Source organism: Akebia trifoliata, chromosome 9 (genome assembly GCF_017979445.1).
Source record: "Akebia trifoliata isolate Shusen 1 chromosome 9, ASM1797944v1, whole genome shotgun sequence".
In the NCBI taxonomy this organism is placed as follows: domain Eukaryota; kingdom Viridiplantae; phylum Streptophyta; class Magnoliopsida; order Ranunculales; family Lardizabalaceae; genus Akebia; species Akebia trifoliata.
In genome coordinates, this window is record NC_141383.1 from 24,555,372 (window position 1) to 24,805,134 (window position 249,763).

The following is a 249,763-nucleotide window of genomic DNA, read 5'->3' on the forward strand; positions in this document are numbered from 1 at the left end:
TTACCAAGCTTTTTGGAATTGGACCCATGAAGTAGTTGTCATTTGCAGTGAAATTTTGTAATGACCCGCTTTTACACATTTGTTGTGGTAAGTAGCCCGATAAGTTGTTATAAGACAAGGCGAGATTAGAGAGAGATGAAAGATTTCCAATATCTTGAGGTAATGAACCAGATAATCGATTTTCAAACAAAAACAATTTTTCTAAGTTCTTCAAAGTACCAATGTTAGAAGGGATTGGCCCAGAAAGAGAATTTTGAGAAAAATGTAAGATGGAAAGTTTGCTCAAATTACCCAAAGATGGAGGGATGGAACCAGATATTTGATTTTCAAAAAGGCGCAAATCGACTAAATTCCTCAAAGCACCCATGTTAGGAGGGATTGATCCAGAAAGAGAATTTTGAGAAAGGTTTATGATCGAAAGTTTGCTCAAATTACCAAAAGATGGAGGGATGGAACTTGATATTTGATTTTCAGAAAAGCGCAAATCAACTAAGTTCCTCAAAGCACCAATGTTAGGAGGGATTGGTCCAGAAAGAGAATTCTCAGTAATTTTTAATGTGGCAAGCTTGCTCAAATTACCAAAAGATGGAGGGATGGAACCAGATATTTGATTTTCAAAAAGGCTCAAATCGACTAAGTTTCTCAAAGCACCAATGTTAGGAGGGATTGGTCCATAAAGAGAATTACTAGCAATTTGTAATGTGGTAAGCTTGCTCAAATTACCAAAAGATGGAGGGATGGAACCAAATATTTGATTTTCATTAAGGCACAACTCGACTAAATTCGTCAATGAACCAATGTTGGGGGGGATTGATCCAGAAAGAGAATTTCGTTGGAGGTATAGAATGGAGAGCTTGCTCAAATTACCAAAAGATTGAGGGATGGAACCAAATAATCGATTTTGAAAAAGGCGCAAATCGACTAAGTTCCTCAAAGCACCAATGTTAGAAGGGATTGGTCCAGAAAAAGAATTTTGATGAAGGTATAAGTATGAAAGTCTGCTCAAATTACCAAAAGATAGGGGGATGGGACCAGATAATTGATTTTCAAAAAAGCTCAAATAGTCTAAATTCCTTAAAGCACCAATGTTTGGAGGGATTGGTCCAGAAAGAGAATTATGAGAAAGTTCCAATTCCACTAAGTTCCTCAAAGCACAAATATTAGGAGGGATAGGTCCAGAGAGAGAATTTTGATAAATGTATAAGATGGAAAGTTTGCTCAAATTACCAAAAGATTGAGGGATGGAACCATATAATCGATTTTGAGAAATACTCAATTTGACTAAGTTCCTCAAAGCATCAATGTTAGGAGGGATTGGTCCAGAAAGAGAATTTTGATAAAGGTATAAGTTGGAAAGTTTGCTCAAATTACCAAAAGATAGAGGGATGAAACCGGATATTTGATTTTCAAAAAGTCGCAAATCGACTAAATTCCTCAAAGCACCAATGTTAGGAGGGATTGGTCCAGAAAGAGAATTTTTATAAAGGTATAAGATGGAAAGTTTGCTCAAATTACAGAAGGATGGAGGGATGGAACCAGATATTTGATTTTCAGAAAGGCGCAAATCAACTAAGTTCCTCAAAGCACCAATGTTAGGAGGGATTGGTTCAGAAAGAGAATTCGCAGTAATTTGTAATGTGGTAAGCTTGCTCAAATTAACAATAGATGGAGGGATGGAACGCGATATTTGATTTTCAGAAAGGCGCAAATCGACTAAATTCGTCAATGAACCAATGTTAGGAGGGATTGGTCCAGAAAGAGAATTTTTATAAAGGTATAAGATGGAAAGCTTGCTCAAATTACCAAAAGATGGAGGGATGGAGCCCGATATTTGATTTTCAGAAAGGCGCAAATCGACTAAGTTACTCAAAGCACCAATGTTAGGAGGGATTGATCCAGAAAGAGAATTCTTAGCAATTTGTAATGTGGTAAGCTTGCTCAAATTACCAAAAGACAGGGGGATGGTACCAGTTAATCGATTGTCGAAAAGGCGCAAATCGACTAAATTCATCAAAGCACCAATGTTAGGAGGGATCAGTCCAGAAAGAGAATTTTGATAAAGGTATAAATTGGAAAGTTTGCTCAAATTACCAAAAGATAGGGGGATGGGACCAGATAATTGATTTTCAAAAAAACTCAAATGGTATAAGTTCCTTAAAGTACCAATGTTTGGAGGGATTGGTCCAGAAAGAGAATTTTGAGAAAGGTCCAGATTCACTAAGTTTCTCAAAACACCAATGTTATGAGGGATTGGTCCAGAGAGAGAATTTGTATAAAGGTGTAAGATAGAAAGTTTGCTCAAATTACCAAAAGATGAAGGGATGGCACCAAATAATCGATTATCACAAAGATCAAGAATAGTGAGTTTTGAAAGTGTACCAATGTGCATGGGGATGGTACCCGTGAGTCCGTTCTCACTTAGTCTTAGATGGATAAGATGTGGGAAGGAAGAGAAATTTAAGTGGTCAAGCTTACCTTGTAAACCCATGTTCGAAAGGTTTATTTCAATTACGCTTCCGACCTTGTTACAAGCTATCCCGAGCCACTTGCATGGGCTTGACACAGTGGTACTGTTATGATCTATTGTCCATGAACTTAAAACAACTTGACTTTGAAGACTGTCTTTCCATTCGAGCAAGGCATTAATTTCTGATTCAAATGTTGTTTCTGTTTTGCAAGAAACAAACAGAACCCATACAATTACTAACAATGCAAGGGAGAAATATTTCTCGATATAGGCCATTGATTGTGGGTGTGACTTGTGGTAGCCAATACCCTTTGCGACTTATTTATAGAGTATTCTTGGAGTCATCACTTTAAAATTTACATCAATTCCCACGTTCTGACTTGGAGGTATGCATGGAATGGAATCATAGATGCTTTTGACTCAGTATGTCGATGAAAAGCATCTATGGTTCCGTATTTATCCACATCAGCAAAGATGCTTTTTTTATTTTATATATTATTTATTTTTTTTGTTGCCTTACATGTTGTCTTTGTCTACTTGTCTCTGCATAGTGAGCCGTACTGCAAAAATTGGTCAAATTTTCAAGTTATCAGCGCCATGTGGCAAGTTTTTTTTGCACTCCAACAAAATGTGGATTAAGTCAACTCACGATTTAGCCGTCCTGATTATAGAGTATTGATGGAGTGACTTTAAAATTTACATGTTGTTATCTGAGACGACTTAAATTGACGAATTAATTGATAATTTATCAATGATTAATTATAGAGCAACTCCAACAAATATTATTGTAGTAAACAAAAACCATATTTATTTAGTGAACAAAGTTTTTTTTTTTTTTCCTCAATGAAATTGTGTTAAATAAAGGATCTGGAGACAGAGTTGACTATTTTTGCCCATTGAACTCTGTTTGGTGATCAATTATTTGACTGATCCAATTGGGAGAAACAAACTATGAAAAATTTACACTGCGTTTGGATAGAGCTTCTTGACGACTTCTGCTCTTGCGGGGAGCTAGCAAACGTTTGGATAGATTTTTGCTTTGACGTGGAGAGGTTTTTGCTCTTGCGGGGAGAGGTTTTTTGCTCTTTGTGGAGAAGCTTCAAAGACCTGCTCTTCCGCGGAGAGGTTTTTTGCTCTTGCGGGGAGTGATTGAGCTTTTGCTCTTGCATGGAGAGGTGTATCCACACAGGCCCTTAGTTCATAGAGAGTAGATTTTGTGACACCAAACACATGGTTGGCCGAGATTGTGGATTAGCATTTATACATGAAAGAGCCAGCATCAATAAGAAGCAATTATATGAAAAAAGGGTAAATTCGACGGACCTTCACCCTATTTTTCACATAGTGAATGTTTCTGAAGTTTATGAAACTTTCGTCAATCTATCACACAAAATAATCAAATTGAACCTCAAGCGAAGAGTTGCTAAATCCAAACTTAGTTACTTATGATTTTGGTTCAAAGGGCAACTTGGCAAGATAGTCGATGTGAATCATCCATTACATGTTAGACCATAATTTGGTGTGGCCCATAGGCCTTCACAGTTTTCGTTTTATATAAAATTCGGATTTAAAAATTAAAAATAAAAGAGTTGCCAATAATATTAAGTGTCCCAATATCATTAGAATTATAGCGGTGATATTCCAATTTCAGTTGTAGTAGACAACCTTGACAGTTAATTGGGGTGTGTGCGTGTGTGTGCAAAAAATGGACTTGAGGGAGGAAATTGATTCCTTCCTTTCAATATTAGTTTTATCTTTTTTCGATTTAATGGGGGTTATCATTTAAAAGAGGGAGGGACAGATATATCGGAGGAGAGGGATTGTAAAGAAAAATAGCTTTAAGAATGGTGGAATGACTTTTCGGAGTTCATGATGTAATTCGGATTTTCAATAAATCTTGTGAACAAATCTTTGTTAACCAATCAACTACTCCAAAAGATCGATCTTTTAGAGAGGGGGAGAATTATGAATACAAGAGGATCACGGGGCTTAACTGGGGTGTGACACACACGTGAGAGTGGAGGAACATATTCACTCCATACTCCCTAGGGGATCCCCCTCACCCACAAGGGTGGAAAGAATCAAACCCATGACCTCCCCTTATCTTATCCATAAAAGTGGATTGCCTCTGCTATTTCTATATGTTTTCAAGTTTTCAATTTGTAAAAGCAAATCACCATTAATAAAAGTTCTGATCGATAAATAGATAAGTCTGGAAGAAAAAGAATCTCAAGGAAATAAGTGGAATTATCTTATTCTTGTAGGTTTTCTACAGATTTATTGAATAAATCATTAAAATTTATATGCATGTTTCTTTTGATATATTAGGTTTAAATGATTATCGACATTGATTTTAGATTTAATATTCATGTTATGTTTGAAGTTGCCATCTTAGCTAAGTTGGTAAAGGCCTCTGGACTGTTGATCCCACAACCTAGATTCAAATTTGATTGAACCCACTTTCACACTGACTATGAATCACCTTACTTGTTTAGTAATTTAAAAAAAAATCTTTAGAGCAACTTCAACAGGGATACAATTTACTCATTTCCATCTCTATTAATGGGGAACCGTGTGCTTATGGATAGCCGCTTTGGATATTCATGAGATATGCATTCAAATTACGCTACCCACAACTATTTTAATATTTTTTTAATTCAACCCAAATTTCAAACAGTCTGAAATTTTAATATTTTTCAAGCCAAAAGTTCAAAAACTTTTTTCCTTCCAAAAATGGAGAAGTTGTATCTTGCTACCCATAATGGCTCATGAAAATCCCACAACCCAAAATGGATAGTGTGGTGGTAGGGCATTGAAGACCCCTGTTTTGGATTTCATGATATTGAAAGAGGATGGAGAGTGGGATAGGTGGTTCGTTGGAGTTACTCTTATATGTGGTATCAAAGACAGGTGGTTACCAAATCTATATAACTTGGGTTATCCTATGATACTTTATAAGAGGAAAGGAAGAGAAAATTATGATACTTTATAAATGTGGATGATCGTGAGTTTAAAAGTTCAATTGATGATAAATTAAGAAAATTAACATAATACTATGTCGCGTTGTCGATCACAAATTACGTGTGTGGCCACATGGGAGACACAGACACCGACTGTCATACTGTGGTTGGGTATTTTTGATGAAATATACCCCCTAGACCTTAATTCAAGATATCTAACCCAACAATCTCCCAATTTAATTATGAGGGATCATGAAAAGAACGAGTTCTAAATCACATTAATCTCCTTTTTCGAATCCTGCTCCAACCCAAAGGACTCTTCCCCATGCCATAAAATTAACCAAGAATTGGAAGAACAATAATGAGAGGTCACTAACCAACTTTTCTTACCCGGCCCTTTCACAAATGTCCCACGGATAGGAAGAACCGAAGAACAATAATGATAGGTGTTAAGTAAATGTCTTGTATTCTGTTTGCGGTACACTGAGTTGAGGATCCCCGGGATACAATTTTTTAGGATTATGAAAAAGATAATTATGTAATATTATCTTAAAAGTTTTCTAGTTTGGGGAGATAGAAGTGTTTCAACAACTCCTGGTTTTTTAAATAGAGATCTCTAGGGTTGTAAAGCTGTGAAAGAAAATAGTGATTGTTCTTGATTTGATCGTGGATGTAGGCACACTGCTAGACAACGTAAATTCGTGTGTTTTTTGTGTGCAATTTCTGTTCTCTTTGCTACTTCGTTTTCTACTAAAGGTAACTAATCAACTTCTAATAAAACTATAGAATAGATCGAATGACTATTGCAACTTGATCGAACTGGTTTGGGGAATTAGCGATCTAAATAAGAACTAATAATATTTCGTAGAAGAATGCAGATAGAAAGGTAGCAATCTTTGGATACAATGCACTTATAATCAAATAAAACTAATTAACTTTAAAAAATTCTTATAAAATTACATAGGGGTACGTAGTAACTAACTTTTGATACAACATCTCAAGTCTCAACCAAACAAATCAACCACCTCATTACAACAATTTTATATATATATTTAAAAAAAACAATCCTCTCTCCGTAGACTCTTAGATAATAACATCGTCGCTTACAACATAAAACCTAGTAAAAGCAACAAAGAAGATGAGAATAAGAACACAAGGTCCTTTATTAGGACCTTCACGTGGTTCCCAGATGACGGAGAAGTGCTGGGACTTGGAGGAACGATTTTGTATACACCACTACTTGTTAAGAGAAAAACGTCCTTTCGATTATCTTCTCCAAATGAGTATATGTAACTCAAAGAAGGGAGAGGACTTCCCAGCATTGAATAACATTTGATTGGTGAGTCGACCGCACAATTGAAAGGAATCTTTGTAGAAGTGAAGTTCCCGCTATTTTTTGGGCTCTCATCACCTGCCCATAGATCATGAGCACACAAATCTGCATACAAGTACCTAGAAATCCATATATGAACAAGACGATTAATTAATAAGTTGATTCAAGTTTATCTATGCTAACCAACCGACTGTTTGAGAGGGAGAGAACTATGGATATAAGAGGGTCATGGGGCTTAACTGGGGTATGACACACCCGGGAATGGAGAAAAATATACATTCAATAATATATAGATGTTTCAAGAGGCTTTGAAAAACGTTTAAATAGAGGATCACCTTCTTTATTTGCATGAAGTACAACAATATATTTGTATTGCTAAGATTTGGATATTAAGTGAGTGATGGAGCTTGACTTACCTTCCATACATGATTGGGTCAGTCATGGACCAATAGAAATAACCACCTGTTATCGACGCTGATCCTTCGTTCTTATTTGCATTGGAATGGCTATATCCCATTAAAGAGTGTAGCCCTCAAAAACAAGCCAACCGTAATTTCCACCCTTAGTGATTATATCAACTTCTTCATATTTCTCCTATAAGACTAACAAGCGTAAGAATCAAACAAATTTTATAATGAGGATTCTACTTTCCATAGCCGAGCACTACCAAATCATTGAATAACTTAAACTATTGAGTACTTGAACCCATGACCTCAAAGTTGCATTGCAATATATAAAAAGAAATGCCTATTGGTCAGATAGTCGAAACTATCAGATTGACATGACCTACGGGTCACAAGAAATACAAGAAAATCATTCACAACCCAATTGCAATATTTATTTCTGACATAGAAAACCATGAAGAAGAATTTGACTGGAAACTATAAATTGAGACACCTAGGCTGTCAAAGAAAAATACAACGCCATGGATTTCTCAACCCGAGGGCCTAAATTTCTGGCTCCAAGTCCTTATCATCGAAATATGGATTATCACTTGGGATCGAATAGTTTCCCCATAAACCAAGGTCATCTATTTCACTGGCACCTGAATATATACATGACAAGGATGGAGCGCAAAAAAGGATTATAAATGATAAGTAAGTAATAAGCATACAATTCCAACTTACTACAAGGAATGAAATTAAAGAAATAAAAGATGGACTTTCCAATTGTTCATTGGCAGCACTTTCATTCCTTTCCTTCAAATTGATCTATTAAAGTTCCATTTTTATGATGTTTCTTCAAGCAATGGTAACTCTACTCATGGTTGATTCTCTAACAATGTAATCTAATAGGTGAGATTTCAAGCGAATTTTTACATAAGCTTCTTGTAATCGTAGGCATCCGTATGTAGGCATCTTAGAAAACTATATCCAAATGCAACAAAATATGTCAAAAGAAATTGATAGTTTTGACAACAAAGAACAAGAATAAACATACTAAGTAATACTCACTTGGTGTGTTATCTATGTCCAACCTCATAATCTTTCCAAGCAAGGATTTCTTGTTTTGGGAAAAATTATAAGGATCACCCTTACTTCCACCATCACCCATCATAAAATATAAATACCCATCTTCAGGTCCAAAGAGAATCTGCCCTGCATGATGACCCATAAATGGAAGACCCATCATAAATATCCTTCTCACCTCTAGAAAACATATAAAGGAAGGATTAGATTAGAATCCTTCAATGAGAATATTTCTAGATATTTAATAAAAAAATGTACAAATGTGTACCAATGAAGCCTGTGCTGCGGTACCATTAGCGGTAAACTCTGTGATAACACTTTGGTACCAACAAGGTTGTGCTCCATCATCAGAAGAAAGTTTTGAAGGATCACAATTCACGTCCAAATTACAAGAACACCTTCCAGTACATAGTGGCGATTGGGCCCTATCACAATTGAATGAAACAAAGAAGCAGCCATCACATGCAAAATTGGGAAGAAAGCCAATCCCATAATTCCATATAGAGTATCAAAATGTACTTCATCGGTCATATCCAAGAAGGGATTGGATTCATCAAGACCCAATGTTCCTCGAGATACCAAGTCAGGAACGGTTGCCAACCATATCTGTCCTTGTTGATTAGACACGAAGAAACAATTGAACCCATCAGGATGAGCAACCATATTAAGGTAAGAACCATTTCCAACTTTCTCAAGGCAGAGACCATTTGGAGGACTTTGAGTTTCATTATTATTTAGTGTAACTTCCTCACCATCGAAACAAACAGATTCATCAACGGAAGATCCACCAAATTCTTCGCAGAAATCAGTTTTTGATTGCCAAAGATCGGTAAGTGTGGATAAAGTGGAATAAAGTGGCACGCCAGTTCTTCCTTGCAATGAAGGCGCAAATGGGGAATTCAATATAGAAACATTTTGGCATGTATCCCAAACTTTTGTACAAAAGTCGTTAGCTACGCTGTTGGAATCAGTAGAATTTGATGAAACAGCGGAGTTGCATAGAACGAGAACTGCCCGTAATGCAGGTATTGTAAATAGCTCTGCTGAGAATTGATCGCATCTCTACAAAATATGTAAATCTAAAAAATTAGCAAATAAGAAAAGTTGTCGAACGAATAAAAATGCATCAAAAAACAAGAGTAATTGCTTGATAGGGGAAACATTTAGCATATTAGGCTACCTATTAACCTCACATTCATGATGGATTAGCATTCTTCCCAAAGGTGACATAAACAAAGAACTAACAGATTTTTTGGAAAGACGATAACCAACTTATTAAACATCTATGTACCATTTAAACAATTTCAATGAGATAAGAGTAGGTAAACCTTGAATCACGATCTTGAGATTCGATAAAGAGAAGAGGTAAGTCTCTAGCACTCTTGTAGTGATGTTCATTGACATGTTCTAACACTTGTAGAGTTGCATTGTGCTTACACACTAGTCGAATTTGGATTATTTTTTTATTGGTTTTATAGACCTCTTAAGGTTCCCGTCCATATATAACTCCATTTATTAGAAAGTTTGAAGTCACTTTTAATTACCAAAACGTGTATGATCATGTTGAATGGAAACGAATTCGATGGTTTTAAAGTGCCCATTTCGCATGTTTAAAAATAGTCACTTTAAAAACCTCCGAATTCGTTATCGTCCATGTTTTGGTAATTAAATGAACAGTGAGGCCGAATCGTAAATTTGTCAAAAGTTGATCAATTTTTTGTAAATATCCCAAATATATAGATAGAGATGATAAGTTACCTCCTCATGATGACTTCGTCAAAAGATTCCAGAACGAAGATGGAGATGCTTCACAATTGTCAATTTTATACTGGATTGGGTTGGATGAACTTGATACCCGACACAACTAAATTGTGTTTAATAAAGGATCCAGGGACTGAGTTGAGTGGGTGAATGTTTCTTCCCATTGAACACTATTTGGCTGATTCAACTGGTGAAAGAAAATTTGAAAAATTTAGTTCATAGAAAGTAGATTCTGAGACACTGAACGCATGGTTGGCCGAGATTGTGGATTAGAATTAACACAAGTAAAAGCTAGCATCAATAAAGAGACAATTTTTTCTTCAATCCGTCGATCAGTAGGAGGTGAAAGTCGCGGATCTAACACATCTTTTAGCGTTATTGTTGGATCACTTGTAGACCATAAAGACGAGATAAGTTCCCCGGGATGCCTCCCCATGATCACTTCTATAGCCAATACTCCAAAGCTATAAACATCACATTTTTCAGTCACAACCATTGTGCTTGCAAGCTCTGCACCCAAAAAAAACAAATGTATTAAAGCTAAAATAAAGAAGGTTGTTTGATGTGAACTTTGAAAATTTCACAATAAAGGAGTATAAAGAGTTTGTAGTAGAAACTTGCCTGGAGCGATATAACCATATGTGCCTGCAACTGTAGTCCATAATGATGAATCGAGCTTTAAAAGCCTAGCAATGCCAAAATCAGAGACAGAGGCCTCAAGTTCCGAATCCAATAAAATGTTTTTGCTTGATATGTCTCGATGAATGATAGGTGGAGTGCAGTCATGATGCATGTAAGATATAGCACAGGCTACACCATTGATGATATTCACTCTCTTACCCCAATCTAATTCCATTGCTCTTCCCTCATTGCATAGAATTTTATCTAGGCTACCCCTTTCCATATATTCGCAAACCAAAAACGTGTGTCGTTTGTGAGAGCAAAACCCATAAAGTTTCACAATGTTTCGATGTCGAATTTCTGTTAATACTCGTATTTCATTCGCAAAACTCTTCATATCGTCTAACTCCTCGTCTTCCTGCGTACAAAGCTTCTTTATAGCTAAAACATGACTTGATAACTCTGCCTTGTAAACTCGTCCATGTCCTCCCACCCCAATACAATATTTGTCATCGAAATCTTCTGTGGCTTCGATTATCTCTTCGTATACAACCTTTCCATCATAATTCCATATTGCAAATATATCCCCACTTCTTAATGCAATATCCGTCTTCTTTATCCTTCTCAGATTTATTCGTCGACGAAAAAAGATAGAAGACTCCGACTAGAATAAGAACCAATGTGCCTAGGAGTGAGCCAACAATGACAACAAGTAATTTGTGTATATTTTTTCCAGCACCCATATTTTTAGATCGATTGCAAGGCGGCAAGGGACCAAATTCACTGCATAAACCTTTATTATTACTAAATGCCTCTAGTGAAGCATTTCGAAAAGCTTTGCTATTAGGAAGAGGACCCTCTAACTCATTATTTGAAAAATCGATGAATGATGATGACAAACTAACCATATCACTTAAGGAATGAGGAATGGAACCAACGAGTTTATTATGGGAAAGATTCAAGCTTACTAACGTAATCAGATTTCCCAATTGTGGTGATATTTTTCCAGTGAGTAAATTTAGACTAAGGTCTAGTAACTCCTGTAAGGCTCTCAGATTGCCAATCTGATATGGGATGTTTCCAGTGAAATTGTTTTTGCTCAAACTCAAAAACCTCAATTTCGAGCAATTGCCCAATTGCTCTGGAATCTTTCCACTTAACTTATTCATCGAGAGGTCTAGGAACTCCAAATTGGATAATCTTCCGATTTGCAATGGTACTTCGCCAGAGAGTTGGTTATCATTCAAGCTCAAATTGTACATAACAGACAACTTACTCAACTCCCTTGGTATCTCCCCAACAAGTTGGTTTGAGGAAAGGTCGAGTACATGTAATTGAGTTAATTTGCCTAATTCCTTTGGTATCCTACCACTGATCTTGTTACCATGGATTTTCAAAGATTCCAGATTTTGGCATTCTCCCCAATTTGGTGAGAGAACACCAGACAATGTATTGTAACTCAAATCGATATAATTCAAATTTGGATACAATCCAAAGTCTTGGGATAAACTTCCATCGAGTTGGTTCCTTTCAAGTCGAACTCGAAATAAGCTTGTGCAATTTACCAAGCTTTTTGGAATTGGACCCATGAAGTAGTTGTCATTTGCAGTGAAATTTTGTAATGACCCACTTTTACACATTTGTTGTGGTAAGTAGCCCGATAAGTTGTTATAAGACAAAGCGAGATTAGAGAGAGATGAAAGATTTCCAATATCTTGAGGTAATGAACCAGATAATCGATTTTCAAATAAAAACAATTTTTCTAACTTCTTCAAAGTACCAATGTTAGAAGGGATTGGTCCAGAAAGAGAATTTTGAGAAAAATGTAAGTTGAAAAGTTTGCTCAAATTACCCAAAGATGGAGGGATGGAACCAGATATTTGATTTTCAAAAAGGCGCAAATCGACTAAATTCCTCAAAGCACCCATGTTAGGAGGGATTGATCCAGAAAGAGAATTTCGAGAAAGGTCTATGATCGAAAGTTTGCTCAAATTACCAAAAGATGGAGGGATGGAACCTGATATTTGATTTGTAAAAAGGCGCAAATCGACTAAGTTCCTCAAAGCACCAATGTTAGGAGGGATTGGTCCAGAAAGAGAATTCTCAGTAATTTTTAATGTGGCAAGCTTGCTCAAATTACCAAAAGATGGAGGGATGGAACCAGATATTTGATTTTCAAAAAGGCTCAAATCGACTAAGTTCCTCAAAGCACCAATGTTAGGAGGGATTGGTCCATAAAGAGAATTACTAGCAATTTGTAATGTGGTAAGCTTGCTCAAATTACCAAAAGATGGAGGGATGGAACCCGATATTTGATTTTCAGAAAGGCGCAAATCGACTAAGTTTGTCAATGAACCAATGTTAAGAGGGATTGGTCCAGAAAGTGAATTTTTATAAAGGTATAAGATGGAAAGCTTGCTCAAATTACCAAAAGATGGAGGGATGGAACCCGATATTTGATTTTCAGAAAGGCGCAAATCGACTAAGTTACTCAAAGCACCAATATTAGGAGGGATTGGTCCATATAGAGAATTCTTAGTAATTTGTAATGTGGTAAGCTTGCTCAAATTACCAAAAGACAGGGGGATGGTACCAGTTAATCGATTGTCGAAAAGGCGCAAATCGACTAAATTCATCAAAGCACCAATGTTAGGAGGGATCAGTCCAAAAAGAGAATTTTGATAAAGGTATAAGTTGGAAAGTTTGCTCAAATTACCAAAAGATAGTGGGATGGGACCAGATAATTGATTTTCAAAAAAACTCAAATAGTATAAGTTCCTTAAAGTACCAATGTTTGGAGGGATTGGTCCAGAAAGAGAATTTTGAGAAAGGTCCAATTTCACTAAGTTTCTCAAAACACCAATGTTATGAGGGATTGGTCCAGAGAGAGAATTTGTATAAAGGTATAAGATGGAAAGTTTGCTCAAATTACCAAAAGATGAAGGGATGGCACCAAATAATCGATTACCACAAAGATCAAGAATAGTGAGTTTTGAAAGTGTACTAATGTGCATGGGGATGGTACCCGTGAGTCTGTTCTCACTTAGATTTAGATGGATAAGATTTGGGAAGGAAGAGAAATTTAAGTGGTCAAGCTTACCTTGTAAACCCATGTTCGAAAGGTTTATTTCAGTTACACTTCCGACCTTGTTACAAGCTATCCCGAGCCACTTGCATGGGCTTGACGCAGCGGTACTGTTATGATCTATTGTCCATGAACTTAAAACAACTGGACTTTGAAGACTGTCTTTCCATTCGAGCAAGGCATTAATTTCTGATTCAAATGTTGTTTCTGTTTTGCAATAAACAAACAGAACCCATACAATTACTAACAATGCAAGGGAGAAATATTTCTCGATATAGGCCATTGGTTGTGGGTGTGACTTGTGGTAGCCAATACCCTTTGGGACTTATTTATAGAGTATTCTTGGAGTGATCACTTTAAAATTTACATCAATTCCCACGTTCTAACGTGGAGGTATGCATGGAATGGAATCATAGATGCTTTTGACTCAGTATGTCGATGAAAAGCATCTATGATTCCGTATTTATCCACATCAGCAAAGATGCTTTTTATTTTATTTTATTTTATATATTATTTAATTTTTTTTTGTTGCCTTACATGTTGTCTTTGTCTACTTGTCTCTGCATAGTGAGCCGTACTGCAAAAATTGGTCAAATTTTCAAGTTATCAGCGCCATGTGGCAAGTTTTTTTTGCAATCCAACAAAATGTGGATTAAGTCAACTCACGATTTAGCCGTCCTGATTATAGAGTATTGATGGAGTGACTTTAAAATTTACATGTTGTTATCTGAGACGACTTAAATTGACGAATTAATTGATAATTTATCAATGATTAATTATAGAACAACTCCAAGAAATATTATTGTAGTAAACAAAAACCATATTTATTTAGTGAACAAAGTTTTTTTTTTTTTTTCCTCAATGAAATTGTGTTAAATAAAGGATCTGGAGACAGAGTTGACTATTTTTGCCCATTGAACTCTGTTTGGTGATCAATTATTTGACTGATTCAATTGGGAGAAACAAACTATGAAAAACTTAGTTCATAGAGAGTAGATTTTGTGACACCAAACACATGGTTGGCCGAGATTGTGGATTAGCATTTATACATGAAAGAGCCAGCATCAGTAAGAAGCAATTATATGAAAAAAGGGTAAATTCGACGGACCTTCACCCTATTTTTCACATAGTGAATGTTTCTGAAGTTTATGAAACTTTCGTCAATCTATCACACAAAATAATCAAATTGAACCTCAAGCGAAGAGTTGCTAAATCCAAACTTAGTTACTTATGATTTTGGTTTCAAGGGCAACTTGGCAAGATAGTCGATGTGAATCATCCATTACATGTTAGACCATAATTCGGTGTGGCCCATAGGCCTTCACGGTTTTCGTTTTATATAAAATTCGGATTTAAAAATTAAAAATAAAAGAGTTGCCAATAATATTAAGTGTCCCAATATAATTAGAATTATAGCGGTGATATTCCAATTTCAGTTGTAGTAGACAACCTTGACAGTTAATTGGGGTGTGTGCGTGTGTGTGCAAAAAATGGACTTGAGGGAGGAAATTGATTCCTTCCTTTCAATATTAGTTTTATCTTTTTTCGATTTAATGGGGGTTATCATTTAAAAGAGGGAGGGACAGATATATCGGAGGAGAGGGATTGTAAAGAAAAATAGCTTTAAGAATGGTGGAATGACTTTTCGGAGTTCATGATGTAATTCGGATTTTCAATAAATCTTGTGAACAAATCTTTGTTAACCAATCAACTACTCCAAAAGATCGATCTTTTAGAGAGGGGGAGAATTATGAATACAAGAGGATCACGGGGCTTAACTGGGGTGTGACACACACGTGAGAGTGGAGGAACATATTCACTCCATACTCCCTAGGGGATCCCCCTCACCCACAAGGGTGGAAAGAATCAAACCCATGACCTCCCCTTATCTTATCCATAAAAGTGGATTGCCTCTGCTATTTCTATATGTTTTCAAGTTTTCAATTTGTAAAAGCAAATCACCATTAATAAAAGTTCTGATCGATAAATAGATAAGTCTGGAAGAAAAAGAATCTCAAGGAAATAAGTGGAATTATCTTATTCTTGTAGGTTTTCTACAGATTTATTGAATAAATCATTAAAATTTATATGCATGTTTCTTTTGATATATTAGGTTTAAATGATTATCGACATTGATTTTAGATTTAATATTCATGTTATGTTTGAAGTTGCCATCTTAGCTAAGTTGGTAAAGGCCTCTGGACTGTTGATCCCACAACCTAGATTCAAATTTGATTGAACCCACTTTCACACTGACTATGAATCACCTTACTTGTTTAGTAATTTAAAAAAAAATCTTTAGAGCAACTTCAACAGGGATATAATTTACCCATTTCCATCTCTATTAATGGGGAACCGTGTGCTTATATGGATAGCCGCTTTGGATATTCATGAGATATGCATTCAAATTACCCTACCCACAACTATTTTAATATTTTTTTAATTCAACCCAAATTTCAAACAGTCTGAAATTTTAATATTTTTCAAGCCAAAAGTTCAGAAATTTTTTTGCTTCCAAAAATGGAGAAGTTGTATTGTGCTACCCATAATGGCTCATGAAAATCCCACAACCCAAAATGGATAGTGTTGTGGTAGGGCATTGAAGACCCCTGTTTTGGATTTCATGATATTGAAAGGGGATGGAGAGTGGGATAGGTGGTTCGTTGGAGTTACTCTAATATGTGGTATCAAAGACAGGTGGTTTCCAAACCTATATAACTTGGGTTATCCTATGATACTTTATAAGAGGAAAGGAAGAGAAAATTATGATACTTTATAAATGTGGATGATCGTGAGTTTAAAAGTTCAATTGATGATAAATTAAGAAAATTAACATAATACTATGTTGCTAGTTTTCAAATTACAAAATTAACATTTAAACAAGGAACTAAACAAATTTGGATCTCATAAATGCCCCCACCTTTACATTTAAACAAGGTCATTTTGATAAATAAATAAAAAACCCTAAAGAATTGCAATCACACGACCATGTTGTTAGTTTTCAAATTACAAAATTAACATTTAAACAAGGAACTAAACAAATTTGGATCTCATAAATGCCCCCACCTTTACATTTAAACAAGGTCATTTTGATAAATAAATAAAAAACCCTAAAGAATTGCAATCACACGACCATGTTGTTAGTTTTCAAATTACAAAATTAACATTTTCTCTATGAAATGTTAAAATCCTTTTGATTAATATTTTAAATTCAAAATAAGCCCTCTTAATACATGTGTTTGCACATGAGAAACACTTACCTAAGTAACTTGCTAAGATTTCAAATCTTAATATAGATGGAGCTCAAATGGATTACCAAAATGGCAATCCAACACAACAACCACCTTCTAGACCCCACGTAGTTCTGCCCTTGCCAAAAACAAAATAAATAAATATCTATATCTATATATATATATATATATATATATATATATATATATATCTTATTTTAAGATTTGAAGAAGGATGAAGAAGAGATAGGGATCAGTATTTAGTTCTACTTATACCCAGGATCGGAATCTAAATAAAGTATCGGGTTCCAATTCCTATAAAATTTGATTCCAGATATGAGATCTTTAGAACTAGAACCGACCCTAAAAATACCCAATACCCATCGAGTACCCATTAAGATTGATATTTTATTTTTTGAAAAAGAAAAACAAGATACGTATCCAATAAAATAAATTATTATTTAAAAATGTAATAATTTAACTAGTACTTCCTCAATTGAAAATTAAGATTAGCAATGTGTTCTTCAAGAAAATCAAACTTCAGAAAATAAAATTGTAGAAAATTAGGGTATAAATCATGTATTTGTTGTTGAAATTGTATAGTATGTGAAAATGAATGGACGCTCATATAGAGAAAAAGGTAAAATTAAAAAAAAAAATCGTATTTTCTCTATGTTTTAATTTTAGTTCAAGAACATTTACTTCAAGATTTCTCCTTGTTAGTATGTAGTATGTAATTAGACTACTAATTTCATTATAAATAAAATAAATTTACTAGTTGGATAGCCAAGTGAGATTGGATTCTTATCGGATCGTTAACATAGCTACTCAAAAATGATTCAACTAATCTGTTTTGGGTACATTGGATAATTGGGTACTTGTTGACACCTTAAGGAGAGATAATAATAAGGTTAAAATCGTAATAATAAAGTTCAAGTTCAACAACTATTTGGTAGGGGATTAGATTCGATTAATGCAGATCAATTCGGAAAAATTTCGTAAAAATAATAAATAAAACTCATCATCTTCAATATCTCAAAAATCCCTATCTTGTTCTTGAGATTTGGGAGTTGGAGAAAACAAAATTTTGTGGATGACGAATAAAGTTTTTATCGAATTCAACGATTAATTGATAAATCAACAATTACTTAATTGATTCGCCGATTTAATTGACTAATCAATTTATAAAATTTTCTCAAAAAAATTCGAAGAATTTTGTGAATATGTTAGACACCATACCTAGATGATAGATTGGGGAGAAAACAAAATGATAGATTAGGGCATTTAGGTCATTTTCCAAAGTATTCTAGAATAGACCGAGGTAAAGGGGCATGTCATCAGTTTGGGGCGTGTGTTGATGCTGCAGAGGTGGTTTCTCGCCATCAATGGTGGGTTTTGGGAAGGTGAATGGATGGTGAAGATTCTCCAAAATTTTCCTTGGATGGTGGGCCCTCTCTCCAGTTTTCGAATCATTGATGCACCGATTCTTCTATTGGTTTCGTTCCACAAAGCGTTACGCCCCCAACTGGCGGATCTACACTCACTCACTTCTTCGTCATTGGAGATTGAGGTTTTTTTTTTTGTTTGATTAGTTAAATTTTATTTAGTTTTGGTTTGATTAGTTGTGTTGATGTTTGGAAACTTGTTATTGGTTTTTAGCAAGATTTTGATAGGGCGTTTAGTTGTTTCTAACCCAATTTAGTTAGTAAAATAGTTTTAATGGTTATTAGATTTGATAATTCGAGGTGGAGGAGGTTAAAGACGATGGGTTTTAGGGGATGATATCTTTTTATTTTTATTTTTATATATAACAAAGATGGAGAAGGACGAGAGGTTAAAATGTTTATTCTTCTTCAAAGAAAAACCTAAACCTCTTATATCTTAGTTTTCTCATTCTCTCCCACAACCTATCTATCGCTCCTTCTCACTCTCTCTTTCTTTCCACTCCATCTCTCTCCTTCATTCTTTTCCACAATCTTTCTTGCTCTTTATCCCTCATTGGTTTTAGGTTTGAAGTATAAGACATTGGTGGATTGTAAAAAAGAAGAAGAAAAGAACGGTTGTCCAATCTCTTTGACATCTATTTAATTGTATGATTGATGTGTGATAAATGAAAAGTTGGTGTGCAGTGAGAGTTCTCTAAACTTTATTAGCTTTCTCCCTTTTTATATTTTTTTAATTTCAGGTTTGTAACTATTAATTATTTCAAATTATACGCATTATTTCTCGGGCACAATCTATGAGGTCTAAGATGGAACTATTGAAGTTTGACCCAATTTATCACTTATTTCACAGAACCTGAAAGATGGAAGAGAAACACCACATGTTGATTTTGATTTTGATTTTTTGAGTAAAAAACCAAAAGATGAAAAATCAGTTTCCTTTTGATCGTATTGAATTCTCTATCATTGGACACTAAGAAGGTTCTAATGAATGGAAGAGACCTATTTGATTATGCTTTCGTCCATCCAATAAAATGTTCTACACTCTTTATGTGCAAGGTTTGAAATTTCTAATGAAGATTTATGGTTCTAAGTGTGGATTAAATTGTCAAATAACTGCTAGGAGGGAATGCTTTATGACCACATGGTGAAAATGCCTTTCTTTTGTGATAAAATCGTAGTGATGTATCCTAATCTAATATATATTTCGATGCAGGTTTTTCCTTTGTTGATGGAGCGGTTCTCTTTCAAAGAACAAGCTTCACTTATTTGGCAATTCATGTGGAGTGTACCAATAATGTTATTAGAGGATTTTCTTCCCTGGTTGACATCCTATCTTCCTACAGAAGAACAGGTCGATGTTATGCATTGTATTAAAGTGGTTGTTCCTAAAGAAAAGCTATTGCAAGAGGTAAACCATTATGTGATCTCATGCTAATAATCTTGTACCGACTTTCTAATTGTCAGAGTCTGAATAATTGAGTATCTATGAAGGTTATGGCATCTTGGCTTGGTAAGCAAAGCCAACCTTCTTGCAGAACCTTAAATGCCAGAGAGAATGAAAAAGGAACTTCAGATTCCTATGAGCCATTATACCTGAAGGAGTTGCCAAAAATATATTCATCTTGGAAAAGCTTTTCCGGAGAAAGCCGAAATCAAGATAATGCTAAATATCATCCCATCGATGGTCTTCGTCTTTGGCATAGTGCCATCAGGAAAGATTTGAAAGAAATTCTAGAGGAGCTCCACGACATAAGAAACTCTTAAGATTTTTTCCTTTTTAACTTTAGTCAGTGGCCAACTAAAATTCCTTGCAGATGTCGTCATTTTCTATAGGTATCATTATGGTTGCTCAAGCAATTCCTCTTTTCTAAAGGGTCTTTTTAACATGTGTTCTAAAGCACACATTAAAATGCATTAAATATACCTTGGGAATTGATTTTCATACCAAAACTGCCCTCAAATATTTTTTCCACCAAAAATACCCCCAAATGCTTATTTCCAAGGTGTATTTAATTCATCTTAACCCATGCCCTTAGGGCACATGTTAACAAAACCCTTTTCTAAACGCGATAACTCCTGGTCAAGGTGTTAGGTGGACAAATCGTGTTAACTTTTTTTTTAACTTTATGTTTTTTCTTTGTCGTTTTATTCTAAAAGATGAAGTTGTTATCTGTAGTGATGCCTTCAAGAAAGTCTTCTTGTCAGTTTTAAATGAACTTGCTAATGGTTACTTATCTTTCTTCGACAAACGGTTCCCGGATGACAGTCAAATTGAAGGTCTCTTACGGCCCTACAGAACATTAATTCACAAAATGAAACATCTTCCTAGAAGCTTGTGGAGAAGCTGTGCTGGGAATTGGAATCTTTCATTGCAGGGATTAGCAAACACTTTGCTTTTCAAGAATCAGAGGTACATTATTGGGTTTTTTGTAACTCTAAAATAGGAAGTGAAGAGGAAGTAATTTGAAAGAACGACTATTACTCGTCAAATTAATTTTCCAACATTATTAGGAGCTCATTTGGAAGAAAGTAGTTTTGGGAGAAAGTAACTTTTAGAAAGTAGAAAGTAATTTTCTGTGCTTCTTAAAAAGTTAAATTTTTTTACTTTTTAAAAGTAGTTTCCTAAAATGAATCCAAACAAGTTTTTTAACTTTCAAAAGTTTAAAAAAAAAAAAGTTAATTTTTTATATGTATCCAAACGGGCTCTAGGCGAATATGGATGAGTTACACTAACTGTTAAATTTATCCAACATCTGCCAATTCTACTTCCGAGAATAATTTATGTAAATAGCCTAAATAATCTTAGAACAGCATTTAACACTTAATGATACCTTTCTCACTAGGTCTTTCCTCTCATTCGCAAGCATTGCAACCACAATATGCAGCAAAGGTTATTATACATGAGCCTTCGTATGATGCCTCTTGGGTTACTAAAATGTGTGATAACTTGGCTTTCAGTACATTTAACTGAGAATGAATCGAAGGCTGTTCTTCATTGAATAAAAATGGCAGGTCTGTTTTCGAATTATTTGAATGCTCACAAAAAACATTTGATACCAATTGTTTATTTTAGTATTTACTGAACCCAAGATCCCTTTCCTTTCAATGTACAAGATTTGAGTCTGACACATCTTTCGCATCTCTCTTGCATAAGTGGGTCCGGATTGGGTATTCTGGGAAAAAACTCCGTTGAGAAATTCAGAAAAGAGTCGCAAGAAATGTTTAGGATCAAAAGTTCTTTCATGCCTGAAAAATTCAAGGATTTAGATGTAGATGTTCGACCTAATAAGGCAAACAATAACGCTTCTGATTCTTCATCCCACAACGTGGAAGAGTACAGCAGATTGTACTCCAGTGAAATCAATCTACAGGTATTTTTCCCCGAGGCTTTAAAGAAATTATATCCCCTCTCGAAATTTCTTTATGAGAAAAGCGACGCCGGTTCTAGTCTCAATCCAGAACTCAAACCAATTGACCACATCTTTCTCTTCCACAAGGGCTTAATGAATGATCTAGAATACCTCGTCCTTCTATCAGCTAAGATGGCTGAAAATGTTGGGTTCCTCATGGAATTTCATCAGCGCTTCCGTCTCTTACGGCTTCTGTATCAAATCCATAGTGACAACAAAGATGAAATCGCCTTCCCAGCTCTAGAAGCCAAGGGGAAATTCCAAAACATTAGCTATTCATATCGTATTGACCATAAATTGGAACGGAGCATTTCAATAATATCTCCACTATTCTTCATGAAATTTCCGAATTGCACTTTTCGCTTTCTTTTGAAATTTCTACTGTTGCTGATGTGACATTGGATCAGAGAATGCTGAAGTATTGTTAGATGTGTATGAAACTCCATGGAATGTGTAAACCAATGTGTATCACACTGGAAAGCATTTTTGCCTTGAAGAACTTGAACTTTGGCCTTTATTGACAGAGTACTTTTCTAACGAGGAGCAGAGTAAGATCATTGGATGCATACTTGGAAGGACAAAAGCTGAAACTATACTAGAAATGATACCTTGGCTTATGGCATCCTTAACACCTGGAGAACAACATGGTATGATGTCGTTATGGCATAAAGTGACCAAAAATACCATTGGAAATCGTTGCTTCTTATCTATCAAAGGAAGGTTTTGGTGATCCAGAAATAAAGACTTTTTTGGTGATAAAGACGTCACATCTCCACCAAAGGGATCTATTGGTGCTAATTTTGAACTTTCTGAAAATGGAATTGAAGATGATACAACAAAGAGTTTGAGTGGGGATGTGGGTAGTTACCAACTTTCAGAATGCAATGAGAAGCAGAAATGCCAGAAAGCAATAGATGTCACAGATCGGGTCGAGAAACCAAGTGAAACTTTACACATTAATCAGAAATTTAGACATCAAGAGGAGCACATTTTGACATTGAGTCAGGAAGATATGGAGGCTGCAATTCGAAGGGTGTCACGTGACTGTACATTAGATCCTCAAAAGAAGTCATACATAATCCAGAACCTGCTGACAAGGTTGATGTTAATAGTTTATTTATTTACTTTTTTTGTATTTATCTTTTAACCATGATGTTGATGATGCTTCAATGAAGGCTTCAATTCTCTGGACAGAATTGAATGAAAGAACATGATTTGTTTAGCCGACCCCAAATATTTGGGATAAGGCTTCGATTATGATGATATCTATACATTTTGTGCTTGGACATCTTGATTTCCTCTTCTTTTATTATCATTATCAACACCCTATCACAAAAAAGTTAGTTTGTCCGGCTCTTCTTTTGTGCAATACATGGTTTAAAATATCATGTCGATTGAATGTTTTAGTTAATGAAAGAACTGATATGGTATGGGCCAATACAAACTGATACATTTCTGAAACATTCAGGGTCAATGTTTCGTATCAACGTATTCAATCTGATATTTTAAACCATGGTGCAATGTCATATATATATATATATATATGTGCTTATTAAACAAGTATGTGAAAATTTACAGGAGCTTCCTTTATGTTTCAGTCGATGGCTTGTTACGCAACAGAAACCTCATCAAGAAGTAATTTTTACAAGCATTGATGGAGAAATTCCTGTTCAGTTTCCTTCTTATCGGGATCCACTCAAACAAACTTTTGGTTGCAAACACTACAAGAGAAACTGTAAACTTTTCGCTGCTTGTTGCAATCAGTTATTTACATGCTAATATTGCCACAATGATGTGGCTGATCATTCAATGGACAAGTATGTGTCGTCTCAGTTAAATTTCTACTTTTATCCCATTTTCATGTTTTGGTTGGTTCCCCCCTTCCCTCCCTTTTTCATGTTGGGTCTTGCTGCTTTCAATATGTATTCAGGAAATCGACTGCCAAGTTGATGTGCATGAAATGTTTGAAAGTTCAACATATTGGTCTGATACTTCTGCTCCATCTGCAAGCTTTATGATGATGAAAGGGTATTATTGAAAAAAATGTGTTGGAGAATGCAAACCCATGAGGTCTTGGACGTTAGGCACTCCACTATATGTACAAAGATTTTTCTTTGCTTACCTGTTGTATATGTATGGTTTGCATGTACTTAGAGGATTGGGCAAGATATGGTGTTCTAAGAGGCTAGTTGTCTCGTCTTTGCTAGTTGGGCATATAGGCTTGGGGGATGTTAGCATTCTCCAATACATTTTTTTTTCAATAATAACCTTCCACATATTTTCTTTTAGTTAAAAGATAATGGTATATTAATCTTTTTACGTAATTAATGCTTATTTACATAATAAATGCTAAGGGCATTTAATTTTTAGAATTAAATGTCTTGTTAACAATAAATGATTTGGGAATCAATGCAAACAAGCATTAATTATATAAAAGACCAATATACCTCTATTTTATTCATTAAAAGACAATTGACAAGGGTATTATTGAAAAAAAATGTGTTGGAGAATGTTAACGTCTTCCATGAGATCCAAGACATCATGTGGACGTTAGCATTCTCCAACACATTTTTTCCAATAATATCCTTTCACATTTTGTCTTTAAGTAAAAAGATAAAGGTGTATTAGTCTTATCAATGGATGGGACGAGATGTCAAACTAAGTTTAGAAATCGTACGTCGGACATACATTGGTGATAAATTTAGATGGTGCTCGAGATGTAATGCCATGTGAAGTGGAGCGGATCATCTATAGTGTGTTTCCTCTGTAGCTCCAACCAACGGTTTGAGTGTATGCCACATCATCAAGAGGTTTCATCCAACCGTTAATGTTAAGGAGCTTAGTGACCGTCCACTTTTGAATACTAGATTAGAGCCCCAAAAAATCTTATTTATTTATTTATTTATTTTAAATCTGATCTAAACCATGAATCCAAGAGATCTGTGTTGTTATTTTTATTCAATTGGATGTTCTATGGACTGTAAAAACAAGAGTTACAGGAGAAACGCGCCACAGAGGATCTGCTCCCCATTTGAAGAGGGATTTGCTGACATGGTGCCACGTAGGCTTTGGAGTGTTAGATGTCACGTAGGAAGATCATGCTTGTTGATGTAGCAACAGATGAAGAGTATTCCCCTCATAATGATTCCACGGCCAGCATGATTGTTGACATGATGAACCAGATCGCGTTGTCGATCACAAATTATGTGTGTGGCCACATGGGAGACACAGACACCGACTGTCATACTGTGGTTGGGTATTTTTGATGAAATATACCCCCTAGACCTTAATTCAAGATATCTAACCCAACAATCTCCCAATTTAATTATGAGGGATCATGAAAAGAACGAGTTCTAAATCACATTAATCTCCTTTTTCGAATCCTGCTCCAACCCAAAGGACTCTTCCCCATGCCATAAAATTACCCAAGAATTGGAAGAACAATAATGAGAGGTCACTAACCAACTTTTCTTACCCGGCCCTTTCACAAATGTCCCACGGATAGGAAGAACCGAAGAACAATAATGATAGGTGTTAAGTAAATGTCTTGTATTCTGTCGGCAGTACACTGAGTTGAGGATCCCCGGGATAAAATTTTTTAGGATTATGAAAAAGATAATTATGTAATATTATCTTAAAAGTTTTCTAGTTTGGGGAGATAGAAGTGTTTCAACAACTCCTGGTTTTTATAAATAGAGATCTCTAGGGTTGTAAAGCTGTGAAAGAAAATAGTGATTGTTCTTGATTTGATCGTGGACGTAGGCACACTGCTAGACAACGTAAATTCGTGTGTTTTTTGTGTGCAATTTCTGTTCTCTTTGCTACTTCGTTTTCTACTAAAGGTAACTAATCAACTTCTAATAAAACTATAGAATAGATCGAATGACTATTGCAACTTGATCGAACTGGTTTGGGGAATTAGCGATCTAAATAAGAACTAATAATATTTCGTAGAAGAATGCAGATAGAAAGGTAGCAATCTTTGGATACAATGCACTTATAATCAAATAAAACTAATTAACTTTAAAAAATTCTTATAAAATTACATAGGGGTACGTAGTAACTAACTTTTGATACAACATCTCAAGTCTCAACCAAACAAATCAACCACCTCATTACAACAATTTTATATATATATTTAAAAAAAACAATCCTCTCTCCGTAGACTCTTAGATAATAACATCGTCGCTTACAACATAAAACCTAGTAAAAGCAACAAAGAAGATGAGAATAAGAACACAAGGTCCTTTATTAGGACCTTCACGTGGTTCCCAGATGACGGAGAAGTGCTGGGACTTGGAGGAACGATTTTGTATACACCACTACTTGTTAAGAGAAAAACGTCCTTTCGATTATCTTCTCCAAATGAGTATATGTAACTCAAAGAAGGGAGAGGACTTCCCAGCATTGAATAACATTTGATTGGTGAGTCGACCGCACAATTGAAAGGAATCTTTGTAGAAGTGAAGTTCCCGCTATTTTTTGGGCTCTCATCACCTGCCCATAGATCATGAGCACACAAATCTGCATACAAGTACCTAGAAATCCATATATGAACAAGACGATTAATTAATAAGTTGATTCAAGTTTATCTATGCTAACCAACCGACTGTTTGAGAGGGAGAGAACTATGGATATAAGAGGGTCATGGGGCTTAACTGGGGTATGACACACCCGGGAATGGAGAAAAATATACATTCAATAATATATAGATGTTTCAAGAGGCTTTGAAAAACGTTTAAATAGAGGATCACCTTCTTTACTTGCATGAAGTACAACAATATATTTGTATTGCTAAGATTTGGATATTAAGTGAGTGATGGAGCTTGACTTACCTTCCATACATGATTGGGTCAGTCATGGACCAATAGAAATAACCACCTGTTATCGACGCTGATCCTTCGTTCTTATTTGCATTGGAATGGCTATATCCCATTAAAGAGTGTAGCCCTCAAAAACAAGCCAACCGTAATTTCCACCCTTAGTGATTATATCAACTTCTTCATATTTCTCCTATAAGACTAACAAGCGTAAGAATCAAACAAATTTTATAATGAGGATTCTACTTTCCATAGCCGAGCACTACCAAATCATCGAATAACTTAAACTATTGAGTACTTGAACCCATGACCTCAAAGTTGCATTGCAATATATCAAAAGAAATGCCTATTGGTCAGATAGTCGAAACTATCAGATTGACATGACCTACGGGTCACAAGAAATACAAGAAAATCATTCACAACCCAATTGCAATATTTATTTCTGACATAGAAAACCATGAAGAAGAATTTGACTGGAAACTATAAATTGAGACACCTAGGCTGTCAAAGAAAAATACAACGCCATGGATTTCTCAACCCGAGGGCCTAAATTTCTGGCTCCAAGTCCTTATCATCGAAATATGGATTATCACTTGGGATCGAATAGTTTCCCCATAAACCAAGGTCATCTATTTCACTGGCACCTGAATATATACATGACAAGGATGGAGCGCAAAAAAGGATTATAAATGATAAGTAAGTAATAAGCATACAATTCCAACTTACTACAAGGAATGAAATTAAAGAAATAAAAGATGGACTTTCCAATTGTTCATTGGCAGCACTTTCATTCCTTTCCTTCAAATTGATCTATTAAAGTTCCATTTTTAGTGATGTTTCTTCAAGCAATGGTAACTCTACTCATGGTTGATTCTCTAACAATGTAATCTAATAGGTGAGATTTCAAGCGAATTTTTACATAAGCTTCTTGTTATCGTAGGCATCCGTATGTAGGCATCTTAGAAAACTATATCCAAATGCAACAAAATATGTCAAAAGAAATTGATAGTTTTGACAACAAAGAACAAGAATAAACATACTAAGTAATACTCACTTGGTGTGTTATCTATGTCCAACCTCATAATCTTTCCAAGCAAGGATTTCTTGTTTTGGGAAAAATTATAAGGATCACCCTTACTTCCACCATCACCCATCATAAAATATAAATACCCATCTTCAGGTCCAAAGAGAATCTGCCCTGCATGATGACCCATAAATGGAAGACCCATCATAAATATCCTTCTCACCTCTAGAAAACATATAAAGGAAGGATTAGATTAGAATCCTTCAATGAGAATATTTCTAGATATTTAATAAAAAATGTACAAATGTGTACCAATGAAGCCTGTGCTGCGGTACCATTAGCGGTAAACTCTGTGATAACACTTTGGTACCAACAAGGTTGTGCTCCATCATCAGAAGAAAGTTTTGAAGGATCACAATTCACGTCCAAATTACAAGAACACCTTCCAGTACATAGTGGCGATTGGGCCCTATCACAATTGAATGAAACAAAGAAGCAGCCATCACATGCAAAATTGGGAAGAAAGCCAATCCCATAATTCCATATAGAGTATCAAAATGTACTTCATCGGTCATATCCAAGAAGGGATTGGATTCATCAAGACCCAATGTTCCTCGAGATACCAAGTCAGGAACGGTTGCCAACCATATCTGTCCTTGTTGATTAGACACGAAGAAACAATTGAACCCATCAGGATGAGCAACCATATTAAGGTAAGAACCATTTCCAACTTTCTCAAGGCAGAGACCATTTGGAGGACTTTGAGTTTCATTATTATTTAGTGTAACTTCCTCACCATCAAAACAAACAGATTCATCAACGGAAGATCCACCAAATTCTTCGCAGAAATCAGTTTTTGATTGCCAAAGATCGGTAAGTGTGGATAAAGTGGAATAAAGTGGCACGCCAGTTCTTCCTTGCAATGAAGGCGCAAATGGGGAATTCAATATAGAAACATTTTGGCATGTATCCCAAACTTTTGTACAAAAGTCGTTAGCTACGCTGTTGGAATCAGTAGAATTTGATGAAACAGCGGAGTTGCATAGAACGAGAACTGCCCGTAATGCAGGTATTGTAAATAGCTCTGCTGAGAATTGATCGCATCTCTACAAAATACGTAAATCTAAAAAATTAGCAAATAAGAAAAGTTGTCGAACGAATAAAAATGCATCAAAAAACAAGAGTAATTGCTTGATAGGGGAAACATTTAGCATATTAGGCTACCTATTAACCTCACATTCATGATGGATTAGCATTCTTCCCAAAGGTGACATAAACAAAGAACTAACAGATTTTCTTTGGAAAGACGATAACCAACTTATTAAACATCTATGTACCATTTAAACAATTTCAATGAGATAAGAGTAGGTAAACCTTGAATCACGATCTCGAGATTCGATAAAGAGAAGAGGTAAGTCTCTAGCACTCTTGTAGTGATGTTCATTGACATGTTCTAACACTTGTAGAGTTGCATTGTGCTTACACACTAGTCGAATTTGGATTATTTTTTATTGGTTTTATAGACCTCTTAAGGTTCCCGTCCATATATAACTCCATTTATTAGAAAGTTTGAAGTCACTTTTAATTACCAAAACGTGTATGATCATGTTGAATGGAAACGAATTCGATGGTTTTAAAGTGCCCATTTCGCATGTTTAAAAATAGTCACTTTAAAAACCTCCGAATTCGTTATCGTCCATGTTTTGGTAATTAAATGAACAGTGAGGCCGAATCGTAAATTTGTCAAAAGTTGATCAATTTTTTGTAAATATCCCAAATATATAGATAGAGATGATAAGTTACCTCCTCATGATGACTTCGTCAAAAGATTCCAGAACGAAGATGGAGATGCTTCACAATTGTCAATTTTATACTGGATTGGGTCGGATGAACTTGATACCCGACACAACTAAATTGTGTTTAATAAAGGATCCAGGGACTGAGTTGAGTGGGTGAATGTTTCTTCCCATTGAACACTATTTGGCTGATTCAACTGGTGAAAGAAAATTTGAAAAATTTAGTTCATAGAAAGTAGATTCTGAGACACTGAACGCATGGTTGGCCGAGATTGTGGATTAGAATTAACACAAGTAAAAGCTAGCATCAATAAAGAGACAATTTTTTCTTCAATCCGTCGATCAGTAGGAGGTGAAAGTCGCGGATCTAACACATCTTTTAGCGTTATTGTTGGATCACTTGTAGACCATAAAGACGAGATAAGTTCCCCGGGATGCCTCCCCATGATCACTTCTATAGCCAATACTCCAAAGCTATAAACATCACATTTTTCAGTCACAACCATTGTGCTTGCAAGCTCTGCACCCAAAAAAACAAATGTATTAAAGCTAAAATAAAGAAGGTTGTTTGATGTGAACTTTGAAAATTTCACAATAAAGGAGTATAAAGAGTTTGTAGTAGAAACTTGCCTGGAGCGATATAACCATATGTGCCTGCAACTGTAGTCCATAATGATGAATCGAGCTTTAAAAGCCTAGCAATGCCAAAATCAGAGACAGAGGCCTCAAGTTCCGAATCCAATAAAATGTTTTTGCTTGATATGTCTCGATGAATGATAGGTGGAGTGCAGTCATGATGCATGTAAGATATAGCACAGGCTACACCATTGATGATATTCACTCTCTTACCCCAATCTAATTCCATTGCTCTTCCCTCATTGCATAGAATTTTATCTAGGCTACCCCTTTCCATATATTCGCAAACCAAAAACGTGTGTCGTTTGTGAGAGCAAAACCCATAAAGTTTCACAATGTTTCGATGTCGAATTTCTGTTAATACTCGTATTTCATTCGCAAAACTCTTCATATCGTCTAACTCCTCGTCTTCCTGCGTACAAAGCTTCTTTATAGCTAAAACATGACTTGATAACTCTGCCTTGTAAACTCGTCCATGTCCTCCCACCCCAATACAATATTTGTCATCGAAATCTTCTGTGGCTTCGATTATCTCTTCGTATACAACCTTTCCATCATAATTCCATATTGCAAATATATCCCCACTTCTTAATGCAATATCCGTCTTCTTTATCCTTCTCAGATTTATTCGTCGACGAAAAAGATAGAAGACTCCGACTAGAATAAGAACCAATGTGCCTAGGAGTGAGCCAACAATGACAACAAGTAATTTGTGTATATTTTTTCCAGCACCCATATTTTTAGATCGATTGCAAGGCGGCAAGGGACCAAATTCACTGCATAAACCTTTATTATTACTAAATGCCTCTAGTGAAGCATTTCGAAAAGCTTTGCTATTAGGAAGAGGACCCTCTAACTCATTATTTGAAAAATCAATGGATGACAAACTGACCATATCACTTAAGGAAAGAGGAATGGAACCAACGAGTTTATTATGAGAAAGATTCAAGCTTACTAACATAATCAGATTTCCCAATTGTGGTGATATCTTCCCAGTGAGTGAATTTAGACTAAGGTCTAGTAACTCCTGTAAGGCTCTCAGATTGCCAATCTGATATGGGATGTTTCCTGTGAAATTGTTTTTGCTCAAACTCAAATACCTTAATTTCAAGCAATTGCCCAATTGCTCTGGAATCTGTCCAACTAGCTTATTCATCGAGAGGTCCAGGGATTCCAGATTGGATAATCTTCCGATTTGCAATGGTACTTCGCCCGAAAGTTGGTTATCATTCAAGCTCAAATTGTACATAACAGACAACCTACTCAACTCCCTTGGTATCTCCCCTACAAGTTGGTTTGAGGAAAGGTCGAGTACACATAATTGTGTTAATTTGCCTAATTCCTTTGGTATCCTACCACTGATCTTGTTACCATGGATTTTGAAAGCTGTCAGATTTTGGCATTCTCCCCAATTTGGTGAGAGAACGCCAAACAATCTATTGTAACTCAAATCCATATAATTCAAATTTGGATACAATCCAAAGTCTAGGGATAAACTTCCATCGAGTTGGTTCCCTTCAAGTCGAACTCGAATTAAGCTTGTGCAGTTTCCCAAGCTTTTTGGGATAGGACCCATAAAGTGGTTGTTGGCTACAATGAATTTTTCTAATGAAGCACCTTTACACACTTGTTGTGGTAAGTAGCCTGATAAGTTGCTATTGAATACTTCAAGTGAAGATAAAGAAGAAAGATTTCCAATTTCTTGAGGTATTGAACCGGATAGTTTATTGTCAGAAAGGCTCAATTCGACTAAGTTCCTCAAAGCACCAATGTTAGGAGGGATTGGTCCAGAAAGAGAATTTTGATAAAGGTATAAGATGGAAAGTTTGCTCAAATTACCAAAAGATAGGGGGATTGGTCCAGAAAGAGAATTTTCAGAAAGTTCCAAATCGACTAAGTTCCTTAAAGCACCAATGTTTGGAGGGATTGGTCCAGAAAGAGAATTTTGATCAAGTTCCAAATCGACTAAATTCCTCAAAGCACCAATGTTAGGAGGGATTGGTCCAGAAAGAGAATTGTTATAAAGGTGTAATGTGGTAAGCTTGCTCAAATTTCCAAAAGATGGGGGGATTGGTCCAGAAAGAGAATTTTCATCAAGTTCCAAATCAACTAAGTTCCTTAAAGCACCAATGTTTGGAGGGATTTGTCCAGAAAGAGAATTTTGAAAAAGGTATAATGCGGTAAGCTTGCTCAAATTACCAAAAGATGGAGGGATTGGTCCAGAAAGAGAATTTTTAGCCAAGTCCAATTCCACTAAGTTGCTCAAAGCACCAATGTTAGGAGTGATTGGTCCAGAAAGAGAATTTTGACCAAGGTAAATAATGGTAAGCTTGCTCAAATTATAAAAAGATGGGGGGATTGATCCAGAAAGAGAATTGTAAGAAAGTTGCAAATCGACTAAATTCCTCAAAGCACCAATGTTTGGAGGGATTGGTCCAGAGAGAGAATTTCGATAAAGGTAGACAGTGGTAAGCTTGCTCAAATTACAAAAAGATGGAGGGATTAGACCAGATAATCGATTTTCAGAAAGATCAAGGGTAGTGAGTTTTGAAAGTGTACCAATGTGCATGGGGATGTTACCCGTGAGTCCATTCTCACTTAGATTTAGATGGACAAGATTTGGGAAAGAAGAGAAATTTAAGTGGTCAAGCTTACCTTGTAAACCCATGTTCGAAAGGTTTATTTCAGTTACGCTTCCAGCCTTGTTACAAGCTATCCCGAGCCATTTGCATGGGCTTGGTGTAGTAGTACGGTTATGATTTATTGTCCATGAACTTAAAAGATCTTGACTTTGGATACTTGCTTTCCATTTAAGGAGAGCTTCAGTTTCTGATCCAAATGTAATTGCTTCTTTGCTTTTGCAAGAAACTAACATAACCCATAGAACTAACAATGCAAGGAAGAAATAATTCTGAATGAAGGCCATGCTTGTGGGTTGTGGAAGTCTATACGCTATGGGATCATACTTCGATCCCTTTTAAATAGAGTTAGTAAGAAAAAAAAAACAAAATTTCTCAAGTGTAAAAAAGACAACACGTTAAAAACATGTAAGGCAGAATCTAAAGTATTAGTCCAAGTCATGGTGTGAACATCACACTGAGCACTGGATCACAATTTCTCATTTTCTCATTAGTTGTGTTGTGTTGTTGGGTGGAGGGTCCACATGGACACGATTTACACATGTTCACGGTTGTTTCATGGATAGGAACCTCATATCACACTTCTTGACGTGAAAGTGGATAGGACCACTCTTCGTAGAATTTTACGAAAATAAATTCTGTTTTGGTCCCATATTGATGTCTTCAGACATAGGCCCAAGCCCAAGTCAGTTCTACAAAAAGGTTTATTTGAGTTACACTTCCAACCTTGTTACAAGCTATCCCGAGCCATTTGCATGGGCTTGGCGCAGTAGTACTGTTATGATGTATTGTCCATGAATTTAAAAGAGCTTGACTTTGGAGATTGATTTTCCATTTAAGGAGAACTTCAGTTTCTGATTCAAATGTAGTTGCTTATGTAGTTTTGCAAGAAACTAACAGAACTAAAAATGCAAGGAAGAAATATTTCTCAATATAGACCATGGCTGTGGGTGTGACACACTCAGACTTGTGATATATAGCCAATACTTCTCTTTTTCTTGTTTTCCTTAATTATATATTTTCTATCCCGACAAAAATATCTACAAAAATCTGTGATCTGCCAATCATATGTACCAACGTGTGTTAGATTGGCATTCCTACTTTACAAAACTACCATTGTTAATCACAAAACTATCTTTGTATTGCTGACGTGGAAAACGATGAGGAGTGTGTGTGCAAAAACAGTGAGACGTACCACAAAAGATGGGTTTTTCACGCGCAACAGATTGAAACCATTTCCTGCTAAAAGATAAATTGTGGGTCCCAAAAACCCTCACATCTTTGATTGAAGAAAAAGGAAGAACTTTCCCCACCTTTAGTTTTTTATAATTTCTGATTTCTAACAATGGGGAACAACCCCATTTTCAATCCAAGGCAGGGGAAAAAAAATAAGAGCTGCTATTGCCTCACCAACTTTTACTAATGCCACACCAATTCTCATGTAAATCGCCAACGAATTGCATATAATTGGAGTGGCGTTAGTAAAAGTTGGTGTGGCTATAGTAACTCTAAAAAATACAAGCTGTTATTGGCACCCAACTTTACTTTTATTACACACCAATCTTTTAAATTATTTATCACACCTTAATTAAAGATTAAAAACACACAATTTAAACATTTGAAAAGTTTGGTTCAAGTTATTACCCCAACACTAAATAGCATTACAACACATTCAAACAACTCCAACAGTCGTTTACCATTATGATTAGGCTCATATAAAATCGTAAATATGACATATATATATATATATATATCGATAGCGTTATTATGACCCCTATTACGACTCATACTGCGACTCACCATTTGTCTTATATGGGCAAAAATGTTTGGAATGGGCTGATTTTTTGTGAGGATGATCTCTGTGATGAGGGGATCATCCTGGCAAAAAATCATCCCATTCCAAAACTTCTAACCCCATCAAAATTGATTTACAAAAATTGGACGGTCTAAAATTTTTTAACGTGTAAACATGGGGCTAGAAGTTTCATAATGAGCTGATTTTTGGCAAGGATGATCTCCTCACCATAGAGATCATCCTCACAAAAAATCAGCCCATTCAAAACATTTTTGCCCATATAAGACAAAATGGTGTGTCGCAATATGAGTCGTAATAGGGGTCGTAAGAACCCGACCCTATATATATATATATATATATATATATATATATAGAGAGAGAGAGAGAGAGAGAGAGAGAGAGAGAGTTTCTATTGGCACTCAACTTTTACTTATTCTTATCCATTGACTTTTTTTGTTTTTGTTGAATCTCTATTTCGTGTGTTGAATATGATGAAATTTCAAGTTTGCTACATTGTTCATTATAATTCTTAAAACATACATTCGTCATTTTTATAACCTACGAACTCATGTGTTCGTCGCTTTTAATATCTACGAATTCGAAGATATACCAGTGAATTCATTGATTATAAAAGTGACGAATTCACTCGAAATGCATGTTTTGGGAATTAAAATGAATAGTGCATCGAAACCGGAATTTGGACATAAGTTGCGCACGTTTTGGAAAAATCCCCAGTTTATTTTATTTTAATTGGAGTGTAATAAATAAAACTCGGGGTGCCAATAACAGCTCTCAAAATTAAAAATATATAAACGGTGAGGATAAGTACTATGGAAAATTTATAGAATTAAAACGAAGGGGCATTTGGTAACTGTGAGTAAATTTTTTTACCACACTCTCAAACTCATATGTTGATGTAGATCCTCTGTTTGAACCCGGCAAAAGGTCTCAAAATTGGGAAGAGTTTCTCAGTCCAAGACCCTCAGATGATTAAGTTAGAATTATTCAAAAATGGAATTGAAGACTAATCAAAGTAGTCTTTCACCAAAATGTTGTTGCCCATATTTATATCTTCTAGAATCTCCCTTTCCATTTTACTTTTTAAAACTCAATACTAAGATGCTGGAAACTTCTTTCTTAACATGTGGATTTGAATTTCTTTTGTGTGAAGTAAATTGAGTTGCCAATTACTTAGCAAAGCTTGGGGCTTTTGGGGATGAGTTTTTGGTAATTGAGGATACTTCTAGTATACCTCAAGATCTAACGAGAAAATTGATTGAAGATTTATGCTATAACTATTATCGTTGAGATCTTGTTCTAAGGGAAGGGCCCCTTCAACCCCAGCTTATCAATCAAAAAAACAAAAATATGATGCATCATATATATATATGAAGCGGTTCAGCGACCCTAAAGTTTGCCAAGTTTTGTGCCAAACATTTTTTGTAAATCACTTTTGATAGGGTTGGAAGTTTTGGAATAGGCTGATTTTTTGTAAGGATGATCTCTACAGTGAAGAGATCATCTTCACCAAAAATCAGCTCATTTTGAAACTTCTAACCCTAGTTTACAAGTTGAAGAGTCGTGGACCGTCTAATTTTTGTAAATCACTTTTGATGGGGTTAGAAGTTTTGGAATAGGCTGATATTTGGTGAGGATGATTTCCTCATCATAGAGATCATCCTCACAAAAAATCAGCTCATTCCAAAGCTTCTAACCCATATTTTGAAAAATGTTTTGCACAAAACTTGGCAAACTTTAGGGCTGTTGAACCGCTCCCATATATATATCTATATAGGGAAGTGTTTGGAGGTCCTAAAGAGAGCCAAACAATGTGCCAAACATTTTTGAAAATAGGGATTATAAGTTTTAGAATGAGCTTATTTTTTATGAGGATGATCTCTCCATGGTGAAGAGATAATCCTCACAAAAAATCAGCTCATTTCGAAACTTCTAAATCTAGTTTACAAGTTGACGGATCATGGATCATCCTATTTTTATAAACCACTTTTGATGAGGTTAGAAGCTTCAAAATGAGCTGATTTTTTGTGAGAATGATCTCTTCATCATAGAGATCATTCTTACAAAAAATCAGCCCATTCTGAAACTTCTAACACATACATTGAAAAAATGTTTTGCACAATGTTTGGTTCTCTTTAGGGCCTTCGAACACCACTCATCAGGGGCCGAGCTAGTAAGGAGACATTGGGGGTAATTTCCCCCACTCAACTTTTTTGGGCATTTTAAATACACTTGAATTTATGCTTTAATTTGAGATACCCTTGCATTTTGAACTATTAACATTCCCCGTTTGACCTTGTTTTCCCCACTCTCTCATCTTCCTCCAATTTTTACCCCCTTCCCCTCCAATTAATTATAAGTTTGCCCTCAGTAAAAGAAAATTTTGGCTCCGCCCTATATATATATATATATATATATATATATATATATATGTGTGTGTGTGTGTGTGTGTGTGTGCGTGTGTGGGGGGGGGGGGGGGGAAATGCTAACGTCCAAGACCTTATGGAGATGTTAGTGTTCTCCAATACTTTATTTTTTCAATAATACCTTATTCATTTTGTCTTTTAGTGAAATCAAATAGGGATATGGTGGTCTTTTACACAATAAATACTTATTTGCATTGATTGCCAAATCATTTATTGCAATGAGATAAATAAATAAGTATTCATTATGTAAAAAGTTTAATATACCCTTATCTTTTTCACTAAATGGTAAATTAGGTAGAGGTAGTATTGGAAAGAAAAAAAAAACTTTAGAGAATGCTTACGTCCTCGTGAGGACTTGGATGTTAGCATTCCTTTATATATATATGCCAAACATTTTTTTAAATATGAGCAAGAAGTTTTGTAATGACCTAACTTTTTGTGAGGATGATCTCTATGGTGAGGAGATAATCCTCACAAAAAATCAGCCCGTTCTGAAACTTCTAACCTTATTCAAATTTGTTTACAAATATTGATAGTCCACAATTCTTCAACTTGTAAATTGGGGTTAGAAGTTTCAAAATGGACTGATTTTTTTGTGAGAATGATCTTCTCACTATAGAGATCATCCTCACAAAAAATCAGCCAATATTAAAACTTCTAACCCATGTATTGAAAAATGTTTGGCTCTCTTTAGGGCCTCCGAACGCTCCCCATATATATATATATATATAGGGGCGTTCAGCAACAAACATTTTGGCAAAACATTTTTCAAAACATGGGTTAGAGGTTTTGGAATGGGCTGATTTTTGGTGAGGATGTTCTCTACGGTGAGGAGATCATCCTCACCAAAAATCAGCCCATTCCAAAACTTCTAGCCCCAGTTTACAAGTTGAAAAATCGTGGACCGTCCATTTTTTGTAAACCAGTTTTGATGGGGTTAGAAGTTTTGAAATGGGCTGATTTTTGGTGATGATGATCTCCTCACTGTAGAGATCATCCTCGCCAAAAATCAGCTCATTCCAAAACCTCTAACCCATGTTTTAAAAAATGTTTTGCCAAAATGTTTGTTGCTGAACATTTCCCATATATATATATATATATATATATATGCCTTTACCAATGTACATTTTACCCCTAATATATCCATTATGATTCTATGTACATTTTGCCTCTACCTACTTATTTTCGTTGGCTTCCAATACAATTTTTAAGTTTTAAAACTCAAGTTTCAGAGAATCTTGAGAAGGTCTCGAATGATGACTTATCTCATACTATTTTAAAGCCTCCAAACTTCGCACTTAATTATATGATTACCATCACTCAGTTGGGTTAACTCGTTATCTCATAATAACCATCATCTTGGAACCGTCTATTAATTAATCAAGCTAGTGATACAATACTTTTCCTACGAATTTTACATTTAAAAAAAATTGTTCGACAACTTTTCCAATATGGTAAAAAACTAAAATCAACCAAATCACCAATCTGATTAAATTTGGGTTTGTTGGTATATTAAAGCAAGACCTGGATGGAAATTTTCAAAAGCAAAAATGCCACTTTGCATTTTTTTCTTTCTTTCTTTCATTCCAACAAAATATGATTGAAAGGAAAACAAGTCATCAAGTCGTCGTGACCATCATGCTAAGCACTGACTCACAATTTCTCATTAGCCGTGTTGTTGTTTGAAGGGTCCACATGGGCATGATTTATTCAAGTCATTGTCACAACAAAAATAAATAAAAATAAAAAAATTGTTTCTTTTAAAAATTCATAAAATTCTAAGAATTAGGGATTAGCAGATTAAATTCGTGAATCAAATAATTAATGAGACAGTATATTAATTAATCAAGTGAATGTTATACGTGTAAAAGAGGAATGACAATAAACTAAAAAGAATAATGATTTTATGATGCCCCACTTTGACATACACCACCATCATAGAACCGTATATCATTTACCTTGGGAAACACAAAATCATAAATCTTTTTCTTGTGTATCCCAAAGCAAATGATTTACGATTCTATAATGAGGGCATATGTCAGAGAGGGGGGAGGGGTTAGATTATCATGACTCAACTAAAAAGTGGAATAAGAGTAAAGGCAAAAAAGTTCGAAAAGTAATTTTATGAAAATAAAAGACAAAATGCAATAAAATTAAAATTATTCCTAGAGATTCATGAGCAAATTAAACCCCAACCTCTACTTATTGGGGATACCCATTGGGAAGAAATCCATTATGTTTTATTATATAGATTTTTTACTTTTCAATTTTAAAATTTTATTTTCTTCAACATTCAATTCTCAAGAAAAATATAAGGTTTTCAATGAGTTTGAAGTAAGTGGATTTTGATAAAAAAATCCAAAATATTATTTGGATAAACCCAAAATATTTCCAAATTTTTAATGAAACTTTCGCAAACCTTTACACATTAATCAAATTGAACTTTCATCAAATAGTTGTTGTGGAGATTTTTTCGGGCTTTCCAATCCTCGGTTTGAGTTTTTAATCAAATTGTCTTCAATGTTTTCCAAGATAAAATAATCAAGTTTTGATAATTTAAATGTTTATGATATTATTCAAAAATAAGATTTTGAAGATGAGCATCTACTAACCCATCTTATGCGATATTATAATTATTATGTGATAATATATATAAGTAGCACTAAAAAACGCAAGAGTAACTTTAACCAAGGGGATGATTTAGACATGTTCACTATGATTTTAATATTGGTCAGGTCCAGTCAAGTAAGTTGTCTTGTGAAGGCAAGACAATCAATTTGAACCTCCACCACATCAACTTTTTCTTTATTTGGGCAATTTGGGCTAGTCATTGTGGTCAATCAGAAGAAATTTATTTATTTTTCTACGTGTTGTGATAATTTAACCAATCAATTTGAACATCCATCACATCAACTTTTTCTTTATTTGAGACAACTTAAGCAAGTCATTGTGGTCAATCACAAAAAAATTTGTATCTTTTTTTCTACGTGTTGTGACAATCTGACCAATCAATTTGAACCTCCATTACATTAACTTTTTCTTTATTTGGGACGACTTGAGCAAACCATTGTGGTCAATCACAAAAAAATTTTCTACGTGTTGTGATAATCTGAAACCCCCACTCCCCAACAAACACACACACCCACCCCCATCACAGAATGATAGATCATTTGCCTCGAGATACACAAGAAAAAGATTAATTATTTGTGCATCCCGAGGCAAATGATCTATGGTTCTATGATGGGGTGTAGGAGGGCGTATGTCAGAGGGGGGCGCCAAAAAACCATTAGTCTTTTTCTAAAATTTGTAAAATTCTCCACATAATGGATTAACATATTAAATTGTTGAATTGGAGAATTAATCAATAATTTATCAGTTAATCGCTAAGTATATAACATTTTCACCTTTTATCTCCAAAATTCTATTTAAGCCAACAAAATTGAAGATGATGGATTTGGAGAAGAAGCTTGGCCCCAAAACATCATTTGCATAATCCCCAAAATATTATGTGAAAAGAAGGTAAATTTGACGGACCTTCACCTCTTTTTTGACATAGTGAATGTTTCCGAACTGATTATGTAAAACCAGCGTTTGCATTAAGGGGTGTAAAATAAAAAGAAATGCCAATAAAGATAAAAGGGGGCATATAATTAAGGGTAAATGCAAATAAGTTGGTAGGATATTTTTATGAAGGCAAGAGAGAAGAGGTAATATAAGGTGAAATTATTTCTCGAGACTCGTTAGCAGATTAAATCTCAACCCCGAGCTGAGATGGTTAGGAGCGACTGGGTGTGCTCCCCAAGTCCTGACTTCAAATCTATGTATGCCCTCCACAAGGCTATATTTAAATGCCTACACAGTAGATGGTGGATGCACGGCCGGCCAAAGCCCAAAAAAAAAAGTTTCAACGATTATAGACATTGATTTTAGATTCGATATTCATATTATGTTTGAAGGTGCCATCTGTTGATCTCACAACCTAGATACAAATCTAATTGAACCCACTTTCACATTGACCACTAATCACCTTGTTTGCTTAGTAGTTAAAAAAACAAAAAACAAAAATCTTTAGAGCAACTCCAATGGAGATACTCATCTCCATCTCCATTAATGGGTAACCATGCTTGTGCTTATGGATAGTCGCATGGGATATGCACTCTAACCATATTACCCACAAATATTTTAATATTTTTAATTCAACAAAAATTTCAGACTAAAAATTTCAAAAGTCTAAAATTTTTCCTTCCAAAAATGGAGAATTGGTACCTTGCTACCCGTGATGACTTGTGAAAATCCCACAACCCAAAATGGATAGTGGGATGGCAGTGCTTTGAAGACTCCTATTTTGGATTTCACAACCCAAAATTGTAGTTGAGAGGGATGGAGAGTGGTATGGGTAGTGCATTGGAATTACTATTACAGGTGGTATCACAGACAGGTTACCACAACTATGTAGCTTGAGTAATCATTTTTACAATGATAATGATTTGATTGATTTAAATCGATTTTTGAGTTTCAAATAAAACTCTTGATTTACATCAAATTGATATCTATCGATGCTCATTAGTTTCAATTTAAGTTTGTGATCAAATCGATCTTAGGGTTTTTTGGCTTTGATTTATATAAAATTGATCTCAATCAATTTCAATTTTGTGAATAGTTGTGATCAAATAGATCTCCTAATCAGATCAATTTTTTATTTAGGTTTCTTACCTAAATCGATCTTGGGTTTCATTTCCAAAAATAAGGGCATCTAGTGCTATTTATTCAGTGAACAAAAATTTTCCTTGTTTTTTCCCTCAATGAAATTGTATTAAATAAAGGATCTGGAAATCATGGTTTTTAAACTTGGTATTACATCTCGTCTCGCTCAGCTCTGATACCAAATTGACTTGGACGATACGCCTCGTCTCGTTCGACATTGAGACAATGATTTTTAACCATTTAAAAATTCTGAAAAAATTCAGAAATGATTCCTATTAAAAAATGAATTAAAAAAAATATAAAATTAAAAAAAATCGATTTGGGAGTGAAAGAATAAAGGGTTGAGTCTTTAACTCGTTTGTATCGATTAACTCAGACGAGATTTTCAAAATCTCGTCCAATACATCTTGTTTAACTCGCGAGTTAAACCATTACTGCGCTGTCTCGTTCGTATCGCCCGAAATAGTCAAAAATATCGTCTGAGATGATTCGCTTATCTCACGATACACAGTCATCTCATAACACTTTGTGAGTTGGTCTCGTTGGGCTCTGATACCGAGTTAACTCGGACGATACGTCTCGGTCTCGGACGAGTTTAAAACCATGTTGGAGATGGAGACAGAGTTGAGTGAGTGATTATTTTTGCCTATTGGACTCTGTTTGATGATCAATTATTTGACTGACTCAATTGGGAGAAACAAACTATCAAAAACTTAGTTCATAGAAAGTAGATTGAACGACACAGAACACATGGTTGACTAAGATTGTAGATTAGCATTTATACAAGCAAACGCCAGCATCAGTAAAGAAGCAATTTTTTCTTCGACTTGTCGATCAATAGGAGGTGAAAGCAGCAAGTCTAACACTTTAGCATTGCTGTTGGATCACTTGCAGACCATACAGACGATATAAATTCCACGGGATGTCTCCCCATCATCACTTCTATCGCTAATACACCAAAACTATAGACATCACATTTTCTGTCACTACCATTTGTGTTTGCAAACTCTGCAAAAATAAATAAATAAATAAATAAATAAATAAAAGATTTACACTGAAATAAAAAAGGGTGATTGATTTGAACTCTAAAATTTTACGAAAACAAGTAAACTGGTGAATTTTTTTTTAAACATGAAATTGAATTGGATAATTGTGAAATTATGCACACACAAAAATTAGTAAAAATTCTCAAAATGCAACAATAAGAATAGTTGAACCTAAGAGTGGTAATGGATACCTAATTACCCGATTACCCGAAATCGATTAGTCAGTTTTGGGTCTATCAATATGGACCCAATCATAATTTGACCCGATTCTAGGTAGCTATCTCAAGGACCGAATAAGAATCGGGTCTCATTCGTGTACCTGATGGATATCCAATGGGGACCCGACTAGTAAATGTATAACATAATAAAAAAATTTGTAGTCCGATTAATCAAATGTTTACAAAGATATATCTTGAACGAAACGTGATTGGACTAAACTTAAACCACAAAAAAACTTTGAAATCTTTTAACTTTTTTACCTTTCCTCTCCCTAAACTTTTATTCATATTTCATATTTTTACAAAATTTCAATGAAAAATAAATGGTTCATGCTACAATTTTCTACGATTTTATTATCAAAAGATTGATTTTTTCAAGAATTTTTTTTTTATCTTAATGTTTTATTGATGGATTACAAATAAAATTGGTATATTTACAAATAATTGTCTATTTTATTAGATATTCATATTTTTTTTCTTATTCAAAAAGACACTATCTATCTTAGTGGGTATCAGGTATTTGTAGGGTCAGTTTTGGGTCCAAGGATTTCATACCTGGAACCAAAATAAATAAGAACTATGTCGGAGACTTTATTTAGGTTCCGATTATGGATATATGTAGAATCGACCCATTGACACCCCTGGTTGAACTGCTGCATCATTCCTACTAATAGATCTTCAAGAACTACATCAAAAGCATATATAATAATTAATAATAGTTAAACTACGATAAGGGTTAAATTTCATCTCAATTAAATAAAAGTAGCAAAAAAAATTATTACCAAAATGGCTATATATCCAGTTTTGTAAATATTTTTTATATCCAATTTTGTATGTTTTCAGAAGGTCATATCAAATTTCATAATTCCTTCAAAAAAGAATATTATGGTAATTGTTTTGTTTGGTTCCATGTCTACTTGAAGACAGGGGCTTTTCAAAGAATTTTTACCAATCTCTAATGGAAGATCGAAGTTGAGGGTTATGTATCAGTAGTCTTAAAACCCATTAAAATGCATTTAATTTTCAATTAAAACATGGACTAGAAGTACAAAACATGGCATGCCCAAGAATCCAAAGTTTTCTTACCGTACTTATTTTTAAAATCTTTTAAAATCCAAAGTTATCATACCATGGCATCACCTATATGGCATGATTTTATTTTTACCAAACTAGGTATTAGGTGTACTTGTATTTATTTAAATTACCTTATAAACCCTTTGCACAAATTTTATTTAAAATTGAAAAAAAAAAAAACATTTAAAAGTAAATTTAAATAAATGCAAGTACACCTAATACCTTGTTCGGTAAAAATATTTAATTTTTGCATCTTGTGTGCTTTATTTTCTGAAATAATGTTTAATTTTTTGTAAGCGAAGAATTGGCAAGATCCAACCAAAAATTTCCCATTTGTGTTCTACCTAGTGGTTAATTCTAACAATTCTGCAAATTAAAAAAAAATATATATATATATATATATATATATAAAAGGAGTTTGTAGTATAAACTTTCCTGGCGCGATATAACCATATGTGCTTGCAACTGTAGTCCATAACGATGAATCGAGCTTTAAAAGCCTAGCAATGCCAAAATCAGAGACACAAGCCTCAAATTCAGAATCCAATAAAATGTTTTTGCTTGATATGTCTCGATGATGTTTTTAGTTGATTTAAATCAAGTTTTGAGTTTCAAATTAAGTTCTTGATTTACATCAAATCGATCCCCCATTAATTTCATTTTAAGATTGTGATCAAATCTATCTTAGAGTTTTGAGTTTCAAATTAAGTTCTTGATTTACTTCAAATCGATCCCCCATTAATTTCATTTTAAGATTGGATCAAATCTATCTTACACCCTAATATAGATTTGATCTCAATCAATTTCAATTGTGTGGATAGTGTGATCAAATAGATCTCCAAATCAGATCAATTTTTGACTTAGGTTTCTAATCCAAATCGATTTTAGATTGTCATCCATATAGCTTCGGATATCTTCTTGCTACAAAATGCTCCAATCAAACACATGGAAAAGAATTGTCTTAAAAATTGGTAGATTTTAATCATTGTTCCAATCATACCCAAATAGGAGCATTGGATGATCTCAATTTTATGATTATTTTATTATGTTACCAAAAAAAAAAAAAAATTAATCATGAAAATTGAAATAACAGTAAAGGAAGAGAAAATTATGATATTTTATAAATGTGGATGATCGTGAGTTTAACAGCTCAATTGATCATAAATTAAGAGAAAGTCGATTGAGATGACTTGAAAGAACTTGGATATTGAAAAGAGTATAAATAGATATGAACGTACTTGCTAGCATAATGAGAAAAATATATGATGTTTTGAAGAAAAAAATGTGATTAAATTATAATTTTAATAATTTGTCCATTAAACCACAATTTTTTCAATAAAATTGAAAACTCTAATTTTAAAAAATCACAACTTAATGATATATTTTTTTAAAGGGATTATAAATTATTTTTAAGTGTTATTTTATATTTAGTAAATGAAGTATGTATTTTTTTATTTTTTATTTTTACATTTTAAATACTCAAAAAATGTGTATATTTTTAAATTTATCTTATCTTTTCTTGATTTTATCAAAATGTTTCTAAAGTTATGAATATACTCTCAGTAAGACAAGACTTGATTTTGGACGTAGTAGAATGAATGAACAAGTTTCATTACTCTCTTGACATAATAGATTTTTTCCTTGGGTTACATAAATATCAAAAAGAATTTTTTTTAAAATTTTCGTGTAATAAAAGAGTCATAATTTTCTTACTCTCGTGACGTAATAGATTTTTCCTCGAGATACTTAAATACACATCCCCATAAATATGTGTTGATGTGTATCCCAAGAAAAAAAATCTATGATTCCAACGCATGCCATGTCAGCAAAGTATATTAGAGGGGGAGTCTAGAAATCATTATTCTAAATAATATTATGATTATATTTGTGCTAATCATAAACTCATTTTCTTGGAGTGAGTGAACATTTTCCACAAGGAGGAAAACTTATTTTCTGGGAAAAAATGTTTTTGTTGACAAAATATTCAATGGTTGAAACTCCAAGGTTAAAAAAAATATTATTTCATTCATTAACTATTGGTGGAATAAGGACTTAAAATCATATTTATATATATTTTAAAAAAAAGGGGTCAAAATGCCCGGAAAGTCCGAGCCAGGGAGCACAAATTATTGGTCATTGGGAAGTCAATGGATTAGACTGGGCCACAGAAGTCCAATCAAAGTTGGCCCACATAATTTTGGGCTTGCTAAAGAAAATAAGTCCAAAGACTTGGGCCGAGGGTGTTGTCCTGGATCAACCATGTCCCAATCCGATAAAGTCCCAGTCCAATAAAATGTGAGAAAGTGTATAAGATTATATTATAGACTTTTTAAAAATAAATGTAGTTTATCTATATTTTTATGTCAAAAATGGATTTTTGTTAAAAAAAGCTGAGCTTGGCTTTCGATGATTTAAAAAAATGCACGAATTTATTTTTTTCTATAGAATATCAAAATCAACCTGAGCTCAGTCTGAATCTATTAGGGTCGGGCTTTGGCCTAAACAATTTAAGTCCAATAGGAGTATAGGACTGGTCTGCATATAGCCCGTCTATTTAGGATTGGGTTTGGGTTCAATGAAGTCTGGTCCGAGCCCATCTATTGGCAGCCCTATCTATGTTTGATATCGTGCTTTAAAAATAGGGGTGAGTTGGAAAGAGATTCCTAAAGGTTCTATAGAAAATGTATCCCTATGAGATAGCACTAATCCCTAGAAATTGTGTTTGGTCCAAAAACATCATTTTATAATGAATTTATCCAAACTAATTGAATTGATGGCCTACCAAATAATCACCGAATCTGAATTTTGTTACTTAATAACTGAATTTTCATAAATTTGGCCGAGGTTTTCACTCCAATTACGTATGAGTCATTGACTCCTCTTAGTCACGAACAAGTTTTAAAACCATTATGTGGACATAAGATTTTAAGATTAATGTTTGAGTGACCTCAGTGGGAGACATGTGGGAGACATTTTGACGTGGTGGCACTCACATGCCCATAGATGCATTTCTTCGAGATACAAATAAAATACATCTACGGACATGCGCGCGGCACCACATCAAGGTGTCCCCCGCTGAGGTCACTCTAGCACGACTCTGATTTAAAATTTGGAACTGGCCCACAAGGGTGAGTGGGTGACACATCTTTTAGCCATCCAATCGAGATAACCGATCATTCCTCACTTGATTTGTCACACAACTCGATCGATTTGTTGACTAGATCTGACATTTTTACATGTAAATTCAATTGTAAATTAAATATTTGCAATTTATCTAGAATAAGATCATATGATCGAGCATCTCTTAATAAAATTTATTTATTATTAAATATAAAAAATTATTTAAATGAGTCGCATACACATTCTCAATGGGTGCCGAGACAAGATTGGAAGTCGCATATATATATATATATATATATTTGAAAGATCAACGTGAGTTTAATTATTAATGAATCCTTAAAATCTGCAATGTTCATTTGTAAGACAAAATCCAATTTACCAAATCTGTGTCGCCAATGAAAATCTCATTGAAATTATAACGACGAGATCTGATTGACCCGTTGTGACTATTGATCCTTTATTAGGAGAATTTTACAAATTTACAAAAAGAATTCAAAAGATTTTGTGATTATGATCGAGATGACTTGCTCGAGTTGATATGTATCAAATAAGTCCCCATGATGGATGATTCATATTTGACTATCTTACCTTCAAGGCTGGGATGATTTGCTTGAGTCAACTCGAGCAATTTTGTGAATTACGGTAATAATTTAATCTTCACCCTCAAACTTTTATTTTCTTTAACTTTCAAATCAATAGAATATGATAACTTGGATTTTGAAAGTGGTTGAACCCCAAAAGTTTCCCCATTTTTTAATGAAAATTTTCCAAACTTTATTAGTATGGTTTTTACTAAGGTAAGCGACTCACAGGAAGATTTCCTTCCATAAATTTTGTTGGTAAAAAGGTACAACTTACATGTTTTTAAGTATAGACGTATTTCATCGGGATACGATTAAAAAGCATCTACAGTTATGTGCACAGCTCTACACCAGAAAAGTGATAATTGTAATAAATCCCAAAGTTTTGAAGGAAAGCCCAAACCCAGGTCCAAATTTAGAATAATTCTCATTGTGAAAAAAATGAAGCAGCAACAAGAACAAAAAACGCACACAGAACACAAGGATTTATGTGGTTCAACAGTGTGCCTATGTTCCAAACGCACCATATTTTTTTAAATTTAAAGCCCTAGAGATCTCTAGAAAACTGAGAGCAGAGAAGAAAAAAAAATGTTTCTTTCTCCCAAAACAGAAAACCCTAGACAACTTTCCCAAAAGTATACATATATACCCTGAAAATATTCTCCTAGAGGGAGATGCCCCCTACCCCGTGGGTCCACCCCACTTCTGAAAAGACCTCCTATGATTTTGACTCTTGAAGCCTAAGCCCAAACAAAGAACACAAGACATCATACGTAAGACTAGTGCAGCAAACGAAACATCGAACACCTTTGAATTTCTATAAAGAAAGAAGCTTGACAATTCTTATAAAATCCATACATAGACTAGTTCTACTTTTTTTTTTACATTCAATTCAGTCAAAAACATAAGTTGTCAACTTCACACATGCATTTCAGATCAAACAACACTGAATCGAATCTAGTCAAATAAACTCTCACAATCAATTTTGAACTTAAAGACTCTAAACTTTACAACAAATGCATCAAAATCCAATCAGAAACTTCACTCTAAACTCAAATACATGTTTGAACTCTTCGAATTTGTAATCGAGGTCACAGATTCAGCCACAAGGATAGTAATGTTATCGATTTAATTGGTTTGATAGAAAAAATCAATATTTGAGTTCAAATTCAACTGGAAAAGGTACAAATCATGAAGAAATCCAATCGTTAAAGCTCAAGTAAGTGTGGCAGAGGTAGGTTTCGAATGCAGAATCACATACCTAGAAGAGAAATTTCTGCTATTTTGAGATCAAAATGGTTTATTGAATCCATCCCTCTAACTTAGATTGTTGTCGAAAATCACACAATGTGAATCAAAAATTGAAACCCTAATGTAATTTAATTAGGGTTTGAGATGGTGGCAATGGTGGCGAAGATTCTAAGGTCACTGATCGAGGAAACGAAAGAGAAATTGGAGATAATCCAAAATTAACATACAAAAATACAGAGAAGAATCACAGGAAAAAAAAAAAAAAATTCTTCCCCGATTTGCAAGATTTTTTGGCAATGTTGGAAGCAAACACTTCGAACCTCGAAGAGAGAGAGAGAGGCGATGGTGGCAGCAAAAAGAAAGTTCCAACCTCAAACGAGAGAATACCATAGCGACGAATGAGTTAGTAATTAGCTGTCGGTAGCTACTCTACTACGATGGCTAGGGGGTGACCATCGCTAATTTTCGTTGCTATATATCCAATTTTCTATAGTGCCAACATCACTCATGTTTTTAAGTTGTAGTGTTTTTACACTGGGGACTTTTCTTTTTTTTTTAAGGTCTCACTAACTCTGCTTAAAAGGGATTCAAAGTAAGACCTCATAATGTATAGGCTACCACAACCCACAATAATAACAAGGATAAACCCCCTCTTTTGATGATGGGGTTTCCAAACCTAATAATCTTCAGCCCATTGGACAAAATTCATACCATGATGAAATTTTCGATAAAAAGATGAAGAGCTTTAACAATGAATTAAAGACGAGGTTTGCTAAATTAAAAATAATTTATCAAAATCTCGAAGAACTTAAAGATGGTCGGTTTTGAAAAGAAAAAAGAAGAGATTTTAACTAAAGTTTGAAGACCATGGGTATTAGGTAATTTTAGTTAATCTCATTAAGAAGACTGAGGTCAAGGCTATGATTACATGGTATGTCTCAACTTTTCATGACTTGTGCTTCTCCTGACTGTTGAAAATGTTTCATATGAGGACCTAATTAATGTTACATTCCTAATTAGGATTCTACGTCACCATATACGATATCATGTATAATATACTAAATCGATCTCGTGGCACATCATATGGATGTTAGCTAGGAAAAGAAATCTCCCCAACCTTATAAATAATTTCGTACTATTATCCTCTATGGATTGCAATCTATAAAAATTGAAAAGGTATGCAACCTATAAAAATTGATAGTTGAAGGTTGATGTCCACTTGAAAGGGTGTGATTCTCTTATGTAAACTATTAGATGATCATTCTAATGAACTTGACCATCCAAATTATGTTGAGACAACAGTCATGGTGTGATAGTCACATTGACCTCAAATATATATAAACATTTTGCTAATCAAGCAAAAAAATTGTATTAAATAAAAGAAAGAATTACACACATCTTGGGTTTGGGAGACCTATTTGACGTCCAACAAACGTCATTTTGCAATTAAAAGAAGATTTTATACAGACTCAAAAATTTCAGAGGACAATGTAGAAGAAGCAAAGTTAGCCAATGCATCTGTTGTTCCATTTGATTCCTTAAAGACGTGTCTAATGTCCCACTCGAGCTGCTTTTGTAAGAATAAAATTTTGGTATAGTGTTCAACTTGAGACTGTGCACACTTAAATCTGTTATTGTGTATCTCGAAGCAATAGATCTATGATTCTGTGAAGGGAGCGTACCAAAAAGAGCGTCAGATTATCACAATTCATTTATGTCTTCTCCATCCTCACCCAAAAGTGAATTCTTCAATCAAATAAAACACTCATCAGAAGAGAGAGAAAAAAAAAGATTCTTTTAATTGCCACATTAACTTTTGTTGTCGCCACCCCAATTCATGGTTAAATCACCAAAGTATTAGTAAATATCTTGGGGTGGCGTTAGCAAAATTTGACGTGTGTGTGTGGTTGGGGGAGGGGAGGGGGGGGGGGCAATAGAAGCTCTCAAAAAAGGGCTAATTATTTGTAAAAGGTCGGTCCTGTCCAAGTTTTCCTCGTGCAATGTGTGTTCTACTGTGCAGAGAGCCATATCTGTATGACCATCCTGACCATATATCAGCACACGTGGAAAAATAATTGAATTCTTTTAAGATGATCCAACATGTAGTCATATTTAATCTCTGTGAACAAGAGTCCATATTATTTGCCATTATACATCAAATTTCCCTGTGATCTAAGATTGGGTATTTTTGATGAAATATAACCCAACAATCTCCCATTTTAATTATGAGGGATCATGAAATGAACGAGTTCTAAATAACATTAATCTCCTTTTTCGAATCTTGCTCCAACCCGACAAACTCTTCCTCATGCCATAAAATTACCCACGAATAGGAAGAACAATAATGGGAGGTCGCTAACCAACTTCTCTTACCCGGGCCTTACACAAATGTCCCACGAATAGTGATAAGGTCCCAATTATTCAATTTTGGGACCACAATTGCACTAAGATTACCATTGCATAAATGTTAGTTCCTTTAAATAATTGCAAAATTATTTTATTTATCCAAATTAATAGAGCTAATGATATATTAGTGTTAATTGTAGCGCACGTGGAAACTAACAAATCGCGAAATAATTACGGTTACAATACACGAACCGAAAGGAAGCATCCAGAAAAATCTCGATCGATTTGGGCGCCACGTCACCGCGCCGCGGCTAGGCATGACCGCGCCGCGGTTATTTCGAGGAATTTTCCCTCGAGATTTTCACAGAAGCTTCTAGAAGCTTCGGTGGTTGTAACTGAATGGGTAGTTTGAAGCGAATCATCCGAAAAGTTAACCCGATTGCCCGAATACGAACATTATAAATTTGAGGGTTGATTTTAGAGAAGGGGTCTTCTCCTTGCTCTCTTCTTCTCTAATTTTTGATTTCTTCTCTTTAATTCTCTGTAATTTTTCTTTTGGTGAGATCTTGAGTGTAGTGAGAACATCAAGAGGAACCATTCATTGTTTGTGTAATTGTTGGGAGAGTTATAAAAGAAGCAATTCGGATCGATCATCATCTTCATCTTCTTCACCCATGTTCTTTGTTTTTTATTAATTGTTGCAATTATGAATCTTGCAATGAGTGGCTAGAATCTCCTTAGAGAGTTCAATAATGCCAGAGCAAGTCCATCCATTTAATGTAGTTTCAAATTCATTATTCTTGCTTATCTTGTTAAATATTCTGTAAATTCTTCTTTGATTAGATCCCTTAGCTTATATTTCTGATTCAACTTTGATAGCCATTACTTAGATAAGTTCAAGAATGGCTATGCTCTGTGAAGAATCGGAAAATAGATTAAGCAATCTCAATCAGATTAGGATTTACATGAATAACTTCTAGTTACTTTCGTTGATTAAACGGCTCCACTTTCCGATCCATGAGCAATGACTTGCTACATGGATTGAGTTAGATTCAGAATTAATCTGCATTGTGGATGGTTTGCAAAGGCTACATTGAACTCTCTAATCCCTCTCTCTTAGAATTTCAATCTTTAATTTCTGTTTAGATTTCAATTTAGTTTCTACTACAACTTTGTTTTGTTTTTAAAACTAATCTGTTTTTGTTTCTAAATTCTGTTTTGACATTTTTATCCGAATGAATCCTTGAATCCTCATTGTCCCTGTGGAACGAATTCGACTTGCCCAAAGTCTTAGTTCAAATCTTTATCTTTGCATCTTTATTGCAAGCTTTACAATCGATCAAAATGGCGTCGCTGCCGGGGACAGCGAGTTGATTCATTTTCCAATTCGGAAAGTATCCGAAATAGTTTCCGAAACAGAACCGAATGTATTTTGCTTGAAACAGAAGCCAAACGAATAGAAAAAAAATTGAAAAAAATTTCATTACAATTCTCGGGATATTAGAAACCATTTCCAATTTGAAAAATCAATTTTCATCAAAATTTTACCGCACTGCGGTTGTCCCTTGGTGCGCCGCGGTGACGTGGCAACATTTTTTGCTGATTTTTGTTGGACAAGTTCCTGACATCATGGACATTGTAATGGTCATATTGGTTTTGTTTTTTTAGTATTCTGATTTGAATAATTTTGTTCTGTTCAGGTGAAGGACTCGACGGAAGGCGACACGTGGAATTTTTTATCCACTAAATTGGTTCTATCACCAAGAAGATCAGCACATTCAAATTTTCTCTGCATTTTTATTTTTCTTAGAAAACAATTTGTATTAGGTACTTGAATTTGTATTAAATTTTAATTGTATCCGAGAGGGCTCGGATTGTAATAGAATTAAGGACGGACGATAGTGGGACGAAACTATCTCAGCCACTCGGGTTCGTACACCAAGTTTGGTGTTGGTGGCCCGAGTCGACTCAAATCGATCATCCCCCGTCTAGAACGGGAGGTAAATTTCGAAACACTCACGCATCACTCGCTAGTGAGTTTCTGTATTGCTTTTGAGTGACTAATTTGTACACATTGGATTGCACCTAGTAACAAGGGCACCCTTACGAGGATGGCACCATAAGATAAGAATCGGAGTTCATTACCGATTTCTTGCCCTTCTAGGAAAATCAAATTCACAGCAAATTAATTAATTAAAATTTGATTAGACTGGACTCTAGGTTCCATCGAGCTCATTAAGCAAAGCTAATAAAAAATTGCACCAATTGCACTTCTTGATCGTGAACAGTGCCTAGCGCAATCTTGCCCTGTAGTTCTACGTGAATTCAGGGGATAGACTACGTCTATTCAAGACGAGAGGTGATCTAAGAGTGCCCTTGCTCAGCATTGTGCGTCACCTCTCCTCTGGAGATTAAACTGGATGTTCCGATTTCAGAGATTTAGGTTGGAGGCTTTGATTAATCCTTTGAACCAGTTAGGAGCTGTCTAGTAATAGGCACCCAGTTCTCACGTGTGAATTTCTCTCTCCTATTGTGTGCAATTTGGTAGTGTATGTTAGGTAGGAGATCGCAGAAAAATCCAATTGTATTTGATCCGGAGATCACAAGGTCTCACCCTTTACCTAAGGTTAGAAGAGAAAGCGACACCGTTCTCACTCCACCAGTCCCAGAAATGGATCCACATCCACTTCCACCTCATCACATCCATGAGGATCAACGAACGCTCAATGAGTTGTTCGCACCTATTACTGCCAACCCTCCATCATGTATAATTTTACCTGCTGCTAACGTGGCACAATTTGAAATTCGGGCAGCCACCATCAATATGCTGCCCAAATTCCACGGTTTCGAAAGCGAACAACCGTACAATCACCTCAATAAATTCTTGACCTTATGCCAGACATTCAAAAATGGTCACCTCGACGATGAGAATGTCAAGCTTAGGTTATTTCCACTCTCTCTTGAAGACCATGCTGCGGCTTGGTTAAACTCTTTGTCCTCCAACTCTATCACTACGTGGGATGAGTTGTCGAGAAAATTCATGGCCAAATTCTTCCCTATGGCGAAGACGGAACAATTCAAAAATGCCATTCGGAACTTTAAGGGAAGACCGGATGAAGAATTCTCCCAGACTTGGGAAATGTTCAATGACCTTCTTGTTAAGTGTCCGCATCTTCACATAGCATGATTGGTCTTGAGCTTATCTAAGTAACAATCATCTAATCATGATTTGAATGTATAAGTTTGCTAATCTTATCCTAAGAGGATTCTCAGAATTAACATATAAAGCAGAAATAAAGAATTAAAACAACATTGGTAGGATGAAATTGCTCCGGCATTCTTGACCTCTCTAAGGAGAGTCTAGCCGATCATCGCAAGGATCATACTGCAATAATAATAAAAGCAAGAAGATGATAGATGGAGAAGAGAATGTAGAATAGTGTTGCAACTTGATTCCTTTCTTGATGATCTCTCAAAAGAGTTACAATAGTGCCAATGGATTACTCTTGATGTTCTCACTCCACTCAAAAGCTCACCCAAAGAAAAATTACAGAGAATTCTAAAGCAAGAAAAACCAAAAATTATGGAAGAAGAGAAGGAGAGAGCCAAAGTGAAGATCCCTTTTCTAAAATCAACCTTTCAATTTATAATGTTCGTATTCGGGTAATCAGGGTGATTTGTCGGATAATTCGATTCGAATGACCCAATCAGTTACAACCACCGAAGCTTCTGTACGAATCTCGAGGATAAATTCCTCGAGATGACCGCGGCGCGGTCTTGGCTAGCCGTGGCGCGGTGACATGGCAGCCAAATACTTCGAGATTTTTCTGGATGCTTCCTTTCGACTCGCGTATTGTAACCGTAATTGTTACGTCTTTTGTTGGTTTCCGAATGTGCCCTTTTTACCTGAAATTAGTAACAAACTATTGTTAGCCACATTAATTTGGGATTTAATGAAATTTATTATTATTTTAAGGGAACTAGTACTAAAACTTGATAATCTTGATGAAATTAAGGTCCCAAAATGAAATTATTGGGACCTTATCATAATGTATAGAGGAATATATACATTCAATCATGTAATATTTTTTGTTGAATGACTTTCTTTTGAAAAAAAAAAAATCATGATCTATTCAAGAGGCTTTGAAAATCGTTTAAATAGAGGATCCAACCCCTCCCCCCGCGCGCACACACACACACATATAAAATTACCTTTTGCTAAGATTTGAATATTAAGTGAGTGATGGAGCTTGACTTACCTTCCATACATGCAGGGGTCAGTCATGGACCAATAGAAATAACCACCTGTTATTGATGCTGATCCTACGTTCTTATTTACATCAGAATGGCTGTATCCCATTACAGGAGGGATAGAGTTTATGGAGTTGGCAGATGTATTTCCTCCAGGAGAGTCTAGAGTTGTGTAAAGAGTGTAGCCCTCATAAACACGCCAACCATAATTTCCACCCTTAGTGATTATATCAACTTCTTCATGTTTCTCCTATAAGACTAACAAGCGTAAGGATCAAACAAATTTTATAATGAGGATTCTACTTTCCATAGCCGAGCACTACCAAATCCTTGAATAACTTAAACTATTAAGTACTTGAACCCATGATCTCAAATTTGCATTGCAATATATCAAAAGAAATGCCTATTGGTATGATAGTCGAAACTATCAGATTAACATGATCTAAGATCACAAGAAATACACAAAAATCATTCACAACCCAAGTGCGAAAATTATTTCTAAAATAGAAAATCACCAAGAAGAATTTGACTGGAAACTATAGATTGAGATACCTAGACTGTCACAGAAAAATACATAGAAAAAGATTAAGATGCGTCAAAAGAAAACTAATTTCTAAGTAATCTCAAACCTGGCCAACATCTGCGCATAGAAAGTAGGAAGGTCTTTCAGAATCAAAACTACAACGCCATGGATTTCTCAACCTGAGGGCCCAAATTTCTGGCTGCAAGTCCTTATCATTGAAATAAGGATTATCACTTGGGATCGAATAGTTTCCCCATAGACCAAGGTCATCTATTTCACTGGCACCTGAAGATATACATGACAAGGATGGAACACAAAAAACGATTATAAATGATAAGTTAAGTAAGTAATAAGCATACAATTCCAACTTACTACAAGGAATGAAATTAAAGAAATAAAAGATGGACTTTCCAGTGGTTCATTGGCAGCACTTTCATTCCTTCCCTTCAAATTGTTCCATTAAAGTTCCATTTTTAGTGACGTTTCTTCAAGCAATAGTAACTCTACTCATGGTTGATTCTCCAACAATGTAATTTGATAGGTGAGATTACGAGTGAATTTTTACATAATCTTCTTGTTATCGTCGGCATCCGTATCTAGGCATCTTAGAAAACTATATCCAAATGCAACAAAATATGTCTAAAGAAATTGATAGTTTTGACAACAAAGAACAAAAATAAACTTACCAAGTAATACTCACTAGGTATGTTATCTATGTCCAATCTCATAATCTTTCCAAGCAAGGATTTCTTGTTTTGGGAAAAATTATAAGGATCACCCTTACTTCCACCATCACCCATCATAAAATATAAATACCCATCTTCAGGTCCAAAGAGAATCTGCCCTGCATGATGACCCGTAAATGGAAGACCCATTGTAAATATCCTTCTCACCTCTATAAAACATATAAAGGAAGGATTAGATTAGAATCCTTCAATGAGAATATTTGTAGATATTTAATAAAAAATGTACAAATGTGTACCAATGAAGCCTGTGTTGCGGTACCATTAGCAGTAAACTCTGCGTTAACACTTTGGTACCGACATGGTTGTGCTCCATCATCAGATGAAAGTTTTGGAGGATCACAATTCACTTCCGAATTACAAGAACATCTTCCAGTACATAATGGCGATTGGGTCCTATCACAATTGAACGAAACAAAGAAGCGGCCATAACGTGCAAAATTGGGATGAAAAGCCAATCCCATAATCCCAAATAGAGTATCAAAATGCACTTCATCGGTTATATCCAAGAAGGGATTGGATTCATCGAGACCCAACGTTCCTCGAGATACCAAGTCAGGAACGGTTGCCAACCATATCTGTCCTTGTTGATTAGACACAAAGATACAATCGGACCCATCAGGATGAGCAACCATATTAAGGTTTGAACCATTGCCAACTTTCTCAAGGCAGAGACCATTTGGAGGACTTTGAGTTTCATTATTATTTAGCATAACTTCCTCACCATCGAAACAAACAGATTCATCAACGGAAGATCCACCAAATTCTTCGCAGAAATCAGTTTTTGATTGCCAAAGATCAGTAAGTATGGATAAAGTGGAATTAAGTGGCACGCCAGTTCTTCCTTGCAATGAAGGCGCAAATGGGGAGTTCAATATAGAAACATTTCGGCATGTATCCCAAACTTTTGTACAAAAGTCGTTAGCTACGCTGTTGGAATCAGTAGAATTTGATGAAACAGTGGAGTTGCATAGAATGAGAACTGCCCGTAATGCAGGTATTGTAAATAGCTCTGCTGAGAATGGATCGCATCTCTACAAAATACGTAAGTCTAAAAAATTAGCAAATAAGAAAAGTTGACGAACGAATAAAAATGCATAAAAAAACAAGAGTAATTGTTTGATAGGGGAAACATTTAGCATATTAAGCTACCTATTAACCTCACATTCATGATGGATTAGCATTCTTCCTAAAGACGACATAAACAAAGAATTAACAGATTTTCTTTGGAAAGACGATAACCAACTTATTAAACATCTATGACCATTTAAACAATTTCAATGAGATAAGAGTAGGTAAACCTTGAATCACGATCTCGAGATTCGATAAAGAGAAGAGGTAAGTCTCTAGCACTCTTGTAGTGATGTTCATTGACATGTTCTAACACTTGTAGAGTTGCATTGTGCTTACGCACTAGTCAAATTTGGATTATTTTATTATTGGTTTTATAGACCTCTTAAGGTTTCCGTCCGTATATAAGTCCATTTATTTGAAAGTTTGAAGTCACTTTTAATTACCAAAACGTGTATGATCATGTTGAATGGAAACGAATTCGATGGTTTTCAAGTGCCCATTTCACAGGTTTAAAATAGTCACCTTAAAAACCTCTGAATTCGTTGTCATCCATGTTTTGGTAATTAAATGAACAGTGAGCCCGAATCGTAAATTCGTCAAAAGTTGATCAATTTTTTGTAAATATCCCAAATATATAGATAGAGATGATAAGTTACCTGCTCATGATGACTTTGTCAAAAGATTCCAGAGCGAAGATGAAGATGCTTCAGAATTGTCAATTTGATACTGGATTGGGTTGGATCAACTTGATACCCGACACAACTAAATTGTGTTTAATAAAGGATCCAGGGACCGAGTTGAGTGGGTGAATGTTTCTTCCCATTGAACACTATTTGGTGATCAATTATTTGGCTGATTCAACTGGTGAAAGAAAATTTGAAAAATTTAGCTCATAGAAAGTAGATTCTGAGACACTGAACGCATGGTTGGCCGAGATTGTGGATTAGAATTAATACAAGTAAGAGCCAGCATCAATAAAGAGACAATTTTTTCTTCAATCCGTCGATCAGTAGGAGGTGAAAGTCGCGGATCTAACACATCTTTTAGCATTTTTGTTGGATCACTTGTAGACCATAAAGACGAGATAAGTTCCCCAGGATGCCTCCCCATGATCACTTCTATAGCCAATACTCCAAAGCTATAAACATCACATTGTTCAGTCACAACCATTGTGCTTGCAAGCTCTGCACCCACAAAAAAAAAAAAAAAAAAAATGTATTTAAGCTGAAATACAGGAGGTTGTTTGATTTGAACTTCGAAAATTTCATAGTAAAGAAGTATAAAGAGTTTGCAGTAGAAACTTGCCAGGAGCAATATAACCATATGTGCCTGCAACTGTAGTCCATAATGATGAATCGAGCTTTAAAAGCCTAGCAATGCCAAAGTCAGAGACACAAGCCTCAAATTCCGAATCCAATAAAATGTTTTTGCTTGATATATCTCGATGAATGATAGGCGGAGTGCAGTCATGATGCATGTAAGATATAGCATGAGCTACACCATTGATGATATTCACTCTCTTACCCCAATCTAATTCCATTGCACTTCCCTCATTGCAGAGAATTTTATCTAGGCTACCCCTTTCCATATATTCGCAAACCAAAAACTTGTCTCGTTTGTGAGAGCAAAACCCATAAAGTTTCACAATGTTTCGATGTCGAATTTCTGTTAATACTTGTATTTCATTCGCAAAACACTTCATATCGTCTAACTCCTCGTCTTCCTGCATACAAAGCTTCTTTATAGCAAAAACTTGACTTGATAACTCTGCCTTGTAAACTCGTCCATGTCCTCCCACCCCGATACAATATTTGTCATCGAAATCTTTTGTGGCTTCGATTATCTCTTCGTATACAACCTTTCCATCATAATTCCATATTGCAAATATATCCCCACTTCTTAATGCAATATCTGTCTTCTTTATCCTTCTCAGATTTATTCGTCGACGAAAAAGATAGAAGACTCCGACTAGAATAAGAACCAATGTGCCTAGGAGTGAGCCAACAATGACGACAAGTAATTTGTGTATATTTTTTCGAGCACCCATATTTCTAAATCGATTGCAACGCGGCAAGGAACCAAATTCACTGCATAAACCTTTATTATTACTGAATGCCTCAGGTGAAGCGTTTCGAAAAGCTTTGCTATCAGGAAGAGGACCCTCTAATTCATTATTTGAAAAATCGATGGATGACGACGACAAACTAACCATATCACTTAAGGAAGGAGGAATGGAACCAACGAGTTTATTATGGGAAAGATTCAAGCTTATTAACATAATCAGATTTCCCAATTGTGGTGATATCTTCCCAGTGAGTGAATTTAGACTAAGGTCTAGTAACTCCTGTAAGGCTCTCAGATTGCCAATCTGATATGGGATGTTTCCTGTGAAATTGTTTTTGCTCAAACTCAAATACCTTAATTTCAAGCAATTGCCCAATTGCTCTGGAATCTTTCCAACTAGCTTATTCATCGAGAGGTCCAGGGATTCCAGATTGGATAATCTTCCGATTTCCAATGGTACTTCGCCCGAAAGTTGGTTATCATTCAAACTCAAATTGTACATAACAGACAACCTACTTAACTCCCTTGGTATCTCCCCTACAAGTTGGTTTGAGGAAAGGTCGAGAACACGTAATTGAGTTAATTTGCCTAAATCCTTTGGTATCCTACCACTGATCCTGTTACTATGGATTTTAAAAGCTGTCAAATTTTGGCATTCTCCCCAATTTGATGAGAGAACACCAAACAATCTATTGTGACTCAAATCGATATAATTCAAATTTGGATACAATCCAAAGTCTAGGGATAAACTTCCATCGAGTTGGTTCCCTTCAAGTCGAACATGAAATAAGCTTGTGCAATTTACAAAGCTTTTTGGAATCGGACCCGTGAAGTAGTTGTTATTTGCTTTGAAAATTTTTAATGACCCGCTTTTACACAATTGTTGTGGTAAGTAGCCCGATAAGTTGTTATCAAACAAATCGAGAATAGAGAGAGATGAAAGATTTCCAATATCTTGTGGTAATGAACCAGATAATTGATTTAGAAAAAGGCGCAGATCCACTAAGTTCCTTAAAGCACCAATGTTTGGAGGAATTGGTCCAGAAAGAGAATTTTGATCAAGTTCCAAATCGACTAAGTTCCTTAAAGCACCAATGTTTGGAGGGATTGGTCCAGAAAGGGAATTTTGATAAAGGTATAATGTGGTAAGCTTGCTCAAATTTCCAAAAGATGGGGGGATTGGTCCAGAAAGAGAATTTAGACAAAGTTCCAAATTGACTAAGTTCCTTAAAGCACTAATGTTTGGAGGGATTGGTCCAGAAAGAGAATTGTTATAAAGGTATAATGTGGTAAGCTTGCTCAAATTACCAAAAGATGAGGGGATGGGACCAGATAATTGATTTTCTTGAAGGCTCAAATTGACTAAGTTCCTTAAAGCACCAATGTTTGGAGGGATTGGTCCAAAAAGAGAATTTCGATAAAGGTATAATGTGGTAATCTTGCTCAAATTTCCAAAAGATAGGGGGATTGGTCCAGAAAGAGAATTTTGATAAAGTGCCAAAACGATTAAGTTCCTTAAAGCACCAATGTTTGGAGGGATTGGTCCAGAAAGAGAATTTTGAAAAAGGTATAATGTGGTAAGCTTGCTCAAATTACCAAAAGATGGGGGGATTGGTCCAGAAAGAGAATTGTAAGAAAGTTGCAAATCGACTAAGTTCCTTAAAGCACCAATGTTTAGAGGGATTGGTCCAGAAAGAGAATTTTGATGAAGGTATAAAGTGGTAAGCCTGCTCAAATTACCAAAAGATGAGGGGATTGATCTAGAAAGAAAATTGTAAGAAAGTCGCAAATCGACTAAATTCCTCAAAGCACCAATGTTAGGAGGGATTCGTCCAAACATAGAATTTCGATAAAGGTAGACAATGGTAAGCTTGCTCAAATTACAAAAAGATGGAGGGATTAGACCAGATAATCGATTTTGACAAAGATCAAGGATAGTGAGTTTTGAAAGTGTACCAATGTGCATGGGGATGGTACCTGTGAGTCCATTCTCACTTAGATTTAGATGGACAAGATTTGGGAAAAAAGAGAAATTTAAGTGATCAAGCTTACCTTGTAAACCCATGTTCGAAAGGTTTATTTCAATTACGCTTCCAACCTTGTTACAAGCTATCCCGAGCCATTTGCATGGGCTTGGTGCAGTAGTACTGTTGTTATGATGTATTGTCCATGAACTTAAAAGATGTTGACTTTGGAGATTGGCTTTCCATTTAAGGAGAACTTCAGTTTCTGATTCAAATGTAGTTTTGCAAGAAACTAACAGAAGTAAAAATGCGAGGAAGAAATATTTGTGAATATAGGCCATGGCTGTGGGTGTGACAGAACAGACTCAGACTTGTGATATATAGCCAATACCCTTTTTGGTACTTCTTATATATATATATACTTCTATTTTTTTTTTGTTTTCCTTAATTATATATTTTCTATCCTGATAAAAATATCTACGGTTCTTCCACATGCCACGTTAGTAAGTCTATCTAGTTGATTTTTTTCTCACAAAAATCTGGGATCACCCAATCATCTGTACCCACGTGTGTTGATTGGCATTCCTACTTTACAAAACTACCCTTGTCAGTTGCAGAGTCTACGAGCAAAAATAGTCAGACGTACCACAAAAGTTTTGAAAGTTTTCAAATGATCAATGCCACGTGATAGGGTTTTACTCTTTCTTTTTTTTCTTCTATCCCACAAAAATATGGGTTAAAGTAATGTACATAATCAAGGTCAGGTGGCACGCCCCATTGTATGCCATGTGGCATTTTTTTTATTATATCTACTACCCATATGGATATAAAAAATCATTGTATTTGATAACTTGTATCCACTAGATCATAGTATGTAAATTCACCAAGAGATGGACCACATATCCGTAACGTCAATTGATCCCTATCCAGAACAGTGCACCGTTCCTATAACAAAAACTTTCTTAAGACAACTTTAAAATCAATGGATGCACATCACCAATCAAACGGATCTTTTGTGTGTAAATTCACCAAGGATGGATCACATATCCGTAATGTCAATTGATTTAGACATGCTAACTTCAGTTTCAAGACTGGTCGAGTCAACTCTAATAAGTTGCCCCAGTCATGAAGGCATATGAATCATCCATCACATCGACTTGTTCGCTTTCTGAGAAGACTTGAGAAGTCATCCTGATCGTAATCACACAAATTTTATTTTTAAAAAAAATAATTTGTAAAATTCTCCGAATAAATGATTAACATAATAAATCAAAGAATAAATCCATAATATATAGAAAATAAAATAAAAGATAAGAAACTGAAAATAAAATCTTAAATCTTGTGTCAAGTCATGACCATCATATGAGATGATTTAGACATGCTAACTACAGTTTTAAGGCTGGTCAAGTCGTCTCTAATAAATTGCCCCGGTCATGAAGGCATATGAGTCATCCATCACATCGATTTGTTCGCTTTCTGAGACGACCTGAGCAAGTCATCCTGGTCATAGTCACAAAAATGTTATATTTAAAAAAAATAAATTGTAAAATTCTCCAAAGAAATTATTAACATAATAAATCAATGAATTAATCGATAATTTATCAATTAATCATTGAATACATAGTATTTCTTACTTTTAAACTTCAAAATTTTATTTACTTCAACATTTATTAATTCTCAAGAAAAAGGTAAGAGTTTTTTTATTTTTTTTTATTTTTTATGATGGGTAAGCTAGCTAGGTTTTCAAGAAGTTTAAAGATGATGGATTTGGTCCTCTGGAGAAGACACCCAAAAGAATCATTTGAAGAAACACAATTTTTTTCTTCATTTTTTTTTTATGAAACTTTCATGAACCTATATGACTAATCAAACTCAATACTCTGTCGTAGAGTTGCTAAATCCAAACTTGATTACTATGATTCTGATAATCAATGTGAATCATCAATCAGATTGACTTGTTCAATATTTTGAAAATCTCTTCCTAAGTTTTCAATCAATTGTCTTCAATATTTTCGAGATAAAATAATCAAATTTTGATGATTTAAATGTTTATGATCTTGTATAAAAATAAGAGCATCGACAAACCCATCTAATGGTAGAAAAATAATTATTATGATTTAAATTGACACAGCCTCCTATGGCTAACTTGAACAAAGCGTATTTGCTTTTATATGATCCTAAAGTCCAATTCTTGCCCACTTTACTTTTGAAAAAAAAAAAAAAATAACGGTGATATAGTCTTTAAGTCCATAGTTGAGTAATAGGAGGCATGTGAAATTGGAGAAAAAATGAAAATCAAAGAGAATCAACTTAACGTCTTTAAGTCCAAGTGCTCCCAATTTCACATTAGCCGTGTGGTTAGGAGATGGGTCCACTTAGGAATGATTTACAGATGTTTACAATGGTTTCGAAAATGATCGAGTTGACTCAGGCAAATCATCCTCATCTAGAAGGCAAGATGGTAAATTTGAATCATCAATCACATTGACTTATTTGATATTTGAGTCATCTTGATCATAGTCACAAAAATATTTGATTTTTTTTAAAAAATCATAAAATTCTCTGAATAAAGGATCAGTAGATTAAATTGGTGAATCAATTTATCAATTAATGGAATATGTATTATTTACACATGTTTACAATGGTTTCGAAAATGATCGAGTTGACTCAGGCAAGTCATCCTTGTCTCGAAGGCAAGATAGTAAATTTGAATCATCAATCACATTGACTTGTTTGATATTTGAGTCGTCTTGATCATAGTCGCAAAATTTTCTGATTTAAAAAATATATATATATCATAAAATTCTCTGAATAAAGGGTCAGTAGATTAAATTGGAGAATTAATTTATCAATTAATGGAATATGTATTATTTTTATCTTTCATGAAAATTTTATTTTCCTCGTTATTCAAATATCAAGAACAAGATAGGATTTTCATTTAGGTTGAACATGATGGATTTGGGGAAGAAACCCAAAGCATCATTTGTTTAATCTCTAAAATATTCTCGGTTTTTTTTATGAAACTTTCATAAACTCATATGAATTAATCGAACTAAACCTATGTCGAATAATTGCTAAATCCGAACTCGGTCACCATGATCTTTGTCTCGTAGGCAACTTGGCAAGATATTCAATGTGAACCAACCATCGGATTGTCATGTTCAATATTTTGAAAATCTCGGTCAAGTTTTCAATCAATTGGCTTAAGTATATTTTGAGCTAAATTATAGTCAAATTTTGATCATTTTGTCTAAGAGGAACATGATCATTAGTTCCCTGCCACAGTACAGACCCGGGTTCAATCCTGGCTGGTGCAATTTCTTTTTTAAATCAGAAATTTTCAAAGGGTACATAAATGAATTTTTTTTTTAATCAAAACCCATCATGTTCGATCTCCTTATAAATTCTACCTTGTTCTTGAGATTTGAATATTGAAGAAAATAAAAAAATAAAAATTCAATCATAAAGAATAAAACATTATCATTTAATCAACAAATTATTGATTAATTCATTAATTCGACGATTTAATCTGCTAGACCCTTATTGGTAGAATTTTACGAAAATATATGATTGTTTTGGTCCCATATTGATGTTTTGAGACTCAGGCCCAAGCCCAAGTCAGTTCTACAAAAAAGGCTGATCAATTAGTTGCAGTGTCAGGAACAAATGATCCAACTAATTTTATTTTCTTGGTGAGGGATGAAATTCACCCACAATCATCTTGGCAACTTTTCTTTCTTCACATAACGTCTATTCATACGATAAATTAAGAATCGTGATAATCTTACTACCCTACATGGCACACTCAATCTAATCTCCTGACGTGATAAGTTCAAGAACCGTAAAATTGAACACCTCGGGATACACATTTTTTACGAGGAAGTGCAATTTTGTATCCTAAGGGGTATAGATCTATGGTTCTCGAACTTGTCACATCAGGAGAGTCAATTGAGTGTGCCACGTGGAGTAGTCAGATTATCGCGACTCTTAAAGTAATTGTGGTAAGATTGTTAGAAAGGTATAATTGTTAAAAAATCTTTCTTTTTTGTCTTTCTTCAATCCTTGACTTAAAATCTACAAAATTAGTCGTCTTTAATTTAAGATTACATCTACTACAACCTTCACTTCTCACCGCAAGATGTGATTTTTGGGTAAGTAAAAACAGATGTAATTTTGAATAGATAAATCTAAGATTTTCTATAAATGATTAAGTTAGATTTAAAATAATAGACCGAGATAATGTTTAATATATTAAATGGTTGGATTGAAGATGATTGACTTTGAGAAAAAATTAAATCAGACTTTGAGTGTAAAAAATGATTGAATTTTGAGTAGAAAATCTAGGATTTACTCAATAGGTTAAGAGAAAATTGAAAGTAATGGATTCAAGATAATGTTGAAAGTAATTGATAAATCAACAATTACTCAATTGATTCATCGATTTAATCGACTAATCATTTGTTCAAAGAATTATAAAATTTTCTGAAAAAAATCCGAAGAATTTTGTGACTATGTTGGACATCATACCTAGATGATAAATTGGGGAGAAAACAAAGAGCTTTGGCTAGGTAATAAGATTAGGGTTTTTAGGTCATTTTCTATAGTATTATAGAATAGACCGAGGTAAAGGAGCATGTCATTTGTCTGAGAACGTATGTGAAGGGGTATCTCTACTATTGACCAAAATGAGAAGGGGCAAGTCTAAATTTCCCTAAAAAAATGAAAAAAAAACCTACTGATGGGCAAGAACGGTAGATTTTTCTTGAGATACAGAACTGCACATCCCCATAAAACATGCCAAGTTATGTATCCTGACAAAAATATCTACGGTTATTAGATATGCCACGTTATTAAATTATTCTATCAAGTTGAGTTAGAAAATCAGCACTCCCTTCTATAAACAGTACAGAAAATTATTTTTTTCTCACAAAAATCTGTGATCTACCAATCATGCGTACCCACGTGTGTTGATTAGTATCCCTACTTTACAAAATTACCCTTGTTAATTACAAAACTATCTTGGTATTGCTGACATGGCAAACGATGAGGGGTGTTTGAGCAAAAACAGTGAGACGTACCACAAAAGTTTGGAAAATTTTCAAGTGATCAATGCCACGTGGAAAGGTTTTGTTTTTCTGTATTTTCTTTTCTTCTATCCAACAAAAATATGGGTTAAAGTAATGAATAGGGATCCCATTTTATGCTGTATGGCATTTTTCTTTATACAATACTAAAATTAATGGATGCACATCACCAATCAAACTGATCTTTTGTGTGTAAATTCACCATGGGTTGGACCACATATCCGTAACGTCAATCGATTCCCAAAAATGCTATGTGACATAAAATGGGGTGTCACCTGGCCTTGATTAGGTACGGGACACCCTTCCGGATACCTACTCTAAAGTAATGAGTCCTTATCTAGAGCGTTGCCCCATTCCTATAACAAATGTTAAGTGTCTACATGGCACATTTTTATTGTAGTTCAAATACATCAGGTTGTGCGATATTTATAGATTGTTGCTTAATTGGTGTTGCGAGAAATTAGATAATATATAGAAAATAAAATAAAAGAGAAGAAACAAAATAAAATCTTAAACCATGTGTCAAATCGTGGCCATCACATGGGATGATTTAGACATTTTAACTACAGTTTCAAGAATGGTCAAGTCGACTCTAATAAGTTGCACCGGTCATGAAGGCATATGAATAATTCATCACATTGATTTGTTCGCTTTCTGAGACGACCTGAGCAAGTCATCCTAGTCATAGTCACAAAAATTTTATATTTAAAAAACCAATTTGTAAAATTCTCCAAATAAAAGATTAACATAATAAATCAATGAATTAATCGATAATTTATCAATTAATCATTGAATACGTAGTATTTTTAACTTTTCTACTTCAAATTTTATTTACTTCAACATTCAATAATTCTCAAGAAAAATATAAGAGTTTTCAACATTCAATAACATCCAATTTTATTCTTAATTGTTTTTTATGAAACTTTCATGAACCTGACGTGGCAAGCGATGAGGAGTCTATGAGAAAAAACAGTGAGACATACCACAGAAGTTTGGAAAATTTTCAAATAATCAATGCCATGTGGCATTTTTTTTTTTTTTTTTTTTGGATCTATTACCCGTATGGATATAAAAAAAATCATAGTATTTGATAACTTGTATCCACTAGATCTAAACTCTTGAAAAACAGTTTAAATCCAACGATTAGAAATTTTTCTTACGACAACGTTAAAATCAATGGATGCACATCACCAATCAAACTGATCTTTTCTGTGTAAATTCACCAAAGATGGATACATATCCGTAATGTCAATTGATTTAGACATGCTAACTTCAGTTTCAAGATTGGTCTAGTCGACTCTAATAAGTTGCCACAGTCATGAAGGCATATGAATCATCCACCACATCGACTTGTTTGCTTTCTGAGACGACCTAAGAAGTCATCTTGATCATAATCACACAAATTTTATTTTACAAAAAATAATTCGTAAAATTCTCCGAATAAAGGATTAACATAATAAATCAAGGAATAAATCCATAATATAAAGAAAATAAAATAGAAGATAAGAAATTGAAAATAAAATCTTAAATCTTGTGTCAAGTCATGACCATCACATGGGATGATTTAAACATGCTAACTACAGTTTTACGACTGGTCAAGTCGTCTCTAATAAATTGCCCCGGTCATGAAGGCATATGAATCATCCATCACATCGAGTTGTTCACTTTTTAAGACGACCTAAGCAAGTCATCCTGGTCATAGTCACAAAAATGTTATATTTAAAAAAACAATTTGTAAAATTCTCCAAACAAATTATTAACATAATAAATCAACGAATTAATTGATAATTTATCAATTAATCATTGAATACGTAGTTTTTTTTTTTTTTTTTTTAATGGGTAGGCTAACTAGGCTTTCAAAAAGTTTAAAGATAATGGATTTGGTAGTCTCGAGAAGACATCCAAAAGAATCATTTGAAGAAACACAATTTTTTTCTTATTTTTTTTTTTATGAAACTTTCATGAACCTTTACGACTAATCAAACTCAATACTCCGTCGTAGAGTTGCTAAATCCAAACTTGATTACTATGATTCTGATAATCAATGTGAATCATCAATCACATTGACTTGTTCAATATTTTGAAAATCTCTTCATTTTTCGAGATAAATTAATCAATTTTTGATGATTTACATGTTTATAATCTTATATAAAAATAAGAGCATCGACTAACCTATCTAATGATAGAAAAATAATGATTATGATTTAAATTGACACAGCCTCCTATGGCTAACTTAAACCAAGGGGCATTTGGTTTTATATGATCCTAGAGTCCAATTCTTGCCCATTTTACTTTTGAAAAAAAAAATAATAATAACGGTGGTATAGATATCCCTTTCTCCCCCTTATGTTTTGGTCAATGTTACAGATACCCCTGGGTTATTGAACTGCTGGCATGCTCTTTGACCTAGGTTGTGTATGAGGACTAATGGAAAATGAGCAAAAAGAATTTCTAGAAAATCTGTCATGTTCAACTTATTGAACATCAGAGAGGAACATCTATAGCCGATTATCCCTAAAGCTCTCTCTCTAGCTCTTATTCTATAGTCCATTAAACATCACATTTAAAATAACAATTTAAAGTCATATAGCTCTTGATAATCCATGCAAGCCCAATGACCCACAGTAAGATTTGGAATCTACAATTAAAGTCGTGACCATCACGTTGAGCACTACTGACGCACAATTTCTCACTAGCCATATTGTTGGGTGATGGACCCACATGGGCATGATTTATATAAGTTAATTATCCTAGTCTTGAAAGCAAGATGATCTATATAAATCATCCAACACATCGACTTATTTTGTTATTTGAGAAGACTTGAGTTAGTCATCCTTGTCATTGTCAAAACAAACAAAAAAAGTTGCATCTTTTAAAATTCATAAAATTCTAAAAATAAGGGATTAGCATATTAAATTGGTGAATCCACGAATTAATCAAAGTAAATGTAATACTAGCATTTGCATTAAGGAGGGGGGGGGGGGGTTGTAAAAGATAAATGACAATAAATTAAAAAGGATTATGATTTTCTGATGCCCCACTCTGACATGCACCCCTCTGCGCCTCCATCACAGAATCATAGATCATTTACCACGGGATATGCAAAATCATAAATCTTTTTCTTGTTTATCCCAAAGCAAATGATCTACGGCTCTGTGATGGGGGCATAGGGGTGTAAGAGATAGTCCCACATTGCCTGGGTATCATGACCTCGGGTTGTATGCAAACCTAGGGCAATCCTCACCTTACAAGTCGATTTTGTGAGGAGGAGTTAGGCCCATAGGCTTCTACATGGTATCAGAATGGGTAGCCACAAGGATGTAGGAGACATGTTATACATTGCCTAGGTATCATGACTTTCGGCTGTTTACAAACCTGAGGCAATCCTCACCTTACAAACATATTTTTGGGAGGATGAGTGAGGCTCATGGGCTTCTACTAGGGGACGTCATTTATAACGATTCAACAAAAAGGGCATAAGGGTAAAGATAAAAAAGTTAAGAAGAGTATTTTTATAAAGATAAGAGAAAAGAGGCATAAAGTTAAAAATTATTCCTTGAGATTTCGTGAAGAGATTAAATCCCAACCCCTACTCTTGGGAATATACGTGGGAAGAAAATCGTTATTTTTTATTATATTAATTTTTTACCTTTCGACTTTAAAATTTTATTTTCTTCCATTCAATTCTAGAAAAATATAGGGTTTTCAATAAGTTTGAAGGTGGATTGAATATGAAATCCAAAATATCATTGTAGAAACCGAAATGTTCCCAAAATTTTTAATGAAACTTTCAGGTACAATGAATTCCGTCAAATAGATCTTATGGAGATTTTTTTGGGCTTTCCACTCCTTCATCTGAGTTTTTTTTAATTATCAAATTGTCTTCAATGTTTTCCAATATTAATGATCAAATTTTGATGAGTTAAATATTTATGATATTGTACAAAAATAAGATTTTGAAGATGAGCATGTACTAATCCATCTAATACAAGAAAATAATGATTATTATATAAATTTGACACATAAATTTTTACAAAAACTTAAACCACAACTTCCTGTGCACAACGCACTCATTATGTGACAAAATAAGTAGAACTAAAAGGTAAAAATGTTATATATTTAAGTTAGTCCTTTATGACTGAAGTAAATAGAATTTTGTAGATAAAAGGTAAAAGTGTTATATATTTAGTGATTAACTGAGAGATTATTGATTAATTCATCAACTCACTAATTTAATTTGTTAATCCTTTATTTGGAATATTTCATAAAATTCAGAAAAAAAAAAAAATAATAATAAAAATAATAAATTTTTTTGTAACTATGACTACAATGATTTGCTCAAGTCGTCTCATATAAAGAAACAGTTGCTATGATGAATGTTCACCATGACTTTAAAATTGGTTTAGTCGACTCTAGTAAGTCATCCCTCGAAGGCAAGACAATCAATTTGAACATCCATCACATTAACTTTTTTTTATTTGAGACGACTTGAGCAAGTCATTGTGGTCGTAGTCCCAAATTTTTTGTTTTTTTCTTCTTCTAAAGTTCATAAAATTCTCCAAAAAAAGGATTAATTGATTAAACAAGTGAATTGACGAATTAATCAATAATTTATCAATTAATTACTAAATATATAACATTTTTTCCCTTTTATCTTCAAAATTCTGTTTACTTCAACAGTTTGAAATGATGGCTGGATTGGAGTAGAAACCTGGCCCCAAAACATCATTTGCATAATCCCCAAAATTAATACATGAAAAAAGCGGTAGCACATTGAAGACTCCTATTTTGGATTTCAAGATGGTGAGAGCGGATGGAGAGTGGGATAGGTGGTGCATTGGAGTTGCTCTTACATGTGGTATCAAAGACAAGTTACCAAACCTATATAGCTAGGGTTATCCTTTTTACAACGATAATGATTTATTGTTGATAAAAATAATTGTGAGATTGATGTAGATTATCGATTCAATTGATGATGTTTTTAGTTGATTTAAATCGAGTTTTGAGTTTCAAATTAAGCTCTTGATTTGCATCGAATGGATCCCCGTTAACTTCAATTTAAGATTGTGATCAAATCTATCTTACACCCTAAGATAGATTTGATCTCAATCAATTTCAATTTTGTGAGTAGTGTGATCAAATAGATGTCCAAATCAGATCAATTTTTCGATTTAGGATTCTAATCCAAATCGAGTTTGGGATCATTACCAACATGTTCAGTTTTTCGATTTTGGATTTATTACCAAAAGGGTTATATCATTTTCCATTTTTAATTCTAGATTCAGTTTTTTATTTTGGATTTTCTTACCAAATCAATTTCACTTTTGATTTTGAGTTTTATTTATTACCAATCGATTTTAAGTTTTGGGTTTTATTATCAAATCAGTTTTAGATTTTTACCAAATCAGTTAATTTTTGAGTTTTGATAATCCTTATCAAGTAAGTTTCAATTTAAATTTGTTTAAAGTTTATAATTGAAGTATTTTTTGTTATAAGAAATATTTATGTAGTAAACAGAAAGTACCACATAGGATTAGTAGGAAACAAAGTTTTTGGGTTTACTTTCAGAAAAGTAAAGAGAGAGTGCTGATATTCTAACTAGAGTCTTCACTGGTCAATACTCAGCTGACGTGGTATGGACACAGAACTTAGATCTGTTTCCTCGGGATACACAACTGCAATTATAATAGTGCTGATATTATGGGTTTTTCACGCGCAACAGATTGAAACCATTTCCTGCTAAAAGATAAATTGTGGATCCCAAAAACCCACCTCTTAGTTTTTGATAATTTCTGATTTCTAACGATGGGGAACAACCCCATTTTCAATTCAAGCAGGGGAAAAGAAAAATGAGAACTACTATTGCCACACCAACTTTTACTAATGCCACACCAATCTACCATGTAAACGACCAAAGAATTGCATATAACTGGTGTGGCTATAGTAACTCTAAAAAATACTTACAATCAAGAGAGCTGTTACTGGCACCCAACTTTACTTATTACACACCAATCTATTAAATTATTTATCACCCCCTAATTAAAGATTAAAAACACACAATTTAAACATTTGAAAAGTTTGATTCAAGTTATTACCCCAACACTAAACAACATTATAATACATTCTAACAATTACAACAGTTGTTTGCCATTAGGATTAGGCTCATATAAAATCATAAATATGACAAATAGAGAGAGAGAGAGAGAGTTTCTATTGTCTTCAAGTTGCCGATCAATAGGAGGTGAAAGCTGCGAGTCTTAATACATCACTTGCAGACCATATAGACGATATAAATTCCATAGGATGTGTTCCCATCATCACTTCTATCGCTAATACACCAAAACAATAAACATCACATTTTTCAGTCACTACCATTGTGTATGCAAACTCTGAAAAAAAAAAAAAAAAAGATTTACACTGAAATAAAAAAGGGTGATTGATTTGAACTCTAAAATTTTAGAAAACAAGTAAACTGGCAAAAAAATTTTAACATGAAATTGAATTGGATAATTGTGAAATTATGCACACAAAAAAAATAGTAAAAATTCCCAAAATGCAACAATAAGAATAGTTGAACCTAAGAGTGTTAATGATACCCAATTACCCAAAATCGATTAGTCATTTTTGGGTTTATCAATATGGACCCAATCATTACTTGGTCTGGTTCTCATTCGGGTACCAAATGGATATCCAATAGGGACCCCGACTAGAAAATGTATAACATAATAAGAAAATTTGTAGTCCAATTAATTAAATGTTTACAAAGATATATATTGAACTAAATGTGATTGGACTAAACTTAAACCACAAAAAAATTGTGAAATCTTTGAACTTTTTTACTTTTCCTCTCCCTAAACTTTTAATCATATTTCATATGTTTACTCAATTTCTACGACAAAAAAATGGTTCATGCTTCAAATTTCTTATCAAAAGTTTGATTTTGTCAAGAATTTATTTTTTTATCTTAATGTTTTATTAATGGATTACAAGTAAAATTGTTATATTTACAAATAATTATCTATTTTATTAGATATTTGTATTTTTTTTCTCATTCAAAAAGACATTATCTATCTTAGTGGGTATCAGGTATTTGTAGGGTCGGTTTTGGGTCCAAGGATCTCATACCCGGAACCGAAATCAATAAGAACCGTATCCTAGACTTTATTTAGGTTCCGATTATGGATATATGTACCCTTAGTTGAACTGCTGCATCATTCCTACTAAATAGCTCTTCAAGAAATACATCAAAACCATATATAATAATTAATAATAGTCAAACTACGATAAGGGTTAAATTTCATCTCTATTAAACAAAAATAGTAAAAAATTTATTACCAAAATGGCTATATATCCAGTTTTGTAAATATTTTTTATATCCAATTTTGTATGTTTTGAGAAGGTCATATCAAATTTCATAATTCCTTCAAAAAGGATATTATGGTAATTGTTTTGTTTGGTTCCATGTCTACTTGAAGACAAGGGCTTCTCAAATTTTTTTTACCAATCTCTAATGGAAGATCGAAGTTGAGGGTTATGTATCAGTAGTTTTAAAACCCATCAAAATGCCTTTAATTTTCAATTAAAACCTGGACTACAAGTACAAAACATGGCATGCCCAAGAATCCAAAGTTATCTTACCGTACTTATTTTTAAAATCTTTTGAAGATTGGGGGTATCACCTATATGGTATGAATTTATTTTTACCAAACTAGGTATTAGGTGTACTTGTATTTATTTAAATTACCTTATAAACCCTGTTGCATCTTATGTGGTTTATTTTCTGAAATAATTTTTAATTTTGTGTAAGCGAAGAATTGGCTAGATCCAACCAAAAATTTCCTATTTGTGTGCTACCTAGTGATTAATTCTAACAATTCTACAATTAAAATATATAAAAAAAAAGAGTTGTAGTAGAAACTTGCTGGAGCGATATAACCATATGTGCCTGCAACTGTAGTCCATAACAATGAATCGAGCTTTAAAAAGCCTGCGCAATCCCAAATCAGAGATACAAGCCTCAAATTCAGATCCAATAAAATGTTTTTGCTTGATATGTCTCGATGATGTTTTTAGTTGATTTAAATCGAGTTTTGAGTTTCAAATTAAACTCTTGATTTACATCAAATAGATCCTCCATTAATTTCATTTTAAGATTGTGATCAAATCTATCTTACACCCTAAGATAGATTTGATCTCAATCAATTTCAATTGTGTGAATAGTGTGATCAAATAGATCTGCAAATCAGATCAATTTTCGATTTAGGTTTCTAATCCAAATTGATTTAGATTGTCATCCATATAGCTTGGATATCTTCTTGCTGCAAAATGAGAGAATTAATGAATTAATCGAGACTTATCTATTGATCATGAACAGATAGGGGTTTTAGGGCTACCAAATATCTATTGATCCAAAGACATCATTTTATAATGAATTTATCCAAACCAACTGAATTGAAGGCCTACCAAATAATCACTGAATCTGAATTTTGTTACTTAATAACTGAATTTGGTCGAGGTTTTCAAAATAGTGGTATGAGACATCTTGGATTTTGGGACAAGTTGGCCTCAAGGATGATTCACATTGACCATCTCGCCCAATTACTTATGAGTCATTGGTCCTCTTACTCACGAACGAGTTTTAAAACCATTATATGGACACATGATTTTAAGATTAATGTTGGAGTGACCTCAGTGGGGGACACGCGTGTGTATGTCCATAGATGCATTTCTAAGAGATACGAGTAAAACTCATCAATGGACATGCGCGCGCCACCAAGTCAAGGTGTCCCCCGCTGAGGTTAATCTAGCACGACTCTGATTTTAAAATTCGAAGCTGGACCACTAGGGTGACTGGGTGACACATCTTTTAGCCATCCAATTGAGATATCCGATCATTCCTCACTTGATTTGTCACACAACTCAATCGATTTGTTGACCAGATTTGACATTTTTACATGTAAATTCAATCGTAAATTAAATATTTGCAATTTATCTAGAATAAGATCATATATTGAGCATTTCTTAATAAAAGTTATTATTATTAAATATAAATAATTATTATTTAAATGCGTCGCACACACAATCTCGATGGGTGCCGGACAAGATTGGAAAGTCGCAAAATTTTATTGGATATATATATAATATATATATTTGAAGATCAATGTGAGTTTGATTATTAATGAATCCTTGGAAATCTGCATTGTCATTTGTAAGGCAAAAAAACACATTTGCCAAATCTGTGTCGCCAATGAAAATCTTGTTGAAATTAAGTCGTTGAGATTTGGTTGACCCATTGTGACTATAGATCCTTTATTAGTAGAATTTTACGAATTTAAAAAAAATTATATTCAGAAGATTTTGTGATTATGATCAAGATGACTTGCTCAAGTTATCTCAAATATATATCAAACAAGTCCCTGTGATGGATGATTCATATTTGACTATCTTGCCTTCAAGGCTTGGATGACTTGATCGAGTCAGCTCGACCAGTTCGTGAAATATGGTAATAAAAAAATTTATTTTCTTTAACTTTCAAACCAATAGAATATGATAGCTTGGACTTTGAAGGTGGTTGAACCCCAAAAGTTTCCCCATTGTTTAAAGAAATTTTCCAAACTTCATTCCTATGGTTTTTACTAATTGGTAAGCGACTCACGTCCAAATAATGCTTCACTTGGAAGGTTTCCTTCCTTAAATTTTGTTGCTAAAAAGGTACAACTTACATGCTTTTGCACTCGAGACTATATTTTTTTTTAGGTCTCACTAACTCTGTTTAAACGGATTCAAAGTAAGATCCCTTTCCACTTATAAAGTGTTTGATCCTCATTTGGAGAAAGAAATTTCTACTTCATGGAGATTGGCTGTTGTGTCTATAATTGGAGTCACGTGGTCGAATATAATAATTAATAAGGACTCTTTAATTGGCTATAAATGAGGTGTCAATGACTTGACTAGATCTGATAATTTTTCAGTATTAAGGGTAGTTACGTATAATTTTTTAGAATAATGCTGAAATGACCTTAAGATTGGACCTCACATCACACACCTATAAGTGAAATTATATGGAAATCATAAATGCTTTTCCTCAAGATATAAGGGAAAAAGCATCTATGGTTCCTATCCACTTCATGTCAAGATGTGCAATATGAGGTCCAATCTTGAGGTCACTCCAACACGACTCAAGTGTTTTTTAATAAACACATCAAAAAGTGTATTGAATATTTAATCAATGAGATAGAGAGAAGGGGGGGCGGAGAGTACTTTTTTATTTATTTAAACATTCTTTCTATTCCCTCTCAATCTCTCTCAATTCTCAACTATAAATAAAAATTTTACACCCCAACCATTGAAGGAGAGGTCATGAGTTCAAACCCCTTCATTAGCCATCCATAGAGACTTATCCCTATTTACATGGTATGTGTGATTTGTGGGATTTTACTTGTACTTGTGAGATTTAGGTGAGATATGGTGCAGGCTGCTCTAAGAGACTAGTTGGACTTACGAGACTTATCCCTACTTACATGGTATGTGTGATTGTGGGATTTTACTTGTACTTGTGAAATTTAAGTGATATATGGTGCAGAATGCTTTAAGAGACTAGTTGCCCCACCCCCCCGCCCCTACTAGTCAGGCCTACGATTTTGAAACTCCGTAAAAAAAAACAAAACAAAAAAAAACTCTACCTAATTTTGTAAGATTTTTTATAAAAGGTTTTACTTTATTGAAGAGTTCATTGTGAATGTACACTATCAAGAGAAACGCGCCACGTAGGATCTGCTTCCCATGTGAAGAGGGGTTTGCTGACATGGTGCCATGTAGGCTGGATAGATTCAAGAATTGAAGGTCGAAGAGAGCACCAAAGGTAGAGGGAATCGACCCAGATAAGAAATTCGATGAAAGATCAGATGAGTAAGATAGGTGAGACTGGAGAAAGAAAAAGGTATGGATCCAGTGAACGAATTCTGTGAAAGATCAAGAACAGATAGACGCAATAGCTGACCTAGGGTTGCAGGAATTAAACAGTAAGACTACTATTATAGAAAGATAAAAGAGAATGAGATTAGTAAATTTCCAAGCGACAAAGGAACGGGACCAACAATGAACACGAAACGAAGCTCAAGAACTTGAAGCAACGAAAAGACTTGCCCAAACAAATCAGGAATTGACCAGGAAGAGAGAAACCAGAGGCATTAAAGTAGGCTAATTGGGTGAAATTGGCGGGGAATCGACCGAGAATTGAGGATTGAGACGACCGAGGCGAGTGCGCCTGAACCCAGACACATTGATTCCAACGATCGACCATCTTGGCCACATTGAACCCCAACCCAAATCAAACAAGGGTCATTTTTCTTGGTCAATCTCTAGCCCTATCCCTAACGAGGAACGTAGGTCAAGTAAAGCAGCTCGTTCTGTGAAGGAAGTTGAGGGTGTTTGCTGCCCAAATGCAGATAGAAAGATTATAAATAGAAGAAAAAACTCTAATGTGTAACTTGCTGATCCACCATGACTATGGTGATGTTCTGTTGATGTTTCTGATCTACAATACATCATTGGCTTCTTCATCTTCGTCTCTGCATCCCTTACTAGCACCCATATATGTACATAGGTTATACGTATATGATGTATGTATGTATGTATATATGACTGAATGATGATGGTGGGGTTTGTTGGATTGGGGATTTTAAAAAATGAAAGTGTATCTGTCTGTTTCTCTTACCTTAATAACAAGCTCTGATTCCTGAACTTGTTGATTCTCTGAAAGTTGGAACTTGATCTAACTAAGAACTCAAGAATGAAATAGAAAAGTAAAAAAAAATAAGTAAAAACTCTCACTCCCTCTCTCTCTCTTTCTCTCTCGGTCTATCTCTGGTTATTTTTCTTAATTTCTCTTCGTGTAAGAATCATACCAATCTCTCTCTACCTAATCCCTCGCCCTCTCTACTTCTTTACACTGTGTTTGGATTGAGGGAAGGGAAGGGAAGAGAAGAGAAAATATGCTGTTTTCTCTTCTTTTCCTCTGTTTGGATTGTTAAGTGAGGAGGGAAGAGAAGGGAAAAAATGCAGAATTTTGTTCCCCCAAAAATGGAGAGACGAGGGGGAAGGGAAGAGAATAAATTTTTCTTTCCAAATTTGTCCTCATCATTTTCAAAATTTCTAAGAAAACATGATATTGGCAGGTCAACTATTACTAGTTACACCTAAGTAAACAAATCAAATTTCAGAAAACTAGAGATGCTTACGAAGAAGACGAAGAAATCCTAGGGTCATCGATGTTGCAGACATTTACAACTTCTTCGAGTTATGTATCTCATGGAATGCTAAACAACCCAATGATCAGCTTCAAACCAACACTAATCTCTCTTTCCAAAAGCTTCGAAAGTAGAAGTAGAAACTGTACCAAATACCCTTCTTTAATGGCGACCTTATCAACAACAACACCAACAACAAATGTTTTAGCAGAGAGAGATGATGTTTTAAATCCTGAAGAACCCATCACCCAAACAATCCCTCAACCCGTCGTACAAGTATAAAAGTAACTCACCATTTTCTCGAAATGGGTTTCTCTCCTTTTTTTTTTCTTTTTTGTTTCATTGAGAATTTTTAAAGTTTAATCTTCTGGTGGGGGTGTTGTGGCTGTTGGATTTGGATTTATGTTTCTTAATTTTCATGATTTTGATTATCAATATAAGTTCAGTTATGGTAGATAACTTGATTTTAAGGAATTTTAATGGGTCTCTCTTGTTTAATTTTAGGTTTCTAGAATTTAATCTTCTGATTTGGGTCTCCCACAAGTATATTTTGTTTGATTATCATCAATGTTGTTGTTGGTGTTTCGGTTTTTGTTGGTTAGGGTTGATGCTTCTAGATATGGTATTGTACTTGGATTTATGTTTCTTCGTGTTCATGATTTTAATTGTCAATTTAAGCTCAATTCTGAGTGAATTTTATATTTATTTGTGTGAAATTTTTTTTCATTCTTGTTTGGAGTGATGAAACCCTTGTAAACTAAGAATTTTTTATGGGGGTTTTAGTTTAGATTGACCTAGAATATGTGTTTTGGGTCCCCCCAATTTACTTTCATTTGATTATCGTCATTGTCATTGTTGGTGTTTTTGATTTTTGTTGGTTAGGGTTAATCGATGTTTCTAAATATAGTGTTGCATTTGGATTTATGTTTCTTCATGTTCATGATTTTGATTGTCGATTTAAGCTTAGTTATTGTAGATAACTTGATTTCAAGAAATTTTATATTTAGTTGTATTAAATTGGTTTTGTTTTGTTTGGAGTGAAAAACCCTTGTCAAGTAAGATTTTGGATGAGGGGTTTTAGTTTAGATGATCGAGAAAATGGAAAAATAAAAGTAAATGATTGGAGAAGGATCATTTTGTGACAATGGAAACAGAGTCTAGTTCACTGAAATTCCCCAAAAGTCCTTTATAGATCATCTAAAATTCCCCAAATTATGGCCCAGTTGTTAAAACAAGAGGGTGGGTGCAAGGGCCAGGGGAGGAGGGGGGAGTGATAGTAGGAAAGAGAGAAGGGAAGGTGGAAGGAGAGGGATTGAGAATAATTACAGATACTGTAAGTTTCGTTCACTCTAAAACAAAGTTTATAAAATTCGAAGTTCTGACTTGCTAACCCAAAAAATTTAATTGAATTTCTTATTTTATATAAATGAGCTTTATGCATTTGTTCATGATTGCAATTTTTTTTTTCTGAGATCTAGATTGGAGAAGAGCTTGGTGATATTTATGACTATGTGGCTCCTTGTTTTCCTCCAAGGTTAGTCTTTAAAAATTCATCATATTTCACATCAATCACTACTTATCCTTTCTTTTCAGGTTCTGTGACTAACCTTTTAGTTGAAACATCTAATTTCGCTTTGGATGAACTGAACTATTTTACTATCAATATATGGAGTAAACTGTATGGATATGTTCCCATATTGAATTTGTTGGGTAGTGTGTTCAAAACTTATTTCTTGACGTAAAATGCGTGTCCATTACTATGTTACACAGCTAATTTGTCTTGTCATCATGGGTCCTTTCCATAGTATGCTTGATCCTTCATTTACTTGCCCCATGTATAAAGAGTTGCCACTTATCATGAATGAAATTTCTGTTTCAAAAACTGCCTATCAGTAGTATTATGGGTCTGCTTCAAACACTGCCTCTAGTGTTATTCCACAATACTTTACTGGTACTATTGACATAGAAACATGAGTTTATGGTGGTGAAAGAATACATGCTTCTTTCTACTCTATATTGAGATTGTATTTGATCCTCATGGTTGGACCATAATTGGTGAATCACTTTGTCTGATCTAGGGTGATTGTCTCGTGGTATGGTCACTTTTATGCGACGCGTTTAGATCTACTATCATTACCATGTGCAATGCGTTCCCAATTCTCTTGGCTAAGTGTTTGGTCGATGTACATATATTTGCATGTACCAAGACTTGTTGATCTCTAATGTGAGTAGCACGTTGTGTTTGTTGGCTTATGTTTCCTCTAATTGTTGAAAAGAATATTTAGTTGTGATCATCAAGTCCATTTGTTTTCACCAAGATAAAGTGACCCTTGTGAATTTCAACCGAGTGTGTCGAAGTATACAAAAGTGTTGAATATACAAGACTGTCAGATGAAAGCCTGTTACAAGCAACCATGGGCAAGCTAGACATTATTGTCATTTCAGCTCGAATCTGTTGAAGATAATTGTTAGAATCATGTTTAGTTATTCGTTTATGTTAAGTAAGGTAGGTTTAATATGTTGTGGGTTTAGTCCCACATTGCCTACAAGTTACTTTTGTACCTAATTTTTTCATTTATATAAAGGAGCTTACATCTCTTTGAAAACATCCAATTCGATAAAACTCTTTTCTCAACATTAACTAAATGCATTCTTTCTATGTTGTATATTTAAAATATACAACTCTTAAAATATGGAGCAAACTGTATGAATGTGATTCTGGTTTGATGGGGTGTGTCTAACACTTAGTATTGGTTAGACATCAAAAAGTGTATGCTGCCTTGATGAGTAATCTATAACTTTTAACTATGTTATTCAGTGTTCTTTTATATTTTTAGTTTATGATTTTTTATTTAATGGATATTATTTAGAGAAACTAATAAGCTGAAGCGTATGATAGTTCTGGCTTAGACCATCACATTGATAATAAGACTCACTTAACTGCTCCCGGTAATGTATGCATGGGCATATATTTGTAAATTGGCATGTGCTAATCATGTTCATATGCATGTTCTTATTTTTTCACTGATAATGAGATTATCTCTCTTGTTCTATGGAAACCACTTGCATAAAGAGCTATTTAACCATTGGCAGAAGTACACCTAACCATCTGTTCACATGTTTCAGAGCTACGTGGTTGGTCATGCTTTCTGCCAGAACAGGACCTATGCATCTCTATTGTTTGTGTTTCAGTCTGAAGAAGATTCTGATGGGCACCAGACCAAATTATGTAGCTTTTTTTTATTTTAAATTGGACAGAAAACCATGTAGTGTTTTTTCTTCATTTGAATGTATATGTTTGGCAAGTACAAATCGATAACCCACAGATCTATACTTTTAATGCTTTGATTTATACTCTGACATTGTTGTTGTTGCTTTGGTTACAACCAAAAAATGATTTAGTCCTTGTGTGTGTAGAGAGAAAGATAAGTCCCTTGTGAATTATCGACAATATCAATGGGCGTGTTTGATGAGGAGTTTCAAGTAGTGCAGCGAAGAACTAAAGGAGAACATGTATGAGATTTTATTATAGATTTAAATAACAAAACAGCTTTTTGGGTTTATTTATATTAATTGGTGTGGTACTAATTAAAAAAAATCAGGCTGATGAACAGGGTATTTTTAATGATTTTGAATAAATTGTTAGTCTCTAGTCAATGGGTTACATAATCAGTTTGAAAACAATAAAGGGGTTTGCAAAATTAGCCATTGAAGCAGACAATGGAAAGATTAGACACGTGGTGTTCTAATATAGGGAGATTGAATTTCAATGACCTTATGAACAATAAGAGGGGTATCTTCATAATTGATACCATGGTTTAAATGTCAAGGGAGCACCAAAAGTAGACAGCCACTTGGGTATTTTTTTTTAAGTTGATTAAAAGCGATATGAAACATTGACCTCGAAACACTGCAAGTGAAATTTTTTTTTTTTTTTTTTTTTAAAGTTTATTAAAATCTTGTAAATTATATCCTATGGCATTGGATTGTGTTTTTGAAGTTGACGTTACATTATTTTGGAAAAAAAATAAAAAATATCTACTTAATATTATATTTTTGGATCCGAAGATTTAACCTGATCGATCCGATTTTTAAACATTTCTTAGAACAAAAAAGGTCAAATGAGTTTAATTGTTTATATTTTGTATCATTGTACAAGAAGAATTTTATTCTTTAGACTATGAAGGGTATAATAGTCATTTAATAAGAATAATTTCTCTTCTCTTCTCTTATGAATCATAACCAAACAGGAGAAACTTGACTCTTTCTCTTCTCTTCTCTTTCAATCTAAATAGGGTGAAGAGAAACTAGTCTTCCTTTCTCTTCCCTTTTCTTCCCTTAATGAGTTTCTCTTCCCTTCCCTTCCCTCAATGCAAACACAGCGTTAGTTTACGAGTGAGAGAGAAGGTAAATAATATAATATAAAAAATGAACTTAAGAGAGAGAAAGAGTATGGTGTATTGGTGTGATTTGATTTGGTTTGTTTTATCTATTGCGCTCTCTCTTTCTCTCTCTATATTCAAAGTTACTCTTTCTTGCTCCCACAAAAAGCGAATGGGTCGTTTAAACAACTAAAGACATTGATGACAGAAACTATTCCAACAACAGCCAGTATGATTGTTGACATGATGAACCAGATTGCGGTGTTAGTTACCAATTACGTGCATCGAGTGGCATCTTGTGGTTGGAGAAGGATAGAATCGATGACTGACTCTGCGGATAGGGAGACTACGAGAAGAATTAATATTGTCACATGAGATGATGAACAACAAACAGCCCGATGATGTCACTTTATGATGAGACCCTTGCCTTATAGCTAATAAAAAGGAAAAATGGGGTCCAATAGGTGAAGGACCTTATCCATCTATTTCAAAAAATAATGAATTCTTTTAGGATGATCCAACATGTTGATGGAAATATTTGACGGGAGTAATACGATGGAGGAAGAAAATAACTTCTAGGCTCAAATTTTATTCGATCTCTTTTAGACAAATATTCTCCCACATTGGTTGAACCAAAGTACACAAGGGATCGATGAACAATTGCCTTCAGAATACAAATAAGCCTTACACTCAATATACTAAATCAGATTATATACGATCTGATTTAGCCTATAACACTTGGAAAAATAAGAAACTGATGATGCCTAAATCTTAAGCTTAGAGAGAGGAGAATACAGATTTTTTCAGTGAAGAAATCTGAATTCTGATTGACTTTTTATAACCATTTTTGTGTCTGTTGACCAAGAGTCATGATTTAATGTCTCTTGGTCTAATAGCCGTTAGATTGTGTCTTTTTTGAGAGCTAACGATCTAGATTGCACCCTATTGAAGGTATGTGTCTCATGTCATTTAACTAACACCTTTTAGATGAATCTGTTTGATCTAGTGGCTCTGATCGCGTTCAATCAGTTGCCATTTGATCTAACGAATCCGAGCATTCCTGATCGGATACCAATCATGAACCAACACACCTGATGATTAAGTACAATCATGAATCAACGCATCTGATCGTTTCTGATTAGGTACTATATCAATCCATCTCACCTGATCATTCTGATCATGTACTACCTTGATCCAACGCATCGAATCGTTCTCGATCCAGTATTATTTTGATCCATCGTATCTGATCGATTCCCGATCGGATACTAACTTGATCGTGCGGTGCTGATCGCACCCGATCCATCATTTGTGACGGATCAACCACAACTGTTGGATGGTTTCTTATCTCGAAAACTTTAAGACTTCCCAGCTCCTTGCGATGTGCAAAGCGCCCTAAACGCCCAATCGCCCTTTCGCATGTCGCGCGTGCTCGTGCGCATGACCAGGTGGTGCTTCACACCACCTCAAAGTACTGGATCAAAGCCTAAAGGTGTGACACAAATACAACTAACTATGTTGACTATAACTTATAAGGTACTCCACTTTCTTACTTGTGAACGATGTGGGACTAAACCTTATATACACAAAAAACCTCAAAATTTAACTTAAGGAAAACAAACCAATAAATCACAGAGTATTAAATTTATTTTGAAAATATTCAACACATGTAATCATATTTAATCTCTGTGAATAAGAGTTCCTAGATCTAGGGATTTATGTGACAAAAAACTAACAAGAAACACAAGATTTACATCATACAACTAAGCCTACGTCCACATTAAAAATTTAGAATACCATAATATCTGCCATTATACATCAAATTTCCTTGTGATCCCATATTGGGTATTTTTGATGAAATATACCCGTTAGACCTTAATTCAAGATATCTGACCCAACAAATTCCCATTTTAATTATGAGGGATCATGAAAAGAATGAATTCTAAATCACGTTAATCTCCTTTTTCGAATCCTGCTCCAACCCGACGAACTCTTCCCCATGCCATAAAATTCCCCACGCCTAGGAAGAACAATAATGGGAGGTCGCTAACCAACTTCTCTTACCCGGCCCTTCCACAAATGTCTCACGAATAGGAAGAACCGAAGAACAATAATGATAGGTGTTATGTAAATGTCTTGTATTCAGTTTGCGGTACGCTGAGTTGAGGAGCCTTGGGATCAAATTTTTTAGGATTATGAAAAGGACAGTTATGTAATATTTTCTTAACTATTTTCTATTTTGGAGAGAGAGAAGTGTTTCAACAACTCCCAATTTTTATAAATAGAGATCTCTAGGGTTGTAAAGCTGTGAAAGAAAATATTGAATGTTCTTTATTTGATCTTGGACGTCGGCACACTGTCGAACAACTTAAATCCTTCGTTTTTTGTGTGCAATTTTTGTTTTTTTTTGCTGCTTCATTTTCCACTAAAGATTGAATGACTATAGCAGCTTGAAGGAGTTGGTTCAGGGAATTAAAGATCAAAACAAGAACTAATAATATTTCGTAGAAGAAGGCAGATAGAAAGGTAGCAATCTTTGGATACAATGCACTTATAATCAAACATAACTAATTAACTTCAGAAATTCTCATAAAATTACAAAGGGGTACATAGTAACATACTTTTGATACATCTCAAGTCTCAACCACCTCATTACAACAACTCTATAAAAATAAAAATAAACTCTCCTTTTTGTAGACTCTTAGATAACAACAACATCAATTATATCCTACAACATAAAACCTAGTAAAAGCACCAAAGAAGATGAGAATAAGAACACAAGTTCGTTTATCAGGACCTTCAAATGGTTCCTAGATAACAGGGAAGCACTGGGACTTGGACTACCAAAAGCCGTAAAATTTTCTTTGGAGCAAGCATAATTGCATCGACTTGGAGGAATGACTCTGTATACACAACTACTTGCAAAGAGAAAAATGTCCTTTCGATTATCTTCTCCAAATGAGTATATGTAACCCAAAGAAGGGAGGGGACTTCCCGGCATTGAATCACATTTGATCGGTGAGTCAACCGCACAATTGAAAGGAATCTTTGTAGAAGTGAAGTTCCCATTGTTTTTTGGGCTCTCATCACCTGCCCATAGATCATGTGCGTACAAGTACCTACAAATCCATATATGAACAAGACGATTGTGTTAACCAACCAACTACTCCAACAGACCGATCTGTTTGAGAGGGAGAGAACTATGAATATAAGAGGGTCATAGGGCTTAATTGGGATGTGACACAGCCGGGAGTGGAGGAAAATATACACTAAAAATTATATAGAAATTGAGTTGTGATTTTCTGACGCTCCCATTGACACATGCCCCCGTAAGTGGCACAGGCTAGAACCATAGATTTTTCCCTTGGGATACACAATTGTACATCCCCATAAATGTGTGCAGTTGAGTATCCTGAGGAAAAGAATCTATGATTCTAACACATGCCATGTCAAGGGGCGTGTGTCAAAGGGGGTGTCAGAAAATCATTATTCATAGAAATTTTAAGGGCCCAACCGATGATGGGACTGAAAATTTGAGGTTGTTGGACCTTGGTTTGCATTTATTGTGGATTTTTAAAACTGGTTGTGATTAGTTTACTAGGTAAAACAAATGAATCTTCAATCATGTAATGCTTTTTGTTGATTACCTTCCATACATGCATGGGCCAGTCATGGACCGATAGAAATAACCACCTGTTATCGATGCTAATCCTTCTTTCTTATTTACATCGGAATGGCTGTATCCCATTTATGGAGTTGGCAGACGTATTTCCTCCAGGAGAGTCTAGAGTTGTGTAAAGAGTGTAGCCCTCATAAACACGCCAACCGTAATATCCACCTTTAGTGATTATATCAAACAAATTTTATAATGCAGAAGCCACGACTTTGTGTAATAATTAAGAAATTGAAAATAGAATCCTCAAGAAAAGCATACCGTATCAAACACAGTTTGTGAGTGCAAAAAGCCTAGATAAGAAACATTAGGGCAATAAAAATTATAAGAATGCACATAGAACACAGCAAATAAATTTTACGTGGTTCGGTTTGGCAGTGAGGTCTATATCCATGGATGCGATGAGAGAACCTTAGACTCAAAACCCTGTTTTGCACCCCAATGGGTTCCCTACTATGCACCACTATCCATAACTCAAACTATAAAGTACATTATTATTATTATTTTGGTGAGTCAGATGGACTTGAAACCATGACCTCAATGTTGCATTACGATATAGCAAAAGAAATGCCTATTCGTCTGATCGTCGGAACTATCAGATCGACATGATCTATGAGTCGCAAGAAGTACAAGAAAATCATTAACAACCCAAGCCCAAAATTATTTCTAGAATAATGCTGAAGTGACCTCAACATTGTACCTCACATCGCACATCCTGACATTAAAGTGTATGGGAATCATAAATGATTTCATCGAGATACGAGTTAAAAAGCAGGTGTGGTTCCTATCCACTTTTACGTCAAGATGTGCAATATAAGGTACAATCTTGAGGTCACTCCAACATGACTCTTATTTCTATCATAGAAAATCACAATGAAGAATTTGACCGGAAACTATAAATTGAGACACCCATGTCACAGAAAAATACATGGAAAAAGATTAAGCTGTGTTGAAAGAAAACTAATTTCTAAGTAACTTCGAACTACAATGCCATGGATTTCTCAACCCAAGGGTCCAAATTTAAGGCAGCAAGTCCTTATCATCGAAATATGGATTGTCACTTGGGATCGAATAGTTTCCCCATAGACCAAGGTCATACATTTCACTGGCACCTGAATATATACATGACAAGTTAAGTAATAAGCATCCAATTCCAATGGTTCATTGGCAGCACTTTCATTCCTTCCCTTCAAATTGATCTATTAAAGTTCCATTTTTAGTGATGTTTCTTCAAGCAATAGTAACTCTACTAATGGTTGATTCTCTAACAATGCAATCTGATAGGTGAGATTTTGAGTGAATTTTTACATAATCTTCTTGTTATCGTCGGCATCTGTATCTGGGCTTCTTAGAAAACTATATCCAAATGCAACAAAATATGCCTAAAGAAATAGATAGTTTTGGCAACAAAGAACAAGAACAAACTTACTAACTACTAAGTAATACTCACTTGGTATGTTATCTATGTCCAACCTCATAATCTTTCCAAGCAAGAATCTGCCCTGCATGATGACCCGTAAATGGAATACCCATCGTAAATATCCTTCTCACCTCTGATGCACTAACAATTGTTTTCTAGAAAACATATAAACGAAGGATTAGATTAGAATGTACAAATGTTTTGAAGGAAGCCTGTGTTGCGGTACCATTAGCAGTAAACTCTGCGATAACACTTTGGTACCGACATGGTTGTGCTCCATCGTCAGAAGAAAGTTTTGAAGGATCACAATTCACGTCCGAATTACAAGAACATCTTCCAGTACATAGTGGCGATTGGGCGCTATCACAATTGAACGAAACAAGGAAGTGTCCATCACGTGCAAAATTGGGATGAAAAGCCAATCCCATAATCCCATAATCCCAAATAGAGTATCAAAATGTACTTCATCGGTTATATCCAAGAAGGGATTAGATTCATCAAGACCTAATGTTCCTCAAGATACCAAGTCAGGAACGGTTGCCAACCATATCTGTCCTTGTTGATTAGACACGAAGATACAATAAGACTCATCAGGACGAGTAACCATATTAAGGTAAGATCCATTTCCAATTTTCTCAAGGCAGAGACCATTTGGAGGACTTTGAGTTTCGATATTATTTAGCGTAACTTCCTCTCCATCGAAACAAACAGATCCATCAATGGAAGATCAACCAAATGTTTCGCAGAAAGCAATTTTTGATTGCCAAAGATCGGTAAGTATGGATAAAGTGGAATTAAGCGACACACCAGTTCTTCCTTGCAATGAAGGCGCAAATGGGGAATTCAATATAGAAACATTTTGGCATGTATCCCAAACTTTTGTACATTAGTCGTTAGCTACGCTGTTGGACTTGGTAGAATTTGATGAAACAGTGGAGTTGCATAGAACGAGAACTGCCCGTAATGCACGTATTGTAAATAGCTCTGCTGAGAATTGATTGCATCTCTACAAAATACGTAAATCTAATAAGTTAGCAAATAAGAAAAGTTGTCGAACGAATAAAAATGCATAAAAAAAACAAGAGTAATTGTTTGATAGGGGAAACATTTAGCATATTAGGCTACCTATTAACCTCACATTCATGATGGATTAGCATTCTTCCCAAAGGCGACATGAACAAAGAACTAACAGATTTTCTTTGGAAAGACAATAACCAACTTATTAAAAATCTATGTACCATTTAAACAATTTCAATGAGATAAGAGTAGGTAAACCTTGAATCACGATCTCGAGATTCGACAAGAGAAGAGGTAAGTCTCTAGCACTCTTGTAGTGATGTTCATTGACATGTTCCAACACTTGTAGAGTTGCATTGTGCTTACGCACTAGTTGAATTTGGATTATTTTATTATTGGTTTTATAGACCTCTTAAGGTTTCCGTCCATATATAACTCCATTTATTTGAAAGTTTGAAGTCACTTTTAATTACCAAAACGTGTATGATCACGTTGAGTGGAAACAAATTCGATGGTTTTCAAGTGCCCATTTCGCAGGTTCAAAAATAGTCACTTTAAAAACCTCTGAATTCGTTATCGTCCATGTTTTGGTAATTAAAAGAATCGTAAATTCGTCAAAAGTTGATCAATTTTTTGTAAATATCCCAAATATATAGATAGAGATGATAAGTTACCTGCTCATGATGACTTTGTCAAAAGATTCCAGAAGGAAGATGGAGATGATTCAAAATTGTCAGTTTGATACTGGATTAGGTTGGATCAACTTGATACCCGACACAACTAAATGTGTTTAATAAAGGATCCAGGGACAGAGTTGACTAGGTGAATGTTTCTTCCCATTGAACACTATTTGGTGATCAATTATTTGGCTGATTCAACTGGTGAAAGAAAATTTGAAAAATTTAGTTCATAGAAAGTAGATTCTGAGACACCGAATGCATGGTTGGCCGAGATTGTGGATTAGAATTAATACAAGTAAGAGCTAGCATCAATAAAGAGACAATTTTTTCTTCAATCCGTCGATCAGTAGGAGGTGAAAGTCGTGGATCTAACACATCTTTTAACATTATTGTTGGGTCACTTGTAGACCATAAAGACGAGATAAGTTCCCCAGGATGCCTCCCCATGATCACTTCTATAGCCAATACTCCAAAGCTATAAACATCACATTTTTTAGTCACAGCCATTGTGCTTGCAAGCTCTGCACCCAAAAAAACAAATGTATTTAAGCTGAAATAAAGATGGTTCTTTGATTTGAACTTTGAAAATTTCATATTAAAGAAGTGTAAAGAGTTTGCAGTAGAAACTTGCCTGGAGCGATATAACCATATGTGCCTGCAACTGTAGTCCATAATGATGAATCAAGCTTTAAAAGCTTAGCAATGCCAAAATCAGACACACAAGCCTCAAATTCCGAATCCAATAAAATGTTTTTGCTTGATATGTCTCGATGAATGATAGGCGGAGTGCAGTCATGATGCATGTAAGATATAGCACAGGCTACACCATTGATGATATTCACTCTCTTACCCCAATCTAATTCCATTGCTCTTCCATCATTGCATAGAATTTTATCTAGGCTACCCCTTTCCATATATTCGCAAACCAAAAACGTGTGTCGTTTGTGAGAGCAAAACCCATAAAGTTTCACAATGTTTCGATGTCGAATTTCTGTTAATACTCGTATTTCATTCGCAAAGCTCTTCATATCGTCTAACTCATCATCTTCATGCATACAAAGCTTCTTTATAGATAAAACATGACTTGATAACTCTGCCTTGTAAACTCGTCCATGTCCACCCACGCCGATACAATATTTGTCATCGAAATCTTCTGTGGCTTCGATTATGTCTTCGTATACATCTTTCCCATCATAATTCCATATTGCAAATATATCCCCACTTCTTAATGCAATATCCATCTTATTTTTCCTCCTTAGATTTATTCGTCGACAAAAAAGATAGAAGACTCCGACTAGAATAAGAATCAATGTTCCTAGGAGTGAGCCAACAATGACAACAAGTAATTTGTGTGTCTTTTTTCGAGCACCCATATTTCTAGATCGATTGCAAGGCGGCAAGGAACCAAATTCACTGCATAAACCTTTATTATTACTGAATGCCTCAGGTGAAGCATTTCGAAAAGCTTTGCTATCAGGAAGAGGACCCTCTAACTCATTATTTGAAAAATCGATGGATGACGACAAACTAACCATATCACTTAAGGAAGGAGGAATGGAACCAACGAGTTTATTATGGGAAAGATTCAAGCTTACTAACATAATCAGATTTCCCAATTGTGGTGATATCTTCCCAGTGAGTGAATTTAGACTAAGGTCTAGTAACTCCTGTAAGGCTCTTAGATTGCCAATCTGATATGGGATGTTTCCTGTGAAATTGTTTTTGCTCAAGCTCAAATACCTTAATTTCAAGCAATTGCCCAATTGCTCTGGAATCTTTCCACTTAGCTTATTCATCGAGAGGTCCAGGAACTCCAAATTGGATAATATTCCGATTTGCAATGGTACTTCGCCCGAAAGTTGGTTATCATTCAATCTCAAATCAAACAAAACAGACAACCTACTTAACTCCCTTGGTATCTCCTCCACAAGTTGGTTTGAGGAAAGGTCGAGTACATGTAATTGAGTTAATTTTCCTAATTCCTTTGGTACGCTACCGCTGATCCTATTACCATGGATTTTCAAAGCTGTCAGATTTGGGCATTCTCCCCAATTTGGTGAGAGAACACCAGACAATCTATTGTAACTCAAATCAATATAATTCAAATTTGGATAGAATCCAAAATCTAGGGATAAACTTCCATCGAGTTGGTTCCCATCAAGTCGAACTCGAAATAAGCTTGTGCAATTTACCAAGCTTTTTGGAATCGGGCCGATGAAGTAATTGTCATTTGCAGTGAAAAATTTTAATGACCCACTTTTACACACTTGTTGTGGTAAGTAGCCTGATAAGTTGTTATAAGACAAAGAGAGTAAATAGAGAGATGAAAGATTTCCAATATCTTGAGGTAAGGAACCAGATAATTGATTTTTATTAAGGCTCAAATTGACTAAGTTCCTTAAAGCACCAATGTTTGGAGGGATTGGTCCAGAAAGAGAATTTTGATAAAGGTATAATGTGGTTAGCTTGCTCAAATTACCAAAAGATGAGGGGATTGGTCCAGAAAGAGAATTGTGAGAAAATTCCAAATCGACTAAGTTCCTTAAAGCACCAATGTTTGGAGGGATTGGTCCAGAAAGAGAATTTTGACCAAGGTAGACAATGGTAAGCTTGCTCAAATTACCAAAAGATGGTGGGATGGGACCAGATAATTGATTTTCAAAAAGGCTCAAATTGACTAAGTTTCTTAAAGCACCAATGTTTGGAGGGATTGGTCCAGAAAGAGAATTTTGATAAAGGTATAATGTGGTTAGCTTGCTCAAATTACCAAAAGATGGGGGGATTGGTCCAGAAAGAGAATTTACACAAAGTTCCAAATTGACTAAGTTTCTTAAAGCACCAATGTTTGGAGGGATTGGTCCAGAAAGAGAATTTTGATAAAGGTATAATGTGGTTAGCTTGCTCAAATTACCAAAAGATGAGGGGATTGGTCCAGAAAGAGAATTGTGAGAAAATTCCAAATCGACTAAGTTCCTTAAAGCACCAATGTTTGGAGGGATTGGTCCAGAGAGAGAATTTTGACCAAGGTAGACAATGGTAAGCTTGCTCAAATTACAAAAAGATGGAGGGATTAGACCAGATAATCGATTATCATAAAGATCAAGGAGAGTGAGTTTTGAAAGTGTACCAATGTGCATAGGGATGGTACCCGTGAGTCCATTCTCACTTAGATTTAGATGGACAAGATTTGGGAAAGAAGAGAAATTTAAGTGGTCAAGCTTACCTTGTAAACTCATGTTCGAAAGGTTTATTTCAGTTACGCTTCCAGCCTTGTTACAAGCTATCCCGAGCCATTTGCATGGGCTTGATGCAGTAGTACTGTTATGATGTATTGTCCATGAACTTAAAACAGCTTGGCTTTGGATACTTGCTTTCCATTTAAGGAGAGCTTCAGTTTCTGATTCAAATGTAGTTGCTTCTCTGCTTTTGCAAGAAACTAACAGAACCCATAGAACTAACAATGCAAAAAAGAAATAATTCTGAATGAAGGCCATGCTTGTGGGTTGTGGAAGTCTATACGCTATGGGTCTTACTTCGATCCCTTTTAAATAGAGTTAGTAAGAAAAAAAAAACAAAATTTCTCTAGTGTAAAAAAGACAACACGTTAAAAACATGTAAGGCAGAATCTAAAGTAGTAGTCCAAGTCATGTTGTGAACATCACACTGAGCATTGGATCACAATTTCTCATTTTCTCATTCGTCGTGTTGTGTTGTTGGGTGGAGGTCCACATGGACATGATTTACACATGTTCATGGTTGTTTCATAGATAGGAACCTCATATCACACTTCTTGACGTGAAAGTGGATAGGACCACTCTTGTAGAATTTTACGAAAATAAATTTTGTTTTGGTCCCATGCTGATGTCTTCAGACACAGGCCCAAGCCCAAGTCAGTTCTACAAAAAGGTTTATTTGAGTTACACTTCCAGCCTTGTTACAAGCTATCCCGAGCCATTTGCATGGGCTTGGCGCAGTAGTACTGTTATGATGTATTGTCCATGAACTTAAAAGAGCTTGACTTTGGAGATTGATTTTCCATTTAAGGAGAACTTCAGTTTCTGATTTAAATGTAGTTGCTTATGTAGTTTTGTAAGCTATCCCGAGCCATATACTTCTCTTTTTCTTGTTTTCCTTAATTATATATTTTCTATCCCGACAAAAATATCTACGAAGACAGGAATTTTTTTTTTTTTATGCTCACAAAAATCTGTGATCTACCAATCATATGTACCAACGTGTGTTAGATTGGCATTCCTACTTTACAAAAATACCCTTGTTAATCACAAAACTATCTTTGTATTGCTGACGTGGAAAACGATGAGGAGTGTGTGAGCAAAAACAGTGAGATGTACCACAAAAGTTTGGAAAATTTTCAAGTGATCAATGCCACGTGGAAAGTTTTTTTTTTTTTTTTTCCCTTCTATCCAACAAAAGTATGGGTTAAAGTAATGAATGTGGATCCCATTTTATGCCTCAGTGGTCGATCCCTGCTGAAACTTTCAGCAGTCAATAAAGTAATGAATGGGGGCTTTTAGACTTTTAGGGTCCAGCCCAACCCATTTTCTACACAAAGATGGGTTTTTCACGCGCAACAGATTGAGACCATTTCCTGCTAAAAGATAAATTGTGGGTCCCAAAAACCCTCACATCTTTGATTGAAGAAAAAGGAAGAACTTTCCCCACCTTCAGTTTTTTATAATTTCTGATTTCTAACAATGAATCCAAGGCAGGGAAAAAAAATAAGAGCTGCTATTGCCACACCAACTTTTACTAATGCCACACCAATTACCATGTAAATCATCAAAGAATTGCATATAATTGGAGTGGCGTTAGTAAAAGTTGGTGTGGCTATAGTAACTCTAAAAAATACTTACAATTAAGAGAGCTATTATTGGCACCCAACTTTACTTTTATTACATACCAATCTTTTAAATTATTTATCACACCTTAATTAATGATTAAAAACACACAATTTAAACATTTGAAAAGTTTGGTTCAAATTATTACCCCAACACTAAATAGCATTATAACACATTCAAACAACTCCAATAGTTGTTTACCATTATGATTAGGCTCAAATCAAATTGTAAATATGACAAATATATATATATACATATAAAGAGAGAGAGAGTTTCTATTGGCACTCAACTTTTACTTATTCTCATCCATTGACTTGTTATGTTTTTGTTGAATCTCTATTTTGTGTGTTGAATATGACGAAATTCCAAGTTTGCTACATTGTTCATTATAATTCTTAAAACATGTATTCGTCATTTTTATAACCTACAAACTCATGAGTTCGTCGCTTTTAATATCTACGAATTCGTAGATATACCAGCGAATTCATTGATTATAAAAGTGATGAATTCACTCGAAATGCATGTTTTGGGAATTAAAATGAATAGTACACCCGAATTGGAATTTGGACATAAGTTGCGCACGTTTTGGGAAAAATCCCCAGTTTATTTTATTTTAATTGGAGTGTAATAAATAAAACTCGGGGTGCCAATAACAGCTCTCAAAATTAAAAACAGTCATTGGTGAAAAAATATATAAATGGTGAGGATAAGTAGTATGGAAAATTTATAGAATTAAAACGAAGGGGCATTTGGTAACTGTGAGTAAATTTTTTTACCACACTCTCAAACTCATATGTTGATGTAGATCCTCTGTTTGAACCCTACAAAAGGTCTCAAAATTGGGAAGAGTTTTTCAGTCCAAGACCCTCAGATGATTAAGTTAGAATTATTCAAAAATGGAATTGAAAACTAATCAAAGTAGTCTTTCACCAAAATGTTGTTGCCCATATTTATATCTTCTAAAATCTCCCTTTCCATTTTACTTTTTAAAACTCAATACTAAGATGTTGGAAACTTCTTTCTTAACATGTGGATTTGAATTTCTTTTGTGTGAAGTAAATTGAGTTGCCAATTACTTAGCAAAGCTTGGGGCTTTTGGGGATGAGTTTTTGGTAATTGAGGATATTTCTACTATACCTCAAGATCTAACGAGAAAATTGATTGAAGATTTATGCTATAACTATTATCGTTGAGATCTTGTTCTAAGGGAAGGGCCCCTTCAACCCCAGCTTATCAATCAAAAAACAAAAATATGATGCATCATATATATATATATATATATATATATATATATATATATATATATATATATATATATATCAGTTCAGCAACCCTAAAGTTTGCCAAGTTTTGTGCCAAACATTTTTTGTAAATCACTTTTGATGGGGTTGGAAGTTTTGGAATAGGCTGAATTTTTGTGAGGATGATCTCTATGGTGAAGAGATCATCTTTACCAAAAATCAGCTCATTTTGAAACTTCTAACCCTAGTTTACAAGTTGAAGAGTCGTGGACTGTCTAATTTTTGTAAATCACTTTTGATGGGGTTAGAAGTTTTGGAATAGGCTGATATTTGGTGAGGATGATCTCCTCGTCATAGAGATCATCCTCACAAAAAATCAGCTCATTCCAAAGTTTCTAACCCATATTTTGAAAAATGTTTGGCACAAAACTTGGCAAACTTTAGGGTTGTTGAACCGCCCCCATATATATATATATATATATATATATATGGGAAATGTTCAGCAACAAACATTTTGACAAACATTTTGGCAAAACATTTTTCAAAATATGGGTTACAGGTTTTGGAATGGGCTGATTTTTGGTGAGGATGATCTCTACAGGGAATAGATCATCATCACCAAAAATCAGCCCATTCCAAAACTTCTAACCCATCAAAAATGGTTTACAAAAAATGGACGGTCCACGATTTTTCAACCTGTAAACATGGGGCTAGAAGTTTTGGAATGGGCTGATTTTTGATGAGGATGATCTCCCCACCGTAGAGATCATCCTCACCAAAAATCAGCCCATTCCAAAACTTCTAACCCATGTTTTGATAAATGTTTTGCCAAAATGTTTGTCAAAATGTTTGTTGCTGAAAGGGACCCTATATATATATATATATATATATATATATATATATATATATAATATATATATATATAGGGAAGTGTTTGGAGGTCCTAAAGAGAGCCAAACAATGTGCCAAACATTTTTTAAAATAGGGATTAGAAGTTTTAGAATGAGCTTATTTTTTATGGGGATGATCTCCATGGTGAAGAGATAATTCTCACAAAAAATCAACTCATTTCGAAACTTCTAAATCTAGTTTACAAGTTGATGGATCGTGGATCATCCTATTTTTATAAACCACTTTTGATGAGGTTAGAAGCTTCAAAATGAACTGATTTTTTGTGAGAATGATCTTCTCATCATAGAGATCATTCTTACAAAAAATCAGCCAATTCTGAAACTTCTAACACATACATTGAAAAAATGTTTGGCACAATGTTTGGTTCTCTTTAGGACCTTCGAACACCACTCATCAAGGGCGGAGCTAGTAAGGAGACATTGGGGGTAATTGCCCCCACTCAACTTTTTTGGGCATTTTAAATACACTTGAATTTATGCTTTAATTTGAGATACCTTTGCATTTTGAACTATTAACATTCCCCGTTTGACCCTGTTTTCCCCACTCTCTCATTTTCCTCCAATTTTTACCCCCTTCCCCTCCAATAAATTATAAGTTTGCCCTCAATAAAAGAAAATTTTGGCTCCGCCCCTACCAGCCATATATATATATATATATATATATATATATATATGTGTGTGTGTGGAAAATGCTAACGTCCAAGACCTTATGGAGATGTTAGTGTTCTCCAATACTTTATTTTTTCAATAATACCTTATTCATTTTGTCTTTTAGTGAAATCAAATAGGGATATGGTGGTCTTTTACACAATAAATACTTATTTGCATTGATTGCAAAATCATTTATTGTAATGAGATAAATAAATAAATATTCATTATGTAAAAAGTTTAATATACCCTTATCTTTTTCACTAAATGACAAATTAGGTAGAGGTAGTATTGGAAAAAAAAAACAAAAGCTTTAGAGAATGCTTACGTCCTCGTGAGGACTTGAATGTTAGCATTCCTTTATATATATATGCCAAACATTTTTCAAAATATGAGCAAGAAGTTTTGTAATGACCTAACTTTTTGTGAGGATGATCTCTATGGTGAGGAGATCATCCTCACAAAAAATCAGCCCGTTCTGAAACTTCTAACCTTATTCAAATTTGTTTACAAATATTGATAGTCCACAATTCTTCAGCTTGTAAATTGGGGTTAGAAGTTTCAAAATGGACTGATTTTTTTGTGAGAATGATATCCTCACTATAGAGATCAGCCTCACAAAAAATCAGCCAATTTTAAAACTTCTAACCCATGTATTGAAAAATGTTTGGCTCTCTTTAGGGCCTCCGAACGCTCCCCATATATATATATATATATATATATATATATATATATATATATATATATATATATATATATATATATATATATATATATATATATATATGCCTTTACCAATGTACATTTTACCCCTAATATATCCATTATGATTCTATGTTCATTTTCGTTGGCTTCCAATACAATTTTAAGTTTTAAAACTCAAGTTTCAGAGAATCTTGAGAAGGTCTCGAATGATGACTTATCTCATACAATTTTAAAGCCTCCATACTTCGCACTTAATTATATGATTACCATCACTAAGTTGGGTTAACTCGTTATCTCATAATAACCATCATCTTGGAACCGTCTATTAATTAATCAAGCTAGTGATACAATACTTTTCCTACCAATTTTACATTTAAAAAAAATAGTCCAACAAATTTTCCAATAAAAATCAACCAAATCACCAATCTGATTAAATTTGGGTTTGTTGGTATATTAAAGCAAGACCTGGATGGAAAATTTCAAAAGCAAAAATGCAACTTTGCATTTTTTTCTTTCTTTCTTTCATTCCAACAAAATACGATTGAAAGGAAACCAAGTCATCAAGTCGTCGTGACCATCATGCTAAGCACTGACTCACAATTTCTCATTAGCCGTGTTGTTGTGTGGAGGGTCCACATGGGCATGATTTATTCAAGTCATTGTCACAACAAAAATAAATAAAAATAAATAAATTGTTTCTTTTAAAAATTCATAAAATTCTAAGAATTAGGGATTAGCAGATTAAATTCGTGAATCAAATAATTAATCAGACAGTATATTAATTAATCAAAGTGTATGTTATACGTGTAAAAGAGGAATGACAATAAACTAAAAAGAATAATGATTTTATGATGCCCCACTTTGACATACACCACCATCATAGAACCGTATATCATTTACCTCGGGATACACAAAATCATAAATCTTTTTCTTGTGTATCCCAAAGCAAATGATCTACGATTCTATAATGAGGGCATATGTCAGAGAGGGAGGAGGGGTTAGATTATCATGACTCAACTAAAAAGTGGAATAAGAGTAAAGGCAAAAAAGTTCGAAAAGTATTTTTATGAAAATAAAAGACAAAATGCAATAAAATTAAAATTATTCCTAGAGATTCATGAGCAAATTAAACCCCAACCTCTACTTATTGGGGATACCCATTGGGAAGAAATCCATTATGTTTTATTATATAGATTTTTTACCTTTCAACTTTAAAATTTTATTTTATTCAACATTCAATTCTCAAGAAAAGTATAAGGTTTTCAATCAGTATGAAGTAAGTGGCTTTTGATGATAAACCCAAAATATTATTTGGATAAACCCAAAATATTTCCAAATTTTTAATGAAACTTTCGCAAACCTTTACACTTTAATTAAATTGAACTTTCATCAAATAGTTGTTGTGGAGATTTTTTCGGGCTTTCCAATCCTCGGTTTGAGTTTTTAATCAAATTGTCTTCAATGTTTTCCAAGATAAAATAATCAAGTTTTGATAATTTAAATGTTTATGATATTATCCAAAAATAAGATTTTGAAGATGAGCATCTACTAATCCATCTTATGCGATACTATGATTATTATGTGATAATATATATAAGTAGCACTAAAAAAATGCAAGAGTAACTATAACCTAGGGGATGATTTAAACATGTTCACTATGATTTTAATATTGGTCAGGTCCAATCAAGTAAGTTGTCTTGTGAAGGCAAGACAATCAATTTGAACCTCCACCACATCAACTTTTTCTTTATTTGGGCAATTTGAGCTAGTCATTGTGGTCAATCAGAAGAATTTTTTTTTTTCTACATGTTGTGATAATTTAACCAATCAATTTGAACATCCATCACATCAACTTTTTGTTTATTTGAGACAACTTGAGCAAGTCATTGTGGTCAATCACAAAAAAATTTGTATCTTTTTTTCTACGTGTTGTGACAATTTGACCAATCAATTTGAACCTCCATTACATTAACTTTTTCTTTATTTGGGACGACTTGAGCAAACCATTGTGGTCAATCACAAAAAATTTTCTACGTGTTATGATAATTTGAAACCCCCACCCCCCAACAAACACACACACCCACCCCCATCACAGAATGGTAGATCATTTTCCTCGAGATACACAAGAAAAAGATTAATTGTTTGTGTATCCCGAGGCAAATGATCTATGGTTCTGTGATGGGGTGTAGGAGGGCATATGTCAGAGGGGGGCGCCAAAAAATCATTAGTCTTTTTCTAAAATTTGTAAAATTCTCCACATAATGGATTAACATATTAAATTATTGAATTGGAGAATTAGTCAATAATTTATCAGTTAATCGCTAAGTATATAACATTTTCACCTTTTATCTCCAAAATTCTATTTAAGCCAACAAAATTGAAGATGATGGATTTGGAGAAGAAGCTTGGCCCCAAAACATCATTTGCATAATCCCCAAAATATTACGTGAAAAGAGGGTAAATTCTACGGACCTTCACCTCTTTTTTCACATAGTGAATGTTTCTGAACTGATTATGTAAAACCAGCGTTTGCATTAAGGGGTGTAAATAAAAGAAATGCCAATAAAGATAAAAGGGGGCCAATAATTAAGGGTAAATGCAAATAAGTTGGCAGAATATTTTTATGAAAGCAAGAGAGAAGAGGTAATAAAGGTGAAATTATTTCTCGAGACTCATTAGCAGATTAAATCTCAACCCCTAGCTGAGATGGTTAGGAGCGACTGGGTGTGCTCCCCAAGTCCTGACTTCAAATCTATGTATGCCCTTCCACAAGGCTATATTTAAATGCCTACACAGTAGATGGTGGATGCACAGCCAGCCAAAGCCCAAAACAAAAAAGTTTAAACGATTATAGACATTGATTTTAGATTCGATATTCATATTATGTTTGAAGGTGCCATCTGTTGATCTCACGACCTAGATACAAATTTAATTGAACCCACTTTCACATTGACCACTAACCACCTTGCTTGCTTAGTAGCTAAAAAAACAAAAACAAAAATCTTTAGAGCAACTCCAATGGGGATACTCATCTCCATCTCCATTAATGGGTAACCATGCATGTGCTTATGGATAGTCGCATGGGATATGCATTCTAACCATATTACCCATAACTACTTTAATATTTTTAATTCAACAAAAATTTAGACTAAAAATTTCAAAAGTCGAAAATTTTTCCTTCCAAAAATGGAGAATTGGTACCTTGCTACCCGTAATGACTTGTGGAAATCCCACAACCCAAAATGGATAGTGGGATGGTAGCGCTTTGAAGACTCCTATTTTGGATTTCACAACCCATAATGGCAGTTGAGAGGGATGGAGAGTGGTATGGGTAGTGCATTGGAATTACTTTTACAGGTGGTATCACAGACAGGTTACCTCAACTATGTAGCTTGAGTAATCATTTTTACAATGATAATGATTTAATTGATTTAAATCGAGTGTTGAGTTTCAAATAAAACTCTTGATTTACATCAAATTGATATCTATCGATGCTCATTAGTTTCGATTTAAGTTTGTGATCAAATCGATCTTAGGATTTTTTGGCTTTGATTTATATAAAATTAATGTTGTAGACACCTCAATTTGAACGGGCCACTTCTCGAAAGGGCCCAAAAATATCGATTTTTACAAATAAAGGGGCCAACGGGCCTTAAGGACCCAAGTCGTTGAAAAAGTGACATTTTGACCAAACCGAGGCCCCTAAGACCTCTCAATGGTTTAGGAGGCTACCAAAAGGACTCGGCCTACCTTACGCTTTCCCATTATTCACCGCTCCGCTTCCAAAAATTAAAAACGCCAAATTTTTTATAAGTTTCACCAACGGGCTTAAAAAACCCGATTCGCCAACACGTGGCATTTTTTATCAAACTAATGATTGCAAAAATTCAAAAAATTAAAAAAATTAAAAATGTGAGACTTGGGATACCTACCCCTCCTCTACTACCACCGCTCCGCCTCCGTATCCGTAAAAACCATAGGCCCACAAGTCCTCAACACTTTCCTAAATCGATTTCTCATCTTACCCCTAGTCTAAAATCAATCCCACATCACCTAAAATCTAAAACCAACCTATACCCTCAAAATCCATTTCAAAACAACCATCAACCAATCCCTAAAACCCAAAACCCTTTCTAAAACCCAAGCCCAACACTACAAAGCCCACAAATCATTAACCATATCCAATTCATTATCTAACCCACAACCCTAACCCATAAACCACAACTCACATCAACCAATCACTCTTTTATCATCAAAAGATGACACATGTCATCACCCCATCTCACCTCCCTCACCCAACTACCTACCCCATTAATTTGCTTTAAATCTCATCTACCCACACATCAACCCATTACCTTTTCTCTCAAATCAAACACATCTACCCACACCCCTAACCTATACCTCCCATAATCTACCCTCATCATTCCCTACAAAACCTACATCTACAACCTAAACCTACACCATCCTCTCAAGTCAAACACTCAACCTCTCCCATCAACCTATCACAACCCTTCATTTCCACCCACTTTAACACATGGCATCATCTCCTTCACCCTCCCAAAATATCATCAACCACCTCTTTAAATCCTCCATTCTCTTAAATCAAATACCATTTAATCTCAACCATCATCTTAAACTTACCTCACCAAACACTCCACCCAAATGGGTTGGGTAGGATCCAAATCATTTGGGTCAAAACTCACCCATTTAACCCCCTTCCCTAAATACCCTCCAATCTCTTCTAAATTACACTCACTTCTCTCTCAAACTCATAATCATTCTACCATTTTTCTTCATTTCACCCCATTATATCCCTAAAATAACTCCTCAACATCTATAAATACCCTCCTCCTCTTCCCAAAAATGACCCCCAACTTTCACTACAAAATTCTCTCCAACTCTTACTACTAACAACCATCACCAATCCTCCTCAAGTCTCATATACAAAAAAAAAATTATTATACTCCACTCATCTCTCTCATCATCTCTTCTCTATTTCTTCAACCATACAAGAATTGTATTTTCATAAAATACTAAGGACTCAAGAAGAAGAAACGAAGAAAGAAAATACAAGGTGGGTTCAAGGCAATCCCCCCCTCTCTCTTCTACACCCTCTCATCCTCCCTCTTCTATTACCCTCTCCCCTTCATTTTATTTTTTAGGATGAATGGACCCCAAGGCTAAATGTCTATAAGGGTCATTTCCATCAATGGAATGACCCTATGATCAAGCCGAAAATGAACCCCTATCTAGGGTACAAATGCACAACACGTGGCACATCGTTTTTCATATTTTTTTAAATCAAAATGATCGAGTTGAGTTGAGGTTACCACTATCTAGTGGGGAGAAAATGGTGCCTAACACCTTCCCTTTTCTCCAACCGAGCCACTTACCCGAATCTCAAGGGTTGATTCATCTTTATCCATCGAGAGTCACCAAATACTAAAAATGTCACATTTTCTAAAAAAATACACATCGGGTGACCATTCACACCCACTTACAAAAATGAATGGTGGCGACTCCAAACCATTGTAGATGTGGTCGTCGTAATGACGAAATCACGTGTCTACAAATGTCAATCAATTTCAATTTTGTGAATAGTTGTGATCAAATAGATCTCCTAATCAGATCAATTTTTTTATTTAGGATTCTTACCTAATTTGATCTTGGGTTTCATTTCCAAAAATAAGGGCATCTAGTGCTATTTATTTAGGGAACAAAATTTTTCTTTGTTTTTTCCCTCAATGAAATTGTATTAAATAAAGGATCTGGAGATCATGGTTTTTAAACTCGGTATTACGTCTCGTTTCATTCAGCTTTGATACCGAGTTGACTTGGACGATACGTCTTATCTCGTTCGACATTGAGACAATGATTTTTAATCATTTAAAAATTCTGAAAAAATTTCAGAAATGATTGCTATTAAAAAATGAAATAAAAAAAATATAAAACTGTAAAAAAATCAATTTGGGAGTGAAAGAATAGAGGGTTGAGGCTTTAACTCGTTTGTATTGGTTAACTCAGACGAGATTTTCAAAATCTCGTCCAATATGTCTCATTTAACTCCCGAGTTAAACCATTATTGCGTTGTCTCGTTCGTATCGCCCGAGATAGTCGAAAATATCGTCCAAGACGACTCGCTTATCTCAAGATACGAGGTCATCTCATAACACTTTGTGAGTTGGTCTCGTTGGGCTCCGATATCGAGTTAACTCAGGCGATATGTCTCGGTCTCGGACGAGTTTAAAAACCATGCTGGAGATGGAGACAAAGTTGAGTGAGTGATTATTTTTGCTTATTGGACTCTGTTTGGTGATCAATTATTTGACTGATTCAATTGGGAGAAACAAACTATCAGAAACTTAGTTCATAGAAAGTAGATTATACGACAGAATGCATGATTCACCAAGATTGTGGATTAGCATTTGTACAAGCAAAAGCCAGCATCAGTAAAGAAGCAATTTTGTCTTCAACTTGTCGATCAATAGGAGGTGAAAGCCGCAGGTCTAACACATCCTTTAGCATTATTGTTGGATCACTTGCAGACCGTACAGACGATATAAATTCCGCGGGATGTCTCCCCATCATCACTTCTTTCGCTAATACACCAAAACTATAAACATCACATTTTTATGTCACTACCATTTGTGTTTGCAAACTCTGCACACACAAAAAAAAAAAAAAAAAAAAGATTTACACTGAAATAAAAAAAAGGTGATTGATTTGAACTCTAAAATTTTACGAAAACAAGTAAACTGGTGAATTTTTTTTTTAACATGAAATTGAATTGGATAATTGTCAAATTATGCACACACAAAAAAAATAGTAAAAATTCTCAAAATGCAACAATAAGAATAGTTGAACCTAAGAGTGTTAATGGATACCTAATTACCCGATTACCCAAAATTGATTAGTCAGTTTTGAGTCTTTCAATATGGACCCAATCTTTATTTGGCCCGATTCTAGGTAGCTATCTTAAGGACCTAATAAGAATCGGGTCTCATTCGTGTACCTGATGGATATCCAATGGGGACCCGACTAGAAAATGTATAACATAATAAGAAAATTTGTAGTCCAATTAATTAAATCTTTACAAAGATATATCTTGAACTAAACGTGATTGGACTAAACTTAAACCAAAAAAAAACTTTGAAATCTTTTAACTTTTTTACCTTTCTTCTCCCTAAACTTTTATTCATATTTCATATTTTTACAAAATTTCAATGACAAATAAATGGTTTGTGCTACAATTTTCTACGATTTTATCATCAAAAGATTGATTTTTTCAAGAATTTATTTTTTTATCTTAATGTTTTATTAATAGATTACAAATAAAATTGGTATATTTACAAATAATTGTCTATGTTATTAGATATTCGTATTTTTTTTCTTATTCAAAAAGACACTATCTATCTTAGTGGGTATCAGATATTTGTAGGGTCGGTTTTGGGTCCAAGGATCTCATACCCAGAACCAAAATCAATAAGAACCGTATCCGAGACTTTATCTAAGTTCCGATTATGAATACATGTAGAATCAACCCATCGACACCCCTGGTTGAACTGCTGCATCATTCCTACTAAATAGATCTTCAAGAACTACATCAAAAGCATATATAATAATTAATAATAGTCAAACTACGATATGGGTTAAATTTCATCTCTATTAAACAAAAATAGCAAAAAAATTATTACCAAAATGGCTATATATCCAGTTTTGTAAATATTTTTTATATCCAATTTTGTATGTTTTGAGAAGGTCATATCAAATTTCATAATTCCTTCAAAACAGAATGTTATGGTAATTGTTTTGTTTGGTTCCATGTCTACTTGAAGACAAGGGCTTCTCAAAATTTTTTTACCAATCTCTAATGGAAGATCGAAGTTGAGGGTAATGTATAAGTAGTTTTAAAACTCATCAAAATGCCTTTAATTTTCAATTAAAACCTATACTTATTTTTAAAATCTTTTGAAGATTGGGGGGGTATCACCTATATGGTATGATTTTATTTTTACCAAACTAGGTATTGGTGTACTTGTATTTATTTAAATTACCTTATAAACCCTTTTGCATCTTACCAATATTTTCTGAAATAATTTTTAATTTTGTGTAAGCGAAGAATTGGTTAGATCGAACAAAAAATTTCCCATTTGTATTCTACCTAGCGATTAATTCTAACAATTCTGCAAATTAAAATATATATAAAAAAAGAGTTTGTAGTAGGAGCTTTCCTGGAGCGATATAACCATATGTGCTTGCAACTGTAGTCCATAACGATGAGTTGAGCTTTAAAAGCCTAGCAATGCCAAAATCAGAGACACAAGCCTCAAATTCAGAATCCAATAAATGTTTTTGCTTGATAAGTCTCGATGATGGTTTTAGTTGATTTAAATCAAGTTTTGAGTTTCAAATTAAGTTCTTAATTTACATGAAATCAATCCCCCATTAATTTCATTTTAAGATTGTGATCAAATCTATCTTACACCCTAAGATAGATTTGATCTCAATTCTAATCCAAATCGATTTTAGATTGTCATCCATATAGCTTTGGATATCTTCTTGCTACAAAATGTTCCAATCAAACACATGGAAAAGAATTATCTTAAAAATTGGTAGATTTTAATCATTGTTCCAATCATACCCAAATAGGAGCATTGGATGATCTCAATTTTATGATTATTTTATTATGTTAAAAAAAAAAAATTTAATCATGAAAATTGAAATAACAGTAAAGGAAGAGAAAATTAGGATATTTTATAAATGTGGATGATCGTGAGTTTAACAGCTCAATTGATCATAAATTAAGAGAAAGTCGATTGAGATGACTTAGACACGGTTAATAAAGATGTATTACATCCCATTCATATGAAAATTTCAAGTTAAAAGAGTGAGAGGAAGACTTGAAAGAACTTGGATATTGAAAAGAGTAAAAATAGATATGAACGTACTTGCTAGCATAATGAGAAAAATATATGATGTTTTGAAGAAAAAAATGTGATTAAATTATAATTTTAATAATTTGTCCATTAAACCACAATTTTTTCAATAAAATTGAAAACTCTAATTTTAAAAAATCACAACTTAATGATATATTTTTTTTAAAGGGATTATAAATTATTTTTAAGTGTTATTTTATATTTAGTAAATGAAGTATGTATATATATATATATATTTTTTTTTACATTTTAAATACTCAAAAAATTTGTATATTTTTAAATTTATCCTATCTTTTCTTGATTTTATCGAATGTTTCTAAAGTTATGAATATACTCTCAGTAACACAAGACTTGATTTTGGACATAGTAGAAAGAATGAACAAGTTTCATTACTCTCTTAACATAATAGATTTTTTCCTCGGGATACATAAATATCAAAAAAATTGTTTTTAAAAATTTTCGTGTAATAAAAGAGTCATGATTTTCTTACTCTCCTGACATAATAGATTTTTTCCTCGGGATACTTAAATACACATCCCCATAAATATGTGTTGTTGTGTATCCCAAGAAAAAAAAATCTATGATTCCAACACATGCCATGTCAGCAGAGTATATTAGAGGGGGAGTCTAGAAATCATTATTCTAAATAATATTATGATTATATTTGTGCTAATCATAAACTCATTTTCTTGGAGTGAGAGAACATTTTCCACAACGAGGAAAACTTATTTTCTGGGAAAAAATGTTTTTGTTGACAAAATATCCAATGGTTGAAACTCCAAGGCTAAAAAAAATATATTTATATATATTAAAAAAAAAGGGGGTCAAAATGCCCGGAAAGTCCGAGCCAGGGAGCACAAATTATTGGTCATTGGGAAGTCAATGGATTAGACTGGGCCACAGAAGTCCAATCAAAGTTGGCCCACAATAGTTTGGGCTTGCTAAAGAAAATAAGTCGAAAGACTTGGGCCGAGGGTGTTGTCCTGGATATGGATCAAACATTTAATTCCAATAAGGATCCAATTTGAGAAGCTTTATCGATTCTGGATCAACCATGTCCCAATCCGATAAAGTCCCAGTCCAATAAAATGTGAGAAAGTGTATAAGATTATATTATAGACTTTTTAAAAATAAATGTAGTTTATCTATATTTTTATGTCAAAAATGGATTTTTGTTAAAAACAGCTGAGCTTGGCTTTTCGATGATTTAAAAAAATGCACGAATTTATTTTTTTCTATAGAATATCAAAATCAACCTGAGCTCAGTCTGAATCTATTAGGGTCGGGCTTTGGCCTAAACAATTTAAGTCCAATAGGAGTATAGGACTGGTCTAAGTATAGCCCGTCTATTTAGGATTGGGTTTGGGTTCAATGAAGCCTGGCCCGAGCCCATCCATTGGCAGCCCTATCTATGTTTGATATCGTGCTTTAAAAATAGGGGTGAGTTGGAAAGAGATTCCTAAAGGTTCAATAGAAAATGTATCCCTATGAGATAGCACTAATCCCTAGAAATTGTGTTTGTGTGTGTTTTTTTTTCTTACCTCTCATCTCAGCTGGCTATATGAAAAGAAGCGTCAAACTATTAAATTCAGTTTGAATTTGTTATAAGATTTATATTTATATTTAAATAATTATTATTATTTTTTTATCATTAAAATATAATTATTTTTCTATCATTAAAATATAATTATTTATATCAAAATCAAAAACATCAAAGCCAATTTAATATAATCAAATTCGTAAAATTCTCCGAATAAGAGACTAGTGGATTAATTTAGAGAATTAATGAATTCATCGAGACTTATCTATTGATCACGAACAAGATAGGGTTTTTAGGGCTACCAAATATCTATTGATCCAAAAACATCATTTTATAATGAATTTATCCAAACTAATTGAATTGAAGGCCTACCAAATAATCACCGAATCTGAATTTTGTTACTTAATAACTGAATTTTCATAAATTTGGCCGAGGTTTTCACTCCAATTACTTATGAGTCATTGACTCCTCTTAGTCACGAACAAGTTTTAAAACCATTATGTGGACATAAGATTTTAAGATTAAAGTTTGAGTGACCTCAGTGGGAGACACGTGAAAGACATTTTGACGTGGTGGCACTCACATGCCCATAGATGCATTTCTTCGAGATACAAATAAAATACATCTATGGACATGCGCGCGGCACCACGTCAAGGTGTCCCCCGCTGAGGTCACTCTAGCACGACTCTGATTTAAAATTTGGAACTGGCCCACAAGGGTGAGTGAGTGACACATCTTTTAGCCATCCAATCGAGATAACCGATCATTCCTCACTTGATTTGTCACACAACTCGATCGATTTGTCGACTAGATTTGACATTTTTACATGTAAATTCAATCGTAAATTAAATATTTGCAATTTATCTAGAATAAGATCATATGATCGAGCATCTCTTAATAAAATTTATTTTTTATTAAATATAAAAAATTATTTAAATGAGTCGCACACACATTCTCAATTGGAAGTCGCATATATATATATATATATATATATATATATATATATATATATATATTTGAAAGATCAACGTGAGTTTAATTATTAATGAATCCTTAAAATCTGCAATGTTCATTTGTAAGACAAAATCCAATTTACCAAATCTGTGTCGCCAATGAAAATCTTATTGAAATTATAACGTCGAGATCTGATTGACCCGTTGTGACTATTGATCCTTTATTAGGAGAATTTTAAAAATTTACAAAAAGAATTCAAAAGATTTTGTGATTATGATCAAGATGACTTGCTCGAGTTGATATTTGACTATGGATGATTCATATTTGACTATCTTACCTTCAAGGCTGGGATGATTTGCTTGAGTCAACTCGAGCAATTTTGTGAATTACGGTAATAATTTAATCTTCACCATCAAACTTTTATTTTCTTTAACTTTCAAATCAATAGAATATGATAACTTGGATTTTGAAAGTGGTTGAACCCCAAAAGTTTCCCCATTTTTTAATGAAAATTTTCCAAACTTTATTAGTATGGTTTTTACTAAGGTAAGCGACTCACAGGAAGATTTCCTTCCATAAATTTTGTTGGTAAAAAGGTACAACTTACATGTTTTTAAGTATAGACGTATTTCATTGGGATACGATTAAAAAGCATCTATAGTTATGTGCACAGCTCTACACCAGAAAAGTGATAATTGTAATAAATCCCAAAGTTTTGAAGGAAAGCCCAAACCCAGGCCCAAATTTAGAATAATTCTCATTGTGAAAAAAATGAAACAGCAACAAGAACAAAAAACGCACACAGAACACAAGGATTTATGTGGTTCAACAGTGTGCCTATGTTCCAAACGCACCATATTTTTTTAAATTTACAGCCCTAGAGATCTCTAGAAAACTGAGAGCAGAGAAGAAAAAAAAAATGTTTCTTTCTCCCAAAACAGAAAACCCTAGACAATTTTCCCAAAAGTATACATATATACCCTGAAAATATTCTCCTAGAGGGAGATGCCCCCTACCCCGTGGGTCCACCCCACTTCTGAAAAGACCTCCTATGATTTTGACTCTTGAAGCCTAAGCCCAAACAAAGAACACAAGACATCATACGTAAGACTAGTGCAGCAAACGAAACATCGAACACCTTTGAATTTCTATAAAGAAAGAAGCTTGACAATTCTTATAATATCCATACATAAACTAGTTCTACTTTTTTTTTACATTCAATTCAGTCAAAAACATAAGTTGTCAACTTCACACATGCATTTCAGATCAAAAAACACTGAATCGAATCTAGTCAAATAAACTCTCACAATCAATTTTGAACTTAAAGACTCTAAACTTTACAACAAGTGCATCAAAATCTAATCAGAAACTTCACTTTAAACTCAAATACATGTTCGAACTCTTTGAATTCGTAATCGAGATCACAGATTTAGCCACAAGGACAGTAATATTATCCATTTAATTGGTTTGATAGAAAAAATCAATATCTGTTCAAATTCAACTGGAAAAGGTACAAATCATGAAGAAATCCAATCGTTAAAGCTCAAGTAAGTGTGGCAGAGGGAGGTTTCGAATGCAGAATCACATACCTAGAAGAGAAAATTTTGTTATTTTGAGATCAAAATGGTTTATTGAATCCATCCCTCTAACTTAGATTGTTGTCGAAAATCACACAATGTAAATCAAAAATTGAAACCCTAATGTAATTTAATTAGAGTATGAGACAGTGGCAATGGTGGCGAAGATTCTAAGGTCACTGATCAAGGAAACGAAAGAGAAATTGGAGATAATCCAAAATCAACGTACAAAAATACAGAGAAGAATCACAGGAAAAAATAATAATAATAATTTCTTCCCCGATTTGCAAGATTTTTTGGTAATGTTGGCAGCAAACACTTCGAACCTCGAAGAGAGAGAGAGAGGCGATGGTGGCAACAAAAAGAAAGTTCCAACCTCAAACGAGAGAATACCATAGCGACGGATGAGTTAGTAATTAGTTGTCGGTAGCTACTCTACTACGATGGCTAGGGGGTGACCATCACTAATTTTCGTTGCTATATATCCAATTTTCTATAGTGCCAACATCACTCATGTTTTTAAGTTGTAGTGTTTTTACACTCAGGGATTTTTTTTTTTTTGTTTTTAAGGTCTCACTTACTCTGCTTAAAAGGGATTCAAAGTAACTTTGTGTAAAAGGGATTCAAAGTAAGACCTCATAGTGTATAGGCTACCACAACCCACAATAATAACAAGGATAAACCCCCTCTTTTGATGATGGGGTTTCCAAAACTAATAATCTTCAGCCCATTGGACAAAATTCATACCATGATGAAATTTTCGATAAAAAGATGAAGAGCTTTAACAATGAATTAAAGACGAGGTTTGCTAAATTAAAAATAATTTATCAAAATCTCGAAGAACTTAAAGATGGTCGGTTTTGAAAAGAAAAAAGAAGAGATTTTAACTAAAGTTTGAAGACCATGGGTATTAGGTAATTTTAGTTAATCTCATTAAGAAGACTGAGGTCAAGGGTATGATTACATGGTATGTCTCAACTTTTCATGACTTGTGCTTCTCCTGACTGTTGAAAATGTTTCATATGAGGACCTAATTAATGTTACATTCCTAGTTAGGATTCTACGTCACCATATACGATATCATGTATAATATACTAAATCGATCTCGTGGCACATCATATGGATGTTAGCTAGGAAAAGAAATCTCCCCAACCTTATAAATAATTTCATACTATTATGCTCTATGGATTGCAATCTATAAAAATTGAAAAGGTATGCAACCTATAAAAATTGATAGTTGAAGGTTGATGTCCACTTGAAAGGGTGTGATTCTCTTAGGTAAACTATTAGATGATCATTCTAATGAACTTGACCATCCAAATTATGTTGAGACAACAGTCATGGTGTGATAGTCACATTGACCTCAACTATATATAAACATTTTGCTAATTAAGCAAAAAAATTGTATTAAATAAAAGAAAGATTTACACACATCTTGGGTTTGGGAGACCTATTTGACGTCCAACAAACGTCATTTTGCAATTAAAAGAAGATTTTATACAGACTCAAAAATTTCAGAGGACAATGTAGAAGAAGCGAAGTTAGCCAATGCATCTGTTGTTCCATTTGATTTCTTAAAGACGTGCCTAATATCCCACTCGAGCTGCTTTTGTACGAATAAAATTTTGGTATAGTGTTCAACTTGAGAGTGCACACTTAAATCTGTTATTGTGTATCTCGAAGCAATGGATCTACGATTCTGTGAAGGGAGCGTACCAAAAAGAGCGTCAGATTATCACAATTCATTTATGTCTTCTCCATCCTCACCCAAAAGTGAATTCTTCAATCAAATAAAACACTCATCAGAAGAGAGAGAAAAAAAAAAGATTCTATTAATTGCCACATTAACTTTTGTTGTCGCCACCCCAATTCATGGTTAAATCACCAAAGTATTAGTAAATATCTTGGGGTGGTGTTAGCAAAATTTGACGTGTGTGTGTGGTTGGGTGGGTGGGAGGGGGGGCAATAGAAGCTCTCAAAAAAGGGCTAATTATTTGTAAAAGGTCGGTCCTGTCCAAGTTTTCCTCGTGCAATGTGTGTTATACTGTGCAGAGAACCATACATGTATGACCATCCTGATCATGTATCAGCACACGTGGAAAAATAATTGAGTTCTTTTAGGATGATCCAACATGTAGTCATATTTAATCTCTGTGAACAAGAGTCCATAGATCATAAGCGTACAAATCTGTTGGTTGTACACTAAGTTGAGGAGTCTCGGGATCAAATTTTTTAGGATTACCAAAAAGACAATTATGTAATATTTTCTGAACAGTTTTCTATTTTGGGGAGAGAGAAGTGTGTCAACAACTCCCGATTTTTATAAATAGAGATCTCTAGGATTGTAAAGCTGTGAAAGTAGGCACACTGCCGGACAATGTACATTCGTGTGTTTTTTTTGTGTGCAATTTCTGTTCTCTTTGCTGCTTCGTTTTACCAACTTCTAATAAAACTGTAGAATAGATCGAATGACTCAACTTGAATGAGCTAGTTTGGGGAACTATAGATCTAAATAAGAACTAATAATATTTTGTAGAAGAAGGCAGATAGAAAGGTAGCAATCTTTGGATACAATGCACTTATAATCAAACAGAGCTAATTAACTTTAGAAATTCTAATAAAATTACAAAGGGGTCCATAGTCTCAAGTCTCAACCAAACAAATCAACCACCTCATTACAACAACTCTCTAAAAAAAAAAAAAAACTCTCCTCTCTGTAGACTCTTAGATAACAACATCAATTGTATCTTACAACATAAAACCTAGTAAAAACAACAAAGAAACATTTTCGTTGGAGCAAGTATAGGAACACAAGTTCCCAGATGGTTCAAATGGTTCCCACATGCCGTAACATTTTGGTTGGAGCAAGTATAATTGCATCGACTTGGAGGAACGACTCTGTATACACCACTACTTGTTAAGAGAAAAATGTCCTTTCAATTATCTTCTCCAAATGAGTACATGTAACCCAAAGAAGGGAGAGGACTTCCCGGCATTGAATCACATTTGATCGGTGAGTCAACCACACAATTGAAAGGAATCTTTGTAGAAGTGAAGTTCCCGCTGTTTTTTGGGTTCTCATCACCTGCCCATAGATCATAAGCGTACAAATCTGCATACAAGTACAAAGAAATCCATATATGAGACAATTAATTAATAAGTTGATTCAAGTCTATATATGTTAACCAACCAACTACTCCAAGGGACCAATCTCTTTGAGAGGGAAAGAATTATGAATATAAGAGGGTCATGGGGAATAGAGGAAAATATACATTCAATAATGTATAGAGGAATATATACATTCAATCATGTAATATTTTTTGTTGAATGACTTTCATTTGAAAAAAAAAAAAAAAACATAATCTATTCAAGAGGCTTTGAAAATCGTTTACCCCCCCCAACCCACACACACACACACATAAAATTACCTTTTGCTAAGATTTGAATATTAAGTAAGTGATGGAGCTTGACTTATCTTCCATACATGCATTGGGTCAGTCATGGACCAATAGAAATAACCACCTGTTATCGATGCTGATCCTACGTTCTTATTTACATCAGAATGGCTGTATCCCATTACAGGAGGGATAGCGTTTATGGAGTTGGCAGATGTATTTCCTCCAGGAGAGTCTAGAGTTGTGTAAAGAGTGTAGCCCTCATAAACACGCCAACCATAATTTCCACCCTTAGTGATTATATCAACTTCTTCATGTTTCTCCTATAAGACTAACAAGCGTAAGGATCAAACAAATTTTATAATGAGGATTCTACTTTCCATAGCCGAGCACTACCAAATCCTTGAATAACTTAAACTATTAAGTACTTGAACCCATGATCTCAAATTTGCATTGCAATATATCAAAAGAAATGCCTATTGGTATGATAGTCGAAACTATCAGATTAACATGCTCTACAGGTCACAAGAAATACACAAAAATCATTCACAACCCAAGTGCCAAAATTATTTCTAAAATAGAAAATCACCAAGAAGAATTTGACTGGAAACTATAGATTGAGATCCCTAGACTGTCACAGAAAAATACATAGAAAAAGATTAAGATGCGTCAAAAGAAAACTAATTTCTAAGTAACCTCGAACCTGGCCAACATTTGCGCATAGAAAGTATGAAGGTCTTTCAGAATCAAAACTACAACGCCATGGATTTCTCAACCTGAGGGCCCAAATTTCTAGCTGCAAGTCCTTATCATCGAAAAAAGGATTATCACTTGGGATCGAATAGTTTCCCCATAGACCAAGGTCATCTATTTCACTGGCACCTGAAGATATACATGACAAGGATGGAACACAAAAAAGGATTATAAATGATAAGTTAAGTAAGTAATAAGCATACAATTCCAACTTACTACAAGGAATGAAATTAAAGAAATAAAAGATGGACTTTCCAGTGGTTCATTGGCAGCACTTTCATTCCTTCCCTGCGAATTGTTCCATTAAAGTTCCATTTTTGGTGATGTTTCTTCAAGCAATAGTAACTCTACTCATGGTTGATTCTCCAACAATGTAATTTGATAGGTGAGATTACGAGTGAATTTTTACATAATCTTCTTGTTATTATCGGCATCCGTAGCTAGGCATCTTAGAAAACTATATCCAAATGCAACAAAATATGTCTAAAGAAATTGATAGTTTTGACAACAAAGAACAAAAATAAACTTACTAAGTAATACTCACTAGGTATGTTATCTATGTCCAACCTCATAATCTTTCCAAGCAAGGATTTCTTGTTTTGGGAAAAATTATAAGGATCACCCTTACTTCCACCATCACCCATCATAAAATATAAATACCCATCTTCAGGTCCAAAGAGAATCTGCCCTGCATGATGACCTGTAAATGGAAGACACATCGTAAATATCCTTCTCACCTCTATAAAACATATGAAGGAAGGATTAGATTAGAATCCTTCAATGAGAATATTTGTAGATATTTAATAAAAAATGTGCAAATGTGTACCAATGAAGCCTGTGTTGCGGTACCATTAGCGGTAAACTCTGCGAGAACACTTTGGTACCGACATAGTTGTGCTCCATCATCAGAAGAAAGTTTTGAAGGATCACAATTAACGTCCGAATTACAAGAACATCTTCCAGTACATAGTGGCGATTGGGCCCTATCACAATTGAACGAAACAAAGAAACAGCCATCACGTGCAAAATTGGGATGAAAAGCCAATCCCATAATCCCAAATAGAGTATCAAAATGTACTTCATTGGTTATATCCAACAAGGGATTGGATTCATCAAGACCCAATGTTCCTCAAGATACCAAGTCAGGAACGGTTGCCAACCATATCTGTCCTTGTTGATTAGACACGAAGATATAATTGGACCCATCAGGATGAGCAACCATATTAAGGTAAGAACCATTTCCAACTTTCTCAAGGCAGAGACCATTTGGAGGACTTTGAGTTACATTATTATTTAGCGTAACTTCCTCACCATCAAAACAAACAGATTCATCAACGGAAGATCCACCAAATTCTTCGCAGAAATCAGTTTTTGATTGCCAAAGATCGGTAAGTATGGATAAAGTGGAATTAAGTGGCACGCCAGTTCTTCCTTGCAATGAAGGCGCAAATGGGGAATTCAATATAGAAACATTTTGGCATGTATCCCAAACTTTTGTACAAAAGTTGTTAGCTATACTGTTGGAATCAGTAGAATTTGATGAAACAGTGGAGTTGCATAGAATGTGAACTGCCCGTAATGTAGGTATTGTAAATAGCTCTGCTGAGAATTGATCGCATCGTTACAAAATATGTAAATCTAAAAAATTAGCAAATAAGAAAAGTTGTCGAACGAATAAAAATGCATAAAAAACAAGAGTAATTCTTTGATAGGGGAAACATTTAGCATATTAGGCTACCTATTAACCTCACATTCATGATGGATTACCATTCTTCCCAAAGGCGACATAAACAAAGAACTAACAGATTTTCTTTGGAAAGACGATAACCAACTTATTAAACATCTATGTACCATTTAAACAATTTCAATGAGATAAGAGTACGTAAACCTTGAATCATGATCTCGAGATTCGATAAAGAGAAGAGTTAAGTCTCTAGCACTCTTGTAGTGATGTTCATTGACATGTTCTAACACTTGTAGAGTTGCATTGCGCTTACACACTAGTCGAATTAGGATTATTTTATTATTGGTTTTATAGACCTCTTAAGTTTTCCGTCTATATATAACTCCATTTATTTGAAAGTTTGAAGTCACTTTTAATTACCAAAACGTGTATGATCAAGTTGAATGGAAACGAATTCGATGGTTTTAAAGTGCCCATTTCGCAGGTTTAAAAATAGTCACTTTAAAAACCTCCGAATTCGTTATTGTCCATATTTTGGTAATTAAATGTTGATCAATTTTTTGTAAATATCCCAAATATATAGATAGAGATGATAAGTTACCTGCTCATGATGACTTTGTCAAAAAATTCCAGAACGAAGATGGAGATGCTTCACAATTGTCAATTTGATACTGGATTGGGTTGGATCAACTTGATACCCGACACAACTAAATTGTGTTTAATAAAGGACCCAGGGACCGAGTTGAGTGGGTGAATGTTTCTTCCCATTGAACACTATTTGGTGATCAATTATTTGGCTGATTCAACTGGTGAAAGAAAATTTGAAAAATTTAGTTCATAGAAAGTAGATTCTGAGACACTGAACGCATGGTTGGCGGAGATTGTGGATTAGAATTAATACAAGTAAGAGCCAGCATCAAGAAAGAGACAATTTTTTCTTCAATCCGTCGATCAGTAGGAGGTGAAAGTCGCGGATCTAACACATCTTTTAGCATTATTGTTGCATCACTTGTAGACCATAAAGACGAGATAAGTTCCCCGGGATGCCTCCCCATGATCACTTCTATAGCCAATACTCCAAAGCTATAAACATCACATTTTTCAGCCACAACCATTGTGCTTGCAAGCTCTGCACCCAAAAAAACAAATGTATTTAAGCTGAAATAAAAAAGGTTGTTTAATTTGAACTTTGAAAATTTCACAATAAAGAAGTATAAAGAGTTTGTAGTAGAAACTTGCCTGGAGCGATATAACCATATGTGCCTGCAACTGTAATCCATAATGATGATTCGAGCTTTAAAAGCCTAGCAATGCCAAAATCAGAGACACAAGCCTCAAGTTCCGAATCCAATAAATGTTTTTGCTTGATATGTCTCGATGAATGATAGGCGGAGTGCAGTCATGATGCATGTAAGATATAGCACGAGCCACACCATTGATGATATTCACTCTCTTACCCCAATCTAATTCCATTGCTCTTCCCTCATTGCATAGAATTTTATCTAGGCTACTGCTTTCCATATATTTGCAAACCAAAAACGTGTGTCGTTTGTGAGAGCAAAACCCGTAAAGTTTCACAATGTTTCGATGTCGAATTTCTGTTAATACTCGTATTTCATTCGCAAAACACTTCATATCGTCTAACTCCTCGTCTTCCTGCGTACAAAGCTTCTTTATAGCTAAAACATGCCTTGATAACTCTGCCTTGTAAACTCGTCCATGTCCTCCCACCCCGATACAATGTTTGTCATCGAAATCTTCTGTGGCTTCGATTATCTCTTCGTATACAACCTTTCCATCATAATTCCATATTGCAAATATATCCCCACTTCTTAATGCAATATCCGTCTTCTTTATCCTTCTCAGATTTATCCGTCCACGAAAAAGATAGAAGACTCCGACTAGAATAAGAACCAATGTGCCTAGGATTGAGCAAACAATGACGACAAGTAATTTGTGTATATTTTTTCAAGCACCCATATTTCTAAATCGATTGCAAGGCAGCAAGGAATCAAATTCACTGCATAAACCTTTATTATTACTGAATGCCTTAGGTGAAGCGTTTCGAAAAGCTTTGCTAGCAAGAGGAGGACCCTCTAACGCATTATTTGAAAAATCGATGGATAACGACAACAAACTAACCATAACACTTAAGGAAGGAGGAATGGAACCAACGAGTTTATTATGGGAAAGATTCAAGCTTACTAACATAATCAGATTTCCCAATTGTGGTGATATCTTCCCAGTGAGTGAATTTAGACTAAGGTCTAGTAACTCCTGTAAGGCTCTCAGATTGCCAATCTGATATGGGATGTTTCCTGTGAAATTATTTTTGCTCAAACTCAAAAACCTCAATTTCGAGTAATTGCCCAATTGCTCTAGAATCTTTCCACTTAGCTTATTCATTGAGAGGTCCAGGAACTCCAAATTGGATAATCTTCCGATTTGCAATGGTACTTCGCCCGAAAGTTGGTTATCATTTAGGCTCAATTTGAACATAATAGACAACCTACTCAACTCCCTTGGTATCTCCCCTACAAGTTGGTTTGAGCAAAGGTCGAGTACATGTAATTGAGTTAATTTGCCTAATTCCTTTGGTATCCTACCACTGATCCTGTTACCATGGATTTTCAAAGCTGTCAGATTTTGGCATTCTCCCCAATTTGGTGAGAGAACACCCAACAATCTGTTGTAACTCAAATCGATATAATTCAAATTTGGATACAATCTAAAGTCTAGGGATAAACTTCCATCGAGTTGGTTCCTCTCAAGTCGAACTCGAAATAAGCTTGTGCAATTTACCAAGCTTTTTGGAATCGGACCGATGAGTAGTTGTCATTTGCAGTGAAATTTTTTAATGACCCGATTTTACACACTTGTTGTGGTAAGTAGCCCGACAAGTTGTTATAAGACAGAGAGAAAAGAGAGAGATGAAAGATTTCCAATATCTTGAGGTAATGAACCAGGTAATCGATTTTGAAAAAGGTTCAAAGTCACTAAGTTCCTTAAAGCACCAATGTTAGGACGGATTGGCCCAGAGAGAAAATTCGTAGAGAGGGCTAATATAGTGAGCTTGCTCAAATTACTAAACGATGAGGGGAAGGAACCAATTAATCGATTTTCAAAAAGGCGCAAATTGACTAAATTCCTCAAAGTACCAATGTTAGGAGGGATTGGCCTAGAGAGAGAATTTTGAGCAAGCAATAGCTTGGTGAGCTTGCTCAAATTACCAAAAGATGGGGGGATGGGACCGGATAATTGATTTTTAGAGAGGTTCAAAAAGACTAAGTTCCTTAAAGCACCAATGTTTGGAGGGATTGGTCCAGAAAGAGAATTTTGAGAAAGGTCCAATTCCACTAAGTTACTCAAAGTAGCAATGTTAGAACGGATTCGTCCAAAGAGAGAATTTCGAGAAAGGTAGACAATGATAAGTGTACCAATATGCGTTGGGATGGTACCCGTGAGTTTGTTCTCATTTAGATTTAGATGGACAAGATTTGGGAAAAAAGAGAAATTTAAGTGGTCAAGCTTACCTTGTAAACCCATGTTCGAAAGGTTTATTGCAGTTACGCTTCCAGCCTTGTTACAAGCTATCCCGAGCCATTTGCATGGGCTTGACGCAGTAGTACTGTTGTTATGATGTATTGTCCATGAACTTAAAACAGCTTGACTTTGGAGACTTGCTTTCCATTTAAGGAGAGCTTCAGTTTCTGATTCAAATGTAGTTGCTTCTCTGCTTTTGCAAGAAACTAACAGAACCCATAGAACTAACAATGCAAGGAAGAAATAATTCTGAATAAAGGCCATGTTGTGCTGTTGGGTGGAGGGTCCACATGGACAGGATTTACACATGTTCACGGTTTTTTCGTGGATAGGAACCTCATATCGGACTTCTTGATTTGGTAGATTGGAACCTTATTCGTAGAATTTTACTGAAAAATAAATGCTTGTTTTGGTCCCATATTGATGTCTTCAGACTCAGGCCCAAGCCCAAGTCAATTCTACAAAAAAAAGGCGGACATATTAGTTGCAGTTTCAGGAACAAATGACCCAACCAATTTCTTTCTTCACATGAAGTCTATTCATACATTAAATTAAGAATTGTGATAGTCTGACTACCCCACTTGGCACACTCAATCGACTCTCCTGACGTGATAAGTTCAGGAATGCATCGGGATACACATTTATATGGGAAAGTGTAGTTTTGTATCCCGAGACGCATAGATCTATGGTTCTCAAACTTGTCATGTCAGGAGAGTCGATTGAGTGTGTCACGTGGGGTAGTTAGTTTATCACGATTCTTAATTTAATTGTAATGACTTTAGTATCATCGTCTTCAACCTGTAGTCAAAAATCTTTCTTTTTTGTCTCTTTTTTTTTTTTTTTTTGTCTTTCTTCAAATATAATTATCTTCAATCCTTGACTTAAAATCTATAAAATTAGTCATCTTTAATTTAAGATTATATCTACTACAACCTTCAAATCTCGACACAAGATGTGATTTTTGGGTAAGTAAAAAAAGATGTAATTTTGAATAGATAAATCTAAGATTTTGTATAAATGATTTAAGTTAGATTTAAAACAATGGACCGAGATAATGTTAAATATATTAAAAGGTTGGATTGAAGATGACTGACTTTGAAAAAAAAATCAAATAAGACTTTGGGTGTAAAAAATAATTGAATTTTGAGTAGAAAATCTAGGATTTTCTCAAAAGGTTCAGAGAAGATTGAAAGTAGTGGATTCAAGATAATATTGAAAATTTTAAATATATACATGGGAAATGTTCAGCACCCAACCATTTTTGTCTTTCATGGGTTAGAAGTTTTGGAATGGGCTGATTTTTGGTGAGAAAAATCACAAGAGAATGAAGATGAATGATTTTGAAAGAAAAATCTTGGTACCCTATGGGGTTGACTCAATGGTAAAACTTGCATCCCATGAAATCTTGGAATCAGCCGCTAATACTAATTTAATAACTTTAATAATTCTTGTGTAACCAATTGGCTCAGACTCTAAATCTCACATGCTTGCCTATTTTGTCTCACTTTTTAAGACTACACTATGCCTCAACCCTAGTCCCCACTTTTCTTTGTCGGCGATCTAGGAAGTTAGTTTTGCCAACACAACATAAAGGTCGTCTCCTCCACTCAATGTTGACCTAGGCCTGAGTTTACTTTTGGGATTCCCATTGGATTCATGGCCCGCTGGCTTACTAGGCGACGATAGCAGTGGGAGTAGGGACTAGTCTCATCTCCCCCCTCATCCCGATCCCGACCTTGACCCCCTAATAATAATAATAATGATACAAAATTTTAGTGTATAGATTGAAGATGAGGGCATTTAAGTCGTTATGCATTAATATTTGAAGGGAAAATTATGAAAATAATCCAAAAAAAAAAAAAAAATTATTTATCAAAAACAATCTAATTTTAAAAAAATTAGAAAAAAGATACAAATCCGGTTATTGAAAGACCGGTTTTTCTCTCTCTTCACTTCTCTCTCTTCTTTCTCCCTCCTCTACATTTAAAAAAAATCGATTTTTTTTTTAAATACCAATCATTGAAAGACCGATTTTTCTCTCTCTTCACTTCTCTCTCCTCTACATTTAAAAAAAATTGAATTTTTTTTCAAATACCAATCATTGAAAGACCGATTTTTGGGGGTATCCGAAATTATTCGGCTGAGGTAAATAATAATAATAAAAAATAATAAAATAATAAAATAATAAAAATTACCTTAGCTGAATAATTTTGGATACCCCCAAAAATCGATCTTTCAATAATCGGTATTTAAAAAAAAATTCGATTTTTTTAAAATATTGAGGAGAGAGAAAGATGAGAGAAATGAAGAGAGAGAAAAATCGGTTTTTCAGCGACTGATATTTTAAAAAAATGAAGAGAGAGAAAAATCGGTCTTTCAATGACCGAATTTGTATCTTTTCTCTAATTTTTAAAAAATTAAATTATTTTTGATAAATATATATATTTTTTTTTTTTGGATTTTTTTCATAATTTTCCCATATATGAATAATAATAAACTGACTAAAAAAACAAATCATACATTTTTTCAGGAAAAGTTCTATGATTCTATGCACATCATACATCAATTGAGTGTATTTGATTGTCTTCTTTTAGAATTTCTATTGCTACGGGACAACTTTTGCTAACAACACCCAAAGATGTGTGTTAATTCTTTAATTATTTACGAAGTCTGTTTAGAGCGGCACTTAGTATACAGAAGAAGTTGTAAAAACTAGGGATGCAACTTGATTCGATTTGAGGAAATATTGGAATCGAACCGACATAGGTTGATTCTACTAAATAAAAACCAGAACTGAACCAAACTCCATTGGACCCAAATCAAATTAAAGTCGGTTTGGTTCCACGGATTGCAAATATTTTATAAATTATAAGTAATATTTTTTAATGAAAAAATAAATATAAAATTTCATATAATAAATCACAAATCTATCCATGAAAAATCATTAGTTTATCCATAAAAGATCACTAATCTATGTACTAACTCTTAAAATAATATATATATATATATATATTTATGTATTGCATAGATTCGATTCTCGATTTGGTTTGGTTCTATACAAGCTTGATCCTAAAATCGAATCAAATTGATCGGTTCTCCATTTTCGTAATTCGAAATCGAACTGCAACTTGTTTCAAATCAAACCAAACCACCCCAAAGCTATCGGTTTGATTCGATTCTCAGTTTGGATCGGACCAAGTAGCACCCCTACTAAAAACTATCTTAACCAATTACAATTAAGTTCCTTCTAAAAAATATTTATGAAAAGATCAAAACCATTATCTATACATTTTTCTTGTAGATGCAAAATTCTTTGTCAAAAGTCATCTCTCGTGATATGTGATGGCTACAATTTTATAAACGATTACTTTTTAATAGCCGTACGATATCGAATAATTGATGGAAGTGTAATTGGGGTTCATTGACCAAAACTTGCTCGTGTCGGCCACGAGAAGTACACACGCGCAGGTCGCACCTTGTATATGGTAAGTACAACAAATTCAAATCGCCTCTTCGTTGACCACGATTTGCACGTGACGACAACACACGACCAGCATGGAATATGCCGACAATCGTTTTAGGGCTATTTAGACATGCCCCTCCATCCTTTAATGAATATTAGAGATACTCCTGGTGTTTTCAAACTGTTGATGTGACCCTTTGACCTTGGTCTCCTATGCAATTTTTTTATATACTGACCTAAAATACCCTTGGCTTCAACCTCTAATAAAAAAATGGAAAATGTTGAAGTAAAATTAAAATGTACATCGATTCTCACATCGCTAACGTGGATGTATGTATGAAATCATAAATGCTTTTCATCGAGATACAAGTGAAAAGAATCTATGATTATGCTTGAACCTTCACATCAACAATGTGAGAATCAATGCACATTTCAATGTTACTCCAACACGACTCAAAAATAACTCCTTAGCTAAATTTTCTCCCAAGAATCAATCATCTTCAAGTTCTCAAAAATCAGTCATCTTCAAGCTAGAACCTCATATCGCACTTCTTGACGTGAAAGTGGATAGAAACCATGAATGCTTTTTAACTCGTATCTCGATGAAAGCATATATGGTTCCCATACACTTTGTCACTTTCTCGTCAAGAAGTGCCATATGAGGTTCCAGTCCCAGGCACTTAAGCATTATTCATTATTTAAATATATCCAAAAAAACTCTTTTAAAAAGGCATTGATTTAAAATTCATATCATTTTTTTTATCTTCAAAAATCGTATCTTACTCTTACAATTTGAAGGTTAAATAATGTTAGGTTGAAAATTGGGTGAAAAAATCGAATATATCTTAATTCATAGATAGGGGGTAAAAATCTATCAAATTTTACATTCCAAAAGCATGGGCGTTGGACCCATAAAAGTTCATTTGCAGGAGTCGAACTAAGTATATGAAAATAAAATTATAAATAATAACATATATATATTCAATAATAAAAGTCGTCAAATATACTGTATAATCCATTAAACACTTTACGAAAATATATCCATTCAACTTTAGTATAGATACTTACAATATCTAAAGATACAATCAAAGTTGTGCTTGAAGCTCTTTAAAAAGACAGATGAGATGGAAAACTATGAATTTTGAATTTCACCAATGAATAAAATAGAAATATCTGTCAACCAATTAATAGAATATAATACCTTGTTGTTAGTTTTCAAATTACAAAATTAACATTTTAAACAAGGAGCTAAATAAATTTGGATCTCACAAATGCCCCCACCTTTAAATTTGGAGCTAAATAAAATGTTCCTTGGAGATGGAGAAGGAGAAGGAGAAGGTGGTGGTGGTGGTGGGCCCTCTCTCCAGTTTTCGAATCATCGATGCACCGATTCTTCTATTGGTTTCGTTCCAGAAAGCTTTACGCGCCGAACTCGCGGCTCTACACTCACTCACTTCTTCGTCATTAGAGATTGGATCCCTTGGACGTGACCTAATTCTCGATCTTCTTCGCCGATTTCAATTCCTAAAACTCGCTTACAAGTATCACTGCGCTGCCGAGGATGAGGTTTGTTTGTTTGTTTGATTAGTTAAATTTTATTTAGTTTTGTTTTTGATTAGTTGTGTTGATGTTTGGAAATTTGTTATTAGTTTTTTATTTGTTTCTAACCCAATTTAGTTAGTAAAATAGTTTTAATAGTTATTTGATTTGATAATTCGAGGTGGAGGAGGTTAAAGACGATGGGTTTTAGGGGATGATATCTTTTTTTTTTTTTTTTCTTTAAACAAAGATAGAGAAGGACGAGAGGTTAAAATGTTTATTGGATCACGTTGACGTTAATTCGAAGTTGATCCTGAATTTTATCGAATCTTTAAATTGCAATCCGAATCCAATCCAAAAATCGAAATTCTATATCTAAATCCTATTCTTTCGGATTGGATTGGATACTAGGTTAAATCCGACCCATTGCCAGCCCTAAATCGGATGGAACTGAAATGTCTTGGTCGAAACATTTTGAGATGCTATTTTTAAATTAAGGTGGTCAATGGATCGGGTTTGAATTGGATTGGTGTCGAATGGGGGAGTTGGGACCAATCTGGTAAGGATCAGATCAAACCAATCCGATATGCATTAAATCACACTCTTATCGGACTGGTTTTTATCAGATCTCAATGTTAGGGTCAAATAACAATTGGATTGGGTCCAAATTAGACCAAACCCGATTTGATATAAAAAATGTAAATACACTTTATATATTTAAACAAAACATATAATATAGTTGTTTACTTTCTCGCATTTTATCAAATCAAGTCTCTATTGGATCGGGACATGGTTGATCTAAAATCGGTCTGATAAGATGTCAAATTAAAATTTTATCAAATTGAATTGTTATTAGAATCTAAATACTCGATCCAGACCCAAAGTTATTAGATCGGATTTTGGGTTCGCTCTCATACATTGAGAACCCTACTTTAAACCATGATTTCCGCATCAACTTTTCAATATAGGACCCAAAGTTATTAGATCGGATTTTGGGTTCGCTCTCATACATTGAGAACCCTACTTTAAACCATGATTTCCGCATCAACTTTTCAATATAGGACGCTAATTAATAACATATACTAAATAAGTTAAATGAACACTGAATATCTCTATCTCCCAAATTTTTATTTTTTCAATAACTTGGTGCTGGCAGGATTTGAACCCATGTTTCCGGTATCATCACCCAAGGACTTTACCAATTAAGCTAGCTGGCACCTTCACAATTTTCCAATCTATTTTTTTTATAGGATTTTATTTGAAGGAGAAACCCTAGAAGAAGAAGATCCTTTGTTTTCAAGGGAGATAAATCTTAACTAAGAAAAATGTTACTTCTTAAACAGTTATCTAAAATCAATCCACCTCAACCCGATCGGAGAATACTGTTTGGACACCAGATTCACTGCCTGTTCCACTTACCCGTCTCTCTTTCTTGTACTTTGAACCCATTATCTTCTTCTTCTAGGATTTCTTCAAATTCAAAGGAAACCGTTTCTTTATGTCCCCCTTCTCTCTTTTTATCCCTCAGAACATTTCAAAACCCAATTTCTTGTTTTTCTAGGATTTCTTTTTCTTCTTCAATGAGAACCCTTTCCAGTTCTCCATGTTTCCCCACCATTTCTCTATTTTTCTCTCACTAAAGTATGCTTTTATTATGTTTATTGTTCTTCAAAGAAAAACTTTAACCTCTTATCTCTTAGTTTTCTCGTTCTCTCCCACAACCTATCTTTCGCTCCTTCTCACTATCTCCATTTCTCTCTCTTTCTTTCCACTCCATCTCTCTCCTTCATTCTTTTCCACAACCTTTCTTGCTCTTTACCCCTCATTGGTTTTGGGTTTGATGTATAAGGCATTGGTGGATTGTAAAAATGAAGAAGAAAAGAACGGTTGTCCAATCTCTCTGACATCTATTTAATTGTATGATTGATGTGTGATAAATGAAAAGTTGGTGTGCAGTAAAAGTTCTCTAAACTATATTAGCTTTCTACCTTTTTATATTTTTTTACTTTCAGATTTGTAACTATTAATTATTTCAAATTATACGCGTTATTACTCGGGCACAATCTATGAGGTCTAAGATGGAAAGTTGAAATTAGGTCGTTAGGATTGATATAAACAATAATTTATGCAATAAATGCCAAGTGTGGGATATAACTACCAGAGTTGCTCCCCCTTGTATACTAGTTAAAAGTCAATCAATTGACCTTCACAACAAAGGTTCTGCATTAAGAATCTAATTGGTGGTTCTTGTATGATTATAGGGTTTTTTTTTTGACTCGAATGTGAGTTATTGTTAACGTATGTCCCTCTGATTGTAACTGCAAGCAGAGAAGGAGTATTTGAATCTGTCTATCTCTCAATAGATATTACGAGTGACAAAATGCACATATTAGCAGGAACTAAATGGTGTGGTGAGAAAGCTAAGATGGAAATAATCACTTAATATGTACATTGCTTGTAAATTCCTACTAAGAGACTAAACATCGTGTCCTCTTAACAGTTTATACTTTCTATGTTATTTTTGGATCTTTCTTTCGAAGTTGATAAGTTTGCGTTGTGTACTATTTATGGTTCCATAATTTAATCTTACATGTTTCTGCAGGTTATCTTTCAAGTGCTGGACCTACAGGTCGGAAATGTTGCGTGTACATATTCTTTTGAACATAGGAGCATAGACAACCTCTTCGATTTGTTTTTTCAGAGCTTGAATGTCTTGTTGGAGGATGATGGAAATCTTTTCAAACCATTTCAAGAACTTGTTTTTTGTACTAAAACTATTGAGACATCAATTTGTGAGCATATATATGCTCAAAGAAGAAGAGCAGGTTGGAGTCATTTTTTTATCTAACTCCGCTTAATATGTTTTAGTTTCATACTTTTATTTTTAATCTGTAGATGTAGAGGTAGTGCAATATTTAAATTTGCAATAATTTTGGTTGTAGAAACAAGATCCACTCAATAGGCACAAACAATGACCTTGTTGACAACATACTATTATTTATAGCTTGATTACTAGTGATCTTCCAGTATTGGGATAGGTTTATTTAATCATTAGTAAATTTGCATCCTATAGTTCTATTGGACCTTGTTCATCATCTAGAAGCAGATTTTATAAATTTGTCTTTGTGTGAAAAAAAAAATTAAATTAAATCCGTGGAACTTCCATCATCAAGATCGAACTTTTTAGAAAACAATAAATTGCAAATACATTGGCCCAATTTATCACTTATTTCACAGAACCTGAAAGATGGAAGAGATCCCTTTCCTTTCAATGTACAGAATTTGAGTCTGACACATCTTTTGCATCTCTCTTGCATGAGTGGGCCGGATTGGGTATTCTGGGAAAAACTCCATTGAGAAATTCAGAAAAGAGTTGCAAGAAATGTTTAGGAACAAATGTTCTTTCATACCTGAAAAATTCAAGGAGAACACCGGGTTTCCTTTAGATGTAGATGTTCGACCAAATTAGGCAGACAATAGCGCTTCTGATTCTTCATCCCACAATGTGGAAGAGAAGTACAGCACATTGTACTCCAGTGAAATCAATCTACAGGTATTTTTCCCCGAGGCTTTAAAGAAATTATTTCCCCTCGAAATTTCTTTATGAGAAAAGCGACACCAGTTCTAGTCTCAAACTAATTGACCACATCTTTCTCTTCCACAAGGGCTTAATGAATGATCTAGAATACCTCGTCCTTCTATCAGCTAAGATGGCTGAAAATGTTGGGTTCCTCATGGAATTTCATCAGCGCTTCCCTTTCTTACGGTGACAACAAAGATGAAATCGCCTTCCCAGCTCTAGAAGCCAAGGGGAAATCCCAAAACATTAGCTATTCATATCGTATTGACCACAAATTGGAATGGCGCATTTCAATAATACCTTCACTATTCTTCATGAAATTTCCGAATTGCACTTCTTGTTTTCTTTTGAAATTTCTGCTGTTGCTGCTGTGACATTGGATCAGAGAATGCTGAAGTATTGTTAGCTGTGTATGGAATGTGTATTAACACTGGGAAAGCATTTTCGTTGTGAAGAAATTTAACTTTGGCCTTTATTTACAGAGTACTTTTCTGACAAGGAGCAGAGTATGATCATTGGATGCATACCCCAAATATTTGGGATAAGGCTTCGGTTACGATGATGTCTATACATTTTTTGCTAGGACATCTTGATTTCCTCTTCTTCTATTATCATTATCAACACCCTATCACAAAAAAATTGGGTTGTCAGACTCTTCTTTTGTGCAATACATGGTTTAAAATATCGTATTCGATTGAATGTTTTAGTTAATGAAAGAACTGATATGGTATGGGCCGATACAAACTGATACTTTTCTGAAACACTCAGGAATGTTTCGTATCAACGTATTCATTCCGATATTTTAAACTATGGTGCAATGTCATATATATATATATATAGGTCAGGATCAAGGGACATATGAAAAAACATATGTAAAAACAATGTAACATTAATAAATTTTAAAAATATGGGTTAGAAGTTTCGGATTGAGCTGATTTTTTGTGAGGATGATCTCTATGATGGGAAGATCATCCAAAACCTCTAACCTATATTTTGAAAAACCATTGTTTTTTAAATATGTCCCTTGAACCGCCCCCTCTATATATATATATATGCTTATTAAACATGTGGAAATTTACAGAAGCATCCTAAATGTTTCAGTCAATGGCTTGTTACGCAACAGAAACCTCATCAAGAAGTAATTTTTACAAGCAATGATGGAGAAATTCCTGGTCAGTTTCCTTCTTATCGGGATCCACTCAAACAAACTTTTGGTTGCAAACACTACAAGAGAAACTGTAAACTTTTCGCTGCTTGTTGCAATCAGTTATTTACATGCATATATTGCCATGATGTTGTGGTTGATCATTCAACAGACAAGTATGTGTCGCCCCGATTAAATTTCTACTTTTATCCCATTTTCATGATTTTGGTTGGTTCCCCCCTCCCCTTCCTTTTTCATGTTGGGTCTTGCTGCTTTCAATATGTATTCAGGAAATCAACTGCCAAGATGATGTGCATGAAATGTTTGAAAGTTCAACATATTGGTCCGATATGCTCTAATATTTCCTGTAATGGTTTATCCATGGCAAAATACTTCTGCTCCATCTGCAAGCTTTATGATGGGTACTATTGAAAAAAATGTGTTGGGGAATGCTAACCCATGAGATTTTGGATGTTAGCACTCCCCTATATGTACAAAGATTTTTCTTTATATGGTTTATTGGATATTGTATGTAATCAGAGGATGATATGGTGCTCTAAGAGGCTAGTTGTCTCGCCCTTGCTAGTTGGGCATATAGGCTTGAGGGACATTAGCATTCTCAACACACTTTTTTTTTTCAATAATACCCTTCCACATGTTGTCTTTTAGTGAAAAGATAAGGGTAAATTAATCTTTTTACATAATTAATGTTTATTTACATAATAAATACTAAGGGCATTTAATTTTTAAAATTAAATGTCTTGTTAGCAATAAATGATTTGGGAATCTATGTAAACAAATATTAATTATGTAAAAGATTAACATACCTCTATTTTATTCATTAAAAGACAATTGACAAGGGCATTATTGAAAAAAAAAATGTGTTGGAGAATGCTAACATCCTCCATGAGGTCCAGACATCATGGGGACATTAGCATTCTCCAACACATTTTTTCCAGTAATATCTTTTCACATTTTGTCTTTAAATGAAAAAATAAGGGTGTATTAGTCTTATCAATGGATGGGATGGGATGTCAAACCGAGTTTTGAAATCATGTACCGGACATACATTGGTGATAAATTTAGATGGTGCTCGAGGTGTAATGCCACGTGAAGGGGAGTCGATCCTCTGTAGCTCCAAGCAATGGTTGAGTGTATGCCACATCATCAAGGAGGTTTCATCCAACCATTAATGTTTAGGAGCTTAGTGACCGTCCAATTTTGAACACTAGATTAGAGCCCCAAAAAATCTTTTATTTATTTATTATTTTTTTAAAATCTGATCTAAATCATGAATCCAAGAAATCTGTGTTATTATTTTTATTCAATTTGATGTTCTATATGGACTGTAAAAGCAAGAGTTACGGGAGAAATGCGCCATAGAATTTCTGCTCCCCATTTGAAGAGGGATTTGCTGACATAGTGCCATGTAGGCTTTGGAGTGTTATGTGTCACGTAGGAAGATCATGCTTGTTGATGTAGTGACAGATGAAGCAGATCGCGGTGTCATATTTTGGTTGGAGAAGGAAGGAACCGACGACTGACTCTGCGGATAGGGAGACTACGAGAAGAATTCATACTGTCACCTAGGATGACGAACTACAGACAGCCCGATGAAGCCACTTTATGAGGAGACCCTTGCCCTATAGCTAATAAAGAGGAAAAATGGGATCCAACATGTAAAAGACCCTATCCATCTATTTCAAAAAATAATTGAATTATTTTAGGATGATCAAACATGTAGTCATATTTAATCTCTGTGACCAAGAGTCCCTAGATCTAGGGATTTATGTGACGAAACTAACAAGAAACACAAAATGTACATCATTCGACTAAGCCTTAGTCTATGTCCACATTAAAAATTTAGAATACCATATTATTTGCCATTATACATCAAATTTTCCTGTGATCCCAGATTGGGTATTTTTGATGAAATATACCCGTTAGACCTTAATTCAAGATATCTAACCCAACAATCTCCCATTTTAATTATGAGGGATCATGAAAAGAACGAGTTCTAAATCACGTTAATCTCCTTTTTCGAATCCTGCTCCAACCCAACGGACTCTTCTCCAAGCCATAAAATTACCCACGAATTGGAAGAACAATAATGAGAGGTCGCTAACCAACTTTTCCTACCCGGCCCTTCCACAAATGTCCCACAGATAGGAAGAACCGAAAAACAATAATGATAGGTGTTATGTAAATATTGTCTTGTATTCTGTTGGTGGTATGCTGAGTTGAGGAGCCTTGGGATCAAATTTTTTAGGATTACGAAAAAGACAATTATATAATATTTTCTTAAAAGTTTTCTAGTTTGGGGAGATAGAAGTGTTTCAACTAACTCCCGGTTTTTTAAATAGAGACCTCTAAGGTTGTAAGTCGTGGATGTAGGCACACTGCGAGCCAATGTAAATCCTTGTGTTTTTTCTGTGCAATTTTTGTTCTCTTTGCTGCTTTGTTTTCCACTAAAGGTAACTAATCAACTTCTAATAAAACTATAGAATAGATCGAATGACTATAGCAACTTGATCGAGCTAGTTTGGAGAATTAGAGATCTAAATAAGAACTAATAATATTTCGTAGAAGAATGCAGATAGAAAGGTAGCAATCTTTGGATGCAATGCACTTATGATCAAACAGAACTAATTAACTTTAGAAATTCTTATAAAATTACAAAGGGGTACATAGTAACTAACTTTTGATACAACAACTCTATAAAAATAAAAATAAAAATAAAACTCTCCTCGCAGTAGACTCTAGATAACAACATTAATTGTCTCTTACAACATAAAACCCAGTAAAAGCAACAAAGAAGATGAGAATAAGAACATGAGGACCTTTATTAGGACCTTCACGTGGTTCCCAGATGACGGAGAAGTGCTGGGACTTGGCCTACCAAAAGTCGTAACATTTTCTTTGGAGGAACGATTCTGTATACACCACTGCTTGTTAAGAGAAAAACATCATTTTGATTATCTTCTCCAAATGAGTGTACGTAACCCAAAGAAGGGAGAGAACTTCCCAGCAATGAATCACATTTGATCGGTGAGTCAACCGCACAATTGATAGGAATCTTTGTAGAAGTGAAGTTCCCGCTATTTTTTGGGCTCTCATCACCTGCCCATAGATCATGAGCACACAAATCTGCATACAAGTACCTAGAAATCCATATATGAACAAGACAATTAATCAATAAGTTGACTGTTTGAGAGGTAGAGAACAATGAATATAAGAGGGTCATGGGGCTTAACTGGGGTATGACACACCCGGGAATTGAGAAAAATATACATTCAATAATATATAGATGCTTCAAGATCTAAACTGATGATTGGATCGAAAGTTTGACTTGGTTGGACCTTGGTTTTCATTTATTGTAGATTTAAAAAAAAAAAAAAAAAAAAACCCTTCAATTATGTAACAAATTTTGTTGATTGACTTTCATTTGAAAAAAAAATCTTGATCTATTCGAGAGGCTTTGAAAATCATTTAAATAGAGGATCACCTTCTTTATTTGCATGAAGTACAACAATATATTTGTATTGGTAAGATTTGGATATTAAGTGAGTGATGGAGCTTGACTTACCTTCCATACATGCATGCGTCGGTCATGGACCGATAGAAATAACCACCTGTTATCGACGCTGATCCTTCGTTCTTATTTACATCGGAATGGTTGTATCCCATTACAGGGTGGATGGCGTTTATGGAGTTGGCAGACGTATTTCCTCTAGACTTGTGTACACAGTGTAGCCCTCCTAAACACGCCAACCGTAATTTCCACCCCTAGTGATTATATCTACTTCTTCATACTTCTCCTATAAGACTAAGAAACGTAAGGATCAAACAAATTTTATAATGAGGATTCTACTTTCCAAAGCCGAGCACTACCAAATCATTGAATAACGTAAACTATTAAGTACTTGAACCCATGACCTCAAAGTTGCATTGCAATATATCAAAAGAAATGCCTATTGGTCTGATAGTCAAAACTATCAGATCAACATGATCTACAGGTAACAAGAAATACAAGAAAATCATTCACAACCTACCTGCAAAAATTATTTCTATCATAGACAATCACTAAGAAGAATTTGACTGGAAACTATAGATTGAGACACCTAGGCTGTCACAGAAAAATACGTAGAAAAAGATTAAGATGTGTCGAAAGAAAACTAATTTCTAAGTAACCTCGAACCTGGGATCAAATAGTTTCCCCATAGACCAAGGTCATCTATTTCACTGGCACCTGAATATATACATGACAAGGATGGAACACAAAAAAAGGATTATCAATGATAAGTTAAGTAAGTAATAAGCCTACAATTCCAACTTACTACAAGGAATGAAATTAAAGAAATAGAAGATGGACTTTCCAATGGTTCACTGGCAGCACTTTCATTCCTTCCCTTCAAATTGATCTACTAAAGTTCCATTTTTAGTGATGTTTCTTCAAGCAATAGTAACTCTACTCATGGTTGATTCTCTAACAATGTAATCTGATAGGCTAGATTTCGAGTGAATTTTTACATAATCTTCTTGTTATCATCGGCATCCGTATCTGAGCATCTTAGAAAACTATATCCAAATGCAACAAAATATGTCTAAAGAAATAGATAGTTTTGACAACAAAAAACAAGAATAAACTTACTAAGTAATACTCACTTGGTATGTTATCCATCTCCAACCTCATAATCTTTCCAAGCAAGGATTTCTTGTTTTGGGAAAAATTATAAGGATCACCTTTGCTTCCACCATCACCCATCATAAAATAGAAATACCCATCTTCAAGTCCAAAGAGAATCTGCCCTGCATGATGACCCATAAATGGAAGACCCATCGTAAATATCCTTCTCACCTCTGATGCACTGGCAATTGTGTTCTAGAAAACATATAAAGTAAGGATTAGATTAGAATCTTTCAATGAGAATAGTTGTAGATATTTAATAAAAAATGTACAAATGTGTACCATTAATGTAAACTCTGCAATAACACTTTGATACCGACATGGTTGTGCTCCATCATCAAAAGAAAGTTTTGAACGATCACAATTGAATGAAAGAAGGAAGCGGCCATTACGTGCAAAAGTGGGATGAAAAGCCAATCCCATAATCCCAAATTGAGTATCAAAATGTATTTCATCGGTCATATCCAAGAAGGGATTGGATTCATCACGACCCAATGTTCCTCGAGATACCAAGTCAGAAACGGTTGCCAACCATATCTGTCCTTGTTAATTAGACATGAAGATATGATCGGACCCATCAGGATGAGCAACCATATTAAGGTAAGATCCATTTCCAATTTTCTGAAGGCAGAGACCATTTGGAGAACTTTGAGTTTCGGAATTATTTAGCTTGACTTCCTCACCATCGAAACAAACAGATCCATCAACGGAAGATCCACCAAATGCTTCGCAGAAATCAGTTTTTGATTGCCAAAGATCGGTAAGTTTGGATAAAGTGGAATTAAGTGGCACGCTGGTTCTTCCTTGCAATGAAGGCGCAAATGGGGAATTCAATATAGAAACATTTTGGCATGTATCCCAAAATTTTGTACAAAAATCGTTAGCTACGCTGTTGGACTCAGTGGAATTTGATGAAACAGTGGAGTTGCATAGAACGGGAACTGCCCGTAATGCAGGTATTGTAAATAGCTCTGCTGAGAATTGATCGCATCTCAACAAACCACATAAATCTAAAATATTAGAAAATAGGAAAAGCTGTTGAACGAATAAAAATGCATAAAAAAACAAGAGTAATTGTTTGATAGGGGAAACATTTAGCATATTAGGCTACCTATTAACCTCACATTCATGATGGATTAGCATTCTTCCCAAAGGCAACATAAATGAAAAACTAACAGATTTTCTTTGGAAAGACAATAACCAACTTATTAAACATCTATGTACCATTTAAACAATTTCAATGAGATAAGAGTAGGTAAACCTTGAATCACGATCTCGAGATTCGACAAAGAGAAGAGGTAAGTCTCTAGCACTCTTGTAGTGATGTTCATTGACATATTCTTACACTTGTAGAGTTGCATTGTGCTTGTGCACTAGTCGAATTTGGATTATTTTATTATTGGTTTTATAGACCTCTTAAGGTTCCGTTCATATATAACTCCATTTATTTGAAAATTTGAAGTCAATTGATGATATTAATAAGTGAAATTATGAAAATAGTGAGATTATATATGAAGGTTCTGCTGTGTAAATGTCTTGTACTTCGTAGCGCTACGCAGAGCAGCAGGGGGTGAAGGGGACAGCGCCCCTGGCCCAAATTTTTGTTTTGTTCCATTGACGTAGGCATACTGCCAACCCATGTAAATCCTTGTTTTTTGTGTGATTGTGTTTTTTTCACAGGTTCGAATCAGTGTTTTCAAAGGCGTGTGAGGCTTATGCCTTAAGGCCTCACGATGAGACTTATTTAAAATGCATTGAAGCATAAGGTTGAAACCTAAAAGTAATTAAGGCTTACGTCTCAAACCATGAGGCACTTAATTGAATCCATGGGATCTATCAAATAAGGCTGACTTAATCAATGTAAGATCACGTAAAATTTCAATCCAATCGATGGAAGTATTAATTATCAATTCATGTAGAATTCGTTATTAAGAAATCCATAGGCAGCTTTTAATCATAATTATTGGGGAGCGAAGTCTTACTGCACATAGGATGGATTTCAGAAGAGAAGCATATGAAGGATCAGAGACATTCATGGATTGAAATTGTTTCTGAAGCTGTGCATCCTCGGCCAAATCACAACAAGCATTCCCATTGTAAGGACAGAAGGCCAGCTAGAGGAGTCTTTGGAGTAAAGGGTGACCCTATTTTAATAATTAAAAAAAATTGAGAATTCAACAAAATAATTGCAGCATAAAAATGAAAATTAAGACTAATAAATGAAATTAAAGGTAGAGAAAAGAAACCCACTTGAAGAAGTACACAAGGAACTAAAACAACCTAAAAAAAATTGAAAAACACTCACTTGGGAGATCAGGCACAAAAACGAAAATTAAAGATAGAGAAAAGAAACCCACTTGAATAAATACACAAGGAACCAAAACAGCCTTTAAAAAAAAAACTGACTTGGGAGATCAGGCACAAAAATGAAAATTAAAGATTAATAAATGAAACCCACTTGAATAAGTACCCAAGGATCAAAAACAACCACACAAAAAAAAACCCTCACTTGGGAGGTCAGAAAAAAGGAATTGCAAATAAAACAAAAGATTTAAAAAGTAAATATATACAAAAAAAAAAAAAAAGATGGAGAGAGAGGCCCACTTGAGTTGCTGCATAAGGGAAGTGAAATAGGAGGAGAATGGCAAGACCACCACCCATCTCTTCGAACTGACAGACACTAAACAACAATAACAAACTCTCTTCTATATATATTCTTCAAGGGAAATTTAAGAAAACAAGACACTCTTAACATTATCTCCTAGTATCTAATTAACTAACCAACAATAAAATAGGATGAATTGCAGACTAAAAAAAGATTTTGGGTTTTGAAAATGTCTCCCACTTAACAACCACCCCATCTTTGAGAAAACTGTTTTTATTTCAACTCTCTCTCTCTCTCTCTCTCTCTCTCACCCACACACACACACACATACACATATTTCACTTTGTCAATTTCAAGTACATGGTGAAACACAAAGCAAATATATGTCAATTATGTAAGCCTCTCCATATTGGTTGGGTGACAGAGTTGACTTGTCGAAAGGATAAGTTACCTGCTCAGGAAGACTTTGTCAAAAGGATCAAGAAGGAAGATGGAGATGCTTCACAATTGTCAGTTTGATACTGAGTTGGGTTGGATTAACCTGATACCCTACACAACTAAATTATGTTTCTGCCCATTGAACACTATTTGGTGATCAATTATTTGGCTAATTCAACTGGATGAAAGAAAATTTGAAAAATTTAGTTCATAGAAAGTAGATTCTGAGACACCGAATGCATGGTTGGCCGAAATTGTGCATTAGCATTAATACAAGTAAAGGCCAGCATCAATAAAGAGACAATTTTTTCTTCAATCCGTCGATCAGCAGGAGGTGAAAGTCGCGGATCTAACACATCTTTTAGCATTATTGTTGGATCACTTGTAGACCATAAAGACGATATAAGTTCCCCGGGATGCCTCCCCATGATCACTTCTATAGCCAATACTCCAAAGCTATAAACATCACATTTTTCAGTCACAACCATTGTGCTTGCAAGTTCTGCACCCAAAAAAACAAATGTATTTAAGCTGAAATAACGAAGGTTGTTTGATTTGAACTTTGAAAATTTCACAGTAAAAGTACAAAAGTTTGTAGTAGAAACTTGCCTGGAGCGATATAACCATATGTGCCTGCAATTGTAGTCCATAACAATGAATCGAGCTTTAAAAGCCTAGCAATGCCAAAATCAGAGACACAAGCCTCAAATTCTGAATCCAATAAAATGTTTTTGCTTGATATGTCTCGATGAATGATAGGCGGAGTACAGTCATGATGCATGTAAGATATAGCATGAGCTACACCATTGATGATATTCACTCTCCTACCCCAATCTAATTCCACTGCTCTTCCCTCATTGCAGAGAATTTTATCTAGGCTACCCCTTTCCATATATTCGCAAACCAAAAACGTGTGTCGTTTGTGAGAGCAAAACCCGTAAAGTTTCACAATGTTTCGATGTCGAATTTCTGTTAAAACTTGTATTTCATTCGCAAAACTCTTCATATCGTCTAACTCCTCGTCTTCTTGTGTACAAAGCTTCTTTATAGCTAAAACGTGACTTGATAACTCTGCCTTGTAAACTCGTCCATGTCCTCCCACCCCGATACAATATTTGTCTTCGAAATCTTCTGTGGCTTCGATTATGTCTTCGTATACAACCTTTCCATCATAATTCCATATTGCAAATAAATCCCCACTTCTTAATGCAATATCTGTATTCTTTATCCTTCTTAGATTTATTCGTCGACGAAAAAGATAGAAGACTCCGACTAGAATAAGAACCAATGTGCCTAGGAGTGAACCAACAATGACAACAAGTAATTTGTGTATATTTTTTCGAGCACCCATATTTCTAAATTGATTGCAAGGCGGCAAGGAACCAAATTCACTGCATAAACCTTTATTATTACTGAATGCCTCAGGTGAAGCGTTTCGAAAAGCTTTACTATCAGGAAGAGGACCCTCTAACTCATTATTTGAAAAATCGATGGATGAAGACGACAAACTAACCATATCACTTAAGGAAGGAGGAATGGAGCCAACGAGTTTATTATGGGAAAGATTCAAGCTTACTAACATAATCAGATTTCCCAATTGTGGTGATATCTTCCCAGTGAGTGAATTTAGACTAAGGTCTAGTAACTCTAAGGTCCTCAGATTGCCAATCTGATATGGGATGTTTCCTGTGAAATTGTTTTTGCTCAAAATCAAAAACATCAATTTCGAGCAATTGCCCAACTGCTCTGGAATCTTTCCACTTAAATTATTCATCGAGAGGTCCAGGAACTCCAAATTGGATAATCTTTCGATTTGCAATGGTACTTCGCCCGAAAGTTGGTTATCATTCAAGCTCAAATTGTACATATCCGACAACCTACTCAACTCCCTTGGAATCTCCCCTACAAGTAGGTTTGAAGAAAGATCGAGCACTTGTAATTGAGTTAATTTGGCTAATTCCTTTGGTATCCTACCACTGATCCTGTTACCATGGATTTTCAAAGCTGTCAGATTTTGGCATTCTCCCCAATTTGGTGAGAGAACACCAGACAATCTATTGTAACTCAAATCGATATAATTCAAATTTGGATAGAATCCAAAATCTAGGGATAAACTTCCATCGAGTTGGTTCCCGTCAAGTCGAACTCGAAAGAAGCTTGTGCAATTTACCAAGCTTTTTGGAATCGGACCCATGAAGTAGTTGTTTTTTGCAGCGAAACGTTTTAATGACCCACTTTTACACACTTGTGGTAAGTACCCCGATAAGTTGTTATCAGACAAATCGAGAATAGAGAGAGATGAAAGATTTCCAATATCTTGAGGTAATGAACCAGATAATCGATTTTGAAAAAGGCGCAAATCGACTAAATTCCTCAAAGCACCAATGTTAGGAGGGATTGGTCCAGAAAGAGAATTTTGATAAAGGAGTAATGTGGTAAGCTTGCTCAAATTTCCAAAAGATTGGGGGATTGGTCCAGAAAGAGAATTTTGATAAAGGTGTAATGTGGTAAGCTTGCTCAAATTTCCAAAAGATTGGGGGATTGGTCCAGAAAGAGAATTTTCATCAAGTTCCAAATCAACTAAGTTCCTTAAAGCACCAATGTTTGAAGGGATTTGTCCAGAAAGAGAATTTTGATAAAGGTATAATGTGGTAAGCTTGCTCAAATTACCAAAAGATGGGGGGATTGGTCCAGAAAGAGAATTTTGAGAAAGTTCCAAATCAACTAAGTTCCTTAAAGCACCAATGTTTGGAGGGATTGGTCCAGAAAGATAATTTTGATCGAGTTCCAAATTGACTAAATTCCTCAAAGCACCAATGTTAGGAGGGATTGGTCCAGAAAGAGAATTTTGATAAAGGTGTAATGTGGTAAGCTTGCTCAAATTTCCAAAAGATTGGGGGATTGGTCCAGAAAGAGAATTTTCATCAAGTTCCAAATCAACTAAATTCCTTAAAGCACCAATGTTTGGAGGGATTTGTCCAGAAAGAGAATTTTGAAAAAGGTATAATGTGGTAAGCTTGCTCAAATTTCCAAAAGATGGAGGGATTGGTCCAGAAAGAGAATTTTGAGAAAGTTCCAAATCAACTAAGTTCCTTAAAGCACCAATGTTTGGAGGGATTGGTCCAGAAAGATAATTTTGATCGAGTTCCAAATCGACTAAATTCCTCAAAACACCAATGTTAGGAGGGATTGGTCCAGAAAGAGAATTTTGATAAAGGTGTAATGTGGTAAGCTTGCTCAAATTTCCAAAAGATTGGGGGATTGGTCCAGAAAGAGAATTTTCATCAAGTTCCAAATCAACTAAGTTCCCTAAAGCACTAATGTTTGGAGGGATTTGTCCAGAAAGAGAATTTTGATAAAGGTATAATGTGGTAAGCTTGCTCAAATTACCAAAAGATGGGGGGATTGGTCCAGAAAGAGAATTTTGACCAAGTTCCAAATTGACTAAGTTCCTTAAAGCACCAATGTTTGGAGGGATTGGTCCAGAAAGAGAATTGTTATAAAGGTATAATGTGGTAAGCTTGCTCAAATTACCAAAAGATGGGGGGATGGGACCAGATAATTGATTTTCTTGAAGGCTCAAATTGACTAAGTTCTTTAAAGCACCAATGTTTGGAGGGATTGGTCCAGAAAGAGAATTGTTATAAAGGTATAATGTGGTAAGCTTGCTCAAATTACCAAAAGAAGGGGGGATGGGACCAGAAAGAGAATTATGACCAAGTTCCAAATCGATTAAGTTCCTTAAAGCACTAATGTTTGGAGGGATTGGTCCAGAAAGAGAATTATGATGAAGGTATAATCTGGTAAGCTTGCTCAAATTACCAAAAGATGAGGGGATTGGTCCAGAAAGAGAATTATGATCAAGTGCCAAATCGACTAAGTTCCTTAAAGCACCAATGTTTGGAGGGATTGGTCCAGAAAGAGAATTATGATAAAGGTATAATCTGGTAAGCTTGCTCAAATTACCAAAAGATGAGGGGATTGGTCCAGAAAGAGAATTATGAGAAAGTTCCAAATCGACTAAGTTCCTTAAAGCACCAATGTTTGGATGGATTGGTCCAGAAAGAGAATTTCGATAAAGGTAGACAATGGTAAGTTTGCTCAAATTACCAAAAGATGGGGGGATTGGTCCAGAAAGAGAATTTCGACAAAGGTAGACAATGGTAAGCTTGCTCAAATTACCAAAAGATGGGGGGATTGGTCCAGAAAGAGAATTGAAAGAAAGTTCCAAATTGACTAAGTTCCTTAAAGCACCAATGTTAGGAGGGATTGGTCCAGAGAGAGAATTTTGACCAAGGTAGACAATGGTAAGCTTGCTCAAATTACAAAAAGATGGAGGGATTATACCAGATAATCGATTTTGAGAAAGATCAAGGATAGTGAGTTTTGAAAGTGTACCAATGTGCATGGGGATGTTACCCGTGAGTCCATTCTCACTTAGATTTAGATGGACAAGATTTGGGAAAGAAGAGAAATTTAAGTGGTCAAGCTTACCTTGTAAACCCATGTTCGAAAGGTTTATTTCAGTTACGCTTCCAACCTTGTTACAAGCTATCCCGAGCCATTTGCATGGGCTTGGTGCAGTAGTACTGTTATGATGTATTGTCCATGAACTTAAAAGATCTTGACTTTGGAGATTGGCTTTCCATTTAAGGAGAACTTCACTTTCTGATTCAAATGTAGTTTTGCAAGAAACTAACAGAACTAAAAATGCGAGGAAGAAATATTTGTGAATATAGGCCATGGCTGTGGGTGTGACAGAACAGACTCAGACTTGTGATATACAGCCAATACCCTTTTTGGTACTTCTTATATATACTTCTCTTTTTCTTGTTTTCCTTAATTATAAAAAAAAAAACCTTACTGATGTGCAAGAATGGTAGATTTTTTCTTGAGATACACAACTGCACATCCCCATAAAACATGTCAAGTTATGTATCCTGACAAAAATATCTACGGTTCTTAGATATGCCACGTTATTAAGTTATTCCATCATGTTGAGTTAGAAAATCAGCACTCCCTTCTATAAACAATATAGAAAATTTTTTTTTTCTCACAAAAATCTGTGATCTACCAATCATGTGTACCCACGTGTGTTGATTAGTATTCCTACTTTACAAAATTACCCTCGTTAATTACAAAACTATCTTTGTATTGCTGACGTGGCCAACGATGAGGGGTCTGTGAGCAAAAACAGTGAGACGTACCACAAAAGTTTGGAAAATTTTCAAATGATCAATGCCACGTGGAAAGGTTTTGTTTTTCTGTATTTTCTTTTCTTCCATCCAACAAAAATATGGGTAAAGTAATGAATAGGCATCCCATTTTATGTCACGTGGCATTTTTGAGATCCACTAGATCTAAGCTCTTGAAAAAGAGTTTAAATCCAACGATTAGAAATTTTCTTTAGACAATACTAACATTAATGAGTCCTTATCTAGAATGTTGCCCCGTTCCTATAACAAATGTTAGGTGTCTACTTGGCACATTTTTATTGGAGTTGATCAAATACATCAGGTTGTGCGCATGGGACACCAATTTGGATCCTACCTCGTGATTAATTGGAATGATATTCATAGATTGTTGCATAATTGGTGTTGTGAGAAATTAGATAATATATAGAAAATAAAATAAAAGATAAGAAACTGAAAATAAAATCTTAAACCATGTGTCAAATCGTGGCCATCACATGGGATGATTTAGACATTCTAACTACAGTTTCAAGAATGGTCAAGTCGACTCTAATAAGTTGCACTGGTCATGAAGGCACATGAATAATCCATCACATCGATTTGTTCATTTTCTGAGACGACCTGAGCAACATCGATTTGTTCATTTTCTGAGACGACCTGAGCAAGTCATCCTAGTCATAGTCACAAAAATTTTATATTTAAAAAAACAATTTGTAAAATTCTCCAACTAAAGGATTAATATAATAAATCAATGAATTAATCGATAATTTATCAATTAATCATTGAATACGTAGTATTTTTAACTTTTCTACTTCAAAATTTTATTTACTTCAACATTCAATAATTCTCAAGAAAAATATAAGAGTTTTCTTTTTGTTATTTTATTTTTTTCCACGATGGGTAAGCTAGCTGGACTTCCAAGAAGTTTAAAGATGATGGATTTGGTCCTTTGGAGAAGACATCCAAAAGCATCATTTGAAGAAGCCCAAGTTTATTCTTAATTGTTTTTTATGAAACTTTCATGAACCTGACGTGGCAAGCGATGAGGAGTCTATGAGAAAAAACAGTGAGACGTACCACAAAAGTTTGGAAAATTTTCAAGTGGTCAATGCCATGTGGCATTTTTTTTTGGATCTATTACCCGTATGGATATAAAAAAATCATAGTATTTGATAACTTATATCCACTAGATCTAAACTCTTGAAAAAGAGTTTAAATCCAACGATTAGAAATTTTCTTAAGACAACGTTAAAATCAATGGATGCACATCACCAATCAAATTGATCTTTTGTGTGTAAATTCACCAAGGGATGGATCACATATCCGTAATGTCAATTGATTTAGACATGCTAACTTCAGTTTCAAGATTGGTCGAGTCAACTCTAATAAGTTGCCCCAGTCATGAAGGCATATGAATCATCCATCACATCGACTTGTTCGCTTTTTGAGACGACTTGAGCAAATCATCCTGGTCATAGTCACAAAAATGTTTTATTTAAAAAAACAATTAGTAAAATTTTCCAAATAAATGATTAACATAATAAATCAACGAATTAATCAATAATTCTTTATTTGGAATATTTCACGAACTTCAGAAAAAAAAAAAAAAAAAAATTGTGACTGCTACTACAATGACTTGCTCAAGTCGTCTCATATAAAGAAAAAGTTGCTATGATGAATGTTCACCATTATTTTAAAATTGGTCGAGTCAACTCGAGAAAGTTGTCCCGCGAAGGAAAGACAATTAATTTGAACATCCATCACATCAACTTTTTTTTGTTTGAGACGACTTGAGCAAGTCATTGTGGCCATAGTCACAAATTTTTTTGTTTTTTTCTTCTAAAGTTCATAAAATTCTCCAAATAAAGGATTAATTAATTAAACAATTGAATTGACGAATTAATCAATAATTTATCAATTAATTACTAAATATATAACATTTTTTTCCTTTTATCTTCAAAATTCTATTTACTTCAACAAGTTTGAAGATGATGGATATGGAGAAGAAACCCAACCCCAAAACATCATTTGCATAATCCCAAAAATTAATACATGAAAAAGGCGATAACGCATTGAAGACTCCAATTTTGGATTTCATTAATTTGAGTTTCAAATTAAGCTCTTGATTTACATTAAATCGATCCCCCATTAATTTCAATTTATGATAGTGATCAAATCTATCTTACACCCTAAGATAGATTTGATCTCAATCAATTTCAATTTTGTGAATAGTGTGATCAAATAGATCTCCAAATCAGATAAATTTTCGATTTAGAATTCTAATCCAAAATCGATTTTGAGTTTCATTACCAACATGGTTTCAGTTTTCAATTTTGGATTTATAATCAAATCAATTTCACTTTTCGATTTTGGGTTTTATTTATTACCAATCGATTTTAAGTTTTGGGTTTCTATTATCAATCAGTTTTAGTTTTTTACCAAATCAATTAATTTTTGAGTTTTTGATAATCCATTATCAAGTTAAGTTTTCAATTTCAATTTGTTTAAAGCTTATAGTTGAAGCATTTTTTGTTATAAGAAATATTTATGCAGTAAACAGAAATATAACATTTTTTTGTTATAACACTATTAAGGGCACAGTGTAAAGATCTTATTTGATTGAATTCTTAGATGGTTGTTACAAATGCCCAAATAGGGTATTTATAGGCATTACAAGAATAATCTAGAAAGTCTTAGTTATCATATTCTAGAAGATTGTAAGAATAATCTAGAAAGTCTTAACTATCCTAATCTAAAAGTTTGTAAGAATAATCTAGAAAGTCCCAACTATCATAATCTAGAATATTACAAGAATAATAAAGAATAATCAAGAATAATCCGGAGATATCCTATTAGGCCCCCTCAAGATGGTGATCCAGAGGAGACACCAATCTTGAAAACTAAGTCACGCAGTCGAGTCCGAGAAAGAGGCTTTGTAAGAACGTCGGCAAGCTGATTAGTGGAAGAAACGTGGGACACGCGAAGCATAGAGCGTTGAACAAGATCCCGGACAAAATGATAATCAATGGAGATGTGCTTCATGCGAGAGTGAAAAACGGGATTAGCACAAAGATACGTTGCGCCAATGTTATCACTGTAAATAACTGGTGGTGAGGGGAGTGAGACCCCAAGTTCAGTAAGTAGAGACCTAACCCACTGAACTTCTGATGCAGCAGAGGCAATCGCTCTGTCTGTTATCTTTTCCATGTCTGGCTTTCAGGTGAAGGATCGTCAAACGGGGGCCCTTCTTCTCCAAGGACCACATAAGGACGGAGTTTATTATTGGCCGGTCACGACGGGCTCGTCAGCTCCACCACGTGCTCTCTTGTCTGTCACTCACTCCTTGTCCTTGTGGCATTCCCGTCTTGGTCACCCATCCCACAAAATTATTCGTCATTTAGCCTCATCTAATGTTTTTTCTTTATCTTCCCGTCTTCTATCAAACTTTTCTTGTAATTCTTGCAAAATTAATAAAAGTCACAAGCTTCCGTTTTATGAATCTACCCTTTCATCTTCAACACCCCTTGAATTAATTTTTTCTGATGTGTGGTCTTCTCCTGTTCTCTCGGTTGATGGATTCAAGTACTATGTTGTTTTTGTTGACCACTTTACTAAGTACATTTGGTTATATCCTCTACGGCGAAAAGCAGATGTTCTTGAAACCTTTGTCAAATTTAAGTCTCTTGTAGAAAACTACTTCAAAACTAAAATAATTACCTTATACACAGACAACGGGGGGGAATATATTGCACTTCGTTCATTTCTTGCATCCAATGGGATTACCCATCTCACAACACCTCCACATACTCCCGAACACAATGGCTTTTCAGAACGCCGACACCGTCATATTGTCGATACCGGTCTCACCCTCCTCCATCATGCGTCCATCCCTCTTACTTTTTGGCCCTTTGCTTTTGCCACAGCTACCTACCTCATCAACCGCCTACCCAAATCCAATCTCTCCATGATGTCTTCATTTGAAAAATTGTTTGGTCATCCCCCTAACTTTCAAAAGCTTCGTGTCTTTGGTTGTCAATGTTACCCATGGTTGCGTCCATATACCGCTCATAAATTGGAACCTCGATCTCGTGCTTGTGTCTTTCTCGGCTACTCCTTAACACAAAGTGCATATATCTGCTATGATCAATCTTCTTCCAAAATATTTACTTCTCGTCATGTTGAGTTCGTCGAAGATGTTTTTCCATTTTCCATGCCCGTCTCATCTGTCCCACCCTCAATCCTTCGTCATCTTCCCCTCTTTTCTTTAAAGCCCCGTCTACCTCACGTGGTGGTGCTGCCAGTTCGTCTCTTTTGCTCAATGATAAACCCTCATCCTCGGTCTTGCTCACGGCCTCCAACGATGATTCATCACCACTGAGCTCTTCCTCTGATACCATGTAAAGATCTTATTTGATTGAGAATTCTTAGATGGTTTTTACAAATGCCCAAATAGGGTATTTATAGGCATTACAAGAATAATCTAGAAAGTCTTAGTTATCATATTCTAGAAGATTGTAAGAATAATCTAGAAAGTCTTAACTATCCTAATCTAAAAGTTTGTAAGAATAATCTAGAAAGTCCCAACTATCATACTCTAGAATATTACAAGAATAATCCGGAGATATCCTATTACACAGAACCATAGATCTGTTTCCTCGAGATACACAACTGCAATTATAATAGTGTTGATATCATTACTCACGTAAGAAAGCGTTTCCCACTATTTTCTTTCAGCAGTCAATAAAGAAGAGGTGTGTGACGATGGTGATGAGGACATTCTTCTAGTAAAAACAACAAAGATATTTTTAGTAATTTGGGGGCTTTTAGACTTTTAGTGCTCAGCCCAATCCATTTTCTACACAAAGATGGGTTTTTCACCGGCAACAGTTTGAAACCATTTCTTGCTAAAAGATAAATTGTGAGTCCCCAAAACCCTCACATCTTTGATTGAAGAAAAAGAAACAACTTTCCAACCTTTATAGCTTTTTATAATTTCTGATTTCTAACCATGGGGGAACAACCTCATTTTCAATCCAAGGAATTGCATATAATTGATCTGGCATTAGTAAAAGTTGGAAAAAATACTTACAATTAATAGAGCTGCTATTGGTACCCAACTTTTACTTATTACACACCAATCTTTTAAATTATTTATCACACCCTAATTAAAGATTAAAACACACAATTTAAACATTTGAAAAGTTTGGTTAAAGTTATTACCCCAACACTAAATAACATTATAACACATTCAAACAACTCCAACAATTGTTTACCATTAGGATTAGGCTCATATAAAATCGTAAATATGACAAATATATATATATATATATATATATATAGAGAGAGAGAGAGAGAGAGAGAGAGAGAGAGAGAGAGAGAGAGTTTCTATTCGCACCCAACTTTTACTTATTCTCATCCATTGACTTATTTTTTTGGTTGAATCTCCATTTCGTGTGCTGAATATGACGAAATTCCGAGTTCGCTACATTGTTCATTATAATTCCCAAAACATGCATTCATCATTTTTCTAACCTACGAATTCATGAGTTCATCGCTTTTAATATCTACGAATTCGTAAATATACCAGCGAATTCATTGATTATAAAAGTGACGAATTCACTCGAAATGCATGTTTTGGGAATTAAAATGAACAATGTATCGAAACTGGAATTTGTACATAAGTTGCACACGATTTGGGAAAAATCCCTATTTTATTTTATTTTAATTGGAGTGTAATAAGTAAAACTCAAGGTGCCAATAGCAGCTCTCAAAATTAAAAACAGTCGGTGGTGAAAAAATATATAGACGGAGAATAAGAAGTATGGAAAATTTATAGACTTAAACCAAACAGGCAATTGGTAACTGTGAGTATATTTTTTTACCACACTCTCAAACTCATATGTTGATGCAGATCCTTTGTTTCCCCTGCAAAAGGTCTCAAAATTGGGAAGAGTTCTTCAGTCCAAGACCCTCAGATGATTAACTTAGGACGATTTGAGAGTGGAATTGAAAACTAGTCAAAGCAGTCTTGTACGAAAATGTTGTTGCCCATATTTATATCTTCTAGAAACTCCCTTTCCATTTTACTTTCTTCATGTAAAACTCAATACTCAGATGTTGGAAACTTCTTTCTTAACATGTGGATTTGATTTCTTTGGCGAAGTAAATAGAGTTGCCGATTACTTAGCAAAGCTTGGGGCTTTTGGGGATGATTTTTTGGTAATTAAGGATGCTTCTAGTATACCTCAAGATCTAATGATAATATTGATTGAAGATTTATGTTGTAACTATTATCATTGAGATCTTGTTCTAAGGAAGGGGCCCTTCAACCTCTGCTAATCAATCAGAAAATAAAAATATGATGCATCATATTATGATATTACACAAAAATAATATTTTGAAGATGAGCATCTACTAATCTATCTTATACGATATTATAATTATTATGTGATAGTATAAGTAGCACTAAAAAATGCAAGACTAACTTTAACCTAGAGAATGATTCAGACGTGTTCACCATGATTTTAATACAGATAGGATCCACTCAAGTAAATAGTCCTGCGAAGGCCAAACAATCAATTTGAGCATCCATCACATAAACTTTTTCTTTATTAGAGACGACTTGAGTAAGTCCTTGTGGTCATAGTCACAAAAAATTTTCTTTTTTTTTTTGTTCTTTCTTTCATTTCAACAAAATATAATTGAAAGGAAAACAAGTCATCGTGACCATCACGCTGAGCACTAACTCACAATTTCTCATTAGCTGTGTTGTTGTGTGGAGGGTCCACATGGGCATGATTTATACAAGTCAGTCGTCCTAGTCTCGAAGGCAAGATAATCAAATATTAATCATTTCAGTACATCGACTTGTTTTGTTATTTGAGAAGACTTGAGCAAGTCGTCCTGCTTATTGTCACAAAAAAAATTGTTTCTTTTAAAAATTCATAAAATTCTAAGAATCAGGGATTAACAGATTAAATTGGTGAATCAAATAATTAATCAAACAATATATTAATTAATCAAATTGTATGTAATACTTGCATTTGCATTAAAAGAAGGGGGGAGTTAAAAGAGGAATGACAATAAACTAAAAAAAATAATGATTTTCTGACGCTCCACTCTAACATACACCCCCATCACAGAATCGTATATCCATCACATAAACTTTGAACATCCACTCTAACATACACCCCAATCACAGAATCAATTTGAACATCCATCACATAAACTCTTTTCTTTATTTGAGACGACTTGAGTAAGTCATTGTGGTCATAGTCACAATTTTTTTTTTCTTTCATTCCAACAAAATATGATTGAAAGGAAAACAAGTCATCGTGACCATCACGCTGAGCACTGACTCACAATTTCTCATTAGCTGTGTTGTTGTGTGGAGGGTCCACATGGGCATGATTTATACAAGTCAATCGTCCTAGTCTCAAAGGCAAGATAATCAAATATTAATCATTTCAGTACATCGACTTGTTTTGTTATTTGAGAAGACTTGAGCAAGTCGTCCTGCTCATTGTCACAAAAAAAATTGTTTCTTTTAAAAATTCATAAAATTCTAAGAATCAGGGATTAACAGATTAAATTGGTGAATCAAATAATTAATCAAACAATATATTAATTAATCAAATTGTATGTAATACTTGCATTTGCATTAAAAGAAGGGGGGAGTTAAAAGAGGAATGACAATAAACTAAAAATAATAATGATTTTCTGACACCCAACTCTAACATACACCCCCATCACAGAATCGTATATCCATCACTTAAACTTTGAACATCCACTCTGACATACACCCCAATCACAGAATCAATTTGAACATCCATCACATAAACTATTTTCTTTATTTGAGACGACTTGAGTAAGTCATTGTGGTCATAGTCACAATTTTTTTTTTCTTTCATTCCAACAAAATATGATTGAAAGGAAAACAAGTCATCGTGACCATCACGCTGAGCACTAACTCACAATTTCTCATTAGCTGTGTTGTTGTGTGGAGGGTCCACATGGGCATGATTTATACAAGTCAGTCGTCCTAGTCTCGAAGGCAAGATAATCAAATATTAATCATTTCAGTACATCGACTTGTTTTGTTATTTGAGAAGACTTGAGCAAGTCGTCCTGCTCATTGTCACAAAAAAAATTGTTTCTTTTAAAAATTCATAAAATTCTAAGAATCAGGGATTAACAGATTAAATTGGTGAATCAAATAATTAATCAAACAATATATTAATTAATCAAATTGTATGTAATACTTGCATTTGCATTAAAAGAAGGGGGGAGTTAAAAGAAGAATGCCAATAAACTAAAAAGAATAATGATTTTCTGACGCCCCACTCTAACATACACCCCCATCACAGAATCGTATATCCATCACATAAACTTTGAACATCCACTCTAACATACACCCCAATCACAGAATCAATTTGAACATCCATCACATAAACTCTTTTCTTTATTTGAGACGACTTGAGTAAGTCATTGTGGTAATAGTCACAATTTTTTTTTTCTTTCATTCCAACAAAATATGATTGAAAGGAAAACAAGTCATCGTGACCATCACACTGAGCACTGACTCACAATTTCTCATTAGCTGTGTTGTTGTGTGGAGGGTCCACATGGGCATGATTTATACAAGTCAGTCGTCCTAGTCTCGAAGGCAAGATAATCAAATATTAATCATTTCAGTTCATCGACTTGTTTTGTTATTTGAGAAGACTTGAGCAAGTCGTCCTGCTTATTGTCACAAAAAAAATTGTTTCTTTTACAAATTCATAAAATTCTAAGAATTAGGGATTAGCAGATTAAATTGGTGAATCAAATAATTAATCAGACAATATATTAATTAATCAAAGCGTATGTAATACTAGCATTTGCATTAAAGGGAGGGGGAGGTAAAAGAGGAATGACTATAAACTAAAAATAATAATGATTTTCTGACACCCCACTCTGACATACACCCCCATCATAGAATTGTATAACATTTACCTCGGGATACCCAAAACCATAAATCTTTTTCTTGTGTATCCTAAAGCAAATGAGCTACAATTCTGTAATGGGAACATATGTCGAAGGGGGAAAGGGGCATAAGGGTAAAGGCAAAAAAGTTGAAAAGGTATTTTTGTGAAAATAAAAAACAAAGATCCAATAAAGTTAAAATTATTCCTCGAGATTCATGAGCAGTTTAAATCTCAACCCCTACTTATGAGGGATACCCCGTTGGGAAGAAATCCATTATGTTTTATTATATAAATTTTTTAACTTTTAACTTTAAAATTTTAGTTTCTTCAACATTCAATTCTCAAGAAAAATCTAAGGTTTTCAATCCGTTTGAAGTAGGTGGATTTTGATGAGAAATCCAAAATATTATGTATAAACCCAAAATGTTCCCAATTTTTTAATGAAACTTTCATGAACCTATACAAATTAATCAAATTGAATTTTCGTCATATAGTTGTTGTAGAGATTTATTTGAGCTTTCCAATCCTCGGTTTGAGTTTTTAATCAAATTGTCTTCAATGTTTTCCAAGATAAAAAATCAAATTTTGATAATTTAAATGTTTATGATATTACACAAAAATAAGATTTTGAAGATGGGCATCTACTAATCCATCTCACGCAATACTATAATTATTATGTGATAATATAAGTAGCACTAAAAAATGCAAGATTAACTTTAACCTAGGGGATGATTTAGACATGTTCACCATGATTTTAAAACTTTTACATGTGGTATCCAAGACAGGTTACCAAAACTATGTAGCTTGAGTAATCCTTTTTTACAATGATAATGGTTAGATTGATTTAAATCGAGTTTTGAGTTTCAAATAATGCTCTTGATTTACATCAAATTGATATCTATCAGTGCTCATTAGTTTCAATTTAAGATTGTGATCAAATCGATCTTAGGGTTTTTTGGCTTTGATTTATATAAAATTGATCTCAATCAATTTCAATTTTGTGAATAGTTGTGATCAAATAGATCTCTTAACCAGATCAATTTTTTATTTAGGATTCTTACCCAAATCAATCTTGGGTTTCATTTCCAAAAATAAGGACATCTAGTGCTATTTATTTTGTGAACAAAATGTTTCTTTGTTTTTTCCCTCAATGAAATTGTATTAAATAAAGGATCTGATGATGGAGACAGAGTTGAGTGTGTGATTATTTTTGCCCATTGGACTCTATTTGGTGATCAATTATTTGACCGATTCAATTGGGAGAAATAAACTATCAAAAACTTAGTTCATAGAAAGTAGATTCTGTGACAGAGAATGCATGGTTGGCCGAGATTGTGAATTAGCATTTATACAAGCAAAAGCCAGCATCAGTAAAGAAGCAATTTTGTCTTCAACTTGTCGATCAATAGGAGGTGAAAGCCGTGGGTCTAACATATCCTTTAGCATTATTGTTGGATCACTTGCAGACCATACAGACGATATAAATTCCCCGAGATGTCTCCCCATCATTACTTCTATCGCTAATACACCAAAACTATAAACATCACATTTTTTGGTCACTACCATTTTGGTTAATCGGGTACCATCTAAGCTACTTGAATTTAAATGTATTGTAGAAGTATGAACAGGCAAAAAAATGGACTACTCTACATTGAAGGTGTTTGGATGCAAGACACATGTTCTCATTTTTAATGATGAGAGAAACAAGTTATAATCAAAATCACTTGAATACAATTACCTCGGATTCAACAAAGGAGTGAGATGATTCAAGCTTTAAGATATGGTAAACAAGAAGAAAATCCTTAATAGAGATGTGATCTTTGATGAAGATTTCATGGCAAAAGGAGAATTACAGAAAAATGATGGTGAAAAGTCGGTTGTTAGTGACAAGGTAGTTATACCGAAATTCATATTAGTATGGAGAAGACTACAAGGGAAGAACTTTAAATTCAATTTGAGGAGGGTAGCACATCCGGTGGGGATGACCAACAAGAGAGGGTTTATTATGAACCTTCTAACATAGCATAAAGAAGGCCAAAAGAACCATCATACCACTTCATAAGTATGATGGGAGGATGAGGTGCATGTTGCACTAGTGGTAAGTGAAGGAGATCCAACTACATTTCAAGAAGCAATTGAGAGCAATGAAAAAGAAGAGATGAGTACTATGATCGATGAGATAGAATCTTTTCACAAGAATTCCGTTTGGGAGTTGGTTCCTAAGCCCAAAGAGAGTAAACTTATTAATTGCAAATGTGTATTTAATAAGAAAGGGGGAATCCAAGGTAATTTGGGTTGGGCTCGTAAGTTATATAAGTGGCCCACTAATGTAGTGTTTCTAAAAGTTTTTTTTTTTTTTTTTGCAACAAGTCTAACTTTAAGTTTAAGTCTTTTCTAGAGAAGAGAGTAGAGAAAGAAAGAAACTTAAAAGATGAGAAGTTGAGAGGTTTGGGAAGATTGAGATTTAAAAGAAGGTGAAGTTAACTAATAAAGGTGTTTCCCTGTATCGATTTGTCCCGTTTTCTTCATAGTGAAATCGAGTTCCAATGCTCATACCTCCGTGGACGTAGTCTTTGGATTAACCACGTAAAATCTCGTGTTCTGGGCATTGTATTTTTACTCTTCTTTTTGTATTTGTTTATCTTCTTTGTATTTACTATTATTAGTTGAGTAATCTTTCATTGCCATTATCAAACAAGGTCTTGGAAAGTATAGCATACAAAGTGTTTGATCAAATTACTAAATGAATTTCACAAAAGTGTTCAGATACACAACATAAGATGGGTAAGTGAGCCCTTTAAATAACTATAAGGGAGGTAAGTACAACTATGAAAACATTAGGGGGGGCGATAGAATTATGCCAAATCACAAGGGGTGAAAATATAATTTATCCTAAATAAAAATAAGGGTTTAAGCATATTATAATGGAAGGAGTAGAAGTGGTTTGACATCAAAATTTGGATTCCACGAATACCCCCATCTAAACATTTAAACTTAATATGATGAGGGTTATTGTGGTCAAAAACCTAATTAGTTTTCAAAGTTACAAAAACAAATCCATGTGACCTTCAAAACCATCCTTTAATTAATTTTTAAATTACAAATAAACCCTTCATAACAAATTCAACGGTTTTAAAGTGACAATTTCACTGATTTAAAAAATAAAAAATAAAAAATCAGAACAGCAACAAATTCATCAAAAGTTGATCTCTTTTTCGTAAATATTCCTTTTATTTTGGGTAAGCCTTTAATTTGTGCAGATCCAACCAAACTATATTTAGAAAAAATAGAGAATATCTATAAATAAAATATTTTGTGGTATATATTTTTAGAGTCATGCTGGAGTAACATTAAAACTGACATTGATTCTCACATTGTTGATGTGGAGGTGCACACATAGCCATAGATGCTTTCCACTCGTATCTCAATGAAAAGCATCTATGATTTCATACATACATCTGCGGCAAAAATGTGAGAATCGATGTCAATTGTAATGTTACTTCAGCATTTTCCAAATTTTCATTGGCATTCTACTACCTAATGATTCTAACAATTATACAAATTAATAAAATAAAATAAAAAAGAGTTTGTAGTAGAAATTTGCACGACTTTTGTTAGATTGATACTTGGTTGGGTTGGATCAATTAAATTGTATTAAACAAAGGATTTGGTGACAGAGTTGAGTAGGTGAATATTTTACCCATCCAACTCTGTTTGATAATCCATTATTTTACTGATTCAATTGGGAAGAAAAAAATTATGAAAACTTTAGTTCATGGCAAGTAGATCTTGCCAAACTGAATGTATGATTGGTCGAGATTGTGGATTAGCATTTATACAAGCAAAAGCCAGCATAAGTAAAGAAGCAATTTTGTCTTCAACTTGCCGATCAGTAGGAGGTGAAAGCCACGGGTCTAACACATCCTTTAGCATTATTGTTGGATCACTTGCAGACCATACAGACGATATAAATTCCGTGGGATGTCTCTCCATCATCACTTCTATCACTAATACACCAAATCTATAACCATCACATTTTTTGGTCACTACCACTATGTTTGCAAACGCTGCAAAAGAAATAAATAAATTACACTGAAATAAAAAGGGGTGATTGATTTGAACTCTAAAGTTTTACGAAAACAAGTAAACTGGCAAATTATTTTTAACATGAAATTGAATTGGATAATTGTGAAATTATGAAAAAAAAAATAATAATAATATATATATATAAAAGAAATAAATAAATTACACTGAAATAAAAAGGGGTGATTGATTTGAACTCTAAAGTTTTACGAAAACAAGTAAACTGGCTAATTTTTTTTAACATGAAATTGAATTGGATAATTGTGAAATTATGAAAATAATAATAATAATAATAAATATATATATATATATATATATATATGGAAATGTTCAACACCCTACACTTTCCCCTAAGCTTTACCAAACGTGATTTGTCCTACATGGGTTAAAAGTTTTGGAATGGGCTGATTTTTGGTGAGGATGATCTCCTCACCATAGAGATCATCTTCACCAAAAATCAGCTATAGAGATCATCCTCATCAAAAATCAGCCTATTCCAAAACTTCTAACCTATGTAGGACAAAACACGTAGGGTGTTGAACGAGACCCATATATATAGGGAAATGTTTAGCAACAAACATTTTGGCAAAACATTTTTCAAAACATGGGTTAGAAGTTTTGGAATGGGCTGATTTTTGGTGAGGATGATCTCTATGGTGAGGAGATCGTCATCACCAAAAATCAGCCCATTCCAAAACTTCTAACCCCATCAAAACATGGGGCTAGAAGTTTTGGAATGGGCTGATTTTTGGTGAGGATGATCTCCTCACCATAGAGATCATCCTCACCAAAAATCAGCCAATTCCAAAACGTCTAACCCATGTAGGACAAAAATGGTTGGCCAAAATGTTTGGTGCTGAATGGGACCCATATATATATATATATATATGGGAAATGTTCAGCAACAAACATTTTTCAAAACATAGGTTAGAGATTTTGGAATGGGCTGATTTTTGGTGAGGATGATCTCTACGATGAGGAGATCATCATCACCAAAAATCAGCCCATTCCAAAACTTCTAACCCCATCAAAAATGGTTTACAAAAAATTGACGGTCCACGATTTTTCAACTTGTAAACTGGGGCTAGAAGTTTTGGAATGGGCTGATTTTTGGTGAGAATGATCTCCTCACCGTAGAGATCATCCTCACCAAAAATCAGCCCATTCCAAAACCTCTAACCCATGTTTTGAAAAATGTTTTGCCAAAATGTTTGTTGTTGAACGGGACCCTATATATATATAGGGTCCCGTTCAACAACAAACATTTTTCAAAACATGGGTTAGAGGTTTTGGAATGGGCTGATTTTTTGTGAGGATGATCTCTATGGTGAGGAGATCATCCTCACCAAAAATCAGCCCATTCCAAAACTTCTAACCCCATCAAAAACAATTTACAAAAAATGGACGGTCTACAATTTTTCAGCTTGTAAACATGGGTTAGAAGTTTTGGAATGGGCTGATTTTTGGTGAGGATGATCTCCTCACCGTAGAGATCATCCTTACCAAAAATCAGCCCATTCGAAAACCTCTAACTCATGTTTTGAAAAATGTTTTGTCAAAAAGTTTGGCATTGAACGCTACCATATATATATATAGAGAAATGTTCAGCAACAAACATTTTGACAAACATTTTGGCAAAACATTTTTCAAAACATGGGTTAAAAGTTTTGGAATGGGCTGATTTTTTGTGAGGATGATCTCTACGGTGAGGAGATCATCATCACCAAAAATCAGCCGATTCCAAAACTTCTAACCCCATCAAAAATGATTTACAAAAAATGGACGGTCCACGATTTTTCAACTTGTAAACATGGGGCTAGAAGTTTTGGCATGAGCTAATTTTTGGTGAGGATGATCTCCTCACCGTAGAGATCATTGTTACCAAAAATCAGCCCATTCCAAAACTTCTATCCCATGTTTTGAAAAATGTTTTGCCAAAATGTTTGTTGCTGAACGGGACCCATATATATATAGAGTTTGTAGTAGAAACTTGGCTGGAGCGGTATAACCATGTGTGCGTGCAACTGTAATCGAGCTTTAACAGCCTAGCAATCCCAAAATCAGAGACACAAACCTCAAATTCCGAATCCAATAAAATGTTTTTGCTTGATATGTGTCGATGAATGATAGGTGGAGTGTAGTCATGATGCATATAAGATATAGCATGGCCAACACAATTGATGATATTCACTCTCTTACTCCAATCTAATTCCATTGCTCTTCCCTAATTGCAGAGAATTTTATCTAGACTGTCCCTTTCCTTATATTCGTAAGCCAAAAACGTGTGTCGCTTGTGAGAGCAAAAGCCATAAAGTTTCACAATGTTTCAATGTCGAATTTTCTATTAAAACCTGTATTTCATTCGCAAAACTCTTCACATCGTCTAACTCTTCATCTTCCTGTGTACAAAGCTTCTTTACAGCTAAAACATGACTTGATAACTCTGCCTTGTAAACTCATCCATATCCTTCCCTCCCTATGCAATATTTGCCATCATTATCTTCTGTGGCTTCAATGATGTCTTCGTATGCAACCCTTCCATCATAATTCCATATTGATTTCAATTTAAGATTGTGATCATATCTTACACCGTAAGATTTGATCTCAATCAATTTAAATTTTGTGAATAGTGTGATCAAATAGATCTCCAAATCATATCAATTTTCGATTTAGGATTCTAATCCAAATCAATTTTAGATTGTCATCTATATAGCTTCGGAAATCTTCTTGCTGCAAAATGTTCCAATTAAACACATGGAAACGAATTGTCTTAAAATTTGGTAGTGTTGCAACGAAAATTGAACCTTGAGCATAAAGTTGAGGTTAAGATAATAAAATAAAAAAATACAACTAATTTTACTTAAGGATAAATATATCATTGCAGCATGTAAAATCAATGAATGGGTAGCACCAACAATGCATAACAGACTTTAAAATTTTTGGTTGAAGCTAAGGAGTATCAGCTCATGGAATAATAATTCAAATTTGCAGATAAAAGTTGACAGAAAATAAACCAGTTACGGATATTGACTCGTGCTTTCAGAAATGATACCTCAACACGGATATCACATAGCGCTTTAAAATTTTTGGTTGAAGCTAAGGAGTATCTGCTCATGAAATAATAATTCAAATTTGCAGATAGAAGTTGACAGAAAATAAGCCAGTTACGGATATTGACTAGTGCTTTTAGAAATGATACCTCAACACGGATATCACATAGTGCTTTAAAATTTTTGGTTGAAGCTAAGGAGTATCTGCTCATGAAATAATAATTCAAATTTGCAGATAAAAGTTGACAGAAAATAAGCCAGTTACGGATATTGACCAGTGCTTTCAGAAATGATACGTCAACACGGATGTCACATAGCGCTTTCAGAATCACCACTTGAGTCATCGGATCAAGTGCCTTATATACTTCAACCTCTGTCCTTAACAAATTAACATAAGAAAAATGTCAATTTAGTAACAAAATCATATGCCAGTGCATTCTCCTATGTTAACCCAAAATGGGTGGGTATGGGTATGGATGCAAGTGTCAAACTTGCATTATTTTCTTACAGAACTTGCCTACATCGTTAACATTATAGTGCTTCTCATATTGTTCTAATTTTAAAATATTTTTTCAATATAAAACACTTGGCCACAGTTGAGCCATATCCAACATGTACCTCATACCCATGAGTCCATTATGTGTACAACAAATGTGCAGAGTTGCTCACCCATGCGATGCAACGATAGGTATCTCTCCATCTACAACATGCAATAAAATAGAAAGCTCATGCTAACTCAAAACTGCCAAAGAAAGTCAATCACATTCACACTGTTTCATTGTGGAAAGACAGAACCTAGTAGTGCAGGATTTCATACCCAATGCCACCATTCTCTTAACTTTCTGCATAACACTGTAACCCAAGTAGCGCGGCCCAACGCCATCCAGGTAACAGGAGGAATTGCCTATAAATCATCAAAATGGGATTAATGTGCACATCAGTAATAGTAGCACTTCATTCATATTATAAGCAAATTGCATTTACGTTTCATTATCAAAATAAGCAATTATTAAAATAATATAAAAAAAACCCTTAATTGGGGAGATTACACTGACGGGTGGCAATAAAAATGGAGATGCAAAAACTGGAAAATGGCACCACATACATACATCTTAGGTAAATGAGAAACCCACAACCAGACAATGAGATATCTATCTGTCCTCCATGGAAGGATCAACATATTAAATAAAGTATGGTGCATTGAAAATATAGACAGGCAATATCAAAATGCAGAAATCAAATTATAACAAACTAATGATATCAAAGCATATTTCTACAAGTTCTACCAGAGCATATTTTTCTCCTCCAGATTAATCAACCAAAACAATTTGAACATAGCAATAAAAGACTAAATCCACGGATCATAAGTGGTAAGGGCGTCCTGAAAATGAAGAGAGGTGAAAACCTCAGGTGCAGAAAGTGACAGTGATAATAGTTTCAGATTTACACTCCCCACAAATGTGAACGATCTACAAACTTACAAAGATTCGGTCTCCTAAATGAAAGAGATTATTCTTCAACTATATGTATATATATATATATATATATATATATATATATATATCGACTATTAAAATCCATCTCTCCTATGCAATTGAAAGCTCTAGAACCCTTCGCTTCATTTGAACATAATTACAAAAATATGGTTTAAATTTTGGATTTTGAGCTTGGGTCAAGGTTCTTAAATCTTTTAAATTTCTGAAGAGAATTTTTCCAAATTCTAACAACCTGAGAAGAAAAAAATAATTGATTTTGAACTCAACAATACAAATGATAAAAAGTTGCACAAATATCTACTTCAGACATGCAAAAGGGAAACGAAAAGCAATATACAACCACAATCTTCAATTTCTGAGAAAAACTCATTTCCCTATTGGCACTTAACTAAGACAAGAACACGTTAACGAAAATCGTCATAAACACACCAAAAAAGTAGGAAACTTTCCTCTAATGCATGAACTTCAATTACCCAAAAAACAGAGTTTCATAAACAATTGGATTAAAAAAAAAACCCAAACTTGAAATATAAAAACATGAACTTAACTAAGACAAGAACATGTTAATGAAAATCATCACAAACACACTAAAAATGTAAAAAATATTTCCTTTAATGCATGAGCTTCAATTACCCAAAAACAAAGCTTCATAACCAATTGGATAAAAAAAAACCCAAACTTGAAACAAAAAATATTAACTTAACTAAGATAATAACATGTTAATGAAAATCATCACAAAAACACTAAAAAGTAAGAAACCTTCTTCTGGTACATGAACTTCAATTACCCAAAAAACAGTTTCATAAACAATTGGATGAAAAAAAAACCAAACTTGAAACAAAAAACAGGAACTTCTCACTTCAAACCAAAACACCAACCTTTGTCAAAGGAATGTGAATGTCATCCAAAGTGTAATTCGGTGTGATCAACGCAGTTTCAAGCTCCTCTGCCATAAACTCAACCGAAATATTCAAAAGCGGCTAAAAACCTACACCAAACAAAACCCATTAACTCTAACACACCAAAATCATAAAACCAACAATAAAAATCAAAATTTTACAAAACCTACAAACTCTAACACACCAAAATCATAAACCCAACAATCAAAATCAAAACTTTACAAAACCAACAAGCTCTAACACACCAAAATCATAAACCCAACAATAAAAATCAGAACTTTTTTGCTTCTCACATGTAGAAAGTTAAGAAGAGAAGCCAACTCCACATTGAGCGGAGATTCCATCGCGGCAATTGCAAAAGCGACGAAGGTGGGTTAACAAGCGGTGTAATTATCTTACTACATTGCTTTTGCTGCTCTTGCAGCTCGGTTTTCTCTTTCTTGGTCGGACCGGGTTTACAGTCAATGGTCGGGGCCGATGGATAGAGACGCGCGGTGGACCGGCCATACACGCGCGTGGGAAACGCTCTTTTCTTGCGCTGTTGTGGCTGTTGTTGTTGGTGGTGGTGACGTGGAGTTGCTTTTACGGCTAAGATCCCTCAACGGGGGCCGTAGCTCCGGCGTCTGAGGCATCGTCGGACATCTTCGAGAGATCGCTAGGGTTTCAAAATTTTCTCTAAGGGTATGTTTGGTAACACTTCTGAAGTCTGAAATCTGAAGTTTGAAATCTGGAATCTTGTTCTGGAAAAGTTGTTTGTTTATAATTTATAAGAGCTTCTAGTTACAAACAGAATTTTAAAACATAATGATCATTTTGACAATATTACCCTTCTGTAATTATAATAAATTGTTAACCAAAAAACATGCATAATGAAACCATCTACATATTTAATTTCAATTCCTAACAAATCAAACAATCCAAAAGTATTGTTTTCAAATTGAATTCTCATTCAAAGTACAAAAACAAATCATTAATATATAAAATAAAATAATGTTTTTTTCAATTTTCTGTTTTTCGTCTCTCTCATTTATATTATTCTCTCTCTCTCTCTCTCTCTCTCTCTCTCTCTCTCTCTCTCTCTCCAATTTATCAAAACCAAGAAAATACAAGAATCAAGTAAAACACAATAACCAATTAAACAAATCATACACTCTAAAGAGTCCATCCAAGGACCAAGGAAACAACTCATACACCCTAAAGAGTCCACCTAGGGACTAAGGAAACAACTCATACACCTAACAAAACCTATCTATCTCTCTTTCTTTCTTTCTCTCTCTCTCTCTATTCGTCTAATAACCCAACTTTATGCAAGAAGAAAAACAAAAAAGATAGAAGGAAAGATAAAGAGAAGATGGAGAGAGAAATAAGAAAAGACGTTGAAAATGGTTCGATTTCTCCATAATGGGTTCGGCTGGTTATTTGAGATTTTAGGATTTTTGTTGAAGTTTTGATTTTTGATTTGATTGTTTGTTAAAGTTTTGATTTTGGATTTTTGTTGAAGTTTTGATTTTGAGATTTTCTCAATATGAGATTCACATGCTATTAATCAATCAATGAAGAACAATAGAGTAGTAAATGCACATACCTTTGTAGATCTTGACAGCCAAATTAGACATGAAAGAGATATAGAAGAGAAAGGAGAGGTAAGGATTTAAAGATTTTTACAAAAGAGGGATAAGTGATGGAAATAATTATTTTGAGGAGGGTATTTTAGGTATAAAATATTTTTTCAGATTTCAGAACTTCGTCCAGCAACTTTTTATGGCTGATTTTTTTCGATTGAAAATGTCTTCTTGTTCTTAAATCTGAAAATAAACAAACAAGATTAAGACATCTGAAGTCTGAATTTTAATGGTAGACCACCTCCATTCAAACTTCAGAAGTGTTACCAAACACACACTAAGGAGAAATTAAGCGATTCAGTTGGAGACTGAAAACAAGGAAGAGAAATCGAGTTAGAGACGAAGAAGGACAAAGGTGGAATTTTTGTAAAAGATGGAGGGCATGATGGACAAGTGACACAACCCATTATTACCACATGTATGAGTTTGGTTATTTTTTCAACTTGAGTTAGTATTTGTGGTTATTCTTTTTCTTTTATTTTTAATTGTATTGGATTGATATGGTAGTACTAGTAGTATTCTTTTATTCTAATATCAGGTGGATTGATCGATCTGGGACATTCATCAGCATGACTCAAATAGGAGCATTGGATGATATCAATTTTATGATTATTTTATTATGTTAAAAAAAAAAATTAGATCATGAGAATTGAAATAACAGGAAAGGAAGAGAAAACTATGATATTTTACAAATGTGAAAGATCGTGAGTTTAATAGTTCAATTGATCATAAACTAAGAGAAAGTCAATTGAGATGATTTAGACATGATTAATAAAAATGTATTACATCCCATTCACATGAAAATTTCAAATTAAAAATCCTAAAAGAATGAGAGGAAGACTTGAAAAAACTTGGACATTGAAGAGAGTACAAGTAGACATGAACGTACTTGCTAGCATAATGAGAAAAATATATGATTTTTTGAAAAAAAAAATGTGATTAAATTATAATTTTAATAGTTGTCGATTAAACCACAAATTTTTCAATCAAATTGAAAAGTCTATTTTTAAAAAATCACAACTCAATGATTTTTTTTTTGAAAGGGATTATAAATTATTTTTAAGTGTTATTTTATATTTAGTAAATGAAATATGTTTTTTTTTTTTTTTTTTGTACATTTTAAATACTCAAAAAATGTTTATATTTTTAAATTTATCCAATATTTTCTTGATTTTATCCAATTTTTCTAAAGTTATGAATGTACTCTCGTTAACTCAAGACTTGATTTTGGACATAGTAGAATGAAGAAACAAGTTTCATTTAATTAACTTTAAATCTTTGGGATAAAACTTTGGGAAATGTTCAGCAACAAACATTTTGGTAAAATATTTTTCAAAACATGGGTTAAAGGTTTTGGAATGGGCTGATTTTGGGTGAGGATGATCTCTACGGTGAGGAGATCATCATCACCAAATATCAGCCCATTCCAAAACTTCTAACCCCATCAAAAATGGTTTACAAAAAATGGACGGTCCACGATTTTTCAACTTGTAAACTGGGCCTAGAAGTTTTGGAATTGGCTGATTTTTGGTGAGAATGATCTCCTCACAGTAGAGATCATCCTCACCAAAAATCAGCCCATTCCAAAACCTCTAACCCATGTTTTGAAAAATGTTTGTCAAAATGTTTGTTGCTGAATGTGTATGATTGCAAAGAAAATATTTTTTCTTGATAAAAATATTTAGCAAGCAAATGATCATTAGAAAAATAAATTTTTAATGTCAATGTTTAAGTGCACAAAGGGAAATATCGAAAAGAGTTATTTTTAAAAATTTTGTGTAATAATAGAGTCGTGATTTTCTTACTCTCCTGACACAATAGATTTTTCCTCGGGATACATAAATACACATCCCATAAATATGTGTTGTTGTCATTGTTTTTAAACTCGGTTTCACGTCTCGTCTCTTTTAGCCTCAATATCGAGTTAACTTGGACGATATGTCTTGTCTTGTTCGGTATTGAGATAATGATTTTTAATCATTTAAAAAATCTGAAAAAATTCAAAAATAATTCCTATTAAAAAATGAAGACCAAACAAACATAAAATTAAGAAAAAAAAATCATAATATACCTATATATATATATATAAAATAAATTTTCAAAATATGAATTAGAAGTTTCTAATTGAGCTGATTTTTTGTGAGGATGATCTCTATGATGGGAAGATCATCTGGAAAAAAAAATTAGTCAAATCTGAAACTTCTAATCCCATTAAAGTGATTTAGAATGTGGACCATCGATTTTTTTGTCAATTTTTACCAATAATTTGTAAATCACTTTTGATGGATCTAGAAGTTTCAGATTTAGCTGATTTTTTGTGAGGATGATCTTCTCATCATAGTGACCATCCTCGCAAAAAATCAACTCAATATAAAACCTCTAACCCATATTTTGAAAAAGCTTTGTTTTTACATATATCCCTTGAACCGCCCCCTATATATGTTTCATTTTCATTGTTACATATGTTTCATTTTCTTTGTCCAATTTCGTCTTGAATCGGATGATGAAAATGAAGTTTTTTCCCAAAACCTTACTTTTTTTGTTTACTTGGTTTACAAGATGAAGAAAAATCGATTTTGGTGAAAAAATATAGGGTTGAGAATGTTTAACTCGTTTGTCTCGTTTAACTCGGACGAGATTTTGAAAATCTCGTCCGATACATATCATTTGTATTGCGTTTTATTCATTGCTATTAGGTATCATTTGGTTCGGACGAGATTTTGCAAAATCTCATCCGAGACGTCTTACTTATCTCACGATACGTGGACATCTCAAATAGGTTTGTAAATTGGTCTCGTTCAACCTCGATACCTAGTTAACTCAGGCGATACGTCTCGGTCTCGGATGAATTTTAAAACGATGGTTGTCGTGTACCCCAAGAAAGAAAAAAATCTATCACTATAGCAAATTCTAGTTATAGCGACGGCGCAAGCCGTCGGTATAACCTACAACAAACGTCGCTGAAGCCTTCAACGACAGCCAGCCTAGTTGTTGGATGACGTGTTGCAAAATGAAATTTAGGATTTAGCGAGGGCCACTGGCCGTCGCTATAGGGTGAATTTATTTTAAAAAAATTGCTATTCCCACACAAACTTTTACTAATGCCACACCTACCATGGTAATTAATAAAAAATAGGTGTAGCAATAGTAAAAGTTGGTGTGGAAATAGTAGATCTCTTTTTTCTTTAGAGGTTTATAACTACGGTTATGGCCGTCACTACAAATAAAATTTAAAAAAATAAAAAATTAGTGTTATTTTACACATGCACCCTCACTTCTTGTTGAATATTGGAGATTACCGCTATATTTTTAAATTGATGGCATACTCTCTCACACCTTGAATAGTGGAGATACCCCTATTTTTAAATTGCTAACAGCCCCTTTGACCCCAGCCACTACCATGAAAAGACCCAAATGCCCCTCGTTGTTTTCAACCTGTTTTACAAGCAATTTGCACCTTCTCTAATTAGTAAACAAATTCACCTACTCTGATTAGGTCTCTTACTTGCTACATGATGAACCTGAACTCAAATCCCGAACCGAGAAGTCATTGTCCTTATAAGAAACGAACTCCTCATTCAAGTTCGTCGAGCAACCCTGCATTTTAGTGACGACCAAATCCATCACCCAGCAACCTGCACAATATCAGTTATATAAACAGATATCACATCGATCGTTGAGGTATCTTTGCATCTTATAACTATACCCTCGAGACTTGCTGGTAGGATACACTTGCCCCACTGGCATCCCGTTGAGCATTCCTCTGTACCACTCCGATACACTGACGGTGTTGCCTTCTTTAAAGTACCTACCACACAAGCCGAAACAACAACTTCAGTTGAGGTTAAATTAATCCAATTGGATCAAGTTTACTATACTTGCACTATAGATAAGTCATAATGCTTACCCTTCATAAAAGTGCATTATAAGGTAATGACTCGGGAGGTTCATCTCTCTCAACTACCTAATAAATTCTGGAGACAAGCCTTTGTTTGACGGGTTGACATCAACAATAGACTCATCCACATAAGGAGTCACCCTCACACCATAGCCAGTCTTAACCAATGAGGTATAGAAGTCGGCTACATGCCTCTGCCAAAACGATATAAAACAGAAAGCTCCAATCAAAATACAAAGCCCAAACAACTGGAAGCATGTAAGAGGCAAGACTTTCGCCCATGGGTATATAACAATCTAAAACAGTTAGTAAATAGATGGCTATAAATCATATGGTCGTAACAAAAAATACTCCTACATTGATTCAAATGTAAAATAAATGATCAAAAATACCAAAACATGTAATATAAGGCTTGGGTTCCATTGGCTCAAGAAAAATGATTCAAGAAAAAAAATACACAATCACGACTGTGTAAGTTCGAAATATAATAGCAAGTCAAGAAAAGTATCAATGGAACATGAGTATGTATTATGAGGACAAACAAATCTTGACTGTTGGGTTACGCGTTTACATAATTAAAACCTGTGTTTGTTCTTGAGTCAATTATATGATTACCTATCAAAGATGCTGTCTCCTAATAAGCACCTTTTAGGTGTTCATACAGATGCACTTATGATTGCATTAATTGTACTACGATTCTTGGAAGCAAAAGTCCACAGCAGTTCCAAAACTAAGAATATCAATTGACACAATTCCAGAGACATTCCCTGATCCCTGATTTGAAGAACCTTTCAACAATTGGTATCAGACATGTAAAGATTATATTTCATTTCCCGGTTCAAATTGTCAAAGGAATGTGCAGTACAATAAGCTAATGGATCCAAGTGGCTAATTTCCTACCCCACTCTGCATAATTTTATAATAGTGGATTTCATAATTTTTGTGCTTGTGATGTGTTTCATTTTTGTTCATCATAATCATGTTATGGTCCTAGGATCACAATTTTCGCTTTGTTACAGTTCCTTTTAGCTACTAATACTAATTCAATTTCTAAACCAAACTAGTATAAGAGACCTTATGGTAATTGTGGACCATGTTTTTAGTTGATTGATTTAGTTTTGGACTTCTTTGTAATTTAGATTTGGTTTTTTAATCAAATATCTTTATTACAGGTACAAAGAATGGCTGATGAAACTGGTCAGGATTTCAGCAGTCAAATTGGTTCTTTGGAAAACAAGTATCAACAGGTATTTTCTACAAGGTTCTGTTCTACATTAGTACTTACTAGAAGTAAGAAAGACATTATTTTCATATATTTATTTTTCTGAATGTGAATGGTAGTTGGAAATTAGAACTACGAAAAGTAGATAGAGTCCGGCTTAATCGATCACTCTCTAATCTGAATATGACTTATAAATTTAATACAAATTGCAAAGATTTAAAGGGGGTGGAGTCGTATGAACCTTGGCATAATTCACTATTTTACTTCTCCTAAGAGACATTTATATTAGGAGTAAATTAGTTTTTCCCTTTTCTTATGTTATTTTTATGTAGCTGTAGTTGTTTATCATGTACAATAATATCAGTACAACACTTTTGAGTTTGAGGAGAGATTCGTCTATGGCTTATCTACGTCACGGGCTCAATGATTTTCTCCCAAAATCTGAGAAAAGAAACATTTGCCATGACAGATAACACATTTAACTTCTATATTTTTATCCAGAAGTATGAAATAAATATGCATAACAAAAGGAACATATAACAACTCTATGACCCAATGCAATGGAAGTCCAATGCTCAAACTGTCCCACTATGCAGTTTCTTCTTAGTTTTCTCCTGATTTTATCAAATGATTCAAGAAAATTTTATTTTCTTTAGCGTGTCTGCTTGAAAATTTTCTTAACTACAACAAGGACACCCCTTCTTTATAAAAGAAAAAAATGCTATGGTGCACATGCCAAGTCAGACAAAATTATGTCTCTGAATCAAGTACACCCACATAGACATACATAGGAAGATTTATCTGTGTGTGTGTGTGTGTGTGTGTGTGTGAACATATGTAGACATGGATGAAGATGTTTATTAAGTGGATATATGCACCTGTTATGAATAGGATCAGGTCCATTATGAACTCTTCTCTTGCTCATGTTGATGGCATCCAAATCTGGATAAACAACATGCTTCTCTCTTTCTATCTCCTCCATATACTTGAAATTTCCTGTTCTGGGTGTTGTTGCTTTAGTGTATCCACTTGTTAGGACCCCAACAAACAAAATCCCAATAAGCCTAACAAATAACCATGAAAATTTAGTGTCGTCATATGCAATAACCATTGGATTGCATAAAATTGTACCATAATTGCTGCTAATAATGTCTAACAGTCCTTTTTTTTTTTATGCATAAAAAGGCTCTTCCTGGAAATGAGGGGAACTTTATTATCTGTCCAGAATTGTTGCTATTAATGTCTTGCTATTAATGTCCAACAATTTTATTTATTTACTTTTACTTTTTATTTTTTTTTCCAACATTTCTTCAGAAATTTTTGACAAAATGAGTAAGCATCACAAAAGATATGGACATTGGTACAGAGAATTAAGATACAACCTCTTCATTTTTTTCATCCTTCCTAGAAGACAAGGGTACTAAGCATTTCATTTTTAACAAACAACCTCAAGACAAGGGTATTAAACATTTCATTAAAATATAAATTTATCTCATAGATGTTCTGTTTTAACACATCAATTTAATAAAACTATTAAAATCGATATTAGCAAACCAATAGTAAAGAATCTTAAGACTTAACATGTAATGAACAAAAATAAATGACTCCCCCAAACTTTTAATAAAGATGAAAGCTACTCATAAAACAACTATCTTGAAGGACAACAAATTTATATACCTTCTTTAGACATTATCGGCCCTCCTCAAGACCCAGATTGTCAACAACGCAAAGGAAGATAAAAGAAAGTATGTCTGCATTTGCCTGAAGAGATGAAGTAGAAAGGATTAATAACTAGAAATTTAAAGTAGAAGTTGAATATTTGGCAAAGAAGAAAGCATGACGATTTAGTGTACCTCAATCTTTCTTAAGGTATAATATTTCTTCAAATATCCAATACTCCATATGGATCAGTTTTTTATGTGCCTATCATTATTATTACTATAGTTCAAGCTCTTAGTGTGTGTTACCTAAATTTAGAAAGCAAGAAAATGTTTTAAGAAGAATTATCTAGCTTCTAAGAATGGTTGGTAGGCCACTTCCTTGGATGATTAAGACAAATCATAAACAGTTCATTTTTGTAATGGCTAGGATTTTCGCTCAACGGCCCATCCAAGGAATGGGCGAAAAGTAAATTGCTCGATTTATAACCAATTGTGCACATCCATTGCTGTACTGTGGGATACATTGGGACAACTTGCTTACAAAGTGCCCAGATTTCCTCTTAGAAAACTATTTCAACTGGCACTCAAACAAACATGAAAATTTAAATTAAATAAAAATTTCACCAGAGTATGTTGTGCCCGTTAGACTATACAAAAGTTCTTAACAATTAATGAAGCTTTGCACACTTGAGCTTCTTGTTATCAAAAGAATATATAATCGAAAATGAAATTTGAAATGATGAAATTTTGAGGAAACCAACCAATTACAAGCAAGAATCCAACACCTAAAAATGAGCCTAAACTAAGGTTTTTGTACTATTTATAACCCTAAACTCCCCAAAAATGATATAAAAAACCAAAAAACAAAGAGTACGAATTATTGAAATCGGTTACCAATATTTTATAAGGTGAGATTGAAACCTAGAGAACAACAACCTGAGGGATTGAGGCACTAAATCGAGTAATTTTTTTTCAATTATAAGTCAAAGGTGTTTGAATCATTAAAATGTATTCAATTGAGGTCACTTCTACATGAAATTGAGTAAAAAAATATTGGTATTGTTGTAGATCTAAACGAAGAACGGGAAGGTATAGCAGATCAAAATGCTTTTTTTCTTTTTTTCCTTTGAAAGAAACAAATCGAAATGCATTTAAACCATAAAGTACACTTGTGCCCTAGATTAGACGAATATAGAAATGATAGAACATAGAAATCAGAGACTCAACGATTTCTCTACAAATCGCTCTAGCAAAACACAATTGAAGAAAAACAAAGCATAAAGATCCATCAAAGCATTTTCCCTATTTTTTCCACTCTGAATTCAAAGAACATAGTTTCAATTTCGAGCGACATTAGCTTTCTCTAGACAAAATTCTTTCTTAATGGAATGACTTCTCATGAGACAGATCGTTCATAGATTGTGTGAGCAGAGACAATCTCAATCTCGAAAAGCAAATGAAGATTTAAATAAAATTAACAGATTTGAACACTATTTTATAAAGTTAAGATAAAATTGTTCAAATTCAAACAAATTTAAATCAATTATGAACAGATTTATACCTCCAAACAATCTCTTACAGTGAGGAATCGCACTTTGAATCCTATCTTGTTGCTCCAGCAACAAATCATCACATCTACTCTAAGATTCCTTCTGCGAAAGTCGCTATCGTTGCATTAGGGTTTCCATTTCGAAGAAAAAGTAAAAAATATGCAACCATGAGACCAAGTTTTGATTCTGAAACTTGCGTAAAAAATGGAGTAGCAGAACGAGTTTTGATTCTGTAAAAAACTGAGATTAAAGGAGATGATTTAAGAGAGTACGCAACCACGAGACCACGATCAAGAGCAAAGAGAGAGAGAGAGAGAGAGAGGATGAGCTCTTCTTCCTTGTTTCCGGAGTAACCCTACAAATGTGGAAAGAAGAAAAGAGATCCAATTAAAAATGCGATTTTAAAAACACCCATCACATTTTTTCATCACTAAAAGATGGATATAATGACGGTTTATATGTGGTCGTCGTTGCAACTCGTTGCCGTAGAAACAATTTCCTGTAGTGTATGATTCTAACACATGCATGCCATGTACGTAGAGTATATCAGAGGGGGAGTCTAGAAATCATTATTCTAAATAATATTATGATTATATTCGTGCTAACGATAAACTCATTTTCTTCGAGGATGGTGTGTGAGAGAACATTTTCCACATGAAGAACAAATTATTTTCTGGGAAAAAATGTTTTTATTATGAAATAGTGCTACCATACACCTATATTTTGCATTTTCCAAGAAAAAACATTTTTCTATTGATTTTGCCCTATGTTCTTACATTATTGACCAAATATTCAATAGTTGAAACTCCAAGGTCAAAAAAAAATATTATTTCATTCAGAACTATGGGTGGAATAAGGACTTAAAATCATATTCATATATATTAAAAAAAGGGTAAAAATTCCCGGAAAGTCCAAGGCAGGAAGCACAAATTATTGACCACTAGGAAGTCAATGGATTGAACTGGGCCACAGAAGTGCAATCAAAGTTGGTCCACAATAGTTTGGGCTTTCTAAAGAAAATTAGTCCACTTGGGCCGAGGGTGTTGTCCTGGATATAGATCAAATATTTAATTCCAATAAGGATCCAATTTGATAAGCTTAATCAATTATATTATAGAATGTTTAAATAAATGTAGTTTATCTATATTTTTATATCAAAAATGGATTTTTATCGCATCTCTCTCTCTCTTTTGCTATATTTCTGTTTTTTGGTTTAGGGTTTTATATGATCCTAATCATAATTATAAACAACTGTTGAAATTGTTTGAACGAGTGTTACAATATTTTGTAATGTTGGGATTCTAAATTCAGCCAAACCTTGGTAACCTTAGAAGAGTGTGTTTTAATCTTTAATTGGGTGTGTCTTGTCTCATATCGTACTTATTTTTTTTCCCTCCTTTGTACCAAGCATAGCTCTCTCTATATTGGGCATCAAACATTCGAATGAGGGTAAAAATACAGGATTCCAAGATATTTTAAATGTTTCATAGGGATTCACGTCATTTTTAAAACCTTAAAATACAGAATTCTTAGTGATTGTATATGTTTCATAGTGATTTGCTACATTTAAATCCCCTGAAATGTCACTCCATCTCGACCATTCGTTTGATAGAGAGCCTAAAAGTTGACTAAGGGCGTGTCTTAAAACATCTAGTTGAGTGTGAGAATTGAACTTTCAAATGTTCAAGTCTCGAAAGTTCAACACTCATAGTTGAAGGTAAATGTTGATTTAAACTTCTATGTTTGGTAGCCGATGATGCAAACTCTATTTTTTTTTTTATAACAACATTGGCATTGCGAAGAGCTTCAATTCATCATTAAGAGACAAAAGGAAAGTTATAGGGTTATGGTTCTAGACTAATTGCTTGCATTCAATTCAAGCATCTAAAACCTAGGGTTAGTAATTAGAAGACTTTGTATTTGTAGGCAGAAGATCAAGGCTAAGGTTTCAAAAATCAGAAGAAGAAAAAAAAACCCTATTTTCAAGAAGAATAAGAGATAAGAGGGGAGCAACCCTGTTTTAGGTTTCCAAAATAAAAAAAGATAAAGAGAAGAAGGAGAAGAAGAAGAGGTGGAGGAGAGAGAGAGAGAGAGAGAGAGAGACAGGGAGAGAGTCCTGGGCTGAGAGCTCGAAAGTTGTCGACTTTCATCCTTTTCGATGAATGTTGAAATCCTTTAAAAACGCAAGTTGGAGAGTTTGGTGAATTTCGAACTTGTGTGACTAAAGTTTTTCAAACACCAAAATTTCAGTAACCAGCGTGAGTTGCAAACTCTCTCATGAACCCTTGACTTTCAAACACACCATAATATTTTCTTATTTAAAAAAAAAAAAAAAAAAAAATACAATCTCAATCTATGTTTAAAGGTGTTAATTGAGTTCAATGACTTGCTAACCTAGCCTGGCATGTAGGGGCGGTTTTACAGTCGGGGCACTTGCCCCCACGAGAATTTTCAAAGTCTATGCGATAGATAATAGTGGCAGATAAAAAAATCTGTCACTATTTCCCTCACAAAAATATTTTTCACTTATAGTTGCCACCAAAAAATTATTTCTACTCTTCGTTGCACCCACATGGGCAAAATCCTAGCTCCGCCCTGTAAAAATCGGGCCATGCTTAGTATTTTGCAATCTATTAAATCCCGTCGAGCTGGAGTTTAATAATGTCCAACCCATTAATGTATTTTAGATGTATATTTTATGTATGAGGCATGATAATATGATGCCCCACTATGACACATGCTCCCCTACGCCCCTATCACAAAATCGTAGATCAATTGTCTCGGGATACATAAGAAAAAGATTTGTGATTATACGTATCCCAAGGCAAATGATCTATGGTTCTTTGATGATAATGTGTGTCAAAGAGAAAGAGGGGGGGGGGGGGTTCATTGCACTTTATGTATATATGATTTTATAACAAAAGGTAATTAAAAAGATATAAATAATAAGTCTATTTGATGCGTAACCATTTTTCCATTAGGACAGATATAAGACACAGTTTTTGTTAAAAACACGAATTTAATGATTTTTAAAAATACACGAATTTATTTATTTTTCTATAGAATATCAAAATCAACTAAGCTCAGTCTGAATCTATTAGGGTCGGGCTTAGGCATAACCAATTTAAGTCCAATAGGAGTGTAGGGCTGGGCTCAACGAAGCCTGGCCCGAGCCCATCCATTGGCAGCCCTATCTATGTTTGATATCGTGCTTTAAAAATTGGGGTGAGATCGAAAAAGATTCCTAAATGTTCTATACAAAATGTATCCCTATAAGATAGCACTAATCCCTAGAAATTTTGTGTGTGTGTGTGTGTGTGTGTGTGTTTTTTTTTTTTTAACTCTCATCTCAGTTGGCTACATGAAAAGAAGCGTCAAACTTTAAATTCAGTTCGAATTTGTATTTAAGGGAAATTATAAAAATTAATCTATTAAAAAAAATATAATTTTACAGAATTTATCAAGAGGAACAAAAATCAGTCTTTAAATGATTGAATTTTTTTTATTAATTTTTTTTTTTTAAAGTCAACAATTATGACTATTTTTTTTTAACACCTTTAGGAACGTTTTTTGACTGTTTCTAATGTCCAGTTTTTTTTACCAATTTTTCAAAAAAAAAAAAATATTATTTATTATTTTTTTCTCAAAAAAAAAAATGTTAAATATAATCCCCCTAAATTCAAGTTTATTTTTCTAGAAAAAGCCTGGCTTTAGTCGATAGGGCAAGTCAATATAGATGGCCGCTGTGAATTATTCAATAGATGGCCACCTCTCATGTGGCACACTTGGAGGGCAAAAATATGACGGTTAATTTTCGAGTCAAAAAGCATATGGATCCGTGTTGGAAATGAGCCACTTCCATCCAAGAAACACTACATCTTTTGAAGAACAAAGCTCAATGAGTAGGTGAGGCCCATTAGTACAGGAGGCACTAGGTAGGGCCATCATTATTTTCTTTTTTCGTTTTTTTTTTTTTATATAAATAAGTCTATCATTATTATTATTATTTTTATTTTTATTAGTTTATAAACTTATGACTAGATTTTTTATTAGTTTATAAACTTTTGAACAACATCAAATTCGTAAAATTCTCCGAATAAGAGACTAGCCGATTAATTTGACAAATTAATGAATTAATTTAGACTTATCTATCGATCACGAACAAGATAGGGTTTTTAGGGGATTGAAGAATATGGATCTTGGTAAGAAATTCAAAAACATCATTTTATAATGAATTTATCCGAACTAACTGAATTGAAGGCCTACCAAATAATAACTGAATCCGGATTTTGTTACTTACTAACTGAATTTTCTTAGGATTAGGATCCGTATACACATAAAGTTACTTATAAAGCTACAACGTGTTTTGTCTTATATGGGCAAAAATATTTAGAATGGACTGATTTTTTGTGAGGATGATCTCTATGGTGAGGAGATCATCCTTGTCAAAAATCAGCCCATTATGAAACTTCTAGCCCCATGTTTACAAGTTGATCCCCTCACTGTAGAGATCATCCTCACAAAAAATCAACTCATTTCGAACATTTTTAACCATATAAGACAAAAATATTGTAATTTTATGAGTAACTTTATGTGTCTACGGAACCCGATCCATTTTCATAAATTTGGTCGAGGTTTTCAAAATATTGGTATGAGTATCTTGAATTTTGGGACAAGTAGGCTCGAAGGATGATTCACATCGACCATCTCGCCCAATAACTTATGAGTAATTCCCCCCCACCTCCCACCATTGCCTCTTGACCGGGCCTTCTCATATACTAATTGAAAATGACCTAAATATCCTTTTTTTTTCAATTTCTAATAAAAAAAAACCTTTAAATTTTTCCTTAAAACCATTCATCTTCAACTATATAAATAACCATAGTTTGCCCCCACTACAAGAAAATCCTAGCTCCGCCCTTATTAGTCACGAACGAGTTTTAAAACCATTATATGAACACATGATTTTAAGATTAATGTTGGAGTGACCTCAGTGAAGGACATCTTGATGTGATGGCGCGCACATGCCCATAGATGCATTTTCTTCAAGATATGAGTAAAATGCATCTACGGACATGCGCTCCACCACGTCAAGGTGTCTCCTGCTGAGGTCACTGTAGCACGATTTTGATTTTAAAATTTGGAGCTGGACCACTAGGGTGAGTGGGTGACACATCTTTGAGCCCTCCAATCGAGATATCCAATCATTCCTCACTTGATTTGTCACACAACTCAATCGATTTGTCACACAACTCAATCGATTTGTCGACCAGAATTGACATTTTTACATGTAAATTCAATCGCAAATTATGTATTTGCAATTTATGTAGAATAAGATCTTATGATCGAGCATCTCTTAATAAAATTTATTTATTATTAAATATAAATATTTATTTAAATGAGTCGTACACACAATCTTGATGGGTGCCGAACAAGATTGGAAGTCGAAATTTTTTATTGGATATATATATATTTGAAAGATCAATGTGAGTTTGATTATTAATGAATCCTTGAAATCTGCATTGTTCATTTGTAAGACAAAATCCAATTTGCCAAATCTGTACGCCAATGAAAATCTTGTTGAAATTACGCTGTTACGAATTTAAAAAAAGAATTTCACAGTAGACGAGGATTGATGGTGTGCAAGCCATTCAAGATGGAGAGCATTATTCACTAAATACAAATACCCAACACCACTAATAGACTAATTACAACAACTGACCCAAACGCCCTCATCTTCAACTATTACCAAAAAAAAAAAAAAAAATCTAAAATCATTTCAAAACTAATAATCTTCAACCCATTGGACAAAATTCATACCTCCATGAAATTTTCGATAAAAAGATGAAGAGCTTTAACAATGAATTAAAGATGAGGTTCGCTAAATTAAAAATAATTTATCAAAATCTTGAAGAGTTTGAAGATAATCAGTTTTGAAAAGAAAAAAACGAAGAGATTTTAGCTAAATTAGTTTGAAGACCATGGGTATTAGGTCATTTTTGTTAATCTCATTAAGAAGACTTAGGTCAAGGACTCAAGGGTATGATTACACTTTGTTAATCTCATTTTTGGAATCTTTTTGTTTGCACTTTTCACGTGTAACGGGAAAATCACTTTCCGTCTTCGCTTAAAAACTCGGTCAAAGTCAAAACATACCCCAGTCCATGACACTTACATGGGGTTGGATCCTCATTTGGAGAAAGAAATGTCTACTTCTTGCAGATTGGCTGTTGTCGAATATAATAATTTAATTGGCACTAAATGAGGTGTCAATTGCTTTAATGGATCTGATTATTTTTCACTATTATGGGCAGTTACGAATAATAATTTCATACTATTATGCTACGCAATTAAACACATTTTTTTTAATAATACCTTTTTACATTTTACCTTTTAGTGCGAAGATAAGGGTATATTAATCTTATCAATAGATGAGATGATATGTCAAACTGAATTTTAAAATCATGCGCCAAACATATATTGGTGATAAATTTAGATGGTGCTTGAGGTGTAATACCTCGTGAAGGGGAGTGGATCCTCTGTAGCATGTTTCCTCTGTAGCTCTAACCAACGGTTGAGTGTATGCCACATCATCAAGGAGGTTTCATCCAACCGTTAATGTTTAGGAACTTATTGACCGTCCAATTTCAAACACTAGATTAGAGCCCCAAAAAATCTTTTTTTGATTTTATTTTTTTTCAAATATGATATAAACCATGAATCCAAGAGATATGTGTTATCTTTATTCAATTTGATGTTCTATGGACTATAAAAAAAAGGAGCTGCAGGAGAAACGCGTCAGAGGATCTGCTCCCCATGTGAAGAGGGGTTTGCTAATATGGTGCCATGTAGACTTTGGAGTGTTATATATGTCACGTAGGAAGATCATGTTTGTTGATGTAGCGACAGATGAAGAGTATTCTCCTCATAATGATGTCATGGCCAACATGATTGTTGACATGGTGAACCAGATCGCGGTGTCAGGCACTAATTACGTGTGTGGCACATGGGAGACAAGGTCACCTAATAGCATATTGTGGTTGGAAAAGGAAGGAACCAACGACTGACTCTATGGATAGGGAGACTACGAGAAGAATTCATATTATAGCTAATAAAAAGGAAAAATGGGTTCCAACATGTAAAGGACCTTATCTATCTATTTCAAAAAATAATTGAATTCTTTTAGGATGATCCGACATGTAGTCATATTTAATCTCTGTGAACAAGAGTCCCTACATCTAGGGATTTATGTGACAAAAAACTAACAAGAAATACAAGATTTACATCATTCGACTAAGCCTACGTCCACATTAAAAATTTAGAATACCATATTATTTGCCATTATACATCAAATTTCCCTGTGATCTCAGATTGGGCATTTTTTATGAAATATACCCCTTAGACCTTAATTCAAGATAACTAACCCAACAATCTCCCATTTTAATTATGAGGGATCATGAAAAGAACGATTTCTAAATCACGCTAATCTCCTTTCTCGAATCCTGCTCCAACCCGACGGACTCTTCCCCATGCCATAAAATTACCCACGAATAAGAAGAACAATAATGGGAGGTCGCTAACCAATTTCTCTTACCCAGCCCTTCCACAAATGTCTTGTATTCTGTTGGTGGTATGCTGAGTTGAGGAGCCTTGAGATCAAATTTTTTAGGATTTCGAAAATGACAATTATGTAATATTTTCTTTAAGGTTTTCTATTTTGGGGAGATAGAAGTGTTTAAACAACTCCCGGTTTTTATAAATAGAGATCTCTAGGGTTGTAAAGTTCTGAAAGAAAATAGTGATTGTTCTTGATTTGATCATGGACGTAGGCACATTACCAGACAATGTAAATCCTTGTGTTTTTTGTGTAAAATTTTTGTTCTCTTTGTTGCTTCGTTTTCCACAAAAGGTAACTAACCAACTTCTAATAAAACTGTAGAATAGATTGAATTACTATAGCAACTTGAGCAAGTTGGTTCTGGGAATTAGAGATCCAAATAAGAAATCATAAAATTTCGTAGAAGAAGGCAGATAGAAAGGTAGCAATCTTTGGATACAATGCACTTATAATCAAACATAACTAATTAACTTTAGAAATTCTCATAAAATTACAAAGGGGTACATAGTAACTAACTTTTGATACATCTCAAGTCTCAACCAAACAAATCAACCACCTCATTACAACAACTCTATATAAGAAGAAAAAAAACACTTTGCTCTCTCTATAGACTCTTAGATAACAACATCAATTGTATATTACAACATAAAACCTAGTAAAAACAACAAAGAAGATGAGAATCAGAACACGAGTTCCTTTATTAGGACCTTCACGTGGTTCCCAGATGACGAGGAAGCATTGGGACTTGGATTACAAAAGCCGTAACATGTTCTTTGGTGATTGTGTAATTGCATCGACTTGGAGGAACGACTTGTATACACCACTAGTTGTTAAGTGAAAAATGTCCTTTCGATTATCTTCTCCAAATGAGTATATGTAACCCAAAGAAGGGAGAGGACTTCCGGGCATTGAATCACATTTGATCGGTGAGTCAACCACACAATTGAAAGGAATCTTTGTAGAAGTGAAGTTCCTGCTGGTTTTTGGGCTCTCATCACCTGCCCATAGATCATGAGCTTACAAATCTACGTACAAGTACCTACAAATCCATATATGAACAAGACGATTAATTAACAAGTTGATTCAAGTCCATGTGTTAACCAACCAACTACTCCAAGGGACCGATCTGTTTGAGAGGGAGAGAACTATGAATATAAGAGGGTCATGGGGCTTAATTGGGATGTGATACACCTGGGAGTGGAGGAAAATATACACTAAAAAATATATAGAAATTGAGTTGTGATTTTCTAACGCTCCCTCTGACACATGCCCCCTTAAGTGGCACGGGCTAGAACCATAGATTTTTCCCTTGGGATGCACAACTGTACTTCCCCATAAATGTGTGCTGTTGAGTATCCCGAGGAAAAGAATCTATGAGGGCTACACTCTGCCAACTCCATAAATGTCATCAAGGGGTGTGTATCAGAGGAGGGCGTCAGAACATCATTATTCATAGAAATTTTAAGAGCCAAACTGATGATGGGATTAGTTTACTAGGGAAACAAATGAATCTTCAATCATGAAATACTTTTTGTTGATTATCTTCGATTGGAAAAAATAAAAAAAATCATGATCTCCTCAAGAGGCTTTGAATGTCGTTTAAAAAGAGGATTCCCCCACGTAAAATTACCTTCTTCATTTGCATATAGTACAACAATAGATTTGAATATTACGAATCCTCCCACTAGGAACCACACCATATTTCCCCAAACATCTTACCTTGGAAAGAATTGTTTGTATTTAAATTGGTTAAAAACCAGGTGGATCAAATGATAATTTTCTAAAATACAGTTGTTCCGGTTGGACCACAGGTTCAGTCTGGCTTTTAGAACAATGCTCTACATATCTAGTGTGAGTGATGGAGCTTGACTTAACTTCCATACATGCATGGGTCAGTCATGGACCGATAGAAATAATCACCTGTTATCGACGCTGATCCCTCGTTCTTATTTACATCGGAATGGCTATATCTGATTACAGGGGGGATGACATTTATGGAGTTGGCAGAGTGTAGCCCTCATAAACACGCCAACCATAATTTCCACCCATAGTGATTATATCAACTTCTTCATATTTCTCCTATAAGACTAACAAGCATAAGGATCAAACAAATTTTATAATGGGGAAGCCAAGACTTCGTGTAAGAATTAGGAATTTGAAAATAGAATCCTCAAGAAAAGCATACTGTATCAAACACAGTTTGTGAGTGCGAAAGCATAGATAAGAAACATTAGGGAAATAAAAATTATAAGAATGCACATAGAGCAAAGCAAAATAATTTTACGTGGTTCGGTTTGGCAGTGAGGCCTATATCCATGGCTGAGATGAGAGAACCTCAGACTCAAAACCCGCCTTCATCTACTAATTACTAACCATTAATTTTACCTACCTAAACATTGACCCTGTCATGCACCCCAATGGGTTCCCTACAATGCACCACTTTCCATAACCTAAACTATAAAGTACATTATTATTATTATTTTTGGTGGGTAAGATGGACTTGAACCCATGTCCTCAATGTTGCATTACAATATATCAAAAGAAATGCCTATTTGTCTGATAGTTTCGACTATCAGATCGACATGATCTATGGGTTGCAAGAAGTACAAGAAAATCATTCTCAACCCAAGTCCAAAATTATTTCTAGAATAATGCTTAAGTGACCTCAAGATTGTACCTCACATCGCACATCCTGACGTGAAAGTGTACGGAAATGCATTTCATCGAGATACGAGTTAAAAAGCATTTATGGTTCCAATCCACTTTCATGTCGATATAAGGTACAATCTTGAGGTCACTCCAGCACGACTCTTATTTCTAACATAGAAAATCACAATGAAAAAATTGACTGGAAACTATAAATTGAGACACCTATGCCACAGAAAAATACATGGAAAAAGATTAATATGTGTCGAAAGAAAACTAATTTTTAAGTAACTTCGAACCTGGACAACATCTGCACATAGAAAGTAGGAAGGTCTTTCAGAATCAAAACTACAACACCATGGATTTCTCAACCCGAGAGCCCAAATTTCTGGCTGCAAGTCCTTCGAAATATGGATTATCACTTGGGATCGAACAGTTTCCCCATATACCAAGGTCATCTATTTCACTGGCACCTGAATATATACATGACAAGGATGGAACACAAAAAAGGATTATAAATGATAAGTTAAGTAATAAGCATACAATTCCAGCTTACTACAAGGAATGAAATTAAAGAAATAAAAGATGGACTTTCCAATGGTTCATTGGCAGCACTTTCATTCCTTCCTATCAAATTGATCTATTAAAGTTCCATTTTTAGTGATGTTTCTTCAAGTAATAGTAACTCTACTCATGGTTGATTCTCTAACAATGCAATCTGATGGGCATTCATTTTTAGTGAATTTTTACATAATCTTCTTGTTATCGTCAGCATCCATATCTAGCATCTTAGAAAACTACATCCAAATTCAACAAAATATGTCTAAAGAAATACATAGTTTTGACAACAAAGAACAAGAATAAACTTACTAAGTAATACTCACTTGGTATGTTATCTATGTATAACCTCATAATCTTTCCAAGCAAGAATTTCTTGTTTTGGGAAAAATTATAAGGATCACCTTTGCCTCCACCATCACCCATCAAAAAATATAAATACCCATCTTCAGGTCCAAAGAGAATCTGCCCTGCATGATGACCCGTAAATGGAAGACCCATGTAAATATCCTTCTCACCCCTGATGCACTAGCAATTGTTTTCTAGAAAACATATAAAGGAAGGATTAGATTAGAATCCTTCAATGAGAATAGTTGTAGATATTTAATAAAAAATGTACAAATGTGTACCAAGGAAGCCTGTGTTGCGGTACCATTAGCGGTAAACTCTGTGGTAACACTTTGGTACCGACATGGTTGTGCTCCATCATCAGAAGAAAGTTTTGAAGGATCACAATTCACCTCCGAATTACAAGAACATCTTCCAGTACATAGTGGTGATTGGGACCTATCACAATTGAACGAAACAAAGAAGCGGCCATTACGTGCAAAATTGGGATGAAAAGCCAATCCCATAATCCCAAACAGAGTTTCAAAATGTACTTCATCCGTTATATCCAAGGAGGGATTGGATTCATCAAGATCCAATGTTCCTCGAGATACCAAGTCAGGAACGGTTGCCAACCATATCTGTCCTTGTTGATCAGACACAAAGAAACGATCGGAACCATCAGGATGAGCAACCATATTAAGGTAACTTTCCAATTTTCTCAAGGCAGAGACCATTTGGAGGACTTTTGAGTTTCAGTATTATTTAGCGTAACTTCCTCACCATTGTAACAAACAGATCCATCAACGGAAGGTCCACCAAATGCTTCGCAAAAATCAGTTTTTGATTGCCAAAGATCGGTAAGTTTAGATAAAGTGGAATTAAGTGGCATGCTGGTTCTTCCTCGCAATAAAGGCACAAATGGGAAATTCAATATAGAAACATTTGGGCATGTATCCCAAACTTTTGTACAAAAGTCGTTAGCTACGCTGTTGGACTCGGTAGAATTTGATGAAACAGTGGAGGTGCATAGAATGGGAACTGCCCGTAATGCAGGTATTGTAAATAGCTCTGCTGAGAATTGATCGCATCTCTACAAACCATGTAAATCTAAAAAATTAGCAAATAAGAAAAGTTGTCGAACGAATAAAAATGCATAAAAAAACAAGAGTAATTGTTTGATAGGGGAAACATTTAGCATATTAGGCTACCTATTAACCTCACATTCATGATGGATTAGCATTCTTCCCAAAGGCGACATAAACGAAGAACTAACAGATTTTCTTTGGAAAGACAATAACCAACTCATTAAACATATATGTACCATTTAAACAATTTCAATGAGATAAGAGTAGGTAAACCTTGAATCATGATCTCGAGATTCAATAAAGAGAAGAGGTAAGTCTCTAGCACTCTTGTAGTGATGTTCATTGACATGTTCTAGCACTTGTAGACTTGCATTGTGCTTACGCACTAGTAGACTTGCATCTGTATATAATTCCAATTATTTGAAAGTTTGAAGTCACTTTTAATTACCAAAACGAGTATGATCAGATTGAATGGAAACAAATTCGATGGTTTTAAAGTGCCCATTTCACAGGTTTAAAAATAGTCACTTTAAACCTGCGAAATAGTCACTTTAAAAACCTCCGAATCCATTATCGTCCATGTTTTGGTAATTCCATTGATGAATAGTAAATTCCTCAAAAGTTGATCAAGTTTTTGTAAATTTCCCAGATATATAAATAGAGATGATAAGTTACCTGCTCAGGACGACTTTGTCAAAATATTCCAGAAGGAAGATGGAGATGCTTCACAATTGTTAGTTTGATACTGGGTTGGGTTGGATCAACTTGATACCTGACACAACTAAATTGTGTTTAATAAAGGATCCAGGGACAGAGTTGAGGGGGTGAATGTTTCTGGCCATTGAACACTATTTGGTGATCAATTATTTGGCTGATTCAACCGGTGAAAGAAAATTTGAAAAATTTAGTTCATAGAAAGTAGATTCTGAGACACTGAATGCATGGTTGGCCGAGATTGTGGATTAGCATTAATACAAGTAAGAGCCAGCATCAATAAAGAGACAATTTTTTCTTCAATCCGTCGATCAGCAGGAGGTGAAAGTCGTGGATCAAACACATCTTTTAGCATTATTGTTTGATCACTTGTAGACCATAAAGACGATATAAGTTCCCCGGGATGCCTCCCCATGATCACTTCTATAGCCAATACTCCAAAGCTATAAACATCACATTTTTCAGTCACAACCATTGTGTTTGCAAGCTCTGCACCAAAAAAAAGTATTTAAGCTGAAATAAAGAAGGTTGTTTGATTTGAACTTTCAAAATTTCACAGTAAAGAAGTACAAAGAGTTTGTAGTAAAAACTTGCCTGGAGCGATATAACCATATGTGCCTGCAACTGTAGTCCATAACGATGAATCGAGCTTTAAAAGCCTAGCAATGCCAAAATCAGAGACACAAGCCTCAAATTCTGAATCCAATAAAATGTTTTTGCTTGATATGTCTCGATGAATGATAGGCGGAGTGCAGTCATGATGCATGTAAGATATAGCATGGGCTACACCATTGATGATATTCACTCTCTTACCCCAATCTAATTCCATTGCTCTTCCCTCATTGCAGAGAATTTTATCTAGGCTACCCCTTTCCATATATTCATAAACCAAAAACGTGTGTCGTTTGTGAGAGCAAAACCCATAAAGTTTCGCAATGTTTCGATGTCGAATTTCTGTTAAAACTCGTATTTCATTCACAAAACTCTTCATATCGTCTAACTCCTCATCTTCCTGCGTACAAAGCTTCTTTATAGCTAAAACATGACTTGATAACTCTACCTTGTAAACTCGTCCATGTCCTCCCACTGCGATACAATATTTGTCATCGAAATCTTCTGTGGCTTCGATTATGTCTTCGTATACAACCTTTCCATCATAATTCCATATTGCAAATATATCCCCACTTCTTAATGTAATATCCGTCTTCTTTATCCTTCTCAGATTTATTCGTCGTCGAAAAAGATAGAAGACTCCGACTAGAATAAGAACCAATGTGCCTAGGAGTGAGCCAACAATGACGACAAGTAATTTGTGTATATTTTTTCGAGCACCCATATTTCTAAATCGATTGCAAGGCGGCAAGGGACCAAATTCACTGCATAAACCTTTATTATTACTGAATGCCTCAGGTGAAGCGTTTTGAAAAGCTTTGCTATCAGGAAGAGGACCCTCTAACTCATTATTTGAAAAATCGATGGATGACGACGACAAACTAATCATAACACTTAAAGAAGGAGGAATGGAACCAACGAGTTTATTATGGGAAAGATTCAAGCTTATTAACATAATCAGATTTCCCAATTGTGGTGATATCTTCCCAGTGAGTGAATTTAGACTAAGGTCTAGTAACTCCTGTAAGGTTCTTAGATTGCCAATCTGATATGGGATGTTTCCTGTGAAATTATTTTTGCTTAAACTCAAAAACCTCAATTTCGAGCAATTGCCCAATTGTTCTGGAATCTTTCCGCTTAGCTTATTCATCGAGAGGTCCAAGAACTCCAAATTGGATAATCTTCCGATTTGCAATGGTACTTCGCCTGAAAGTTGGTTATCATTCAAGCTCAAATTGTACATAACAGACAACCTACTCAACTCCCTTGGTATCTCCCCTGCAAGTTGGTTTGAGGAAAGGTCGAGTACGTGTAATTGAGTTAATTTGCCTAATTCCTTTGGTATCCTACCACTGATCCTGTTACCATGGATTTTCAAAGCTGTTAGATTTTGGCATTTTCCCCAATTTTGTGAGAGAACACCAGATAATCTATTATAACTCAAATCGATATAATTCAAATTTGGATACAATCCAAAGTCTAGGGATAAACTTCCATTGAGCCGGTTCCCATCAAGTCGGACTCTGACTAAGCTTGTGCAGTTTCCTAAGCTTTTCGGTATGGGACCCTCGAAATAGTTGTTATTTGCAGTGAAATTTTTTAATGACCCACTTTTACAAACTTGTTGTGGTAAGTAGCCTGATAAGTTGTTATCAGACAAACCGAGCATAGAGAGAGATGAAAGATTTCCAATATCTTGAGGTAATGAACCGGATAATCGATTTTCAAACAAAATTAGTTCTTCTAAGTTCATCAAAGTACCAATGTCAGAAGGGATTGGTCCAGAAAGGGAATTTTCAGAAATGTATAAGATGGAAAGTTTGCTCAAATTACCAAAAGATGGAGGGATGGAACCAGATATTTGATTTTCAGAAAGGCGCAAATCGACTAAGTTCCTCAAAACACCAATGTTAGTAGGGATTGGTCCAGAGAGAAAACTCTTAGAAATGTATAATGTGGTAAGCTTGCTCAAATTACCAAAAGATGGAGGGATGGAACCAATTAATCGATTTTCAAAAAGACGCAAATCGACTAAATTCCTCAAAGCGCCAATGTTAGGAGGGATTGGTCCAGAAAGAGAATTTTGATAAAGGTATAATGTGGTAAGCTTGCTCAAATTACTAAAAGATATGGGGATAGGACCAGATAATTGATTTTCAAAAAGGCTCAAATAGACTAAGTTCCTTAAAGCACCAATGTTTGGAGGGATTGGTCCAGAAAGAGAATTTTTAGCAAGGTCCAATTCCACTAAGTTGCTCAAAGTAGCAATCTCAGAACTGATTCGTCCAGAGAGAGAATTTTGACCAAGGTAGACATTGGTAAGCTTGCTCAAATTACAAAAAGATTGAGGGATGGGACCAGATAATTGATTTTGAGAAAGGGCCAGTTCGACCAAGTTCCTCAAAACACCAATGTTTGGAGGGATTTGACCAGATAATCGATTATCATAAAGATCAAGGATTGTGAGTTTTGAAAGTGTACTAATGTGCATGGGGATGGTACCCGTGAGTCCATTCTCACTTAGATTTAGATGGACAAGATTTGGGAAAGAAGAGAAATTTAAGTGGTCAAGTTTACCTTGTAAACCCATGTTCGAAAGGTTTATTTCAGTTACGCTCCCAGCCTTGTTACAAGCTATCCCGAGCCATTTGCATGGGCTTGGCGCAGTAGTACTGTTATGATGTATTGTCCATGAACTTAAAACAGCTTGAATTTGGAGATTAGCTTTCCATTTAAGGAGAGCTTCAGTTTCTGATTCAAATGTAGTTGCTTCTCTACTTTTGCAAGAAACTAACAGAACCCATACAACTAACAATGCAAGGAAGAAATAATTCTGAATATAGGCCATGTTTGTGGGTTGTGGGTGTGGTAATCTATACGCTATGAGATCTTACTTCGATCCCTTTTAAATAGAGTTAGTGAGTAAGAAAAAAAAAACAAAATTTCTGAAGTGTAAAAAAGACAACTCGTTAAAAACATGTAAGGCAGAATCTAAAGTATTAGTGTCTTGTCGTGAACATCACACTGAGCACTGGATCACAATTTCTCATTTTCTCATTAGCCGTGTTGTGCTGTTGGGTGGAGGGTCCACATGGGCATGATTTACATGTGTTCACGGTTGTTTCAAAACTAGTCGAGTCAACTCAAGTAAGTCGTCCCAATCTCAAAGGCAAGATAATCAATGTTAATCATCCAGCACATCAACTTGTTTTTATTTGAGACGACTTGACCAAGTCATATTGGCCATTGTCACAAACCAAAAAAAAATGCTCTTTCCATAATATTCTACAAATAATGAGTCGTGCTGTCTTATGCAAGAAACTAACAGAACCAATACAATTACAACTAAAAATGCAAGGAAGAAATATTTCTCAATAGTGGCCATGGCTGTGGGTGTGACAGACCCAGACTTGTGATATATAATACCCTTCTTGGTACTTCTTATATACTCTTCTCTTTTTCTTATTTTCCTTAATTATATATTTTCTATCCCGACAAAAATATCTACGGTTCTTACACATGCCACATTAGAAAATCAGCACTCCCTTCTGTAAACAACTCAGGAAATTTTTTTTTGCTCACAAAAATCTGGGATCTACCAATCATATGTACTCACGTGTGTTGATTTGCATTCCTACTTTACAAAACTACATTGTTAAATACAAAATTATCTTTGTATTGTTGACGTGGCAGGCGATGAGGAGTCTGTGAGCAAAAACAGTGAGACGTACCACAGAAGTTTGGAAAATTTTCAAGTGATCAATGCCACGTGGCAAGTTTTAAACCTTGTGTCAAGTCATGACTCGTGACCATCACATGTGATGATTTAAACATGCTAACTACAGTTTCAAGTCTGGCCAAGTCGACTCTAATAAGTTGCCCCGGTCATGAAGGCATATGAATCATCTATCACATCGACTTGTTCGTTTTCTAAGACAACCTGAGCGAGTCATCCTGGTCATAGTCACAAAAATTTTATATTTTAAAAAATAATTTGTAAAATTCTCCAAATAAACAATTAGCATAATAAATCAACGAATTAATCGATAATTTATCAATTAATCATTGAATACGTAGTATTTTTAACTTTTCAACTTAAAAATTTTATTTACTTCAACATTCATTAATTCACAAGAAAAAGATAACAGTTTTCTTTTTGAATTTTTTTTTTTTTTTGTTTTTTGATGAGTAAACTAGTTGGACTTTCAAGAAGTTTAAAGATGATGGATTTGGTCCCTTTTGGAAAAGACATCCAAAAGCATCATTTGAAGAAACCCAATTTTTTTCTTAATTTTTTTTATGAAACTTTCACGAATCTATACAAACTAATCAAACGATCAATACTCCATCTTAGAGTTGCTGAATCCAAACTTGATTACTATGATTCTGATAATCAATGTGAATTATCAATCACATTGACTTATTCAATATTTTGAAAATCTCTTCCCGAGTATTCAATCAAATTGCCTTCAATGTTTTTCGAGATAAAATAATCAATTTTTGATGATTTAAATGTTTATGATCTTGTATAAGAATAAGAGCATCTACTAACCCATCTAATGGTAGAAAAATAATTATTATGATTTAAATTGACACAAAAATTTATTAAAAGCTTAGATCAATTTTAACGATTTACACATCCATGATGAGATGAGTTTTGGATCAATCGGTTAAAACAACAACAAGTTAAAAACATGTAAGGAAGAATCTAAAGTATTAGTGTCATGCCGTGAACATCACACTGAGCACTGGATCACAATTTCTCATTGTCTCATTTGCCATGTTGTGCTGTTGGGTGGAGAGTCCACATGGGCATGATTTACACATGTTCACAGTTGTTTCAAAACTGGTCGAGTTCCTTGTTTGTTATTTGAGATGACTTGAGCAAGTCCTATTGGCCATAGTCACAAAAAAAAATTGTATATTTTAAAAATCCGTATAATTTTACAAATAAGGGATTAGCAGATTAAATGGGTGAATTGACGAATTAATCAGACAATTTATTAATGAGTCATGTTGGAGTGACTTTAAGCTGAAACCTCATATGGCACTTCTTGACTTGAAAGTGGATAGGAACCATAGATGCTTTCACTCGTATCTCAATGAAATGCATCTGAGGCCACTTCAGCATTATTCTTTATTAATTAACCTATGAATACATAGTTGGACCGCTGTATCAATCCAACTAAATAGATCTTCATCAGCTACATCAAAAGTATATATAATATTAGCCAAAGGAATGCTCAGCATACATTAAATTTCGTTTATTTAAAAAAAAAAAAAAATAGCAAAAAAGTAATTTACAAAATAACCAGTTTTGTAAATAATTTTTTTTATATCCGACTTTGTAATTTTTGAAAAGGTCATATCAACCTTCAATAAAGAATGTTATGGTTATTTACAAAACGTTTGGGTAATATCATAGATACTCCACCCAGGGTAATCAAACTGATGACATAATAAAATTTTCTTTTTATTTCAAAGAATAATGGTACCAAAATGTCATCAAAGAGATCTTTGGCTTTGTAACCAAGTTGATGACTTTTGGGAAAATCCTTTGGGTAGTTTTAAAACCCATGGATATGTATTTAAGTTTCAATCAAAATACATGGTAAGAATCCAAAGTTATCACCTGTTTTTTAAAATATTTAGAAGATTGGGGATATCCCCTAGATGGTAATGAAATGTCATTACCAAACAAGGTACTATGTATACTTGTGTTTATTTAATTTTACCTCTTATACATTATATGTTAAATATATATAATTTTTTTTTTTTGAAAAAAAGGTATGACTTGTTAATTTGGGCTTCTTGTATGATCTGTTTGCTAAAATACTTTCTAATTTTTGGTAAGCTAAGAATTGGGCAAAATTTAGAATAAACTAGTAGGAGGCATGTGTAAATGCACATGTAACAAAAGGGTTTATTTGTAATTTAAAATACTGATCAAAGGGTTTTTTATTTTTGTAATTTTGAAAATTAATTTTAATTAAACTCTAAGAGGTACATGAAGCACTTAAGTTTGGAAGGTTGGACGGATATCATCGGCTTCTATCGAGTGTAGATTCTAACTACATGGTTAATGCAACCCTGAGGTGCGGTAGGAAATAGGACTTAATGGTAAGAAAAATCAGAGATTTAATGCAGTTTTTTTTTCTCAAAGCACCATTGAATAGATACAAATGAAAAGAATCTATAATTCTGCGCACACCTCCACACCAGCAAAATGTGAATTGAAGTCAATTTGAGGTCACTCCATTATTATTATTATTATAATTATTATTTTTAAATCCAAGTGTTAATTCTTTAGTAATTTACGAAGTCCGTTTAGAGCGGCTCTTAGCATACAAAACAAGCCGTAGAAACTATCTTTAACCAATTACAACTAAGGTCCTTTTAGAAAATATTTACGAAAAGATCAAAATCATTATCTATACATTTTTCTCGTAAACGCGAGATTCTTTGTCAAAAGTCATCTCTCGTGATACACATTGGCTAGTAAACACGAGATTCTTTGTCAAAATTCACCTCTCATGATACACATTTGGCTAGTAAACGCGAGATTGTTTGGCAAAAGTCATCTCTCGTGATACACATTGGTTAGTAAACACAAGATTCTTTGTCAAAATTCACCTCTCGTGATATACAATTGGCTAGTAAATGCGAGATTATTTGTCAAAAGTCATCTCTCATGATACGTAATGGCTTCAATTTTATAAACGATTACTTTTTAATAACCGCACGATATAGAATAATTTATGGAAGTGTAATTGGGGTTCACATGATATTATAAGACACGTGGATGATCAAAACTTACTCATGTCGGCCACGAGAAATACACACGCGCGGTTCACGCCTTGTATATAGTGAGTACAACGAATCCAAATCGCCTCTTCGTTTGACCCCTTATTTTCACGTGACAACAACACACGACCGGCATGAAATATGCCCACAATCATTTTAGGGCTATTTAGACATGCCCCTCCATCCTTTAACGAATATTAGAGATACTACTTGTGTTTTCAAACTGTTGATGTGACCCTTTGACCTTGGTCTCCTATGAAATTTTTTTATATACTGACCTAAAATACCCTTGTCTTTAACCTCTAATATAAAAAAACGAAAGGAAAATGTTGAAGTAATATTAAAATGTACATTGATCCTCAGATCGTTAACGTGGATGTATGTACGAAATCATAGATGCTTTTCATCGAGATACAAGTGAAAAGAATCTATGATCATGCTTGAACCTCTATATCAACAATGTGAGAATCAATGTCTATTTCAATGTTACTCCGACACAACTCAAAAATTAACTCCTTAGATAAGATTTTCTCTCAAGAATCAATCATCTTCAAAATCTTCAATCTTTTGAATAAATTATTTAAGAGTCGTGTTGGAGTGACCTCAAGTTAGAACCTCGTATCACACTTCTTGACATGAAAGTGGATAGAAACAATGGATGCTTTTTAACTCGTATCTCGATGAAAGCATATATGGTTCCCATACACTTTGTCACTTTCTCATCAAGAAGTGCCAGATGAGGTTCCAGTTCGAGGCACTTCAGCATTATTCATTATTTAAATATATCCAAAAAACTCTTTTAAAAAGGCATTGATTTTTCAATTAAAATTCATGTCATTTTTTAATCCTCAAAAATCGTATCTTACTCTTAAGATTTGAAGGTTAAATAATGTTTGATCGAAAATCAGGGTGAAAAAATCATATATATCTTAACTGATAGATATGTGGTGAAAAATCAAGGTAAAATTCTATCAAATTTTACATTCCAAAAGCATGGGCCTTGAACCCATAAAAGTTCATTTGCAGGGGTCAAACTAAGTGTAAGAAAATAAAATTATAAATAATAACATATATATTTTTTAATAATAAACGCCGTCAAATATACTTTATAATCCGTTAAACACTTTACAAAAATATATCTATTCAACTTTCATATAGATACTTACAATATCTAAAGATATTATCAAAGTTGTGCTTGAAACTCTTTAAAAAGACAGATCAGATGGAAAATTACGAATTTTGAATTTCTAATTTTTTTGTAAAATAACAATGATACCCCTTTCACCAATGAATAAAATAGAAATATCTTTCACCAATTAATAGAATATAATACCTTGTTGTTAGTTTTCAAATTACAAAATTAACATTTAAACAAGAAGCTAAACAAATTTGGATCTCTTAAATGCCCCCACCTTTACATTTAAACAAGGTCATTTTGATAAATAAATAAAAAACCCTAAAGTATTGCAATCACACGACCATGTTGTAGTTTTCAAATTACAAAATTAACATTTTCTCTATTAAATGTTAAAATCCTTTTGATTAATATTTTAAATTCAAAATAAGCCCTTTTGATACATGTGTTTGCACATGAGAAACACTTACCTAACTAACTTGGTAAGATTTCAAATCTCAATATAGATGGAGCTCAAATGAATTACCAAAATGGCAATCCAACACAATGACACATACAGAACTTTGGAAAATATTCAAGTGACTAATGCCACGTGGCATTTTTTTTGGGATCTATTACCACATGGATATAAAAAAAATCATAGTATTTGAAAACTTGTATCCACTAGATCTAAACTCTTGAAAAAGAGTTTAAATCCAACGATTAGAAATTTTCTTAAGACAACGTTAAACTCAATGGATGCACATCACCAATCAAACTGATCTTTTGTGTGTAAATTCACCAAGGATGGATCACATATCCATAATGTCAATTGATTTAGACGTGCTAACTTCAGTTTCAAGACTGGTTGAGTCGACTCTAATAAGTTGCCCCAGTCATGAAGGCATATGAATCATCCATCACATCGACTTGTTCGCTTTCTGAGACGACCTGAGAAGTCATCCTAATCATAATCACACAAATTTTATTTAAAAAAAAACAATTCGTAAAATTCTCCGAATAAAGGATTAACATAATAAATCAAGGAATAAATCCATAATATATAGAAAATAAAATAAAAGATAAGAAACTGAAAATAAAATCTTAAATCTTGTGTCAAGTCATGACCATCTCATGAGATATTTAGACATGCTAACTACAGTTTTAAGACTGGTCAAGTCGTCTCTAATAAATTGCCCCGGTCATGAAGGCATATGATTCATCCATCACATCGACTTGTTCGCTTTCTGAGATGACCTGAGCAAGTCATCCTGGTCATAGTCACAAAAATGTTATATTTGAAAAAATAATTTGTAAAATTCTCCAAATAAATTATTAACATAATAAATCAACGAATTAATCGATAATTTATCAATTAATCAATGAATACGTAGTATTTTTTACTTTTAAACTTCAAAATTTTATTTACTTCAACATTCATTAATTCTCAAGAAAAATGTAAGAGTTTCCTTTTTTTTTATTTTTATGGGTAAGCTAGTTAGGCTTTCAAGAAGTTTAAAAATGATGGATTTGGTCCTTTGGAGAAAACATCCAAAAGAATCATTTGAAGAAACACAAGTTTTTAAGAGATAGTCCCACAATGCCTGGGTATCATGACCTTGGGTTGTATGCAAACTTAGGGCAATCCTCACCTTACAAGTCAATTTTGTGAGGAGAAGTTAGGCCCATAGGCTTCTACATGGTATCAGAGCGGGTGGCCACAGGGTTGTAGGAGACATGTTATACGTGAGAGGGAGTGTAAGAGATAGTCCCACATCGCTTGGGTATCATGATCTTGGGTTGTTTACAAACTTGTGGCAATCCTCGCCTTACAAACCGATTTTGTGAGGATGAGTGAGGCCCATGGGCTTCTACAAGGGGACATCAGATTATAACGATTCAACAAAAAAAATGCATAAAGGTAAAAGCAAAAAAGTTAGAAGGATATTTTACAAAGATAAAAGAAAATAGACAATAAAATTCAAATTAATCCTCAAGATTCGTGAAGAGATTAAATCCCAACCCCTACTCTTAAGGAATATATGTAGGGAAGAAAACCACTATTTTTTATTATATCGATTTTTTACCTTTTGACTTTAAAATTTTATTTTCTTCAACATTCAATTTTCAAGAAAAATATAGGATTTTCAATAAGTTTGAAAGTGAATTTGGATATGAAATTCAAAATATCATTTGTAGAAACCCAAAATGTTCCCAAATTTTTAATGAAACTTTCCAGAACAATTGAACTTCCGTCAAATAGGTCTTGTGGAGATTTTTTTGGGCTTTCCACTCTTTGGTCTGAGTTTTTTTTTTATTATCAAATTGTCTTCAATATTTTCCAAGATAAAATGAACAAATTTTGATGAGTTAAATGTTAATAATATCGTACAAAAATAAGTTTTTGAAGATGAGCATCTACTAATCCATCTAATACGAGAAAATAATGATTATTATATAAATTGACACATAAATTGATACAAAAACTTAAGCCACAACTTCCTATGCACAATGCACACATTATTTGATAAAATAAGTAGAACTAAAAAGTAAAAATGTTATATATTTAAGTTATTAGAAATTAATCAATAATCTCTCAGTTAATCACTAAAAAGTAAAAATGATTATTAAATAGAATTTTGCAGATAAAAGGTAAAAATGTTATATATTTAGGGATTAACTGAGAAATTATTGATTAATTTGTCAACTCACTAATTTATTTTGTTAATCCTTTATTTGGAATATTTCATGAACTTCAGAAGAAGAAAAAAATTTGTGAGTATGACTTCAATGACTTGCTCAAGTCGTCTCATATAAAGAAAAGTTGTTGTTATCAATGTTCACCATGATTTTAAAATTTCTCAAGTTGACTCGAGTAAGTCATCCCGCCAAAGCAAGACAATCAATTTGAACATCCATCACATCAACTTTTTTTTATCTAAGATGACTTGAGCAAGTCATTGTGGTCAAAATCACAAATATTTTGTTTTTTTCTTCTTCTAAAGTTCATAAAATTCTCTAAATAAAGTATTAATTGATTAAACAAGTGAATTGTCGAATTAATCAATAATTTATCAAGTAATTACTAAATATATAACATTTTGTCCCCTTTTATCTTCAAAATTCTATTTACTTCAACAACTATGAAGATGATGGATATGGAGAAGAAACCCGCCCCAAAACATTATTTGCATAATCCCCAAAATTAATACATGAAAAAGACGGTAGCACATTGAAGACTCCTATTTTGGATTTTATGATGTTGAGAGGGGATGGAGAGTGGAATAGGTGATGCTTTGAAATTGCTCTTACATGTGGTATCAAAGACAAGTTTACCAAACCTATATAGGTTGGGTTGTCCTTTTTACAACGATAATGATTTATTGTTGATGAAAATAATTGTGAGATTGATGTAGATTATTGATTCGATTGATGATGTTTGTAGTTAATTTAAATTGAGTTTTAAATTAAGCTCTTGATTTACATCAAATCGATCCCCCATTAATTTCAATTTAAGATTGTGATCAAATCTATCTTACACCCTAAGATAGATTTGATCTAAATCAATTTCAATTTTGTGAAGTGTATTCAAATAGATCCCCAAATCAGATCAATTTTCGATTTAGGATTTTAATCCAAATCGATTTTGGGTTTCATTATCAACACGGTTTCAGTTTTTTACCAAATCAGTTAATTTTTGAGTTTTTGATAATCCATTATCAAGTTTAGTTTTCAATTTCAATTTGTTTAAAGCTTATAGTTACAGCATTTTTTGTTATAAGAAATATTATGTGGCAAACAGAAAGTACCACATATGAATGTATGATTAGTAGGAAACAATATTGTAACCACTCATACAAGTATCCTTCCGGGATACACAATATTGGCCATTCTCCTCGCACTATTAATAATATATATTCCTTAAATAACAACAAAAATAAGGGCATTTAGTTGACAAAGTTTTTGCCATTCAATTACAAGAAGAAACTATGAAAAACTTAATTCATAGAAAGTAAATTTTGTCTTCAAATTGTTGATCAGTAGGAGGTGAAAGGTGCGGGTCCAACACATCCTTTAGCATTATTGTTGGATCACTTGTAGACCATAAAGACGATATAAGTTCCCCAAGATGCCTTCCCAAATTTTCTAAAGTCTAAAAAACGACAACACGTTAAAAACATATAAGGCAGAATCTAAAGTATTAGTCCAAGTCATGTCGTGAACATCACACTGAGCACTGGATCACAATTTCTCATTTTCTCATTAGCCTGTGTTGTGTTGTTGGGTGGAGGCTCCACGTGGACATGATTTACACATGTTCATAGTTGTTTCAAAACTGGTCGAGTTCACTTGTTTGTTATTTGAGATGACTTGAGCAAGTCGAAAAGAAAAAATATATATTTATCTTTTAAAAATTTATATAATTCTATTAGCAGATTAAATGGGTGAATTGATGAATTAATCAGAAAATTTATTAATGAGTCGTGTTGGAGTGACTTCAAGCTGAAACCTCATATCCCACTTCTTGACTTGAAAGTGGATAGGAATTATAGATGCTTTCACTCGTATCTCAATGAAAAGCATCTGAGGTCACTTCAACATTATTCGTTATTAATTAACCTATGAATATGTACGACACATCCTCTTTGAGATTAAGGGTTGTAAAAGTGGAAAGACAATAAGGTAAAAGAAAAGAAAAAAGAGGAGGGAGGCAGAGAGGAGGGGCATAAGGGTAAAAATAATAAAATTAGTGGGATATTTTTATAAAAGAAATGAGAGAAAAAGACAATAATATTAAAACTATTCCTCAAGATCACGAATAGAAAGTGCCACCTAAGATTAGTAGGAAACTATGATAAGATTGGCCCAAATATTATTATTCAAAAATAAAATGCAACAATTTTTTAAATTTCTGCTATTTAACAAAAAAAATAGCGAAAAAGTCATTTACAAAATAACCACTTTTGTAAATAATTTTTTTATATCCAATTTTGTAATTTTTGAAAAGGTCATATCAACCTTCAATAAAGAATGTTATGGTTATTTACATACTCTCAAGGGTAATCAAACTGATGACATAATAACTTTTTCTTTTTATTTCAAAGAATAATGGAACCAAAATGTCTTTAAAGAGATCTTTGGTTTTGTAATCAAGTTGATGACTTTTGGGAAAATCTTTTGAGTACCCATGGACATGTATTTAAGTTTCAATCAAAAAACATGGTAAGAATCCAAAGTTATCACCTGTTTTTAAAAATATTTAGAAGATTGGGGATATCCCCTACATGGTAATGAAATGTCTTTACCAAACAAGATATTAATTTGGGCTTCTTGTATGCTCTGTTTGCTAAACCACTTTCTAACTTTTGGTAAGCTAAGAATTGGGCAAAATTTAGAATAAATTGGCCGGAGGCATGTGTAAACACACATGTAACAAAAGGGTTTATTTGAAATTTAAATTATTGATCAAAGGGTTTTTTATTTTTGTAATTTTGAAAATTAATTTTGATTGAACTCTAAGAGGTACATGAAGCACTTAAAGTTTGGAAGGTTGGACGGACATCATCAGCTTCTATCGAGTGTAGATTCTAACTACGTGGTTAATGCAACACGAGGTGTGGTAGGAAATAAGACTTCATGGTAAGGAAAATAAGGGATTTAATGCAGTTTTTTTTTTTTCTCAAAGCACCGTTGAATTCTCCTTGAGAGAAACAACAATGAAAAGTGCCAAGTGGCAAGATTTTTTTCAATCTTGCTGAAGTGACCTCAATTCACACTTTGTTGATGTGGATATAAATCATAAATACTTTTCATCGAGATACGAATGAAAAGAATCTATGATTCTGTGCACACACCTCCACATCAGCAAAGTGTGAATTGAGGTCAATCTTGAGGTCACTCCTATATTATTATTATTATTATTATTATTAAGTCCAAGTGTTAATTCTTTAGTTATTTACAAAGTCAATTTAGATCGGCTCTTAGTATACAGAAGAAGCCGTAGAAACTATCTTTAACCAATTACAACTAAGGTCCTTCTAGAAAATATTTACGAAAAGATCAAAATCATTACCTATACATTTTCCTCGTAAACGCGAGATTCTTTGTCAAAAGTCATCTCTCGTGATAAACATTTGGCTAGTAAACGTGAGATTCTTTGTCAAAAGTCATCTCTCGTGATACGTGATGGCTTCAATTTTATAAACGATTACTTTTTAATAACCGTACGATATCAAATAATTGATGGAAGTGTAATTGGGGTTCACACGATGTAATAAGACACATGGATGACCAAAACTTGCTCGTGTCGGCCAGGAGAAGTACACACGCGCAGGTCACGCCTTGTTTAGGGCTATTTAAACATGCCCCTCCATCCTTCAATGAATATTAGAGATACTACTTGTATTTTCAACTCCTATGGAATTTTTTTATATACTGACCTAAAATACCCTTGTCTTCAATCTCTAATAAATAAATAAAAAAAGGAAAATGTTGAAGTAATATTAAAATGTACATTGATTCTCACATTGTTAACGTGGATGTATGTACAAAACCATAGATGCTTTTCATCGAGATACAAGTGAAAAGAATCTATGATCATGCTTGAACCTTTACATCAACAATGTGAGAATCAATGTACATTTCAATGTTACTCCTACACACTCAAAAATTAACTCTCTAGGTAAAATTTTCTCCCAAGAATCAATCATCTTCAAACTCTCAAAAATCAGTCATCTTCAAAATCTTCAACCTTTTGGATAAATCATTTAAGAGTCGTGTCGGAGTGACCTCAAGCTAGAAACCTCATATTGCACTTCTTGACATGAAAGTGGTAGAAACCATGGATACTTTTTAACTCGTATCTCGATGAAAGAATATATGGTTCCCATACACTTTGTCACTTTCTCATCAAGAAGTGCTATATGAGGTTCCAGTCCGAGGCACTGCAGCATTATTCATTATTTAAATATATCTAAAAAAACTCTTTTAAAAAGGCATTGATTTTTTAATTAAAATTCATATCATTTTTTAATCCTCAAAAAGTGTATCTTACTCTTAAGATTTGAATGTTAAATATGTTAGGTTGAAAATCGGATGAACATATAAATAATAACATATATATTTTTCAATAATAAAAGTCATCAAATATACTTTATAATCCATTAAACACTTTACAAAAATATATCTATTCAACTTTAATATAGATACTTACAATATCTAAAGATATTATGAAGTCTCAACATTGTGTTTGAAGCTCTTTAAAAAGACAAATCTGATGGAAAACTAGGAATTTTGAATTTCTAATTTTTTTTGTAAAATAATAACAAATGAATAAAATAGAAATATCTTTCACCATTTAATAGAATATAATACCTTGTTGTTAGTTTTCAAATTATAAAATTAACATTTAAACAAGGAGCTAAACAAATTTGGATCTCACAAATGCCCCCCACCTTTACATTTAAACAAGGTCATTTTGATAAATAAATAAAACCTAAAGAATTGCAATCACACGACTATACTGTTAATTTTCAAATTACAAAATTAACATTTTCTCTATGAAATGTTAAAATCCTTTTGATTAGTATTTTAAATTAAAAATAAGCCCTCTTCACACATGTGTTTGCACATGAGAAACACTTACCTTACTAACTTGGTAAGATTTCAAAATTAACAAAATTTTGTTGATGACGAATAAATATTTTATCGTATTCAATGATTAATTGATAAATCAACACAAAGTTACTTTTTTATGTGTGTCCAAACAGGCTCTAGACGAATATGGATGAGTTACACTAACTGTTAAACTTATCCTACATCTGCCAATTCTGCTCCCGAGAACAATTTATGTAAATTGCCTAAATAGTTTTAGAGCAGCATTTAACACTTAATGATACCTTTCTCACTAATATTTATTTCTCACTAGGTCTTTCCTCTCATTCGCGAGCATTGTAACCACGATATGCAACAAAGGTTATTATTAAACACGAGCCTTCATATGATGCCATATGAAATGTGTGATAACTTGGCTTTCAGTACATTTAACTGAGAATGAATCGAAGGCTGTTCTTCATTGTATAAAGATGGCAGGTCTGTTTTTGAATTATTTGAATGCTCACAATAAAAAACATTTGATACCAATTGTTTATTTTAGTATTTACTGAACCCAAAATCCCTTTCCTTCCAATGTACAGGATTTGAGTCTGACACATCTTTCGCATCTCTCTTGCATGAGTGGGTCTGGATTGGGTATCCTGGGAAAAACTCCATTGAGAAATTCAGAAAAGAGTTGCAAGAAATGTTTAGGAACAAAAGTTCTTTCATACCCGAAAAATTCAAGGAGAGCACCGGGTTTCCTTTAGATGTAGATGTTCGACCTAATAAGGCAAACAATAGCGCTTCTGATTCTTCATCCCACAACGTGGAAGACAAGTACAGCACATTGTACTCCAGTGAAATCAATCTACGGGTATTTTTCCCCAAGGCTTTAAAGAAATTATTTCCCCTCGACATTTCTTTATGAGAAAAGCGAGGTCGGTTCTAGTCTCAATCCAGAACTCAAACCAATTGACCACATCTTTCTCTTCCTCAAGGGCTTGATGAATGATCTAGAATACCTCAGATGGCTGAAAATGTTGGGTTCCTCATGGAATTTCATCAGCGCTTCCATTTCTTACGGCTTCTGTATCAAATCCATAGTGACAACAAAGATGAAATCGCCTTCCCAGCTCTAGAAGCCAAGGGGAAATCCCAAAACATTAGCTATTCATATCGTATTGACCACAAATTAGAACGGGAGCATTTCAACAATATCTCCACTATTCTTCGTGAAATTTCTGCTGTTGCGGATGTGACATTGGAATGAGAATGCTGAAGTATTGTCAGCTGTGTATGAAACTCCATGGAATGTGTAAAACAATGTGTATCATACTGGGAAAGCATTTTCGTCATGAAGAAATTGAACTTTGGCCTTTATTTACAGAGTACGTTTCTGACGAGGAGCAGAGTAAGATCATTGGATGCATACTTGGAAGGACAAAAGCTGAAATTATGCTAGAAATGATACCTTGGCGTATGGCATCCTTAACACCTGGAGAACAACATGGTATGATGTTGTTATGGCGTAAAGTGACGAAAAATACCACGTTTGATGAACGGTTATCGGAATGGTGGGAAGGCACGAACAAGCATGATATAACCGTGGTGATGAAGGAACCAACCATCTGCCCTTCTTGGTTAGTGGATTCATTGGAAATTGTTGCTTCCTATCTATCAAAGGAAGGTTTTGGTGATCCAGAAATAAAGACTTTTGGCGATGAAGACGTCACATCTCCACCGAAAGATCTATTGGTGCTAATTTTGAACTTTCTGAAAATGGAATTGAAGATGATAAAACAAAGAATTTGAGTAGGGAAGTGGGTAGTTTACCAACTTTCAGAATGCAACGAGAAGCAGAAATGCCAGAAAGCAATAGATGTCACATATCGGGTTGAGAAACCAAGTGAAATTTAACCCGTTAATCAGAAATTTAGGCATCAAGAGGAGCACATTTTGATATTGAGTCAGGAAGATATGGAGGCTGCAATTCGAAGAGTGTCACGTGACACTACATTAGATCCTCAAAATAAGTCATACATAATCCAGAACCTGCTGATAAGGTTGACGTTAATAGTTTATTTATTTACATTTTTTGTATTTATCTTTTAACCATGATGTTGATGATGCTTCGATGAAGGCTTCAATTCTCTGGACAGAATTGAATGAAAGAACATGATTTGTTTGGCCGACCCCAAATATTTGGGATAAGGCTTCGATTATGATGATATCTATACATTTTGTGCTTGGACATCTTGATTTCCTCTTTTATTATCATTATCAGCACCCTATCACAAAAAATTTGGGTTGTCCGACTCTTCTTTTGTGCAATACATGGTTTAAAATATTGTATCGATAGAATGTTTTAGTTAATGAAAGAACCAATATGGTATGGGCCGATACAAACTGATACGTTCCGATACATTTCTGAAACATTCGGGGTCAATGTTTCGTATCAACGTATTCATTCCGATATTTTAAACCATGGTACAATGTCATATATATATATATATATGCTTATTAAACATGTATGTGGAAATTTACAGAAGCTTCCTTCATGTTTCAGTCGATGGCTTGTTACGCAACAGAAACCTCATCAAGAAGTAATTTTTACAAGCAATGATGGAGAAATTCCTGGTCAATTTCCTTCTTTTCGGGATCCACTCAAACAAACTTTTGGTTGTAAACACTACAAGAGAAACTGTAAACTTTTCGCTGCTTGTTGCAATCAGTTATTTACATGCATATATTGCCACGATGATGTGGTTGATCATTCAATGGACAAGTATGTGTCGTCTTGGTTAAATTTCTACTTTTATCCCATTTTCATGTTTTTCGTTGGTTCCCCACTCCCCTCCCTTTTTCATGTTGGGTCTTGTTGCTTTCAATATGTATTCAGGAAATCGACTGCCAAGGTGATGTGCATGAAATGTTTGAAAGTTCAACATATTGGTCCGATATGCTCTAATGTTTCTTGTAATGGTTTATCCATGGCAAAATACTTGTGCTCCATCTGCAAGTTTTATGATGATGAAAGGGTATCATTGAAAAAAATGTGTTGGAAAATGCTAAAGATTTTTCCTTGCTTACCTGGTGTATATGTATGGTTTGTCGGATATTGCATGTACTCGGAGGATTTGGATAAGATATGGTGCTCGAAGAGACTAGTTGTCTCGTCCTTGCTAGTTGGACATATAGGCTTAGGGGACGTTAGTATTCTCCAACATATATTTTTTTTTAAATTATACCTTTCCAAATGTTGTCTTCTAATGAAAAGATAAGGGTATATTAATCTTTTTACATAATTAATGCTTATTTACATAATAAATGCTAAGGGTATTTAATTTTTATAATTAAATATCTTGTTAGCAATAAATGATTTGGGAATCAATGCAAACAAGCATTAATTATGTAAAAGATCAACATACTCCTATTTTATTCACTAAAAGACAATTGACAAGGGTATTATTAAAAAAAAAATGTGTTGGAGAATGTTAACGTCCTCTATGAGGTCTAAGACATCATGGGGACGTTAGCATTAATTATGTAAAAGATCAACATGCTCCTATTTTATTCACTAAAAGACAATTGACAAGGGTATTATTGAAAAAAAATATGTTGGAGAATGTTAACGTCCTCCATGAGGTCTTGGTATTGGACCTCATGGTGAAAGAAAATAAAGTGTGAATGAAAACAACTTTGAATTGAATACTCAAAACAAACAGAGGTTACAATCTTATAGTGATTGTAACACATTAAGATCCTGTTCTACTGCCTATGATTAAGCCTAATCATTTACAAATAAGGAAACAAATAACTAGAGATCAATTCACAATATTTTACAAATTTGACAGCTTATTCTGAGCTTGATTTCCTTGCCTATTCTGAGCTTCATTTCCTTTAACACTCCCCCTCAAGTTGGAGTGTATGTTAATGACACCCAACTTGCTAAGTAAGGCTTCAAACTGTGTGGAGCTTAATGGCTTAGTAAATAAATCTGCCGGCTGATTTGTAGTTCGAATATAGGCTGTCCGAATCATTCCTTCTTGAATTTTCTCACGTACCAAATGACAGTCTATTTCTATGTGTTTAGTTCGCTCATGAAAAACTGGATTTGATGCTATGTGCATAGCTGCTTGATTATCACAAAACAAAGTTACTGGTTGTGTGTGGTTTATCTTCAAGTCTTTCAAAATGTTTTTCAACCATGTAATTTCGCAACATGTAGTAGCCATAGAGCGATACTCTGCTTCTGCGCTTGAACGAGATATCGTTGTCTGTTTCTTGGTCTTCCAAGAAACTGGTGCTTGACCAAGTAAAATACAATAGCCTGTGATTGATCTTCTTGTGTCCTTACAGCGAGCCCAATCAGCATCACAAAATGCTTGTAACTGAAGTGAACCTGTAGATGGCAATAAAATGCCTTGCCCAGGTGTTTGTTTGATATACTTGAGCACTTTATGAGCTGCTTCCAGATGTGGTTGCCGAGGTTTGTCCATAAATTGACTCAACACATGTACAGCATAAGTCAGATCAGGCCTAGTTACAGTCAGGTAGATTAACCTTCCAACTAACCTTCTGTATGTTGATGCATCATCCAAAAGCTTTCCATTGGATTGTGTGAGTGACATGTTCTGTTCAACAGGGAACCGAGAAGGTTTAACACCCAAGAATCCAGCATCATCTAGAATTTCTAAGGCATATTTTCGCTGCGACAAACTTATTCCATGTTGTGATCTTGCAACCTCTATGCCAAGGAAATATTTGAGTTGCCCCAAGTCCTTAAGTTGGAATTGCTTGGACAAGAAAAACTTAGTGTTCTCTATGTCTTGCAAATCATTCCCAGCTAATATCACATCATCAACATATATAAGTAATGCCAAAAAGCTACCTTGACGACTTCGGACGAATAAAGAATAGTCAGACAGAGATTGATGGAATCCTGCGGCTTTGAGTGCACTAGACAACTTGATAAACCATTGTCTAGAAGCTTGTTTCAATCCATACAGAGATTTGTGAAGTTTGCAAACACGTTTCTCCCCCTTTCGTTCGAAACCAGGAGGCAAGGACATGTATACTTCTTCATTTAGATCACCATTCAAGAATGCGTTGTTAACATCTAATTGATGTAGATGCCAACCACGCAAGGCTGCCACACTAAGTAAGATGCGTACGGTTACCATTTTGGCCACCGGGGCAAAAGTTTCCTTGTAATCTACCCCTTCGACTTGATTGTAACCCTTGGCCACCAACCTGGCCTTATACCTTTCTACTGTCCCATCGGCCTTCATTTTATTTTATACACCCACTTGCAGCCGATTGGCCGCTTATTGTGTGGCAATGACACCAAACTCCAAGTCCTATTAGCTTGTAAAGCAGCTATCTCATGTTGCATAGCTTCACACCATTTTGGGTTTTGGACAGCTTGTGAAAAACTTGTGGGTTCTTTGAGGAGGGTGAGTTGAGTAGTATATGCTTTGTGAACATGAGAAGGTTATCATAAGACAAGAATTTAGAAAGAGGATGAGCAGTACTTGAAGTTTTGACCAGATTCGTGGACGACGTCGGTTCAGATCTTGAAGGGAGGGTCATCTCGATATGAAAGTCCTGCAAATATTGAGGAGTTGTGATGGAACGGCTGCCGCGTCGAAGTGGTTGGATGGGTGCAATCGGTGACTGCAATGGAGTGGTAATGGTTTGGATGATGGATGGTGATGATGTTGTAACATTTGGTATGTGCTGTAGAGAAGAGATGGGAGAAGTAGGTTCAGTTGTGGGTGTAGTGAGAGTTGGTTGTTCATTTGGACTTGTGAGAGAAGAAGGCCCATTTGAAGAAGGAAAAGAAGAATTGGGCTTGGACAGAGAATCTATATCAAAACTTAAAGATGGGTCATTATTTGAGAACCAAAATTGTGGTGTATCAAAATTATTAAGAGATGTAGTAATATGGAAAGGAAATGTGGTTTCAAAGAAAATAACATCTCTTGAAACCATTACCTTTTTCTGAACAAGATCAAAGACTCGATACCCTTTTTGCCCATAGGGATATCCAAGAAAGATACATCGCGATGCTCGAGGATCAAACTTTGAACGATTTTGTGCATGAGTAGAAACAAAACACAAGCAACCGAATACTCGTAAATGGGAATAATTTGGAATTTTGTTGAAGAATTTTTCATATGGGGTTTTTCCTTGGAGAAGAGGAGTGGGTGTTCGATTTATGAGATATGCTGAAGTAAGAATAGCATCACCCCAAAATTGTTTCGGAAGGCCAGCTTGAAGAAGCAAAGCACGTGCCACATTTAGCAAATGTCTATGTTTTCGTTCGGCAACTCCATTTTGTTGTGGAGTATTGATGCAACTAGTTTGATGAATTATACCTTTTTGTGCATAAAAACTTTCAAGTTTGAATTCAGAGCCATTGTCACTACGAATGATTTTGACTTTGGAATTGAATTGATTTTCCGCCATGTTGATGAAGTTTACTAGAAGATCCCTAGTATCTGATTTGTGTTTCATAAGATGAATCCATGTGCATCTAGTGTGATCATCAACAATAGTAAGAAAGTATTTTGCACCCGAAATAGAAGGAATCTTATAACCACCCCAAATATCAACATGAATCAAATCAAAACGAGATGTAGTAGTAATGGAACTTAAAGGGAATGGAAGCCGTGTTTGTTTAGCCAACGGACAAATTAAGCACTTGTCGGTGTTACAAGATTTATTTTTGAAATGTGAAAAAGGAAATAACTGAGTGACTTTGGCTGAAGGATGTCCAAGGCGTTGATGCCAGAGATTCGGGTTGGGAATTTGGGTATGGTTGCATGTTCCTTTCTTAGCTTGATCAAGATAGTAAAGACCCTCCCGTTCAATTCCCGTCCCAATCATCTTCCCCGAACGTAGGTCCTGAATGACACAAAATTGACTTAGAAAAATGGTTATGCAAGATGAATCAGAGGCCAATTTGCTAATTGAAATTAAATTCAATCGGAAATATGGGACACACAAAACATTATCAAGAATCAAATCAGGGGACAGAACAACTTTGCCAATGTGGGTCACTTGTGCCACTGAGCCATTTGGCAATTCCACAGTACGGTCATTAACGGGTCTTGAATACGTGAGCAAATTTTGATCACAAATCATATGATCTGTGCACCCACTGTCCAAAATCCAAGTACTCCTCTTACCATTAGAGATAAGTGAGAAAACTTTACCTGAAAGTTCATCATGAGTTGGGAAATTACTAACATGGTTGGCAGAAGAAGGTTTACTTTTCAACATGCTTAGTATTTGTTTGCACTCTTCAGCTGTGAAGGGAAAGTTCATCTCCTTTCTTTCAGTCAATGCAACTTGATTTCCCTTGGAAATTGTTGCATTAGATTCAGCCTCAGTTGCCGCTTTCTTCTTGCGACAATATTCAACCGTATGTCCCTTCCAACCGCAAAAGGTGCATTTGAGATGTGCACGACAATTTTTAGTTGTGTGGTTCGTTCTATTACATCTAGAACATTTTAATTCACCTTCAGACTCACGTCTTGAGTCCTTCACGGCAAAAACAGCAGCATCTGGTTGACTATGGCTTTTTCCGGTTGTCACCTCCAATTGTTTCTCATGACGAAGAACCAGTGAGTATGCCTTGTTTACTATGGGTAACGGATCCTGTAGCAAAGTGTTGCTGCGAACACCTGCATACGAGTCATTAAGGCCCATAAGGAACTTCATGGTCTTCTGTGTCTCTAAATATGCAGTCACTTCTTTGATTGATCCACAAGTGCAGGTTGGAAAGGTACAAAGTGCATCACGCTCATCCCATAAACCTTTCAGTTTTGTGAAATAAGATCCTACAGACATGTTACCTTGCACACAGTCATGAATCCCGTTCTCAACATTGAATAATTGTACCACGTTCACATGTGAGAATCGATCTTGCAAATCGACCCACATCTGTCTGGCATCCTTGCAATTGATGACGCTGCTAGCAATTTCTTTAGACATCGATCCTAGCAGCCAAGTCTTGACTAAATTATTACAGCGATTCCATTGTTGACGTTCTTCTGGATTCTTTTCATCAGGCTCCTTGATTGAACCATCTATGAGTCCGATTTTGTTTTTGACTGTCAAAGCCATAGTCATGGATTGGCTCCATGTGCTATAGTTGTCTTCGACCAGGGGTTGTGGCACAAGGATAGCACCGGGTTGATCTGAATGGTGAAGGTAAAGTTGATGATTGGGATTATCCCATTTTGCACTTGAAGCCGTGCTTCTTTGTCTCTCGTCTCCCATGGAAGTCGGCTTAGGATTTGCTGTTGTGGTTTGTTTTGATACCCAAGTTATGCTCTGATACCATGAAAGAAAATAAAGTGTGAATGAAAACAACTTTGAATTGAATACTCAAAACAAACAGAGGTTACAATCTTATAGTGATTGTAACACATTAAGATCCTGTTCTACTGCCTATGATTAAGCCTAATCATTTACAAATAAGGAAACAAATAACTAGAGATCAATTCACAATATTTTACAAATTTGACAGCTTATTCTGAGCTTGATTTCCTTGCCTATTCTGAGCTTCATTTCCTTTAACACATGGAGGACGTTAGCATTCTCGAACACAATTTTTTTTTCAATAATACCCTTTCACATTTTGTCTTTTAGTGAAAAGATATATTAGTCTTATTAATGGATGGGACGAGATGTCAAATCGAGTTTTGAAATCATGCGCTGGACATACATTGGTGATAAATTTAGATGGTGATCGAGGTGTAATGCCACGTGAAGGGGAGCGGATCATCTGTAGCATGTTTCCTCTGTAGCTCCAACCAACAGTTGAGTGTATGCCATCAAGGAGGTTTCATCCAATCGTTAATGTTAAGGAGTTTAGTGACCATCCAATTTCGAACACTAGATTAGAGCCCCAAAAAATCTTTTTTTTTTTAATCTGATCTAAACCATGAATCCAAGATATCTGTGTTATTTTAATTCAATTTGATGTTCTTTGGATTGTAAAAACAAGAGCTACAGGAGAAACGCGCCACAGAGGATCTGCTCCCCATTTGAAGAGGGATTTGCTGACATGGTGCCATGTAGGCTTTGGAGTGTTATATATGTCACGTAGGAAGATCATGCTTGTTGATATAGCGACAGATGAAGAGTATTCCCCTCATAATGATTCCACGGCCAACATGATAGTTGAGATGATGAACCAGATCGCGGTGTTAATCACAAATTACGTGTGGCCACATGGGAGACATAGACACTGACTGGCATATTGTGGTTGGAGAAGGAAGGAACTGACGACTAACTCTGCGGATAGGGAGACTACGAGAAGAATTCATATTGTTACCTAGGATGATGAACAACAAACAGCCCGATGATGCCTCTTTACAACGGGACCCTTGCCCGACAGCTAATAAAAAGGAAAAATGGGATCCAACATGTAAAGGACCTTATCCATCTATTTAAAAAGATAATTGAATTCTTTTAGGATGATCCAACATGTAGTCATATTTAATCTCTGTGAGCAAGAGTCCCTAGATCTAGGGATTTATGGGGCAAAAAACCTAACAAGAAACACAAGATTTGCATTATTCAACTAAGCCTACGTCCACATTAAAAATTTAGAATACCATATTATTTGCCATTATACATCAAATTTCCCTGTGATCCCAGATTGGGTATTTTTGATGAAATATACCCCTTAGACCTTAATTCAAGATATCTAACCCAACATTCTCCCATTTTAATTATGAGGGAACATGAAAAGAGCCAGTTCTAAATCACTTTAATCTCCTTTCTCGAATCCTAGTCCAACCCGATGGACTCTTCCCCGTGCCATAAAATTACCTACGAATAGGAAGAACAATAATGGGAGGTCGCTAACCAACTTCTCTTACCAAGCCCTTCCACAAATGTCCCACGGATAGTTAAGAATCGAAGAATAACAATAGGTGTTATGTAAATCTCTTGTTTTCTGTTGGCGGTACGCAGAATTGAGGAGCTCAAGGATCAAATTTTTTAGGATTACAAAAAAATGGCAATTATGTAATATTTTCTTCAGGGTTTTCTATTTTGGGGAGATAGACATCTTTCAACAAGTCTCGGTTTTCATAAATAGAGACCTCTAGGGTTGTAAAGTTGTGAAAGAAAATAGTGATTGTTCATGATCTAAACGTGGTCGTGGGCCCTGTTGGACAACGTAAATCCTTGTGTTTTTTGTGTGCAATTTCTGTTCTCTTCGCTGCTTCGTTTTCCACTAGAGGTAACTAACCAACTTCTAATAAAAATTTAGAATAAATCGAATGACTATAGCAACTTGAATGAGCTGGTTCGGGGAATTAGAGATCCAAATAAGAACTAATAATATTTTGTAGAAGAAGGCAGATAGAAAGGTAGCAATCTTTGGATACAATGCACTTATAATCAAACAAAACTAATTAACTTTAGATATTCTCATAAAATTACAAAGGGGTACATAGTAACTAACTTTTGATATATCTCAAGTCTCAACCAAACAAATCAACCACTTCATTACAACAAATCTATAAAAATAAAATAAAATAAAAAACTCTCCTCTCTGTAGGCTTAGATAACAACAACAATTGTATCTTACAAGATAAAACCTAGTGAAAGCAACAATGAAGACGAGAATAAGAACACAAGTTCCTTTATCAGGACCTTCAAATGGTTCCCAGATGACGGGGAAGCACTGGGACTTGGACTACCAAAAGCCATAACATTTTCTTTGGAGCAAGCGTAATTGCATCGACTTGGAGGAACAACTCTGCATACACCACTATTTGCTAAGAGAAAAATGTCCTTTCGATTATCTTCTCCAAATGAGTATATGTAACCCAAAGAAGGGAGAGGACTTCCCGGCATTGAATCATATTTGATCGGTGAGTCAATTGCACAATTGAAAGGAATCTTTGTAGAAGTGAAGTTCCCACTGTTTTTTGGGCTCTCACCACCTGCCCATAGATCATGAGTGTACAAATCTGCGTACATGTACCTAGAAATCCATATATGAACAAGACAATTAATTAATAAGTTAATTCAAGTCTATATATGTTAACCAACCAACTACTCCAAGGGACTGATCTGTTTGAGAGGGAGAGAACTATGAATATAAGAGGGTCATGAGGCTTAACTGGGGTATGACACACCCGGGAATGGAGGAAAATATACATTCAATAACATATTGATGTTTTAAGATCTAAATTGATGATTGGATCGAAAGTTTGAATTGGTTGGACCTTGGTTTGCATTTATTGTAGATTTAAAAAAAAAACCTTCAATCATGTAATACTTTTTATTGAATGACTTTCATTTGAAAAAGAAAATTCAAGAGGCTTTGAAAATCGTTTAAACAGGGGATCCAACCCCCCCCCCCCCCCCCCCACCCACTCATAAAAATTACCTTTTGCTAAGATTTGAATATTAAGTGAGTGATGGAGCTTGACTTACCTTCCATTCATGCATGGGTTAGTCCTGGACCAATAGAAATAACCACCTGTTATCGACACTGATCCTTCGTTCTTATTTATGGAGTTGGCAGACGTATTTCCTCCAGGAGAGTCTAAAGTTGTGTAAAGAGTATGTCAACTTCTTCATATTTCTCCTATAAGACTAACAAACGTAAGAATCAAACAAATTTTATAATGGGGAAGCCAAGACTTCGTGTAATAATTAGGAAATTGAGAATAGAATCCTCTAGAAAACTGTATCAAAAACAGTTTGTGAGTGTGAAAACCTAGATAAGAAACATTAGGGCAATTAAAATTATAAGAATGCACATAGAAAACGGCAGAATAATTTTTTACGTGGTTCAATTTGGCAGTGAGGCCTATGTCCGTGGATGAGTTGAGAGAACCTCAAACTCAAAACCCACCTTCATCTACTAATTACTAACCATTAATTTTACCTACCAAACATGGGTCCTCTTATGCACCGCAATGGGTTCCCTACAATGCACCACTTTCCATAACTTAAACTATAAAGTACATTATTATTATTTTGGTGGGGAAGATGGACTTGAACCCATGACTTCAATGTTGCATTACGATATATCAAAAGAAATGCCTATTTGCTTGATAGTCGAAACTATCAGATTGACATGATCTATGGGTCGCAAGAAGTACAAGAAAATCATTCACAACCCAAGTCCAAAATTATTTCTAGAATAATGCTGAAGTGACCTCAAGATTCTACCTCACATCCCACATCCTGACGTGAAAGTGTATGGGAACCATAAATGTTTTTCACCGAGATACGAATTAAAAAGCATTTATGGTTCCTATCCACTTTCACGTCAAGATGTGCAATATAAGGTACAATCTTGAGATCACTCCAGCACGACTCTTATTTCTAAGATAGAAAATCACAATGAAGAATTTGACTGGTAACTATAAATTGAGACACCTATGTCACAGAAAAATACATGGAAAAAGATTAAGATGTGTCGAAAGAAAACTAATTTCTAAGTAACTTCGAACCTGGCCAACATCTGCACAAAGAAAGTAGGAAGGTCTTTCAGAATCAAAACTAAAACACCATGGATTTCTCAACCCAAGGACCCAAATTTCTGGCTGCAAGTCCTTATCATAGAAATATGTATTATCACTAGGGATCGAATAGTTTCCCCATAGACCACGGTCATCTATTTCACTGGCACCTGAATATATACATGACTAGGATGGAACACAAAAAAGGATTATAAATGATAAGGAAGTAATAAGCATACAATTCCAACTTACTACAAGGAATGAAATTAAAGAAATAAAGGATGGACTTTCCAATGGTTCATTGGCAGCACTTTCATTCCTTCCCTTCAAATTGATCTATTAAAGTTCCATTTTTAGTGATGTTTCTTCAAGCAATAGTAACTCTACTCATGGTTGATTCTCTAACAATGAAATCTGATAGGTGAGAGAACTTTTACATAATCTTCTTGCTACCATCGGCATCCGTATCCGGGCATCTTAGAAAACTATATCCATATGCAACAAAATATGACTAAAGAAATAGATAGTTTTGACAACAAAGAACAAGAATAAACTTACTAAGTAATACTTACTTGGTATGTTATCTATGTCCAACCTCATAATCTTTCCAAGCAAGGATTTCTTGTTTTGGGAAAAATTATAAGGATCACCTTTGCTTCCACCATCACCCATCATAAAATACAAATACCCATCTTCAGGTCCAAAGAGAATCTGCCCTGCATGATGACCCATAAATGGAAGACCCATCATAAATATCCTGCTCACCTTTGATGCACTAGTAATTGTTATCTAGAAAACATATAAAGGAAGGATTAGATTAGAATCCTTCAATAAGAATAGTTGCAGATATTTAATAAAAAATGTACAAATGTGTACCAATGAAGCCTGTGTTGCGGTACCATTAGCGGTAAACTCTGCGATAACACTTTGGTACCGACATGGTTGGGCTCCATCATCAGAAGAAAGTTTTGAAAGATCACAATTCACGTCCGAATTACAAGAACATCGTCCAGAACATAGTGGCGATTGGGCCCTATCACAATTGAACGAAATGAAGAAGCGGCCATTACGTGCAAAATTGGGATGAAAAGCCAATCCCATAATCTCAAATAGAGTATCAAATGTACTTCATCGGTTCTATCCAAGAAGGGATTGGATTCATCAAGACCCAATGTTCCTTGAGATACCAAGTCAGGAACGGTTGCCAACGATATCTGTCCTTGTTAATTAGTCATGAAGATACAATTGGACCCATCAGGATGAGCAACCATATTAAGTTAAGATCCATTTCAAATTTTCTCAAGGCAGAGACCATTTGGAGGACTTTGAGTTTCGGTATTATTTAGCGTAACTTTGTCACCATCGAAGAAAAACAGATCCATCAACGGAAGATCCACCCAATGCTTCGCAGAAATCAGTTTTTGATTGCCAAAGATTGGTAAGTTTGGATAAAGTGGAATTAAGTGGCACACTGGTTCTTCCTTTCAATGAAGCCGCAAATGGGGAATTCAATATAGAAACATTTTGGCATGTATCCCAACTTTTGTACAAAAGTTGTTGGCTACGCTGTTGGACTTAGTAGAATTTGATGAAACAGTGGAGTTGCATAGAACGGTGTTGGTTATGTCTTCTATTCTTGTATGTGTAGGGTTGTCGTGGATTCAACCCGGATCTTTTGAGATCCGTTAACGACCCGCATGACCTGTTTAATTGGTAATGTGTGGGGTAAGAGATGAAACCCTAAAGGGTGTGAGAAAGATACGAGAGACAAAGAGATATTGTAACCGTGTTCTTCTTTGGTTGATATAGTGAAATCGCCGTTTTCGGCCGTGGACGTAGGTCGATTCTTTGACCGAACCACGTATATTTTGTGTCGTGTGAGATTCTTGTGTTCTTGCTTGATTTATACTTCGGATCATAGGGTTTTGTCTAACAAACGGGAACTTCCCGTAATGCAGGTATTGTAAATAGCTCTGCTGAGAATTGATCGCTTCTCTACAAACCACGTGAATCTAAAAAATTAGCAAATAAGAAAAGTTGCCAAACGAATAAAAATGCATAAAAAACAAGAGTAATTGTTTGATAGGGGAAACATTTAGCATATTAGGCTATCTATTAACCTCACATTCATGATGGATTAGCATTCTTCCCAAAGGCGACATAAACGAAAAACTAACAGATTTTCTTTGGAAAGACAATAACTAAATTATTAAACATCTATGTACCATTTAAACAATTTCAATGAGAAAAGAGTCGGTAAACCTTGAATCATGTTCTCGAGATTCGACAAAGAGAAGAGGTAAGTCTAGCACTTTTGTAGTGATGTTCATTGACATGTTCTAAAACTTGTAGAGTTGCATTTTGCTTACGCACTAGTCGAAGTTGGATTTATTTATTGTTAGTTTTATAGACCTCTTAAGGTTTCCGTCCATATATAACTCCATTTATTTGAAAGTTTGAAGTCAAGTGATGATATTAATAAGTGAAATTATGAAAATAGTGAGATTATATAACCAATTAAATGTCTTGTACTTTGTTGTGCTACCCAGAGCTGCAGGGGTGAAGGGGGCAGCGCTCCCGACCCAAATTTTTAAGGGATACGAAAAGGGAAATCGTGTAATATTTTCTTAGGGTTCTCTATTGTGGGGGGGTTTCTGTTTTAGGGAGTTCTACACATTTTGGTAACTCTCGGTTATATAAATAGAGATCTCTAGGGCTGTAAAACTTACGTGAATATAGTGATTTTTCTTGTTTTGTTCCATGGACATAGACACACTGCCGAACCACGTAAATCCTTGTTTTTTGTGCGATCATGTTTTTTTTCACAGGTTCGAATAAGTGTTTTCAAAGGCGTCTGAGGCTTATGCCTTAAGGCCTCATGATGAGGCTTATTTTAAAACACCTTGAAGCATAAGGTTGAAACCTAAAAATAATTAAGGCTTACACCTCAAACCAAAAGGCACTTAAAATTATAATAGAATCCATGGGGTCTATCAAACAAGGCTGACTTAATCGATATAAGATCACGTAAAATTTCAATCCAATCGAGGGAAGTATTAGTTATCAATTCGTGTAGAATTCGTAATTAAGAAATCCATAGGCAGCTTTTAATCATAATTATTGGGGAGCGAAGTCTTATCGCATATAGGATGGATTTCAGAAGAGAAGCACGTGAAGGATCAGAGACAGTAATGGATTGAAATTCGTTTCTGAAGTTGTGCATCCTCGGCCGAATCACAACAAACATTCCCATTGTAAGGACAGAAGGCCATAGGAGTCGTTGACCTATTTTAATAATTAAAAAAATTTGAGAATTCAACAAAATAATTGCAGCACAAAAATGAAAATTAAAGATTAATAAATGAAATTAAAGGTAGAGAAAAGAAACCCACTTGAATAAGTACACAAGGAACTAAAACAACCTAAAAAAGAAGAAAAAAACTCACTTGGGAGATCAGGCACAAAAATGAAAATTAAAGATAAATAAATGAAATTAAAGGTAGAGAAAAGAAACCCACTTGAATAAGTACACAAGGAACTAAAACAACCTAAAAAAAAAAAAAATGAACCTCACTTGGGAGATCAGCCAAAAAAGAATTGCAAATAAAAAAAAATTAAATATATACAAAAAGAAGATGGAGAGAGAGGCCCACTTGAGTTGGTGCATAAGGGAAGTGAAGAAGAAAGATCAGGAAGCATCATCAAGTGAAATAGGAGGAGAATGGCAAGACCACCACCCCCCATCTCTTCAAACAGATAGACAGTAAACAACAATAACAAACTCTCTTCTATATATATTCTTCAAGAGAGATTTAAGAAAACAAGACACTCTTACCATTATCTCATGGTATTTAATTAACTAACCAACAATAAAATAGGATGAATTACAGACTAAAAAGGATTTTGGGTTTTGAAAATGTCTCCCACTTAACAACCACCCCATCTTTGAACACACTGTTTGTATTTCAACTCTCTCTCTCTGTCTCTCTCTCACACACACACACACATACACATATTTCACTTTGTCAATTTCAGGTACAAGGTGAAACACAAAGCAAATATATGTTAATTATGTAAGGCCCTCCATATTGGGTGGGTGACAGAGTTGACTTGTCAAAAGGATAAGTTACCTGCTCAGGAAGACTTTCTCAAAAGGATCCAGAAGGAAGATGGAGATACTTCACAATTGTCAGTTTGATACTGAGTTGGGTTGGATCACCATGATACCCAATTCTCAACAGAACTAAATTTTGTTTAATGATCTGGGGACAGAGTTGAGTGGGTGAATGTTTTCTGCCCATTGAACACTATTTGGTGATCAATTATTTGGCTGATTCAAAAGGTTGAAAGAAAAATTGAAAAATTTAGTTCATAGAAAGTAGATTCTGAGACACCGAATGCATGGTTGACCGAGATTGTGGATTAGCATTAATACAAGTAAAAGCCAGCATCAATAAAGAGACAATTTTTTCTTCAATCCGTCGATCAGCAGGAGGTGAAAGTCGCGGATCTAACACATCTTTTAGCATTATTGTTGGATCACTTGTAGACCATAAAGACGATATAAGTTCCCCGGGATGCCTCCCCATGATCACTTCTAAAGCCAATACTCCAAAGCTATAAACATCACATTTTTTAGTCACAACCATTGTGCTTGCAAGCTCTGCACACACACACACACACACACACAAAAAAACAAATGTATTTAAGCTGAAATAAAGAAGGTTGTTTGATTTGAACTTCAAAAATTTCACAGTAAAGAAGTACAAAGAGTTTGTAGTAGAAACTTACCTGGAGCGATATAACCATATGTGCCTGCAACTGTAGTCCATAACGATGAATCTAGCTTTAAAAGCCTAGCAATGCCAAAATCAGAGACACAAGCCTCAAATTCTGAATCCAATAAAATGTTTTTGCTTGATATGTCTCGATGAATGATAGGCGGAGTGCAGTCATGATGCATGTAAGATATAGCATGAGCTACACCATTGATGATATTCACTCTCTTACCCCAATCTAATTCCATTGCTCTTTCCTCATTGCAAAGAATTTTATCTAGGCTACCCCTTTCCATATATTCGTAAACCAAAAACGTGTGTCTTTTGTGAGAGCATAACCCGTAAAGTTTCACAATGTTTCGATGTCGAATTTCTATTAAAACTTGTATTTCATTCGCAAAACTCTTCATATCGTCAAACTCCTCGTCTTCCTGTGTACAAAGCTTCTTTATAGCTAAAACATGACTTGATAACTTTGCCTTGTAAACTCGTCCATGTCCTCCCACCCCGATACAATATTTTTCATCGAAATCTTATGTGGCTTCGATTATGTCTTCGTATACAACCTTTCCATCATAATTCCATATTGCAAATATATCCCCACTTCTTAATGTAATATCCATCTTCTTTATCCTTCTCAGATTTATTCGTCGACGAAAAAGATAGAAAACGCCGACTAGAATAAGAACCAATGTGCCTAGGAGTGAGCCAACAATGACGACAAGCAATTTGTGTATATTTTTTCGAGCACCCATATTTTTAGATCGATTGCAAGGCGGCAAGGGACCAAATTCACTGCATAAACCTTTATTATTACTGAATGCCTCAAGTGAAGCGTTTCGAAAAGTTTTGCTATCCGGAAGAGGACCCTCTAACTCATTATTTGAAAAATCGATGGATGACAAACTGACCATATCACTTAAGGAAAGAGGAATGGAACCAATGAGTTTATTATGGGAAAGATTCAAGCTTACTAACATAATCAGATTTCCCAATTGTGGTGATATCTTCCCAGTGAATGAATTTAGACTAAGGTCTAGTAATTCCTGTAAGGCTCTCAAATTGCCAATCTGATATGGGATGTTTCCTGTGAAATTGTTTTTGCTCAAACTCAAAAATATCAAATTCGAGCAAGTGCCCAATTGCTCTGGAATCTTTCCACTCAGCTTATTCATCGAGAGGTCCAGGAATATCAACTTGGATAAGTTTCCAATTTGCAATGGTACTTCGCCCAAAAGTTGGTTATCATTCAAGCTCAACTTGTACATATCAGACATCCTACTCAACTCCCTTGGTATCTCCCCTACAAGTAGGTTTGAAGAAAGATCGAGCACTTGTAATTGAGTTAATTTGCCTAATTCCTTTGGTATCCTACCATCAATCCTATTACCATGGATTTTCAAGGCTGTCAGATTTTGGCAATCTCCCCAATTTGGTGAGAGAACACCAGACAATCTGTTGTAACTCAAATCGATATAATTCAAATTTGGATACAATCCAAAGTCTAGGGATAAACTTCCATTGAGTTGGTTCCCTTCAAGTCGAACTCGAAATAAGCTTGTGCAATTTACCAAGCTTTTTGGAATCGGACCAATGAAGTAGTTGTTTTTTGCAATGAAACGTTTTAATGACCCGCTTTTACACACTTGTTGTGGTAAGTAGCCCAATAAGTTGTTATCAGACAAATCGAGAATAGAGAGAGATGAAAGATTTCCAATATCTTGAGGTAATGAACCAGATAATCGATTTTGAAAAAGGCGCAAATCGACTAAATTCCTCAAAGCACCAATGTTAGGAGGGATTGGTCCAGAAAGAGAATTTTGATAAAGGTGTAATGTGGTAAGCTTGCTCAAATTTCCAAAAGATGGGGGGATTGGTCCAGAAAGAGAATTTTCATCAAGTTCCAAATCGACTAAGTTCCTTAAAGCACCAATGTTTGGAGGGATTGGTCCAGAAAGAGAATTTTGATAAAGGTATAAGATGGAAAGTTTGCTCAAATTACCAAAAGATGGGGGGATAGGACCAGATAATTGATTTTCTTGAAGGCTCAAATTGACTAAGTTCCTTAAAACACCAATGTTTGGAGGGATTGATCCAGAAAGAGAATTTTGATAAAGGTATAATGTGGTAAGTTTGCTCAAATTACCAAAAGATGGGGGGATGAGACCAGATAATTGATTTTCATAAAGGATCAAATTGACTAAGTTCCTCAAAGCACCAATGTTTGGAGGGATTGGTCCAGAAAGAGAATTTTGAAAAAGTTCCAAATCGGCTAAATTCCTTAAAGCACCAATGTTTGGAGGGATTGGTCCAGAGAGAGAATTTTGAGTAAGGTAGACAATGGTAAGTTTGCTCAAATTACAAAAAGATGGAGGGATGGGACCAGATAATTGATTTTCAAAAAGGCTCAAATAGACTAAATTCCTTAAAGCACCAATGTTTGGAGGGATTGATCCAGAAAGAGAATTTTGAGAAAGATCCAATTTTACTAAGTTGCTCAAAGTAGCAATGTCAGAACGGATTCGTCTTGAAAGAGAATTTTGAGAAAGGTCGACAATGGTAAGTTTGCTCAAATTACAAAAAGATGGAGGGATTAGACCAGATAATCGATTTTGAGAAAGATCAAGGGTAGTGAGTTTTGAAAGTGTACCAATGTGCATGGGGATGGTACCTGTGAGTCCATTCTCACTTAGATTTAGATGGACAGGATTTGGGAAAAAAGAGAAATTTAAGTGATCAAGCTTACCTTGTAAACCCATGTTCGAAAGGTTTATTTCAATTACGCTTCCAACCTTGTTACAAGCTATCCCGAGCCATTTGCATGGGCTTGGTGCAGTAGTACTGTTAGGATGTATTGTCCATGAACTTAAAAGATGTTGACTTTGGAGATTGGCTTTCCATTTAAGGAGAACTTCAGTTTCTGATTCAAATGTAGTTTTGCAAGAAACTAACAGAAGTAAAAATGCAAGGAAGAAATATTTGTGAATATAGGCCATGGCTGTGGGTGTGACAGAACAGACTCAAACTTGTGATATATATAGCCAATACCCTTTTTCGTACTTCTTATATATACTTCTCTTTTTTGTTGTTTTCCTTAATTATATATTTTCTATCCAGACAAAAATATCTACGGTTCTTACACATGCCACGTTAGTAAGTTATTCTATCTAGCTGAGCTAGAAAATCAGCACTCACTTATGTGAAAAAGACAGGACTTTTTTTTTTTTTTTCTCACAAAAATCTGGGATCAACCAATCATGTGTACCCACGTGTGTTGATTGGCAATATTTCTAGTTTACAAAACTACCCTTGTTATTACAGAGTCTGTGAGCAAAAATAGTGAAACGTACCACAAAAGTATTAAAATTTTCCAGTGAGCAATGCCACGTGAAAAGGTTTTACTCTTTTCTTTTGTTTTTCTTCTATCCCACAAAAATATGGGTTAAAGTAATGAATAGGGATCTAGAAGGGTGTCCTCTACATAATCAAGGTCAGGTGGCACGCCCCATTGTCTGCCATGAGGCTTTTTTTTTTTATCTACTACCCCTATGGATATAAAAAATCATATAAATGAATCACATATTCGTAATGTCAATTGGCCCCCAAAAATGCCATGTGACATAAAATGAGATGCCACCTAACCTTGGTTGGGTACGAGACACCCTTCTGGAATCTTACTCCAAAGTAATGAGTCCTTATCCAGAACAATGCACCGTTCCTATAACAAACGTTAGGTGTCTATGTGGCACATTTTTATTGGAGTTCAAACACATCGGGCTGTGTACACAAGATATTAGATAATATATAGAAAATAAAATAAAAGATAAGAAACTGAAAATAAATTCTTGAACCATGTGATAAGTTGTGATCATCACATGGGATACAGAAGGCATATGAATAATCCATCACATCGATTTGTTCGCTTATGAGATGACCCGAGCAAGTCATCCTGGTCATAGTCACAAAAAATTTATATTTAAAAAAATAATTTGTAAAATTCTCCAAATAAAGGATTAACATAATAAATCAACGAATTAATCGATAATTTATCAATTAATCATTGAATATGTAGTATTTTTAACTTTTCAACTTCAAAATTTTATTTACTTCAACATTCAATAATTCTCAAGAAAAATATAAGAGTTTTTTTTATCGATGGGTAAGCTAGCTAGACTTGCAAGAAGTTTAAAGATGATGGATTTAGTCCTTTGGAGAAGACATCCAAAAGCATCATTTGAAGAAGTCCAATTTTATTCTTAATTTTTTTTTTTAATGAAACTTTCCTGGACCTAATGTGACAAGCGATAAGGAGTCTGAGAGCAAAAGTAGTGAGGCATACCACAGAAGTTAGGGAAATTTTCAAGTGATCAATGGCACGTGGCATTTTTTTTTTTTTTTGATCTATTACCCGTATGGATAAAAAAAATCATAGTATTTGATAACTTGTATCCACTAGATCTAAACTCTCGAAAAAGAGTTTAAATCCAACAATTATAAATTTTCTTAAGACAACGTTAAACTCAATGGATGCACATCACCAATCAAACTGATCTTTTGTGTGTAAATTCACCAAGGATGGATCACATATCCGTAATGTCAATTGATTTAGACATGCTAACTTCAGTTTCAAGACTGGTACTCTAATAAGTTGCCCCAGTCATGAAGGCATATGAATTATCCATCACATCGACTTGTTCGCTTTCTGAGACGACCTGAGAAGTCATCCTGATTGTAATCACAATTTTTTTTTTTTTTTTTAATTCGTAAAATTATCTTAATAAAGTATTAACATAATAAATCAAGGAATAAATCCATAATATATAGAAAATATTTTTTATTAATATGTTAAATTAAATATAAGCCCTCTTGATACACCTGTTTGCACACGAAAAACACTTACCTTATTAACTTGGTAAGATTTCTAATCTTACTATAGGTTATTGAGCTCAAATGGATTATCAAAATGGTAATCCAACACAACAACCTTCTAGATTTTATGGAAAAAATTAGATTAAATTTTAAAAGACTTTTTATATTTTTGGCATGATCTAAGATTTTGAAAATGGAAGGCTACTTAACTCCCATTGAACTCCCAAAACTAAAATTTAATGATGAAAAATAAGTTTTTTTAAGTTTTTTTTTTTTTTTTTTAAAGTGTATTTAATTTTGTCCTCTACATCCTTGCAGCATCAAATCATATTTTTAGATGCCACAAAGTGAGCTCGACTCTTACTAAGATTTGAACTCTTATTGAGTTAGTAAGGCCAGACTTACTCTTTGCACATCCACCCATAGTTGTATATGTAAATATAATATGAAAAATAATAATTTATAAAAAGTTTGAGCTGGCCATGACTCTAGATATAATTTTGTTCGGATTGCTCCTACATCGAAATATATACAAATAATAATTTTTAAAAGATTTGTGGGGTCCATGACCCCATGTAATTTTCCCCTGCCAAAAAGAAATCTTATTTTAAGATTTGAAGAAGGATGAAGACACAACATGAAAAAGTCTATATTTGACGGCCCAAAAACGTCGAATTTCATAAAATTTGGCGAATCAAGGCGTCAAAATTTTTATTGTCAAATATTTTTTTTTGACAGACTAAAACTATTAAATTAATGGAGGATGAGAGAAATTTGATGGCTATAAGCCATCGAATTAGGGATCGTCAAAAATTTCAACAGCCATAGGCCATCAAAATTTGCTTTCTAAAATTTGATTCCTGATATAAGATCCTTAAAACTAGAACCACCCTTAAAGTACCCAATACCCATTGAGTACCCATTAAGATTGATATTTTATTTTTTTTAAAGAAAAACAAGATACATATCCAATAAAATAAACAATTATTTATAAATGTAATAATTTAACTAGTAATTCCTCGATTGAAAATTAAGATCAACAATATGTTTTTCAAGAAAATCAAACATTTGAAAATAAAATTGTAGAAAATAAGGGTATAAACCATTTATTTATCGTTGAAATTATATAGTATGTGAAAATGAATGGAAACTCATGTAGAGAAAAGGTAAAATTTTTAAAAATCGCATTCTCTCTATGTTTTAATTTTAGTTCAAAAACATTTACTTCAAGATTTCTCTTTGTTAGTATGTAATTAGACTACTAATTTCATTATAAATAAAATAAATTTACTAGTTGGGTAGCCAAATGAGATTGGATTCTTATCAGGTCCTTAGCATAGCTACCCAAAAATGATCGGATGGTAGACCCAAAACCGACTAATCTATTTTGGGTACATTGGGTATTTGGGCACTTGTTGACACCCTTAAGGAGAGATACTAATAAGGTTAAAATCATAGTAACAGAGTTCGAGTTCAAAAAAGTTTTGTAAAAATAAATAAATAAATAAAACTCATCATCTTCAAACTCTCAAAAATCCCTATCTTGTTCTTGAGATTTGAGAGTTGGAGAAAACAAAATTTTGTGGATGACGAATAAATTTTTTACAGTTTTCAACAATTAATTGATAAATCAAAAATTACTCAATTGATTCATCGATTTAATCGACTAATCATTTGTTCAAAGAATTATAAAATTTTCTGAAAAAAATCCGAAGAATTTTGTGACTATGTTGGACATCATACTTAGATGATAAATTGGGGAGAAAACAAAGAGCTTTGGCTAGGTAACAAGATTAGGGTATTTAGGTCATTTTCCTAAGTATTATAGAATAGACCGAGGTAGAGGAGCATGTCATTAGTCTGAGAACGTATGTGATGGGGTATCTCTACTATTGACCAAAATGAGAAGGGGCAAGTCTAAATTACCCTTTTTGGGTGTGACAGACTCAGACTTGTGATATATAGCCAATACCCTTTTTGGTACTTCTTATGTATACTTCTCTTTTTTGTTGTTTTCCTTAATTATATATTTTCTATCCGGACAAAAATATCTACGGTTCTTACACATGCCACGTTAGTAAGTTATTCTATCTAGCTGAGTTAGAATATCAGCACTCCCTTATGTGAAAAAGACAGGACTTTTTTTTTTTCTCACAAAAATCTGGGATCAACCAATCATGTGTACCCACGTGTGTTGATGGGCAATATTCCTAGTTTACAAAACTACCCTTGTTAATTACAGAGTCTGAGCAAAAATAGTGAAACGTACCACAAAAGTTTCGAAATTTTCGAGCAATGCCACGTGATAAGGTTTTACTCTTTTCTTTTGTTTTTCTTCTATCCCGCAAAAATATGGGTTAAACTAATGAATAGGGATCCAGAAGGCTGTACTGTACATAATCAAGATCAGGTGGCACGCCCCATTGTCTGCCATGAGGCATTTTTTTTATCTACTACCCCTATGGATATAAAAAATCATATAAATGAACCACATATTCCTAACTTCAATCGGTCCCCAAAAATGCCATATGACATAAAATGAGGTGCCACCTAATCTTGGTTAGGTACGAGACACCCTTCTGGAACCTTACTCCAAAGTAATGAGTCCTGATCCAGAATAATGCACCGTTCCTATAACAAACGTTAGGTGTCTATGTGACACATTTTTATTGGAGTTCAAACACATCGGGCTGTGTGCACAGGATATTAGATAATATATAGAAAATAAAGATAAGAAACTGAAAATAAATTCTTGAACCATGTGACAAGTTGTGATCATCACATGGGATACAGAAGGCATATGAATAATCCATCACATCGATTTGTTCGCTTCTGAGATGACCCGAGCAAGTCATCCTGGTCATAGTCACAAAAATGTTATATTTAAAAAAATAATTTGTGAAATTCTCCAAATAAATTGTTAACATAATATATCAACAAATTAATCGATAATTATCAATTAATCATTGAATACGTAGTATTTTTTACTTTTAAACTTCAAAATTTTATTTACTTCAACATTCATTACTTCTCAAGAAAAAAGGTAAGAGTTTTCTTTTCTTTTTTTTTTTTCTTTTTTTAATGGGTAAGCTAGCTAGGAAGAAGTTTAAACATGATGGATTTGGTCCTCTGGAGAAGATATCCAAAAGAATCATTTGAAGAAACACAATTTTTTTCTTTATTTTTTTTATATGAAACTTTCATGAATCTATACGACTAATCAAACTCAATACTTCGTCATAGAGTTGCTAAATCCAAACTTGATTACTATGATTCTGATAATCAATGTGAATCATCAATCACATTGACTTGCTCAATATTTTGAAAATCTCTTCCTAAGTTTTCAATCATTTGTCTTCAATGTTTTTCGAGATAAAATAATTAATTTTTGATGATTTAAATGTTTATGATCTTGTATAAAAATAAGAGCATCGGCTAACCCATCTAATGGTAGAAAAATAATGATTATGATTTAAATTGACACAGCCTCCTATGGCTAACTTAAACCAAGGGGCATTTGGTTTTCATGATCCTAGAGGCCAATTCTTGCCCACTTTACTTTTGAAAAAAAAAATAACGATGATATAGATATCCCTTTCTACCCCCTGTGTTTTGGTCAATATTATAGATACCCCTGGGTTATTGAATTGCTGGCCTGCTCTTTGACCTAGGTTGTGTATGAGAGACTAATAGAAAATGACCAAAAAGAATTTTTATAAAATCTGTCATTTTCAACTTATTGAACATCGGGGAGGAACATCCGTAGCCGATTATCCCTGAAGCTCTCTCTCTCTAGCTCTTGTTCTACAGTCCATTAAACATTATATTTAAAAACAACAATTTACAGTCATATAGCTCTTGATAATCCATGCGAGCCCAATGACCCTTAGTAAGATTTGGAATCTACAATTAAAGTCGTGGCCATCACGCTAAGCACTACTGACTCACAATTTCTCACTAGCCGTGTTGTTGGGTGGAGGACCCACATGGGCATGATTTATACAAGTTAGTTGTCCTAATCTTAAAGGCAAAATGATCAATATTAATCATCCAACGCATCAACTTGTTTTGTTATTTGAGAAGACTTGAGCTAGTCATCCTGGTCATTGTCAAAAAAAAAAAGTTGCATCTTTCAAAAATTCATAAAATTCTAAAAATAAGGGATTAGCATATTAAATTGGTGAATCCACAAATTAATCAAGCAATATATTAATAAATCAAAGTGTATGTAATACTAGAAGTTGCATTAAGGCGGTGTAAAAGATAAATGACAATAAACTAAAAAGGATAATGATTTTCTGATGCCCTACTCTAACATGCACCCCTCTACACCTCCATCATAGAATCGCAGATCATTTGCCATTGGATATGCAAAATCATAAATCTTTTTCTTGTTTATCCCAAAGCAAATGATCTATGGTTCTGTGATGGGGGCAAAGGGGTGTAAGAGATAATCACACATCGCCTGGGTATCATGTCCTTGGGTTGTATGCAAACCTAGGGCAATCCTCATCTTACAAGTCGATTTTGTGAGGAGGAGCTAGGCCCATAGGCTTCTATATGATATCAGAGTGGGTAGCCATAGGGATGTAGGATACATGTTATACGTGAGAGGGAGTGTAAGAGATAGTCCCACATCGCCTGGGTATCATGACCTTGGGTTGTTTACAAACCAGAGGCAATCCTCACCTTACAAACCGATTTTGTGAGGATGAGTGAGGCCCATGGGCTTCTACAAGGGGACGTCAGATTATAACGATTCAACTAAAAAATGGCATAAGGGTAAAGATAAAAAAGTTGGAAAGATATTTTATGAAGATACGAGAAAAGAGGCAATAAAGTTAAAATTAATCCTCAAGATTCGTGAAGAGATTAAATCCCGACCCCTACTCTTGAGGAATATATGTTGGGAAGAAAATCGTTATTTTTTATTATATCGATTTTTTACCTTTCAACTTTAAAATTTTATTTTCTTCAACATTCAATTTTCAAGAAAAATACAGGGTTTTCAATAAGTTTGAAGGTGAATTTGGATATGAAATCCAAAATATGATTTGTAGAAACCCAAAATGTTCCCAAATTTTTAATGAAACTTTCAGGAACAATTGAGCTTCCGTCAAATAGGTCTTGTGGAGATTTTTTTGGGCTTTCCACTCCTTGCTCTGAGTTTTTTTTTTTTTATCATATTGTCTTCAATGTTTTCCAAGATAAAATGAACAAATTTTGATGAGTTAAATGTTTATGATATCGTACAAAAATAAGATTTTGAAGATGAGCATCTACTAATCCATCTAATACGAGAAAATAATGATTATTATATAAATTGACACATAAATTGATACAAAAACTTAAGCCACAACTTCCTATGCACAACGCACTCATTATGTGATAAAATAAGTAGAACTAAAAAGTAAAAATGCTATATATTTAAGTTATTAGAAATTAATCAATAATCTCTCAATTAATTACTAAAAAGTAAAAATGATTATTAAATAGAATTTTGCAGATAAAAGGTAAAAATGTTATATATTTAGTGATTAACTAAGAGATTATTGATTAATTTGTCAACTCACTAATTTAATTTGTCAATCCTCTATTTGGAATATTTCACGAACTTTAGAATAAAAATATAAAAAAATTGTGACTATGACTACAATGGCCTACTCAAGTCGTCTCATATAAAGAAAAAGTTGTTGTGATCAATGTTCACCATGATTTTAAAATTTCTCAAGTCGATTTGAGTAAGTTGTCCCGCCAAGGCAAGACAATCAATTTGAACATCCATCACGTCAACTTTTTTTAATCTGAGATGACTTGAGCAAGTCATTGTGGTCATAGTCACAAATATTTTGTTTTTTTCTTCTTCTAAAGTTCATAAAATTCTAGAAATAAAGGATTAATTGATAAAACAAGTGAATTGTCGAATTAATCAATAATTTATCAATTAATTATTAAATATATAACATTTTTTTCCCTCCTATCTTCAAAATTCTATTTACTTCAACAAGTTTGAAGATGATGGATATGGAGAAGAAACCCGGCACCAAGACATTATTTGCATAATCCCCAAAATTAATACATGAAAAAGGCAGTAACGCATGAAGACTCCTATTTTTGATTTTATGATGTTGAGAGGAGATGGAGAGTGGGATAGGTGGTGCTTTGGAGTTGCTCTTACATGTGGTATCAAAGACAAGTTTACCAAACCTATATAGGTCGGGTTATCCTTTTTACAACGATAATGATTTATTGTTGATGAAAATAATTGTGAGATTGATGTAGATTATTGATTTGATTGATGATGTTCGTAGTTGATTTAAATAGAGTTTTGAGTTTTAAATTAAGCTCTTGATTTTCATCAAATCGATCCCCCATTAATTTCAATTTAAGATTGTGATCAAATCTATCTTACACCTAAGATAGATTTGATCTCAATCAATTTCAATTTTGTGAATAGTGTGATCAAATAGATCTCCAAATCAGATCAATTTTCGATTTAGGTTTTAATCCAAATCGATTTTGGGTTTCATTATCAACACGGTTTCAGTTTTTGATTTTGGATTTATTACCAAAAGGGTTATCATTTTCCATTTTTGTTTTTATTTATTACCAATCGATTTTAAGTTTTGGGTTTCTATTATCAAATCGGTTTTAGTTTTTTACCAAATCAATTAATTTTTGAGTTTTTGATAATCCATTATCAAGTTAAGTTTTCAATTTCAATTTATTTAAAGCTTATGGTTGAAGCATTTGTTGTTATAAGAAATATTTATGTAGCAAACAGAAAGTGCCACATATGATTAGTAGGAAACAATATTATAACCACTCATACAAATATACTTCCGGGACCCACACTATTGGCCATTCTCCTCGTACTATTAATAACATATATTCCTTAAATACAACAAAAATAAGGGCATTTAGTGAACAAAATTTTTGCCATTCAATTACAAGATGAAACTATGAAAAACTTAGTTCATAGAAAGTAAATTTTGTCTTCAAATTGTTGGTCGGTAGGAGGTGAAAGGCGCAGGTCTAACACATCCTTTAGCATTATTGTTCAATCACTTGAAGACCATGAAGTCGATATGAGTTTCCCAAAATGCCTTCCCAAATTTCTAAAGTGTAAAAAACAACAACATGTTAAAAACATATATATCTATGGGCACTTGTGCTTGCCACCATGGGTGGTCATGTTGTATCTCTTGTAAGAGCTTCTCTATGGACTGATGGATATTTATCAGTCAAGTACGAATGAAATTGCAGCCAATGTGCCATGCAAAATGCCTGATCAAACATGGGTGAAATATGTTATGAGGAAAAATGAGTTTTGTATAAGAATAACACTTAAAGTCTGTATGGTTGGTTGTAGCGAAAACATTTTGAAGGGAAAATGGTCATGGAAAAATGAATTATGTTGTCATTGTTTCATAACTGTCAATCTTGAGGGAAAATTGGTTGTAGGTGATTCTAAGATCAAATGTGGCCTTTGATATTTTCTTGTCATTGTTTCATATAAATATATTGTCTTTCTCATGTCATGATTTATATTTCTTAATTATTATTTATTTTGCAGGAGGCCATCAATAAAATGATTGCTAATGACCCTTCTAATAAACATAACGATCTAGACCATGACCCCGTGGTTGTTGTATGTGCATTATTTTAATTAGGATATTTTATAATTATGATATAATGTTGTGTAGTAAGCATTGATATTAGTAAGTATGATATCATATCATTAGTAGGTATTGATATTATACACTTTTTGTACAGGTTTGTAGTCTTGATAGTCGGGGTCGTGTTCGGGGAATGGGTTCAGGTGTTTCCAAGACTTCCGTGCGTGCTTCAATCCCTTACAAGCAAGCCTTGGCGTATGAGACGACAATCCTTCCTAATAGAGTGGATAAGTTGACAGAAGCGGTGCAAAAGATGAATGAGACTTTACAACAATCAAAATTTTCTACTAGGACACCAATGTGGTCTTCCACCAATCTCAGCAGTTTTTCACAGGTACAACATTGGCATTTTACTTTTGATAGATGAGTGAACTTCTATTGTTGCAATGATATTGTCTAAATGATTTCATAGGTGAGTTCTGATTCTCGACATCATGAGTCACATTCTAATCCACCAAGCATACAGACAGGTCCTTGTAAGGTAAATCGCTTACAACGACCACATGATTGTGTTGTCGAAGGAATAGTGATAGGTGCATTTAATGCAGATTCAGATAGTTACGATATTCTTATAGATGAGGTCCTTGATGGGAATGTGATTCTACAAAGTGGAGAAGGAACATTCGTTGATTTGACATGCGGTGATATTATAGATTAGCCCAAATTTCGAATAGAGTTTAACTGAACAAAGGTATTTTTCTTGTTTTATATTGTAGATAGACACTAAACATAAAAAATTATAATAAAATAATTAAATGTTTGACAATGATAGTTATGAGAATTCTTTTATTTTGTAATTTGGTATATTTATCTTTCTTGCATAATTACTTGACAATGTTTTTTAATTTTTCAACCACAGATTTCGGTAATATGTCGCAAGAAGTAGGAATGTATACTCGGCTTTTGTGCTTAAGTGGACCGAGAAAGACAGATGTTGGTTTTGATTTCTACAAGTGAAATGAAGTTAGTAGAAGATATTTTTTGAGAAACTATTTTAAACATTGGAATGTGGATTAAAATCGACATCATGAAAACGGGGCATGTTGGATTATGATTGCACATGTAAAATTTGAAGGAAAATCGTTTTCATTTGAAAAATGTAAATTTTTGTTTTTTTTGGTGTATTTATTTATTTTGTTAAATTTCAATTTTCTGTCAAATGAAAATTGTCATTTTTTTTTCAGGTGAAAAATATAAAAAATGACAAACAATGATGGTTAAATAAAAAAAAATGTTTGACAAAAAAACGACGGCTTTAAGCCGTCGTTTATAGCTACTAATTAAATTTAAAATTGATAAAAAAAAATGATGGGTTTGGGCCGTCATTTTTTTTTACAGACCATAACCGTCGTTTTTTACAACACTTTGTTGACACGTGCCAACCGTCGTTCACTAAAAACGACATCATTATTTACAACTGCTCTTGCGATGCCGTCATTTTTCTTAAAAAACGACGACTTTGGCCTGTCGTTTTTTGTAAAATATGACATATATTAGTCCTAGTCATGTCGTGAACATCACACTGAGCATTGGATCACAATTTCTCATTTTCTCATTGGCCTGTGTTGTGTTGTTGGGTGGAGGCTCCACATGGACATGATTTACACATGTTCACGGTTGTTTCAAAACTGGTCGAGTTCACTTGTTTGTTATTTGAGACAACTTGAGCAAGTGAAAAAGAAAAAAAATATATAATTATCTTTTAAAAATTCATATAATTCTACAAATAAGGGATTAGCCGATTAAATGGGTGAATTGATGAATTAATCAGAAATTTATTAATTAGTGGTGTTGGAGTGACTTCAAGCTGAAACCTCATATCGCACTTCTTAACTTGAAAGTGGATAGGAACCATAGATGCTTTCACTCGTATCTCAATGAAAAGCATCTGAGGTCACTTCTGCATTATTCGTTATTAATTAACCTATGAATATGTAAGACACAGCCTCTTTGGGATTTAGGGTAGTAAAAGTGGAAAGACAATACGGTAAAAGAAAAAAAAAAAAAAAAAAAGGAAGAAGGCAGGGAGGAGGGGCGTAAGGGTAAAAATAATAAAATTAGAGGGATATTTTTATAAAAAAAATGAGAGAAAAAGATAGTAAAATTAAAACTATTCCTCAAGATCATGAATAGAAAGTGCCACCTATGATTAGTAGGAAACTATGATAAGATTGGCCCAAATATTATTATTAAAAAATAAAATGCAACAATTTTTAAATTTAATCTATTTAAAAAAAAAAAAAAAAGCAACAAAGTCATTTACAAAATAACCAGTTTTGTAAATAATTTTTTTATATCCAATTTTGTAATTTTTGAAAAGGTCATATCAGCCTTCAATAAAGAATGTTATGGTTATTTGCATACTCTCACCCAGGGTAATCAAACTGATGACATAATAACTTTTTCTTTTTATTTCAAAGAATAATGGTACCTAAATGTCTTTAAAGAGATCTTTGGTTTTGTAACCAAGTTGATGACTTTTGGGAAAATCTTTTGGGTAGTTTTAAAACCCATGGATATGTATTTAGAAAATATTTAGAAGATTGGGGATAGCCCCCAAATGGTAATGAAATGTTTTTACCAAACAAGGTATTATGTGTACTTGTATTTATTTAATTTTATCTCTTGTACATTAGATGTTAAATATATATACAGGTCCTGTTCAGCATCAAACATTTTGGCCAACATTTTAACCAATCATTTTTGTCCTACATGGGTTAGAAGTTTTGGAATGAGCTGATTTTTGGTGAGGATGATCTCTACGGTGAGGAGATCATCCTCTCCAAAAATCAGCCCATTCCAAAACTTTTATCTCCATGTTTACAAGTTGAAAAATCGTGGACCGTCAATTTTTTGTAAACCATTTTTGATAGGGTTAGAAGTTTTGGAATGGGCTGATTTTTGGTGATGATGATCTCCTCACCGTAGAGATCATCCTCACCAAAAATCAGCCCATTCCAAAACTTCTAACTCATGTTTTGAAAAATGTTTTGCCAAAATGTTTGGTGCTGAACATTTCCCACATATATATACACGGTCGGGTTTTGTAGACACATAAAGCTACTTATAAAGCTACAACATTTTTGTCTTATATGATTAAAAAGGTTCGGAATGGGCTGATTTTTTGTGAGGATGATCTCTGTGGTGACGGTATCATCCTTGCAAAAAATCATTTCATTCCAAAACTTCTAACCCAATCAAAAGTGATTTACAAAAATTGGACGGTTTAAAATTTTTCAACTTGTAAACATGGGGCTAGAAGTTTCATAATGAGCTGATTTTTGGCAAAGATGATCTCCTCACCATAGAGATCATCCTCACAAAAAATCAGCTCATTCCAAACATTTTTTCTCATATAAGACAAAACACATTGTAGCTTTATGTGTATATGGATCCTAATCCATATATATATATATATGGGAGCGGTTCAGCAGCCCCTTATGGTGCCCCATATGGTGCCACGCATTTTTTGTAAATCACTTTTGGGGTTACAAGTTTTGGAATAGGCTGATTTTTTGTAAGGATGATCTCTACGGTGAAGAGATCATCCTCACAAAAAATCAGCTAATTTCAAAGCTTGTAACCCATGTTTTGAAAAATGCGTGGCACCATATGGGGCACCTTAATGGGGCTGCTGAACCGCTCCATATATATATATATATATGGGTCGGGTTCAAACGACACACATTGCGACAACGTGTTTTGTCTTATATGAGCAAAAATGTTTGGAATGGGCTGATTTTTTGTGAGGATGATCTCTATGGTGAGGAGATCATCCTTGCCAAAAATCAGCTCATTATGAAACTTCTAGACCGTCCAATTTTTGTTGAAAAATTATAGACCGTCCAATTTTTGTAAATCAATTTTGATGGGGTTAAAATTTTTGGAATGGGATGATTTTTTGCCAGGATGATCCCCTCATCACTGAGATCATCCTCACAAAAAATCAGCCCATTCCAAACATTTTTTCCCATATAAGACAAACACGTTGTCGCAATGTGTGTCATGGGAACCCCACCCTATATATATATATATATATATATTTGAAAAAAGGGTATGACATGTTAATTGGGCTTGTTGTTTGCTAAAATACTTTCTAATACTTGGAAAGCGAATAATTGGGCAAAATTTAGAATAAACTAGCATGAGGCATGTGCAAACGCATATGTAACGAAAGGATTTATTTGTAATTTAAAATATTGATTCAAGGATTTTTTTATTTTTGTAGTTTTTGAAAAGTAATTTTAATTGAACTCCGAGAGGTACATGAAGCGCTTAAGTTTGGAAGGTTGCACGGATATCATCGGCTTCTATCACGTGTGGATTTTGCTCGATGCACCATTGAATTCTCCTAGAGGGAAACAAACAATGAAATCAAGTGGCTAGCTATTTTTCTCAGTCGTGTCGACGTGACTTCAATTCACACTTTGCTGATGTGGATACAAATCATAGATGCTTTTCATTGAGATATGAGTGAAAAGAATCTACGATTCTGTGAGCACCTCCACATCAGCAAAGTGTGAATTGAGGTCAATCTTGAGGTCACTCCATTATTATTATTATTTTCACTCCACAAATAAGGTTGAAGTAATTCGATTGATATCCATAGTTTAGTAATAGGAGGCATGTGAAATTGGAGAAAAAATGAAAATAAAAGAGGATCAACGTAAAGTCTTTAAGTCCAAGTGCTCCCAATTTCACATTAGCCGTGTGGTTGGGAGAAGGGTCCACTTAGGAATGATTTACACATGTTTACAATGGTTTCGAAAATGATCGAGTTCACTCGGGCAAATCATCCTCGTCTAGAAGGCAAGATGGTAAATTTGAATCATCAATCACATTGACTTATTTGATATTTGAGTCATCTTGATCATAGTCACAAAATTTTCTGATTTTTTTTTTTAAATCATAAAATTCTCGGAATAAAGGATCAATAGATTAAATTGGTGAATCAATTTATTAATTAATGGAATATGAATTATTTACACATGTTTACAATGGTTTCGAAAATGATCGAGTTGACTCAGGCAAGTCATCCTCGTCTCGAAGGCAAGATAGTAAATTTGAATCATCAATCACATTGACTTGTTTGATATTTGAGTCGTCTTGATCATAGTCACAAAAATTTTTGATTTAAAAAATATATATATATATCATAAAATTCTCTGAATAAAGGGTCAGTAGATTAAATTGGAGAATTAATTTATCAATTAATGGAATATGTATTATTTTTATCTTTCATGGAAATTTTATTTTCTTCATTATTCAAATATCAAGAACAAGATAAGATTTTCATTTAGGTTGAAAATGATGGATTCGGGGAAGAAACCCAAAGCATCATTTGTATAATCTCTAAAATATTCTTGGTTTTTTTTATGAAACTTTCATGAACTTATATGAATTAATCGAACTGAACCTCTGTCGAATAATTGCTAAATCTGAACTCGGTCAACTATGATCTTTGTCTCGAAGGCAACTTGGCTTAAGTATAATTTGAGGTAAATTATAATCAATTTTTGACCATTTTGTCTAAGAGGAACATGATCATTGGTACCCTGCCACAGTACAGACCCGGGTTCAATTCCTGGTTGGTGCAATTCTTTTTAAAAAATTTCCTTATTTCATGAAATATATATTTTTTTTTAAATCAGAAATTTTCAAAGGGTACATAAATGATTTTTTTTTTTTTTTTAATCAGAACCCATCATGTTCAATATCCTTATAAATTCTGCCTTGTTCTTTAGATTTGAATATTGAAGAAAATAAAAAAATAAAAATTCAATCATAAAGAATAAAAACATTATCATTTAATCAAAAAATTATTGATTAATTCATTAATTCGTCAATTTAATCTGCTAGACCCTTATTGGTAGAATTTTACGAAAATATATGATTGTTTTGGTCCCATATTGATGTTTTGAGACTCAGGCCCAAGCCCAAGTCAGTTCTACAAAAAGGCTGATCAATTAGTTGCAGTGTCAGGAACAAATGACCCAACTAATTTTTTTTTCTTGGTGAGAGATGAAATTCACCCTCTATCATCTTGGCAACTTTTCTTTCTTCACATAAAGTCTGTTCATACCATAAATTAAGAATCGTGATAATCTTACTACCCTACATGGCACTCTCAATCCAATCTCCTGACATGATAAGTTCAAGAACCGTAAAATTGAACACCTCGGGATACACATTTTTTACGGGGAAGTGCAATTTTGTATCCCAAGGGGTATAAATCTATGGTTCTCGAACTTGTCACGTCAGGAGAGTCAATTGAGTGTGCCACGTGGAGTAGTCAGATTATCACGACTCTTAAAGTAATTGTAATTAATGACTTCAGTATCCTCGTCTTCAACCTGTAGCAAAAAATCTTTCTTTTTTGTCTTTCTTCAATCCTTGACTTAAAATCTACAAAATTAGTCGTCTTTAATTTAAGATTACATCTACTACAACCTTCACATATCAACGCAAGATGTGATTTTTGGGTAAGTAAAAACAGCTGTAATTTTGAATAGATAAATCTAGGATTTTCTATAAATGATTAAGTTAAATTTAAAACAATAGACCGAGATAATGTTTAATATATTAAAAGGTTGGATTGAAAATGATTGACTTTGAATTTTGAGTAGAAAATCTAGGATTTTCTCAAAAGGTTAAGAGAAGATTGAAAGTAATGGATTCAAGGTAATGTTGAAAATTTTAAATATATATGCATAAAGGTTGAAGAGATTGAAGATGAATGATTTTGAAAAGAAAACTCTTGGTACCTTTATGGGGTTAACTCAATGGTAAAACTTGCAACAAGATTTTGTTCCATTTGGTCATGTGTTCAAAATTGGACTAACCTTTTTTTTATTTACCCTATTGAACATGATGAAACTTTCGTGGGGTCGAAGAGTTCGATTGGGAGTCGGTCTCCAAATAGTGCGTGAGACAAGTTTTTGCCTCATATAGCTTGTGCCGAAAATCAAAAGAAATTTAGGATAGATGGTGAGACCCAACCGAGTTGTTGATTCAAAGGAGCTTATCTCTTTCAAATCATGTGTGGACGAGTTTTTTACTCAAACAACTCATGTCGAAGATCGAAGGAAAGTTTAGGACAGATGGTGAAACCCATCAGAGATGTCAATCGGAGGCCTGACCTCCCGAATTGTAGTATATAGATTGAAAATGAGGGCATTTAAGTCATTATCCATTAATATATGAATGATACTAAACTGACTAAAAAAAAGAATCATTCATTTTTTGCAGGAAAAAAATTCAATTCAGTGTATTTGAGTGTTTTCTTTTAGAATTTCTATTGGCACGACAACTTTTGCAAACAGCACCCAAAGATGTGTGTTACTTCTTTAGTCGTTTACGAAGTCAGGTTAGAGCGACTCTTAGGCCAATTACAAGTAAGGTCTTTCTTGAAAACTATCGTAGACGCGAGATTCTTGGTCCAAAGTCATCTCTCGTGATACGTGGTGGCATCAATTTTATAAATGATTACTTTTTAATAGCCGTACGATATCGAATAATTGATGGAAGTTTAATTGGTGTTCACACGATGTAATAAGACACGTGGATGACCAAAACTTGCTCGTGTCGGCCACGTGAAGTACACACGCGCGGGTCGCGCCTTGTTTATGGTGAGTAAAACAAATCCAAATCGCCTCTTCGTTGACCCCGATTTTCATGTGACGACGACACATGACCGGCATGAAATATGCCCACTATCATTTAGGGCTATTTAGACATACCCCTCCATCCTTTAATGAATATTAGAGATACTCCTTGCGTTTTCAAACTGTTGATGTGACCCTTTGACCATAGTCTCCTATAAAAAAAATTTTATGTACTGACGTAAAATACCCTTGCCTTCAACTTCTAATAAAAAGAAGGAAAATGTTGAAGTAATATTAAAATGTATATTATTTCTCACATTGCTGACGTGGATATATGTACGAAACCATAGATGCTTTTCATCGACAATGTGAGAATCAATGTACATTTCAATATTATTCCGACACAATTCAAAAAATAACACCTTTGGTAAAATTTTCTTCCAAAAATCAATCATTTTCAACTCTCAAAAATCAGTCATCTTCAAAATCTTCAACCTCTTAGATAAATTATTTAAGAGTCGTGTTGGAGTGATCTCAAACTAGAACCTCATATCGCACTTCTTGATGTGAAAGTGGATAGCAACCACAGATGTTTTTTTATTGTATTTCCTATACACTTTCATGTCAAAAAGTACGACATGGGGTTCTAGCTTGAGGTCACTTTAGCATTATTCATTATTTAAATATATTTAAAATTAAAAAAAAAACTTTTTTAAAAAGACATCAATTTTTCAATTAAAATTCATATCATTTTTTAATTCTCAAAAATCGTATCTTACTCTTAAGATTTGAAGGCTAAATAATGTTAGGTTGAAAATAGGACTGAAAAAATCAAATATATCTTAATTGATAAATAAGGGGTAAAAATCTATCTAATTTTACATTCTAAAAACATGGGCATTGACCCATAAACTTTCATTTGTAGGGGTCAAACTAAGTGTATGAAAATAAAATTATAAATAATAACATATATATTTTTCAATAATAAAAGTGGTCAAATATACTTAATAATCCATTAAACATTTTACAAAATATATCTATTCAACTTTAGTATAGATACTTACAATATCTAAAGATACTATCAAAGTTGTTCCTGAAGCTTTTTAAAAAGACAAATCAGATGGAAAATTAAGAATTTTTAATTTTTAAAAGTTTTATAAAATAACAATGATACCCCTTTCACCAATTAATAAAATAGAAATATCTTTCACCAAATTAATAGAATACTTTTATAGAGAAGACGAAGTAAAAGGAGCTACACAAATTTGGATCTCACACGAACACGTTGTTAGTTTTCAATTTACAAAATTAACATTTTCTTTATGAAATGTTAGAATCTTTTTAATTAATATCTTAAATTAAATATAAGCCCTCTTGATACATGTTTGCACATGAAAAACACTTACCTTACTAACTTGGTAAGATTTCTAATCTCACTACAGGTCATTGAGCTCAAATGGATTACTAAAATGGCAATCCAACACAACAACCTTATAGATTTTATGGAAAAATTAGATTAAAATCTAAAAAGCTTTTTAGTTTTTGGGCATGATCTAAGATTTTGAAAATGGAAAGTTACTGAACTCCCATTAAAATCCCAAAACTAAAATTTAATGATGAAAAATAAGTTTTTTTAATTTTTTTTTAAAGTGCATATAATTTTGTCCTCTACATCCTTGCGGCATCAAATCATATTTTTAGATGCCATAAGGTGAGCTCGACTCTTACTAAGATTTGAACTCTTACTGAGTTAGTAAGACTATACTTACTCTTTGCACATCCACCTATTGTTGTACAAGTAAATATAAAAAATAAGAATTTATAAAAAGTTTGTGCTGGCCATGACTCTAGAAATAATTTTGTTCAGATTGTTCCTTCATGGAAATATATACAAATAATAATTCTTAAAAGATTTGTGGGGGCCATGACCCCACGTAATTTTCCCCTGTAAAAAAAAAAAAAAAAAAAAAAATCTCATTTTAAGATTTGAAGAAGGATGAAGATACAACATGAAAAAAGTCTATATTTGACAGCCCAAGAATGTCGAATTTCATAAAATTTGACGGACCAAGGCGTCAAATTTTCATTGTCAAATATTTTTTTTCGACGGACCGAAACTATTAAATTAATGGAGGATGAGAGAAATTTGATGGCTATAAGTTGTCAAATTAAGGATCATCAAAAATTTCAACAGTCATAGGCCATTAAAATTCGCTTTCTAAAATTTGTGGGCTTTGGCTCGTCAAATTTTCTTGTCAAAATTTACAGTTTTTACATAGTGAAAAGAGATAGGAATCAGTTCTACATATACCCAGAATTGGAACCTAAGTAAAATATTGGTTCCAGTTCCCATTGCATTCGATTCCTGATATAAGATCCTTAAAATTAGAACCACCCTAAAAATACCCGATACCCATTGAGTACCCACCAAGATTGGTATTTTATTTTTTTTAAAAGAAAAACAAGATATGTATCCAATAAAATAAACAATTATTTATAAATATAATAATTTAACTAGTAATTCCTCGATTGAAAATTAAGATCAACAATGTGTTCTTCAAGAAAATCAAACTTTAGAAAATAAAATTGTAGAAAATTAGGGTATAAACCATTTATTTATCGTTGAAATTGTATAGTATGTGAAAATGAATGGACGCTCATGTAGAGAAAAGGTAAAATTTTTAAAAATGGCATTCTCTCTATGTTTTAATTTTAGTTCAAAAACATTTACTTCAAGATTTCTCTTTGTTAGTATGTAATTAGACTACTAATTTCATTATAAATCAAATAAATTTACTAGTTGGGTAGCCGAATGATATTGGATTCTTATCGGGTCCTTAACATAGCTACCCAAGAATGACCAGATGGTAGACCCAAAACCAACTAATCTGTTTTGGGTACATGGGGTAATTGGGCACTTGTTGACACCCTTAAAAGGAGAGATAATAAGTTCAAGTTCAACAACTATTTGGTAGGGGATTAGATTCGATTAATGCAGATGAATTCAAAAAAGTTTCGTAAAATTAAATAAATAAAACTCATCATCTTCAATCTCTCAAAAATCCCTATCTTGCTCTTGAGATTTGAGAGTTGGAGAAAACAAAATTTTGTGGATGACGAAATTTTTTTTACCGTTTTCAACGATTAATTGATAAATCAACAATTACTCAATTGATTAATCAATTTAATCGACTAATCATTTGTTCAAAGAATTATAAAATTTTCTGGAAAGAATCCGAAGAATTTTGTGACTATGTTGGACACCAAACTAAGATGATAAATTGGGGAGAAAACAAAGAGCTTTGGCTAGGTAATAAGATTAGGGTATTTAGGTCATTTTCTAAAGTATTATAGAATAGACCGAGGTAAAGGAGCATGTCATTAGTCTGAGAACGTAAGTGAAGGGGTATCTCTACTATTGACCAAAATGAGAAGGGGCAAGTCTAAATTACCCTTAAAAAAATGAAAAAAAAAAAAAAAAAGAACTCCACACGCGCGCGGGGGCGGGAAAAATCACCTAACGAAACAAAAACGCCCCCAACAATAGTCTCTCTGGGTCTCTGTGAGCCGGTTATGGCTGTTAGGTATCACGTCTCCATCAAAACAAGTAGAAACAAAACAAACAAACAAAAAAAACTAAAATTAAAAAAATGAGAAAAAAATTAAAAATTAGGGTTTGAATGAGATGAGGTAGAACAGAAGAGGTCGAAGAAGAGAGAGAGAGAGAGGTAGAAATATAGAGAAGAGAAGTTGGGGTGTGTGTTGATGCTGCAGAGGTGGTTTCTCGCCATTAATGGTGGGTTTTGGGAAGGTGAATGGATGGTGGAGATTCTCCAAAATGTTCCTTGGAGAAGGAGAAGGTGGTGGCGGTGGGTCCTCTCTCCAGTTTTCGAATCATCGATGCACCGATTCTTCTATTGGTTTCGTTTCACAAAGCTTTACGCGCCGAACTCGCGGATCTACACTCACTCACTTCTTCGTCATTAGAGATTGGATCCCTTGGACGTGACCTAATTCTCGATCTTCTTCGCCGATTTCAATTCCTAAAACTCGCTTACAAGTATCACTGCGCTGCCGAGGATGAGGTTTGTTTGTTTGTTTGTTTGATTGGTTAAATTTTATTTAGTTTTGGTTTAATTTGTTGTGTTGATGTTTGGAAATTTGTTATTGATTTTTAGCAAGATTTTGATAGGGTTTTGTTATGTGCCTAGAAATTTATTATCTTGTATCAAGATTTGATGCATCTTGATGTATTTTATTTTAATTGTTTTAGAATTTCAATTAGTTAAAGAGTCTTAGGTAATGGGTAAGGATAGTTACGAATTGTGTAGGAGGTATGGAGTTATGGAATTATGGTTATGGGGTAGTTACTTGAATGAATAGGAGAGTGGGTAGTTTGGATAAGTGGGTAGTTAATTTAGTAATTCTTTGTATTTAAATTCATTATTAGACTAATGAAAAATATGCAAAGAAATTATTATTAAGATCCTATTGGATTTTGGAGATTCACCGTCTCGAATTGGTGGCCTAGGAGGTCCGATCTCCCTCGAACGAGATCAATCTCATTCTTTTTCTTCTTTTTTCTTATTTTTTTGATCTGATTTAAGTGGGTATGTAACAAGTTTTTAGTTGTTTCTAACCCAATTTAGTTAGTAAAATAGGTTTAATAGTTATTAGATTTGATAAGCTTGAGTTGTTTTGGATTAATATTACTTTTTTTTAGAGATTAGATGGAGGTGTGATTGATTAGGTTAGTTTGGGTTTCCTTTGCTATCTTTAGGAAGATGGTTAGTAGAAGAAATATTGGAGGTTTCTCCCTCTTTTAGAAGCAAGATGTGAAATCTCGTCTGGATACAATGTTTTGGTCAAGAGAAAAATCACGATTGTCTGGGATCGGATTACGGCTGGTAATGGATTGGTTCAGTGCTGGATCATTACTAGCAATCCAAAAATTTGCCCTATGATCCAGATCTGATCCAATCGGATCAATGAATCTTTGAACCAAATCCGATCCAATTAAGATTTCACTAAATCTAAAACCGATCTGATCCAAGCAAATTTGGGGAGAAAATGTCAAAATGGCATGGATAATTCGAGGTGGAGGAGGTTGAAGAAGATGGGTTTTAGGGGATTGTATCTTTTTTTATTATTTTATAAACAAAGATAGAGAAGGATGAGAGGTTAAAATGTTTATTGGATCACGTTGAGGTTAATTCGAAGTTGATCCTGAATTTTATTGAATCTTTAAATTGCAATCCGAATCCGATCCAAAAATCGAAATTCTAGATCTAAATCCTATTCTTTCGGATCGGATTGGATACTAGGTAAAATCCGACCCATTGCCAGCCCTAAATTGGATGGAACTGAAATGTCTTGGTCGAGACATTTTGAGATGCTATTTTTAAATTAGGGTGGTCAATGGATCGGGTCCGAATTGGGATGGTGTCGAATTGGGAGTTGGGACCAATCTGGTAAGGATCAGATCGGACCCAGAACCAATCCGATATGCATTTAATCACACTCTAATTGGATCGGTTTTTATCAGATCTCAATGTTAGGGTCCAATAACAATTGGATTGGGTCGAAATTAGGCCAAACCTGATTTGATATAAATAATCTAAACAAACTTTATATATTTAAACGAAACATATAATGTAATTGTATACTTTCTCGCATTTATTAGATCAAGTCCCTATGGATCTGGACATGGTTGATCTAAAATCGATCTGATAAGATGTCAAATTAAAATTCTATCAAATGAATCGTTATTAGAATCTGAATACTCGATCCAGACCCAAAGTTTTCAGATCGGATTTTGGGTTTGCTCTAATAGGTTGACAGCCCTACTTTAAATCATGATTTCCACATCAACTTTTCAATATAGGATGCTAATTAATAAAATACTAAATAAGGTTAAATGAACACTAAATATCTCTATCTCCCCCAATTTCTATTTTTTCAGTAACTCGGTACTGGTGGGATTTGAACCCATATCTCCGGTATCATCACCCAAAGACTTTACCAACTAAGCTAGCTGGCACCTTCACTATCTCCCAATCTTTTTTTTATTTTTATAGGATTTTATTTGAAGGAAAACTCTAGAAGAAGAAGATCCCTTCTTTTCAAGGGAGATAAATCTTAACTAAGAAAAATGTCACTTCTTAAACAGTTATCTAAAGTCAATCCACCTCAATCCGATTGGAGAATACTATTCGGACATCAGATTCACCACCTGTTCCACTTACTCGTCTCTCTTTCTTGTACTTTGAACCCATTATCTTCTTCTTGTAGGATTTCTTCAAATTCAAATGAAACTGTTTCTTTATGTCCCCCTTCTCTCTTTTTATCTCTCTTAGACCCAATTTCTTGTTTTTCTAGGGTTTCTTCTTCTTCTTCAACGAGAACCCTTTCGGGTTCTCCATGTTCCCCACCATTTCTCTATTTCGCTCTCACTAAAGTATTCTTTTATTATGTTTATTCTTCTTCAAAGAAAATCCTAAACCTCTTATCTCTTAGGTTTTTTATTCTCTCCTACAACCTATCTTTCGCTCCTTCTCACTATCTCGATTTCTCTCTCTTTCTTCCCCTCTCTATCTCTCTTTTTCATTCTTTTCCACAACCTTTCTTGCTCTTTACCCCTCATTGGTTTTGGGTTTGAAGTATAAGGCATTGGTGGATTGTAAAAAAGAAGAAGAAAAGAACGGTTATCCAATCTCTTTGACATCTATTTAATTGTATGATTGATGTGTGATAAATGAAAAGTTGGTGTGCAGTAAAAGTTCTCTAAACTATATTAGCTTTCCACCTTTTTATATTGTTTTACTTTCAGGTTTGTAACTATTGATTATTTCAAATTATACGCATTATTTCTCGGGCACAATCTATGAGGTCTAAGATGGAAAGTTGAAATTAGGTAGTTAGGATTGATATAAACAATAATTTATGCAATAAATGCTTAGTGTGGAATATAACTACCAGAGTTGCTCCCCCTTGTATACTAGTTAAAAAGTCAAATCAGTTGACCTTCACAACAAAGGTGCTGCATTAAGAATCTAATTGGTGTATCTTGTATGATTATTGGATATTTTTTTGACTTGAATGAGTTATTGTTAAACGTATGTCTCTCTGATTGAAACTGCAAGCAGAGAAGGGTATAGTAATCAAACTATAATAGATATACTTTCCTTATTTGAATCTGTCTATCTCTTAATAGATTTTACGAGCAACAAAATGCACATATTAGCAGGAACTAAATGGTGTGGTGTGAGAAAACTAAGATGGAAATAATCACTTAATATGTACATTACTTGTAAATTCCTACTAAGAGACTAAACATTGTGCCCTCTTAACATTTTATACTTTATATGTTATTTTCGGATCTTTCTTTAGAAGTTGATAAGTTTGCATTGTGTACTATTTATGGTTTCATAATTTAATCTTACATGTTTCTGCAGGTTATCTTTCAAGCGCTAGACCTACAGGTTGGAAATGTTGCGTGTACATATTCTCTTGAACATAGGAGCATAGATGACCTCTTCGATTTGGTTTTTCAGAGCTTGAATGTCTTGTTGGAGGATGATGGAAATCTTTTCAAACCATTTCAAGAACTTGTTTTTTGTACTAGCACTATTGAGACATCAATTTGTGAGCATATGCTCAAAGAAGAAGAGCAGGTTGGAGTCATTTTTTATCTAACTCCCGCTTAATATGTTTTAGTTTCATACTTTTATTTTTAATCTGTTGATGTAGAGGTAGTAGAATATTTAAATTTGCAATAATTTTGGTTGTAGAAACAAGATCCACTCAATAAGCAAAAACAATGACCTTGTTGACAACATACTATTATTTGTAGCTTGATTACTAGTAATCTTCCAGGATTGGAGATTGTTCACTATAGGTTTATTTAATCATTAGTAAAGTTGCATCCTATAGTTCTATTGGACCTTGTTCATCATCTAGAAGCAGATTTTATCAATTTGTCTGTGTGTGAAAAAAGAAAAAGAAATCCATGGAACTTCCATCATCAAGATGGAACTTTTTAGATAATAATAAATTGCAAATACATTGACCCAATTTATCACTTATTTCACAGAACCTGAAAGATGGAAGAGAAAAACACATGTTGATTTTTATTTTTATTTTCTGAGTAAAAAACCAAAAGATGAAAAATCAGTTTCCTTTTGATCGAATTGATTTCTCTATCATTGGACACTAAGAAGGATGAATGGAAGAGACCTATTTGATATGCTTTCATCCATCCAACAAAATGTTCTACACTCTTTATGTGCAAGGTTTGAAATTTCTAATGAAGATTTATGGTTCTAAGTGTGGATTAAATTGTCAAGTAACTGCTAGGAGGGAATGCTTTATGGCCACATGCCGAAAATGCCTTTCTTTTGTGATAAAATTTCGGAAGGATAGAGTGATATATCCTAATCTAATATATATTTCGATGCAGGTTTTTCCTTTGTTGATGGAGCGGTTCTCTTTCAAAGAGCAAGCTTCACTTGTTTGGCAATTCATGTGTAGTGTACCAATAATGTTATTAGAGGATTTTCTGCCCTGGATGACATCCTATCTTCCTACAGAAGAACAGGTCGATGTTATGCATTGTATTAAAGTGGTTGTTCCTAAAGAAAAGCTATTGCAAGAGGTAGACCTTTATGTAATCTCATACTAATAATTTTGAACCGACTTTCTAATTGTCAGAGTCTGAATAATTGAGTTTATCTATGAAGGTTGTGGCATCTTGGCTTGGTAAGCAAAGCCAACCTTCTCGCAGAACCTTAAATGCCAAAGAGAATGAAAAAGGAACTTCAGATTCCTATGAGCCATTATACCTGAAGGAGTTGCCAAAAATATATTCATCTTGGAAAAGCTTTTCTGGAGAAAGTCGTAATCAAGATAATGCTAAATATCATCCCGTCGATGGTCTTCGTCTTTGGCATAGTGCCATCAGGAAAGATTTGAAAGAAATTCTAGAGGAGCTCCACGACATAAGAAACTCTAAGATATTTTCCTCTTTAACTTTAGTCAGTGGCCAACTAAAGTTCCTTGCAGATGTCATCATTTTCTATAGGTATCATTATGGTTGCTCAAGCAATTCCTCTTTTCTAAAGGGTCTTGTTAACATGTGCTCTAAGGCACAAATTAAAATGCATTGAATACACCTTGGGAATTGATTTTCATACCAAAACTGCCCTCAAATGTTTTTTCCACCAAAAATACCCCCAAATGCTTATTTCCAAGGTGTATTTAATGCATCTTAACGCATGCCCTTAGGGCACATGTTAACAAAACTCTTTTCTAAACACGCCAACTCCTGGTCAAGGTGTCAGGTGGACAAATCATGTTAACCTTTTTTCTTTTTTTTTTACTTTATGTTTTTTCTTTGAAGTTGTATTCTAAAAGATGAAGTTCTTATCTGTAGTGATGCCTTCAAGAAAGTCTTCTTGTCAGTCTTAAATGAACTTGCCAATGGTTGCTTATCTTTCTTCGACAAACGGTTCCCGGATGACAGTCAAATTGAAGGTCTCTTACGTGCCCTACAGAACATTAATTCAGAAAATGAAACATCTTTCTGGAAGCTTGTGGAGAAGCTGTGCTGGGAATTGGAATCTTTCATTGCAGGGATTAGCAAACACTTTGCTTTTCAAGAATCAGAGGTACATTATTGGGTTTTTTGCAACTCTAAAATAGGAAGCGAAGAGGAACTAATTTGAAAGAACGACTGTCACTCTCATCAAGTTACTTTTCCAATATTATTAGGAGCCCATTTGGAAGAACGTAGCTTTGGGAGAAAGTAACTTTTAGAAAGTAGAAAGTAGTTTTCTTTGCTTTTTAAAAGTTAAAATATTTTACATTTTAAAAGTAGTTTCCTAAAATGAATCTAAACAAGTTTTTTTTAACTTTCAAAAGTACAAAAAAAAAAAAAAAGTTACTTTTTTATGTGTATCCAAACGGGCTCTAGGCGAATATGGATGAGTTACACTAACTGTTGAACTTATCCTACATCTGCCAATTCTACTTCTGAGAACAATTTATGCAAATAGCCTAAATAATCTTAGAACAGCATTTAACACTTAATAATACCTTTCTCGCTAATATTTATTTCTCACTAGGTCTTTCCTCTTATTCGCAAGCATTGCAACCACGATATGCAGCAAAGGTTATTATACACGAGCCTTCATTTGATGCCTCTTGGGTTACTAAAATGTGTGATAACTTGGCTTTCAGTACATTTAACTGAGAATGAATCGAAGGCTGTTCTTCGTTGATAAAGATGGCAGGTCTGTTTTTGAATTATTTGAATGCTCACGATAAAACATTTGATACCAATTGTTTATTTTAGTATTTACTGAACCCAAGATCCCTTTCCTTTCAATGTACAGGATTTGAGTCTGACACATCTTTTGCATCTCTCTTGCATGAGTGGGTCCGGATTGGGTATTCTGGGAAAAACTCCATTGAGAAATTCAGAAAAGAGTTGCAAGAAATGTTTATGAACAAAAGTTCTTTCATACCTGAAAAACTCAAGGAGAGCACCGGGTTTCCTTTAGATGTAGATGTTCGACCTAATAAGGCAAACAATAGTGCTTCTGTTTCTTCATCCCACAATGTGGAAGAGTACAGCACATTGTACTCCAGTGAAATCAATCTACAGGTATTTTTCCCTGAGGCTTTAAAGAAATTATATCCCCTCTCGAAATTTCTTTATGAGAAAAGTGACGCCGGTTCTAGTCTCAATCCAGAACTCAAACCAATTGACTACATCTTTCTCTTCCACAAGGGCTTAATGAATGATCTAGAATACCTCGTCCTTCTATCAGCTAAGATGGCTGAAAATGTTGGTTCCTCAAGGATTTCATCAGCGCTTCCGTCTCTTACGGCTTCTGTATCAAATCCATAGTGACAACGAAGATGAAATCGCCTTCCCAGCTCTAGAAGCCAAGGGGAAATCCCAAAACATTAGCTATTCATATCGTATTGACCACAAATTGGAACGCGAGCATTT

The 249,763-nt window shown here is 34.2% G+C and overlaps 12 protein-coding genes, 2 long non-coding RNA genes and 6 pseudogenes across 31 annotated transcripts; 4 read left to right on the forward strand and 16 right to left on the reverse strand.

Moving 5' to 3' along the window:
- Positions 1-6,396: 6,396 nt before the first annotated feature.
- LOC147394918 (HIPL1 protein pseudogene) lies at positions 6,397-9,830 on the reverse strand (annotated as a pseudogene). The gene is made up of 3 exons (XR_015181318.1): positions 9,774-9,830; positions 8,498-9,291; positions 6,397-8,358 (listed from the first exon to the last, which is right to left on the reverse strand). The product of XR_015181318.1 is annotated as an HIPL1 protein pseudogene (transcript).
- LOC147394919 (uncharacterized) lies at positions 9,156-13,979 on the reverse strand. The gene is given in 4 exon segments (XM_086453338.1): positions 9,156-9,291; positions 9,988-10,500; positions 10,612-11,194; positions 11,196-13,979. Coding segments are annotated over 3 exon segments (3,666 nt in total). The 3' UTR covers positions 9,156-9,291; positions 9,988-10,201.
- Positions 13,980-18,175: 4,196 nt separating this feature from the next.
- LOC147394920 (zinc finger protein BRUTUS-like At1g74770) lies at positions 18,176-24,217 on the forward strand. 7 transcript variants are annotated; one of them, XM_086453385.1, is made up of 7 exons: positions 18,176-18,496; positions 19,585-19,779; positions 19,863-20,204; positions 20,548-20,781; positions 21,215-21,383; positions 21,526-22,879; positions 23,380-23,657. In XM_086453385.1, exons 1-3 carry the CDS (start codon positions 18,284-18,286, stop codon positions 20,133-20,135), a joined length of 681 nt encoding a protein of 226 aa, XP_086309511.1. In that variant the 5' UTR covers positions 18,176-18,283; the 3' UTR covers positions 20,136-20,204; positions 20,548-20,781; positions 21,215-21,383; positions 21,526-22,879; positions 23,380-23,657. The 7 variants fall into 7 exon arrangements, 5 of the variants coding, with proteins under 5 accessions (XP_086309511.1, XP_086309512.1, XP_086309509.1 ...); XM_086453386.1 differs by having other exon boundaries at positions 22,306-22,879; XR_015181327.1 differs by adding an exon at positions 23,712-24,217 and having other exon boundaries at positions 18,184-18,496; positions 21,215-22,879; positions 23,380-23,598.
- A 2,812-nt stretch (positions 24,218-27,029) lies between these two features.
- Positions 27,030-29,271, reverse strand: LOC147394921 (HIPL1 protein pseudogene; annotated as a pseudogene). The gene is made up of 3 exons (XR_015181319.1): positions 29,215-29,271; positions 27,938-28,731; positions 27,030-27,799 (listed from the first exon to the last, which is right to left on the reverse strand). The product of XR_015181319.1 is annotated as an HIPL1 protein pseudogene (transcript).
- Positions 28,596-32,983, reverse strand: LOC147394922 (uncharacterized). Its single transcript, XM_086453339.1, has 3 exons — positions 30,052-32,983; positions 29,429-29,941; positions 28,596-28,731 (listed from the first exon to the last, which is right to left on the reverse strand). Exons 1-2 carry the CDS (start codon positions 32,981-32,983, stop codon positions 29,643-29,645), a joined length of 3,231 nt encoding a protein of 1,076 aa, XP_086309465.1. The 3' UTR covers positions 28,596-28,731; positions 29,429-29,642.
- Positions 32,984-54,768: 21,785 nt separating this feature from the next.
- On the reverse strand, positions 54,769-136,655 carry LOC147394923 (HIPL1 protein-like; annotated as a pseudogene). The gene is made up of 6 exons (XR_015181326.1): positions 135,837-136,655; positions 135,556-135,749; positions 88,729-88,751; positions 56,156-56,334; positions 55,535-55,776; positions 54,769-55,181 (listed from the first exon to the last, which is right to left on the reverse strand). The product of XR_015181326.1 is annotated as an HIPL1 protein-like (transcript).
- LOC147394924 (HIPL1 protein pseudogene) lies at positions 56,331-58,415 on the reverse strand (annotated as a pseudogene). Its single transcript, XR_015181657.1, has 4 exons — positions 58,389-58,415; positions 57,030-57,826; positions 56,750-56,903; positions 56,331-56,662 (listed from the first exon to the last, which is right to left on the reverse strand). The product of XR_015181657.1 is annotated as an HIPL1 protein pseudogene (transcript).
- Positions 57,689-62,259, reverse strand: LOC147394925 (uncharacterized). The gene is made up of 3 exons (XM_086454497.1): positions 59,172-62,259; positions 58,523-59,050; positions 57,689-57,826 (listed from the first exon to the last, which is right to left on the reverse strand). Exons 1-2 carry the CDS (start codon positions 62,233-62,235, stop codon positions 58,752-58,754), a joined length of 3,363 nt encoding a protein of 1,120 aa, XP_086310623.1. The 5' UTR covers positions 62,236-62,259; the 3' UTR covers positions 57,689-57,826; positions 58,523-58,751.
- LOC147394926 (uncharacterized) lies at positions 90,523-93,889 on the reverse strand. The gene is made up of 2 exons (XM_086454499.1): positions 91,027-93,889; positions 90,523-90,916 (listed from the first exon to the last, which is right to left on the reverse strand). Exons 1-2 carry the CDS (start codon positions 93,887-93,889, stop codon positions 90,618-90,620), a joined length of 3,162 nt encoding a protein of 1,053 aa, XP_086310625.1. The 3' UTR covers positions 90,523-90,617.
- Positions 114,379-121,450, reverse strand: LOC147394927 (MDIS1-interacting receptor like kinase 2-like). The gene is given in 8 exon segments (XM_086454500.1): positions 114,379-114,878; positions 115,865-116,614; positions 116,741-117,516; positions 118,200-118,404; positions 118,500-118,727; positions 118,838-118,951; positions 118,954-119,520; positions 121,132-121,450. Coding segments are annotated over 5 exon segments (1,245 nt in total). The 3' UTR covers positions 114,379-114,878; positions 115,865-116,614; positions 116,741-117,516; positions 118,200-118,387.
- On the forward strand, positions 125,912-131,273 carry LOC147394928 (zinc finger protein BRUTUS-like At1g18910). 2 transcript variants are annotated; one of them, XR_015181330.1, is made up of 3 exons: positions 125,912-126,170; positions 128,746-129,696; positions 129,809-130,416. XR_015181330.1 is itself a non-coding variant. In XM_086453390.1 (3 exons), exons 1-3 carry the CDS (start codon positions 125,922-125,924, stop codon positions 130,863-130,865), a joined length of 513 nt encoding a protein of 170 aa, XP_086309516.1. In that variant the 5' UTR covers positions 125,912-125,921; the 3' UTR covers positions 130,866-131,273. The 2 variants fall into 2 exon arrangements, 1 of the variants encoding a protein (XP_086309516.1); XM_086453390.1 differs by lacking the exon at positions 129,809-130,416 and adding an exon at positions 130,825-131,273 and having other exon boundaries at positions 128,746-128,968.
- Positions 136,656-138,764: 2,109 nt separating the features above from the next.
- On the reverse strand, positions 138,765-143,420 carry LOC147394929 (uncharacterized). The gene is made up of 2 exons (XM_086453391.1): positions 139,207-143,420; positions 138,765-139,099 (listed from the first exon to the last, which is right to left on the reverse strand). The coding sequence occupies exons 1-2, from the start codon at positions 143,339-143,341 to the stop codon at positions 138,801-138,803; spliced, it is 4,434 nt and encodes a 1,477-aa protein (XP_086309517.1). The 5' UTR covers positions 143,342-143,420; the 3' UTR covers positions 138,765-138,800.
- Positions 143,421-158,787: 15,367 nt separating this feature from the next.
- LOC147394930 (uncharacterized) lies at positions 158,788-163,895 on the reverse strand. 3 transcript variants are annotated; one of them, XM_086453389.1, is made up of 5 exons: positions 162,683-163,895; positions 162,263-162,372; positions 160,706-160,792; positions 160,558-160,588; positions 158,788-160,261 (listed from the first exon to the last, which is right to left on the reverse strand). In XM_086453389.1, exons 2-5 carry the CDS (start codon positions 162,335-162,337, stop codon positions 159,798-159,800), a joined length of 657 nt encoding a protein of 218 aa, XP_086309515.1. In that variant the 5' UTR covers positions 162,338-162,372; positions 162,683-163,895; the 3' UTR covers positions 158,788-159,797. The 3 variants fall into 3 exon arrangements, 2 of the variants coding, with proteins under 2 accessions (XP_086309515.1, XP_086309514.1); XM_086453388.1 differs by having other exon boundaries at positions 158,792-160,261; positions 162,577-163,895; XR_015181329.1 differs by lacking the exon at positions 160,558-160,588 and having other exon boundaries at positions 158,793-160,261; positions 162,577-163,891.
- Positions 163,896-167,038: 3,143 nt separating this feature from the next.
- LOC147394931 (uncharacterized) lies at positions 167,039-172,780 on the reverse strand. 2 transcript variants are annotated; one of them, XR_015181333.1, is made up of 6 exons: positions 172,248-172,780; positions 170,703-170,786; positions 169,904-170,089; positions 167,813-167,997; positions 167,612-167,713; positions 167,039-167,540 (listed from the first exon to the last, which is right to left on the reverse strand). It is a non-coding gene; the product is annotated as an uncharacterized LOC147394931 (long non-coding RNA). The 2 variants fall into 2 exon arrangements; XR_015181332.1 differs by having other exon boundaries at positions 167,039-167,713; positions 172,248-172,777.
- Positions 172,781-180,309: 7,529 nt separating this feature from the next.
- LOC147394932 (HIPL1 protein-like) lies at positions 180,310-217,088 on the reverse strand (annotated as a pseudogene). The gene is made up of 6 exons (XR_015181325.1): positions 216,956-217,088; positions 183,688-184,475; positions 183,385-183,600; positions 182,800-182,973; positions 181,729-181,933; positions 180,310-180,893 (listed from the first exon to the last, which is right to left on the reverse strand). The product of XR_015181325.1 is annotated as an HIPL1 protein-like (transcript).
- Positions 184,339-188,684, reverse strand: LOC147394933 (uncharacterized). Of its 2 annotated transcripts, XM_086453377.1 has the most exons (4): positions 185,782-188,684; positions 185,149-185,676; positions 184,747-184,873; positions 184,344-184,478 (listed from the first exon to the last, which is right to left on the reverse strand). In XM_086453377.1, the coding sequence occupies exons 1-2, from the start codon at positions 188,645-188,647 to the stop codon at positions 185,378-185,380; spliced, it is 3,165 nt and encodes a 1,054-aa protein (XP_086309503.1). In that variant the 5' UTR covers positions 188,648-188,684; the 3' UTR covers positions 184,344-184,478; positions 184,747-184,873; positions 185,149-185,377. The 2 variants fall into 2 exon arrangements, with proteins under 2 accessions (XP_086309502.1, XP_086309503.1); XM_086453376.1 differs by lacking the exon at positions 184,747-184,873 and having other exon boundaries at positions 184,339-184,478.
- On the forward strand, positions 202,577-204,526 carry LOC147394934 (uncharacterized). The gene is made up of 3 exons (XR_015181331.1): positions 202,577-203,376; positions 203,880-204,098; positions 204,213-204,526. It is a non-coding gene; the product is annotated as an uncharacterized LOC147394934 (long non-coding RNA).
- LOC147394935 (HIPL1 protein-like) lies at positions 211,740-215,981 on the reverse strand (annotated as a pseudogene). The gene is made up of 7 exons (XR_015181658.1): positions 215,940-215,981; positions 215,758-215,831; positions 214,696-215,454; positions 214,392-214,608; positions 213,811-213,989; positions 212,783-212,936; positions 211,740-212,327 (listed from the first exon to the last, which is right to left on the reverse strand). The product of XR_015181658.1 is annotated as an HIPL1 protein-like (transcript).
- Positions 217,089-218,174: 1,086 nt separating the features above from the next.
- Positions 218,175-221,614, reverse strand: LOC147394936 (uncharacterized). The gene is given in 2 exon segments (XM_086453340.1): positions 218,175-218,482; positions 218,611-221,614. Coding segments are annotated over 2 exon segments (3,282 nt in total). The 5' UTR covers positions 221,594-221,614; the 3' UTR covers positions 218,175-218,183.
- A 20,718-nt stretch (positions 221,615-242,332) lies between these two features.
- LOC147394937 (zinc finger protein BRUTUS-like At1g74770) lies at positions 242,333-249,033 on the forward strand. The gene is made up of 6 exons (XM_086454334.1): positions 242,333-242,834; positions 246,204-246,422; positions 247,208-247,402; positions 247,488-247,828; positions 248,180-248,414; positions 248,871-249,033. The coding sequence occupies exons 1-6, from the start codon at positions 242,565-242,567 to the stop codon at positions 249,024-249,026; spliced, it is 1,416 nt and encodes a 471-aa protein (XP_086310460.1). The 5' UTR covers positions 242,333-242,564; the 3' UTR covers positions 249,027-249,033.
- The last annotated feature ends 730 nt before the right edge of the window (positions 249,034-249,763 follow it).

Bases quoted from the DNA above. Each gene is read 5' to 3' on its own strand.
- LOC147394920 (XM_086453383.1), top strand. From the start codon at position 18,284: ATGCTGCAGAGGTGGTTTCTCGCCATCAATGGTGGGTTTTGGGAAGGT. The intron at 18,497-19,584 runs GTTTTTTTTTTT...ATTTCGATGCAG, and splicing joins CTTCGTCATTGGAGATTGAG to GTTTTTCCTTTGTTGATGGA. The intron at 19,780-19,862 runs GTAAACCATTAT...GTATCTATGAAG, and splicing joins AAGAAAAGCTATTGCAAGAG to GTTATGGCATCTTGGCTTGG.
- LOC147394922 (XM_086453339.1), bottom strand. From the start codon at position 32,983: ATGGCCTTCATTCAGAATTATTTCTTCCTTGCATTGTTAGTTCTATGG. The intron at 29,942-30,051 runs GCAAGTTTCTAC...TTTTGGGTGCAG, and splicing joins ATATGGTTATATCGCTCCAG to AGCTTGCAAGCACAATGGTT.
- LOC147394925 (XM_086454497.1), bottom strand. From the start codon at position 62,235: ATGGCCTATATTCACAAATATTTCTTCCTCGCATTTTTACTTCTGTTA. The intron at 59,051-59,171 runs GCAAGTTTCTAC...TTGTGGGTGCAG, and splicing joins ATATGGTTATATTGCTCCTG to AGCTTGCAAGCACAATGGTT.
- LOC147394926 (XM_086454499.1), bottom strand. From the start codon at position 93,889: ATGGCCTTCATTCAGAATTATTTCTTTTTTGCATTGTTAGTTCTATGG. The intron at 90,917-91,026 runs GCAAGTTTCTAC...TTTTGGGTGCAG, and splicing joins ATATGGTTATATCGCTCCAG to AGCTTGCAAGCACAATGGCT.
- LOC147394928 (XM_086453390.1), top strand. From the start codon at position 125,922: ATGGAGAAGGAGAAGGAGAAGGTGGTGGTGGTGGTGGGCCCTCTCTCC. The intron at 126,171-128,745 runs GTTTGTTTGTTT...ATGTTTCTGCAG, and splicing joins ACTGCGCTGCCGAGGATGAG to GTTATCTTTCAAGTGCTGGA. The intron at 128,969-130,824 runs GTTGGAGTCATT...TAAATGTTTCAG, and splicing joins TGCTCAAAGAAGAAGAGCAG to TCAATGGCTTGTTACGCAAC.
- LOC147394929 (XM_086453391.1), bottom strand. From the start codon at position 143,341: ATGGCCTATATTCACAAATATTTCTTCCTCGCATTTTTAGTTCTGTTA. The intron at 139,100-139,206 runs GCAAGTTTCTAC...TTTTGGGTGCAG, and splicing joins ATATGGTTATATCGCTCCAG to AACTTGCAAGCACAATGGTT.
- LOC147394930 (XM_086453389.1), bottom strand. From the start codon at position 162,337: ATGGCAGAGGAGCTTGAAACTGCGTTGATCACACCGAATTACACTTTG. The intron at 160,589-160,705 runs GTATGAAATCCT...TGCATGTTGTAG, and splicing joins TAAGAGAATGGTGGCATTGG to ATGGAGAGATACCTATCGTT. The intron at 160,262-160,557 runs GTGAGCAACTCT...TGTTAAGGACAG, and splicing joins CCTATCGTTGCATCGCATGG to AGGTTGAAGTATATAAGGCA.
- LOC147394933 (XM_086453376.1), bottom strand. From the start codon at position 188,647: ATGGCCTATATTCAGAATTATTTCTTCCTTGCATTGTTAGTTGTATGG. The intron at 185,677-185,781 runs GCAAGTTTTTAC...TTTTTGGTGCAG, and splicing joins ATATGGTTATATCGCTCCAG to AGCTTGCAAACACAATGGTT.
- LOC147394937 (XM_086454334.1), top strand. From the start codon at position 242,565: ATGGATGGTGGAGATTCTCCAAAATGTTCCTTGGAGAAGGAGAAGGTG. The intron at 246,423-247,207 runs GTTGGAGTCATT...ATTTCGATGCAG, and splicing joins TGCTCAAAGAAGAAGAGCAG to GTTTTTCCTTTGTTGATGGA. The intron at 248,415-248,870 runs GTACATTATTGG...ATTTCTCACTAG, and splicing joins TTGCTTTTCAAGAATCAGAG to GTCTTTCCTCTTATTCGCAA.